Source organism: Spermophilus citellus, assembly GCF_964194105.1.
Source record: "Spermophilus citellus genome assembly, chromosome: 5".
Lineage (NCBI taxonomy): Eukaryota > Metazoa > Chordata > Mammalia > Rodentia > Sciuridae > Spermophilus > Spermophilus citellus.
The window spans coordinates 11,588,846-11,839,619 of record NC_138186.1 but is presented as its reverse complement, the minus strand read 5'-3'; the positions used below and the strand labels follow the sequence as shown (position 1 = coordinate 11,839,619).

Sequence of the window (250,774 nt, the reverse complement as noted above, 5' to 3'; positions counted from 1 at the left end):
CCCGCGGAGCCCGGGCTCAGGCAGCGCTCCCGCTGTGGCGCCGGCCGGCTCCGTGCGCCCCGCCGAGGCCGTTCCATGGCCGGCTCATCCCCGCGTGCGCACCGCCGCAGCCCGGGCCGGTTCTCTCCCGCGTCGCTTCAGCAGCCGGCGGGTCGCACACACGATTCGACACCCAAAGCACGGACTCGCTCGGCGGCGGGGGCTTCTTTCTCCCCCGCCCTGGTTCCCAATGAAACAATCCAGCGGCCACCGGGAGGCCGCCTACGGATGCGATCCGGAGCTCGCCGGACGCGGATCTCGAGCTGCAGCGCGGCCACGGCGGCCACCCACCGGCGCCAGCCTTCTCATTCTGCTGCCATGTTCGCTGGGAGCGCGGCTCGGACGGCCTCGGCCCCAGGCGGGATCGGGCTCCGGGATCCCGCGGGGCCGAAGGCGGAGTTGGCGAGTTTGGCTGTCAGCGGCCGAGGTTCCTGCACCGCCCTCGCCGCAGCGCCGCGCGCCATTGGCCGCGGCGCCCGCTCCCGCCCCCGCCCGGCTCCGGGTGCGCACTGCGCCGGGCCTGGGAGCGCAGCCTGGCTCCGCCCCGGCCCCGCCTCGCTCGCCTCCAGCCCCTCCGCTTCTCGCCTTTCTTCGCCCTCACCTCCTCCTCCTCGGGGTAGCTGCGCTCCAAGCCCCGCCCCAAGCAAGCAAATAAATCCTTCAAAGCAGGGCGCGCCCTAATAGCCTTGGAGGAGAGCGGCGGGCGCCCGGGCCGGGGAGGCCGAGATCCGGCGAGGTGTGAGCAGCGGGTGATTACAACCTCTGCCCCGGGAGTGTTTCCTACGTGCCGGGCACCACGCTAGGAGAGCTTCCCAGCATTCGCCCTTTTAATCCTCGCACTAACCCTAAGGTTTTGGAAACCCATTTTACCGATGATGAAAATGAGCCCCAGGGAAGCTAAGGGTTTTGATCGAGATGACACAAGTAAGCAACAGGCCTGGCATTGGAACCCAGACTCCAAGTCCAGGCGCTGCGCCCTGAATTCCGTCTCCTTCTAAAGGATCCCACTCCACGCGCGAGTCAAAACCCCCACCGCCCACCCGCGCCGCGACACGCGGTCCAGCTGCCTTCCTAGCAGTCTGGCCTGAGTAGCTCAGCTTTTCCCGGCATCCCAGGCCAGGGGCCCACTTAGACCCTGTGGCGAGGAGAGCCACAGCTGGGCCGGGTCTCCAAAGCCGGGGTAGCGCGTGAGTCTAACGTCTGATTTGCCAAACTGATACGTAGCCCTGGCCAGATGCCACGCCCGCCTCTCCACATCTGCTTCGGCTCCTATCTCCTCTGCCTCTTGAGGCCTTTATGTGCCCACTTTGTCCCCCACCTACCAGGGACAAGGAGGATGCTGAGGGCAGGTGGAGACTTGCCCCAGCCCCTGGAGCCATAGGCCCCTGCGCCTTTGATTTCCTACCATATCTTCAGCAGTCACACTGCTTGCCTGGTAGGTAGTAGGCGCTCAATAAAAGGCTGGATGCTAGCTTTGCGCCCCTTGGTGCTGGGAGCGGGGCCTAAGGCTGAAAGGCACAGGGACCTGCCCTCGGACTCAATGTCTCTGGAAAGGTCAGGGGTCATGTCATATTTATCTCTTGCCTTCAGCATTCAGCTCCGTGTGGCACCCCTGCTTCAACACAGGAGCGAAAGGGTGATATTTGCAAGAATTTAAAGCAATTGTAACAACTGGCAGCGAGGCAGGGCACAGGGAGAAAGGAGGACACCAAAAAAAAGCTTGTATGTGGCAATGCTGGGAGGAGTCTGACCTCAGGACATTAGAAGAAAGGACACGGAGTGCTTTGGGTGACTGGCAGTGGCCTGAGGACAGCTGGGGGCAGGGGCTGCCATCTGCTGGCTTCTCTTAAGCAGAGGTTTGGTAAAACCAAGACAGGACGGTGCATGGGGCAGGGCTGCTGGGGCCCTGGGAGCCGGGCTTGTGTGGTCCTGTCCCCTGTGCCTCTTGCTCACAGCCTGGGTTGTGCTGCTTGGCACAGAGGGCATGAGCAGAGCCAGAGTGGCAAGGGTTGACTCTCAGCTCGGCCCTTTATGAGCGGTGACACCTGGAACCACTTCACTTCTCCATGCCACGGTTTCATCTGCAAATGGGAGGACGGTACCTACTACAGAGGCAGCTGTGGGTCATCGTGGAGTCCTGAGGACAGCACCTGCGCACGTGCTCCACATGAATGCCTGTGACCTGTATTTTAATTATTTATTACACATAACCTATTTAAATGCCCTATATATGAATGTTATCCTGTATATAAAACCTAACCTACAGAGAAGCTCTGTTATAAATGTAAAATAAATATGGAGAGTGAGCCTATGAACAACATCATCCTTTTTTGTTGTTGTTGTTCTAGGGGTTGAACCTTACCACTGAGGACATCCCCAAACCTTTTTTTTTTATTATTTTATTTTATTTTTAAAAGGAACTCACTAAGTTACTAAAGACCTCACTAAATTGCTCAGGCTGGTCTTGAACTTGCGATCGATCCTCCTGGCTCAGCCTCCTGAGTGACTGGGATTACAGCCCAACATCATTTCTTCACTGTACGAGTGCAGGAGCATCTCGCTAATAAGAGGGGGTTTTTCTCCTGTTCTCTTAAAGGGAACTCTATCCTAGGGGAACTCTATCCTAGCTTCAGCATGACAGAAAAAATCAACCTTCTGTCTTCATAGCATCAAAACAAAATGACCCCACCTGGTCAGTGGCACGCACTTGTAATCCCAGAGACTAGGGAGGCTGAGGCAGGAGGATGGCAAGTTTTAAACCAGCCTCAGCAACTTAGCGAGACCCTGTTTCAAAATTTTAAAATCAAGAAGGCTGCAGAGGGCTGGGGTTGTGGCTCATTGGTAGAGCGCTTGCCTAGCACGTGCAGGGCCCTGGGTTCAATTCTCAGCACCACATAAAAATAAAAAAATAAAAGGTATTGTGTCCAACCACAACTAAAAAATAAAATATTTAAAAAAAGAAGGCTGCAGAGGTAGCTCAGTGATAAAGTTCCCCTAGGTTCAAACCCTAGTAACACACACACACACACACACACACACACACACGTGTGCGCACGTTCACATCTACACAAAATGATCCCGTTGGTTTCTTATTAAATAAATACTGTCCCTATTTCATAGAAAACAAAACTAAATCCTGGCAGCAACTCAAACTGACAGATCTAAAATAGAATGCTTTACTCCCAGCCCTACCCCCAACCCATCCTCCCTTATCAACAATGGCATCGCCAGCTCACCAGTTGGCCCAAAGCCTCGACCGTCTAGGTCCCCCGTGTTTCTCACGCATTCTGCAGCCAACCAGCAGCGGATCCTGCCTGCTGTGCTTGCGAAGCACATGCAGGGCCTGACCACTTCTCCCTGCCCTGGGAGGTAGACATCCAAGCCACCATCTTTCATGTCGGAACCACTGAGCTGTCTGGTCTACCTCCTTCCGATATTGCTCCTCACAGTCCCTACCCTCTGCTCAGCAGCCAGGGCGAAGCTTTGAAAGGTAAAAGCAGACCCACCAGGATCCAGGCCTACCTACCAGTGAATGCCCATCACACTTAAGCTCATAGTCCTCAGGATACCTGACGCCCCACCTGATCTAACCCCTGGCCTGCATATGTCAGTACCACTTAGTGCCACAGGCCCTGCATTCCAGCATGCTGGCCTCTACCCTGTGCATGGTGTGGCCCCAGGGCCTTTGCACAGCCTTTGTGCCCTTTCCTGACACCTCCGGCTCCACACACCCATCCACGGGCCTCCCTGCTTACTGTACTCAGGCCTCTGCTCAGATACCCCTCCTCAGGTTGCCTGTCATTTTGTCCCTTTATCCAGTACTTTATTTTTCCAGAGCTGGGGGTCAAACCCAGGGTCTCACACATGCTAGGTGAGTGCGCCACACTGAGCTCCAGCCCCAGCCCTGTTTTTCATTAGAGCTCCGAGCATGGCTCCATATGATATTATAGACTTGTTTATCATCTGTTTGATCCCATGGGTCATAAACTCACTGCCATCAGAAGCACTTCTAAGCCACTTCTGAATGCCCGGCACCTAACGCTTTATGTGGCACCTGCTAGACACTCGATATGTATCTGCGGAATGAATGTCTGCACATTCTTCTACCAGTCTGTGTTGTCATGGGGATGGGAAGAGCTGACGGTTTGAGTGTGTCCCCCAGAGTTTCACGTGTTAAAATTCAGCCCCCAGGGCTGGGGACACAGCTCAGTTGGTAGAGGGCTTGCCTCGCAGCCCCCAGTGTGAGATACTAACAAGTGGAAATTTGCCAGGTACGGTGGTGCGTGCCTGTAATCCCAGCAACGTGGGAGGCTGAGGCAGGAGGATCTCTATTTGAGGCTAGCCTCAGCAATGTACTGAGGCCCTGCGCAACTTAGCAAGACTCTGTCTCAAATTTTTAAAAAATAAAATAAAAAGGTCTGGGGATGTGACTGGGTGGTAAAAACCCCTCTGTTCAAACCCCGGTCCAAAAAAATAAAATAAAAAAGTGGACATTGAATCTCTGATGATGAGAGGTGGGTCTTCAGGAGGTGATAAGGGTGAGATAAGGTGGCCCCATGATTGAATCCTGGTAGCTTTATAAAAAGAAGAGAGACCATTTAGTTTGAGGCACCCAAATGACTGTCACCATGTGATGCCCTGCATGGCCTTGGGACTCTGCTAGCAAGAAGGCCTCCCTAGATGTGTACCCTCGGCAACCTTGAAGGAGCTGGGAGCCAAAATAAGCCTCTTTCTTTCTATTTACCCCCTGGGTGGTATGGTGCTATTAGCAACAAAAGCGGAGTAATACTGCGAATATTTAAAGTCTTCACAACGTGCCAAGTGCCACGGGAACGATTTTGGCACTGGAAAGGGAAGGGTCTCCGGTCGCATGTGCCTGGATGCCCCTTGGTGGGGACAGGATGCACCCAAGGGGTGGGGCCACACAGCAGATTCCGGAGCAGAGGAGGCCTTTGGACTGGGAATGGAGGCCTGTGAGGGTGTGCAGAGAGATGACGGTTTCAAAAGCTTCGCTGGTGCTAGAGAACTTTCTAGACAGGATAAGCCAGGTGGAAGGGCAGCCAGGACAATCCCAGATGGGGGCCGGGACCTCTGTTGCTCTGTCTGCCTCCAGGAGGGAGGGGCTCAGGAGGGCTCCAGACGCCGCCCTGGGGAGACAGCAGCCAGTCACCCTAGAGAAGGAAGGGGGCCGGACAGAGGTGGCCACTGAGGGGATGGCAGGGTGCTCAGGAGAGAGCGGCAGGGGACTCTCCCAGGCCACGGGGGCTTCTCTGGGGGCAGTGGACAAGCCAGGGGTGTCTGTGTCTTGCAGAGCTGGCTTCCTCCTGCCAGGTACCTCGGAGCATGCGTCTGTCTGGAGCCTCGGTGGAGCAGAGCTTTGAGGTGAGGGGCTCGGGCCAGGTGGGACCTCAGATACCTGGGGGTATCCGGTGAAGCCCTGGGACCCCTGGCTCCTGTACCCCACCCCGTGTGAACTGACAGTCGACATCTTAAAACAGTTCCAAAAGTAAGCCTGAGATTTTCTTCCCCTGCTTTAGTTTGAGGGTGGAATGACCCCCCAAGGTCCACGTGCCAAAGGCTTGGTCCCCAGGGTGACGTTACTGGGAGGTGGTGGCAACTTCAGGAGGTCGGGCCTAGTGGGAGGGGCTTGGGCCATGGGAGGCATGTGCTTGGAGTGAACTGTGGGACCCCACCCTCTCTCTTTTTGCTTCCTGGTCACAGGCATGCAGCTGCTCCACCAGAGGCCCAAAGCAATGGTTCTGCCCCATCTTGGACTGGAAGCTCCAAAACTGTCAGCCATAATAAACCTTTTGTCTTTATAAGTTAACTGCCTTAGGTATTTCATTATGGTGATGGGAAAAGATCACACCCCTCAGTTCATGATTCAGCTGCTGACCTCTGCTTTCATTGGGGTGAAGATTTTAGGCACATTTGAATGTCATTTAAAATAATTGGCCAGGTGCAGTGGTGCATGCCTGTAATCCCAGCAGCTCAGGAGGCTGAGGCAGGAGGATGGCAAGTTGAAAGCCAGCTCAGCAAAAGCGAGGTGCTAAGCAACTCAGTGAGACCCTGTCTCTAAATAAAAATTCAAACTCGGGCTGGGGATGTGGCTCAGTGGCCAAGTGCCCCTGAGTTCAATCCCTGGGTGTCCACCAAAATAAATAAATAAATAATTACCATGTGGTTCCAATGTTTATGACCTTCTAAGCCTTTCAGAAATAAAAATAGGATTAGTTGTTTTTTTTTTTTAAATTTCTGTATCTAGGCTGATGCTAGAATGGAATTTCTAATAATGTAGTTTAGCGATAAATGAAAATGTTTTCACTGTATAAGTCATTTGTGTGTATTATAGACGTTTCAGATGAAATCAGCCTTAATCTCTCCATGCTGACAGCTACCGTAAATAATCTGGTTTGCTTCCACAGTTTCAGGGAATATGTTGATATTTTAATAAAATATAAAAGAAAAAGTTTTACTCTACATTTGTTTTTTGTTCCTTTTGGCACAAAGTAGAAATGGCCGTTGGTTATTTTTAGCCTAGTTTCCATAAATACCCAATATTCCTTATAAACCTGAGCATCTGCAGAAGGATACGCTTTCGCCATTTGCAAACCATGTCTTTGCCAGGTTGGAAGGTGGACAAGAGTTGGGCGGCCAAAGGTCCCAGAGCAGCCCCTGCACACAGTCCCAGCGCCCAGCCCTGAGGCGACGTCCTGAACTGGTTTGCGTTAGTAGAGCTGTCAGGACACCTCTCCTTCCTCTTCCAACTCCTGGGCTTGGGTAGGAGCTGCCTGGGGAGGCTGAGCCAGCCTCTGTGTCCGCGACCCCTCCTCCCTCTCTCGGGGAGGGACAACCAGCCCATTAGGAATGTTTAAAGACCAGCTGACCAAGGTCAGTGCGCCAGCTGCCCGGGAACTTCCTGGGCCAGTGAAGTCCTGCTCCTCATCTGCCCGCCACCCACCTGTCACGCACACACACAGGCTCCTGTCCCCTAGGGAAGGGAAGCACTTATTTCCCCTGAGGACAGGGCCACCAGAGCTGTCACCCAGGGCAAGAAAAGCAGTGCTGGGCTTGTGCTGCTGCCCCTTGGGGACAGAGCATGGGACAGTAGTGGCCACCGTCATCCTTGCCCCAGGCTCCTCAGCCTGTGCCTCCTCCAATCTGTAAGTTCTCAGGAGCTTCTAAAAGCGAGGTTATGTCTCCGCCTTGCCTAAAGCCCCCAGTGCTTTCCCGGTTGCAGCTGCCATTCCAGCGGAAACCCTTCAAGCTCCCCAGGAGCTCTGCCCAATGCTCTGGCTTTGGTCTGATTCCACTCACCCTTGACCTGAAGCCCCTTTGGCTACAGTCACACTTGCTTTCTTCAGATTCCCGGGACTAGCCTGGTTCTTCACGGCCTCAGGACATTTGCACCTCAGGTTTCCTCCTCTGGGAATGTCCTTTGACCTCCAGGCTGGCTCACTTGTGGCCATTTGGGCTCCACTCAGATGCTGCATCCTTCCTGCCCTGTAGAAGGTGGCAATCCTCCCCTAATCCCCACGGGTGCTCTCCAGCGACACCCTGTTTAATTCCACTCACAGCACTTACCACGATCTCTGACTCTGCTTCCGTGGTCATTGCTCTCTGATGGCGAGGGGCCAGGGGTCTTCTTAGTTCATTTAGGGCTTTAGCCCAGATCCTAAAATAGCACTTGTCGGTTCCCTGATAGACAACACACAGGCATTGAAACATTTGCCACCGTGTGCAGCAACATGGGGAAATGCATCATGTGGGGTTTAAAAGACCAGAACCGTACCGTAGGCAGGATGTCACTACAACTGCACAGTCACCAACTTAGGAGGGTCCGGCTCGATGATTTTTTGACATTACAATGTACAGAAGCCACATGTGCTCAGTAGAACCCACACTTGGAGTTTGGAATCCTGACCTTTTTCCAGGCCCGAGATCTACTGCTGCTGATCCTCTCTGGAGACGCTGGGCGGGGGCAGCGATGACAGATGGCAGCGGCCATGATCACGAGGGAGCAGCCCCCTCTACAGAGCACTGCGCTCCAGCGTTTTGGATACACGTATTCAATCAGTGACACGGGACATTCGACTCTTTAGTGCACAACAGGCTTGTGTTGGGTGGTTCTCCCCAACTACAGGCTGATGTGGGGGTCCTGAGCTCCGTGAAGGTCAACGATGTGCTGCTGGGTGGTGGGGGGGACTTCACCGCATTCTCCACTCACAACAGGTGTGTCAGGATGTGACCCTGCTGTCCGTTGGGGACCATCGCCCTTATTCTATGCCTTATTATCATAGTAAAATACAAAGGACACCCGGCCCCTGGCGCACACCTGTCATCCCAGTGGCTTGGGAGGCTGAGGCAGGAGGATCGAGAGTTCAAAGCCAGCCTCAGTGATTTAGCGAGGCCCTAAGCAACTCAGTGAGCCCCTGTGTCTAAATAAAATATTTTTAAAAGGGCTGGGGATGTGGCTCAGTAGTTAAGTGCCCCTGGGTTCAATCCCTGGTGTCAAAAAAAAAAAAAATTATACACACACACACACACACACACAGCAAAGTTACCATTTTAGCCACACAATCCAACATCATTAAGTACATCCACGTTGTGCGTATACATATCTACCTATATTTTTAAGAAGCAATAGCCTAAAAATGCAGAGCGACGCACCTCTGTTAATAATTCCTGTCCCTTTTTTTTTTTACATTCACAATGAAGAAAAACACATTTCAAGGCCTGAGTGGACTAACTGTTCTGGTCCCGTGGCTGGACGTCTGCAGTCCCTCATCTGGGTTCTGAATGTAAACTCATCAAAGGAAAGAGCCTAAAGGTCCACGCGGCCACGCGGCTCTGAAATACCCCGTGGACTCCAGGGTCACTGGCGCAGGGTGCTGGCCCTTGCCCGCCCTGGGCCAAGAAGAACACACCCTCTGAAGCCCCTTCCCAGGTCAGGGGCTCCTGGAGGGTGGGGATGGGATTAAACCACAGTAGCTCCCCTGATCCTTGGGGACACTTCCCAAGACATTAGCGGAGGCCTCAAGCCTCGGACTGTACTGAATCCCATCTGTACTCTATTTTTTCTACACTGTATATCCTTTTTGTATGTGTGTGTGTGTATGTGTATGTGTGTGTGTGTGTGTGCGCGCTAAGGATGAAGTTCAGGGCCAAGCAAGCATCTACCACTGAGCTATATCCCCAGTCCCCATGAACATATAGACTTACGATAAAGATTAATGTAAAAATTAAACACAGTAAGAAGACAACAATAATAGCTAACAATTATAACAATATGCTATGATGAATGTTATTTAAAACTTGTGAATTGTTTTGTTTTATGGTACTGGGGGATTGAACCCAGGGGCACTTTACCACTGAGCTGCCTCCCCAGTCCTTTCTAGATTTTACTTTGAGACAGAGTCTCACTAAGTTGCTAGCCTCAAACTTGCAATCCTCCTGCTTCAGCCTCCAGAGTCACGCTACTGTGCCCAGCTAAATTGTTTATTTCTGGAATTTTTATCTCCCACTTTCAGACTAGGATTGAACACAGGTGTGTGGTACCACAAAAAGTGAACCTGTAGGCGGGGGGGTCCTGGTGAAAGCACAGAGGCCTGAGCACCCCAGAAGCTTGTAGGCAAACCAGAGCTTCTCTCTTGGATGTGTGAGTCCTCCGTGAGCTTGGCTGCTTCCTGTCCACAATTTCTCTGCACAAATGCTGGTCAGCGTGACTTTCCGCTGCCTCGACAAGACTGATAAGGGGTGTTGAGGCAGATGATATAACTGCTCTGCAAATAAACAGGAAGGGAGTACAGTCCTCTTTCTGGGCAGATCAATAAGTACCTAGGAAAACGAATATCCTAAATCATTAACATGTGGACTGCCTGTACACACAGATTTAGCCCAGCAGAAAAAAAAAACCTTTGTCAGAGTCTGGCAGAAAGCAAATACTATTTAAAATTTCAATTTGCCACTGAGAAAGGGTGACATGGCCTTTGCAATTCAAATGAAGAGCACTTTATTACACTGTACCCCTTAAATATGTACAATTATTATGTGGTAATTAAAAATCAAAAAAAAAATTAATAAAATATCGAAAAATAAATTAAGAGCCCTACTCCAGTCCCTTGGTTTCTGGTTGAAAGCTGAGTCATATAAAACAATACATGTTTCATTTTAAACAGGTCCGACCTGTTTATTCATTGAAGCAACACATGGAATCCAAGACCAGTCACTTGCCCTGTGCATTTCTGAGCGATAACGCTGTCCATAGGCTGCAATCATACAGCCCAAGGAGGCTGCTCAGGGGATTGCGAGACTCAGGGGCTGCTCTAAGCTAGAGGTGAATGGGTCAAAGTGTGGCCCAGGAGAATAATGGCAGCGAGAACCTGTCATGGGACTCAGCACAATGGGGGACCCTTCATTCACTCCTTCAACCAGGGGTGATAGAGAAAACACTTACCATCCTGGTTTGGTTTTGGTTTTGGTCTTGGTACCAGGGATTGAACCCACAGCCACATCACCAGCCCTTTTTATCTTAAGACAGGGTCTCCCCAAGTTGCTTAGGACCTTCCTAAGTTGCTGAGGCTGGCCTTGAACTGGCGATCCTCCTGCCTCAGCCTCCTGAGCTGCTGAGATCATAGGTGTGTGCCACCAGGCCCAGCTTAATATCGTATTGTGCACGGGCACCAATCAAACAGAACAAATGTCCGTTTCCCTGGAGCAGAGCTATCCTTGGAGGTCCTCTGCTCCCTCAGGCATCAGCACTTACACTGCTGGGTCTTGGTTGGGTCTGGCAGGCTTGGGTCTGGCAGGCCTGGGGAGTGGGCGGGGCAGTGAGATGACAAAGTGGCCCTCAAAGCTCAGATGAACAGCAGGAACTTGTCCACAAACAGCACAGTCTCACGGGGCCTGAGCTGCCAGTTGACCAGCAGCGCTGTGATCAATTTCTGCTCATTTGTCACCTGCTCTGTCCAGGTCCCTGAACTGCTCACAGAGATCCAGAGCGAAGAGCCTCCATCATGTCCCTTGAGCCGCTCATGGCCTTGGGCATGCGACACCCAAACAGATCTGAATGAGGCGGCATCAAAGACAACATCCAGCCTCAAGATCTCAGGTGGCTTTCTTTGCAATTCTAGAATCCAACAACTTCTCATTCTAGAACATGCACTGAGCTCCAGCAGGCTCAGCAGAGGAGCCTGGCTCCACAGACAGACGGGGTGGAGGACGGCAGCATGACAATGAGAAGTGGATCCATGTTTCAGCCATCTTCCTTGGGAAGGTTAACAAGGAGGGGACCTCCTCCTCATGCTGGCCGACAGGGGGCCTATTTGGGGACTAGGCTCCTCCCTATTCATTTCTTGGAAGGTCAGATGACAACTTAGTTTGGTGGGAACTTGAGCCCAAGAGACTTCATTCTAGTTTGCTCCGTTGGGCTGGTGCAAGAGCTCGGTCCAAACCAGTGGCCTCCTATCAATTTTGTTTAACAGTGGTGTGTGGGAAGCACCATCAAGGATGAGCTACCGACCTGTGGGAGCCCCTTCCCTGCCTCCCTTCCGCCATCTTTTTCAGGTTCTCCCCAAGTATCACAGACCACAGATTCCCCCAGTTTCCCAAGTTCTTCTTCCAAACCCATCTCCCTTTCTGATGTAGCTAGTTTCCTAAAAGTTTCACTCTTTTCCAAAAAATAAAAGGATTTGTTTATTATTAAATGAATGATTATTTAGAGAGAGTCTTCACCAAATAAACAAACATACCTCCTTGGTGTGTGTGTGTGGTTCTGGGGTTTGAACCCAGGGCCTAGCTCATGCTAAGCATGTGCTCCACCATTGACCCACAGCCCCAGCCCCTGACAACACGTTAGTTTCTCCAGAAACTCACACACACTGGACCATTTAACAGGCTCCAGGGAAATCACCAGAAATTCCAAAGGAATGATGTCACCACCTCATGCTTTTCCACCACAAGTCACTGAAAATAGAAACCCAGAGTAGAAACATATTCTCTCCCACCTCTCGAATCCGACAATTCAAAATATCATCCCAAGCCATCTCTGGATTTAAAAAGAAACTGTGACGAAAATGAAAAGTATTTAGAAATGAAACACAATGAAATCATGCGTAGTAAAATGTGTGAGGTATAGCTAAAATTGCACACGGGAAATTTAGAACTTAAATATGTTCTTTAGATAACAAAAGAGATTTGAAACTTAATGAACTAAGCATTCAACTTAATCTAGATAGAGAAAATGGTAAAGGGTTTAGAAAAGAAGAAAATCTAGAGAAAAAAAAAGAGAAACAAACATAAAAGCAAAAATATTAGATTTGAAAACCAAAAAATTATCAATAAAATCAAAGTGTTGTTAATTAGAAGACTAATAAAATAGTAGAATCTCTGGGAAGACTGGTTAAAAATAAAAGAAAAAATATCAAGGATCAAAAGAACTATAATTCTTTCCTATAATTTTGAAAATCTCATAAAATGAATGATATAGAAATACAGACATTATAAAAGTGATCCAAGAAGAAATTGAAAATCTGATATGTCAATAATCAGTAAAATAATTGAGTGACTAGTCAAATAGCTCTCTTCAAAAAGAGAACAGGGTCAGACAACTTTACACACAAATTGAACCAAAGCTTCAAGGAATAGTAACTGTCATCTTAGCCAAATGGTTCCAGGTAGTAGGAAAAAAGGGGAAAGCAATCTAAGTAGAAAAATACGGCATTTTCTTAAAGCAACAAAAGAAAACCATAGGCCAGTGTCGCTTTATGAAAATAAATGCAAGAATTCTGAGTTTGAAACTAGCAATTCTGATTTAGCAATATATTAAACTGGACATAACTCATTACGTTTTATCCAGTCAAAATGTGTTTGGTTCAACTTTAGAAAGGAATCAAGTTACTTGCAAGTATGGAGATGTTGAAGAGAGAACAATATGATCATCTCAACAAATAAGGAAAAAAAGATAGGGAATAAAATTTAACTAATTTGTTTAAAAACAAATATGCTCAATAAACTTTGAATAGACAGAAACTGTAACTTGACAACAGTATTTCACAGTAACCTATAACAACGCTATAACTATTGAAACTTTGAACACATTCCTGATTATGGCTACTACCACTTTCATTTTTCTAGAGGTCCTTGCCAAAGACAAGGGAAGAAGAAGAAGAAGAAGAAGGAGAAGGAGAAGGAGAAGGAGAAGGAGAAGGAGAAGGAGAGAAAGAGTTAGAGGGAAAGAGAATGGTTATCGTCCACTTGAAATCTGAGCCAATGTTCAGGCAAGTATGGGAGATCTCATCAAGGATGTTCCATACAAAGTGGAACCCAGTAACATTCCTTATACCAGCAATAACCAGTTAGGTAGTGGTGCACCCTGTAATCCCAGCGGCTTGGGAGGCTGAAGCAGGAGGATCATAAATTCAAGGCCAGCCTCGGCAAGTGAGTGAGGCCCTAAGCCATGAGACCTTGCCTCAAAATAAAATCTTTTAAAAAAGGACTAGGGATGTGGCTCTGTGGTTAAGTGCCCCTGGGTTCCATCCCTGGTACCAAAAAAAAAAAAAAGAATAGAAAGTGTAACAAAGAAAATATTCTCATTCGTAATAGCATCAGAAATGTTATTGATTCTGTCTGAAGTGATAGCTATGCCCATCACCCTTTACCTGGTCATGACGATACATGTACTGAAATGCCATACTGTGCTATCGCTAGGTGCCAATTAAAAATTAAAGCATCTTTTAAAAAGTAATTTTTTAAAGAAAGAAATTATATGGACCCTGAGGTGAGCAAATGATATTCAGAGCATTAGAGGGAGAATATACAAAGTTGTTGTAGAAAAAGGAAAAAGAAAAGCCCGATACCTGGACATGAAAAGCGAACCTCGATGTCCTCTCCTTGGATGGAAGTGTAAGTTCAGCCTAAGCTAATCTTGAAAAACAAGAACAGGGATGGGGAAAGGCTCCCTGGCTCTGCCCTGTGGACTCGCTGTTAAGATGGCTGAGCGCCTGTCTCCCTCTAGAAGTCTCAGGGTCCTCCTTCCCCCACCTGGTGCTTCTCTGTGGGCTCCCCAGGGGGGAAGCCAGCCCACTCACAGGGGGGTTCAGCACCCCCAGAGAACCCAAGCAGAAGCTCCCAGGCCTGAGATTCATGCCTCTCTGTCCTCCTAACGGTGAAGCGAGTCACAAGACCGGCCTGGATGGAAGGAATGGCTTTTGTACCTCGGTGGATTTGAAGAGCAGATCTCTTTGGTCCACCTCCCTGTGGGAGGTGGGATGGAATTCCCCTCCCACTGAGCAAGGCTAGACCACGACACAGTGACTCAACTTTCAATGAATAGAATAAAGCGGAAGTGACAGTATGAGACTCTAGAAACTATGTCATAAAGGGCACTGCAGCTTCCTGCTTCCTTTCATTTGCTCCCTATTTTGTGGATGCCTCACTCTGGGGCCCCAAGTCATGAGGACTCTCAGGCAGCCTGCCCTGAGGCCCTGTGGGAGGAGCAGAGACTCCCCGCCAAGAGCCATGTGAGTCGCCAGTTTGGAAGCACAGCCCCTCTCTGTGGACTTCGGATGGGTCTCAGTTCTCTCGAGCTGCTAAAACAAAATACCACGGACGGGGTGGCTTGACGACAGACATTTATTTCTCAGTTCTGGAGGCTGAAAGTCCAAGATCAAGGTGCTGGTAGATCTGGTGTCTGGTGAAGGCCCCTTTCCTGACTTTTGGTGTCTGTCTGTGGCTGGGGTGGCCATGGGTCTGTTCTCTTCCCCTTCTTATAAGGGCTCTAAACTCATCATTAGGGCTTTGCTGTCATGACTCCATCTAAACCTAATTACCTCTCAAAAGACCCTACTTTGAATACCATCACTCTGGGGGTTGGAGCTACAACATGAATTCGATCAGGGTCACTAAACCATCTTCCAGATCACCAGAGCAATGCCAACCAAACCAAGATGAGATTCTATTTCCCAGCCACCAGACTGACAAAAATTAACAAATCTAAGAACACCAAGAGCTGATCAGGCTGCGGCCAAATGGGAATCCCGCTATTACTAATGGGTGTACACATGGTTATGGCCACCATGGAAGCAATTGGGTGTGTGTGGTAAAACGGAATATACACACACTCTGTGATCTGATAACTCCACGGGTCTAAAATCCAATTGAATACACATCTTAACATAACCATTATCAACTCAATGGCTTGCTGGCGTCACCTTTCAACCAAAAATGCCATGCGTCATTCCTACTCAGCTATGGCTCTCAGCATCTCCCCGCTTCTGTTTAATTAAGCACCAAGCATGTGGCTTAGGGATCGTGCCTGTTAGGCATAGTTACACAAGGAGGCCCATACAAAGACAGCTACTGCTGAATCAGTGCATAGAGTACAGTAGCAGGTGGGCCTTGTCCAATCAGGTAAAAGCCTAACTAGGACCAAGAGACTGACCACCCCACAGTATGGGGGGTTCGTTCTGCCTCGAAGAATTTCACTAGAACACCAGCTTTTTTCTGCCTTCACACTGAACTGAAAACAGGTTTTCCTGGGTTTCCAGCCAGATGCCTTGTGACTAGAACCCTTGGTACCAGGCTCTCAGATGCACGGGCCTGTGTTCACCCCTCAGGCCTCCTGGGTCCAGCTCACCTGGTCACTCTGGACATACTGGGACTTTCCTACCTCCATACACGTGGGCCACTTCTTTATAAAAAATCTTCATCAGGTTGTCATATGGAGTTGTCCCTCAGTATCTGTGGAGAGTTGGTTCCAGGACCTCCCAAGGATGCTAAAATCCGGATGCTCACGTCCCTTCTATAAAATGGCATGGTATATGCATGGAAGCCTAGCACACCCTCCTCTACACCCTCTGTCATCTCTCGATGACTTGTCATACCTAATGCAATGTAAATGTATTTTAAAAGTTGTTATACTGCTTTAGAGATTAGGAAGAAAAATGTCTATACCGGGTCAGTACAGATGCAAAGTCTTCCCCTAAGTATTTTCAATTTGCAGTTGGTTGGATCCATGGATGGGGATCCACCAGTCACAGGGGCCAACTGCACATTGATTCTGCTTCTCTTGAGCATCCAGACTGATCAGGGACAAATATTACCTACATGATAGTGGCTGGGTCTTTGATAGAGCAGGGGAAATGGGAACAGTAAGTTTGATTTCAGTGTTCTATTCCTATTATTAAGAAAGACCGGAAACAACTGTAACAAAATGCTAGCAATGGCTGGGTGCAGAGGCGCACCTCTGTCATCCCAACAGCTAGGGAGGCTGAGGTAGGAGGATCGCAAGTTCAAGGCCAGCCTCAGCAACTAAGCCAGGCTCTAAGCAACTCAGAGAGACCCCGTCACAAAACAAAATATAAAAAGGACTGGGGATGTGGCTCAGTGGCTAAGCACCCCTAAATAAATCTGTGGTACCAAAAATAAAAAATTTAGCAATAAAAATGCTAGCAATCATCATTTCTGGTTTGTGGATATAATACAACATTACACTTTTCATATTCACATTTTTTATATTGAAATTTTAAAAAAAAAAAAAAGAAAAATGCCTATTATACAAAGTTTAAAAAAAAAACAAAGTCTAAAGGAAATACTGAGTGTTGGTGTTTTGGTCTATGCCTTTCTAGCTTTTCTTCACCTTTCCTGGGAGCACTCTGCCTGTTCACATATCCCCTCCGCTTTATAAAGCAAATCTGTCCTGTTTTACGGTCTGCTTTTCTCCCATTATTTTGAAGGGGCATCTTTCTGCATCAGCGTTTTTAAGGACTGGGTCATGGTTCAGAGAATGGCTGAGGTCTCATCTATTTAACCCGCCTCTTCTTCACAGGTCTTTACATCGTCTCCTCTTTCCTGGGCTGAGTTTTTACAAAAGGGATTGTTGAGAAGAAAGTCCTCGTACATAACACATGCTTGTCTTTTCATTCCCTGAAGCATAAGTCCTGAAGTGAAATTGCCTCATCAAGGACAGCTACATTCTAATGACTTAAAACACACGCCAGGCCACCCTCCTCCTGGAGAGGTTGTGCCAATTCACACTTTCCCTCGACCAACCCCGAGAGCTAGCCCTTGAAGACTACCTGGATAGACATCCTCTGGGTTTCCTTGTTAACTCCAGGAAGGTTCTAGATTCCTGGATTCCTCAGTAACACCCCTCCTCTCATACATGTAACCAGTAACAAAGACTTTTTGTTTGTACATACACCCAACTGCAAGACCACATACATGATGTATGTGTGTGTGTTTCAAGAATGGATGGATGTGCACTGAGCTAATGTCGTCACACACATTCACAGATGGTCCCAACTAAGCTCCGATTTCCCTGGAGACTAACGGAACTTCCTCATTTGAGGCCATGTATTTCCATTTCAAATACTCTTTGAAAGCACCAGAATTGCTAACCAAACTCCAGCACCTTTCCCAAAGGAGACCTGTGTCCAAGAGGCCCGTGCCAGCTTCTGCGTGAGCCCCCTGGATGCCTGCCGGTTCTGTGGAGCAGTGACCGCAGAGTCCCTAGGCCAGAGGCAGAGGCTCTCGGGGCGGGTGCTGCCAGGCTGGCCAAGAGGCTCAGGAAGCAGAAGCTCCAGTTTCAGGTTAAGTAGTTGGTCCTTCCCTGGTTCAGGATTCCCTCCTCCTTGGGACAAGTTTTGTTTTTAGTCATTTCCAACTTGCGATGGGCTGCGCCTTGGCGGGGCATCAAGCCGGTGACCTGTCTCTGATTACCAAGGTTGCAAACGTGAACAAAGCTTTGTTTTTATTGTACGTGGCAAGAAAAGTCAGTTGACTAGTTCAGCGTGGCAAGTCAAGCTCTCGGGGTCTGTCCAACACTGAGGGGTGCCGGCTGGCGTGGAGAGGGGTCAGGGGTGATCACTGCATCTACTGGAAACGGTGTAGGAGTTGCAGGGACAACATCTGAGGCTGTGAATTCAAGGCCAAGATTCCACAATCGAGGCTCTGGTTAGGTCCCCTGAGGGTGGGTAAGATGAAACACAGAGGCTTCCAAAGGCAGCCCCTCACATCCAGGTGGCAGGGGGTGACACAGCCCCGGGACACCTGAGCTGTGGACTCAGCCAGTCAGAAGACACTTTTTAACTCACCCACAGTCGTTACCCAGATTGTGCTGGGCTCCGAGCTCAGAGCCCAGGGAGGTGTCTGATTCCTGGATGGGCTTCCCTACCCCTAGTCCTGCTCAGTGGGGCAGCAGAGGGCCAGGCAGAGCCAGGCAAGATGGAGGGGCACCAGCAGCCTCTCTCCGTCTCTTGGGTTGGCCACTGCCAGCTGTTCTGGCCTGTGGGTCCCTTATCTGGAAAATGCCCGGTTGTCATCAACTTGTGTCCGTTTATTCCATGAAGAGGAAAAGCCCGCCTGGCACTGTGAGGACCGTTCTGGAACTCCAAGCCCTGTCTTAGGGGGAAAGAGAAACTGGAAAACTCACTGAGTCTGCACACTCACACACACTCACACACACACACACACACACTCACAGTAGTCCACGGTGGAAGTCCAGGGCAGGCAGATCTCCATCAGGGGGTGGAAGGTGGCCACTGCTCCCTTCCCGGTGACTCCCTCTGTCACATCTTTGTAACATGAGTGTATACACAGGTCTACTGCTTAACCACTGGCTCCAAGTTTCAGTAACCATATATATATATATATATATATATATATATATATATTTTTTTTTTCTCTGAGAACCCTGGGAGCACTCATTGCTGTGTCCACTTCATGGAGCCCTAACTACCTGAATACACCCATCCTGGACAGGGTTAATTAATATTCATAAGCTCATTAATATTCATGGTGACGAACGACTTCAGGATTTGGAATGAAAACTTGGGCGGCTGGTTCTATTCCTCTAAGAACTCAAAACATAGTTACTCTTAGAAGAAGCCTGGAGGTCATCAGTAAGCACATAAAATGCAGAAAACAGACATCATGGCTTGGCCTCCCTGGGGGACTGGTATCAGGAGTTCCCCTAGACAACAAAATGCACAGTTGCTCAGGTTGCTTATTCAACACGGCACAGTATTTGCATAGCACCTAGGCACATCTTCCTAGGTGACTCTCAGTCATCCCTACGTTGCTTATAATACCTGACAATGTAAATGCTATGGTAATGTGGTAATGCTCTATTATTCAGGAAATAATGATAAGACAAAAAAATTCATGCTTGTGCTGCACAGGTGCTACCAGCAGCCATCGTGGACCTAACTACTACATTGCAGAAGACTGAGATCGGAGGTGACCAGACCAGAGAGAGATGGAGGGCCTGTGAGATGATGGCACCCACAACAGGGAGCGGGGCGGGAGGCCTCACTTCACACACAGGGATTCAGCATGGGGCTCAGTGAGCAGCAAGTTCAAGTGTTGCTTTTTAGAAATTTCTGGGAAAAAAAGTCTCCAATATTTTTGACCCCCGTTAAGTTGAGTCTATGGATGTGGAACATGTAAATATGGACAACTGACCACATCTTAACATTTGCAGACTGGGAATTTCTATACCTGGATCTGAGTTCCAATCCCGTGTCCAAATTGTGTTAAGATTCAAAAAAACATATTGCACTAGAAAAGAGATGAGCTGCAAAGATTAGTTCTTTTAACTAAGAGAGAGAGATGAGTATTTTGTTGAATTATATCAAAATGGTTGTTTATCTGCAAAAAGAGCCCTAAGAACACTCATCTACTATAACTGGGTGACCGGTTGGTTCACTATTTTTGCCCTAACCTAAACTGCCACCCTCATGTTGATGGTGAGCATTCCAGATGTTTAAGGCACACCGTTATGTACTTCACACGGAGGCCACCTTCTAATTAGAGGACATAGAGGGGACGAGATTTGGGAGAATGCCATGTATTTTCTGGCCCAGATTACTCTAGTAAAATATTAAAACTCAAGAGGTTTAATGCATTTATTCTTTTTTCACTTTACAATTCTGTTTGCCAAAAGGCAACTAATCCAGAGCAGGTAGCTCAATGGTGGAGCATGCACGAAGCCCTGGGTTTGAGCCCTAGCACCAACAAAAGAAAAGTGGGTGGTGAATTATCACAAGGGGTTCACATCCCAGGCCAAGAAATGGAACATTCCTCTCCCCGAAAGACTCTCTTAAGCTCCTTCTATCGCTATCACCTTCTCTCTCCTCAAAGGTAAATCACTATTCTCACCTCTAACAACAAAGACTTTTTTAAAAAAAAGTTAATATAATATAGATTGCTCAGTGATAGAGCAATTGCCTAGCAGGCACAAGACTCTGGATTCCAACCCCAGTACTGCAAAAACAAAACAAAACAAAATCTGTAAAAATGGTATGAAATACTTTGTTTTGGGTTTTTTTTTTTTTTTTTTGGTTTTGTTTGTTTGTTTTCCAAGATTTCCTTCATTCACCACTGTTTGGACATTCGCCTGTGACCTTATGCTGAGTGGTAGTTCAGCCTTTTGATGGCTATATAATATTCCATTCTGGAACTGCTATCATTTGTCCTTTCATCCTGCTGTCCATGGATATCTGAGTGTGTTTCAAATTTGGGGTTGTTATAAACTGTGCTGGCATGAACTTCCTGGTGGTAAATTCTACATGACTTCTGTTGGGGGTAGGAATAAAATTGCTGGGTCATCATTCTGTGAAATGACTCAGTCAATGTGGCTAAAATGTACAGAATGAGAGCAAAGATGACAGGAAAGGGAGCTGAGGCCGGGGCTCATTGGCAGAGCACTTACTTGCCTTGTACATGTGAGGCACTGGGTTCAATCCTCAGCACCACATAAAAATAAATCAACAAAATAAAGATATTATGTCCATGTAAAAAAAAATTGCTGGGTCATAGGTTGTGCAAATGTTGGATTTTGAGAAACAGTGCCAAGTGGTTTCTCAAAGTGGTTGTGGAGCTTCATTTTTTCTTAGAAGCCACTTTTTCTATTTCTCAAGAGTGAGTAAAAGAGTGAGTAGGATTTCTAATGTCTTGCAAGTTTCTTGGAACAAAGTATCTTTTTACAAACACTATTGAAATGAGTGAAGTTCAAAGTAATTAAGGGTCTAGGGATTAAATTTCTAAACTACAGACCTAAAAAAAAAATAACAAAACAACAACAACAAGAACAACAACAACAAAAAAAAAAAACAAAAAAAAAAAACAAGTGTAAAGTGCTTGAGGCAAATTACTTTGTGATCTCCTTGTTGCCAAAATATCTGGAAAGCAATTCCAGATGCTCAATCCAATCCACAGCTGCGCAGGCCAGCCTCTGACCTGATATTATCCTGGGGTTTTCAGTAAAATAAACAAGCAAAATACAGAGAGAAGCTAGAATGGCCAGTATTAAAGCAATGTCACTCACACGGACTTAAGTAAATAAGCAAAGTTTCAATATAACCATGATTTTGTCAAGAAGTGGGATAGGTTTGGGGGCTGGGGTTGTGGCCCAGAAGTAGAACACTTGCCTAGCATGCATGAAGCACTGGGTTTGATCCTCAGCACCACATAAAAATAAAATAAAGATATTATGTCCACCTATAACTAAAAAATAAATACTAAAAAAAAAAGTGGGGTAGATTTGAACTTTATTTGTTTTGTACCAGAGCTTGAACCCAGGGGTACTTAACCACTGAGCCACATCTCCAGCCCTTTTTAGTTTTGAGACAGGGCCTTGCTAAATTGCTGAGGCTGGCTTTGAACTTGTGATCCCCCTGCCTCAGCCTCCCCAGCCGCTAGGATCCCAGGGAAGCAGCATCACCCCTGGCTGACCCTTTTTATAAAAAGGATTGGGCTGGGATGTAGCCTGGGGACAGAGCAACTGCCCATCTTGCCTTGGGTTCGATCCCCAGCCCTGCAAAAGAAAACACACACACACACACACACACACACACACACACACACACACACCTAAGCCTGGAAGCTCCCTTCTTCATTGTAGGGGATACAGTCAGAAACGATTGCTGGAAATAAAGAAGGAAGAAAGGACACTAATGTGCCCATTGGGACTCTCCCTGAGAACCTTGATCTGATTTTTCCCTGTGGAACTCTCTTGCTTTTGCTTAGTGCATTTTTATTAAAGAGAATAATGGGTTTCACCTGGTATATTCCTACCTGCATATGACCTACTCTGATCCTATCTACCCCACCCCCACCCAGTGAACGTCCACACCCGCTTCCCTGTGGTCTCCTGGTCTGAACTAGTCCCCTGCTACTCTCATGCCTGTTTCCCCACACAGACTCCGTAAATGAGGGGGAAGAGCCTTGGAGCTGTCTTCCTCTTTTTTTCTTGTTTTTGTTTTTTTTATTGGTTGTTCAAAACCTTACAAAGCTCTTGTCATATCCTATTTCATACATTAGATTGAAGTGGGTTATGAACTCCCATTTTTACCCCAAATACAGATTGCAGAATCACGTCGGTTACACATCCACAATTTTACATAATGCCCTATTAGTAATTGTTGTATTCTGCTACCTTTCCTATCCCCTACTATCCCCCCTCCCCTCCCCTCCCATCTTCTCTCTCTACCCCATCTACTGTAATTCATTTCTCTCCTTGTTTATTTTCCCATTCCCCTCACAACCTCTTATGTGAAATTTTGTATAACAATGAGGGTCTCCCTCCATTTCCATGCAATTCCCCTTTTCTCTCCCTTTCCCTCCCACCTCATGTCTCTGTTTAATGTTAATCTTTTCTTCCTGCTCTTCCTCCCTGCTCTATTCTTAGTTGCTCTCATTATATCAAAGAGGACATTTGGTATTTGTTTTTAGGGATTGGCTAGCTTCACTAAGCATAATCTGCTCTAGTGCCATCCATTTCCCTGCGAATTCCATGATTTTGTCATTTTTTAGTGCTGTGTAATACTCCATGGTGTATAGATGCCACATTTTTTAATCCATTCATCCATTGAAGGGCATCTGGGTTGGTTCTACAGTCTAGCTATTGTGAATTGTGCTGCTGTGAACATCGATGTGGCAGTATCCCTGTAGTATGCTCTTTTAAGGTCTTCAGGGAATAGTCCGAGAAGGGCAATAGCTGGGTCAAATGGTGGTTCCATTCCCAGCTTTCCCAGGAATCTCCATACTGCTTTCCAAATTGGCCGAACCAATTTGCAGTCCCACCAGCAATGTACAAGAGTACCCTTTTCCCCACATCCTCTCCAGCACTTTTTGTTGTTTGACTTCATAATGGCTGCACAAAAGTTAACTCAAAATGGATCAAGGAGCTTGATATCAAATCAGAGACTCTGCATCTGATAGAAGAAAAAGTTGGCTCCGATCTACATATTGTGGGGTCAGGCTCCAAATTCCTTAATAGGACACCCATAGCACAAGAGTTAATAGCAAGAATCAACAAATGGGACTTACTTAAACTGAAAAGTTTTTTCTCAGCAAGAGAAACAATAAGAGAGGTAAATAGGGAGCCTACATCCTGGGAACAAATTTTTACTCCTCACACTTCAGATAGAGCCCTAATATCCAGAGTATACAAAGAACTAAAAAAATTAGACAATAAGATAACAAATAACCCAATCAACAAATGGGCCAAGGACCTGAACAGACACTTCTCAGAGGAGGACATACAATCAATCAACAAGTACATGAAAAAATGCTCACCATCTCTAGCAGTCAGAGAAATGCAAATCAAAACCACCCTAAGATACCATCTCACTCCAGTAAGATTAGAGCTGTCTTTCTCATTGCGAGGAAGCAGCGAATGGATCCTCAGGTCTATGTGAGAGTGTGCTCACCAGCGCCCCCTAGGTTCCGGAACAGATTTCTTGCCAACATGAATAAGGTTCCAACATAAGGAATTCACTTTCCAGGGTGCATAAATATAAAAAGGCTAGGTAACCAGTTAAGAAAGTTGTCCAGCTCTCCCACATTAAAACTCAGTGTTCAGAGTGTGCAATGAAAAGCATTTATGTCACCAACAGTGAATACCTGCAAATAAATGTCCGTATGTGCCCACAGTGGAATCCAGCATAGCTTTGAGACTGAATGAGCTACATGGCACAAGGAGTAAAGTGGACAGGCCTCAGAATATAGAGGAATGAAGGGGCCAGACACGAAGAGAACACACTGCGGGTTTCAATAGGTAGGAAGTTCAGCAACGGGCAAAACTGATTTTGGGTGATAGAATCAGAATAGTGTGCTGGGGTGTGGGGCTCGTGGGGGTGGGAGCGAGGCAGAGACCTGGATTCTGGTTAAGTTCTGCTCCTTGATTTGAGTACTGACCACACAGGTGTGTTCATTCTGTAAAAATCTGAAAAGATGAGTTCTTACGGTTTGGGCACTTTCCTGTCATACATATCATACTTCAATTTAAAACAGAAGATTTCTGTTGAGTTCAAGGGCAGACTGACTTTAATTGTGATTTTTTTTTAACAGTCCAGCAGCTTAGGGTAATATTAAGTAGCCAATCCTTGCTGAGCAGCATAAATCCTCCTTAAATCTTTGGCAATAATATTTCATGGAATAACAAATATGTATGAGGCTTTTCATTAGGTCCTGTGTATCTGTTATCTCTAGTCTTTTAAAACAGACATTCAAAATCGGTCACATTGTCCCAGTTCCCAGATAGGAAAGTCAAGTTCAAAGATGGCTAACCACTTGCCCCAATTTTATGCAGCTAGTCAGCACCTGTGTGCACAGACGGGATTCCCTCCTGGACTGCAAACCAAGCAACCCCACTGTGGGCGGCCAGCCTGCCCATTTCCCATGGGGCTGTGGGACCTGGACAGGCTAAGATCCGGAAGGCATGCTCAGGAGAGCCAGGTGCAGTCTGAAGAAGGGGCGAGATGGAGCCAGGATCTCGGGGTTCCCAGCCCCTCTAGTGCTGGCTCACCGCAGGAAACTTGGTGTGTGTGTGTGTGTGTGTGTGTGTGTGTGTGTGTGTGTGTATCTTTCCTACAGCCAACAGTTGGATACTTTCTTCCTCGCCATGATCCAGTGACATAGGAAGTCCTGGAGTATGAGCTTGCAGCAAAATCCAGATGTCCGTGTGCTGAGGCTTGCTCTGGCGGGAGCTGACAGCAGCAGACCGCGTCTGTTCAGAAGAAGCCAGTGCAGCTCAGGATCCTCTTTAGTTACTCAGTCTCAAGGAACCTCGACCCTAGCGCCATCTGTACAGCTCGAGCCATCCCAGCCACACAGGGCACAGGGCTGCTGCTCTGTCATTGGGGGGGATCCCGTCTGCATTCGCCTGTTGTTCCGTCTTCACAAGTTGCCAGTGGGGGCTGCCTACCCACTGTTCCTTTTCTTCTTCTTTTTTTTTTTGGGGGGGTGGGTGCTGGGACTTGAACCCAGGGCCTCCATACGTGCTCAGCACCTGCTCTGCCACCGAGCCACACCCCCAGCAACTGTCCCCTTTTCTTCAGATGAGGAAACCAAGTTGGGAGAGGGTGGATGGTCTGCTCAAGGCCAGGACACCAGTAAGTGGCAGAGTTGGGACTCAAAGGGGGCTTGGTCTCCTTACCCCTCCCTCCCTCTGGGACCTAAATCTCCTGCTGCTGTTACCCGAGGGCTCCCTGTGTGTGTCTGTACCTTTGAGTCTGTCACGTGATCTTATAGTCTCTGACTATAAGATGTGTCGCACGTGTCTCTGACAAGATGGTGAGGGGGAACTTGATGGCTGATCCCCAGTCCTTAGCAAAGTGCCTGATAAATAGTAAAATCCAAAAGTTTCCTGGGTGATTTAGAAGATGAGTCAGTGCATATAATCCTGCACCCCTCTTCCCTAGACTTGAGGGAACATGCCATCTCTCCCACCCTCCATTTTCACATTTTTAAAAGGATATATAATTTTCCCAGTTTCCTAGGACTGTAGTGTTGTTTGGTCTGGGCTGCTATAACAAAATCCCACAGACTGGGTGCCTTAAAAAACTGGTATTTCTCATAGATCCAGAGGCTGGAAGTCTGAACTCCAGCCGCTGCAGATTTGGTGCCTGATGAAAGCCTGTGTCCAGATTTGCAGATGGCCACCTTCTTGCATAGCAGAGAGAGAAAGTTCTAGTGTCTTTTTCTCCTCCTAGGGACAGTAATCTGGGCATCAGGCCTCCACCCTCATAACCTCATAAGCCTAATTACGTCCCAGAGGCCCACCTCCAATACCCTCACATCAGGAGACTGAGCTTCAACATATGAATTGGGGTGGGGGCAGGGCACACTTGGGCCATAGCAGCTATCATGAGAATTCCATGGATTGTGGTATGTTGAGAACTTGGAGTGGTACCCGGCACCTGGCAAAACTAGACTGACCCTGTACAGGGCAAAAGGAGCCACATACCTCTACAGCTTACCAGCAAAGCTTCTTGTGTGCACAGAAAGAATCGCTTCCCTCTCCTGAGTGTACACCAGGCGCCAGATGCGGTCATCGGCATCCACGGTGGCCATGGATCAATCAGCTTTCTGTTGCTGTGGCCACAAGACCTGCAAGAACAACTTACAGGAGGAAAGGTTTATTTGGGGATCACGGTTTCAGAGGTCCAGCCCGTGGTCAGCTGACTCCATTGCTCTGGGCCCCAGGAGAAGCAGAGCATCATGGCGGAAGGGCGTGGAGGAGGAGCATCGCCCAGCTCACAGCAGCCTTGAAGCAAAGACGGCTCGAGTACTACAAGCCAGGGACAAAATATATAATTCCTGAGGGCACGCCTCCTCCAGCCACCCCCACCTGCCTCCAGTGACCACCCCGAGGTCCATTCAAATTAATGACCCATCAAATGGATTAATCCACTGATGAAGCTGCAGCTCTCGTACAGCAATCACTTCATGTCTACACCACAAGAGCCCCTCAAAGCTCCAGGATGGGGGGTTGTTACTCTTATGCATGAGAAAGCTGAGGCTCAGAGAGGCCCTGGGAGGAACCCAGAGTCCCCCAGCCAATGGCTATGCCTCTAGGAGTCCCTGCTGTTGAGGCCACTCTGTCCAGCAGTGTGCTCTGTTGAGGCCGACGAGGGGCTGAGCTGATATTTGAGATGAATCTGAAGGAATGGAAACGTCTGTCACCTTCATTTTGCCCCGATCGCCCCTGTTGGGTGTCATGTTGTTGGCTGATGGCTTTGGCTGCCACAGGGCTCTCAGCCTCCACCGGGGCCTTTGCCATGGAGACCATCCTATGTGTTGTGGGGTGAACAGCAGCATCGCTGGGCTGTGCCCAGGAACGCCAAGCGCACCCTGTTCCCCACATCGACAGCCCAAATGTCCCATTTCCCCCTTGGGGAGCAGAATCCCCCTTGGCTGAGCCACAGGCCTGTCTGTATGAACACCAGTGGCCTCAATCAGCCGTCCACGGCACGAAGCTGGGTGGGCCTTTCATTTTCTCCAAACAGCCCAATTCTAGAAACAGAAACCACTCCGTGAAAGGCCTGTCGAATACACGATCATCATGAGCACTCTTAAAGTGCCTCCTATTGGTCCTCCAGATGTCACCTCCAATGTCACCCCTTTAGGGGTGCTCTCCCCAAGAGCTAGACGGGTCAGGTTCCCTTCCTTAGCTTGCAGCGAGGACAGTGCTGTGGCCTGAGCTACCTGGTCATTCCCCGGAACAGCCTGGCCATAGAAGAGTCGATAACAATCTGCATTTTAATTAAGGAAACTGAGGCTCAGAGAGCTGGGAGGGGGGGCATGTCCAAGATCATACAGCCAACAAGTGACAGACGGAAACCCGTGTCCCACAACAGTGGATCAAGTCCCCAGAGGAACAGAACGGTGCATGCTGAGCAGAGAACCGTGTGGGCTGGTGTTGGGGACCAGGTGTCCATCACAGAGAAAGCGGGGGCCGAACTTGCTCAGAAACCAGGGACTGGTATGGCAGAGAAGGAGAACCCATGCGAGGGTGGGTGTCCCCAAATCACACTTGTGCCAGCCTAGAGCACTGGGCGATCCCAGGGTGAAGGTCACACCCCACAGGCAAGCCAGCTGTGAATCAGAGCACTCGGAGGAACTCTGGCCTGGACCAGGTGGAGGGAGGGAAGGCGGGGCCTGGGTGCACTGCCCCCCCCACCTCCCCTGGGGAGATGTCAGTCATCCATCTAGTCTGTCCCTACTCAGCAGGTGCTGCTGTGCCTGGGCCCTGGACAGACGCAGCTGGTGCAGAGGTGGTCCCATCTCAACCCAGTTATCACACGAGAAAGGGCCGAATTACAAAGTGGACAGGTGCTGGGAAGGACAGGGCCAGGCACCCTGAAGGAGGTCCCCTAGGCTGAGCGCTGCGGAAGGGGTCCCTGAGGAGGCCATAACTGAGCGGAGCTCTGAAGAACGCCTGTCACACCAGGGTGAGACCCCAGCAGAGCCATCGAGGAGGGGCTCCGACGCAGGGCCCTGGGATGTGCGGCGGAGATCAGAGTGGTTAAACAAGAGGACAGCGAAGCCAGTTCGCCACCCAGGGTTCCAGATGGGACCGGCGTCCACTTCCAACAGGACAAAAAATAACACACTACCTCTAAGAGGGCAGGGCTGACTGGGGCAGGCCCTCCATCAGGGTGGGATCTTGGTGGGGTGGTCAGTCCAGAGTTTGATCTGAGAATATTCAGAAATTAACTTTTCCAGTTCAGTCAATCGTATTCGGGAGGCTGACTCGCACTGACCAGAGGCACAGAAAACAGAAGCATGGATCAAAACGTCTCTATACGATTTTGTTGTGAAATGAGAGAGATCACAATATCTGTGTCTGCAGCTCAGTGGATCCTCCCCTTCTAACATTCCACAGGGAAATGCAAATGACGTAAGGTTGAAGGGTAAATAGAAAATTGGGAACCTAGGCCGCTGGCTACATAGTTCAGCTGTTTTGATCTTCTCCACTAGCGGTAAGTGTATTTCTGAGCCCCAAATCAGAACACAGAGCTGAGCAAAGAACTCTAGCCAGGTTCATGAATGCCTTTTGGGCCTTTATCATCCAGTATCACTATTCAAATAATATTTTGCTGTATGTTGAATAAGCCACCCTTCTTAGAAAGAATGAAACAATATGAAAAGAAATACAGCACCCGACAAAATATATATATTTAATTCAACATTTTGTCAACATTTTTACATATGTGTTCAAGTTGATCGTTTGATTTTTCTAGCAATTCTCAGTTTTCTCAATTGTTCTCTCAGTTATTAAAAAAAAAGTACTTCTTAACAAGCCTGTGAGCAACTGAGTTCCTAAGAGCTATGTACAGTTTCATTCACTGTTGAAAGTAATGTCTGAGACCCCAACACTTTCCATCAGACCTGGAAGCAAAGGGAATTCAGGGGCAATGAACACCCACAGCATCAGACGTGGTTTCTAGAAATCATTTCTCACCAAAAGAAACCAGGGACCATTGGAGAGGCAACAAATTTCAGACCTAGAACAGGGCCACAGAATGTGCAGTGGAGATCAAAGTGACTAACCAAAGATCATGAATCATTTCAAATCAGACTAGAATGTGTTGTTACACCCCAAAGCAAAGGTACCACCAAAGACCCATGGAGTCATGGAAAGAGCAGGCAGAAGTTAACTTGAACCATGATCAAGTAGGTTTCATCCCTGGGATGCAAGGCTGGTTCAATATACGGAAATCAATAAATGCTATTCACCACATCAACAGACTTAAAGACAAAAACCATATGATCATCTCAATAGATGCAGAAAAAGCATTTGACAAAGTACAGCATCCCTTTATGTTCAAAACACTAGAAAAACTAGGGATAACAGGAACTTACCTCAACATTGTAAAAGCTATATATGCTAAACCTCAGGCTAGCATCATCCTAAACGGAGAAAAACTGAAGGCATTCCCTCTAAAATCTGGAACAAGACAGGGATGCCCTCTATCACCACTTCTATTCAATTTAGTTCTCGAAGTACTAGCCAGAGCAATTAGACAGACAAAAGAAATTAAAGGCATAAAAATAGGAAAAGAAAAAATTAAATTATCGCTATTTGCAGATGACATGATAATATACCTAACAGACCCAAAAGGGTCTACAAAGAAGCTGCTAATAAGTGAATAAGAGTTAATAAGTGAATTCAGCAAAGTGGCAGGTTATAAAATCAACACGCATAAATCAAAGGCATTCCTGTATATCAGCAACAAAACCTCTGAAATGGAAATAAGGAAAACTACTCCATTCACAATATCCTCAAAGAAAATAAGATACTTGGGAATCAACCTAACAAAAGAGGTGAAAGATCTATACAATGAAAACTACAGAACCCTAAAGAGAGAGATAGAAGAAGATCTCAGAAGATGGAAAAATGTACCCTGTTCATGGATAGGCAGAACTAACATCATCAAAATGGCGATATTACCAAAAGTTCTCTATAGGTTTAATGCAATGCCAATCAAAATCCCAACGGCATTTCTTGTAGAAATAGATAAAGCAATCATGAAATTCATATGGAAAGACAAAAGACCCAGAATAGCAAAAGCAATTCTTAGCAGAAAGAGTGAATCTGGAGGTATAGCGATACCAGATTTCAAACTGTACTACAAAGCAATAGTAACAAAAACAGCATGGTACTGGTACCAAAACAGGCAGGTGGACCAATGGTACAGAATAGAGGACACAGAGACTAATCCACAAAGTTACAACTATCTTATATTTGATAAAGGAGCTAAAAACATGCAATGGAGGAAGGATAGCATCTTCAACAAATGGTGCTGGGAAAATTGGAAATCCATATGCAACAAAATGAAATTGAATCCCTTTCTCTCACCATCCACAAAAGTTAACTCAAAATGGATCAAGGAGCTAGATATCAAATCAGAGACGGTGCGTCTGATAGAAGAAAAAGTTGGCTCCGATCTACATATAGTGGGGTCAGGCTCCAAATTCCTTAATAGGACGCCCATAGCCCAAGAGTTAATAACAAGAATCAACAAATGGGACTTACTTAAACTAAAAAGTTTTTTCTCAGCAAGAGAAACAATAAAAGAGGTAAATAGAGAGCCTACATCATGGGAACAAATTTTTACCCCTCACACCTCAGATAGAGCCCTGATATCCAGAGTATACAAAGAACTCAAAAAATTAGACAATAAGATAACAAATAACCCAATCAACAAATGGGCCAAGGACCTGAACAGACACTTCTCAGAGGAGGACATACAATCAATCAACAAGTACATGAAAAAATGCTCACCATCTCTAGCAATCAGAGAAATGCAAATCAAAACCACCCTAAGATACCATCTCACTCCAGTAAGATTGGCAGCCATTATGAAGTCAAACAACAATAAGTGTTGGCGGGGATGTGGGGAAAAGGGTACACTTGTACACTGCTGGTGGGACTGCAAAATGGTGAGGCCAATTTGGAAAGCAGTATGGAGATTCCTGGGAAAGCTGGGAATGGAACCACCATTTGACCCAGCTATCGCCCTTCTCGGACTATTCCCTGAGGACCTTAAAAGAGCGCACTATAGGGATACGGCCACATCAATGATTATAGCGACACAATTCACAATAGCTAGACTGTGGAACCAACCTAGATGCCCTTCAATAGATGAATGGATAAAAAAAATGTGGCATCTATACACAATGGAGTATTATGCAGCACTAAGAAATGACAAAATCATAGAATTTTCAGGGAAATGGATGGCATTAGAGCAGATTATGCTAAGTGAAGCTAGCCAAGCCCTAAAAAACAAATGCCAAATGTCTTCTTTGATATAAAGAGAGCAACTAAGAACAGAACAGGAAGGAAGAGCATGAGGAAAAGACTAATAGTAAACAAAGACGAATGGGAGGAGAGAAAGGGAGAGAGAAGGGAAAGCATATGGAAATGGTAGGAGACCTTCAATGATACACAAAATTATAAGAGGTTATGAGGGGCAAGGGGGAGGGGGGGGAAAGGGGAGAGAATTGAACAACAGCAGAGGAGGTAGAGAGGGAAGATGGGAGGGGAGGGGAGGGGAGGGGAGGGGGGATAGTAGGGGATAGGAAAGGTAGCAGAATACAACAGTCACTAATATGCCATTATGTAATATTGTGAGTATGTAACAGTTGTGATTCTGCAATCTGTATCTGGGGGTAAAAATGGGAGTTCAAAACCCAGTTGAGTCTAATGTATGAAAGACGATATATCATGAGCTCTGTAATGTTTTGAACAATCAAAAAAAAAAAAAAAAGAAGTTAACTTGAAGAGGTTCTCCCTGGTCATCATTGGGTTAGTTTAAACACAAAAAGACAATGATCATAATAGATTGAAACACATCAAATGCAAAAGAATCCAATTGCTCCCATCATGATAAAACACACCAAGTGATCATCTCTGTGGAGGTAGCCAGGGCACCCACTCTCAACCGGTGGTTAAATCAGTAAAAGGATTTGATTCTTTTTCTATACAAACTGTATTTCAAGGTATATTAGTTTGTTTTCTGTTGCTATGACAAGATACCCAAGGTTGGGTACTTCATAAAGAAAAGAGGTTTGTTTAGCTCACAGTGTTGGAGGTTGAAAGTCCGAGATTGGATAGCCCAAGGACGCAGGGGCCAGGCTTGGTTGACAGGAAATACAGGAATACAGAAACACGTTGAGTGTCACCAGGAGAATACAATCAGCCAAATCTGGAATGTAGGAATTTCTTCAGGACAAATAACCCAGGTTCTTTGACAAAAAAGTGGCATACAAAGGTCTTGACGGTGGGAGAAGATAAGGAACTTGAGAATATTGTATGAGCTGGGCTGCCATGACAGAAGTCTGAGATCAAGGTCCCTGCGAGCTTGGGTCCTGGTTAGGGCTCTCTTTCTGGTTTGCAGACGGTCACCTTCCTACTGAGGGATCACATGGCTTTTCCTGAGTTCATCTCCATGAAGAGTATGACCTCTCTCTCTCTCTCTCTCTCTGTCTCTTTTTTTATTTTTTTAAAGAATTTTAATATTTATTTTTTAGTTCTCGGCGGACACAACATCTTTATTGGTATGTGGTGCTGAGGATCGAACCCGGGCCGCACGCATGCCAGGCGAGCGCGCTACCGCTTGAGCCACATCCCCAGCCCCCCCCCTCTCTCTTTTTGGTGCTGGGGATCAAACTCAGGAACTCACATTTCTAAGCACGTGCTCTACCACTGAGCTGCACCCCAATCCTACTTCCTCGGTTAAGGCCACCAACCCTTTATGGATAGGACCCCACTTTTAGGACCCCATTGAACCTTAATAAAAGCCCCATCTCCAAATACTGTCTCATTGGGTATTGAAGCTTCAACATACACATTTCACGGGTCACAATTTAGTCCATAGCATTTGTCAACTAGATGCCACCCGTGGACCTTGTTTGAATCCTGACTGCAAGACAGCAAGTGGAGAAAGAGACTTTGGGGACAATCAGGGAAATTTCAACATCACCTGTTAGATACTAAATGATAGTAGGAAATCATTCATTTTTGTAGAAATGACAAAGACGTTGTGGTTTTTATTTGTTCTGGTACTAGGCATTGAACCCTGGGGCAGTCTACCACAAAGCTATATCCCCCGTCCTTTCTATTTTTTATTTTGAGACAGGGTCTTTCTAAGTGGCTGAGGCTGGCCTTGAACTTGTGATCCTCCTGCCCCAGCCTCCTGAGTTGCTGGGATTACAGGTGTGCGCCACCGTGCCTGGCAGTGTGGTTGTTATGGTTTAAATATAAGGGTGCCCTCAAAGCTCGTGTGTGAGACAACACAAGAGAATTCACAGGGGACTTGATTGGGTTATGAGGGCCTTCACCGCATCTGTGCTTCAATCCACTTGAACGGATCATCTGGGTGGTAGCTGTAGGCAGGTGGGGTGTGGCTGGGGGAGGTGGGTCCCTGGGGGCTACCTTTGGGGTTTATATTTCGGCCCTGTGGAGTACAGCTGAACCCTCTGCCTCACTGCTTCCACGTCCTGAGTTGCCTTCTTCCGCCACGGCCTCTGGCTTGATGTCCGGCCTCTTCCTGGGCCCAGAGCAATGGAGTTGGTCAAATGTGAACGGAGGCCTCTGAAACCCTTAGCCTGAAAGAAACTTCTCCTTCCCCTGCCTTGTTTGGTCAGAGCCTGAAAACACTAAGGAAACACTTTTTGTTTGTTTTTTTTTTTTTTAATACTCCTTAGAGATACGAACAGAAGTATTCACCTTTGAAATTATGTAAGGTCTGAGATTTGTTTTAAAATCGTGTACTGGGGATAGGAGTGGAACATGGGGCAGGTACAGAGGAAAGAGTTCATCCCCTTCACAGGTAACACTGGGAGTCAGGTGATGGGCGCTGGGCTCTCACCATTTGTGTACGTTTGAATTTTTTTTCAAATAATTAAACGATTTTAATCATAGAGAAAAGGAAGGGGGAAGACTCAAAAAACAGACCAACTCTACGCAACCTGTAGATCTAGTTAGATCCTAATTAGAAGCCACCAATGGACTGAAAAAAAAAGAAGACATTCTTGAAACACTTGGAGCAAGCTGACCATGAACTGGGTTAGAGGTAGGGCAAGCCGCTGCTGATTTGCTCCCGGGTTTTCTTTTGCTTTGTTGCTTTTCTGATCCTTATCTATTAGAGAGACATACTGAAACATTTAAAGGCTTTTATATTACTTGAGATTTGCTTTAAAATACAAATAATAATAATAATAATCACCAGGAGGGTGGATGAAATATGATTGGCAGAATGCAGATAATTGTTAAAACTGGTCAGTGAGTAAGGGGCGTGTCATTACTTTATTACCTGAGAGTTCCTACCAGAAAGCATTAAAAGAGCTCTCCCTGAGACCGCAGCGTCCTGGTGGACAATCACAGGAAGAATTCCCATGCCTGCCTTTGACCCAAACTCCACGGATACTAGGAAGACCAACACTTTAATGAGGACAAAGTGTAAGGACTTTTGTCGAGCTCTGATTGTAGCTTCCAATTTCCTCTTTAGCCAGGGAGTCCTCCTTCAGATGAGACTCAAGGACACAGGGGTCACCGTGTGACCATTACTGGCGGAAAACCTCCCCGTCCTCAGCAGAGAACGTCTCTCAGGGATGTCTGCAATTTAAACCAGTGACTGTGGGAGGATTTGAGATTCCCTCCCAGAGACCTAGAAAACAAACCACTTACTGTATACATCCCTGAATCAAAAAAAAAAAAAAAAAAAAATTAAGTGTTATTAGTGAAAAACAACCAGAACCAAAGTTGTTATTTTAGATCTTTGAATTTTTTTCCTTCTTGAGAATAATGGGAGTCTCTTCATCTAATAATAAATACTCTCTGGAAGGCTGAGGCATTTTTATTATTTTAAGAATAGGCATTTTTTCAAACTGGAAGCCATGGCACACACCTGTAATCCCAGAGGCTCAGGAGGCTGAGGCAGGAGGATTGCAAGTTCAAGGCCAGCCTCAGCAACTTAGCAAGACACTGTGTCAAAAATAAAAAAATAAAGAGGGCTGGGGATGTGGCTCATTGGTTAAGGACCGACCCCTGGGTTCAATCCATGGTACCAAAAAAAAAAAAAAAAGCATTTTGAGAAACCTCATCCTTTGTATTGAAGTTTGCAAATTGAAAATAATCATTCATAAAATTTTCAACGCAGACAGAGCTGGCTCAGAGAACTTGCTGAAGTGGACAGAAAAGGAACATATCATATCTGCTCTGTCCCCAGAGCAACCCAAGTGGGCTTGAAAGATGGGACAAGCTGGGAGCAGTGGTGGAAGCCTGTCATCCTAGTGGCTCAGGAGGCTGAGGCAGGAGGATGGCAAGTTCCAGGCCAGCCTCAAGCAACTTAGCAAGACCCTGTCTCAAAATAAAAGGGCGAAGGATATAACACCCAGTGATGAAATACCCCCGGGGTTCAGTGCCCAGTAGGAAAGGAGCCGTGTCAGAGGCTCGTGCAAGACGCTTCTAGGTGAGATGATGGGGGCGGGCCCTGTAGGACGGGGTGGGGATTCGGTCTGGTGGAGAATTGCTTTGACAAAACGCTGAAGTCCAGTCTGTCCCATCTCCCGCTGTCCTGTGTCCCACGTCACTTGGTCTGTGCTGCCTGTACCTGGGACCCTCTGGTGCCCTCCAGCCCTGACAGCAGCCAGTCTCAAGTGACTAACTGGGGCTGGGTGACAGGCCAGACAGCAGATACCACAGGTGTCTGCCAATTGAAAAAAAAAAAAATCCAGGAAGGTGGGGGGGGCAGGTCGGGGAGCCAACTTCTAAAAATACTCAAATAGGGGTCCAGAGATGCCTTGTCGCCCAGGGCAGGCAAGAGGCGGCAGAAGAATGCATTTGCCAGAAAGGGGAGAGGATAGGGGAATCTGGAGACAAAGAAAAGGCTGGCCCCATGGCCCCTAGGAGACAGACGCTGGGGAGTGCTGAATAGCCTCCGGTCCTTTGCCAGTGGGAACGTTTATTGTCTGGCCACCGAGGCCCAGGTGCCGGCCAGCCAGGCTCAGGGAGCTCAGAGAGGCACTGAGAGGTCCCGGGCCACGGGACGGGTGTCAGCGAGATCTCAGACGAGCTGAGGCAGGAGAGTTTTCCAGAAATCAACTGCGCAGGGAGGACGGGCACATGCCACCTAGGAGCAGGGCCTAGCAGGGCTGTCGCCTTCCTGTTTCTCCGCTGCCTGTGGATTTACTCACATCCCCCCCCCATCACTGTGTGGAGAGAGGCCACTTAAAAGGAAATGCTGACAACTGGCCACGTGACATGGCCTCAGGCTTCTACAGGGTCCGCCCCCATCAGCTGAGCCGCCCCATCTCCTGGGCTGACCCTTTAGATAAACAGAGCACCTTCTGCCGCCCCCCCTCCGACGCCCGTCCAGCTGGCTAGGATGCACACTCTCTCCTCCCGGCCAAACATTCCAGGTCTCCTCTGGACCTCAGCATTCCCTGGCACACCCACAGTCGAAGCCGGGGAGTGTCCGTCTCAGGCTCCCAAAGCCTCCAGAGAACCAGAAAAGGAACCTCACCTCCACCTGCCCATCCCCTCCGCCCCACCCCCACCTCCCTGGTGACCCCCACCTCCCTGGTGACCCCCACCTCCCTGGTGACCCCCACCCTGCCTTTATCTTCTCTTCCCTGGAGAAACCAGGCTAGAACCAGAGCAAAGACCCAGGCAGACAAGGAAACTTCCACCACCATGTGGGTGAGACCAACTTGTGTTTATATTGCGCTTTGAAGTGTACCAAGACCCTTCCAATACACGATCACATTTTGGTCTGACAAGCTCTAAATGAGGCAAGGATTATCAATCTCACTATGACCACAGAAACTTAAACTTGAAAGAGCTTAAAGCAACAGTTCCAAGGTCACTTGGCTACTGAAGGTCAAAGCTGCAATTCAAACCTTAATCCCAAGTTAGATCCTTTCTCCTATAAAAATAGCTACAATTTACTGAGCGCTTACTATGTGCCATGCCTGTGCTAGGTGCCTTACACATTTCAATGTAGAAAACCCTATCAGATAAGGTAATCTATTATTATGTCCATTTTAGGGAGAAGGAAACTAAGGCACAAGGAGCTCAAACAGTTGCCTTGAGATCACACAGCTACATTACACTAGAGCTTGCCTAAATTTTTGCTATTTCTATATTTTTAAAATATTTTTATTGGTTATTGATGGACCTTTTATTTATTTATATGAGGTGCTGAGATTCAAACCCAGGGCCTCATGCATGAGGGGCAAGCACTCTACCACTGAGCTACAACTCCAGCCCCTGCTATTTCTATATTACCACCAATCTTGGACTCGGGCTAAGAAACAAATTAATAAACAAATGACCACCCCCGTAAAAAGTTTGGGGAAAAAAAAAGAGTACACAATTAAAACTCTGGAAAGAGGTCCTCATTTAAAAGCTCAGTCCACAGCAGGAAACTGTAGGTGTTGGCTATCAAACCTGGGTAGAGAGGCACCCCAATTTATTTCATTTAAGCCTAAATGAAAAGAAGGGTTAGTGAAGGTAAACCCAGAGCCCGGCAGGAAACAGATGGCACACGCCAGAGTGTTCAACTGAAGAACATGTCGTGAGCAGACTATTTGCAAAAGTGCAGGCCAGACTGGAGGAGTGGAGGAGTGGTGAGTGGCGCAGAGCACAAGAGCCCGCAGACATTACCCCTCTAGCCTCCAGGGCTGTGCTGGTCAGTTCTCCAACACTGTGACAAAACACCTGAGATAACCAACTTATGAGGAGATTGGGTTTGTCTGGCTCATGGTTTCAGAGGCTTCAGTCCCTGGTGGCTTGGTCCCACGGCTTTGGGGCCTGTCATGAGGCGGCACATCCTTCTGGGGAGCACGTGGCAGAGCAACCTGCTCAACTCACGGTGGCCAGAGAGCAAAGAGAGAAAGAGGCCATGTGCCCGGTGACCTGAAACTTCCCGCCAAGCCCCACGTCTCACAGGTTCCCCCACCTCCCAATAGCGCCAAGATGAGGACCACGCCTTCCACACCTGGGCCTTTGAGTGACATACCAGAGCCCAACTATCGTAATAGGGCAAAGGAAGGGGATGTGCCACTGGAGCCCAGTGACCACTGGAGCTGGGAGGGGGACAGCAGCCCAGGGGGCTGTGGGCACACACTCCCCGCGTTGCTTTTCTCCCTTGTCACCTGCAGGTCCCATCAGCAGGAAGCACCTGGAAGCCGGCAGCCAGCAGTCTTCAAAGCCCTGCAAAGAGGTGCCCACCCTGGGCCACGGCCAGGGCCAGCAAGGCAGAAGACAGGTGGGGGAGGGGCAGTGGAAACAACCGGAACGGGACTGATCCCCTCATGCTGACTCTGCCCTCAAAATGACTGTTCGAGTCAGCTTTGTGTCGGTGTGAACAAAAGACCAGCAAGAACAGCGACGAGGAGGAGCAGCGTGTTTGGCTCACTCACGGCTTCAGAGGTCTCAGTTCATAAATGGCCGACTCCATAGCTCTGGGCCCAGGTGAGGCAGCACGCTGGGGCAGAAGGGCCCAGAGCAGGAAGCTCTCAGGACAGGGCAACTGGGAGCAGAGAGAGAGCGGTCAGTCTCCAGGGACCAAATATAGTCCCCACAGGCACGCCCCAGGGACCCACCTCTTCCAGCCACCCCACCTGCCACAGCTGCCGCCCAGTTAATGCATCTGTAGGTTGATGGGGATTAGGCTCAGGCTCTCCTGACCCATCATTTCACCTCCTAGGAGGTTGGGGACACCTCCTATCTAAACCACCCTGATGGCTTAGCCACTTGCCTCTTCAGCCAGCCAGGGAGCTGCACCGGGGTCTTTTTTTAAAAGACGCAACTGTTTTCAGTGTGTGATTGGTTTGTTTTTGGTTCTGTTTTGTTGCAGGGCTGGGTCTGGAACCCATGGCCCCAGGGACACCAGGCAAGTGCCCTACCCCTGGCCACACCCCAGCTCTAAGAACACAAACCATTACAGGGAGCCTCATACCTCCTGTGTTTATCTCCCAGGGGCCACACAGTCGGCCCTCCCTGGGAACTCAGCAGAGCGCCAGACCCTCCAGCCCAGCCTAATGACAAAGGGGACTTCTTCCCCCTCCCCCAACTTCCATCCCGGGATCCAGCAGTCCCACTTTGGGGCACACAGATGCTCCTCCACCAGGGAGGGGTTCAGGTCAAGACCACGGTAAGTTGGCGATGCCCTGAGCCCACCTCCTGCCCCCGTCCTCGCTCACAGCCCAGCACGCTGCACAGGGCGGCTGCCCCCCTCCCTGCCTGCGGCTGGCCAGGAGCTGTGGTGACTGCCGCTGCCCAGCCTCTCCAGGGAGTATCAGACCCAAGATCTCCAGCCTGGAAAAGAGCCAAGCACGGTTTCTGCTGGAGGCCTGCGATTTCCACACCACTGTAAAGTTGAGGACCTTAAATCTAACCACCATGACTTCAAGGAGGTCTTGTAGATCCAAAGGGAACAAAATCAATGTCTCAAGGAAATATCTAGAACCACCCAGGTTCATCGCAGCATTATTTACAGTAGCCCAGATATGGACTCAACTGGAGTGTCCACTGAGAGGGGACTGGATGATGACAGGTGGGGACACACACACACACACACACACACACACACACACACACGATGGAGTATTTTTTGAAGTCCTGCCATTTGTGCCAACCTGGATAAACCTGGAGGACAATATGCAAAATGAAATAATCCAGACCCAGAAAGATAAAGACCCCAGGATGTCACATACAGTGAGACCTTAAAAATCCGACCCTTAGGAGCAGAAGGAGAATGAGGTTGCCAGGGGACTGGGGGGTGAGGGAATGGAGAGACATTGGTCAACGGGGTCAAACTTCAGTTCCAGGGACCGAATGCACCGCCTGCGACTGCGGCTCTCCACGCTGTTCTGTATATTTTGAAATTTGCTAAGAGAGCAGATCGTCAGTGTTCTCAGGGGACGGAAAACCAAAACGGTCCCTGTACAGTGCGGGGCGTGTTCATTCACTCCGCCGTGGTGACGGCTGCCCAATGCATACATGTGTCCAATAAGCACACCGTATGTCTCGAACACATACAGTTGGAGCTCAATAAATCCAGAAAAAGTAGCTCTCCCTGGGGAAAGGGCGACTGAAGCCGCACCCAGAACCCCCACCCCACCTGCCTTTAACCCTTAGCCTCCCTCGCTTTTCTAAAAGAATGTGTTTAAGAGGATCTGTCCCCACAGGAGCACACCAGTTCCACCCTGGCTGGGTTCACCTGGTCCTGGGCAGACAGCATCTTGTCATCATGCAGAGGTGACAACATCTGCACCAGCCCCTCTGGCGGTCACAGGTCTGCCCACCAAGCGCTGAGACTGAGAGAGGAGGAGAGGGAGCTGCTGGCACCGACAGATCCCAGGATGGAAGTTGGGGGAGGGGGAAGAAGTCCCCTTTGTCATTAGGTTGGGCTGGAGGGTCTGGCGCTCTGCTGGGTTCCCAGGGAGGGCCGACTGTGTGGCCCCTGGGAGATAAACACAGGAGGTATGAGGCTCCCTGTAATGGTTTGTGTTCTTAGAGCTGGGGTGTGGCCAGCGGTAGGGCACTTGCCTGGTGTCCCTGGGGCCATGGGACTGCAAACAAAACAATACCCAAAACCCCCAAACAAACCAATCACACACTGAAAACAGTTGCGTCTTTTTAAAAAAGACCCCCGTGGTGCACCCTGGCTGGCTGAAGCTTCCACTGGCCTGGCCGTTCAGGAGACCCAGAATCTCAAAGCTCAAGTGACAACTGTTCTGCAGTGACAGTGGGTGGAGAGGGGAGGGGGCAGATAGGAAGCTGAGTCTGGAGCCATGGAATTGGATTTTATATAAATTGTGGAGGGGGCTTCTCCCCATCCAGTAACACCTGTATTGTGAAAGAAATCGGCTTAATTCTAGTCACAGAAAAGGCTTCAGGGGTTTGTGATCTGTGATTCAGAAAAGCCATCAAGGACTGAGGTTCCTTGTCTCTGCTTCTCCACTCTGCCTTGTTTTATTCAAGGTCGGCAGCAAGAGGGCTGCAGCAGCTCCAGGCATCACATCACCTCAGATGGAACTGAGGCCAGAGAGAGACTCCTGTGGCTCTCCGAGCAGAGAGGGACCTTATGATAAAAGTCCTCAGGAACTCCCCTGTTGGCTAGAGGTGGGTCACCTGCCCATCGCAGAGCCAAAACCAGCAGAGGGGACAGAGTTGGTTACATCACACAGGTGGCCCTATGTTAAGAGGGCATGTGGGGGAGTGACAGCTGACCTTAGCAAACCAGGGCTCTGCTAAGGAGCAACAAGAGAGGGACAAACTCTGGGTTGGCAGCCTAGAATGTTGAAACGTGTTTAAAAGGGCACTTAAAAATTAAATGGAGTCATGAGACAGACGGCTCACAGGAAGGCTCAGCTCTCATCCCCACTGTCACTGCCTGGGGACATGGAAGAAGCCTCCTAACTGGACTTCCCCACACCATGGGTCTGCTCTCCACTTTGGCCCACCAGATCTGCCTCAATTACAGCTCTGATACTGTAATTTTCCTAAAGTACCCCTGTAGCATTACTTCTGTGGAATAAGAAGACAAACGCTTTGACTTGATGTGCCTATTCAGTACTTCTCACCTGCAGTGTGCAGAGCAGTGATTGAATCATGGTCTTTCCAGCTCTCTGTGGCTGCGATTGCGCTGGGAACTTCCTGTGGGAAGGTACAAGTCAAGATGGCCCAGTTGCTATGGTGACACTGGCCTGAGAAAACTGTGCCAGGGCTAAGAGTTGTTATCAGTCGGGACCTTGAGCAGAGGCGCCAGCCCCTTGGGACAGAAGATTCGGAGCCTAACAAGATAATCCTAATGTCTCCCCAGTCCTACGTGCTGCAGATTGCCTGCCTTGCTGAAACTTTCGCACAATAACCTTTTGAAGAAACCTATATAATAAAGGTGCTGAGCTAGTTCTGCATCAACCAAACTCCATCAGAGGTGGGCTGCCCACCTGGCCCCGGCTTTTTCTCTGTGTGTGTGTCTGTTTGTCTTTTCTTCATTCCCCCATGACCCCTCATCCAGTGCTCTCCAAAATTAATGGCCGTGGCTGAAAGATGAGAGGCCGAGGCACGCAGGGACCTATTCCAGGCACTTTGTGATGTGTTGCCTAACATACCTCCCAGGACAGCTCAAGGGTGGCGATGTCACTGAAACCAAGCAACGGACGGAACAACAAAGAACTTGCAAGTCTCCCACCCCTGCGGCACCCCAGCATCTCAAACATGAAGGTCTAGAACAGCACCACCACACCTCAAAAGTCTAAGGTCAGTTTTGTCCGGGGGCTGCTCCCCAGGTGTCTGTGTCTGGTCCCCGACAGGTGGCCACATCACGCTGTATTTCACCTCTCTATCCCACTTCCTGTCTACTTTTACAAGGAACCTCGTGATGACATTCAGCTCACTCAGATAATCTGGGATAATCCCTCCATCTCAAGATCCTTAGCTTAATCACATCCACCAAATCCCTTTTGCCACGTAAGTGACACAGCCATGGACTAGAGAGGTTTGGCTGGCAGATCTCTGGGGAGCCACTGTCCTGTCTGCTGCTCCCATATGCTTGTGGCAAGAAAGTAAAGTGGGGGGCGGTGTCAAGATTTGCGCTCGGCCTCCCCAGCTCACAGATAAGCCAGGCCCCCCCCAACCTGACTGCTCTGTCTTGCACCCCGAAGCCCTTCCTCAGGTACCCAGCTCCCCACTTATCCTGAGGATTCACCTCAAATGGCCCCTTTGGGAAGGTCTCCACCACAGCGTTGGTCTCCCACCCTCTACCCCCCTCCTGGACTGGCCGCCCCTCCTCTAGGTTCCCACAGCTCACTGATGACATATCACTATAAGTTTAACCACAGTGGGCCCTACAGGTACCTGCAGCTCAGGAAAGCTGGTTGGTTGGTCGGCTGGCAGGTGGGTGGGTGGGTAGGATGAATGCATCAACTGAGGGTCAGGTGTTTGAAAGCAGATGATTATAGGAGGCAACAGATACTAGGGAAGGAGGCTGGGGCCAGTAATTTTTTTCAAAACTGTTCTAGTGAGGGGGCTTCCGGACAGAAGCCTGTTCACTCCCCTGTCCTATGGAGAAATTCGTTAAAGACAGATCACAGGGGAGGGAGGAAATACAGCGTTGGTATCTGCAGGAGATTGGTCTCAAGCCCCCATGCAGATGCCAAAATCCCTTATATAAAGTGGCCTAGCTGGACACCTGGCACCACCCATAACCCCAACAGCTTGGGAGGCTGAGGCAGGAGGATTGAGAGTTCAAAGCCAGCCTCAGCAACTTAGTGAGGCCCTAAGAAATGTAGTGAGAACTAGACTCCAAATAAATTTTAGAAAAGGGAGGATGTGGCTCAGTGGTTATGGGCCCCTGAGTTCAAACACGAAAAAAAATGTATGACCTAGTATTTGCATAGAACCCGTGCACATTCTCCTGCAGACTTTAAGTCGTTCCTAGAATGACTGCACAGTGTAGATGTCACCTTAACAGTTGTTGTACGGTATGATTTAGGGACCAGTGATAAGAAAAATGTCTACACATACTCAGTACAGACGTGAGATTTTTTTGGAATAGTTTCCATCTTCGGTTGGTTGAATCTGAGGATATGGAGCCTCAGGCAGGGAGGGCTGAGTGTACTGGACAGAGAGGGACCAAACAAGAGACCCCATCAGGAGTCGACAGGAGGAGTCTCCTGCTTGTTTGAAACCCAGCTGGGACATACCTCCAGAGGTAAGAAATGTGTTTCCATGACACTGGGAGAGTTCACTGCAGTCTTGGCATGTGACAATGTTCAGAGAGGACCAGCTCCACGTGAGGAGTGACACTTTAGCTCATGATTTGAAAGACCCTAGGGACGACCCTGGTCTCTCAACAACTGTCCCTAGCCAGTGAGCCCCCGAGTTGGCAATCTGCATTTCTCTGTGAAGATGACTTGGTACAGAAGTCTACCAGAGTCCCTGCAGATCCCGACAAAGGACCACAGGGGAGTCTACTGTCCCAAATTTGGCATTTTGATACATGAATCTATTGGGGGCAATAATTTATTCTCTCTATAAACTGACCGGAAAATATGAAAACAACCATTTTTAAAATTATTCTTTTTTAAAAATATCTTTATTTTATTTTTTATGTGGTACAGAGGATCAAACCCAGTGCTTCATGCATGCTAGGCGAGCGCTCTGACTCTGAGCCACAACCCCAGCCCCTTAAAATTATTCTTGACTGGAGAATCTGGAAACGACCATTTTTTTAAAAAATTCCGACTATTGTTTTAAATGACGGTAACTCACCCTGGCCTGGCCTGTGACCCCCGAACTGAGTGGTCCTCGTTGGTGCAGAGAGGAATAAGATGGGGTGTATTTGGGGGAGGTCAGAGGAGTCACTGAGGCGTTCAGTGCCACCTTTGTCATCTCAGGGGAATGGACAGGAGACACTGTCCAACCTGGCATGTGGACACTGGCTGCTAAGCAAGTGACTTGCCACTTTGTCCCTTGGGTTCCTCATCCAGTGGCAGTAAATATACTAACCAGACACTGACCCGGGCCAGGAGCCGCCCTGATGTCTTACGCGTTTCATTTTCCCCAGAACCTGTGAGAAGGACGTTACTGTGTCTGTTTTGTTGACCAGGACATCAAACCTCAAAGAAACGGAGGAACTTCCTACCCTGGCAAGAGCCAGAGCCAGGATTCCGAGTCTGACCTGCCGGCCTGGAAATCCACGCTGGAGGTGCCCCCGGCCTGGGCAAGTCGGGGCCTTCCCGTCCACCCTGAGGATTACAGGAGACAGGGCCAAGCGCTGCGGAAAATTCAACAACAAAAAGCAGAGCCTCTTAGTTGGTCTCCTTTGCACACCCAGGCCCAGTGCAGGCCACGCCTGGGGAACCACGAGGTCGGGGACCCTGGGTAAGAGGTGGCTTTCAGGTTACTGACCAAGTGTGCCGCCCTGGGCCGTGCTCTCAGGAAGGTTCCAGAGCAAATGGAACCCCTTGTCTCCTCCCTGGGTCAGCGCACCCTCCTCCCCTAGGCAGGACGGGAGAAATAAGGATAGGGAGAGACTGAGTGGGGAGTGGAGGGGAACTGAACCTAGGAAGCTCGCTGACCCCCACCTCACCCCCACCCCCACACCTGAATCCCCCAAAGGCCAAGGACCTGGAGCACTGCGAGCCCACACATGTAGCTTGCTTATGCAACGTGTTTCTTTCGACTAAATAAGGCCAAGGGGGAAATATTGCTACAGACCTGTGACATGGGGACATTTCAAACATCGTCTATGAACTAGATAGCATCTACCTAGAGGTCCTGAGAAGAGCCAGGCCACCATGACCCGCTCCACGCTCCAAGATTAAAATAATTGAGCTCATCAGGCACCATCACACCCTCTCCCCCGTGCATCTCTTGTTCATTATTTAAAGTTTATTTTATTTTATTTATTCATTGATTTTTGGTACCAAGGATTGAATCCAGGGGTGCTTAACCACTGAGCCACACCCCTGACTTTTTTTTTTTTTTTAATGTTGAGACAGGGACTCACTAAGTTGCTTAAGGCCTTACAGAGTTGCTGAGGCTGGCCTTGAACCTTTGATCCTCCTACCTCAGCCTCCCAAGTGCTGGGATTACAGGCAAGTGCTATGGCGCCCAGCTATTTATAGTTTCCTTTAAAAGAAGAGCCCAAAGAGCCAGCCACAGTGGCACATACCTGTAACCCCAAAGACTCAGGAGGCTGAGGCAGGAGGATCACAGTGTCAAGACCAGCCTCAGCAACTTGGGGGTGCACTCAGCAACTTATGGAGACCCTGTCTCAAAAATAAAAAGGCTGGAGATTGGCTCAGTGGTAAAGCATCCCTGGATTCCATCCCTGGTACTCCCCCCAATAAATAAATAAATAAATGAAGAGCCAAGATTCTGAGAGTGCATCTCGCTCTCAAGATGGCGCATGTTCTCTGTCCCTTCCAGTGTATACACCTTGGTTTCCTGAATCAATCCGTGCTAGTGCCTCTTTGAACGCTTCCTGAAATTCCTTCCTCAGCGTGAGCTCAAGAACCTGCCAGTGCCGAGCTGAGGTCCCTTCTGTTATGGCTCCGATCTGGAATGTCCCCCCTAAAGCTCATGAAACTCCAACGCGGCCAAGTTCCGCTGTGGGTTTTGTAGCCCTGGTTGGGTCACGGAGGCTCTGACCTCCTCCGTTCATAGCTGAAGGGAAAAGTGGGAAGAGGGGCCAGTGGGAGGCAGTGGGCCACGGGGTGTGCCCTGGAGGAGCTCATCTGCCCTCCACCACCCTGCCACAAGGATGCTCTCCCTCACCTGGGCTCCAAAGAAATGGAGCTGGCTGCCCGTGGACAGAATCCTCGGAAGCCATAAACCCCAAACCCTCTCCTCCTCTAGGTTGTCCTTCTAAGGCATTTGTGGTCACAGTGACGAAAAGTCAACCACCACACACCTTCTCTCTTCTGGGAGAGCTCCTGGACCCTGTGCAATGGTCTCCTCAGATCACCTAGGGGACACCCAGCCAGCTAGGCCTGGACCCCCTGGGCAGGCCACGGAGCTGTGTGTTCTACTAGAGGCCCCTTCATCCGGGGCTAAGGAATCTGGTTGGGAGCAGAAGGACGTGCTGGTGTCCCCCACCCACCCACTCTGCAAGGTGAGTATCAAGCCCAGACGCTCTTGGCACACATTTTTATCAACTGTTACCTCTTTTTTTTTTTTAAGTTGTTGATGGACCTTTATTTTATTTATTTATACGTGGTGCTGAGAATCGAACTCAGGGCCTCACACATGCTAGGCAAATGCGCTACCCCTGAGCCCCAGCCCCAGCCCTCAACTGTTACCTCTTTAGTGGTGACTGCTCTTCACAAAGCAAGGTCTCTCCCCTTACCCTGTTTTAGTTTCTTCATCCCTATTAAAAATCATCTTTTTAAAAATTCGTTGGATTTTTAAAAATTTTTCCATTTTTCATCTCTCTCAGTCCCAAAGTGAAAATAGGCCTGTTGTATCTCTCGTATCTAAAATAGGGGCCTGTGCATCATAGATAGTCAATACACATTTGCTAAATGATGGACAGATGGAAAGAAAAATGGAGGATGGATGGATGGTTGGATGGATGAGATTGTCAAAGTTCTCCCTCTATTTGGGCTGCGTCCCCAGACTCAGAGAAGAGCCAGTCTCACTGGTGATATGGCTGGACCAGGGTCTAGAAGCTCAACTACTCTGAGAACATGACAATAGAGAGGGCTCTGCTGCCTACGGCTTCACAAAGCAGACAGCATTTGGTTGTGAAAAGTGACGTCTCCAGAAAAAGGTCAGCAAAGGTGCAGGGACCAGGAGAGGCCTGGGGAGCAGAGGGAAGCCCATGTGGTCAGGGCTGGGCAGCAGAAGAGGTCTGCAAGGCAGGTAAGGGCAGCGATGCTCAGAGGAGGTGTGGGCAGAGTGTCATAGGAAACAAGGATCCTTCAGCGAGCAGGGCAGTGCCAGGACCCTTGGCCCTTCTGGCCACCAACCACAGATGCAAAAAGAAGTTCTGCAAAAAGAAGCACAATGTATGTGAGATACAGCAGCTTTGTGATTTCACACAAATGATGTGAATCACTTTTGGAAGTCACTAGTAGTTTCCACACTCCCCCCTTCTCTCCATTTCTTTGCCATGTCGGGGTGATTATTCATTGATAACAGTGAGTCTTAGCAACAGGAAAAACACCCGAGCAGGTGGTCAACTCCGCAGCTGTGAGCCGCACTTTCAATTTGCGCTAAAATAAGGCCCAAACTATTTTAGGCTGTTTGAAAATGGAATCTTTTTCCTGAAAATGTGAATGTTTCAGTTAAGAGTCAAATCAGCATTCAAACCGTATTCTCTGAATGCTATTCACTGCGGTATCTGGAATTCTTAATAGAAATTTCAGGAAACCTAGTTACAAGGAGAAAAAAATACTGCACATTAGGAGGAAACCTGCATCCTGTAGATAGTGGTTCTCGCTTGAGACTCCCTTGGGATGTTTTTAAAATCCTGATGTCCCATCGAAGCCTAGGCCAGTTATAGTCCAGGCCAGCTGGGTCAGAAACTCTGGGGATAAAACACGGGCATCATTATTTTTTAAAGGTGTCTCCGGGGAGCAGGGAGCACCGCTGGCCTAGAGCCCTGCTGAATACAGAATAAAGTGATTTTAAGAACATTGACGCCTGGGCACCTTCCCCAGAGACTCTGAGCCACCTAATCTCAAGAGAACCTGGGTATTGCTAAGGTGTCCGTGTGCTATGATTTAGACCTGAAATGTCCCCTAAAAAGCTCATGTCTCCAGTGAATGCATGGTCCCCAGTGAAGCAAAGTTTAAATGTAGGGCTTTTAGGTGATGCTTGCAACACAAGGGTTCCAACCTCATCAGTGGCTTAATCCATTTGATGGATTCACCCACTGAAAACCAAATGGAATAGTGGGAGGTGGTATTTGTCAGAAGTAGGTCCCTAGGGCCTGCCATGGAAGAGTCTGTCTTTTCCCTATCTTTTGCTCCTCCCCCCACCCTTTTCCAATTACCACTAGCTGAGCAACTTTTCTCTCCACACCTGTCCACCATGTTTCTGCCTTGGAGCTGGCTGACCATGGACGGAACCTCTGAAACCATAAGCCAGCTGAACTCTTCCTCCTCTTCGTGGTTCTTGTCATGTATTTTGGTCACAACTATAAAAGCTGATAATGCCTCCAGGGCCTATTGTGCAATCAGGGTTGGAATTCTCTGGCCTAAAGCTACCTTCTCAATTAAATCAAATCAAGTCCATGAGCCAACCTCAGCAGTTACCTCTCCCACCTCCTGCAGTCTTTTTCAGCCACCTCTGATAGAGTGGTGCTACGAGCCACAAGCAAATAATATGATGCATGGCACTTTCGGTTGTAAGGTGACGCCAGCTAGCCATTGAGATGATATGATTATGTTAAGATTTACATTCATATGGAAATTGGACTCCTGCTGTTCACCTTGGCCTGCTACGGAACTCATGTTACGGGACTCCTGGAGAGTTCCCATTGGTTGGGGAAGGATAGTAGGAGGGAATTCCGGGGGAGGTCGCCCCCCCACCCCCCCCTTGCGAGTGGGTGGACTGGTTTTTGGCTTGCCGGCTCGTAGGGAGTATTGGCGGCTTTTTCAAAAATAAAGTTTTGTTCCTGCTTGAGTGGCTCATGATTCTGTGCCCAGCCAGACTGAGGCTGAGTGGCTCTCCTTTTTTTGCATTTCTCATTTGCATATGAATTTAAACCAGCACCGTCCCAAACTGTTAGGATTTAGACATTTGTGCAAATTACCTCTGGCCAGTAGTCCTTCCGGAAGTTGCCGGAGTGGACGGCAGTACAGAGAAAAATAAGTAGACAAACACCAGCCCTTCAACCGATCCCTTCATTGGAATCACGTCTTCCATTCTTGGAATTCCATGGAACTTTCTCACTGGGCTCCCACGCCAGCCACCTGTGATACAATTACTGAAGCATGCAGCAGGCGGGGGTGCCTTAAGCAAACCACCCATGTGCAATCTCCAGAAGGGTTCACTGTTGGTGAGGTGAAAGGTCCTTGGCCCAATTAAAGTTTATTTGAATAAAACAAAAACAATTCATGAAATTGGGCTCCTCCCACAACAGGCCAGACCCTGAGAATTCCAGCCAACAGCTTGATCAGACAGGGTTTATAGAAAATGAAAATGAGACAGAGAAAACAACTTAATTGGCTATAGCCTGGTCAACCAAGCAGTCAACTGGTTACAGCTTAACTAGTTAGTTTTTTACGGTTTAATCGGTATATTAGCAGCAGGGTCTTTGCAACCAGCTGAAGCTCAGTTACTGTAGACACTACAGTGGTTTGGTCTCTTGGGCCTTGTACAGGTGCCCATTCTGATTCTATGACTTCCTACAAGATTTTATTTAACAGGGAGAATGAAAGAAAAGAAAGATATGTTGTTTTTTTTTTTGGGGGGGGGGGGCAGGTGCAGGAATTTGAGGAAGTTCGCATCCTATGCAGAATTTTCTAGCAACCACCAAAAACTGCAGTTAAGTAACTCACCTGGGCCACAAGATAGTAGCCTGGGCTGGATTCCAAGCCAGGTGTCTGTGAATCCAAAGCTGGTTGGTTTTCCCTGAATTGAGTTTGCCTCATGTTGAAATAGGCCCACATCCTCTGATTTGAAACCTCTGAGGCCAGAGTGTCTTGGAATGTAGAAAATTTTGGATTTTAGAAGGGTAAATACATTAATATTTCTGCAGCAAACATATAAATAGAAGGCCTTTGGAGCTTTGGGGGGATTTGGGAATTGCAGACAATAGAAGACCGTGGGCATGAGTATCAGGGAAGATTCACAGGCAGCAGGGAGCACTTACGGACGGGGAGGATTTGCCAGACATCTGCAAAGCGCTGTACATGTGTGACCCTTGTAATAGTCTTGTATGACGTGGGCTAATGCCATCCCCAGCCTAAAAGTCAAACCAGGTGTGGCTGGGTAACTTGCCCAAAGTTAAATGACTGAAAAAAATCCAGTATTTGCTCAGTCTCAGTTTAAATTAATAGTTTATAGTTGCCAGATGTGTTCACGCACGCCTTAATCCCAGTGGCTCAGGAGGCTGAGGCAGGAGGATCGCAAGTTCAAAGCCAGCCTCAGCAATGGCGAGGCACTAAGCAACTCAGTGAGACCCTGTCTCTAAATAAAATACAAAATAAGGCTGGAGATGTGGTTCAGTGGTCAAGTGCCCCTGGGTTCAATCCCTGGTACCCCAAAATAAATAAATTAAAACAAAAATAAAAAGGGCTGGGGATGTGGTTGAGTGGTTAGGCACACCTGGATTCAATCCCCACTACCAAAAATAAATTAATTAAATTAAAATAAAACTTGAACATTTCTGGAGAAATTTTTTTTTCTCTCTCTCTCTCCTTAAATGGTAGACTATTTCCAGAACTATGGTCTGGGCATTGGACTTTGCACTAAACTGACAACTTAGTTTTCTAGTTTTAAATTTGCATATTCTGGGGCTGGGGTTGTGGTTCTTGAGTAGAGCGCAGGCCTAGCACGTGCGCGGCATTGGGTTCGAACCTCAGCACCGCATATAAATAAATGAATTAAATTAAATAAAGGTATTGTGTCCAACTACAACTGAAAATATATATATATTAGAAAAATAAATAAATTTTCATATTCTGCATGAAACCCTGGGTTCTATCCACAGCACCACAATAAAAAATAAAATCTGTCTTCTCCTTATTATCAGTCTTGTTTCAGCTTCAACCAGTCCACAAAAGAATACTGTAGGTTCCCCCTTTTAAACTCTATTAGAAGTCTGGGAAGGTTTAAAACAAAACAAAACAAAACTTGCAGTGGATTGGGTTGAATTCATTCCTTTGTTCTTTGTTGAATTTCCACAGGACCAGCACTTGACCAGGACACGATGAGTGAACTCCCATCAACACAACATGGCAAAATGAAGATTGGGTGACCAGGAAGGGTTTTCCCTAGTGAGGCTGCAGGGAGACGAGGCCCGGGCCATCAACATTGTGTTCTGCCATCTGTCCACACAGCTGCGCTTCCTCTGGGCCGATAACCTTCGCCTTCCAAAGCCATCTGATAAAATTCACGGGAAGCAGTTTCCTGCTATTGTGCCTAACCGATTTCAGTACGCACTTCAAGTACTCTCCAAGATTTATCAGAGAAGCATCTATGTTCCAATAATTATTAAAGTAGAAAGTGTTGAAATCACAGGGCCATTCGGAATTCCAGGAGAACAATGTGCTTTGTCTAGGTGATCTTTCAATTTTTCCCGGTAGGACTTAAAATAATTGTACAAAACACACACACACACACACACACACACACACACATTCATATGTACACATATTTATATATACACATATATATATTTTTTAAACCTCATAATTTTTAAAACTCAAGCATGTTTTATATAGCATATATATATATATATATATATATATACATTTTTTAAAAATCTCAGCTATTCATTTTGTAATTAACCTAATTTTATTATTTCAGAAAATCAAGATTCACTTTTTTACTAAAAGGAACAAATAAAAAATTCAAAAATCACTGTTTTCCCATAACTGTGTTCGTTAAACGTGTTGTTGCTGTCTAAAGAGTGATTCTATTCTGCTTAGGCCATGAGACTATCTAGATAAGAAAACCCAACAGGCAGAAGAGTTTCCCTATAGAAATTCAGTCTTTAATTTATGGGTGTTGATTTTATATCCTGCTACTTTGCTGAATTCATTTACTAGTTCCAAAGGTTTTCTGGTGTAACTTTTAGGGTCTTCCATGTATAGAATCATATCATCAGCAAGTAGTACTAATTTGAGTTCTTCTTTTCCTATCTGTATCCCTTTAATTTCTTTCATCTCTCTAATTGCTCTGGCAAGTGTTTCAAGAACTATGTTAAATAGAAGTGGTGAAAGAGGGCATCCCTGTCTCGTTCCAGTTTTTAGAAGGAATGCCTTCAGTTTTTCTCTATTTAGACTGATGTTGGCCTGGGGCTTAGCATAGACAGCCTTTATGGTGTTGAGATATGTTCCTGTTATCCCTAGTTTTTCTGGTGTTTTGAACATAAAGGGGTGCTGTATTTTGCCAAATGCTTTTTCTGTGTCTATTGAGATGATCATATGGTTCTTATCTTTAAGTCTATCGATGTGATGAATTATATTTATTGATTTCCATATGTTGAACCAACCTTGCATTCCTGAGATGAAACCCACTTGATCGTGGTGCATGACCTTTTTGATATGTTTTTGTATTTGATTTGCCAGAATTTTATTAAGAATTTTTGCATCTATGCTCATTAGAGATATTGGTCCTTAAGTTTTCTTTTTTTGATGTGTCTTTGCCTGGTTTTGGAATCAGAATGATATTGGCCTTGTAGAAGGAGTTTGGAAGTGCTGCCTCTTTTCCTATTTCCTGAAATAAATCAGAGACCTCAGTCTATACCCAAAGGACTTAAAAACAGCACACTATAGGGACACAGCCACATCAATGTTTATAGCAGCACAATTCACAATAGCTAAATCGTGGAACCAACCTAGATGTCCTTCAATACATGATGGATAAAGAAAATGTGGCATATATACACAATGGGATATTACTCAGCAATAAAAGAGAATAAAATCATGGCATTTGCAGGTAAATGGATGGAGTTAGAGAAGATGATGCTAAGTGAAGTTAGCCAATCCCAAAAAAATAAATACTGAATGTTTTCTTTGATATAAAGATGCTTATTTATAGTGGGTTAGGGAGAGGGAGCATGGGAGGAATAGACGAACTCTAGATAGGGCAGAGGGGTGGGAGGGGAAGGGAGGGGGCATGGGGTTAGAAATGATGGTGGAATGTGATGATCATTATTATCCAAAGTACAGGTATGAAGACAGAAATTGGTGTGAATATACTGTGTATATACAACCAGAGATATGAAAAATTGAGCTCTATATGTGTAATAAGAATTGTAATGCATTCTGCTGTCATGTATAAATAATAAATAAATAAAATTCAGTCTTTGGGGCAACTTGGAACAAATATATATTTTTTAATTTTTCTTTTTTGTGGCCCTAGGGATCAAACTGAGGACTCATGCATGCTAGACAACTGCTTACCATGGAGCTATATCCACAGCCCTTAATTTATTCTTGAATTTAACAATGAATAATAATAATAATTACCCTCTGCAGGATCGGCCTGCCCTGGAGCATGACCTCTGCTACTTCTCCAGAAGGCTCCCCCTGGTGTTTAATCAAGTCCAACTTTCCTTGATTCTTTCTGAACCCTAAGTACTTCTAATTGTCCTAAAAAAGATACTTATCGATGCGACACATATTATTAACAAAGCTAAATCATTTGGCCAGATTTTGGAAAACGTTGAGTGCATACAGTTGGCTGACCATATCTGTAGTTTCTGGATCCATGGATTTAGTCACCCACAATCGGATATATTTGAGAAAATATTGCATGTGTGCTGAACATGTCATACTTCTTTCTTAAACAATACAGTGCACATAGCATTTACATAAACGAGAACTGTTTACCCCAGAGTAGGTACTCCGAGTAACTGAGAGATGATTTATACTCCACAGGAGAATCTGCTCAGGATCTCGGTAAACACTATGCTGTTTCATATAAGGGGTCCAAGCCTCTGCGGACTTTGACGTCCTTGAGAAGCCCTGGAACCCTTTCCCGGTGAATACTGGGGACAACTATAAAGTAAACCTTTTTTTTTTTTTTGAATGCTCAGGACATACATTCCTGCCAACCTCGCACCACACCGTAAACCAGGCAATCATTCAGAAAGAGATAACTTAGCTCTGACCCTGACCCTGGCTGTGTGACCTTGGGCAAGTCATCTCACCTCCTTGACCTCTGATTCAACAAACATGGATTGATCACCACTCCACTCCAGGCCCACGCCCAGCACTAAGGACATAAGGGTGGGGAAATCGTATGCTTCCTGTTCTCACAGTCTTCTTAAGTTAAGGGGATCTCAAACTTTGAGGTGCATCAGAATCACACAGAGAAAAGGATAAAGCACAGATAGGCCTGGGCCCCCCTCCAGACTTTCTGGGTCAGCAGGTGTCTGAGAACTTGTTCCCCTGGTGACATTGCTGGTCAGTGAACCCTACTTGGAGAGCCAGCCCTCTAAGGGGACAGTCACGGTAGCCCTCGGTGAACTGGGACCCAGACAGAACTTCTTCTATGGGGATAGAGACTGTTTCCCTGGTCACGACAGAGTTAATCAGTCCTGAGACCTTGGCTTCTCTGGAACTGACGATAATTCCATATTTTTTAGCATCATCAAAATCGAATCGTCACCCCAGCTAGTTTGTTGTTATTGGTTTCATCATGATTATCCTAAGTGGGTGTAAAGTGGTTTCTTCCTGTGGTTTTGATCTGCATCCTTAATTGTGCTGAGCATATTGTCATGTGCTTGCTGCCACTGTATAACTTCTGTGGACGAATGTCACTCCAGATGCCTTGCACATTATTACGGAGTTGACAGTGTTTTCTGTACACACTAGAAAAAGTCCTTTATCAGACATATGATTTGCAAATATTTTCATTCATTCCATGCCCTGTCTTTTCACTTCATCGATGGTGATCTTTGAAGCATAAAGATTTTACATTTTGATGAAATCTGATCTATTTTTTCTTTTGTTGCTTGTGCTTTTGTTATCCTAGCTTAGAATTCTTTGCCAAATCCAACGTCATGAAGATTCACCCCTATAACTTAAGAATATAGCTTTTTGCTCTTATATTTATGTATTTGGCCCATTTTGAGTTAACTTTTTGTGTATGGTGTGAGGTAGGGAATCCAACTTCATTCTTCTGCTTTGGGTTAGCCAGTTGTCCGAGGTGGGCACCATTTGTTGAAAAAAACTACTGTCCCCCATCATCCAGGATCATATAGATGATTTGGTGTTCTTACAACTCGAGAGGCTGAGGCAGGAGGATTGCAAGTTCAAGGCCAGTCTCAGCAACTTATCGAGGCTCTAAACAACATAGCGAGGCCCTGTCTCAAAATAAAAGCTAAAAAGGGCTGGGAATGTGGCCCAGTGATAAAGCACCCCTGGATTCAGTTCCTAGTACCAAAAAAAAAAAAATCCGCTAACCTGACCCTAGAGATTTATATTTATTTTTGTACCCCCAGTTCTATTCCACAAACCTCTATGTCCACCCTTGAGCCTGTACCACACTGCTTTAACTACCACTTCTGCTTAAATGTTGTGACGGGGCTGGGGAGGCAGCTCAGTGGTACAGTGATCGCCTAGCATGTGGAAGGTCCTGGGTTGGAGTCTCAGCACCGCAAAAAGAAAGAAAAAACCTTGTTATACTATTTTATTAAATGCACATTGATTTTGATGATGATGATGCTAAAATATGAAAAAAGAATGGTCAGTGTTCTTTCTCCCATCCCTGATAGGAGGCATCCCTCCTGGGGGCTGGTTAGAAATGCAAACTCCCAGACCTACTGAGTCCTGGGTGAGGGTCCCACGATGTGGATATTAACGAGCCTCCAGTTGAATGGCACTAATGTTTGAGGATTGCTTCTCCTTACACACCCCTACAGAGCTGGTGGTTAGGGGCTCTAGTGCAATGCTCTCTATCTGGCCACAGTGCACATCTAGTGGCACCTAACGTTGGTGCAAAGAAACAAGGGAATAAGAATCTGTATTTGCTCTCATTTGTGTAGAAGAAATAGTAGAAACATAAATATGGAACTAATAAAAAATTCTTCTTGGGAGGAATTACTAATCAATACTCAATTTTCTAAGTGTATTGAATAGATTTGGGTGAGTCCTGGATGTTTTGTTTGTTTTTCTGTGTCCTAAGTTATTTACTTTGGTCTCCTGTTACGGTTTGGATATGAGGCGTCCTCCAAAGCTCCTGTGTGACACAATGCAAGAATGTTCAAAGGTGAAATGATTTTGAGAGCCGTAACCTAAGAACTGGGTGGTAGCTAGGGGCAGGTAGGGTGCGGTGGGAGGAAGTAGGTCACTGGGGGTGTGCCTGTGTGGTTTACGTTTTGACTGTGGCCAGAGGAGCACTCTACTTCCGGGCTGTGGTGTCCTGAGCTTCTCTCCTCAGTGGTACCTTTCTGGCATGACGTTCTGCCTCTCCTCAGGCCCAGAGCGATGGAGTTGGCTGGTGATGGACTGAACCTCTGAAACTGTGAGCCAAAATAAACGTTTCCTCCTTTAGGTTGTTTTTATCAGGTCTTTTGTTCAGAGTGATGAAAAGCTGACTAAAACATCTCTATCAGGAATGTTTTCAGCTACAAGTAACCAAAGAAACTTACCTGGAAAAATCATTATTTTTTTCTAATATCACAAGGAATACAATAGATAGGTACAGGCAGTGACTCAAATCTGTAGTTCTTTGGCCTTTCCCTCATGACCCTAAGATTGTTGCCATAGTTCCAAGTATCATATCTGCATTCATAACAAGCAAGAAAAACAATTGGGAATGGTAGTGCCAAGTCTTTCTGATCCTTTTATTGACAAAAGAAAAAAAAAAAAGAGCATTTTCAGAAGCCTCTTAAATAGATTTTCCAAAAGAGAGTAAGTAGTTGGCATCCCCCAAAAAACAAGCTCAGGCCAGTGATGATTGACCATCTAGAACTGAGCACATTACCCTGAACACATTTAGGGTTTGCTTAAAAGAAAGGAGTGGGGAGGTGGACTAGGCCACCGTCTATCCCTCTTTGTCCTGTGGGGTTTGCTCCTGAGTTACTGGTTGTCCATGCTTCTCTGAGTGAAGGGTTAGTTGGTGGAAGGGCCGATGGGACACATGCCCCACGGGACAGGGCCGATAAAGGGCAGGCCCCATGGAAAGATGGTCAGCCAGAGAGTCTGCCCTTCTTTAGCAGAGCCCCAGGTATCCATGTGACAGGTGGCTTCTGTGGCCCTATTTAGTTTTTCCAGAAAGAAACCCCTCTATGCAGGTGCCTCAGAGCATGGATGTGAAAGGCAGGAGGAAGGGCCCGGGTGTGACCATTCCACCCCGGGGCTTTCATTCTGAACAGACGCTCACACAACCAGCCCCCCGCCCCCCCTACCCCTCATTCCCGCTGACAAGTCTAAGACCATCCTCCCGTCCTAGTGTCTCTGAGAGAACCCGGTGTGTTTCTGTGTCCAGGAAGGGTGGCCAGGTTTAACCCATCAAGACAAAGTGCCTGGTGACATTTCAATTTTGGATTAAAAAAAAAAAACTTGGTAATTTTTTAGCATCATCGTGCTCCAGATATTTCACTGCGATATTTCTTGGAAGCTCACATTTCACTGGGCTCCTTGTATTTTATCTGTCCCCTGGGGACCTTGGGCAGTGTCTGGAGACGTTTGTGGGTGTCAGGAATGCGCTGCTGCTGAACGTCCTGCTGTGCACAGGACAGCCTGACACCAAGACTCTCCCAGGCCGAAGTGTCAGCGGTGCCAGGTAGGGAAGCCAGCTTCAAGGCACATCTCAGCTTCTCCGGAGAATAAAGGTGCGGTTCCCTGAGTGACATCTCGGCCCCCGAGGTGGGGCACTTGTCTACTTTGTTAAATTAGATCGTCTACTTTGTTAAATCTCCGAGTGATCTACTTTCCACGGTCACAGCAAAGATAGACACAGTCTAGTTCTTAGCTTTCATCTCTGTCTAATGAACATTCCGAGGAGGGGTGGCCAGGAGAAGAGAGCTCTGCTGTCAAGTTCAGGGCCAGGAGGGCGCTCTGGGGCCTCTGCTTGGTAAATTCAGAGGCAGCCTCACAAAGTGGCCGTGTAGAGCTGGTGGCCAGGCTGAGCCCCCTTGCCCCTCTCCTGCGGGAAGGCCACCCTCCCCGAGGGAGAGGCCGGCCATCTCCTCAGCAGAACTTTATTTCAGGGCAGGGGTGGGCAGCCCAAGGTGGGGATGGAGCTGCTCTTAACCAAACAAGCTTTAGAAAGAACAGGCCAGGAAGGAAACCCAGGGTGGGGAAGCTTCCCCTGGTTCTTGTGAGCCATATGAGGCCCTGGGAGGGTATTTGAGGTGACTTATCCCAAGCCCTATTCACGGTGGGTCGTCCTTGAAATGCAAACCACAGCATTAGAATTCAGGGGTCCTCACTCCTGTTCACGGACCTGGGCTGTTTCTTCCCTCCCCGGCGTCACACCTGTGGGGACAGGGACAGAACCCAGTCTGTAGATGTTGGTGTCCCTGGGAAAAGAATGAATGGTAGGATCTTGCCTTGATTTATTCTTTTAATAAGGAATAGGAAAACTTACTGCTGACTCAGAGAAGCTGGGAGATCTGGGGAATGTCAGAATTAAAATCCCTTCAGGCGATCACTAAGAAAAGCAAGACCGGCATAGCCTTCCGGGCAGAGAGGCACTTGGGTTTCTATAGGAACTCTGTCTTTGCAGTCGTCTGCTTGCTGGAGAAAAGAATTCAAGAAGCCCAGGAAGAGGGGAGCCTGGGAAGGCCCCCAGGGCTCCGCTGTGGCCCAGCCTGGCCTGCAGAGTGGGGTGGGGGGTGTGTGAGCGCAACCCCCTTCTCCTGCCCATCAGTGTTTGTCACATCTATGTGAACTTCAGTGGCCACCTAGTTCTCTCCCTCATCTTAGGGAAGCATTGTTGTAAACTAAACTAAAATTTAAAAGGAGAGGAACTGGTTTTCGTTTTTGTCTGCGACCTTTAGAACAGTAGTGGAGCTATGGGGTGGGAAGGCTTGGAAAATACAAAAACAAACGAAGAAGTCGGGGAAATCATAGCCGAGCCATGTTTGAGTTGTTAGGTGAATGCTCACCGAGACCACCTCTGCTTTGACCTATTTCTTTCTAGGATTTTTCTCTAAGCTTCATTTTTTAAGCTCTTTAAATGCAAGGTTGTACCTTGCTTTAAAAAAAAAAAAGAAAGGAAGGAAGGAAGGAAGGAAGGAAGGAAGGAAGGAAGGAAGGAAGGAAGGAAGGAGGGAAGGAAGGAAGACAGACTATCATGAGGCTGGGGAGCCACTCGGTGTTAGAGCTCATGCCCAGCAAGCCCAAGGCCTCGGGTTCCATCCCCAGCACCCAAAGCGACAAACAAACAAAACTGCTGTTTACTGAGCACTTGCTGTGTTCCAGGCTCAATGCTGAGGCCGTGTGTGCAAGATTCCCCTAATGACCAAAACAACCCGATGCCAACGATACCGCTGTGACTTCCCATTTTGCAGGTGACAACTTGGGACTCTGACCAGCCGCAGAGCTGGCAAGTGGCACAGGAAGGCAGTTCCCGTTCCATATTATAACACTGTTTAAACATCATTTGAATGGTTGTCCACTGGTTCCAATTGCTGGATCACACTTGATAAAATCATTCACCTATCATCGAACATTGGGGGGTCCTTCCAATTTCTTGTGGTTATAGATAATGTTCGACTTTTTATTTGTGATTAGAGAGAATGCAGTGAACATCGTTGAGAAAAACTGATTTAGATTTTTTTTTAAGGATAGATTTCAAAAGGTGACACTGGCGTGACTGTAATTCTTTTTAAGTATTTTTATAGGGAGAGTCACACTGGTACCCAAATGGGTCCCTTTCCCTGTATTCTCAGCAGCAATGGCGATTATTATTTTGAAACTTTTAGTTGGTTTTTAAAGTCAAGAATGAGTACACTGTTTGAATTTGTTTAGAGTTAACCGGGTGGAATATCGTTTTCTTTCATTTCTTGGCATGATGTAATTTTTTCCTTGGACAGTCCTGGGGTCCAAACCCTGGCCTTGCCCCCCGTAGGCAGGTGCCCTATTAATGAGCTACCTCCTCTGCCCATAATCTCTTTCCTAATTGTTTTAGCTCTTTATTCCAGTTAGCTGTTGGGGCTCCCAGGTTCTAACCAACTTGAATGAATAATTTGGTAGCAAGTATTTTGTCGCGTTCCCAGTATTGTCCTGAGGTTGCTCTTGGCCTCCAACATTTAACTTTCTGTTTTCTGCCTAATATCTGAAAGTGTTTCCCATTGCGATACCTCTCATCTATTCACGCCTCTTTCCTCCAAGTAACATGTTTTTAACATTTCAGAGAGATTTCTCTTATTAGAAATTAAGATTCAAAATAACACACAAAGAGAAACCACGCAAGCGCCTCTCCATCCCCACTCTCCTGGAGCCACTGATGGCCGTAACTCCGGGCCTCCAGCTGCCCAGCGCTGATTGGCACGCGCTGTCCCTGGGCACGCTCAGGGCGGCTCCATGCCCTGGCAATTCTCCTGGCGGTTAACAGCTCTCATTAGGTGACGGAGCAAACCCTCCACGGACGCTCTTATTCTGCCCAGCAAATCTCTCAGCTTTTGTTCCAAGCTCGGCAGAGACAGAGAGGGAAGGCAATGTCCCCAGGTTAGGATTTTTCACGCATAACATTTGCCCAGGACGTGATAATAAATATGAATAAATAAATAATATCCCAATAAGTATTTCCTGGTTAAAGTTGATTTTTAAAATCTCTAATTAGGACTATTTCAGGCTATCTTTCTCCAAGTTAAATGAGCTAACAGTTTTTTTTTAAACTCTTTTTTTGAGGGTTTTTTGTTTTGTTTTGTTTTGATTTGGGTGCTGGGAATTGGACCCAGGGTGCTTAACCACTGAGCCACATCCCCAGGTCGTTTTATTGTTTATTTAGGGACAGGGTCTCGCTAAGTTGCTTAGGACCTCACTAAATTGCTGAGGCTGGCTTTGAACTCCCGATCCTCCTGCCTCAGCCTCCTGAGCCACTGGGATGACAGGCATGTGCCACCGCGCCTTGATCATCTTGATCTTTCTCCCTTTACTCCTGGTCCTCCTGGAGTTCAGTCTCCAAGCTGAGGTGGAGAAGAGCTCACCTCCTGTCACCACTGCCTGCCTGGCGCTCTTCCAGAAGGGGACCCAGAGTCTCCATCCCTTCGCCCCCGTTTCTCCCGGCCAAGCCCTGGAGAGTGTTCAGCCTGGCCTTGTCCCGGAGGAGCTGCAGGCTGACATGCACACAGGGGCCAGAGGAGACGGGGCTGGGACCCAGCTGAGCTCTCGGGTACAGAGTGACAGGCACAGGAAGTATCTAACTGTGGCTCACAAGCTGACATCGGATTGAAGGCAAGCCACCATCAACAATAACATATTGTCATTCGTAGTGAAGTATTGTCACAGACGATATGTTAAAGGCAACGGTCCTGTACGTACACAATCAGGGAATTTCCCTTTTTCCTGGGAAAAACATCCATTTCCCAGTCCTTAAAATGCCCCCGAGAGGCCAGGCTCTGCCGTCACCACTGTGGACACTCTAGTCATGCCTCCCGTGTCACTGTCCAGGTGAGCTGGAGGCACTGTTAGCCGAGCTGCCGGAGGCCAGGGCCAGAGCTGGAAGAAGAGGTGGTCACGGTAGAGGTCTGGCCTCAGAGGCCCCCTGTTAGGACAGGCATCCCCAAGTTCCAGGACAGAGCCTCAGCTTGTACCCGTCTAGCCATCGGGTGTCACCTGCTCCCTCAGCCCCCGGGATGCTGAGGAAGGGACTGCCTGAGGCAGCTCCGATGGATGTGGTGGAGGGTGGTGTGGAGGGATCTCCCCTGCAAGGCCGTCACCCTCGTCCATACCAACCCCGAGGCCGGCAAGGATGGCAATGCGAAGGTGCCGCTTGGGCACCTGAAGCCTTCGGAAACCCTGCCGTCCCAGAACCAGGAGGCCAGGCCTTCCTCAGGGACAGCCACATCTCCTGCACTCAGGCCACCTGCTGGGCCATCAGCCCCTGCCCCCGGGTGTCGGGGTGCTTTTCCCTTCTCTGGGCCCACGGTCTCGCCTCAGCACCTGGCCCGGACCTCCTTGGCCTCTCTGACCCCGGGGACTGGCTCGTCAATGGCAGTCGGAAACAATGAGGGTCTGTGAGGCCCAGGAGGAGGCAGAGGCTGCTGGCCTCCCTTCCCCAGGACCAGTAAAAATGAGAAAGAAGGAGAGAGGAACAAACAAGAAAAATCAAGCTGATAAACACAGCAGTGCTCTAAATCTCGCCTCTGAGTCAGTTTACCGCAGAGGGACCTGGTGGCAGAGGCAGCGCGATTGCTTTAGAATAAAGGAGCTACAGCCTGGGGAAGGGAAGGGCCCCGCTGATGATCCTTTGACCTCAAACCTGGACTTGTGTGGTTTGCATTTTAAATCATCAAGGTACCTCTGTCCAGTGTTCGACAATCTTAGTCTTACTGAATTGAGAACGACTGAGGTGGGGACTCAGACAATGTGCCAAAAAGCAGACTCACAGGTGACAGTCCCCAACATAGTCAGAAGAGACAGCAGAGCTCCAGGCAGAGGTGGGGAGGTGAGGGCTACTTAGGACAGGAAGGTCCCAGCTTTCAAAATGTCTAAGGTTGAATGGGGCAAAAGATATGTCGTATTTCTACCAGAAAGGTGACCACAAGAGTACACAGCATGCCGGGTGTGATGGCTCACGCCCGTAATCCCAGTGGCTCGGGAGGCTGAGGCAGGAGGATCGAGAGTTCAAAGCCAGCCTCAGCAACAGCGAGGTGCTAAGCAACTCAGTGAGACCCTGTCTCTAAATAAAATACAAAAATAGGGCTGGGGATGTGGCTCAGTGGTGGGGTGCCCCTGAATCCCTAGAACCAAAAATAAATAAATAAATAAGACTACAAAGCATGTGATCAGAACTAACCAAACGTCTAAGCTTTCTTTTTATTTTATTGTTTTATTTAAGGTCTTATTATTACCATAAAATATCAGTTATATATTTCTAAATTTACTGTATTTATGTATAGATTTACTGTATATTCCTGCTTTGCAGAAACTTTCCCACAAATAACTTCTGAGGATAAGACCTATAAGGTGAAAGTGCTGAGCTAGCTCTGTCCCTCCATCAGAGGACAGTGCCCCACCTGGTCCCAGCTTCCTCTCCCATTCAATGTTCCACGTCAGCTCCGCCGAGGCTCAACGTGGGCCCTGAAGCCGTCTTCATCGTGCACGCTCATGTTCTGCAGTTTCTGTTTTGTGATCATGTCTGCTCACCTACATCTTTAAGTTCAGAACATTCTGCAGATCAGACTTGAGTGGAAGTGAGACAGGTAGGGGCCCCCATGGAGGACCAGAGGCTGGGACAATGAAATCATCACCCCGTGCAGCATGGCCTATGGCTTCCCTACCCTGATAGCCACAGCAGCAGAACGTTTGCCAAGAAAAAAGTGTTACCGGGGGAAACCTGAATGAATCCTCTGGCTTCACTTGCTTTGTGTCAACTTAAAAGTTGCTGATGTGGGAGGTCCCTGGGTGACCTGATGACAAACGGCCTCCCACAAGCTCTGCTGTGGCTAACACCTCTGATGCGCGGGTCCTGATGACAACGGTTGCCTAGGTTACCTGCAGGGAGTGCGTGTGCTGAAGAACACCGGCTCTTCCTTGGCTCTGCAGATGTCTGGTGGGTGGTGGGAGCAGGACCTGTCTTCTTATTGAGTCTGTCCCCTTTGTGGCCTTAACTTCTGGACCAGATTCTACTCCGCTCTGCAAGTAGACTTGCTCTTGCCCCCTGGCGCTGGTAGGAGTTTCTTTCTCCCCACTTTGGGCTTTTTCAGTGGTTACAGCAGCCCAAACAGCACAAGGCCTTGAGCCTAATCTGAGGCCCAGATGGAGCCCCAAGGCTGGGATGTCTGCACAGGGCGAGAGTGCCAGGCGCCAGAGGACAAGCTGACCAGGGTCTTCTGCAAGAAGAAACATCATTTGGAACCACTCCCGGGGCCATTGGTACCAAGGTTTGATCCCATCTCTGGCATCAAAAGTTTCGTTTGAGGGAAAATCCTGCCTCTTGGAAGTATGAAGGCCACCCTCCTATCTCCCAACTGAACCAACAGGAGGTATGCCAGAGAGCCTGGCCTGCTGTGCTCAGCCTGGACTTCCAGCCAGGTGTGCTCGCCAATCCCCACCTCTGATGACCGTTTGTGACCTGACCTTGAAATGTGGCAGGCCCCCAAAGCCACTCATTTTCTATTGGAGCTAGCAGCAGAATGACTTGGTGGTGGATTTGGAAAATGACATCTCAGTGGTTGAGCTGATGGATTGCGTCATTCCACACTTAATAGTCTACGTTCTTGCCTCTCTGGGTCAAATAGTCAAATACACTGGTCCCTCAGTATCCACAGAGGATCGGTTCCAGGACCTACAACAGATATCCAAATGCAGATGATGCTCAAATCCCTTGTATAGAATGGCATAGTATTTGCAGAGAGACTGAACTTCATTCTGTATATTTTTGGTCTTCTCTATATTATTTGTAATAACTAACAAAATATAAATACCATGTAAATATTTGTTTTATCTTTTTTGCTCAGTTGATTCAGGCAGAAGCTTTTTCTCTTGAGGCAGAAGAACCATTCACTTTCTGGAATTCTCTGGCCTAAGATTCAAGACACTGTCAAAACAAAGACTGTACAATTTTGATAGAGAAATTCCATCACTTTCACTAAATTATAGAGTTTTCTGGAAAGCAAGGGAAAACTTGAGTTTGAATTCCCTTCCAGAATTTTCTCAGTCCCTCTGAAGAACATAAAAAACATTAGAAGACAAACACTATCCCCTTGCTGATAGATTTTGTTATTCCATACTTAAGTCTCTGTTAAGAGGGAACAACTATTGATTCTGCATGATGACACCATAGGACTCTTTTCAGTGTTTTTAACCTTTCCTTACTTGAAAGTCTTATAAAGAAGTAACAATATTTTTGCTAAATTTAAACTGACCCTATTATTAAGAAAAGAATGTGTGTGTGTTGGCGCACACCTAATAACCACTTAACCTCTATGTCCAGACAGCTGCATTTAAAATGGAAAATGTTAATATTGACCTGAAGATTTAAGGAAGAATAACTTATTAATGACCTGCAATTTAGGAGACTGTGGTAAGGAGAGTGTAAATTTGAGGCCAACCTGGGCAATTTAGCAAGACCTCCAGCAACATAGTGAGACCCTATCTCAAAATAAAATAAAAAAAGCTGGGGTGCTGGGAACATAGATCAGTTGGTAGAGTGCTTGCCTCACATGCACAAGGCTCTGGGTTCAATCCCCAGCACCACACACACACACATACACAAAAAGATGGGGATGTAGCTCAGTGGTAGGGCACCCCTGGGTTCAAGCCCCAGTACCACACACACACACACACACACACACACACACAAAGAAGAAGAAGCAAGAGAAATGATGCATTTTTATAATAAATTATTTTAATCTATGAAATTAATTCTCAATTTATTATTAACTTCACACTAAATATTTTTTAATATCAAACTGAGTGACCCTGGGCCTAAACCACCTCTCTCATCAATCCTAAGAAGGTCACTTTCAGACCGTAAGCCTGAATTGTACATAAAAACGCAGGGAGAAATATGTCCACTGACAGTTCTAGTGTCCCTGGGTAGGCGCCCAGCGGGATTGATTTAGTGGCAAGGTCATTGACTCCTCCCGGGCCAGCCCTCCCCTCAGCCAAGTTTTAAAAGGAATCAGCTCAGCATGCAATGAATCCTTCTCTTGCCTTTGACTTTTAAATTGGTCTGAATTAAGTCCAGCCTCCTTTCAATGAAGAATACAGTGTGCAATCTTCTTTTTTTATGGAGTCATACAGCCCCAGGTTTGAACGTCTCACTCCCTAATCTTGGGCCAGTCACTTAACCTCTATGTCCAGACAGCTCCATTTAAAATGGAAGATGTTAATATTGACCTGATGATTTAGGGAAGAATAACTTATTAATGACCTGGAAGCACTATAAAGCGATACAGAAGCCTCTCCTACAAAGATGCATAGGAAGCCTCCGTGCAGCAGGACAGCCAAGCGCCGTGGTGCAAAGAAACCCCTGTGCAGTCATTTTGGCATTCTGTGAAATTTAAGACTTTGAGAGCATCCTTCCTCCAGGACAAGGTTTTTGCCAAAGGACAAGGACATCAGAGTAAGTGGACTCCTGTGAACTTGCTTTCTGCTCAATCCCCCCAGGGTACATAGCAACAATCTGACATGATTCCCGAAGTCTGGGTCTCATCGCCTTGACCTATTTTGGCCACGATGGTAGAAAGTAGACTGAGGCAGGAGAATCAAGGAAGCAAGTTCAAGGGCAGACTCAGCAACTTAGTGAGACCCTGCCTCAAAATAAATAAAAATAAAAATAAAAAGAGCTGGGGGGTGTAGCTCAGTGGCAACCCTGGGTTCAATCCTCAGCACCAAAAAAAAAAAAAAAAAAAAAAAAAATGAAGAAGGCAAAGTTTGTTCAGTGAAACACATTGGAGCTGAAAATGCTAAGAGATTAGGAAATGTGCATTTATTTAGAAACTGTATGGAGCATGTAGAAGAAGAGATGCAGAGGCCAGTGGACACCTGTCACACATGCTAGCGCTTTGGAGAATGTGCAGGTGTATTGCTACAATAGGAAGCATGTCCAGACCAAAAGAGGCCAATTTAAGTCAACAATTAAAAGGAAGTGGTGCTCGCTGGTGCCGTGGACATGGGCCTGCGTTTTGCATGCTCAGTGTCTGTACTCCCTTCCTATGTCTGGGGAGTTTTCTCTCCTTGTACGTTTTAGTGCCATGCGGAGTCTTCCATGCCAGAGGTGGAAGTGTAAGTTACTCCCTTTCCCAGGAAACACACCCAGTTTCCTCCAGACACAGGCATCAACTGTGGACTCTCACAAGAGAACTAATGAAGGAAAGGGACCAGAAAGAACTCTGACAGTGGCAGAGCATGCAGAAGTTCAGCTGCAACCAGGGGACACCCTCCTATGCAGAGACAGCAGGGTCCACGGTCAGATGTGGGTCCCGGCGATGGCAGCTACAAGGTCTTCTCTCTGGTATTTGAGCTCTGCTATTGGCTGGAGGTCTCAGACCTGATTTTAGGAATATTCTGTGAGTTACCCAGTCTCCTTTCACTGCTTATTATTTAATATGAACATTTGAAGGCACATACAAAGGTAGAAATAATAATATATAATGAACCTTCTTTACCCCCTACCTCCCCAACCCCTGCTCTTCTTGGTACAAATTACCATAAAACTCACACTTTGTAGTTGAACAATTCAAGGATGTTTTAGTGACTTTCTGAAAGCATCCCCCAGACATCACTGCAACCAAGTCACATTTTTGCTTTTGTCTTGTTTCACCGTCCTCAGTGAGTCTGCTACATGCACAAGTTGGCACAACTATCACACAACCATAGGAACAGTTTTCATCCCTCCAGGGAATCCCCTCCCCAGCTCCTAAACCCAAACAACCACGGATCGGCTCTCCATCTTTTGTCTTCAAGAATGTCTTATAAATGGAATTACACATAGGTGGCCCTTCGTGTCTGGTCCCTTCCTCAGCTTGTCTTGAAGATTCTGCCAAGTTCTTTCATTTATCAATAGTCCATTCCCTTTTATTGGCTAGTACTATGTTGTAGGGACACACCCCCGTTTACTTGTCCATTCACCTGTGGATGGACATTTGAGTGGTTGCCACTTGAGGGGGTATGAATAGAATTGCTATCAAATATCTTTTTAACAAATTCATTTTTCTAATTAAACCTGCCAGAGTTGGTTTATGTTGCCTGCAAGGAAGAATCAAGACTTCTATTCCTCTGTAACCAGAATGTCCCCAGATCTCATCATCTGAGGGGACAAATAAGGTCTCCTTTTATCACTTAGCTACTTAACAGTCAAAAGGTCCACACCTGCATAACTACAGAATCCCAGGTTGGGTTTGGTTTTGACTTTTTTCAGGGGGCAAGGGCATCCCTCCATCCCTCATCCCTCCCTCCCTCCTCTCTCCCTCCTTCATCCCTCCCCCTTCCCTCCCTCCCTCCACCCCCTCCCTCCTTCATCCCTCCCTTCCCTCTCTCCCTCCTTCCTCCCTCCTTCCTCCCTCCCCTTCCCTCTCTCCCTCCTTCCTCCCTCCCCTTCCCTCTCTCCCTCCTTCATCCCTCCCCTTCCCTCTCTCCCTCCTTCCTCCCTCCTTCCTCCCTCCCCTTCCCTCTCTCCCTCCTTCATCCCTCCCCCTTCCCTCCCTCCCTCCTTCATCCCTCCCCTTCCCTCTCTCCCTCCTTCCTCCCTCCCCCTTCCCTCTCTCCCTCCTTCATCCCTCCCCTTCCCTCTCTCCCTCCTTCATCCCTCCCCTTCCCTCTCTCCCTCCTTCCTCCCTCCCCCTTCCCTCTCTCCCTCCTTCCTCCCTCCCCTTCCCTCTCTCCCTCCTTCATCCCTCCCCCTTCCCTCTCTCCCTCCTTCCTCCCTCCTTCCTCCCTCCCCTTCCCTCTCTCCCTCCTTCATCCCTCCCCCTTCCCTCCCTCCCTCCTTCATCCCTCCCCTTCCCTCTCTCCCTCCTTCCTCCCTCCCCCTTCCCTCTCTCCCTCCTTCATCCCTCCCCTTCCCTCTCTCCCTCCTTCCTCCCTCCCCTTCCCTCTCTCCCTCCTTCCTCCCTCCTTCCTCCCTCCCCTTCCCTCTCTCCCTCCTTCATCCCTCCCCCTTCCCTCCCTCCCTCCTTCATCCCTCCCCTTCCCTCTCTCCCTCCTTCCTCCCTCCCCCTTCCCTCTCTCCCTCCTTCATCCCTCCCCTTCCCTCTCTCCCTCCTTCATCCCTCCCCTTCCCTCTCTCCCTCCTTCCTCCCTCCTTCCTCCCTCCCCTTCCCTCTCTCCCTCCTTCATCCCTCCCCCTTCCCTCCCTCCCTCCTTCATCCCTCCCCTTCCCTCTCTCCCTCCTTCCTCCCTCCCCCTTCCCTCTCTCCCTCCTTCATCCCTCCCCTTCCCTCTCTCCCTCCTTCCTCCCTCCTTCTTCCCTCCCCTTCCCTCTCTCCCTCCTTCATCCCTCCCCCTTCCCTCCCTCCCTCCTCCCTCCCTCCCCCGCCCCTCCCTCCCTCCTTCCTCCATCCCTCCCCTTCCCTCCATCCCTCCCCCTTCCCTCCCCCTCCTTCTTCCATCCCTCCTCCTTCCCTCCCTCCTAGGGCTACACCACTGCCCATCTCAGCAAGATGACTCAACCCCGCGCGGGCCTCCCCATTCTCCTTGGGCAACTGGTCTGATTTTATGCCTACTGTTTTGCCTTTTCCAGAGCGGGACATAAGTAGAATCCCACCTTATGTATCCTTTCCATCTGGATTTTTTCACTTAACACTTTTGGGATTCACTCCTATCATGGTTTTTATATTATTCATTCATTCATTGGTTTTTATTGCTGAGTAGTATCCAACTGTAAATCTGTACCACAATTCATTTATGCATTCACATTTGATGGGCATTTGGGTTAAACCAGGTTTTAGCAATTAATACAACTGCTATAAACATTAGACTTCGTGGGGCCGGGGATGTGGCTCAAGCGGTAGCGCGCTCGCCTGGCATGAGTGCGGCCCGGCTTCGATCCTCAGCACCACATACCAACGGGGATGTTGTGTCCGCCGAGAACTGAAAAATAAATATTAGAAAATTCTCTCTCTCTCTCTCTCTCTCTCCTCTCACTCTCTCTGTAAAAAAAAAAAAATTAGACTTCGGGTATTTCCGTAGATGTATGTTTCCATTTCTTCTGAAATACTCCAGAGTGAGCTTGATGTGTCAAAGTGGATCCAGACCAAAATGTAATACTGAAAACAAATTTCTTTAGCAACATTTTCCGATAGCACTTTCTGCAATGTTGGAAATCTTTTATAATTCTGTGCTCTCCATACAGCAACCACTAGGCAAATGCGGCTATTAAGCTCTTGAAATGTGACCAATAACTCAATTTTAAATTTTATTTATTTAAATTTTAATTTAAACTTAAGTAGCCACATTTGGCTATTAGCTGCCATGTTAGTGTACGTCCAGAAGATAACACAGAAGAAAATCTTTGTGATTTTTATTTAGACAAAGATTATTTAAGATACAACTCACAAGCCTTAAAATAAAGTGATACATTAGGCTTCATCAACATTTGTAAACAGCCTTTTGAAAGAGATAAGGAAAAGACAAGTCACAGATGGAGGAAATATATGCAAAACATATCTCATCATGGACCCTCACAAATTGAAAAGAAGAAAATGAAACAATCCAATGAAAGGTACACAAAATAATGGTACAGATACTTCACCAACAAATATGCGTAGCAAATAAGTTCATGAAAAGGTGTTCAACATAGTCATTCATTAGAGAAATGCAAATTAACACTGCCTTCAGGGAGCTTAACACCTGCTTGGGGAAGAGAAATTTTAATCAAATAAACAGAAATGCATTTGAAATCTCTACAAGGGTAACTGCTGGTGCTGTATCAGAGACAGGAATCTCACCTGGTGGAGGCAGGGAGGCGTTTCCTCCCAGGAGAGGTTTCTCTCCCAGGAAGCAGAACTGAGCCTGGAAGGGTGAGGGAAGAGTAGGGGAAATGCCTTTGTTTTGCAAGGGCAAGACCATTCCCAAATTAAGCTGGAGTTAAGGGAACCATACAAAGGATGGTGGCTGATGCTTTAAGAGGAAGTGACCTGACCCAGGGTTGTGTGTGTGTGTGTGTGTTGAAGAAGGGTAGAGGTTGGTCTTTTCAAGCCTGGAAGAAGGGCCGGGGCTGGACTTAATGAAATACAATGCCCCCAGAAGAGTGGAGGGCTACACAGTGGGCCTGTGGACTCGGCAGATTGTAATAAGGGATTCGTGCAATAAGCAATGAAACACAACTTTGAGAGGAAGTCTATGCTGTGGCTTGGACTCTTGTGGCTGAAGCCAAAGCACTTAGGTCCACATCTCAGCTCTACTGACTACCAGCTTTGTGCCTGGGAAGTTACTGAACTTTTCCTGGGCCTCAGTATGTAAGGGTCAGGCGAAACGTCGGAGAAAGAGACCACGAGACTAGCTTCATGCAATTGCAAGGGGGATTTATTGGATCCATTCCAGCGCGCTGGGACTCCATGCTCACTCAAGAAGGGAGAGCAGCCCGGAGCCCAGAGCAGAGCTCAAGCAGAGCTTAAGTACACTTTTTGGAGAGGGTGGGGGGCTTTGCATACATCAGAACAAATCATCATGAGGCGCGGGAAAATTGAACAACAACTCTGATACATGATTAGTCCATTCATTGGCGGGAACAGGCTGGGCAGGGGTGATTGGTCACTTCTAAACTGGGTACACATTCAAACTGATTGGTTCGGGCCCTGTGACGAACTGCACAGGGCCCTAGGCTGAATGGCCAGTAGGGCGTTGTCTTAACTATCTCAGGAATCTGGGTGTAACAGAGGAACTTAATAGTACCTAATCTTTTACATTTCAATTCAAGGTTTCCAGCTTAGAAACTTTACCCTTTCAAGTACCTACTTCATCATGTGACGGGAAGGATTTAAATTAGTCCATAGACACACGGCAAGTTCATAGAAATGCCTGGCCCAAAAGAAGAACCACATCCACATTAGAGAAAAATAAAGGCCAGGAGCCCCTGAGATGCTACACAACCTACAAAAGTGAGAGGGGCCTTCAAGTGGGTGGAATTTCCAGCCAAACTGGAACATGGTTGAAATTTGGGGGGAAACACACACACACACACACACACACACCACACACACTCTTCATTGTTAAACGATTTGCCCCCAAGTTCTCAGATCACTTCCCTCTCTGGCCCATTGGCAAATCCATAACTAATTCCATTCTAGGAAAAGTTGTGCAGATGAGCCTCCATCAAAGAAAAAGTCCCGGAGCCCTTGGAAGGATCCAGGCACCAGGACTCCTGCAAGTCAAGTGCCCAGTAGGGCAGGGCGCATTCGTGTTCGAGAGCCTGGGTGGGCTAGCCTGGGAACCGACTTCCAGCATCTAAAACAGAGTTCGGGGGAACCGAACCCGCCTTTTGGATGCTCTGCCCAGACCTTTGTGCTCCGGTTGCGGGCGCGAGGAGGAAGCCACCCAAGCGGTGACTCCCGCAACCTTGGAAGCTCCCGAGGACCAAGCAGGTCGCGCGCCCTCCCCAGCCCGCCGAGGCCCAAAGAAAGGAAAACAAAGAACAGTCCTCCTGACAGCCAGCGGGACGGACTGGCGTCCCTCGCTCGGGAGCGGAGGGCCTGGCTCTCCGGCAGGGGCCGCTGCAGCCGGTTAGGACGCCGAGGCTGGGCCCCGCGGCCGCCGCGTCCAGCTTCCGCCCTGCGGCCTGGAGCAGGCGCGTCCCCCTCGCGCTGGGCCCGACTCCGCGGTGGCCCGACTCGGCGGGGGTGCGCGCCCGGTCTCCGGCTCCCTGCGGCGCGCATGCGCGGCCCGTGGTGCTGGGGGAGGCGCCTGGGACGGCGGAAGAGGGCGGCGTGGGAGGGGGCGGTCCGGGCTCTGGTGGCCCGGGGAGGGAGGACTCGCAGACTCTGGCCAGAGGTCCCTCTACGGAGCGCTGGGCGCGCGGCGCGGGCGGGGCGCCGAGGCCTTGGGGCGCAGCGCCGGTGGCTGGGGCCGGAGAGACCGGGGAGGGGCCGGACTGCAAGACAGAGTGTCCCTGCCGGCGCAGGTGGGCCTGGGAGGCCGCCCGGCCCACCCCGTAGGACGCTGGGCCCAGCCACCCTTTTGAGAAAGGGACCTTCTGCAGCAGCCAGGGTGGTGGCCGTGCACCCGGGAGGGCGCGTCAGAGTCGGGGCGCAGGTGCAGGTGGAGCTGTCGGATTTGCAGAGCAGACAGGCCATGGTGCGGAGGAGGGGGCGTTGGCTAAGTCTTGCAGTGAGGCTTTGGGAGAAGGCGGCTCAGGGACACTTGGGCGCTCAGGCCTGCGGGTGTAGGGTGGGAGCTGGCCATTTCACCTGGGGCCGAGGCCAGGGGCAGGAGCTTGGGAGGATGGGAGATCCAGAGTGGCAGGTCCAAAGAGGTAGAAAGTCAGGACAGGTGGGGGCTGTCAACTAAGGGAAGCACGCTTCCCAGAGAGGTAATCATCAGGTTTAGTGGCAGTGGACATTGGCAGGGGTTGCTGCTAACCCTGGCAGGGTCCTGGAGTCTGTCGGTATAAACACCTAAGGACTCGTGTATTGCATTTATGTAGCTCCACGGTGCCCTTTCTTCATCTCTTTCAAAACACTGTTTACTGTTTGCCCTCAACTCTGTATCCTGAAGATCTCTATCAGAGAAGAGACAACTTTCCGGGTTTTTGTTGTTTAATACCAGAGATTGAATCCAGGGGCCCTTAACCACTGAGCCACATCCCCAGCCCTTTTTATTGTTTATCTTGACACAGGGTCTCCCTAAGTTGCTTAGGGCCTTGCCAAGTTGCTGAGGCTGGCTTTGAACTTGTGATCCTCCTGCCTTAGCTTCCTGAGTCACTGGACTTAAAATTTATACCACCACTCCTGGCTTTTCTTTTTTTTAAAATCGTGGCAAAATACAAGTAGCAAAGTTAAGCATCCTAACCATTTTAAAGGTGTTGTTAAGTGGTATGAAGTACATTTGTATTGTTCTACCAATCTCCAGAACTTTTTATCCTGCAAAACCGAACCTTCTTACCTATTATTTTTAAGTATTTAGTTACAGTAAAATTAACCCTTTCTTAGTGTAAGTTCTGAGTTTTGATAGACACCTGACCACCATAGTTATGATGTTCCATTACCCCATCCCCTCCTGTCCCTTTGATGGCCACAAATATATTTCCTGTCCCCACAGTTTCATTTATTCCAGAATCTACAAGTAGAGGCAGACATTCTTTTTTTAAAGACGCTATAGTGCCTACTGTGAGTATGACCTTGTTTTTTTGAACAAGTCCCCTACAGAGGGACATTTGTCTCTAGACTTTGTTGCCAACCACAATAGTCTGATATCCATAGATAAGTCATTCTGAATTGATCCACATGTCTTTCTTTGTGTTTGTTTCCCTACTCTCAGGCCTTTGTCATCCTAACCCTACCTGCTGTCCTGGTTCACAACTTCCCTGCCTAGTTCAGATCTCAGAAATCGCATTCTCATAGAAACTGTACTTTCATCAAACGTTCAGAGAGATTTTAAAAAGGTTTTTGTACTTTGAATAAAGCAGCATGAATTTTCACACTTAGCCTCTTCCCAAGCCTCCAAGGCAGTGATTCTCAAACTGGAGTGGTCTCAGGATCACCTGCAGGAGGTCCAAGGGCTCCAGCCGCAGTGTCCTCTGACTCAGTGATCCGGGTGGAGCCTGAGGCGTTGCATCCCTCACTAGGTCTTGGTGACCCCACTGCTGATCTGACATCATGCTGGAGAGCCACTGCTCAGGGGCACCCCTGAGTGTCTTCAGGTGTGCTCCAGAGCACAAATTGAAAACAGTCAACACAGGATGAATATCACAAAGACCTGGATATCATGAAACTAAGGATTTTTGTTAAGGATGTTCTTGTCTAACAATGATTCCTCTGAAGACTTTTTGGCTTTACCACGGTGCTGTCTATTTGCATTCAGAAGGGTGTTCAGTAAATCATGTGTAGTAGTCAACACTTGATTATAAAGTAGGTTCCCTGTTGGGTGATTTTGCCCGCTGTAGGCTGATGTAAGTGTTCTAAGCACATTTAAGGTAGTTGAGGCTAAGCTGTGATGTTTTGCAGGTTAGGAATAGTAAATGCATTTTTAATTAACAGTATTTTACATTGTCACATAACCCTATTGTTAGGGAGCATCTGGGTCTACGTAAATACATATAATAGTGCCCTTAACAAGACACACACACACACACACACACACACTTGAATGTTTTCTGATTGTTTCTATTTTGCTTTCTGATTTTTTAAAAGCCTGCCTGGAGAATTAGTACTTCAAATAAAACCAGATGCGACCCCTCCAGATTGTCCCCAGCCGATTAATTTCCCAGCTGTGTTATGGACTGAGGTCTCCAGCATCCCTTCAAAGCAAGATTTGCCTAACAATGGCTCGTCCAAGTTCAAGTAAGTCCTTCCATCTCCTCTCCAGTGGACTGTGAATTTCCTGAGTTTCCTACCTACAGTTCTAGGGGACCGCTTATAATAAATAGGTGCCAGGTGAGACTTTGGACAAAGCCACCCTGTCCTCTTTTGGGCAGGGCCTTCCTAGGCAGGGTCATAGATTCTCTCTTAATGCTCAAGGGACGTCCGTTTGTTTGGCATGTTGCTGCTTCTCCCAAACTTCAAACCCATGAGTTCTTGCTTGTTTGTTGGCAATGCTGGGGGTGGAAGCCAGGCCCTCGAACATGCCTGGCAACTGCTCAGCACTGAGCCATTTCCCAGTCCATGATTTCTATTTTAAACTCCTCACCTCTCTGCTGGAGAGGAAAACTGGTCCCCGAGGGCAATGTGGGGTTTGATTTTCTACTGGAAATTCTTTGTACTTGACATAACTGCAGGTTAATGGATCTTAGCCTATAGGGAGGAGGGAGACCATGCAGTTTATAGATAAATGATCCTTAGGTGAGCTGCTACACAGAGCTTTAATATACCATTGAAAGGCCACTCTGAGCTCTTTTTTGCCTTATTTCTCAGTTTTGAATAACGCTCCCTGATACCATGAGTCTGCTCAGATGTAATGATGCCTGCTTCCATTTTGCCCACTATCAGGAATGGAAAAGAATCAAAACACCCAGTTCTACTCATCCACCTGGCCCCTTGGTGCACAGCAGGCTGCTAGAGTCTGTGGGAGCTTCAGGGGCATGTACCTGACTTTGGCGCAAAGTGGGTTTTCTGTGTCTGGAACCACAGAACAAGTGGGCACATTTGCTTTAGCAAGTGAAAATGTAGTTTTCGTTTTTGTTTTGTTTGCAGTGCTCGGACCTCGTGCAGGCCAGGCAAGCACCCCGCCACTGAACTACACCTCTAGCCCTAGAAAACTTTCTGTTTTAAAAGATTTCACACCACAGTAACGTTACTGCACTTTATATCCTCTTTCCCCAGAACCAAACCTACACTGACTTCTTATTTGTTTGTAGAAGTTGCTTTATGTGGTTCCTTAATAGAAGTCACCCGGACCTAGGGATATATTTTTCAGGAAATGACAGAGTTTCTCTGCATGGTAGAGAAACTTTCAGGCTGGGGATAGTTTCAGGGGTGAACTTTGAAGTCCTTAGGGACATTTGTAGGGGCTGAACCCAGCAGCTGCACAGGCTGTCCCCAGAGAAACACTTGTACGTTTTCTCATTGTTAATGTCCTTGAGTTTTGTTCTTCCAGGTGGTTAGGGTAGAGTAGAAACGAATTTACCCAGACTGGGCTGCTGTTCCCAGGGTCCTCTGGGCTTGGTAGCTTTCGTATCCACCGGGTCTTATTTTTCTCCCCAGCCTGTCTCAGAAACAGGTGTGAGGTCAGCCAGGGCTTCAGTGCGACTGGCTGTCGGGGTTGTGGGTTGGTTTTACTGGGAGACAATAGGGTACCTAAGCCCCCTTGGTTTCTTCCAGCCTGACATTGCCAGGAGCATAGCCCAGAGAGCTACAGGAGCTGGACTGCTCTGGTTCTCTGGTCTGAGGGTCCACGTGCCCCTTGGCTCACTTTTCCCAGTAGTCTGCTGTGGAGCAGGGAGGAGGGGGAGGAGAGGGAGGACGAGGCCTTTCCTGGGGTTATCCGGGGCCCAGCACAGAGTGTGGCTCTAGCTTATGAGGGTAAGGAGACCAGGTATGAGAAACAGTGGGTCCTGCCTTACCAGCTGGGGAAGCAAATTAGGCCCCATTTCTCTTTAACACTCAAGTCAGCTGTTTCCGAGCCTCCATCCCACTGTGTTCCTTCCCCGGTTCTGTCTCTCAGGGATACTCATTTGGTCAAAGTTGGATGTTGGTTGGCACTACCTCAGGAGGGGAAGCCCAGGACACCTACCTACCTGCTTGATCAGCTGAGGAATTCCATTCCATTTTGGCTGAAATCTTTCATGCTTTCACACAGGGTGTCTGTTCCTGGAAGACATCCATGTTGGGAGTGTACCTTGCTTTTGTGACAGTACCTGCTGTGGTCTCAGCTGGGCCAGCACCCGCTTGTCCTTTGGGGAGGGTGGAAGAGAGAATCCCCCTTCTCCTCTTGGAAACTGTCCCCAGCTCTGTACCCACTAGGTCTGGCCTACCAGGGCCATAGCAGTTGTCCCCTACAAGGGCCTTCAGGGCTTCGGGGCCTGGGAGAAGAGCATTGGTCGGCCACGGGCAGCGCCTGGACCACAGCCCTTCTCCAGTCTCTGCTGCCCAAGAGCAGCAGCGGCAGCTCCCCACTGTCCACTCCAAGTGTGGCTCCCGCTCCTTACCTGGGATGAGGACATTTTCTGTGATCTACACAAAGTGCTTGGTGTTTAGCCTGTGCACAGAGCCCTTGCTAACCACATGCTGCCCTGGGATGAGGCAGGAGGAGGCTGCTGGAGCCGAAGGGCAGGAAGGCAAGGTGAGTCTGTGCCCAAGCGCACCTGCTGGTGGGCCGTTCTCTGGGTTCACCTGCCTTCTTGTGCCCCAGGCAGAGCCTGGCTCTTGTGAGCTGTAGAGGAGGTGGTCAGGTGTCCATGCTGGGCAGGGCACTTGTTCCCAGGGCAGGGGGACTTTATCCTCACCTGTGGTCGCTGCGCTGAGGGAAGATGGAATGAGCAAGACTCCCACAGGAAAGACGGATTTAGGGAGGAATTGGGGCTTTGGCCCCAATGGCCCTCAGCTCAGCCTTCACACAAATGCACATGCTTGTGACTTTTATGAAGGGAGGCAGGTTCCTATCCATGGGTCTTTTAAAAATCTGCACAGCAACTCTGCTCTAAGAAGGCGCCATTGTACACATCAGGCAGCTGAGGAAGCCGAGGCTCAGGAAGGGTTGGGTGGGATGCGGAGCTCACTGTGCCCAAAGCCCCTGCTTCTTTAAAGTGCCACACACTCACCCTTCAGGCCTTGGGACACTGTGACTTCATGATTGAAGTTTCTATGGAAGTATTTCTACGTAAGTATCTTAATGTGTAACTTCATTCAAGGTCAAGTTTCAAAATAGAGACAGTTGATATGGGATATAAATGTGTAAACAGTACATGGGGTCAATACCGGTTTTCCTCTCCGTTTAGATATGGCCCATTTTCGGACATGTTTTGCCAAAGCCAAGCACATCGTCATCATCTCGGGGGCAGGCATCAGTGCTGAGAGTGGGGTGCCAACGTTCAGAGGAGCGGGAGGCTACTGGAGAAGGTGGCAAGCTCAGGTTGGTAATGTTTCCAGAACATTAAAAAGTTCTAAATGAAGGTGAAACAGAGTGTGGCTCCGAACCTGTACCCATGCCCGAAATGCAGAGGGAAAAGTTTGTCCTGTTGATTTTGGCATCAACATAATGTCCCTGCGATAAAGATCTCAAATTTCAACAGTCACTGTCTTTACCTTCTAGATATAAATAGATTATACTTACAGAAAAATTAAATTTTTCCCAGTAATTACATTAAAGTAGAATCTGAAAACTTTTGTTAGCATAATTTTTTACTTTTCTAAAGAATTTAAATTAAGTTTTTCCCATTTTTAAAGTTTCTGTGAAGTATTCATATTAAAAGTTAAATCGTTGAAGGCTGAGGGCTTGATGCTTAAATGTTTTTGTTTTGTTTTGTTGTTTTTTTGGTACCAGGAATTGAACCCAGGAGTGCTTAACTGCTGAGCCACATCCCCAGCCCTTTTTAATATTTTATGTAGAGATAGTGTCCTGCTGATTTGCTTAGGACCTCGCTGAGTTGCTGAGGCTGGCTTTGAACTTGCGATCTTCCTGCCTCAGTCTCCTGAGCCCCTGGGATTACAGACGTGCACCACTGCCCCCAACTTGATGCTTAAATATTTAACTGAAGACCATTAGAATAGAAGTTCTAAGAGGGTGTAAATGGATCTGGGTTTTGTTTTGTTTTGTTTAATTTTTATTGAGATATACATACAACAAAATTCACCAATTTTAAGCATATATTCAATGAATCTTAACAAATGGATATAGTTGTGTGACCAACTCTATGATTACAACATAGAATGGTTCTGTGTTACCCACTTTTCTGTTATCATAGTGAATACCTGAGAGAATCACCTTAGGAAAGGTCTATTTTGGATGACAGTTTTGGAGGTTTCAGGCCACGACTATTCAGGGCTTTGGGCTGTGTGGGATGAGTACAGAGGAGTAAAGCCACTTGGCTCTTGGCTAGGAAGCAACGGAGAAAAGAGGAAGAGCCCAGGGTCCCACAGTGCCCTTCATGGATATGTCCCCAGTGACAAAACCTCCCTCGAGGCCTCAGCTCTTGAAGGTCCCACCATCCACACCTGGGCCTTGGGGTGACTCCTGACCCACACTGTAGCACTTTCCTCCAGCATATCCCAGCACAACCCTTTGCCTTCTGTGCCCTCCCAGGCCCCTGGCGTGGCAGTCTTAATTCTAGAGAACAGGGAATTTTGTGTTTTATTGTACTGGTCCCAGTTCCCAGAACGCTGGCATATTATTCGTGCTTAATAGATTTTTTTGTGGTTGGATGAAGACAGTGGTGAATTATTACTTCAGGACGTGGCTTCCACACCTAGTAGGTTGGCAGTCTGTTGTTGCATGAAAGTTTGTGAACTCGCCCCTTCTTTCCTCTACTAAGTGTCTGAGGCTGGCAGATGTCCCCTCCGGGGCCTGGGGATTATCCCCTTGAAGGTCAAGGAGGGGAGAAAGGAGCAGAGGGCCCCCAGGGTAGAGGAAGCAAGATCTCCTGGGGGGCAGCCGCAGGGGTGGAGGCCCCAGGAGGAACAGGGGAAGGGCGCTCCTGGTGTCCGAGGAGGCTGAGCACTTGTGGCAGGACAGAGGCCAACCCCATGCCAAGGACCCCACATACACAGTCCTAGGTCACCTGTGAGCTCCTCCAGGCCACTGAGTCCTGGGTGGCGAGCAGGAGGGAGGGGTGCAGGGTTGATGAGGGTCCTCCAGGGGACAGCATGCTCACAGAGGGCAGTGTTGCTAGGACAGGGAGAAGAGGGCTGACGGTGAGCCGGGTGCCTGCCTGTGAACGGGGACACGCGTCCCAGACAGAGTAGCCACGCTTCTGAAGGCTAGTGCTAATGGAGGCAGGATTCAGCAGAACGGAGTGCACACGTGCACGGTGTGTACAGTTTGCTGAGTTGTGAAAGGTGTGCGTGCAGCTGCAATCACACTACCACCTCCACGGGCAAGATGTGGAATGCGTCTGTCCCTGAAAGGGCTTCCTTGTGTCCTTTCATCCATTCCAGCCCCAGTCAGCCCTGCTCTGCTCACTCACCAGTGATGAGGCTGGCCTCTTCTAGAAGAGACCCATACTTTAAAACAAAGATGTTTTAGATATTGTTAACATGTGAGGTTATATATGTGTGCAGACGTGTGTGGATATGTCTAGTTTGTGTGTAAGTGTGCAGGTGAGGTGTTCTAGTGTGTGTGTGTATGAGTATAGTTGTGTGTGTGTTGTGTATGTAGTTGTGTGCATGTAGCTCTCGTTTAGCTGTAAGAACCCACTTCCTCAATTACAACCATCGTACTACAGTCGAGTGTTTTGCCATTCATGTTTTTCTTGGGTGCACCTCAAATTGAGATTGACTTCATATATTTTGGAGTTCTGTGAACAAGTAGGTTCAGCTGGGTACAGTGATGCTCGCTTGTAATCCCAGCCACTTGGGAGGCTGAGACAGGGGACTTCCAACTTCGAAGCCAGCCTCAGCAACTTAGTGAGGCTCTAAGCAACTTAAGGAGACCTTGTCTCAAACTAAAAAAGGCTGGGGTAAGGCACCCTGGATTCAGTCCCTAGTACCAAAAAAGAACAAAAATAAAAGTAGGTTCATCTTCGCACGCAGTCCTTTCCTCGTGTTTCATAACTGCTTGAGGAGCGGCGGGCCAGGTTGCATGTCCCCTGCCCTAGCAACAGCATATTTCAGACTGACTTCTCCAGGGTCCTGGGCTGGTGCCACAAACCTGCACCTAAAGCAGATGGGCCCCAGCCTCACCCAGGGGCTGCCTGACGGTCTTAGAGAACAGTCCAGAGCCCGCTGCCTCTCTCTGCCCTGATCCCGCCTCCTCTGTCACCCCCAGGACCTGGCCACTCCTCAGGCCTTTGCCCGCAACCCGTCGCAGGTGTGGGAGTTCTACCACTACCGCAGGGAGGTCATGCTGACCAAGGAGCCCAACCCCGCCCACCGGGCCATCGCCGAGTGTGAGGCCCGGCTGAGCGGTCAGGGCCGTCGGGTCATGGTCATCACCCAGAACATCGATGAGCTGCACCGCAGGGCTGGCACCAAGAACCTTCTAGAAATCCATGGTGAGGGAATCGGACTTTAAAACCCTGCCCCCCTGCCCCCCTCCTTCCTGCCCACTAGCATTGCTGTTGTCATCTGCATCCCTGCGAGCCCCTCCCGGGCTCTGGGGAAAGGTATCCTACAGTGACAGCTTCCCAGCACAGCTGCAGGGCAAGCAGGCTGGCCACGGGGCAGCTGTTTCAGCAGGGTCAGGGTGGGATGGGGCCAGCACCCCGGGGTGTCTGTTTACTTCCCTTCATCCCCAGGGGGCCACTCTCCACCTCTGCTCCCTTTGCAGCTGATCTGCCTCCGTGGTCCAGGGGAGGTAGCTTCTGGCAGCTTCCTGCTTACTCCAGTGTGGTAACTAGATCCTCAGAAAATAAACCTCTGGGTGACCTCACCGGGCCATTACCACCCATTTGAGCAAACACTACTGCCATGGGGTTGGGCACTGCAGTAGCACCAGTCTGGAACCTGTGGCCAAGCTGGTATTTGGAATGTGATGGACAGACCCATCAGCTCCACATGGGATAGAGGTCTCCTGCAGAGAGCGGATGGAAAGAGACAGCTTATGTACAGTGTGGTGTGTGAAAAGCTCAGGACAACACCAGCACATGGCAATAGTCAGTAAACCGTGCCCACCATTATTGCTTTAGCTTAGTAAGTGGTTGCTAGTATTAATTTTTCATTTACTAATTATTCACTGAGCTGCTTTTGTATAAAAGATTCAATCTTTATTAAATCAAGGTTAAGATTTTATAAACGCTGCTAGCCTGAACCTTTCTATACTTAGTAAGTCACACCCTTAGCTTAGGTCAAGCTTCATCTTCCTTACTGACCACTTCACTTCCCACTAAACTTCAGTCCAAGGTAATCTGAGAGCACATTATTCATGTAATTAGTTATTTTCGCTCTGGGGATTGCAAAGTCCTTCAGGGAATTTGCTCTTGCCTGGTTCAATGGAACTTCATGTCTGTTTCCCATGATACTAGGGTAAGCCCATTCCAAATAAATGTATAAGAACAAAATTATTTTTATCTTGTGTTAGATTTCTGTAACAAAGTATCTGAGATAACTAACTTAAAAGGAAAAAAGGTTTATTTTGGCTCACAGTTTGGGAGGTTTCAGTCTATGGTCAGTCTATGGCATGGAGCACGTATGGAGTAAGCTGCTCACCTCAGGGCAGCTGGGAAACACAGGAAGTGGAGGGACCAGGGTCCTGATTATCTCCTCCAAAGACCCGCCCCCAATGACGTAACTTCCTCCCACTAGGCCCCACCTCTTAAGAGTTCCACCACCTCCCGAGAGTTCCAAGCTGTTAACACATGGGCCCTTGGGGGACATTCCAAACCACAGCACACCCTTTCAAACGTAGAGATGACTGCATTAATTATACTCAGTTCTGAACTTGCTTAACGTGTGTTTTCAGGTACTTTATTTAAAACTCGATGCACCTCTTGTGGAGCTGTGGCTGAGAATTACAAGAGTCCAATTTGTCCAGCTTTATCAGGAAAAGGGTAATTATATTACACTACAGAATAATTATGTTTTCTTCTTTAAGTTGAACATAAATGTGAAGAAATTGAACATTCATTGAAGATTCCATAGATATTCATGGGAAATAAGACTAGACAAGGTACAGACATAAGATAAAAAATAATTTGCTCACAATCTGAAAGGTTAAGTAAAAACTACAGGATTCCAAACCATCTGCCATGTGATTCTAAGTTCTTATTTAAACATATGTACATAATCCATGTTTATGTGTCTGTGTATTAGCACAATGACCAGAAGAAAATACCACAAAATGTTAATAGTATCAGGAACGGAGATATTATAATTTTTATTTTTTCTTCATATCATTCAAAAATTTCCAACATTTCTATGATGAATATGCATTATCATTATAATTGGAGAAAAAAACTTAAGATTCAAAATATTGAATACCAGTTCTACTGGCCAACCTTAGAACAGTATAAATTATATAAATAACATGTTAATGTAAGGTTATTGCAGAAGGTGCCCGTGATGATGAAGTACACGCCTGGTCACTCCAGCCTCGCCCCATGCAAATTCCCTCTCCAGTTCTTTGGGGTCTGTCCTCGGACCCTTCTAAGCTAGCATGGGCTACTCTGCCAAACGAATACTTAAGAATGAAGTTGTTCCTCTGTTGTTTGGTTGCACTGATGACATTCTTTCTTTTCTGTTATTATTTGCTTCAGTGCTCCAGAACCTGAAACGGAAGATGCCAGAATCCCAGTTGAGAAACTTCCCCGGTGGGTAAAAACCTTTGATTTGCATTTTGTGTTTCAGATTGGGGGAAAAAATTAGAAATCAAGACCTAAACATTTTAATTTCAGTGAAATGTCCCTTAACATAATTGTACAAATGCAGAAACTAGCCCTGACCCTTGAGGCCAAGCGTGAAAAGACAAAATATTCAGTTTTTCTAGTGAATCCTGGAGAGTGTGGTTCAAGGCAGGACTCGAGAGAGACATGAATCAGAGAAGAAACGGAAGGTCACTGATGAACTTAGGGGATGGTTTGTGTATTGGAGGCAAATCTGAGGCCAGTGTTTCACCTAGGTCTAGGTAACTGAGTGCGGCTGTGCCAGTGAGTAAAATGAAGTAGCAGAAAGAAGACTTTTTAGTCACAGAAGGTTAAGTTCAGCTGAAAAAATGTCCACACAACTTAGTGCACAGAGACGAGAGAAAAACATAACAGGACAGCTCACCTTAGCCCTTCATTCATGTCCAGGACGAGCTCATACCGGGATAAGAAGGATCAGAGGTGACCCATCTGGCTGGCCTGGGTTTGGGGTGGCCCCAGCCTTCCTCCATCCACCTGTGAGCCTACCAGGCAGGTTGGCTGGGGTGACTTAAGGATCACGTTCTTCCAGGTGTGAAGAGGCAGGGTGTGGGGGCCTGCTGCGACCCCACGTGGTGTGGTTTGGAGAGAACCTGGATCCTGACATTCTGGAGGAGGTTGACAGAGAGCTGGCACTCTGTGACTTATGCCTGGTGGTAGGTCACACCCTTCCCTAGTCTCCAGGGTCTTCTAAAACACTAAAGAAGGGAAGGAGGTTGTTCTTGCCTTCCCCCTCCCTCCTTTCCTCAAAGAAGTATGTGGAAAAGTCTTGTGGTGTCCTACAGAAAAACTAAGAAACGATGAATAAGAGTTGACCTTAAGATGCAAAACTAATGTTGTCTTGTCTGCAACATTAAAAAAAAGAACATGTCATTGATTCAGACTTTAGGTATAATCCATGCTCATTATTAAAGTTCATTGATAAAAGGAGAAAATTTTTAAAAATTAAGAGAATCAAATTATAAAATGGAAATTAGAAATTACCATTCCGAAATTGGTATGTTTTCCTGTAGGCCAGGGGTGAGCAAACTGCAGCCTGCAGGCCAAATCTGATCTACGCCCTGTTTTGTGAATAAAGTTTTATTGGAACACAGCTGTGGCTGTTCTTCCGCACACTCTCTCTGGGTGCTCTCACACTACAATGGCAGAGACAGGAGGCCTACAAGGCCTGAGACACTTACTTATGGCCCTTTCTAGAAAGTCTGCGCACCTCTCTTCTAGACCTTTCCTTATGCAGATACAAGCACATTGATTACTATTAAAAATGAGTTCATGATATATTTTCTGTCTGATTTATATTTTCTTGTCTGATTTATTCACCTAGCAATTCACTCGGCATATTCCATGTCAGTGCATCTGAATCTGTGTCATCTTTTAATTGCCTGCATGGTCAATCACATGGATATAAATGATGCACTGAGTTAATCCTGTACAGTTGGACATTTGGGCTGTTTGAAAATTTGGTATTATAACACTGCTGTATTGAATATCCTTAGATATAAATCTTAGCAAGCTCTTTAATTTCCTTAGGGCACATTTCCTAGGAGAGAAATTAACTAGCCAAAGCATTTGAATATTTCAAAATTTCTGGTGGGTACACATCCATTTAGCCAGTGTCTGATCAGGTGCGCCCAATGTTGAGCATTCATGACAGACTGTTCAGGAAAAGGGCTGGTTCTTGCCCAGTCTTTCCATTTCTATAAATGATGTTTATAAGTATATATTTATAAGGAAAGTCTTGAAAGGATATATATTAAAATGTTGACAATGGTTATCTTGGGGTACTAGGATTATGGGTGAAATACATATTTTTTTCATATTTCCAACTTTAAAAAAGAACATGGATTATTTGTATAACTTCAAAGAGCAAAAACAAAACCAAAGCTCTACCTCAAATCATGTCAATTGGGTCATTTCTTTGCCACTATGTCCACTTGCCTAACTCTCCCTTCTATGTCACACATTCTTCCCAATAAAGTGATTGGCTACAAGGACACCTCTTAACTTCCAGCGTGTCCCTTGGACACCCCGCACTGTGTCTCCTCCAGCTTAGCTTTTCCCACACCTGCAACCACAGACCTGCCTGAATTTACGTACGTTTCTCTGAAAAACTGTTTCTCCTTCCCATAGTATGGTCATTGTCCATTTCCGTGTGCTTGCCTTGTAGGTGGGGACTTCCTCTGTGGTCTACCCAGCAGCCATGTTCGCCCCCCAGGTGGCCTCGAGGGGCGTGCCAGTGGCCGAGTTCAACACAGAGAGCACCCCAGCCACAGACAGATTCAGGTACAGGGAGGACCGAGGGGCGACGGGAGGTGGAGGGCAGGCTTAGGTGTGGCATCTCGTCACCTACAAGACTGTGTGGGGAGGGGTGGAGCCTGGTTTGTGTTTCCTTTTTTGGTCTGTAGTTGCTTTTATGGAAGAACAATATCACTGACTGCAGATTAGGGAGACTCTACACGGGATTCACCACATGGCTCTGTGTCCTCACATTCCGAAAGGTCTATGATTCTCTAGACTTTACTGTCATTTGTATATTCATGTGATCTGTGCTTACCAGGTCGGCCTGGGCCAGACCTCGAGGAACCTCATCATCTGCTGTTCTCATTCTGAGGCAACCTAGGTTTTCTTTGGTCTAATCACCAAGAATATTTGTATTTGTGGCCATGATATGGTACTTTTTCCTGTTTCCTAAATTTGTGTGCAACATGCAGATCTCTGTAGTGCACATTTTAAGTCTCATTCTAACTTCTGTGTTACATCTTTGACGTTTTCCTTACCACTACTTTTTTTTTTGCCTTCACTTTTAACATTTTTGGGGGTGGAGGGTACTGGAGATTGAACTCAAGGGTACTCCACCGCTGAGCCACATCCCCAGCCCTATTTTGTATTTTATTTAGAGACAGGGTCTCACTGAGTTGCTTAGGGCCTCCCTCTTACTGAGGCTGCATTTGAACTTGCGATCCTCCCGTCTCAGCCTCCCGAGCTGCTGGGATTACCGGAGTGCACCACAGTGCCCGGCTTACTTTTAACTCTTGTTAGTATGTGTAATTCTTCTCTAGAATAAGGTAGAATATAAATAAGTAATAAATAGATATAAATAAAACACAAACTTCACTGAAACTTCTTGTTATTTATCAGTGGCCTTTCACAGTGGCTATATATTTTAAAAATACTGATACCTGGGTGCCACCCCGTGAGATTCTGATGTCACTGATTTGAGGGGTGCCCTGAGCATCACAAGTAATGCTAATGTGCAGGTAGGATGAGAATCACTGCTCTGGGTCTTCACTGGGATAAAACAGGGTCCCCTTCAGGTGAGCTGACAGTCCGTGGGCCTGGTCTTTCCATGTATCCCTATCATCAGGACAGACTCAGTCCTTGGTCCACAGTTCTTCATTTGTATGTAAGTGGTGAGTACTAGGTGACAGTTTTTTAAAAGAATTGTCTTCTGTGCAAAACTGATGCTCTAATAATTACAGAATGTTATTGAAAGAAATAAAGACCTAAATAAACAAAAATATACCCCATGTTCATGGACTGGACAACTTAATGTCATTAAGATGACAGTACTCCCCAAATGATCTATTAGTTCAACCTAGTTCCTATCAAACTCACAGCAGAAATTAACAAGATGGTCCAAAATTCCTACGAAAATTCAAAGAAACCCAAGTAGCCAAAGAAAAAAGAACAAAGTCAGAGAACTTATATCTCCTAATTTCAAAACTTACAACAGGGGCTGGGGCTGGGGCCCAGTGGCAGAGTGCTTGCCTAGCACATGTGAGGCACTGGGTTCAATCTTCAGCACCACATAAAAAAAAAAAAAATAAACAATCAAGTTATTGTGTTCATCTACAACTAAGTTTTTAAATATCTTAAAAAACTTACTGAAGAGTCGCTTTAATCAAGATGATGTGGACAGATACATAAAGTCAGTGGAACAGAGCTGAAAGTTCAATCAAACCTCTCATGTTTGTGGGCAACTGATCTTTGCAAAGACTGCTGGGGTAATTCAGTGGGGGGAAGAAGAGTCTCCTCGGCACCGTGCTGGAGAGCCACATGCAAGAGTGACGTCGGACCCCTTCATGACAGCATCCACAAAGCCGGATGCTGGACCTCACACCTCAAAGTAGGAGCTAAACCATAAGCTCCTTAGAAGAAAATCTAGGAGTAAATCTTTGTGACCTTGTGTTAGTTAAAACACAAGTAAAAGTCACATGAGAAAAATGGGTAAATCAGAATTTGGAAGTCTAATATTTGATATTTAGAATATGTAAAGAACTGTTACAATTCAAAAGACAATTGTGGATTCACTTAAAAATGGTCCGAAAATTTTAAAAGATATTTCTCCAAATATATGCACATGGCCAGTAAGCATTTACAATGATGGTCAACATCTTTAGTCACTGAGGAAATGCAAATTAAAATGACAATATGATACCACTTTACAACTACAAGGATAGTCATAATTTATAAAATGAAGAAAAATAGCACGTGTTGCTGAAGACATTAGGGTCCTCTTACATTGATGGTGGGAATGGACAGTGGTATAGCTGCTTTGGAAACAGTCTGGCAGTTTCATGGTGAGTTACCATGGGACCCACTGGTTCTTCTCCTTGGTATACAGCCCTGGAAATGAAAGCATGTCTACACAAAAATTTGTATGGGGCCAGGCACAGTAGCGCATGCCTGTAATCCCAGCAGCTTGGGAGGCTGAGACAGGAGGATCACAAGTTCAAAATCAGCCTCAGCAAAAGTGAGGCGCTAAGCAACTCAGTGAGACCCTGTCTCCATATAATATACAAAAAAGGGCTGGGGATATGACTCAGTGGTCAAGTGCCGCTGAGTTCAATCCCCAGTACAAAAAAAAAAAAAAAAAAAAAAAGAAAAAAGAAAAAGAAAGCTTGTATATTACAAAAATTAAATTGCCTTCTAACTTATCCACTGACAAATGGACATTAGGGCTCCCTCTGATTTGCACTGTGTCACATGTGTGTAGCAACTGTCTGCTTATCATCACTGCAAGTGACATCAGAGCCAGGAAACTCAAGCCTCTCATCTGAACACTGATTAGTGAACAGATGAACTTACTGAAGCACTGTTCCCCATTCAATTCTGCTAATGTGGCTTGTTTTTAGCCATTTGATCTCCACCTCATTTCTAATGATTATAAAGAATTAAAACAAATCATCATTGCAGAAGTTTTATAAGAAAATGCAGATAAGAAAAAGAAGAAAAGAAAACTTGGGTCTTTTCTTAACCCAAGATTAGAAGGGGGCCCACCTCTCCTACTGTGGATGGACAGGCAGCAGCAAGATGCCCATTGTGTGTGGTGGCCATGTCTCCTTGGGAAGGACACTGGATGAGAGAATGCTTCCTGCAAGTTAAGAAGGGACTTTTGGCACATAGCACATCTCGTCACACAGGTCCAGCCTCCTGAACCAGCTGCTGCCACTTCAGTCATTCCCCAGCTCCCGACTGTTTTGAGAACCTGCAATGTCTGCTCAGACACACAGGCTTCTTGCTAGTTGGAAGCCCTTACCAGTGAGACAGGCTGCGAGAATCATTGTCGTGTGTGGGTGTCTCTGGGGAGCAGTGAGGGCTGCCTGTGCCTCTCGTCAGACTGTCCCCTGATGAGTAGTCTGGTGGGGGAAGCCAGCCCGGCTTGCAGCTCAGGGTTATCAGGCTGACGTGTAGAGGAAGGCCTGCAACCACCCCCTGGTCCTGCTCAAACGTTCCCCTGGGGAAACCAGTCCTCGAGCAACAAGTTTAAACACACAGCTTCACGATGGTGGGCTTTTCTGTCGCGACCCCCTTGCCCGCAAGGAAGACGCAACACCGGGAATCTTCTTACAGCTGTTTATTCAGGCTCTGCAGAGTTCTTCCTTTCCCGGAAGCCCCTCCCAGCCTTAATAAAGTATCCGAACACCCAATGTGAAGCTGCCACGTGGAGCTTTCTCATAGGGTGTCAAAGAACCAAGTGCCAACTCTCCCAAAGAAGGAGTTGTTTGTCACAGACCACAACGAGGCCGGCGCCATCTTGTAATGGCGACCGGTCTGAAGAAACGGCTCACCACAGTTCCCCCTTTTGTTTTCTAAAAACAACACAGGCGAGAGTAGAGGTCCTATCCCACTGTGCAGAAGTGGCTGCATAGTATGGCTCAGCACATACTTATATATTTCTTGCAGATAGAATGGAAAGTTACCAGTAGGCGGGAGCAAGGGCGGGGGGAGACAGAAAGTTCTTGTTAACTCATACCAAGCCTTCAACCAGGAACCTTATCGGACCCAAGCAGGTCAAGACGTTCCCACATGACCGTTATAGGCTGAATAATATGAAAACAGACACCACAAGTCCTTCAAGGCCTGGTGAGCTGCCTCAAGGCCTTGTGAGCTGGCCTCTTTGACGTGCACAACAAGAAACCAGGGCTGGATCCAAGCCCTGGGGGCCGGGGGGAGTCCGTGCCAGCAGTTCCCCCTCTTTTGTTTGTGGCACGTCAAAGGGAATCAAGTAGCCCCTGTCTTAGGTCGTTCACTGCCCTTACAGTGCTTACCCGTCTCTGGGGAGGCCCCATTCCCCTGTCTTAGGTTGCAGTGCAAGCGTGAAAGTTGCCCGTCTCTGGGTACTACAAGATCAGCTCGTTGTTGCCAAGGCGTTTAGTGGTATCTATTCAGCCAGTCATTATTAGGTCTTTAATTGGTTCCGGTTCAACAGGGCATAGAGTCAGAGGAGAGGAATAATAAAAATAAGGAAGAAAAGGGGGCAAAAGGAGAAAGGCATGAAGCAGGAATCATTGTAGAAAAATCATCTTCGAATTGGTCGGAGACAAACTTCAGTAAGATCATCTTTGGTTTGTAGGCGTTGATAATGGACCTGTATTGGCTTAGAAGTCAGAATGTTAATTTGGTCTTTAATAAATTGTGTCATTCTCTTGACAAGGCAGGGGCCTACAGCAGCTACAAGAAGGAGACCGAAAAGCGGTCCCATTACAGTGGACATCAAAGGAGTCAGCCATGGGGTATTTTTAAACCATTGTTCAAACCATCCTTGTTGTGCTTCAAACTCCTTTTGTCTTTTAGCCAATCTTTCCGTGACCTTTTCCATAGTTTCACGGATTACCCCAGTGTGATCTGCATAAAAACAACACTGGTCCTTTAAGGCTACACATAGTCCTCCTTCCCTTGGGAATAATAAATCTAGTCCCCTCCTATATTGTAACACAACTTTTGAGAGGGAGGTGAGGGACTTTTCCAAGGCGGTAATTGATTTGGCCATGGCTGTTAAATCCTCATTCATAGCCATTTGTAGATTTAGTAATTGACCTCCCTGGACATAGGTGGCTGTCCCTGTTCCTATTCCGGTTGCTATTCTGCCTATGCCCAATAGGAGGGCAATAGTCATAGTTATGGGTTCTCTGGGGAGCCGAGTATGTCCCTCAAGGCGTCCCAGGACGTAGTCTGACCCATGATAAGATATCCTCGGCCATAGTTGTACCAACACACAGAAATCAGTAGTTGTATTTAAGACTGCCATGGAAACACAGGGAGTTAACCCAGTATTGCAAGCAAAATAGGACCCTTTGGGACCCCACAAATAATCAGATTGAGATTGATTTATTGGTCGGGTGATGTTGTAGAGATGTTGGTGTGAAAGCGGTACCTTTCCCAAGCAAACCCCTTGTCCCATGACCTCCGTGATAGTTAACTTACAGCTGGGCAGAGAATAACATTTAGGATCTGTAGTGGTATTAGAGGATAAATTAGACAGTATTGCTACCCCCTCATAATAGGGCGGCCTGGAGGTCAAGTATAGCCAGCAATCTTGGGTCCTGTTAGGATTAGTGGCCTTGAGAGCGAAAAAAGCTCCTCGGACCAAATTAAGAAGACGATCTCCAGTTCCAGGGTGTATGGGCTCAGGGGTATAATCAAAGGTTTGATAGCCCATAGTTATTGTTTGACCACTGGGGGAAGGTTTTAATGTTGGGGCTATGGGCTGTTTGGGTCTAGATGAGGCCTTTTGGTCTCCGAGCACCTGATTGGGTCCTATTAGACTCCCAGTAGGCTGTTCTGTGGTCAATTTGAGTCGAAAAAGCAGGCCAGGATTGTACTGTCCGGGGGTGTAAATACGCAGCCCCCAGAGATATCCTTGAGTCCAATCTGTTTGTTGTTTTCCATTGGAAGTATAAACTGAATAGTAATATTTGATTCTCCCTCTATTGTTTGCCAGAAGTGGGCATAGTTATTCCTGGGTGAATTCTTAAGCCAATACCCATTACTAGGGGTTTCACATCCCCAGGAGGCACAATAATAGGCCTCAGGTCCTCCACACTTCCAAGTACGTTGTCGTCCCGGGCATAAATACCATGATCAGAACCGACAAGGGGGATAGGAATCCTTCTAAATTCAAAGTGAACAAGGTTATGGATAATAACGTTTGTGGTCCCTGGCAGCATCTATATATTTCCCCCTCCGTAATTTTTTGTAGATAAAGTTTTAAATGTTGATGGGCTCGTTCCACAATTGCTTGTCCCTGGGGGTTATAAGGAATGCCTGTTTTGTGTTCAATTTCCCATTGGGTGCAGAACCGTTGAACTGTTTGGCTTATATATGCAGGTCCATTGTCTGTTTTGAGACAACGTGGACTGCCCATGCAAGAGAAAGCTTTTAAGAGATGTCCAATAACATCTTTGGCCTTTTCCCCAGTGTGTAATGTAACAAAGATATAGCCAAAGTATGTATCAATAGAAACATGTACAAAAGACAGCTTACCAAAACTAGGGAAGTGGGTAACATCAGTTTGTCAGATATCATTTGGTTGTAAGCCTCTAGGATTAACACCCAAACTGGGAAAATGAAGAAATGGAGCACATACTGGGCACAGGGAGACAATTTGTAAAGCTTGATCACGCGAGCATCCTGTGCGGAAGCGTAAAGATTGTGAATTTAGATGGAATTTAGCATGGAGTTGTGAGGCCTCATCATACTTGGTTATAGTGTATACTAGGCCCATATTATGAGTGGCAGCATCTGCTTTAGCATTATCCTCCGCCAGAGGCCCAGGGAGCTCTGAGTGTCCTTGGATATGTCCAATGAATAAAGGATCTCGTCTAGCCCAAACAAGGAGCTGAACTGTTTGTAATTGTTCCATAATAGTAGATTGCCTGCCAATATAAGGGGCTGTTTCAATAACTAAGGCTAAATTGGCAACATAGAGATTATCAGTATACACATTAAGTGGGATGGAATTGTATGGTTTAAGGGCCATAATTAGAGCCTGAACTTCTGATCTTTGGGCAGACAGTTTAGGAACAGGGTGTCGAATTACGTGAGATCCATCAAAAGCAACAGCAAACCCCCCTTTTGCTCCGTCTGTATAAACAGTCTGAGCTCCCGAAATAGGCTCTCTTTTAATAATTTTAGGAAAAATGATAGGACATCTCTTAAGGCCTTCTAGAAGTTTATGTCGGGGAAAGTAAGTATCAATTTGACCTTTGAAATTACAAAGAAAAAGACACCAAAAATCATGTTCTTGTTGTAATTTTAAAATCATATCCTGGGTATAAGGTTGAATGAGAATGTCAAAAGTTTTTCCAAACAATGCATCACCCAAATATTTGGCTTTCCAGATCAGATTTATCACTAGTTTATAAAAGGGAGTTATCACCCGAGAGTTAGAAGCGGGTAAATGGACCCAATAGATGGGACTAGTCTGTCAAAACACTCCAGTAGGAGTTAATTTTGATGGCAGGATTATAAATGATAGGGGTATAGAATAATCTATCTGGGTAACCTGCATCTCTTGTAAGGCTGTTTCTATTAACCTGAGTGCCTTCAAGGCTTTTGGAGTAGGTTTTCGCAGGGAGGTGGGTGAGGGGCCTCCTCTCAAAAGGTCATACAGGGGTTTAAGTTAGTAGTTTAATATACTTAATGTTTAATCAACAATGTGAATTTATTTACCAAAATTAATCCCTATCTTAAACAGTAAGAATTGTTAGGCAACAAGGATCTTTCTGTAAAGAAATAAACTCACATTCCAATAGGTGTTTGTCATGTCAAAATATGGACAAAATTTTAGCTCACATTAGTATGGTTAAATTAGGAAAATAAACTGAAATATCTTTAAGTTAATTATAGTCAGTTTAGTATATGAAATTTTTTCTCTCTTTTTTGTTTAGATAACAATATAAAAATCTTTTTACTTAGGGAAATGAATAGAAAGACCTTATTTTACCCAAAGATGATTTCTTTCTTCTTCTTAGGATCCATGTGTGCTTTGTCTTTGTTGGAACATCTTGTTCTTTAAAAAAAATACACTTTGGAACAATTTCTGAAAACCTTAGGATCCATAAACAAATTATTATACTTTGATAAGAAATATCAATGAAAATATAGTTAAAACCCTTAGATATTTTGTAGAAATAATTATAATAATTTATCATCTTATGAGTTTAAACAGTAACTTTGAGAAGGAGAAACTACGTGATTGCATTTTCACTTAAAAGCAAATTTACAGTAAACACATTTATCTCAAATATCTGTAACTGAAAAGGCAGAGTATCTGATAAATGTAAATATAAAACATAAATTATGGGTTTTCTGTTGAAGAAAAACAATTAGGCAAATATATATTAATTAATCAATTAGGCATGTGCTAATTAATTTATAGATTAACAAATATAGGTTATTTAAATATCTAAAAAATATATATTAAGAATAAGAACTTAACTTATAATTGTATTAACTTTATGTAACCACGTGGTCTTAAAATATTTGGATCCATGTTAATTTATTTTTAACTAGGAGTGCACTCTTCTATGTGACGTCACTTGATGTACTGAAATAAGATCCTTGAGTATACATTTTTATTTTTATAGTTAGCAATTAGAATAAGGATTTTTTGGTCATCACAGGAACCTTGCCGGCTTGTTCCTGTGGCAAGCAAATGCATCCTCATAACTTCCAAAATTAAAAGTAAAATATAAAGAAGCATATTTGATATCTCTCATCAATAGAACATTATTTAGTAACACAACTACAGAGAAAAGTCAGGTTATTTAACTTGGAACTAGCTTAAATTTAGGACTGTAACATAGAAAGCTGTGGAATTAAATTTTGTCTGAAAAAGATATCTTTTGTTAGCATTGATAGGCAGGCATGTTTCAAAAATATAGGCTCTGAGTAGCTCCGGTAGAAATCTGAAACACAGCAAAACAGGTCAGTGGCTGGAAGGCGGGACTAGAAGTCCTGTCTGAGTGACTGTGGAAGAACCAATCGGCAGCCCCCAAAAGTGTGGGAGGTGGGACCAGGAAGCCGCTCTTCTGGCTAGGCACCCCATGGTTACCATGGTGATGCAAGCAACATGGAGTCCGCTGCTCATTTTGGAGGCAAAAGTTCCCCAAGGTTTCCTAGCCGATTGCATTTTGTTTGATTTTGTCTGCATTTTTCCCCGCCTGGCCAAGATCTTACTGCGGTAGCAGCTTGTTCTGTCTCTGGACCGCCCCGTACACTCTGGCTTCCGGGGCCCGGGGTGGGCCCCTGTTCCCGTTTCCCGGCTGCAGTGGGCGTCCCTGAGCATCAAACTTGGAATTACGCTCGCTGCTGTAGCTATCTGAGCATAGACCCCAGGACCATAATTAATTTGCTGATTTATGATAGCATATTGTCCTGAGCCTGTTAAAATTTCAAGGTTACACTGTGGGAAGCCGGCGTCCTGATTGACTCAGGCTAGCTCACGACACCTCTCTTGATTTTCACTTTTCCACAACAACAACAACAACAACAAAAAAAAAAATCCCTCCGGACAATACAGCCCTGCAAAGTTGTTGCCAGTCACTAGGTGTCAGCTGATTGGCAGAGAAAAACTCGAAGAGAGTCAATGTAAAGGGGGCATGGGGTCTGTAATTAGTAATTGCCTCCTTTAGTTGTTTAATGTCCTTAAAGGCTAAAGAAACATACACTCTGGCCGGCTGTCCATCGGCATCCAGGTTTTCAATTACTGGAAAAGTTTGGGATATCTTAGGCTGCCACTGAACACCCCCCCTGCCTTCTGGGGTTGTCCTCGTTCCAATCGGGGTTATAAGGAGGGAGCGCAACAGGGATCGGGGCCGTAGATGCTTTAAATCTTGACTTCTTCATTCGACCCTCCAGTTCCTCTATCTCCCTTTCCAGTTCCTCCTCCTGCCAGCTGTTACCATGGAGCCCAGTTAGTAACTCCCTTATCTTAGAAATGTACTCAGCACTGTGAAGCCCAGCTCAAGGCCAGAGGCCTTGTTACATATTTGTGTGAAAAACTAGTAAGGGAGTGTCTAGCGCCTGGAGTGCTGATCTTTTCAGACAGTAGCCAAATAAAACAGGACACAGCAACAAAAGAAACACAGAAAACAAAAGTGAAAGTACACAGTGCAGCTGCAATAAAATATGAGGCTCTCTCTTTCTTAGTAGAGGAGCTGATTCCGCTTTGGTCGCGGGTCCCACTAACCGGGACTATCAGGTCCCGCCCACCGGGACTATCGGGTCCCACCCACGGGACTGTCGGGTCCCACTCACCGGGACTATGGGGTCCCACTTACCGGGACTGTTCAGTGCACCACCTCTGACGACTTGCAAGTTTTGATTTTCCCGGGTCTCGGCACCACTTGTCGCGACCCCCTTGCCCGCAAGGAAGACGCAACACCGGGAATCTTCTTACAGCTGTTTATTCAGGCTCTGCAGAGTTCTTCCTCCCCCGGAAGCCCCTCCCAGCCTTAATAAAGTATCCGAACACCCAATGTGAAGCTGCCACGTGGAGCTTTCTCATAGGGTGTCAAAGAACCAAGTGCCAACTCTCCCAAAGAAGGAGTTGTTTGTCACAGACCACAACGAGGCCGGCGCCATCTTGTAATGGCGACCGGTCTGAAGAAACGGCTCACCACACTTTTCTTTTCCACCTCAAGCTTAACAGATTTTCATTGAGCTTGTTCCTTTTCCTTTTCTTTCTTTCTTTTGGTCAGCTTTAAAGCCCTTCTGTTCAAGCAGGGATCAGTTTGGAGCTCACCTTTCTTGCATGCTCTACTGCTGTATGGGTTGAGTATCCCTAGTCCAAAAATCCAACCAAAATGCTCTAACATCCCAAACTTTTTGGACACTGACATGATGCCACAACTGGAATATTTTCTACCATGAAACTTTGTTTCAAGCAGAGAATACTTAAGATATGGTATAAAATGACCTGCAAAACTATATATTACCAAATTTGAAATGCATAATACTTCTAGTCCTGAAGCCTTTTAGATATTCAACCTGTCATTTCTGATAGTTTATGCTTTTACAAAACAACATTCCTTGGTGAGTAAAAAAAGCAGTAGTCCACTCAAAGAAATTAAGACACTTTGTGGCTCACCCTGGGGAGGCCGGCTGTCTGTGTCTTCTATTCCGTTCTGAGGAATCACGGGGAAGATTTTTACTGGCCAACCTAAATATATACTTTTTTGTTGTCAATTCTAAGTCTTGCTTTTTGCATTGCATAAACGTAGGTACTGAGGAGCCTGGGCCACATAAGCTCAGCACTGAAGGGCTTTTGTCACAGCATTGCCACTCTACTGCCTTCCAAGTAATGTGTGTTGTTGTGCTTTTGTGTCTTATTTAATGTCTGTTGGTTCTATGAGACCCCAATCAGCTTTACCCAAGACAAGAAGGAAACCACCCTACCTGCCTAGGGATGAGCCCCCAAGCCTCTCTCTTCTCAGGTCTATGCCAGTTTCTAAATGACCCTTTATTCGCACCCCCTGCCATTTGACACTCAGGATGGGACACCACTTAAGATCTGAGGCAGGTGGGGGCTCAGCATGCTTTTGTGAACTAGGAAAGGGGCCCTCAAAGCCACTTTCTTTGGAAAGAGAATATATGGAAGTTGAGGATCTGAGAATTCCCTAAAAGCTCTCCATGACTGGCTGTGGTTTGGAGATGCTTTGGGTAGGATTTGTCCATGAAGTAGCCGCCATCAGAGAACAGTGGACTTGGAGGCTGAGGCATTCGCCACGTGTGCTATGTCAAGAATAAATAATATGAATGGCGAGTTACGTTGAGGAAAGGCCCTTTCTGTTGTAATTTTGCTCAACTGGTTTTATCATTAATAATGTATTTGAAAGTCCTGCTTTTGTTTTTTATTCATAGTTTATAGGATATTCTTCCTGTCCTACATGTTTTTCCTTAAAGGAAACACAAACCATTGATTTTTCTTCTTTTTTCTCCCTCCTCTTCCTCATTCTCATTTTCTACTTTCTTTTCTTTTTCCTTAACTTTATTTTTTATTTTTTGGTATTACTAGGAACAGCAGCCAGGGCCTTGCACGCCAGGCAAGCGCTCTGCCACAGAGCTACCCCTCAGCCTTTTCTACTTTCTAAGTCAGAGGCTGTTCAGAAAGTCCAGGGGATGGTTTGAGAGGTTTGTTGACTCAGCTAAAATCCTGGTCTGGGCGGTACCTGAGGTTTCATCCCTCTTAAGTACAAGTGAATGCTCTCTGAATATCTATGTGTGTATTAAAATGATAAATTGACAAATTATAGTTGCAAATATATTATGCATATATTTATAGGGTACAAGGTGATGCTGTGATTTACAAATACAGTATGAATAATTCACTCAAGCTGTTCCATCTCAAATCCTTATTTTTTTTTTATGGAGAGAACATTTGAAATATATGCTGAGTAATTCTGAAAGGTACAATACAGAATCGTTTACCGTACACAAAGAAAAAGCCTCCCCGCTCCCTCCTGTCTGAGGCTTTGTGCCCATTTGCTGGCATCTCCCCACTCCCCACCCCAGATAGTAACCTCCGATCTCGGCCTCTCTGGGTCACATGGTTTTAGATCCTGCCTGTAGGGCAGGATGTGTGGGATCTGTCTTTCTGTGCTGGCTTAGTTCATGTGGTCTTATTTTCTCCGTTTCCATCCACATTGCCACAAGTCCCTGAACTTCTTCCTGAAGGCTGAAGTACTCCACGGTGCTTCTAGACCACGTTTTCTTTACCCATTCATCTCTGGACGAATGCTTAGTTTTGATTCCATAACTTGGCCACTGTGACTAGTGCTACAGTGTACATGGGGTGTGCGTGTCTCGTCACCATGTAGATGCCCAGAGTGGAATGACTGGATCATGTGGAAACTGTTTGGTTTCTTGAGGAACTTCCACAGTTTCCATAATGGCTGGACTAACTTATGTACCCACCACCGATGTACAAGTGTTCCCTTTCCTCCATATCCTCTCTGACACTTGTTATTGTTTGTCTTTTTGATAAGTCATTTTGACAGATGTGAGGTATCTTATTGTGCTTAAATAATACAATATCTAATTAGGCATTATCTAATCAGATAATAGTAAGGTATTATCTGATTAGATAATACCTAATGATTTAGCAATACTGAGCATTCTTCAACTCCGAGTTGGCCATTGGTATGTCCTCTTTTGAGGAATGTCTATTCAGGCCCTTTGCCCATTTTTTAATCAAATTATTTGCTTTCTTTCTATAGAATTGTTTGAGTTCCTTGTATATTTTATATATTAACCCCTTATGAGACGTATGGCTTGTAAATATTTTCTCCCATTCAAAATAATTTGCCATGAGTTGTTACTTCATTCTGTTAATTGCTTTCTTTATTGTACAGAAACTTTTTATTTTGGTGTAATCTCACTTGTCTAGTTTTGCTTTTGTTGTCTGTTTGCCTAGACCAAGGTCAAGTATTCCTCCAACCCCCATGTTTTCTTCTAGTAGTTTTACAGTCTCAGGTCTGTTTAATCCATTTGCAACTGATTTTTGTATACAGTGCAAGAGAAGAGTCCAGTTTCATTTTCTACATGTGGATATCCAGTTTCCCACACCATTTTTAAAAGAGATTGTTCTTTTCCTATCATATGGTTGGCACCTTTGTCAAAAATCAATTAATCACCTAGGCACGGTGGAGCAAATCTGAAATACCAGCAGCTGGGGAGGCTGAGACAGGAGAATCACAAGTTCAAAGCCAGGCTCAGCAAAGGCAAGGTGTTACACACTCAGTGAGACCCTGTCTCTAAATAAAATTCAAAAATAGGGCTGGGGGTGTGGCTCAGTGATCCAGTGCCCCTGAGTTCAATTCCAGTACCAAAAAAGAAAGAAAAAGAAAAAAATCAATTGACCAGTTGGGCATAGTGGCACAAGCCTGTGATCCCAGCAAATTGGGAGGCTGAGGCAGGATGAGCACAAGTTGAAAGCCAGCCTCAGCAACTTAGCGAGGCCCTAAATGATTTAGTGAGACCCTGTCTCGAAAATGAATAAATAAAAATGGCGGGAGATGTGGCTCAGTGGTAAAGCACCCCTGGGTTCAATTCCCAGTACCAGGGAAAAAACTTGACCCCAGATGCATGGACTGTTTCCAGGTTTCTTCCATTCCATTGGTCTTGTGGCTCTTTTAATGCCTATTCTTGCTGCTTTAATTACTATTGCTATATAGTATATTTTGAAGTAATTTAGTGCAATGCTTCCAGCTTGTTCTCTTTGTCATGATTGCCTTGGCTATAAAGAGTCTGTGTGTGTGTTAAGCAGGGTGGGGTGGGGGTGTACTATATGAATTTTAAGATTTTTCCTCTATTTCTATGAAAAATGACATTGGAATTGAGGGTATTGCATGATAATAATTCTTCCAGTCCATGAACATAGGATATCTTTCTATGTAATTGTCTTCATATAGACATATGTATGTATATTCATATGCAGACACATATTTCAGCTATGAATCTGGCACTACAATCACAAATTACACTTTACAACCCTTTACACTTCCCTACCCATTAAATAAACTTCTGATTTGTAGCACCAATCTCTTGCTTCTCTAAAATCCCTCAGTCACCCATCATCAAGTGGCATCTTGAGTTGGAGTTGGGCTGAAGAAGTGAATCTGAAATACCATATCTGAGAATCCAGATCTTACTCAGGGTGTGACTGAGAAGTGTGTGATGTTCTGCAATTTTACATTCCCTTTGCTAACTCAGAGCTCATACTGTGCTATATTTGGCCCTTCCATTCAGGTTTCATTTCCAAGGACCCTGTGGAACAACTCTTCCTGAAGCCCTTGCTCCGCATGAAACTGAAACTATTTCCTAAGTGCCCTGGGGAAGGAAGGAATGATAGTATATCAAGAACTAGGCCACAAAGAGGAGAAATGATCTTGTGGATGGTGAGCTGAATTTGGAAGATCTAAAAATATCCTTGCGCCTCTGGCTGGAATCCACCCTGTTAAGTGACTGGGCTTAGAAGTAGTAAGAGCAAATGTATAAGCAAGAAGTCCCAGAACTGTAATGTTAATGCACATTACTTGGTTTTAATGAACTCTAAGTGTCTTATGCTTGATGTGTTTGTTTGCTACTGGGAGGAGAAAATTTTGTAGTTAGACTGTCTACAAAAAGATAATTATCTTGATTGTATTTTTGCTCTATGGGCAAAAATAGAAATAGAGAAGTAAAATCCTGGTACTTAATTCTGATTTTTACACAAGGTTTGGTGGAAAATGAAATCACTCTCTACAGTAGTTAATTTATCATATAAAAATGTTACCCTAAAAGATGTTGTTGGGGGCTTTTTCTTTTCAGTATTTGTTGGTTGCCTTACCTCAAAGAACACAGGATATTAGGATAACTTACAACACAAATGAATGCAAGGAAGGAAAAATGACACAGGAAGAAAGCAGATGAGGAAAAAAATGCAAACATAAGGATCACCCAAGGATAAACACAGCTGCCTAAAATTTAGCTCAGGTTATCTTGGCAGGAAGAGCAGGGAAGGAAGGAGAGGATGACCCTTGTTCAGTCTTGAGGCAGGAGATTGATCATCTATAGGTAGACAGAAATGGGGACCTTGGAGAATGGGATCCCACCACCCCAGACTAAAACCTGAGGCTCAAGCTTGTCTTCGGCAGCCTGACTGGAGACCCCGTTCAGCTTGGTGCCCACACATTCTGTTGTCGCCCCAGGCTTCCTTAATGACCCTAACATCAGCCAACCCCAGAGGGTTGTTTTGAACCCAAGCAATTTTTTTCAGCATACAGGACAAACTCAGGTTAACAAACACATTAAACCATCTCATTATGGGAATAAGAAATTAGAATTGCATGCCTTCAATTGAGTCAGAAAAAGAGGACAATCAAGAGAGACTTTCCAATGAAACTTGAGTTCTTCATCAAAACAGCATAAAAAGCCCTAGACAGAGAGCCACCAAGGTACCCTCTCTGGGACCCTTTCCTTGCTTGCTTCTACTAAATCTGCTACTGAATTCTCACCCCCCCCCCATCATCCGGGTACTTCTTTCTTGGGGTGTGTGAGACAATATCCCTTCAACACTCACCACCTTATGTTACAGCATCTTCCAGGAAGATGCATACAGCCCATGGGGGGTTCGCAAGCCCTCCCTGGTACTGAATTCTGATGGGAGTTTTCCCCCTGGGTCTTTCATAATGATACCCTTATTACCTTGGACTAGAGAAGTAAGACTACTACTCCTTACTCAAACACCACAAGCTAGTGGGCTCTCAGGGCCCTGGGCTTACCTGAAGCTGGGCTGTGAGGAGGCCCGAGTTCAAGTGTATGCAGGTCATACATAATACCATCCCTTGGATTAGGTGGGCTTCCCCTGAGGGATTACAGACCTCTGCCATGTCACCTCAGCCCCTTGAAGAATTAATGTTATGCCCTTAGGTTTATAGTAACAGGTGACAAGCCACTGCATATGAATGTCTTTGTATTTAATAAATCCCAAAGGTCCTTTGTGTGCAAAGAGGCCTACAGGAGTCTGGAGAACCAACCAAGCATCCTGAGGAGTCAGTTCCCACTTTAGCTGGATGGGTTAGGAGTATACACTGAGGGGACAGGTGACAACAGTAATAAAGTGATGCTGGGATGCAGTTTTTTAAGTGCAGTACTATCAGGCACTTAATAGGTTTGTTGTTGGACTCCTCCAGGTTAATTTTATGCATTTTCTGAGTGTTAGCAACGGTGGAAGTCAACACACTCTCAAGAAGTCTAAATGTTTTTGTTTTGTAATTTCCATCTGACCAAAGACCAGAGATTTCAGATCTTTTTTTTTTTTTTTTTTTTTAGTTTAATTTTTGGTAGCAACAGCTTTGTTTATTCTTGTGTCTTGTCGTTTTTTTTTTTTCATACGGTTTTGTTATTTTAAAACTGGGAATTGCTTTGAAATCCAAGAGACGAAAGGAGATTAAAAATATCAAATATAAGTGAGAATTATTCAGTTCGAAGGGGCATTTACTGAACATCCTACCATATGATGGTCATTATAAGTGAAATGATCAGCAAGGCCTGCGTCTTACCCTCCAGTTCACGGCGTGGTTGGAACCACCACCGTAAACTTACACAGTGTGGAACGTGCAGCAGTAGACGTCAGTGCAAGGCTCAGAGAAGACAATTAGAGCTCCACCCAGCAGCGACGAGTGGACGGTGCTGGAACTCGCCTGGGGCGAGCTTCTGAGTGCAAGAAGGAGTTCTGGTGGGGAGTGTGCGTCAGCAGAGGGCACAGCGCAGGGGCACGGCACGCGGGAAGCAGCTGATTCGTTGGGAGAATCAGTAATCAATCGTACTGTACAACGGGTGGGAAAGACAGACGGATCGCGAGGCCTCTGTGCATAGAGAATACACGGGGTGGGGGCAGAACGAGCGCGCGCCACGTTCAACGTGACGGTGTCCTGCGCTCCACCGGGTCGCACTCCCATCTGCGGCGGCTGAAGGTCAGTCGCGGGCGGGAACCGACGAGGGTTCTACACTCACCAAGCGTCCGTTCTCCTGGGGCGCCACACAGACCGAGCGGCTGCGCGGCCGAGGTCGCCAGGCGCGCGTCTGATGCTGAGGATTTAGCTAAGCCAGGCTGCGTCCCCGGTGGGTGACAGCAGGAGGGAGGGCATCGACGTCCTTCATCTAGAGTGCATTTCTTCCCGGTGGAAGCTGCGAGGCGCTTGGAGCCATACCGATGAACTTAGGACCTAACCGAACCCAGTGCTAAAAAAGGCGGCGAGAAGCGACCAATGCCTGGCACCGGACAGCGAACGTTCCCGCAGCGGAGGAGGGTAGCCCGACCTGGGCAGCTGTGGCGCCACGGGAGCTCGCGCGTTCAACTAGCTTGTCGCGAGAGAACGCGCCCCCGTAGGCCTGGGCCACGCCCCATGGGAATAGGCCCCGCCCCTCATCTTGCGCACGCGCTTCCGTGCCCTGGGGCCTCCAAACCTGCAGGAGGCGATAAAAGTTCACGTCGCTTACTCTTCCCAGCCGCGCTCAGCTGGCGGCTGTTTCCGGGTCAGAAGTCAGACTGATCGGCGCAGCGTGAGCCATGGTGCAGCTCCGTCCGCGCGCGTCCCGCACCCCCGCGTCGGCGGAGGCGATGGTGGATGAAGGCCAACCGGCCTCGGAGGAGGCGGAGCACGGCCTGCTGCTCGGGCAGCCCAGCAGCGGCGCGGCCGCTGAGCCGTTGGAGGATGAGGACGGGGAGGACGAGCTTGACGACGAGGCCCCAGAGGAGCTGACCTTCGCCAGCGCCCAGGCCGAAGCGAGAGAAGAGGAGCGGCGGGTGCGCGAGACCGTGCGCAGGTTCGGAGCCCACGGGCCGGCGGGGAGCACGGGCGCTGGCGATGCCTCGGCCCTGCCCGCTGACCCGCGTCCTTTCTCCCAGGGATAAAACGCTGCTGAAGGAGAAGAGGAAGAGGCGCGAGGAGCTGTTCATCGAGCAGAAGGTGGGAGGGCGGCGGGGCGCCGCGTTCTGCAGCCACCTTGCCGGGCGGGGCGCGCTGTCGCGCGGGGCTGCCGACCTGGTGCGCGGGAGACGGCGCACGGCAGGACCGAGGCGCCGGGGCCCTCCGCTGCCCACCTCGGAAACGCGGGTGGACGAGCTGTGAACGCGAAACGCCCCGGTCGTTGGGCATCGCGGCGGTGGTTTCTCCCGTCGGAGTCTCGGTCGCCGAGATGAAACGGGGCCGTTTGTGAAGGAAGCTGGTTCAGACGCAGGGTCTGGTCGCTCCGCTGTCTCGTGTGGGTAGCTCGGAGAAGTGCCTCCAGGTGGTCCTGCTTGAAGTCCTTTCAACACCTAAGTGACCCGAGGGGGGGAGCTGAGGACACCCTCCAGGTTCTCACAGGTCTGGAGAGCGTGGGAAGTCATTCATTGAGCCCAGTGTCCCCGCCCCCGGGCTCGAGAGCCGGAGTGTCCAGCCCCAAAGTCCAGCTGCCCTTAAGATGGGGACTTGTAACCAGGCGTCGTCTTACACACAGTACTGATTTTTTAATGTCTTTTTTTTCTGAAAGAAAAGAAAACTACTTCCAGATTCTCTTCTAGAACAGTTAACTGCAGCGCCGCACACTGAGTGAGTACTGGACCTTGTTACGTTCTTGCTCACACGTAGCCAGCCATCTCGGGACTCCAGGCTGGAATCCACCCATATAATTGAAGGAATTACGGAACCTAAGTTAATAAGCTTCACAATGGGGATATTTGAATTTGGTGGAAAGAGGGAAATATGGCACTTTTTAGGCTTAGTTTTGTTTATTTCCCTAGATAACTCTAGCTTCTGAGTTCCTAATTGCAGTGTATTCATTGAATAAAGTTTGTTGAGCACTTTTTGCAGTTGGGGCAAAAAAGGATAGACCGTGTTGAATACAAGTGTTTTAATATTTAGTGGAGTGCAAGACAGTTACCCAGCAAGCTCCTAAAACTCAGCTTTTCTCAATCTTGCCTTACCTGCCACTGTTCTTCTTCTTTTCCCCATTTAGTGACTTTGCCATCCACGACATTTAAAAGTCAGCAGTTGTCATCTCCCTCTAGCTCATGGACTCAAGACCGACTGATTTTAGACTGTTAAATATTTGGTTTTTTTGGTCATCCCTCTTGGCTCCCCTTAACTGCTTTAAGTTCAAAAGTTTAGCCCCCTTCTATGTAGGCCAATAGTTTTTAACTTTTTTTTATTAAAAGAAAGTTTTCTAGAATTTCTTTTTTCCTTTTTTTGTACAGGGGATTGAACTCAGGGACACTCAACCACTGAGCCACATCCCAGCTCTCTGTGTTTTATTTAGAGACAGCGTCTCTCTGAGTTGCTTAGGGCCTTGCTTTTGCTGAAGCTGGCTTTTAACTCTGGATCCTCCTGCCCTCAACCTCCCCAGCTGCTGGGATTACAGGTGTGTGCCACCACACCTGGCCAATTCATGTCTTAAATACATATGTAGCTCCGGCTGTTGAATCCTCTTTCATTATTTTAAAATCAACTTAAAAGTGACACCCTCTTTTGACTTCCTCCTTTGTGACCTTTTGTTGCAAATGGTTCTGCATTGTACTCTGTATACTCATACTTTGTCAGTTGTCAGTCTGATCCTTTTCTCCAGTGACTATAAACTGTTGAATTATCCTCTGTGATTTCTCCAAGTGTGCGATTAGGCCTACCTTTGGTTCTATTAATTCTGTTCAAGACTCCATTCTACTGCTTTGAAGCCTAGTAATATGCTTTCAGTTTTAAATCCTGAGAAGGTACTGTGATCCTCAAAGTACTAGATCATTGATTGAGAATTGGTATGGTGCATTGCGGAAAGCCTTTTGCTTGCCCAAAACAGAGATCCTGAGTAAAAATTGAGGATGCCGATAATTGGGCGGGGGGGGGCAAGCCCGAAAGCCAGGAATTGTGTAGCATGTTTTAAGTACTCTGCCATTGTAATCTTTTTTCTTCTTCTTCTTCCCTTAGCATAAAGAAATCACCAGGAAAGTTGAAAGAAGGTATGAATTGTTCTCATTTATGAACTTCTCCTGTGTCAAGTACATTTAAAAATATTTTAGTTCAATGTTACTTGGCCCTTCCTTAGCACAGGCCTAGGTCTAGCCAAGGTTAGCATAAGCCTGTGACTTCTGCTTCTTATAAATAAAACCTATACCCAGGCAAGTCTGTAATAGACTTAAAAGTAAGCTTGAATGCTAATCAGAAAATGGAACTCAATTTTTCAGTTAATTTGCAAAAGAAAAACGAAGAATGTGAAAAAGGAAGTGACTCCAAGAAAGTTAAAGTACAAAAAGTACAGTCTGCCAGGTAATCACCCTGCCCCCCTATAAAAGAAACTGATAAAAGCGGTAGCTTGGCTTGTGTGGAAAATATTTTAATTACTAGCACTTTCAGATTGGATCCTTTGCAAAATATATATATATATATTATGTAAAACACACATTTACTTGCTATGCGAAGTTGTGACTATTTCTTATAAAACCACCCTATACTTCAGTTGTATCTGTGTATATACAAAATTAGAATTAGTTTTTTATATTACTATTTGAAATGAAAAAATAATTCCTTTGAAAATAAGCCAAGGAGGGGTGTCTGTGTTGCTCAGTGGGAGACCCTCTGCCTGGCACATGGGGAGGTGCCCTGGTTGGTCCCTAGCACCACAAAAAAATAAAGCTGTTTATGAAAGTGCATGTCATTTATTTTGATCTTTTGTGTTGATCACCAGCCAGAAAAGCTATTTAGCCCTAAGGCTAAAAGACCAAGATCTGAGAGATTCAAGGCAACAAGCCGCCAAAGCCTTTATACATAATTCTCTGTATGGCCCAGGAACCAACAGAACTACTGGTAATTTGCTTGTGGACTATTTTTGCTCATTTTTTTACTGCAAAATAAACAAGGAAATGATAAATGATTCTCTTTTTTAGTAAATAAGTTTCTGTCTCTTGACAACAAGAGGTTACCGGTGAAAAAGGCTGCAGCCCAGTTTTTGAATCATGCTTGGGGTAAGATTCAGCTCTATTTTCAGCTCTGATACTTTTGTAAGTTGAATGTTCTTTTGAGGACAATAGTTTTGTAATGATAATTGAACAGATCTAGTTTTATATCCCATTCACATGAACCAGAGAATCTTCAAAAGAATGTCTTGAGTTTTACATTTCTCAGGAATTTTAACTAATATTTAATATTCTTATATAAAACTTTCTATTCTAGGAATCCAGAAAAAACAAAACGCCAAGAGGTTTAAACGACGGTGGATGTTCAGAAAGATGAAAACTAATAAATCAAACTAAAAGCCAAATGAAGAATCTGTACTTTGTATGTAGAGAATTTAGAGCATTCATTTCTCTTATAAAAATCTTTTCAAAGTGTCATTATAAAAACCATAATAAGTCTGTGTTTGGAGACATATTTAGCTGTATTTCATCTTTCTGGAATATGATCATGCCTTCTCATCTTTGAGAGCCCTGAAAGAAAAAGTAGTCTTAAAATTATCCCCCCCCCCCTTTTTTTTCAATCCAGTAAACAGTCTTAGGTGTCTGGGTGTCAAACTCAGAAGCAGTTAAAACCATCAACATTAATTGCTCTAATTCTACATTAACTATAAACGTATACATATGCCTAATATATATATATAAACTCGACTGACACGCTAGTATCTGTAGAAGTAAATTTTTAATGGCTGGTTAATTATATCACTACATTTTTATTGCAATATAGTACTCATTTAAGCACTTAAAAATGGAAGGTGTACAAAGATTAAATTAAGACACAGTAAATTGACTAAATATTTGGTTTTTATATAAATAAAGGTCATAACCACACTGTTGACATGTAATACTGTTATAATACAACAGTTAAACTTGTGAGTCTACAACAGAAGTCATCTGTAATTAAACAGGAAACAAAGTTGAAAAGACCATGTTAAAACAAAACTACTGGGACTAACAGGTTGGGATTGTAAGTAGCAACGAACATATTCACTCAGCTCCTGAGTATTTCAAGTTTTACAGTACACATTAAAAATGATTTCTTCCATCAACACTATAAATTCAAACTGTCGGATGTTTATGCATTTTGCAAGTTACACTGATTGAATGCTTATATGGGAGCGGGGGTCGGAACATCTCCCAATTTGAAGTTTACATCACCCACATGCTAACACAAACACAACTTGTTCCATTTCCTCTCCCTTTCTCCCCACAAAGAAGGCAGGACTTTTTGGTTTGTTTTAGGTAATTTTTTAAAGGATTTCTGATGATCGATTTGAATGTCTGAAATTCAGTAATATTTAACTCTTAGACAACTAAGAAGTTAAAGATGGAAAATAATTTCTCCTAACACTAAGTTAGAAAATCATTTGCATCATGCTGTAAACTAGGAAGCAATGTAAAGCGACAAAAACCTGTCCCCAGTACATAATTAAAAAAATCTAAATTTCAAATCAGCCGAGCTGGTCTAACTTCCATGTTGACTATGCCACAATATAAGTGTGAGCTCTTGAAATGCATAGCTAATGTAGGTAGTCTTCCACTGTGGCAAATGCACAGGAGCCGATTCCTGATCGAGCCATCAGTCCTAGACATTGTGTAGCCTGTCCCATTGCTAGGGCAAGTGGAGGTTGCTTTGGCAGATTGTGGGTTTCTGAGGAAAAAGGATTTAAAAACAGAAATAGCAGTAAGACATTTTTAAAAATAATCAAGAAAACATTGTGTTTCCTACTCAAGTATCTGCCTATATGGCTTCCTATGACCTCACTAGCAAAGGCAGAGTGATGCCTTGAACATACTGTTCCCAGGTGACCAACAGAGAAAAACTTACAAAATCATGCTCTGAAAGTATCAGACACGTACCTATGATGGGAAAGACAACTTATCTGACATTCGGTCTGGGAAGTAATATTTAATATTTCTCTTCTACTTGACCAGAGTGGGTTGACATTAACCAGGGGGAGAACCAGGTTTTCATTAAGTTTCCAGTGACACCCACCACCTTGAGAGGACAGAATTCAATTGAAGCTGCCTGCCTACCCCCAAAGCATAGTGGTCAGTGATATCTGGGGTAGATAATAGTGATGTCAGAGAACATACAGAAGGATCACCCTAAAATTTTGGAGGAATCAACTTAAAATTGATAGTTCAGACACTTTAAAAAGTGGAAGTTTTTAGAGTGCTACATACCATAAATTTGTCAGCTGGAGCAGAAGTACAATAATTAACACATTTATTACTTGCAGAGACAAAAAAGTAAAGGTAAAAGTAGTCTAACTCAGAAGCTGGTAATTTCTCTGTATGTTGACCGGTGTCTGAATTTATGGGGATTCTCTATTAGTAAAATTTACTAGTCTCTCATTGGCATAGTTGACAAGAAAGGGCAAATACAGAGATACACAGCTGGTAAGGAGCCCCATATAATTCAATTCCCCTTGATTCAGAACTTGGAATAGCAACAGGCTGGGTGTGATGGTGCAAGTGGCTCGGGAGGCTAAGGCAGGAGGATTGTGAATTCAACCAGCCTCAGCAACTTTAGATCCGGTCTCTAAATAAAATTTACAAAAGACTAGTGATTTGGGGCTGGGTTGTGGCTCAGTGGTAGAGTGCTCCCCTTGCACGTGTGCAGCCCTGGGTTCGATCCTCAGCACCATATAAAAGTAAATAAATAAAATGAAGGTATTGTGTCCAACTACAATTTTTTTTTTTTTTTTTAAAGGACTAGTGATGTGGCTCAGGGGTTAAGCACCTCTGGATTCAATCCCTGTAACCCCTGCCCTTCCCAAATTGCACTATGGTGATGAGAGAAAAAAAATACTTCCTAAAGAATCAAAGCAGGGGAAAAAGAAAAAAAAAAAATCAAAAGCAAGCTTAGAATGTAAAGGTACAAGGGAAAAGGAAATGAGAATTCCTTGAAAAGTATTCAAGGTACACAGACCAGTGAGAACAATACTCTTCAAAACATCTGTGGGTTAAGATTATTAAAGAACTCATTTACTAATGCTGAAAAAGTTTTTTTTTTTTAAATGACTCTTGAAGACTAACAGGGAAATAATTAACCTTGCTCAAATACATTCATTAGGTACACGATTACAGTCTCATTTTAGCCAACAGAGGCATCCAGTAATAAAAATACTTAAATTTTTAGACATAAGAAAATCATAAGAATTACATATAAATGCATCATGCACTATGTAGGAAAATCTATATAATACCACACAATATAAATATGCATAGTAATTTATAATTTGTCATTAATTTTACAGGAATGACAGTTAATGAACTGAAGCACTAATTATAGCTGAACCTATTATAGCACAGTAAGAATACACATCTTAGATAGGTTCCAGAACAATTTAATTCCTTTGAGGAACCCAACAAATAAGAAAATTGGTCACTTTTCTCCAAAAATTCTGCCCAAGTTTGAGTTGTACCTGGCAATTAGGACTGCATGACCAGCTATAGTATAATAATTTCAAACAACAGTCTTCCCTACAGAGCCACTATTGTTACTAATTTCTCTTATTTTTGTCAGTAGAGCTAAGTGGATTCTGTATAACCAAAAACACATTAACCAAAAGAAATTCATATCATTTACTATTACACAAATTAACTCAAAAACTACCACACGAAGGACACTACTCCCATTCCTAAACAAAGACTTAATGAACTTTATAAAGGTCTGCCCCTTACAAAAGTTAATTAAATGTGAGTACTGATATCACCCCGGTCCTTCACTGCAAGTCTTCCAGTGTGTAACACTGCCCACGTCTTACTAACATAGTTTGAAATGTGTGACTAAAAGACCTGAACCCTAACAGGGCTGACACCTGAGCAGCCGTCTAAACAGGACTGAAGTCCCATGTTGTCTGGAGAATCAGAATCTAAAAGTCAGATGAAAAATCACTGTTCTCTAAATTACCTTTGAAGAGAACTGCCCCCAAATTAAAGGTTTTATTGTATACAATTAACCTATATTTACTAAGAAATATATAAATGTTAGCACAAATACCCTCAAATATTCTGAGAGGCTAGGTGAAGTTGTGCTTTTTGGTTTTACTTACCTAATATTGCACTATTAAGAGCTGAGCACACAGGTTCCCTCTGAATTGGGTCAAGCTGATTTCCAACTGGGCTATTCCAAGGATCTGAATATGCTAGTAAACTGAAAGCATCCTGTTGAAAACAAACAATTTGATTTTCAATTCAAATAGTTCAACTGTTATGTTCACAAGCTGAGAGCTGGTTCCAAGCTGAGAGAGAGAGAGAGAGAGAGAGAGAGAGATACATGAAATAATCCTTCAAGTCATTAGTCTACTGTAATCTTTAAACTCCTTTTTCCCAGTCTGGGATGCTATTTTTTTTTCTTTCTTTTCCCTGCAGTGCTGAGGATCCAACCCAGGACCTCAAGTGCTCAGCCACTACCCTCCACCCCATCCCCTGATTTAGATAAATGTTACCTTCAACTTCCATCTTGCCTGTTTGTACAGTTACGTGCTGCATAAAGACATCCAGGCCAGTGACAGACCACGTACGTAACAGTGGTCTCTAAGACTGTAATGGAGCTGAAAATTCCTGTGGACTAGTGACAGCATAGCTGGTGTCATGTTTTAGCACAATGCACACTCACCTGTTTGCGGGGGGTGCTGGTGTAAACAAACCTACTGCACTGCCACTTGTGTATATTAGGTAGACGACACTTGGTAATGTGTGACTGCCAAGCCCAGGCCACGCCACATGCCCACTGTACAGCCGAGGTGTGTAGGTCTGTTTAAGTACACTCTGATGTGTGCACAAAAAGACAAACTACCTAACAACACATTTCTTGGAACATAGCCATGTTGTCAAGTGACCCGAAAGCATGGGATTCAGAAGTTTATGCCAATTCAAAAATATTTAAGAATTGAAAAATAACTACCATCACATGTAGTCTGAGGAGGGGAGGATGATTTCTAAGACTCAACTACAGCAAAAAATGTTTTCAGATGCTCTTCTCTAGTCTTTTTTCTTTGACTCCTTATAAAGTGGGTCAGTTATTCATCCTTGTGTGGATCAAGGTTAAGTCTGAGGAATGAGAAGGAAGCAGCTGAGAATATTAAGAGAGCCCCCTAAAGAGTTTGGGAGTTGCTCAGCAGTCAGAGGTACAAAATCAAAGCCATCCATAGTCTTTGAATAAAGATGAGTAACATCTTCACATAATTCAGTGTGAATAAATCAATTAATCAAGAAATATCTTTAAGAAATAGAGCCATAATAACATTTTCTGAGCTTTGTGCAATTTAAAATAAAAAACATGGTAAGCTAATGGCATATAATCAAGTTTTTAAAGGTACCACATAAATCACACCTTCCTTCACGCTGCTCAATTAGTATAAATTCTAACAAGGCAATCAAGTCAGAAGTATAAAAATGTCTTAAGAATTCTTCAACACATTTCATAATCTCAAATATCACTTTAACACACGAGTTCTCAAAATGCAGTCGTGGGACACACAAGTCCAAGAAGACCCTTTGAGGAGATCTGTGAAGTCGAAACTATTTTCATAATGACACTAAGATATTCTTTGTCTTTTTTACTTACATTCTTTCATAACTATAAAGTAGAGTTTTCCAGAGGCTATATGATGTGTGTATCACAACAGATTCAGAAATAGGTATAAGAATCCAGCTCATCTATTAAAGCAAGCATTGAAGAGATTTGCAAAAAATATAAAGCAACACTACTACTCATCTTGGAGAGAGGCTGGCTTGGGGAAGAGAGCTATTTTTCTTTAAAATGTTACTTAATGAGTTTACTGTAGGATCAATGACTAATTTCAGCTTCAGAATTCAAAATCTAAACTTTCACAACTTCCCCCCCCTTGTATGGAAGGAAAACCCCAGGGCCTCAGGCATGCTAGGCCACTGCTCTACTATGCAGCTGCATCCCCAACCCTTTTAAAAATACTTTTGTTGTAAGATGGGGGAACCCTATCTAAATTTAATAATACAGTTTGCAGTATTAAGGACTGACTCCAAGTCCTTGCAAAGGCTGGACAAATGCTCTACCTTTGTGGTGTATCCCCCAGTCTTTTTTATTTTGAGACAGGGTCTCACTAAATTGCCCAGGCTGGCCTCCAACTTGTGATACTCCTGTCTCAACCTCCCAAGCACCTGGGAACACAGGCTTGCACCAACATGAACAACTAGTTCTAACTTCCAATATGGTAAGTATCAATAGATGCAAACAACATAAACAAAAATACTCTTTGGGAATCCTTAATTTTTAAAGGATTCAGATACCAACAAGACTAAGAGACACTGTCCTAAAATATTCTCAGAACTTAGCAAAGAAATACTCAGTTTTCCAAATAATTTTAGAAATCTAAAATAATAGAGACAAAGTATTAAGCTTCCTCTAAGCACTCTTGATTTCAGGAAAAGTTCTAAAATGTTGTGCAATGATGTATATTGGTACTATACATTAGAGGTGAGACAGAGAAATATTTAAAGGTGGGTGGGGAAAGTTAAGGCATATTCTAACTTTAAGAAAATTTTAAACTTCTAAAGCAAATATGGACAGCTAGTTTTCTGATACATGAATGTTTGATTTGAATTCTAATATATACCAATTTTATTTAACTTTTTAAAAAATTGTAATTTCACCTTGGGGTTGGGGGGTGAGGGGCTGGGAGTAGCTCAGGGTCCCCGTCAGAAATAGCACTTATTGTGCTACACAGTAGATGAAGTACCAACTCTGGTGAATAGACTTCTTTTTACACCTCATCTACAAGACTTTGAACCTTTCCAAGAGGCCCTTCACCCATCCTAGGCAGGGGGGCACTGATATGTGTACATAGCGGGTACACTGAGGCCACTGCGAAAGTCACTGTGCTTTTACTGATTTTTTTGCAGAGTGTATTATATCAAGGGCAACTAGGCACTGCCCACTGTTACTCTTAGTTGAGGTCTGGAGAGGTGGGCAGGGGGCTTGCCCTTTCCTACCACACCTAAGCATCATTTCAAGAACATTTTATATGCCTCTCTCCCTTTTGCAATGGTTGCAAGTGGTATGGCAGGAGGGGAGGGGAGGTGTCTTTCTAAAATCTTCTGGACGAATTGTTCAGAACAAATCAACTTTCAAAGTCCCATAACATGTTCCCAACTAACTACAATTTGACTTCAGTAGAGAACTCCTCCATCTTGAACTGATACACAAAATTGAGGTTAACTTTGAACTAGTTAGGTTACTCCATTTAGCAGATGCATATTTAGGTGAAATTCTAGGAAGTGATTATTAAATGAATATACCAAATTCATGAACACTCACTATCAATGCTCACCATCGACTGTGGATATTAACCCACAAAAGATTTTAAAATGAAATTCAACTACTCTGGCCATGAAACATGACCCAATCCTTCACTAATCCCCATAAAAATGAAAAACACACATTATATATTCAATTTGCTGCAATCCTGGAACAATGTTTACTAAAATACTACAACTATAGTCTTATCGGTGCACTCACACTTCTCTTAGTAACTCTACCAAATGTTACTAAGAATTAATAAAGCAAGCTGACACAGGCACACAAACACAGAAATGTAACAGAACTGGGACTTGGACCATATTTTTTCAGCCTGAAGCCCAATGCTCTTCTTGGTAGATCAGCTGCTTAATCCCATCAAATATTTCACTAGCGAATGGACAAAAAGCAGGTCCAAGTTCCCCAACAAGAATTCCTAGCACACTCCTCAAGGTTTTACAAAACTACATTTCAGCTCCTTGAACCCATTTACAACCCCTCCAAGGGAAAGCACACTCACCTTCAGCATTTTCTTATTTGCTGTGTTCTTGCCACACTCTCTCCTCAGCTGCTCGCTCATTGCCTGCAGCTCTCGTCCAAAGTGGATCATTCTCTCTATGGCAGCCTGACTTCCACCACACAACTGGCGTCTCAACTGACTTGAATCAACTTCTGTAAGCAAAACAACCAAGTATTTTACGACCTATGGTGAACAATGGAGAAACTAATATAAAATTTTAATAACATTTGGTATATTCATTTAATAGTCACTCCTAATATTTCATCTAAAATTTTTTATCCATCTTTTAAATTTAGTACGGAAGTTTGCAGCTAAAAGGTGTACTTTATTTGGGTCTCAAGGGTCTAAGATCCAATAGCCAGCCTGCAGCTGAGAATCAGGTGACAATCCTTTAATGTCAGAAGGGGTCTCACACCTCAGGGGAACTTTATGAACATAAAGTTAATGCAGTGCAGCTCCAGGGTGGAGCACAAGCTCAGCCAACACAAGGCCTGGGTTCTATCACCAGCTCTGCAAAAAACAAATGAGCTTTTTAAAATTAAGTGCAACTCTACAGCTGTATTGAGCAACATAAAAAAAGAAAAGGAAAAAATATATAGCAATTGCCTCTCAGGCTTCTGTAACTGATAGGCAGAGATGGAATAAAATATTTGTGGAAGCTAAGACTAAATGACTTCAATAAAAGCACAGAAGAGCCGGGTGCAGTGGCACACACCTGTAATCCCAGCTGCTCCGGAGATTGAAGCAGAAGGATCACAAGTTCAAAGCCAGCCTCAGCAAAAAAGAGGCGATAAGCAACCCAGTGAAACTCTGTCTCTAAATCAGATATAATTAGGACTGGGAATGAAGCTCAGCGGTCAAATGCCCCCTGCCCCCCACCCCCCGCCCCCGAGTTCAATTCTCTGTTCCCCCACACCTTCCCCCTCCCCCCAAAAAAACACAGAAGATCCCATATTTTACTAATCAGTAAAAGGATGAATTACACTATTAGAAAAATACTATTTTTAGAAAATATTTTTACATATCTTAACAATTATCAATATCATAACCATATTATTATATTATTATAATATAACCGTAAGTCATTAATAACTATGTCATTAATATGATGAAGATGATGATAATGGCTAACTTTTAGTAAGTACTTTGTATTCTTAGCTTTCAGTAAATGAATAACTCATTTACTCTTCCCAGGGCCTATAAGACAGTTATTATTTTACCCATTTTACAGATGAAGAAACTTGAGGCACAGACCAGTTAGGCACTTTGTGCAAGGTCAAACAGCTAGTATGTGGCGACTGCAGAAATCAAATCCAGGTAATCTTGATCTTCATCACTATGTTTAAAATACTCTTTGGAGGTTGAGGTTCCTGATATGTAAGAGCAAAACTAGGCTGCCTTTTTTTTTTTAATATTTATTTTTTAGTTGTAATTGGACATAATACCTTTATTTTATTTATTTTTATGTGGTGCTGAGGATCAAACCCAGGGTCTGGCACATGCTAGGTGAGCACTCTACTGCTAAGCCACAACCCCAGCCCTAGACTGCCTTTTTAACAATTGGAATGTACACCTTTTAATCTTGAATGCTAAGAAATCTAATGTTGCTATGAAATTCCAACAAATAATTTATAAGATCTAATAATTTTCACTGTGTATTTGATGAGAAAGTTTGCTGGTGACTTGACTTTAGGATACAACCTACTACATAAATTATCAACAAAATAAATTATGCATACAAATATATCTTTGAGCCACATTTTTTTTTTTAAATAGTGGGAGAGGTCCTACGTAAGCACCTTCTATGTGTCTAGCACAGTACTGTATATAGTCATGTTTATATTAAATGAATTTAAGAAACTATTTAATTAAAATTTATACATCATTCTTGATTCATTTGGCCTTATTGACTTCATTGAAATAAGTGCTACAAGTTTTTAGATCTTCAACCTTAAACATCCTAACGGCTCAAAGTTCTGTAAGCTAGTTCTCCTGCATTAATGACAGTACTCAAGTCAAACTGGGCAAAGAGAACTGTCTGGCACTTAATTTCAGAAGGAACTAAAAGTATCTCTACTGTCTTAACAACCCACTCTGAAAAAGCTTAAGTTATTCATTCTTTAAATTTGGTTTATGCTCATCAGCTGTGAATCAGTACAAGTAAAAACATAACCTTGTAGCCATAATTTTTATTAAAAATTTAAGAAATATCACTGCAGACCCATTTCGGTGTCACAATCTTCCATTTCGTGGTCATGTTTTGAGCTACCATTTAGGAAGCCATTGGATGAGGTTTCTCCAACTCCATTGGAGTAGTGATCTGTTTCCATGTCTACATCATTACTGAAAATGAAAAAACAAACCTAATTTTAGAAATATCATATTTGCAGCTTTGTTTAAAATCAGTTACCACTTAAGTGCATGGCCTATGTATAGACTAACTTTAAAAGGCAACAGCAATCTGGAAAGAAGGTTTTTGGTTAAATCCTGAATGGATTCAGAGCCAAACACATAGCTGACTTTTAACAAACTCAAACCCGTGAGGACAAGAGAGGGAAAAAAGGTAGATGTGCAAAAGTGAAGTGATTTTGTGACTTTACAACAATATGGAGAAGTTGTACTGCAGGGCGATGATTCTATTTTTCAAACTCAGGTCTGCACTTCCCTGTTCAACTCCTGCCCCAGAACCCCCCCAGCCATCCCTCCCCGCTGCTCCCTGCACTCATTTCCAGCATGTCAAGCACAAACCTCACTCTCCAACAACTGCACCTGACTCCCGGGGCCACAGCCTTCTTCTGCCCTCACTTCACTGCTTCTAGAATGCTGTAGGTTCTAGAGCCTTTGTCGGTATTACTCAACAATTCTCAAAGGTAAATAATATTCCCAAAATGAAGGTTTCAGAAAACTGTTATATACATTTATTAATGTCAAAATGAACCCCACTATCATGTACAACTATAATGCACTAAAAATAAAAATAAACAAATTTTCAAAACTCAAAGTTTCATCTGCTCCCACCTTTTCAGCTTCACCCCCACCTCCCAGAGGCTAGATTAGCGGCCAGGAGTTCTAACCTACTGCTGAGTCTCCATTTCGACTTTTTATTTTTGAGACAGGGTCTCACTGTGTTGCCTAGACTGATCTTAAACTCGCAAACCTGATTCCACCTTGCAAACAGCTGGGAGCTCAACAAATCTCCAACTGCTGTTGGATGGTTTCTGGGCAGTTTCTGATTTTCGTTCATTCCACGCTGAATGAAATAACTACAACTCCCACGCTCTCACAAGCAAAACTCTATGTCCAATCTTTTAAGATTCCTCCTATGAAGATCTAGGTAAATAGTTTCATAACCCAAAGGTAAATATTTGATGAAAATTTAGGGAAATACTTAAATAAAAAATAATGACTTTTACCATCATAAAAGCAATTATAAATTCATTTAAATAATAAAACAAATATAATCGCTAGTTAATACAGGTAGCACATTCACCTGTGTGTGTGTGTGTGAGAGAGAGAGAGAGAGAGAGCGCGAGCTAGCGAGCGCACCCCCCCCCACAATCGAACACATGCAATGTGTGGGTGCAGGTGCTCCTGTTTGTGAAATCTGTAAGGTAAGAGAGATTTTGGGAGAAGGGGACAATGGTCCTAGGACTCCACACTAGACTTATTCAGTCAGAAATGTTTATTATCTTGACAAACTTAGAGAAATAAAACTTCAAAAATAATAACATACTAATTTTTTTATTTACTTGGGTTTTCAATTTAATATTTGAGAGGCACTCATTCATTTACACACATTTAAGAGCCTCTGAGGCAAGTTGCTCATCAGGTACGAGGAACATTATGTAACAGCCTCTGTCCCCCCATAGCAAATGGCCTATGCAAAGCTAATGAAGTCAGTCTAGTCGAGTGACCATGATCAGAACTGTGACCAAAGTCCATCACAACATGGGGGCTGGGGGGATGATCCTAGAACAGTGACATATGAAGTTGAGTTTTGCAGACTGAACAGAAGCTATAACTAAGGGGAGGAGGGCAAGGGGAAGACCATTTCAGATGGTGGGAACCATGGGGAGAAAGCACAGTTTGCAAGTCCTAAATCCTGGGAAGCATGATCAGCTCAGCAACTTACTGCCTCCTAATTATTGACCTTAACATCTGTAAAATGGTTTAAACAGTTACTACCACCTTTGTCTACTTAACAATATTAATAAAGGAAAACCGTTACCGAATGACTTTTTGTTTAACGCAATTCAAACATTTACTGGCTTTCCCTTCTCTCTCACACACAGAAAGAAGGGATGCTATGTCATCACCCTTCCTTTAAGCTGAACTCAGGTAATAACAGGTCTATTTAGCAACTTCCAGCTATGAGGAGAGTATTTAAGAGAAAAACCACAAACTGACCACAATTTTACCATCAAAGGCAGAACCTCTATTAACAATAAAGTGCCAATTATAAAGCATTAAAGGCTTAACATTAAAAAATTTCCATTCATGATTTCTTTACATATATTTGAGGGGGCAGGGTACTGGGGATTGAACTCGGGGGCACTCGACCACTGAGCCACATCCCCAGCCCTATTTTGTATTTTATTTAGAGAAGGGTCTTACTGAGTTGCTTAGTGCCTCACTTTTGCTGAGGCTGCCTTTGAACTTGTGATCCTCCTGCCTCTGCCTCCTGAGCCGCTGGGATTACAGGCGTGTGCCAACACACGTGGCTACTATAATATCTTAGTTATTATTTTCCAATATGTTATTAGCTACTGTGAAAGATCATCCCAACCTCCTCAGCAAAAGGCAGGCATTTTTTTCCTGCCACTTTTGTGGTCCTCTATCATAACCTTAGTGCACAACACCATTACTTTCATAAATTTTTGTCACTGTGTCAGATAACCCAAAAATTTTGATTAAATCTTCAAATTTTCAAAAACTTATTTTTTTAAACACAGATTTCTTTCTGGTGAACCATATTTCCTATATGATTCCACACTAAAAATTAGGTTCTATCCTTCAATAAAAAAATGTTGTACTGATAAACATTCCCAATAAATGCACTGTCACCAACTAAGTTAAAGTTATAAGGCCATATCAATATCAAACTGCTTCAGATGTTAATGATTAGATAGGATAAATGCACAAGAATTTGCTCCTGAACATTCATATTCAATTTAAGTGATTACATTTCATGGACTTTTAGGATCCATGAATATCAAACCTGAGTCAAGGTTCACAGTACATTGATAAGAGATGTTATCTTCTCTCAAAGCTCCTCAAAGTCAGTTTCATACCTAAAAGACTGTTTGATTGATACCTAGGCCTTCAGTACTTTTGTCAAGCTACTGGCTACCGTATGATTGAGCTACTGGTCATGTGCAAGCTCCTTAAATACTTTCAAACTAAACATTTTACCAAAAAAACTCACACAGAAAAATCAAGGTGTAAATTTATCTAATGTTAAATTAGAGGTTAAATATACTATTCATGCCTTAATTTGAAAACAACAAATGGAATTTTCACGGTGATCTGAAGAAATTGGCAGGAAAAAAGATCCACAGAGTCTTTCGTCTGTCCTTCCATCTGTCATCATCATCTCACCAGAGGAAAAGAAGGTAGGAGAACAAGGAACTAAAGTAAAAAACCCACATGCATTTAGGAAACTGAAATACTTTGAAGAGATGACTCCCTACTTTCTACTTTGTGGGGACCTGAGAACTCTCAGATCCTAAATGAGTCATATAGATTCTTTCAAAATTATTAGATATAAAATTATAGATGATGACATCTATAACTTGGTCTTTTATACTGATGCAAAAGCTACCTACCTGGTGAAGTTGTTAACTTGTTGTGACCTTGACATATTTATACTGTTCAATTCTGGTACATTCAGATTGGATGACTGATGTTTACTATGGCAATATGATTGATGTGCTTTATTTGATATTACACCATTACTACAACTTTCAAAACCTGGGGGGGGGGGGGGAGGGGGGAAAAAGGTACCATATGGAAATAGAAACAAACAAAAAACAACATTAATTAGGCTGCAAGTAATGTCCCCATATTTGATTTTATATTAAGATTTTTCAGATATAGGAAATCAATGGACTATTTAAATAGTAAATAGCTTCTCTGAGGTACTGAAAGCATTTCATTGTATGCTATAATTATTATCTCCTCTAACATTTCTTGTTTATGGATCTTACTTAATCCCCACAATCCCCATGAGGGCACTACAATCATGTACTGCTTAACAATAGGAATACACTGAGAGTAATGTGCTGTTAGGCAATGTTGTCCTCATGCTGACATCGAATTGTACTTCCATAAACCTACTATACACATAAGCCCCAATGATACAGTACATTGCTCCTACTCCAAGAACCTGGATAGCATTTTGCTGTACTGAATACTGTAGGACATTGTTACACAATGATAAAATGGTGTATCTAGACCTAGAAAAGACACATTAAAAATACCATGCAATGGGAATTTTTCTGCTCCATTGAAGTCTCATGGGACCACTATCATATATATGGCTGCTCGTCAGTGACAAAGATATTGTTATGTGGCATATTCCCATCATACCCGCTTGACATGAGTACACAATGGCTCAGAGTTTGTCCAAGTCTAAAGTGACTGTGTAATGTTTAAAAGGTGTAGTGGATGAGGATACAGACACAGGAATCATTCTCACTGTGCAAGATGAGGTCAACAAACGGAGAGGTATTAATGCAGAAAGAGTACATACTGACTGCGAAACCAAAGGTTCTACAGTATGAAAAAAGCAAAGGTGCTACAGTATGAAAATCCAAAGGTTCTACAGTATGAAAAAAAAGCACCATTACCTGATTTGTTTTACAAAGTTAAATGTACAGTGGGAAGGTAACGTGCTGGGAAATACAGAATTAAAGAGATAAAGAGAAGAATGATAAGGGTCACTCATAAACCTGTAGATGTCACAAAAGCCAAGGAACAAGAGAAGTTCAATGAAGAGAACACCAAAAACGACAGAGTGAAGACTGGCAAGCTGAAAAGGGAAGAGGAGAATATAGCCTGGGCAGACACAGATCTGACGACAGTGGCTGGGGAAAACTGAGGGAAAGATGCCAACCTAGCTTTGACAAGCTCTGGCATGAGATATTACAGCCAGATCACCTTTAAAGCCATACTTTATTAAAAACCACAGTTACCGTCTCATTACTTAATGGTTGGATTTTAGTGACAACTCGTGGAATGCTGGCATTTGTTTATGAAGACCTACTAATAAGTACTCTCAGAAACACCTATTCTTTCTGTTACTTTTTGGTACTAGATAACACACAAATCTGAATCTACAATTTTCAGAATGCCTGGAGATCAAGTATATATAACTACATATTATCTACCTCCAGATTTTTACAGAATTTTTAGGGGGCTCAATATTATAAAAAATGGGTGAAAGTTTCAATGTTGAATCTCACCAGAAAAATGTGCAGTACTTCCTTTGCCTGATGCTAAATTGTGGATATTCATTCCATGGCTGGGGCTCATGCTTGGACTACTAAAAGGTCGAGGACTAACAGGGTAACTGTCTTGAGATTTTGGACTTCGGCCTCCCAAACATCGCACTTCACTATCTGTACCATTCACCATTTCTATAAATTGACGCACTCTAAAAGAAAGAAGAAAAATTTAGACAAGAATCTTCAAATAGCATTCTGTTTATGTAACAGTAATTTCTGAAAATAATTTAAAAGCTTCTAGTTATCAGTAAGTTTGGTCTTTCCATAAAAATCACAGTACAGCACAAAAGACATTACAATAACACTACCCCCTTTAATAACGATTAACTAAGAAAATGAAAGTCTATCTGCAGCTATAATAAATAAAATAGATACCACTGCTAAACCTAAGAATGATTTTAACAACATTTGTACTTGAAATCAATCGGTGCCTGCGAGCATGGCTTTATGTGCATCAGATTCATAAATAACCTTTTCATAAATAGCCTTTTCCCCACCTTTCCTCACCCTCAGTCTCATTCCTAATCTCTTACCCAAATGAGCCTCACTTAAACTTTAAAACCAAATAACTCTCAGCTGACTTACAAAGGATTGCTGTGGCTTAAAGACTTGAAATCTTAAGTTCAGTAACTTCTGACTTTTTAAAATAACAAATATTCATAAAACCAACAAAACCTCAAAATTATGGTGGCTAGTATTCAAAAAACACACACAAAAAATTGTTGGTGGGGATGTAAAGAAATTTAAAACCTTGTGAATTTCTGGTGGGAATATAAAGATGCACCTAGGGAGGAAAACAATATAGAAGTTTTTCAAAGTGTCAAACATAGAAATACCAGATTCCACTTCCAGGTATATACCAAAAAGAAGTAAAAGCAAGACATTTATACACCTATGTTCACAACAAAGTTATTCATAATAATCGAGAGATGGAAGCAATTCAAGTGTAAATCAACAGACAAATGGATAATAAGGGGTATATCCATATAATGGAATATTATTCAGCTTTTAAAAGGAAGGAAATTTGGATGAATTCCTTGAGGACAAGGGTGGGGTTGTAGCTCAATGGTAGAGCACTTGCCTAGCATGTGTGAGGCACTGGGTTTGGTTCTCAGCACCACATATAAATAAATAAAATAAAGATCCACTGAAAACTGAACAACATAAAAAAAAAAAAAAAAAAAAAAAAAAAAACCGAGGACATTACACTAAGTGACTAAGCCAGTCAAAAAGACAAATGCTATATGAAGGACCTAAGTGGGGAGGGAAGGATGGGAGAAGTTAATGTTTAATGAGCGAAGATTCAATCTAGAAAGATGAAAAAGCTTTAGAGATTGGGGTAGGGGGCAACGGCACAAAAATGTAAGTGTACTTAAAAGTACAGAACTGTATTCTTTAAAATCAGTAAAAGTAGTAAATCTTATGTATATTTTTAAAAATGCCCAGAAGAGTTACTATAAGATACTTTTCAGGAGGAAGAAATAAGACACCCATCTTCTAAACAGAATTTTCACATTTGTAATACAAGACAGATAACAGAGCAAACACAAGGAAAAATGCCCATCTGCTTAGAGTCCTTAACACAAAAGTGTGGGCAGAGGCGGTGACGCTAGGGATCGAATCCAGGGACTCGCACAACAAGTTCAGCAAGGGTTCCACTACTGAGCTGCACCCCAAGCCCCCGAAAGTGTTCATAACTTGTTAACTACTATACCACAAATATTTTAAAGAAGGCAAAATAAAAATTAAACTCTGCTAGCATGACAATGGTTTTCACTGCAATGACATATATATCAAATATGTGTAATACATATATAACATGAATAACAAGCTTATTTTAAAAACTCACTTTAATGTGAAAAGGAGATTGGGATTTCTTTCAAGTAAACTTGGGTATAACTGTTGTGTTGTTTCAATGGCTTCTCCCATTCTTCCTGCTAACACCAATTTCTGAATTCCTATTCAGAAAAAGAAAGCAAAACAGTAAGCTCTGTAAGAGTAAAAACATAAGCTTAGTGGATCCTCAGGAAAAGAGAAAACAAACAAACAAGCTTTAATTTCAATTTTGTTTTCTAAAATCAGTTTCCATAAAAGCAATACAAAGAAGATTTTCAAACACATTTTTTTTAAAAAATCAAAAAACAGGGCCGGGTTTGTGGCTTAGTGGTAGAGCGCTCGCCTAGCATGTGTGAGGGCCTGGGTTTGATCTCCAGCACCACATAAAAATAAAACAAATAAAATAAAGGTTAAAAAAAAGAAAATTTTAAAAAAATTTTTAAAAAAACAAGTACCTTTAGAACTATTTTTAAAATTGATAAACTAACATAGAAGAAAAACACCTATTAAATAATACTGAAGTTTCAAACAGAAAAATTTTGAAGACTATATTTTTTTAAAAATTGTATTTAAAATGTCTTATGGGACCTTATGGGATTTAAACGAATATGAGGCTTTGAAAAGATGTGAATTTAACAGACAGTCACTGAACATTCACTTTTAAATTAGGCTTGAGGATACAAAATGAGTAAGTGATCATCTCTGACAGCTTTATTTAAGTAGTGAGGAAGACAAGTATAACAATTTGCTACAACACAATGTCATCAGTACTATTATAACTCTGTGACCCATACAAAACAATCCATAAAAAGATTGCTTTCATCCACCATGATCTTGCCCATCAAGTCATGCCCACCATGATGAAAGACAGCACTGGCTTTAGAATGGTTAAGTGTGGGCCAGTTATCAGGCTGACCTCCCCTCCTGCTTAAAACAGGCCCTGTAGACCTGGCCAGTATTAGGACCTAAGCAATAAATACTTGTGATCAACTGTATCTTAAAATTAGATAGCAATTTAAATTTAAGAATATTTTAATTTCTTTCACCTGTTTTATCAGGCCTACTTTAAGTATTTTTTAAAAAGGCTTTTTATTAAATGTATTTCCTGAAAACTTAAGAATATTTTTTTCAAAATTATAGACATTTATTAAGAAAAATTTCTCCAAAATTATCTCCTTATATGTTGAGAACTCTAAAATAGCCCTATGTGAATTCTTAAAGCCAATTTTCAAAATTGTCCACGAAAACTAATTATAGAGGCATCCATGTCAAATTATATTTGAAAAATTCTTAACTACAAAAACATAAATTTCTAAAAAACCAAGCTTATAATCTGAAAACAAGTGTTAGCCATGCACCACAGTGTCCTTACTTTGTCTATTCTTAATGGAAGCTAATTCTTCTAGAACCGTCTGGTCTGTAGATCTGGCAAAGGCCTCTGCTGTGGCACAGTACCCATGGTGGACTAAATAAGATGAAACCATTCTTAAAAAAGAAGAAACATACATCTTTTAGTAAAATACATCCTTCATACTACAATTTATATCAACAACATCTACTCTGGTGTTACAAAATGAATCTCTTTCCTTGAAAGAGTTAAGGCTCTGAGAACCTCAACTTGAAGGTCAGTTGAAAAAAACATCATTGTACTCTAGTCATGCATATTTCCAAAAAAGATCACAGCAAACAATATATTGAGACTACTCTCAATAGCAAATAACAGATTAACTATTGTTCTGAAGTTCAACTATGTCTTTATTCACCAGTGAAATGAGACTGGATCACAGGTGCAAACAGAAGACATGCTAAGACAAATCAAGAAAAAGAGAGCCCAGAAGAAAGTCTATGAAGGTACTACTAATCAATGAGAAATCAGTCTTCTCATCTACATAAATTACTATGGTTTTACACAGGAAATCAATTACTCAAGTATGACTTAAGAAATGACATACTAATAAGATAATAAGTTCATTTTTTAAAAGTTTATTTTAAAAGCCACCAAGTGGTCGAAATATGTACTTACATCTCCCCACAAAATGTAGTTAGAAACACTGGTAATCCAACAACAGTAATCCAAACTGTGGTATCTCCACATATTTAACTGGTAAACCTGGTTATGTCCTGAAAACTACTAAGGGCCAGTTAGAGAACTGGTGGTGGGGGGGGGGGGGTGACACTGGAATACGGAAAAGCAGGGATAGGGGACAGATTTCTAAGAATAAATTTTCATCTTACTTTAATTCAGTTATTCAGATTAATGTAATGAAAATGGAATCTTTTAGAATGGATTTCTTGAGAGTTCATGGTATCAATTTCGTGAATATAATAATAATTTGGGGAAGGGCAACTGACTTAGGCACATAATGTTAAAGGATTAAGGCACATGTTTCCTTTACTACTATCCTACATGATACTCAGTGGCAACCACTTTTAGAGGAATAATGTTGCAATCCATCCTGGCTCCAGATCATGGTGACTATGGGATTCTGCCTCAGGGCTGGCTGTCCTTTCAACTGTGCTGGACAAAGACACTAGTGTTCAGGTTCCGTAACACACATGATAATAGCTCTAGGACAGAAGCTTGCTTTCAGACTCATCATCATGTGTCCCAATCACTGCCTCCCCGCCCCCACCCAAAAAAAAAAACCCAAAGAATTTTATTAGAGTTTTAAATTTAAGAATGCTAAAAGCAACCCAAAAGGACACAATTAGAATGAATTTTGTCAGACTGATGGTATTTGAAGGTTTGCTATTTTCTTGGCCTAGATTATTTGATGAAGATGGCTTTTAAATTTAATGGTTATGCCAGGTGTGGTAGTGCACGCCTCTAATCCCAGCAGGCTGGGAGGCCAAGGCAGGAGATTCACAAGTTCAAAGCCAGCCTCAGCAACTTATCGAGGCCCCAAGCAACTTAGTGAGACCCTGTCTCTAAATATAATATTCTAAAGGTCTGAGGATGTGGCTCAGTGGTTAAGTACCCTTGGTTTCAATCCTCTGTATGCATTAATGAATCAATGAATGAATGAATGAGTAAATAAGTAATAAACAAACAGGTTATGTAACTTTTCATTTTATACTATTTCAATCTAATGTCATTTAAAACTAATGACACTCAGCTGGGCATGGGGCACACACCAGCTACTTGGGAAAATGAGGCAGGAGAATCCCATGCTCAAGGCCAGCCTCAGCAACTTAGCAAGAGCCTGTCTCAAAAAGTCAAAAGGGCTGGGGGATATAGCTCAGTGGTAAAGCGCCTCTGGATTAAATTCCCAGTACAAAAACAAACAGCCGGGCACAGTGGCGCACACCTGTAATCACAGTGTCTGGGGAGGCTGAGACAGGAGGATCATGAGTTCAAAGCCAGCCTCAGCAAAAGCAGGGCGCTAAGCAACTCAGTGAGACTCTGTCTCTAAATAAAATATAAAACAACTGGATCAATTTAATCTATCAGTTAAATTCAACAACTATGAATTTAGCACTTCATACATGTAAATCCCTATGCTGGGTGCTTGCTCCTAAAAGCTGTTTTCTCCTTTGTAATAACTTATTTAGGTGGTTTGAAGCATTACTTATTCAACCAGTGTCATACATTAGAGTGTTGATTTCTTTCTATTTTCCAGAAGAATAAAAATGTAAAGCCAAGTTTTTAAAAAAATTATATATATATAGGGCTGGGGCTATGGCTCAGTGGTCAAGTGCACCTGAGTCATCTCTAGCTCTTTGGCAAAGGTAAAGTCTAATAAAAGTTAACTGTTGTAGGAATTTTATTTTCATGCTAACTTCTATAATAAATAGGCTGGGAATCTGTGGCAAATATTTGTATAATTCCATTTCTACATAGTTGTAATTTGACAATTATTTGTGCTCTGCTGTTGGTTATCCTCCACCATTATTACTAATGAGTTCTGATTATGTATTCACTTTTTGAGAATCCTAACTCCATAGTCACTACTCCTTGGCCTTCATTCACTATACCTATATTTAATAATAGTTTATACAAGTAAGCTTTAAAATTACTTAGTACTATTTTCTAAAAATTCCTTAGATAGAGGCTTTTGGTTAGATTTTTCTATTTGGTATAGGAACAATTACAATTTCCATGAATCTAAATGCTAAATAAAAATATTTAGCAAAAGGGATTCTAGTAACCAAAAACACTGGGTATTACTTTTACAGAGTACACCAAACACTGGAAAACTTAAGCCAAATTCTGAAGCAAAATGTACATATCATCTATGTATTCCAATACAGTGAGTGAGTGCGTGTATGAGTGTGTGTGCATGCGCACACACACACACATATGCACGAGCACTTTAATGGGGATTGAACCAGTGGTATTCTACCACTGAGCTACATCCCTAGCCCTCTTTTACTTTTATTTTGTGACAGGGTCTTGCCAAGTTGCTGAGGCTGGCCTTAACCTTACTATGCTCCTGCCTGAGCCTCCAGCCACACCTGCTTTCCAATACATTTTGATGGTTAGAAAAAGCAAAGAATTCTTTTCTCCATGTGTAAATGTGAAGTCATGTCTAAAAACCAAAGATGTTGAATTATGAAATCTTAATTATTCCTCTGAATTTAGCTTTTACATCAACATTATTCAAAGTTGAATTATATAGCCCATAGAAGTCACTAAGGATTTGTTATTATGGTTAACAAAGAAATTAACCTAGCCTGTGGGACCTACTGTCACTTTACTTCCTCCATCAAATTAACCCAAAGTGAAACATCATTCTGATTATGTAGTTAAATCAACATTATTTTTAACTTTGTTAAAATAGGTGAAATAAAAATCACTTTTTGAGCCATCAAAATGTAATCAATAATATATTAGTACAATCAGAGTTTAAATTAATAGATTTAAAAGCTTTCATGAATACCTAAAGAACAAATATCTTATGAATCATAATTCCCAGCTCTTCCCTCTTACTTCTGTATCATGGTCTGCCATTCTCCTTCTCGATCTCCAATAGGGAACCGGTCTATCTGTGCCTGTATTTTGGTTCTCCATTCTCGCATGTAATCTTCTATATCAAACACAAAAGGATGTTGCCCAAAATTGGCATCAACCACTTCTCCTGGTGTCTGAAGCCCCACAGTAGGATACAAATTTGGCTGTAAAACAATATATTTTATTAAAATTCTATCCAGTTTATATTAAAAACTTTCTTTTAATTCTTTCAAAGAACAGAACCACAAATTTACTTCATGAATATTTAAAAGTTCCAATCAAAATATTGGCAGAGAAAAACAAAACAAATGTAAAATACATTATGTATTATATGAGAATATATCACTTCCTGCAATCTAATCATCAAGGAAAATGCAACAAAAAATGAATATTTATTGAGGAACCATGCTATATTATACCATGTGACAATGTGTCTGTATGAAGATGCCATTCTTGTTCTTTAGACTATGTTATGTAATTACAGAGATTAAAATAAACATTACTTAGAGGTTTATCTCAGCTTTTATATAAGAAACATTCCAATGAACTGCATATTAAAACTAGTTCCCTTAAAAGTACTACCACAGCTAGTCATATACGACTTTAAATTTACTACTTCATCAGCCTACTCATTTGGGAGGTCTGCCTTCACAAAGGGAAGGTGATAAGAACTTAACTATAAGCAAAAAAGTGGGGAATTTTTTATAGGAAAATTCAAATGTACACTTTTCAAGGGAGGAAAGAATATATCTGAATATTCAAACTCAAAAACAAATTCAGATATATGCCAAGATTCCAAGGCTAAACAACCAAGTGTAAAGGAGGTAGCTTCAACTATGCACAAATTACACGAATCTTTTTTGGCTTTATCATCAAATAGCTGCTACATCTGAAAGGAGAATGTATGACTGCAGTGTTTATGAAATCACATAGTCTAACCACTGTAATAATCCACTACTAAGAAAGGAAAATTGAGACTTGGAGTTAAATAATGGTTATTCTGCTAACAAGTGGCAGAGATGGAATTACAACACAGCTTTATCTGATATCAAATGCAAGCTCAATTTATATTTTAGTAACTTCAAACCCTACATCATCTCTATTCTCTGTATTTTATTTCTTTGCTTTACTTTTTCAATATAAAATGAGATAATCGGAGTGTGAATGGAACATTTTTAAAAATTTCAAAGCAGAGAACCAAGAGGGTGTGTTTAAAAACAACTGCTCAACAACCAGTCACAGACAAAACAAATATTGTGTCAAAAAACATAAAGTACCACTGTTTTATGAAAAAGAATGGTACAGGAAAACATGCGAATGCATTTATTCTTCAAAATCATTAGAAATACATTCAAAGATTTCTGAGCCAAAAGTAGGTGAGATACTTAGTACTATCTTATTTCAGCAATGAGAAAACTAAGACCTAGAGAGCTTACAGGTACAATTCAAAAGCAAAGAGTTTATTAATTTTACTACATAAAGGGAAAAAATTCATGTCTCCATACTTTTAACACAGTATACTTTCCATTAACCCCATTACAGAATTATAAGATACTTTTAAAACAAAAATATAGAAAGCCAAAGACAATGAAGACATCAGTAAAGTGAAAGGCAATTCTAGTCAATAGTGAAGACAAAGATGACTAGTTGGAGCTCTGAAGAATCACAACAAAAACTGTACACAACTTGCAGGAGAAAGACAAAGTGACAATAAACATACAAAGAGACACAACCTCAGCTTTTCACAATGCAAATTTAAATATGCAGATTGTTTTTGTATATCAGGTTCAAAAGACTGAGAATATCCAATAAAGTTGATGTGTGCTGAGAAAATGAGCCCCCCTCCACCATACACAGAAATGTTAATGCACACTCCACTGCATTGCCTCCTGGAGCTGTGGGTGGCCACTTGGTGGAGCAGCCTGGGCCCAGCGGCAGCCCTGCCTCTCCCCTCCTGGCCCCAGCACTCTCCTCCAGCCTCCTGTGAGGCACCATGGAAGCAGTGCCCACCCCTGGGTGCCTGTGCACCCTGCAGCTCTGTCTGAATACGGCGACAGGGCCGCCCACTGCCCACCCAGCATGGAGGTGCTGGCCCCCAGTGGCCAGCAAGCCAAGGGAGAGCACAGTCAAGTGGTAGGCAGTTCTGCTACAACATGACGGCCATATGTGGTGGATGGTGAGTGGGGCGCGGGCAGGACTGCGGCTCAAACCTGGCCTGAGTCTTCCTCTGGGCGCCTGGGGACTCTGGAGAGCCGGGGTGAGAGCAGAGCGGTCAGGAGTGGGGGACAGCAGGCAGAGAGAGGCGGTTTCAGCACCTCACACCTGGAAGGACGTCCGCTGATGCTCTGGCACGACGGGTGCCCCGGCAGCCTCCTGGACGGACCTGGCCCACTTGTGTGGACTTGGCTGAGACTCCGGCTGTCCTGGGGCCTAAGCCAGGAAGTTCTGTGGCAGCGAGGTCACAGGCTGAGAAGCAGGAAGCTCATGCTGGGGTACTGTGTGACCCTAGCCAAGCTGCTTCCCATCTCTGTGTCCTGTGACTCCACAGAGCGGGTGGTCGCCTCTCACCCCAGCCTAGTTGGTGGGCAAGGACCAGGGGAAGGTGGCATGGGGCTGGCACCTGGGTCAGCTCAGGGAAGGGTGAAGCATTGCCCCCACAGTCGGCACCCTTCTGGAATATTAGCCATAGAAAAACAATGCCTTATGACTTTAGCCAGTGAATGGAGGGATCAGAAGACTATCATGCTAAATAGGCCAATCCCAAAATGCCAAAGGCTTGACTACTCTCTGATATGCGGATGCTAACACAATGAGAGGGAGACAGAGGTTCAGTGGATTAGACAAAGGGGGAATGAAGGGAAGGGAGAAGGAATGGGAATAAGAAAACCAGTAGAAGGAATGGGAATAGGAAAACCAGTAGAATGAATGCGATACAACTTTCCTATGTTCATATATGAATACATGACCAGGGTAACTCCACATAATGTTCAACCACAAGAATGGGATCCTAATTAGAATAAGTTATAATGCATGTATGTATAATGTGTCAAATACACTAGTGTTGTGTATATCTAAAAAGAAAAAAACTAAAGAAAATAATAATAATTGTTTCAAAAAAAAAAAGTACACTGACATAAAAATTCAAAAAAGGGCTGGGGATGTGGCTCAAGCGGTAGCGCGCTTGCCTGGCGTGCGTGCGGCCTGGGTTTGATCCTCAGCAACACATACAAAGATGTGTCTGCCGAAAACTGAGAAATAAATATTGAAATTCTCTCTCTTTAAAAAAAAAAATTCAAAAAAGATGCATAGATATATAGATGATACTCATATATACCACATTCATCCAATCTCAGATTCCAATAAGATATACTATTATTTTATGTCTAGAAAATAACACTACAAATTAAACTGATGGGATATAGGTTCTGAAATGCATTCCCATTTTAGAAATGTTAAAACCTGGAAAAAAAAAATCCAAATTGCAGAATTGATGAACTGTGGTAGTATATCCAAAACAGAAAATACTGTGAAACAGACAAAAAGACCAGAATAAAAAAATACCCAATACATATTACTAAAGAAAGAAAGCAAGCTATATAATGGTGTGTGTACTGTGACCCCATCTTTCTTGTAAACATGTAAGTAATAGGCATATAGTCTTATACTTACTTGAAAAGGTCTAGAAGGATATATACTCAAGTTAAAACATCGGCCACAGATAAAGAGGCTGGGACTATGGAGGACTTTCCTTGCCAACAGGGATTCCTAGGCTCAAGTGATCCTCTTGCTTCATTCAGCATCCCAAGTAGCTGGGATAGAAAGTATGCACCATAGGCCTAAGCCAGTAAGGATAATTTTTAGGCCACTTACTAAACCTTAAAAGTGAAGAATTTAGGTAAAAGGATCAAGGCCATAGAACTTGTCATACAAATCAGTGGTTTTTAGTAAATTCACAGAATTGTGCAATCATCACGATCTGGTTTTATATTTCTCTCACTTCAAAAGAAAAAGCTGTGCCCATTAGCAACCGGCCCCCATCACCCCACCTCCTAACCCCCTGGTAGCCGCCAATCTAACTTTATGCATTTGCTTATTCTGAACTTTCTGTATGAACAGAGTTACACAGTATGTGGTCTTCTGTTCTGATGTCTTTTCAGTAGCATGTTTTCCAGGTTCATCTATGTGGTAGTAAGAATCTAGATTATAATGCACATAAAACAATGGGCCTTTTTCCTAATATAAAAAAATTATAGAATAATAGTTTAACTCTTTATGAAAACAGATTTTTAAAATATAACTTTTAAGTTATATTTAGTAAAATATTTGCTGATAAATAATGCTCTAGTAAGCAGAAGTGTTATTGTATATAGAAAGGAAACGTACTATTACATACATATTCTTGAGGAGACAAGTGTGTATGTGGAGGGGATTGGTTTTTGAGTAGAAAATTTACAGTTGATAGGCAGGTGGTGGAGTGTGCAGTTGCAGATTCTAGTAGTGGCTTGATGGGGTCCTTAACTTTTTGTTGCAGAGATTTTAGTAACAAGACACTAAGATTCACTTGGTTGAAAAGTTATTTCATGTAAAATACAGACAGTAACAATATTTTCAAATTTAGAAATTATTTGAAAAATAAGTGTACATTAATAAAATTCCTATTTAACAGGAGTTTTATTCTATTACATTTAAAATATTTCTTAATGAAAATAGTAGATTTCAAGCCAGCCTCCAGAACTAGAAAGCAGCACCATTTTAAATGAGAATAGCTACCATAATAAAAGGAATATACAATTAATCTCAAATTGAACTTATCAATTTGTAGTCAAGAAAATTTCTCAAGCTGGAGAGGTAGCTAAGGAAGAAAACCTTAGATCTTTTTGAAAATAGCTTTTCAGAGCTGTATAAACACACTATGGATCCACGATCAGTGCAACGTAGCCTAGGTAAATTCGTTTTTCTGCAAATATAATCTTACACAATTCAGTGCTGCAACTAGTTAGCGAGAAACCACAGGTAGAGACTTATGCCAACATTTCCTTGGTGATTCTTTTTAGGGGAAGACTAACTTTTCCTTTTTTCTTCAAGTAGAAAGGTGAAATGCAGCATGCAGAAGTCCCAGATTTCACAGTCCTAAAAATGAAAAAAATTCTAGAAACAGAAGAAATCTATAACAACCACAATAACCACACTACCCACTTTTACAAAAACAAAGCTGCATATCACCAATGGTTTTCCCTAGACAAGACAAAACATAACTGGTGCTTCAAAAGCAGGCCACAAAATAATTAGAAGCCTGCACAAAAAGTCAAGATATTTACAACCAACTAAGCCTTTTCCAAACGATCACTACTCTATCCACCAACAAAGAACAAGATAACCACAACACAGTCTATCTATCAAGTTAGTTTTACATACTTAGTGCCACAAAGGATAGAAAAAAAAGCATCTAAGCCCTTCCGCCAACTTCGACCAAGTGAATCTTAGTGTCTTCTTACTAAGGTCTCTGTAACAAACAGGTAAGGACCCCATCAACCCACTACTAGAATCTGCAACTGCACACTCCACCACCTGCCTATCAACTGTAAATTCTCTACTCAAAAGCCAATCCCCTCCATATACCCACTTGCCTCCTCGAGAATATGATCATAATAGTACTTTTCCTTTCTATATACAACAATACTTCTGCTTGCTAGAGCATTATTTAAAAGAAAATATCCCACAAAATATAACAGTTTGTTTCTACTGACCCCATTTCCATCACCCTACTTTCTTTACTTCCTAGCATAGCCAACATCCTCCAAAGGTATCCAGTCTAACTTCTCTCTTCCTACTTTAAATCCCTTCCAATCATGATTCCTCCACCCTCTGCTAAACACAAACGTGAATCCTCGGTCCTTATAACGATGTATCACTCACACTTGTGCCACTGATCACTGCTTCTCACTTCTATTTCTTCACTTGGCTTTCAGCACCAATTCTTGTTTTCTTGCTTGCCTCACAGATTGCTTCTTCTCAATTTCTCTTGCTGGTCTCCTCCATTGACCCCAAAGGGAGCATACCCCAGAATTCAGCCATCTGTCCCCTTCTCTTCTGTGCCTACACACACTCACTTGTTGATCTCAACCAGATGTATGACTTTAAATAACATTTAAATGCCAAGGACTACCACATTTTCATCGTCAGCACAGATAAGCAGAATTCCTGTTCATTCCCCTCAAAATTTGCTCCACCTTAGCCAGGCACACTTGTATATACAACTGTAGTCCCAATGACTTGGGAGTCTAAGGCAAGATGATCTCTTAAGCCTAGGAGTTTGGGGGGCAGCCTGACAACATGGGGAGACCCTGTTTCTTAAACAAAAACAGGAACTGGGATGTAGCTCAGTGGTGGAGACCTCATCTAGCATGCACAAGCAAGCCCTTAGGTTGGATCCCCAGCACTCTACCACAAAGCCACATCCCTAACACTCAGTGATAAGAAAGCGTGTGCCATAGTTTATTGTTTTTCCCCTAACATCTACTTGTATATTACAATTGACATGTCTAATATATGGCAAATAAGACAGACAGAATGACAGACACCATCATCCCTCACTGAATATCTCTCACGGGCTCATCAAGGTTCTGCCATTACCATCTCCTGTAGTTAATTTTTCAACCCCCTCATCAGAATGATCCTTTAACACATGAAGTCACATCATCACAACTAAAATTCTGCAGTGCTTCTGCATCTCACTCAGAGAAAATACCTGTCTTTCAGGGCCACAAGGTCAGATGCCCTGTCTCATTTTCTCTTACTCATGCCTGTGCCTTCCCCACTCCTCTCCGCCACACTTCCTGCCCCTCTGCAAGCACTCCAGGCATGTTCCTGGCCTGGGCACCTTTTCCTCACTTTCCTCTCTGCAGATGCATTTGCCCCCCTCCCTCACTCCCTCAACCCCTGCTCACACTGGGGATGGAGCATGTGTAAGTCTGGGTGCCAACCCCAGCACTGAGGCCACGTTGAGCAAAGGTGAGCAGCTTGGACAATTCCGTGTCCTGCCTTTGGCATTCCGTGTTCTATTTTTTCCTTTCACATACTTTAAAAATGTGTCATCATTCCCTTTTTCATGTACTATTTATTCTCTAACTTCCCCCAGCTCGAATACTATAAACTCCAAAGAAAATTTGCTACCAATTTTTCCAAATGATGGTATTCTAAGCACAGGATGTGACTTGTGGCAGGCTTCCATAAACCATGGACAAATAAATAACTGCAAGTGTTGTCCAGCTTCCTTTACTGAAGAGTCCAAAGAAACACCATGACAATAAAAAGCATATTTTAGGGCTGGAGGCATAGCTTGGGGTAAAGCACATGCTTACCAATTATGAGGTCCTGGGTTCCATCCCTGAGACCAAATATGAAAAATATATTCATTTTTTTTAAATTTATGATTTATTTTCCTTTGTGCAACAAAATCCATTGCAATTTGGGGCTTAATGTCTGAAGGTCCACACCCAGAGTGACTACAGAAAGGCTCTCTATTCCATATAAACTAAATAGCATAAGTCTGTGTTTTAAACACACATCATTCTAGTTTCCTTATAGTAGTTTCTTTAACTGAAAACACAAAACTGTTTTTAAAAAAATCACAACTTACCGGCAGGTCAGTGAAAGCAATACCTAAAAAAAAAAAAAAAAGAAAAGGTAGCATTAGAAGTTGTTTTTCACAGACAAATTATACTGATAAGCTAAATTTCTAAATAAAAAGAAGGAAGAAAATGGCCAAGGGAGAAAGGCAAAAGTTTTAAAGCCTAAATATAAAACAGCAGTACTACTTTTTCTCAGTTTCACTGATGTGAGGACAGGTAGAGGCTGTCCCACTTAAGACCACTGGCCTTACGGGATGCATACAAATTTTAATCTGGGATGTTGCCATTACCTTCAGATTTTTCTTTTTTCTTTTTTTTTTTTTTAAACTCAGGGACACTCGACCACTGAGCCACATCCCCACCCCCTTTTTAAAATTTATTTAGAGACAGGGTTTCACTGAGCTGCTTAGTGCCTCACTTTTGCTGAGGCTGGCTTTGAACTCAACGATCCTCGCTGGGGTTACAGGCATGTGCCACCATGCTTGGCTATATTCAACTTTTTTTTTAATGGTCTTGGATATATCTTCCAAATTACATTAGGAATAATATATGAAAAGTGGTGGCAAAGTGGTCACACTTGATTTTTTTTTTTTATCCCCATGCTGTGTTATCTAGTCCTATCACTGAATCTCCTCCTAGATTTATCTTTAAATAACTGTAGGTGGAAAGAAAAAGAGAGATTTTCTGTTAGAAAAGGCAAACAAGGGGAAAGTATGATGCTTGTGTCTTTTAAAAAATGTTATGGCCAGGAACACACCTGTGATCCCAGTGATGTGGGAGGCTGAGGCGGAAGGATCACAAGTTCAAGGCTGGCCTGAGCAACTTAAAGAAGCCTGGTTTCATAATAAAGGACTATGTGTGTAACTCAGTAGTAAAGCACCCCTAAGTTCTATCCCCAGTACCCAAAAAACCAAACAAATGAACAACCAACCACCACAAAAGTAAAAAGGACTTATATAAAAGCATATTCTTGAATACTTTTAAAAAAAATAAATACTTCCACATGGTTTACAAGCTTTAAGAGTTGCTCTTGAATGCATCCCTGACAGTCATTTCAACACAAGCAGGTTCCAAACACAACTGAACAACGGCAGTGGCACCCAAAGAGACAATAATCTATTTTCAAGTGTTCAAATATATTAGCTGAAAATAAGGTAATAAACCAAGTACCTCTGTAATACCTCACTGATGTATTTAAAAGATTTAAGTTCTAGACTAACAAGAGTGGGAGGTGTCACTCAGTTCATTTCAAGTCTTTCAGTCTAAACATATATTAAAACAAACAAAACTGCACGAGCACATCTATAGTCTTGCTTGATTACCATCTAAAAGATACGGGCATTTGTGTTAAATTACTGAGATTCAATGATGTGGTGTGGTTCTATCAGAAAATACAAATGACCTGTTTGTACTTAAGTTAAAAGACACGCTGAATATAAAACAAGTTGAGCATTCCTAATTTGAATATTCAAAATGCCCCAAATCCAAAACATTTTGAGTATCAGCACAATGCTACAAGGGTAAAATTCCACACCTGAAATAATGTCATGGGTTATAGTCCACATATGTGGGCTAAAAATATTATATTAACTCCTTTCAGGCTATGTGTATAAAGCTATATATAAAACAGATAAATTTCATATTTGGACTTGGATCCCATCCCCAGAATATCTCATTATATATAGGTAAATACTCTAAAATAAAAAGAAAAAAATCTGAAATCTAAATATTTTTGTTCCCAAGAATTGGAGATAAAGGATATTCAACCTGCACATATCATAAAAAAATAATCCCAGTGGCTTGGGAGGCAGAGGTGCTAAGCAACTCAGTGAGACCCTGTCTCTAAATAAAATACAAAATAGGGCTGGGGATGTGACTTAGTGGTACCCCCCACCCACCCACCCACCCTGCAAAAAAAATGTTTAAAAAAATGCTTTGTAGTTAGTGAAGTCCTATTTTTATTACTTTTAAAAACTAGTAAATTCATGTTGGTTTGTCAGGAAGCAAAGCTGGAGTTTTGTTTGTTTTTAATCCCATGCAAAACATTTTGATTACATTTAGTTCCATTTAAAGAGTGAACCAATTGTAAAAATTTATTCTAAAAATTTCAGAAGACTTTTTAAAAATACAAAATAAACAAAATATTTAACAAAATATGGCTATACACTAATTTTACTTTTTATAATGTAGACTAATTATTTTCCTCAGGTATCTATTTATTAGAATAAACAGGGGCTACAGGTACAGCTCAGTGGTAGAGCACAAGCCTCGCATGAGAACCCGAGCTCCACCGCAACACTGTGAAACATTGTCCAGTTTATACTTTTTAGCAAGAATCCGTTTTGCCAGTAATTACTGATATTTTTACTTTTTGCCAAGAACTCCAGTAAAAAAATCTGAAATTCATTCCAGATTAACATTTTTGGACATTGCCAAACATTACCATAACCTACATGGTTCAGACCACAAAAACAGGTACTTTAGCAAGTTGTTAACATTTAAATTTTAAACAATCTTCTATTATTATAATTTCCTGATTTGTCAAGCTTTTTGAAATGTGATCAACTGATGATACTTAAGTTAAGGGGGGGGTGCTTTTAAATTAACATATATACAAATATATACAAATAATAACTTTATTCTGGGGGGGCTGGGGTTGTGGCTCAGTGGTAGAGCACTCGCCTAACACACTCAAGGTCCTGAGATCGATCCTCAGCACCACATAAAAATGAAAAAATGAAACAAAGATATTGTGTCAAACTAAAACTAAAAACATTTAAAAAAAAAAAAAAAAAACTTTATCCTGAAAACCTTGCAAGAGACAGCTTTTGGGGAGAAATTATCCCCCTTGGGAAGTACGAGGGAATAGGAACGAAATAGCATTTTATCTTCTAAATGCTGAGATCTAGACCAGAAGTAGGCAAAACTTCCCTGTAAAGGGCCAGTCAGTATTTTCCGCTTTCCAAGCCACTGGTCCCTATCACCACTACTCAACTCTGCCTCTGTACCAGGAAAGCAGGCCTAAATAACATGGAAACCAATGGGCGTGGCCACGTTCCAATGCATCTTCATTTTTAAAGCACGCCGAGGGTACTCTAGCCATAGCTTGTAGAGAATCCATGTTCTAGAGGGATGATTTCTGCTCACCAATATCATCACTGCATCCCTGGCACCTAGCCCAGAGCCTGGCAAACAAAGATAGTAACAGTAGTGAGTACTTACCATGTCCCATGCAAGGGAAAGGATCTAAGAACTTTTCATGTGTCATTTCAGTTTATCTATCCTTAATGTAGTAGATATTACAGACACCCAATTTTACAAACTTAGATATCTGAGGCACAGAAATGTTAAGTAACTTGCAAAAGGTACACAGCATTAGCCAGGAGTCAAACTCAGTCAAATGTGATTAAAGAACCCTTATTATCATTGTTATACTGATGATGCACTTAATACATAAGTTTATGAATGAATAACACCAAACATTTCAAATTTACTTACAATTAGAATGTAATTCCAGCATTAGGTGCCCCTTTTCTTAAGAAGCATCTTAAGTTTTAAAAATGGCTTTCTTATTCAATGGAAAGAGTCAATTTAAATGTTTGTGAAAATCTAATAGGAAAAGAAATAAAATCACATCACCTGTGATCTTCCCATCTCCCAAAATAAAATTTTTTCTCTGGAAAGTTTAGAAAGTTAGTGTTAAAAAGATTAACTGTGGTTTTCTAAAAAGTCTTGTTTTCCATTTTTGAGGCATATGTCACACCCAAAAGCAGGCTTCTCTCAGTTTAGTGTAAGATCTTAAATATCTTATGCAGCCAAAACCACCAAGACTTATCAATTAAAAATTCTGACATATAATCTGCATGGGGTCCTTAACATTACTGTAATGATGAAAACATAAGCATTTTTTGTGGACCTTAAATAATCTAAATTAGAAAACGCAAGAACCTCAAAATTAAAATAATCAAAAGTAAAAACATTAAACTGAATGTGAATATGAAAGACCTAACTTTTTTAAGAATTTAGGTGACACTGATATCTATACAGCCAGATATTTAGATTGTTCTACCAAGAATGACACAAACAGCTTTTGCATTATTAAAGAACATTTATTATAAGGTAATCAGACTAGTTGAAGTCTAACTTTTAAAATACTATTCATATGCAAAAGTAGTTCCTGTCTCGGAGGTTAGTTTTTGCTTCCTTTAACTTTACTCCATTAGAAGTAATTTGCTATTAGTCAATGATTTTCCCAACAGTAAAAGTAATGTGAAGTCCCTTGTTTTAAAGGGGGCGAGGGATCAGTCTTGTTTTCTTTTATATTTTCTATAACCAGAAAGGGGTGGTGGGAACTTCTAAGAAAAGGGAATGAAATAACCACAGTTTTAAACGTGAAGTGCAAGTAAGCCTATGCATATTCAGCGAAAACCTTATTTTTCATCAATGTATAGATTTCTTCAAGTTTCCCTCAGCCTACTATTTCTTACTACCTATCTTTTATTCTTAGAAGTTTACTATTTACTTCTTTCCCTCCCTCAGAAACATTTTGTGGGCTCCCTGCTTTAGCAAGTCTCACCAGGTCTGACCTCTGAGTATGTCAATGTCCTTCACTTACTAGAAGCACTGGGCTTTCCGTTCCTTTTATAACTGTTTTCCATACTAACCTAAGAACTGGCAACCCTTTCTGCACAGTGGCACCTATTACCTAGAGAACTGGATAATACTATAAAGAGTCAAGAAAAACTTTATTAAAGCAAAATTCCTGGGCAAGTGCATTACTAGAATTTCTACAAAATAAACATCTTAATCTGACGACTCTTTCTGTGGTTACTCCTATGATATAAAATAACTTTCAAAGAATACAAATCTTCACTACTTCCTCACCTTCCACTTGGAAAAACAAAGAAACCATTTCCAGAAGCATCTATCTATAAAGGAGAATTACACAACATGACTACCATGCTGAAAGTAGAATAATCACAATAACTGGTTATTTTCCATGCAACACATTATTATCTCAGTACCTAAACTATGTCCATTCTTGGTGTAAAAGCAGGTATTGTTGATAAGGTTAACACAACAGCCAATGACATCGCCAGTTGTAAAAGTTGGTCCATAAGGTTGTCCGGTTCCAGAAGAACAAAATGAATGTCCATCATCCCCATGGTAACCATATGAATGTTTATCCCAACCTAAAGAGAAAAAGGTTCAGTATATTTATAATGAAAAGAAAGGCTCCCAGTACTGGATTTATTCACTAAGGTTATAAGTACATTTGTGAATGTACATTAGAATTCTCAATAATTATTTCTGTATTAAAATACTGTTTATACTATTAAGGAAAATAAATTTCACGACATGGAATACTAAAGCAAGTATTAAACAGAAAGGACTCCTACCAGAAAAAAAAATATATAAATGCAACATCCACAGTAGGACATGATTTTTAATGAATATTTCTTTTGCTAATATACCAGAGGAACTTTGCTTTGAAGAAACAACACACATGCGCATAGATGCCAATAGTATAATATAAACAGAAGGTTATATCTTATTCAAGCACTGCAAGCTTTATAAGGCTGTGGTCCAAATGCAAAAAACTGGTGGTCTTTCCATAATATTGAACTATAGACCGATCTATGTAATTATTAAGAAACTTATCATTATCAGCACATGTACTTGATCAATTACTTTGGTGGGGATGGGGGGGGGGACAGGGATTAAACTCTGGAACACTCAACCTCTAAGCCATTATTGCCAGCCCTATATTGTATTTTATTTAGAGACAGGGTCTCACTGAGTTGCTTAGCACCTCAACATTGCTGAGGCTGGCTTTGAACTCAAGATCCTCCTGCCTCAGTCTCCCGAGCCACTGGGATCACAGGCGTGCGCCACCGTGCCCGGCTACTTTATCAATTACTTCTAAGGGAATTTTTAAAAATTCTCTTTCAAGTATAATTGTAAGCAAAAAGGTACAATGAAAGTTAACATATCTGATTACAATTAGAGGGCAATTGCACTGGCTTGTTTCTCCAGTGTAGTTTTATATTGGCCATTGAGCTTTCTAGTCCCCCACCTTAAAAAAAAATCCCTAAAATTATTTTTTTAACAGAATAGCAGACAAAATAATCCCAGAATCACTTTCTTCATTTTCTTCTGCTAAGAGGTGTCAATAAACAGTTCCGCCATTTCAACTCCTACATTCCTTAGCTCACTTTTTTAAATTTTAAATTTATTATGTTTTTAAATTTAAAAAATTGTATGTTTATGGTACATAACATGATGTTTTTAAAATCACTTTTAATAGTAGCCTATATTCCTACAATACTGAACAACTGAAGATGAGTTTGTGACAAGTAGCATACAGAACAATTACACTAAAATATTTAAAATAATTGATATAAGCAACTACTTAAGAGATTAAAATACCAAAATACAAAAAAACAAATAAGGGGGAAAACAATATGGTTTTCTAAATAACATGAATAACAAAAATAATAAGTTTTGCTAAATAACATGAACTTTAAAATTTACTAAAAACTGCTCAGTTCCAATTAGAATGCATAAGAGGTGATTTTGAAATACAGGGAAATAATCAATTAACTGTTTTGATTACTTAAAATTTTTAACCAAAAAGAATTTGCCACAAGACTATTAAAACCACAATTCAATCACAAGTGTACCTGGTAGTCTATTCATGTTCACACCTTGAGCAGAAAGACCAATTCCCATGTAACTGTCAAGGGGAGGAAAGAAATGCAGATTATTACAGTCGTATTTGCATAAATTACCCCAACACTCTCAAACATTATCAGAACCAAGCCCAAGTTGAAATTCCTAGAGTAGTTACAAAAAGGTTATTAGAATTTATTAATTCCAACAAAGGGCAATAAAGGGCAATAAAAACCAGATTCACAGTGAATCTCCTCAAGTAACCAGTCATAAATATGCCTGAAATACTGTACCTATAGGAGTTTTACCATTAAAAAAATCCTTTGACTTTTTTTTTAACCTATGAAAATCTTTCCATTTTCTTTACAAGTAATTATTTGGGATTACAACTTCTCAAAGGAAAAAAAAAAAGTAGATAGGATGAAGAAGAAGAAAAAAAAACCACTAAATGAAACACAAATATACTTCCTAAAGGACACAGTGAAAATCCAGGCTACCAGGAGAGAGAAGAGACAAAGATTCACATTTGGAAAATGTCAGAAACATCCCAAAGTTAATAAAGCACACTAAAAAAATGTGGCCTTAGGGTATCTGTGTATAATTATTTTTTAAAACTGAGCAAATTGTGACAAAACCTACCAAAATAAGAAACTCTTAATTACAAATGTATAATCTTAAAACAAAATAATCTCCACAAATATGAAGGTGGAAAGATAATTATTAAGGCATACAGTTAATCTTCAAAAGTAAATAAAATGCAAAAAACCAAAAATTTATGAAGTTTAAAACAAGTATAATTAGAAGTATGAAGGCAGAAAACTCAATAACATAAACTGAATCTAGAGTTGGGGTTGTGGCTAAGTGGTACAGCACTTGCCTCGAGAATCTGAGGCACTGGATTCGATCCTCAGCACCACATGAAAAGAAATAAAATACAGAATACTTACCTGGAAAAGTCAAAAATTTTTAGAAGAAAAATAACTTAGGGTTTTCCCTACTACATAGTGAGTCATAATAAATCAAATTCACAAGAGCAGTACTAACAATAAGAGCACATAGGCGAGGCACAGCGGCACACACTATAATCCCAGTGACTCAAGAGGCTGAGGCAGGAGGATTGCCAAGTTGGAGCAGTGGCACACACATATAATCTCAGCAGCTGGGGAGGCTAAAGCAGGAGGAATGCAAGTTCAAAGCCAGCCTCATCAACCTAGCTACCCCCTAAGCAATTCAGTGAGATCTATCTCAAGATAGAGGCTGAGGATGTGACTCAGTGATTAAGTGCCCTTGGATTCAATCCCCTGTGACAAAAAATAAAAAGGGATTAGGTAGTAGCTCAGTGGTAGAGCACCTCTGGGTTCACTTCCCAGTACCACAAAAAAAAAAAAACAGCATATAGACAGACAAGAGTGGCAAAGTACTAAGAAACAACACCTATATATCTAGTCTAGAAGGCTCACCAAGTTTGTATTTTGCTACAAATAACATAAAATGTAAGAATTACCAAAAAACAATAATAATAATAATACAAAAAAATCATCATCCATGAAGACAACCAATACAAAGCTGTGAGTGGGGATACAGGGGCGGGTCCGCAAAGCTCCCGGACTGTGAGCTCTCATTAGTGGCTAGAAGTTCTCCCTTCTTTAAGGACACAAGGACTAAAAATGCTGTTCAAGAGAAGTGTTAGCCATACTTACAGAATAGGCTTCTCCTGAAAGGAGACTAAGAAAATAATGATACCACCTGTTACGTGGGCTTATTTAACACTGAGGCCTAGTTAAAGGTAGGGACAGGGAGGAAATTTCTTGACTAGGATCTAAGCCAGGTACTGAATGGATCAGGGACTCAGTCTATCCTGAAGCATGGAGCTAGAAACTCTCATACAAAACTAGGTCTGAACTGATGGACAAGGAGTTAGAAAGCAGGTACAAAGTATAAGAAAGAGAAAACTGGCATAGAAAGAGACCAATTAACAAATGTTTTTTAAATGTTAAAAAACTTCCCAATAAAAATGATTCTGCAAACACAAAAGCCTAAAGTATAAAGCCAACAAAATTAACAACTGAAACATCACCCAGGATGACACCACTCAATGAACATTATGGGTTTTCTTTTTTAACCCATGAAAATAAGCATATTTAGGATACATAAAATTTAAAAGAAGGGATCCAATCACCAAAAACCTAAGGACAGTGGAGAATTGAAATTTTCTAATTTAGGTAACAATCTTTCAGAACTGAAAAATATGTTGTTGAATTAAATACATATACCACATACTGAGGAATATGAAGATTAATGAGAATATCAATGATAGACATAATCTTAAAAGCTTCCAGCTAGAAAAGGTACAATACTTTCCAAGAAATGACAATTAGGCTGACTGGGATGAAGTGTTTAGAAGTCCTGAAAGGGGGAAAAAAATCAAGAGCCTTCCACCACAAAATCAGGGAAAATATCCTTTAATAATGAAATAAAAACATTTTCAGATACAAGGAAATAAAATATGGTGTCAAGCAGACCTGCACTAAGAAAAAAGCTTGTAATTTTCTTACAATACATGTTTTATTAAAGCAAAATCTTACATACACTGTAGAGTTTTTAACATATGTAGATGTAATACAAACAACTGGGAAAAAGGATGGGGAGGGGGGACGAGTGTGGAAACACAAGTCCCCACATTGTACATGAAACCATACACTATCCACAGGGGACTTCGAAAGTGGGGATTCTATTAAAATCTCTATAGATTGATCACTAAAAAAATACAAAGACATAGTTTCCAAATGAATAAATTAAAAAGGAATGTGTCAAAATACATTCTGTCATATATAACTAAAAGAATTTTTTTAAATTAAACAGAATTCTAGTAATATACCAAAATGATAACTGAAGAATGCAAGGTTTAACCCAAGAATGCAAGGTTGATTTAAACCAGTTAAAACTAAGGCACTTCACCACATCAAGAAAAAAACCCAGATGATTATTTAAATGGTAGCAGAAAAAAAGGTTACAAAATTCAACACCCATTCACAATAATACTCCCAGCAAACTAGGGATAAAAGGGAACTTCTTCAACCTTCAAAACCCTACAGATACCCTCAGTGAAATAATGAACATTAGTCTCAAACACCAAGACCAAGGGCAAGAAAGTGAGTGTTCTCCACTTCACTCCATGCAGCACTGCAATCCTAAGCATTCCAAACACAACGATAAAAATAAATAAAAAGTATAAAGATTTATAAAGAAGAAATAAAATTGGCTCTATTTGCAGGTGGCATGATCATTTAAAAAAAAAACCCTAAGAAATCTACAAAATAATCAGAATTAAATTTTGCAAATTTAACAAGGCTGTAGAATACAAGGTTAGTATATAAAAATCTAATTTATTTGTACATATTGGCACAAACACTTGGAAAATAAAAATTTTTAAATTCCACTTACAAAAGCACCAGAAAACATAAAACACTTAAGAACTGAACAAAACACATGTAGACTTCTCTACTAAAAATTACCTAACATTGCTGATGGAAATTAAAGAAGACATAAATAAATGGAAAGAAACATCAAGTAAATGTATTGGAAGACTCATTAAAACCACAATTCTCTTCAAATTAATCTTAAAGTCGTTACAAATGAAATCATAAATCACATAAGACTTTTTTTTTTTTTTAATCTGAGGTGAGTCTAAACTTTATGTGGACATTTAAAAAAAGATCAAAATGCCCCAAGAACCTATGTGTGCTAGCACATGCCTCTAATGCCAGCAACTCCAGAAGTTCAGGCAGGAGGATCCCAAATTTGAGAGCCTGTCTCAAAATTAAGAAAACAAAAGGGCTAGGGATATAGTTCAATGGTCAAGTGGCCCTGGGTTCTATCCACAGTACTGGAGAAAATAAGATTAAATGCCCAGGGAAAGCTGAAATATAAAAGAACAAAACTGAAATTGTAGGATTTATGCAATCTGCCTTCAAGACTTAGCATAAACCTAAGCAACCAAAACAGTATAGTACTGCCACAGGATCCATAAATATACAAATTAACAAATTAGGGAGGCCAGAAAGAGAGCCACATTTATATAGTCATGTAATATTTTACAAAGATGTGGAAACAATACAGAAGGGAGAAGAAAAGGGCATTTAGCAAATACTAATAAACATCTGGAAAACAATGAACTTTAACCACTACCTCACAAAATATATAAAAGTCAAATGAAGATGGATTATAGTCCTAAATATAGACGTTGAAACTATACAACTTCTAAAATAACATATGTAAATATATCCTAATGATTTGAGAATAAAGCCAAGATTTATTAGGACACAAAAAGCAGGAGTCATAATAAACTCATAAATTAGACCTCATCAAAATTAAAAACTTCTAGTGGTGCTGACAGCATCACAATACCTGTTCTCAAATTATCCTACAGAGATATAGTAACAAAACCAAAATGGTATTAGCATCAAAATAGGAAGACCAAGGGAACAGAAGACACAGAGACAGACTCACACAGTTAGTCATTTGATACTTAACAAAGGTGCCAAAATAAACACTGGAGAAAAGATAGCCTTTTGAACAAAAGGTGCTAGGAAATCTGGATATCCACTGGTAGAAAAATGAAACTAGATTCCCCTCTCTCACTCTGAACAAAAATCAAATCAAAGCAGATCAAAGGCTTTAGACTAGAAGCTTTGCAACTGCTAGAAAGAAAACATAAGGTTAACACTCCAGCATATTATTGGAGGCTCTGACTTCCTTAACAAGACCCTAAACATTCAAGAAATAAAATCAAGAATCAGTAAGTGGGACAATATTGAATTTAAAAGGATCTTCACAGCAAAGGAAATGATAAAGAGCACGAAGAGAAAGCACACAAAATGGCATAAAATCTCTGACAGGTGATTTATATCCAGAATACATAAAGAACTCAAAAAGCTTAACACCAAAGAAACAAAACAACCAATGGGCAAGAGAAGTAAACAGGCACTCTCAAAAGAAACACAAATGGCCAACAAACACATGAAAAACTGTTCAACATCCCTAGCAATCAGGGAAATGCAAATGAAAACAACACTTGAGATTTCAACTCACACCAGGCTGAATAGCAATCATCATGAATACAAATAATAGGTTGTGGCTCAGGGGTAGAGTGCTCACCCAGCACAGGTGAGGCTCGGGGGTTCCATCCTCAGCACCACTCCTCAACAACACATAAAAATAAATAAATAAAAATAAAGGCATTGTGTCCACCTACAACTAAAAAAAAAAAAAAAAAAAAAAAATGCTTGAAAAAAAAAAAAGAGGGGCTGGGGTTGTGGCTGAGAAGTAGAGCACTTGCCTAGCATGCATGGGGCACTGGATTTGACTCTCAGCACCACAAAAAATAAAAGTATCCGTGTACACCTATAACTAAAAAGGTGTAAAATATTTTTTAAAAAAGAAGAATACAGATAGTAACAAATAACGGAGAGATCTTGGAGGAAAAGGCACACTCATACATTATTGGTGAGACTTCAAATTAGTACAACCACTTTGGAAAGCAGTATGGAGATTCCTCAAAAAACTAGGAACAGAACTACCATATGACCCAGCTGTTCCACGCTTCAGAATTTACCCAAAAGAACTAAAATTAGCATATCATAGTGATACAGCAATGTTTATAGCACTACAACACACAAATGGCAAGATATGGAACCAGTCCAGGTGCCTGTCAATAGAAGAATGGATTAAAGAGAATGTGGTGTGCATACACAATGGAGTTTTACTCAGACATAATGAAGAATGAAATAATGGCATTTGGTGGTAAATGAACGAAACTAGAGACTATCATGTTAAGTACAATAAGTAAGATTCACACAATGAAGGGTCAAACGTTCTCATATGTGGAAGCTAGAGCAAAGTAGGAGGGGAAACGGAGGAGTTGGATATCAAAGACAGAGAAGAGCACCATGGGAATGGGAAGAAAGTATAGGATGAATCTTGACAGTTGTCTATGCCATGTGCATGTCTGAATATACCAACACGAACTCCACCTCTGTGTATATCTACAAAGTACCAATTAAATATAAAGAAGTGGAAGGTAGACTAGTAGAGTAGAAGGGGAGGACAGAAACAGTACCCCCCCCCCACACACACACGGGGCACTAAAAATGGAATAAATTGTATACATATGTGATTACGTCAAAATGAATTCAAATATTATATACAACTAAAATGCATTAACAAATGCCAAAAAAAAAAGCCAAAAAGAATTATCCTTGGCTACCACAAACTTAAGAATAAAGAGAAATATAAATAAATAAAGGTCCACTGACAAAAACTATTTAAAAAAAAAAAAAAGAATACAGAGAAATACGTCTTTTAAAAAATTTAGACCTTGGGTTGTGATTGTGGTTCAGCAGTAGAGCACTCCTCGCCTCACACATGTGAGACCTTGGGTTCGATCCTCAGCACCACATAAAAATATATGAATAAAATAAAGGAATTGTATCCAACTATAACAAAAAAATAAATATTTTTTTAAAAAATTTAGACCTTCTGCTCAAAAGACATGAGAAGACTCAGTTTTAAAGAATGAACAAAAGATCTGAATAGACCACAAAATAAGATACTGCAAATAACCAAGAAGCACATGAAAAGTGTTCCACACATCAGGAAAATGCAAATTAAATCACACTGAGATACCACCATACACCCACCAGAGTTGGTACTGTTTAGAAGACCAACAAAACCAGTATCACCAAGACATATGGCCCAATAGGAATATTCATACTTTGTTAGGGAAGGTAAAATGGTAGCAGTTCTCGTACGACTAAACATGTATCTACCTTATGAGCCAGCAACTCAGAAATGAAGACAATGTCCACCAAAAGACTTGTACAAATATGTTCATATAGCAGCTTTTCTAACAATCACAAAAAACCTTCAAACATCCTGGGTTATCCATCAACAAGTGAATAGATAAATTGTGTGTTCCACCTGGCAACAAAAGTGGAATTACTGCTATACCATACACAGTTGAGATGAATCCAAAATGTTACGCTGACTCAAGGAAGCCTTACAGGAGTGTAAGCCATACAATTGCTTTTATTTAAAGTTCTAGATCAGGCAAACTAATATATGGTACCAAAAGGGTCAAATAGTGATTACTTCTTAGAAGACAGGAGCAGGTCCTGAGTAGTTAAGAACATGAGGCGATGTTTCTAAGGATGGTAGTATTATTCTATATTTTGGGTAGGGTTTGCATTACACAGAGGTATGCATCTGAAAATTCATCAAGCAATCCATTTAAGAGGTGATATATAATTTCATGTACATAAACTGTACCATAATAAAAAGAACAATGAACAGACATCAAACTCTAAAGATATTCATGGTATACTGATTAGGGGTAACCAGTACTTTCCTTGAAATGTATCAGAAAGTAAAATGGATCAATGGCTGGACCAAAAAAATGGAGACACATAAAATAGAACAATTATAGTCACTTCTATATTGTTACACATAAGTTCCTTAAAAACATATTACACAGCCAGGTGTGGTGGCACACGCCTATAATCCCAGTAGCTCAGGATGCTGAGGCAGGAGGAACACCAGTTCAAAGCCAGCCTCAGCAAAAGCCAAGGCACTAAACAACTCCGTGAGACCCTGTCTCTAAAATACAAACTAGGGCTGGGGATGTGGCTCAGTGACTGAGTACATGAGTTTAATACCTAGGACCCCCACCCCCGCCCAACCCTGCCAAAAAAAAAAGGACACATTAAAAAGGCCAGAAACACAAAACAGTAATGCAGTTTTACTTGCTAAATTATTATATGATATAAAAATAATACATTTGGCACTTCACCTTGAAAAAGTTTATTTGGGAAAGTGGATATCATAAGGGTTGCAGCTTAAGATTTATTGATGTAATAGAAGGAGGGTCATCTAGCAGGAGAAACTCCCAACAACAGGTCTGGATGAGTATGTCTCATCATACACAGTTAACTGAATAGCTGGTGTCTGGTGCATTACATAAAATGCTCAAACTCAGCAAAAAGCAAGGTAAAATTAGCTTATTTATTTGCTTACATACTTAGACATGAAGACTTTTCAGATCCCAGATTACAAGCTCACTGCCCCTGTTAATATCTGTGCTAACATAATAGGCCACATTAGCAGGCCTGTGGGTCAGACTGCCACCTTGCTGTCCGTACTCTCTGTGTTTACATCTTTTCCTGGTTTTATTTTTCTGCTTTATGACCACTACAAGTTGTTTACTAGGCCTCTTGGTAATATTTTGTCAATCTTTAACAGGTTACAATCTTAACTAATATTAAAATATATATTTATCACATTTTAGCAAGATACAACTTTTAAAACCTATTTATCTCCTCACAATTTTTTTTTTTTTTTTGCTACTGTCCTTCTGCTTCGCTCCCTTAAATCACAAACTCCACACAGCACTGTCAATTATTATTTTAAACAGGACTAGATTAACCCACTAATCTTAATGGTACACTTTTCATCAGACTTAATTTAGCCAAACTATAATAAAAAAGGAAAAATTTAAGACATTCCTACATAAACAAAAAACAGAAAATGTTGTTAGCAGAACTACACTACAAGTAATAGAGGATCCTTCAGGCTGAGGAATACTAGATAGTAACCCAGATCCACACAAAGAAATAAACACCACCTGTAATCCCAGCAGCTCAGGAGGCTGAGGCAGGAGGATTGCCAGCTTCAGCAAAAACAAGGTGCTAAGCAACTCAGTGAGACTGTGTCTCTAAATAAAATACAAAATAAGGCCGGGGGTGGGGCTCAGCGGTTGAGTGCCCCTGAGTTCAATGCCTGGTAACCAAACCAAAAAAAAAAGAAAAAGAAAAGAAATAAACACAAGTAAAGATTAGGTAAGCATAGAAGAAAATACAAATACATTTTTACTTTTAATTTTTTTCTTCTTCCTGATTTAAAACATAATAGTAATTATAAAACTGTGGGAACTTAAAATGTGTAAAGACATAATTTGTGTAAAAGTAGTAGCACAAAGGAAGGAGAAGAAATGGAGATATTTTAACATACAATTCAATTTGGACTTAAAATCAGCATACTATAGTGAGGCAGCCACATCAATGCTTACAGCAACTCTATTCACAATAGCTAGACTACAGAAACGACCTAGATAAAGAAAATGTGGTATGTATTCTCAATGGAATATTAATCAGCTTTAAAGAAGAGTAAAAGTATGGAATTTGCCAGTAAATGGAGTTGGAGAATATCATACTAAGTGAAATAAGCCAATCTCACAAAACCAAAGGCTAAATGTTTTCTATAATATGCAGATGCTAATTCACGATGGGGGAGGAGGGGCCTAGGGAAGAATAGCATTATCTTAGATTAGGAACAGGGAAGTGATGGGAGGGGAGGGGATGTGGGGATAGGAAAGATAGTAGAATGAAACAGACATTACTTTATGTATATGTGAGTGCATGACCAATATGATTCTGCAACATGTACACTCAGAAAAATGAGAAATTATATTCCATCTATGTATGATATACCAAAGTGCATAAAATGCATTCTGCTGTCATGTATAACTTAAATTAAAAAAAAAAAAAATTCTGGCATTGACCCATACATTTTTGTTGTTGTTTTGGTTTTTTGGTACTGTGGATTGAACTAAGGAGCACTGGACCACTGAGCCACATCCCCAGCCTTATTCTGTATTTTTTTTTTAGAGACAGAGTGTGAGTTGCTTAGCGCCTCACTTTTGCTGTTTTAAATCATCTGAGTAATCTCCAGGGCAGCCATTTGGGGGGCAGAGGATGACAAAATTAAAAAGAGACACGGATCTAACCACACAAGAGAGAAATAATGAATAATAAAGACATGAAATACAAATATCAAAATGGCAGGCATAAATCCTAAGTATTACCACCTACCACCTATCAGTTATCTCAATCCTACTGATAACAAATCTAATCAGCAAAAAAAAAAAAAAAAAAGTTAGGAACACTAACTCATTCCATAAGGCAGGTCAGTATTATCCTGTTGCCAGATAAAAACATCATAAGAAAACTACAGAAAAATACCCTTTATGAATATAGATGCAAAAATCCTCCACAAAATACTACTCAAATCAAATCCAGCAACATACAAAAACAATTATGTCATGACCAAATGGAGATTAACCCCAGGAATGTAAGACTGATTATGCAACTGAAAATTAAAATAAATCATATTGAGAGAAGGAAAAAACCCACATGCACAACTCAAAATAGAGAATTTGATGGATTCGAGCATATAGCTCAGTGATAAAGCACCTACTCAGCTACAGACCTTAAGGCCCTGGGTTCTATCCCCTGCACCACCATCTCCCCCAAATTGAATTTGATAAAATCCACCTCCTTTCATGATAAAAACATTCAATGAACTAGAAACTGAGGGAACTTCCGAAATCTAACAAGTAACATCTACAAAAAAATCCACAGCTAACATCACACTTAACAAAGACTGAACACTTTCCCCCTCAAAATCAGGAACAAGCACTAGACGTTTTTCTACCCTGACCAAAAAGGCAAGAAAAGGAAACAAAAGCCATCCAGACCAGAGAGGAAGATATAAACTTCCTCTATTGCAGATGACACAATCTTACACACAGGAAACCCTCGAGAATCCCACCAAGAAAGTATTAAATTAGTATTCAAGTTCAACAAGATGGCAAAATACAAGAGCAGTAAGCAAAATTGGTTGTAGTTCTATACACTGGCAATAAAAAATTTTAAAAAACAATCTTTATTTCCAACAAAATAAAAGAATACCTTAGGAATAAATTTAACAAAAAATATGAGATTTGAAACACTAAAAGCTATAAAAACTAATGAGAGATTAAAGAATACCTAAATTAAAGAGTCACAAGTTCGTGGATTAGAAGACAATATGAGCAAAGGAATACTCACCAAATTAATCTAGTGATTCAACACAATCCCCATCAAAAGCATAACCTGCTTTTCTGTAGAAATTGACAAACCAATGCTAAAATTCATATGAAAATACAAGAGACCTAAAAGAGCCCAAAAAAATCTTGAAAAAGAACAGAGTTAGAGGCCCACATTTGCAATTTTAGAACTCACCATACAGCTACTGTAATGAAGGGAGAATTCCTGGATTAGAAATAGACATACAGGGGCCCACGCAAGGCCCTGGGTTCGATCCTCAGCACCACATATAAATAAATAAAGGTATTATGTCCAACTACAACTAAAAAATAAATATTTTTTTAAAAAAAATAGACATACAGATCAATGCAATAAAACTAAGAGTCTAGAATTAGCCCTTATATCATCAATGGTCAATTGATGTGGCGGGGGAGGGGGGTTGTTGTTGTTATTATTATTTTGTTTTGGTCAAATGATTTTTGACAAGAAGGAGAAGAAAATAAGAAAAGGACATTCTTTCAATAAATGGTGCTGGGAGAACTGGATATGCACATGCAAAATGATCAGGTCATATCCTTATCTCACACCATATACAAAAATAAACCCAAAATGGGGCACAGAGCTAACTGAGGAACTAAGACTGCAAAACTCTTCAACAAAGACATGGAAGTAGTAAGTCTCTATGACCCTGGCTTAGTCAATGAGCTCTTAGTTCTAACAACAAGAAGGAAGCAACAAGAGAAGAAATAGACTTCATAAAAATTTGAAACTACTTTGCTTTGAGGGATACTATTAAACAAATCTAAAACCAAGACACAGAGTGGAAGAAAATATATACAAATTATATAACTGATAAGGGACCTCCTTTCAGAATTCATAAAGCTTACAACAAACACAAATACAAATACACATTAAAAATGGGAAAAGGGAGGCTAGTGGTGTAGCTCAGTTGTAGAGTTCTTTCCTAGCATGCTTGAAGCCCTGGTTCAATCCTAGAAGCAAACAAAAGGTGGGAAGCGAGGATCTGAGTAGAGTTTTCTCCAAAGAAGATGTACAAATATCCAATAAGCATACTGAAAGATACCCGGCATCATGCACAAACAGGAAAATGAACATAAAAACACAGCGCGATCTCACTTCACACACACTGAGATGACTAAAAACCAAAGAGACGAGTTGGTGAGAATGTGGAAAAATTAGTACTATCACAGCTGGTGGGAAAACAAAATGGGGCAGCCACTTTGGAAAACAGCCTGACAGTTCCTCGAAATTTTAGTCATGACTTTCTATATGATCCAACAATTACATGCCTAAGCCTCTATCCAAAGAAATGAAAATATAAATTGACACTAAAATGTTATACAAATGTTCATAACAGCACTATTCATAATAACCAAAAAAGTATTTCTACCAAAGAATGAATGAACGAACATATCCATATCATAGAGTATTATTTAACAAAAAGGAACAGGGCCAGATGTGGGAGTTCACACCTGTAATCCCAGCAACTTGGGAAGCTGATGCAGGAGGATCAGAAGTTCAAGGCCAGCTTCAGCAACTTAGTGAGGCCCTGTCTCAATATTCTAAAAAAACAAAATAAACAGAGCTGGGGATGTGGCTTAGTGGTAAAATGCCCCTGTGTTTAATCCCCAGTACCATAAGAAAAAGAACAGAGAACTAATACCATGCTAATAGCTGGAAAATGTTATGCTATGATAAGGAGGTCAGAAACAAAAGGACACATAATGTATGGTTTCATTTATAAGAAATGTCAAGAATAAGAAAATCCATGGAAACAAAATAGATTAAAGTACCTGGGACTGAGAGAAGTAAACACTTTGAGTTTAGGGTTTCTTTTTCAGGTAATAAAAATGTTCTAAAATTTAAAAGTGATAAGGGTTACACAACGGTGAATACAGTAGAAACTGTGTCCTTTTAAAGGGTGAATTTGGCTGGTATGTGAATCATATCTTGATTAAATTTTCATTAAAAATAAACGAAAGGACTTTTGGCTTCACCTCCAATATGTAGAGGTGTTGGGAGTCATCACTCCCACCCCAGCAACAACAAAAGATGAAGAACTGAAAAATCAGCTGAGTCCACAGGCAAAACACTTCCAAGAAAACTCAAGACAGAAATACAGAGAATCAGAACTTAACCAGGAGAAGCCTACAAAACTAAGGTAGGTATTGCTAGAGACTGAACTAGCTTTAGGTCCAAGGGCTCTTGAGGGCCCAGTCATAGGAAAACCTTGGCACTTTCATGACTGGTACTTTCAGGAGCTCCACCAAGTTTTTAATCAGAGAAAACTCTCCAGTTTTGAGATTGGGGAAGGTGGAAAGTAACCACTTTGAAATAAACTCTCTAACCAATTCCTGCCTTCAAGGGTTAAAGGGCAACTTTACCAGAACCTTATATGAACTGAAGGAAAGGCAATTAGACAACCTCAGCCTCCTGCAGGCAGGGCTAAGAAACTCTTCTGAGTATCATAGAACAGGGACTTGCATCCATTAAAAAACAGTAAAAAGGAGGGAGCAGAGGTGAACGCCTCTGATCCCAAGGGCTAGGAGGTTGAGAAAGGAGGATCACGAGTTCAAAGCCAGCCTCAGCAACTTAGTGAGGCCCAGTCTCTAAATAAAATACAAAATAGGGATAGGGTATGGCTCAGTTGAGTGCTCCAGAGTTCAATACCCAGTACCAAAACAAACAAAGAAACAAAGAAACAAACAAAATAACCGGTCAAAACAACAGGAGCAAAACCAGAGATTTCACCATAAAATTATACAGTATTTCCCTCTCCCAATAGCTTACCCCCATACCAGCTAGACTACAATACAAGAGCAGGTGCAAGTGAGAGGGCTCTGGCAGAGCCCTCCTTCAAGGAGCTTCTTAGGAAACTCAAAATGACAAAAAAAAAAAAAAAAAAAAAAAAAAACCAAGAGAAAAAGGAAGGAAAGCTCTGATACCTACAAACAGTACAACACCTCCCAAACATTAATACAACCTACCTCTCCTAGCCAGAAAAACACAAATCTCACACTGAAAATCTTTTTGCTTGAGTTTTTATTTCCCAGTAAGTCATGTCTAGTTTTCAACAAAAAATTACAAAGGCATATAAAAAGCCAGGGGAAACAGTTTAAAAAGACAAAGCAAGCATCAAAACCAGACTCAGATATGGCATATATTTTGAATGATCAAACTGGAAATTTAAAATAACTGAATATGCTAAGGACTGTAAGAGTCAAAACTAAATGCTAGAAATCAAAAACCACTAATACAACTAAAGAATACACCTCTGATGGGTTTTCAGAAAAATTGATAAAACCAAAGAATCAGTGAGCTGACACATGTCAATAAGAACTTATCCAAACTGAAAGGCCAATGAAAAACAAATGAAAATCCTGGAACACATTATCCAAAAGAATCTGTGACAACTATAACAGGAAATACCAGAAGGAGAAAAAAGAGCAAAATCCTAATAATGATTGGGAGTTTTCCAAAATTAATGACAGAAACCAAACCATAAATCCAGAAATCTCAAAGAACCTAAAGGGGATAAATAACAAAACATCAATACCTGGGCTTCTTATAGTCAAACAAGACCCAAAGACAAAAATCATGAAAAGAAACAAGGAAAACAAAGCAAAACAACAACAACGCAACTTGGAGCTGGAATTGTAGCTCAGTGGTAGAGTGCTCACCTAGCGTGCATGAGGCACTGGGTTCAATCATCGGTACCACATAAATGTAACAACAACACTGTGTCCACCTAAAACTCAAAAATAAATATTTAAAAGAAAACACCTTATCTACTGGAAGATACAAGAATTATTTCAAACTTCTCTTCAGAAAGCATGCAAGCTCAAGAGAACAGAGATATTTACATGCTGAAAGAAAAAAATCCACCAAACTCAAATTCAGTATCCAATGAAATCATCCTTCAAAAGTGAAGAAGAAAAAAAATCCTGTAGAAATAAATCTGTGGCCAATAGATGTGCCTTGTAATAAACACAACAAGGTCTTAAGAGAAGAAAAATGACAGGTAAGAAAAATCACTTTCTTCTACATAAAGAAAAGTATATCATTTTCCTTGTCCTAAATTGATCTAACATAACTTTATTCATAACACTGTATTGTGTAATTATAGTTTATGGATAAGTTAACTGAATGACAGCAATATTCTTTGGGATGGAAGAGAGGAATAAATTATATCCTATTATAAGGCACCTGCACTATCTGTGAAGCAATGAAATGTTATTTGAAAATGGACTTAGATTAGTTCTAATGTCTACTGTAAATTCTAGAGAAACACACGAAAAAGATTTAAGTATAACTGATATCTTAAGATATGAGGAAAAAATGGAATTAATCTAAAATGCTCAGTTATAACCAAAGAAGGAAGAAAGCAAAAAGGAGCAAGTGTAATGAATTTTAAAAACCCAAAAATATGGTAGGCATTAATCCAACTACTAAAATAATCATTTTCAATGTGAATGGTCTAACTATACCAATTAAAAGACCTGATAAGTCAGGTATAAAGGCAGATGTCTAAAATCCCAGCACTAGGGAAGCTGAGGTGGGAGATCACTTGAGCAGGAGTTCCAGATCAACCTGAGCAACATAGTTAAGACTCACATTTCAAAAGGAGTGGATTTAAAAATAAGACCTAGGTTGTGTGTGAACTTGCCTAGCATGTGGAAAGCTCTGACTTCAATTCCTAGCACTGGGGGGGGTCGGAGGGGGGTGTGGATTGAAAATAAAAAACAAGATCCAAATATATGGGGTGGGGTTGTAGCTCAGCAGTAGAGAGCTCACCTAGAACGTGCAAGGCCCTGGGTCTGATCCTCAGAACCACATAAAAATAAATAAAGGTATGTGTCCAACTACAACTAAAATTTTAAAAAGATCCAAATATATGTTGTCTGCAAGAAAATCACTTTAAGGACACAAATTAAAGTAAAAGGTTAAATAAAGATAAACATGTCAACACTAATCAAAAGAAAGTTGACTACCTATGTTAATTTCAAACAAAGCAGAATTTGGAACAAGGAAACTCAACAGGGATCAAGAGGAACATTACATAACAAAGGATCAATTCCTTTAACAGGACATTGTCCATATCCTTAATGTGTATGCACCTAATAACAAAATGTCAAAAGGAGTGAGAACAAAAATGGTAGAACTGCAAGGAGAAATTGTTAAATCCACTATTAAAATTAAAGACATTGTTACACCTATATCAGCATCAGCAGGCAGAAAAATCAACAAAAATATAATCCAACTGAAGAGGGCCATCATCAACCAACATTTATAGAAAACTTCATCCAATACTAGCAGAATATATATTCTTATATTATTCCCTTTTTGAAAAATTTTTTTTTGTAGTTGCAGATAGACAGAATGCCTTTGTTCTTTTTATGTGATGCTGAGGATTGAACCCAGTGACTCACACATGCTACGCAAGTGCTCAACCACTGAGCTACAGCCCCGGCCCTCTTATTCTTAAGCTTACAAAAATATTCACCAAAATAGACTACATCCTGAGCATTAAAACACATCTTAATAAATATAAAAGAAACAGAACACATATAAAGCATGCCCTCAAATATTAGAGCAGAAATTAATGAAACTAAAGAGGAAAATAGAAAAAAAACTCAACATTAAAAATTGGCACTTTGAAAAGATCAATGTAACTGATGAACCTCCAAGCAAGTTAAATAAAAGAGAAAAACACAAATTATTAAGTCTAGGAAGAAAGAAATCAGAAATTACTATCAGTAATATTAGTAATGTTATTAATAATTTTATTATATATCATTGTGTGATTATATATTATTATATTATACCAATATAATATTAATCCCACAGATATTAGAATATTGAAGGAATATCACAAACAACTCTATATACAACAATTACTATAATCCATTACATCATCAGACTAAAGAAAAATCACATGCTCATATCATTAGCTGCAGAAAAAGTATCTGGGCCAACATCCACTCATGATAAAACAAAATTCTCAGTTAACTAGGAAGGGGAACTTATCAAGCTGATAAAGAACATCTACCAAAAAACTACAGCTAGAATCATTAAAAATTTTCTTTTTTTTTTTTTTAGTTAGAGATGGACACAATAACTTTTATTTTTTTGTGTGGTGCTGAGGATCAAACCAAGTACATCACAAGTACTAGGCAAGCACTTTACCACTGAATTACAACCCCAGCCCTAGAATCATATATTAATGAAGAGAAATAGATGCTTTTCCAATAAGATCAGGAACAACATAAAGATGTCTCCTCTCACTACTTTCTGCCAATCCAACCCAGTTGTACAAAGGAGTGAACCCAAGGACATCCTACCACTGAGCTATGTGATCTTGCTAAATTGCTGGGGTTGGGTTCAAACTTGCAACCCTCCTGCCTCAGCCTCCAGAGTTACTGGGATTATATGAGTGTGCCTCAAGCCCATCCTCTCATTACTTTTATTTTGGGGGGGAGGGGTAACCAGTAATTGAGCACTTGACCACTGACTCACATCCCTGGCCCTATTTTATATTTTATTTAGAGACAGGGTCTCACTGAGTTTCTTAGTGCCTCACCATTGCTAAGGCTGGCTTTAAAATTGGAAACCTCCTGTCTCAGCCTCCAGAGCCGCTGAAATTACAGGCACGGGCCACAGTGCATGGCTCTCTCATATATCTGAACTAAGAATAAATAAACCTGTCTTTGTTTATAGCTGAAAAGATCTGTCTATGTAGACATTCCCCAAAAAAATTGACAAAAACTTTTGTCAAAAAATGGACAAAACCAGGCTGGGGATGTGGCTCAAGCAGTGGCGCGCTCACCGGGCATGCGTGCGGCCTGGGTTCCATCCTCAGCACCATATACAAACAAAGATGTTGTGTCCGCCGAAAACTAAAAAATAAATATTAAAAATTAAAAAAAAAAATGAACAAAACCTTTTGGAATTAATGAGCAATTATAACAAGGTCACAGGATACAAATTAATATACAAAAGTCAAATGCTTTCCTATATACCAGCAACGAGTAACTGAAATTTGAAATTAAAAACACAATACCAATTACGTTAGTATCAAGGAGGAGGAAGTAGTCAGGCATAAATCCAACATAATATACACAAAATTCATACAATAACTATAAAACTTTGATGAAAAAAGAGAAGATGGGGGAAATAACCCACACTCATGGATACATTCAATATATTAGTTTTTCCAAACTGACCCACAGATTCAACATAATTCCATTCAAAAGTTTAGCAAATGGGGGCTGGGGATGTGGCTCAAGCGGTATAGCACGCTCGCCTGGCATGCGTGCGGCCCGGGTTCAATCCTCAGCACCACATACCAACAAAGATGTTGTGTCCGCCGAGAACTAAAAAAAATATTTTAAAAATTCTCTCTCTCTCTCTCTCTCTCTCTCTCTCTCTCTCTCTCTCTCTCTCTCTCTCTCTCTCTCCTCTCTCACTCTCTCTTTAAAAAAAAAAAAAAAGTTTAGCAAATTATTTTATGGATATCAACAAACTGATCACAGAAATAGTCACCTAACCTAAGACAAATAAGCAAAAGCAACTCAGCAGAGAAAGTCTTTTCGATATTGGTGCTGAAACTCTATTGCAAAACGCATATCCAGATACAGACTTCAAAAAAAAATTTAACTCAAAATGGGTCAAAGACCTAAATGTAAAATGCAAATTATAAAATATCTAGAAACACAGAAGAGAATATAGATGACCCTGGATTTAGTAATGACATTTTAGACACAAAAACAAAAACTGTGAACAAAAAAAAAAAATGGACAAGTAGGCCTCATCAAAATTAAAAACTTCTGATCTTTGAAAGACACTGTTAAGAGAACAAAAAGACAAACCACACAGTGGGGAGTAAAATATGGGCAAAACAAGTATCTGATAAAGGACCTATATCCAAAATACACAGAGTTCTTAAAAATTCAACAATAAGAAAACAGATAAGGACTGAGGCTCTAGCTCAGTGGTAGAGCACTTGCCTAGCACCTGTGAGGCACTGGGTTCAATCCTCAGCGCTGCACACAAATAGAAGACCATCTACAACTAAAAAAAAAAAAAATTAAGAAAGAAAGAAACAGAAAACAGGGGCTGGGGTTGTAGCTCAGTGGTAGAGCACTTGCCTAGCACGTGTGAGGCACTGGGTTCAATTCTCAGCACCGCATATAAATAAATAAAATAAAGGTCCATTGACAACTAAATAATATTTAAAAAGAAAGAAAAAAAAAACAGATAAGTCAACTAAAAAGTGGGCCAAACAGATACAACAACAAGCAGCAATTAAGCTATGAAAAAATGTTTAACAATACATTATAGGAGAAGTGCAAATGAAAATCATAAGATACCAACTATAAGCCTATTATAATGGCTAAAATGCAAAAACCTTTCATACCAATTACTGGTAAAGATGTGAAAGAACAGGGATTCTCATTCACTGCTGATGGGAATGCAAAAATGGTACAGCCATTTTGGAATAAAACTGATTCTTAACAAAATTAACCATAGTCTTAACATACAATGCAGCAATCATGCTCCTCAGTATTTACTTAAATGAATTGAAAACCTCACAAAACCTGCACACAAATATTTATGGCAGCTTTATTCACAACTGACAAAAACTGAAACTAAGCTGTCCCTCAAATTGTGAGTTGATAAATGATGCTAGGTGCCTGGGCGAACGCCTGTAATCCCAGCAGCTAAGCCATCTCAAAAACGGTGAGGTGCTAAGACACTCAGTGAGATCCTGTCCCTAAAAAAAAAAAAAAAAAAAAAAAACATAAAATAGGGCTGGGGATGTGGCTTAGCAGTCGAATGCTCCTGAGTTCAATGCCGGTATCCCGCCCCCCAAAAAAGGTGAGTAGATAAATAAAGTGGGGTATGCTCATAAAATGGAATATCAATGATAAAAAGAAATGAGCTATCAAGCCATAAAAAGATACGCTTGGGTCTTAGATGAATATTGCTATGTGAAAAAAAGTCAGCCTGAAAAGATGACATACCATGGTTCCAATTATATGACACTCTAGAAAAGGCAAAATGATGGGGACAGTAAAACAAGTCAGTGAGTACCCGGGTTTGCAGGTGGAGGGGAAAAGGACGAACAGGAAAAGCACACGGGGTTCTTAAGATGGTGAAACTATTCTACTGATCATGTAAAGTGGCTGACATTATATATTTGCTAAAACCCAGAGAATAGTATAAATACAAAGAGTCAGCCCTAAAATACCTATGGACTTTAGTTCATAATATATAGCCATCCTGGTTCACCAATTATAAGAATCACACCACCGAAATGCAAGAAGTCAAGAGGGGAAACTGTGTGGTCAAGGGAGACACATGGGAACCCTGTACTATCTGCTTAATTTTTCTGTAAACCTAAAACTGTTCTAAAGAACAAGCATATGAATTAGAGAAGTAAAAGCACCAGAAACAAACACATAGAACAAATTAGGAGAGAACTATTTAGCATACATAATAAGGAATTATATCCTTAAAATATAACATACTTAAAAACATTAAGAAAAAAAGTTTCACAGAGGAACCAGCTTGCAAATGCTTACAGCAACTGTGCTCACGATGGACATAAACTGGAAACAACCCACAATCTTCCCACCATGAAGAGATGAATACACTGTGGCACATCCTTAGAGTGGAAGGGTCCTCAGTAATAAAAAGTAATCAACTACTGGTATAAGCATCAACACAAATTAACCTCAAATATACTAAGTGAAAGAAGCTAATTTCAAAAAAATACACATTACATAAAGTAGGATTTTATTTATGTCCTTATGGAAAAAGCAAATCTCTTAAAGAAGGAGAATGATTCAGTGGCTTCCAGGAGTAAGAAGTGGAAGGAAGATTAATGAAGAGCCACAAAACAAAATCTGGGAAGTGCTGGAATGTTCTGAATCTTGATGATGGTGGTTACAGAACTCTGCATCTGTCAAAACTCAGAACCACATGAACAAAATAAGGTAAATTCTACTATGTGTTATCAAAAACAGAGGAGGCTGAGATAGGAATCGCAGGTTCAAAGCCAACCTCAGCACAGCGAGGCACTGAGCAACTCAGCGAGATTCTGTCTCTAAATAAAATACAAAATAGAGCTGGAGATGTGGCTTAGTGGTCGAGTGCCCCTGAGTTCAATCACTGGTATCAAAAAAAAAAAAAAAAAAAAAAAAGTAAATATCCAATACCCCAATTTAAAAATGAGTAATGTTGGGCCTGGGGTTGTGGCCCAGTGGTAGAGCTGTGTGAGGCCCTGGGTTCAATCCTCAGCACCATATAAAACTAATTAAATAAAAACAAAGGTATTGTGTCCAACTACAACTAAAAAATAAATATTAAAAAATGAATAATGTTGGAATAGGCACTTCTTAGCAATGCCATAAGCAATTCAGTGAGGCCCTGTCTCTAAATAAAATATACTTTTAAAAAAAGTATGTGTCTCATGGTTAAGGGCCACTGGATTCAATCTCTGGTTCTCAAAAAACAAACGAAAAATGCATACACACAATAAGAAATATGAAAAATATTAGACCTCACTTGTAATCAATCCTGCCAGATGAGGTGGTGCATACTCAGTAATTACAGCCACTCAGGAGGCTGAGGCAAGAGGACCCCAAGTTTGAGGCTAACCTCAGCAACTAAGATCTATCCAAAACAAAACCATGAAAGTCTGGGGATATAGCTCTGTGGTAGAGTATCCCTGGGTTCAATCCCCAGTAGACTATAACCCCGCCAAAAAAGGGAAAGAAAGAAAAATTCTCCTTAAAACGGGCAGATCAAGGGCTGGGGATGTGGCTCAAGCAGTAGCGCGCTCGCCTGGCATGCACGGGGTGCTGGGTTCATTCCTCAGTACCACATAACAATAAACATCTTTATGTTGTGTCCACCGAAAACTTAAAAAAAAAATAAATATTAAAAATTTCTCTCTAAAAAAAAAAAAAATGACCTTAAAAACGGCAGATCAATTTTCACTTAATATATCCTAAACCTTGAACATTTCCCTTTCTCATCTGTGATTAAAAGAAAAACTTTGCTCCAATTCTACGTTGACAATAAAGCAGCTACTCACTCACAGCTTCTTTCCTACCCATTCCTCCTCCTTGTCCCTGAAGGCCATCATCACCTACGGGACACTAGCCTTGCCGTGGTACCATTTGGCCCTCACCTCGCACACAACACTTAAATCAAGTGCTGGCTACATTTACTGAGACGGCCTTTGCTCTGCTGCGGAAGTGGTGTGTCCCCCAAGCGTTCATAGGTTGGAAGTTGCTCCCCAGTGTGATGATGGCAGGTGACAGAAACTCTAAGAGATGGGGCCTAGTGAGCCGGTTAGGTCACTGAGGATGTAACTCTTGGAAGATATATTAAAATATTTCTTGTGAGTTAGTTCTCACCAGTTGCTTGTCATAAATCATGAAGCCGAGCCCCACCCTGGTTTCCTCTGGCTTCTGGTCTATCTGCCCTCTCTCCCTCCAGCCCCCCTCCCAGCACAATGTCATAGGCCATGTGATGCAGCCTGGAGAACCCTCATCAGAGGCCCAGTTGATAGGGCCCCAATTCTGAGAGCCAAATGAACCTGTGTTCTTTATAAATCACCCAGACTTTCTCTTATAGCAAAAAAACACAGACTAATACAGCCCTTATTTAAGTATCTATAAATTTATCCTCCCTTTTAATTATCAGTAAGACAATAAAATTCTAAGGAAAAAGGCAGAATATTAGTTTGAGAATACCTCTAACAATTCTTTGCCAAAAAACATTTTTCATTTGGTAGAAGAAGCTCAGTGAATTAGATGAAGGGTAATGAAAGGAAGGGAGGGGAGATGGGAGTAGGAAAAATAGTAGAATGAATCCACGTAACTTTCCTACGTGCATATGTGAATACACGACCAGTGTAACTCTACATCATGTACAATCACAAGAATGGGATCTTAATTAGAATAAGTTATACTCTGGGTATAGAGTACAAAATACATTCTGTCACATGTAACTAAAAGGAAAAAATTTTTAAAAAATGAAAAAAAAAATCTTATTTGGCCAGACATGGTGGCAAACACGTGTATTCCCAGTGAATCAGAAGGCTGAGGAGGATCACAAGTTTGAGGCCAGCCCCAGCAATTAAACAAGATTTTTAAAAGGGCTGGAGATGTAGTTCAGTAGTAAAGCACCCCTGGTTCAATTCCAAGTATAGAAAAAAATAAATCTCATTTGTAGTTGATTACAAAAAAAAAACAAAACTTGATTTTCTGCCTTATTAAAATAGTCTGTAATAATGTTTAATTCTAAGGTAAGGAAAATAACTTACATGTATAGAACACCACAATTTACTTTTTAACCTTATAGATACTAAATTACTTAATTACTTAATAATTTAAGTAATAATATCTATGATTATTAGAAACTTGTAATTCTAATAAAATGACATTTTGGATAATAAAAATTACTGACATATTCCATACTTAAAATCTTTCGTTATTTTCCTACAAAATTCATAATTAAATGAATGTAGCAATTCCAAATCATGTAAATAAGTTCATGAAGAGAGCTTCACGTTTCAATTTTACAAATGTTATAGGTACTACTTATCAGACCAAGGGAAGAAGGATAGATTGAATGTTTTTTGTTTTAACTGTTTAATTTTTCAATGGACTTTTTCATAGAAAGTCTCTAATTTTTTTAATGTAAATTAGTGAGGAAATAGTATTTTTATTTATTATCTTACAGGAATTAGGAAAAAAAAATCTGAAATGAAACAGGTCAAAGGGAACAAAAAGGTGAACAGATCCCACAGGAAAAGTGGGGAAAGAACGGAGAAAATTTTTTTTAAATAAGCAAATACTACAGGAAGAAAAGGCTTTTCTGAATAAATGACATAGTAGTTAATGAAGACCCAACACATTCATGACTGATGTCCCCCCAAAACAAATCAATGCAATCAAACAGTGCAAATGTCAAAAACTATCACATATTGCGGGTATTTAAGGCCCTACCTGAAAGTCAATACCAAGGCGTATTCGAATACTGCTTCTTTAAAGAAAGATTAAAAATCACTGTGGCACTGACTGGAACAATACAACTTTCATGTAAGGTGGGAAAGCAGCATAAGACTTTGGCAGTAATAGTTTAGCCAAATCTGTGGATCACATAAGAAAATATTGGGTCAAGGAATTTGCATCCAATCAAATCTTCAAATATACTGAGTCACAGAAAAATAGTTTGAACCAGAAAAAACTTAAGGAAAGTTGTTCCTATGAGTTCCTCCTGAGCTCTCTAGTAAAGTATGAACTTCAGACAAAAAGACCCCAAAAGAGGTCTGATGATGACTAAGGAACATAGAACAAACATGAAATGATGAGGATTAAAAGATAAAGAAGGGCTGGGGTTGTGGCTCAGCGGTAGAACGCTCGTCTAGCACGTGTGAGGCCCTGGGTTTGATCCTCAGCACCACATAAAAATAAACAAAAGTATTGTGTCCAACTACTTCTAAAAAATAAATATTAAAAAAAAGATAAAGAATAGTATATACAAATATTATGGGCTCTTATTAAAGAAATAAAAAACAACAAAATGGTGCAGAAGAGAGAAATAACCTACCAATACCTCCACTACCGGATGAATGTAGAATGCATCATGCCAAGGGGGGGGGGGGGGGGCAAAAGCTGGAATTCAGAAGGTTACAGCTATACAACATTCCGGTTTCAAACAACAAAACAATAGGGAGAGAAAAGGGATCAGTGATTGCCAGAGCTGGGGAGGAAGGAGAGCTTGATTAAAGGCATGTCAAGCTGGAACAGGAAGAGGTGAGGACACTCTTCTCTGTCCTGATTCTGCTGGTGGTTATCTTATATATTTGGAAAAACTCACAGAACTATATAAGAAAATCAATCTTACAGCATGTAAATCAATATTTTTAAATATAAAAAAAATAGCAACGGGGAAGAGAATACAAAAGAGGTTACTAATTAATTTTATTACTGTTCACAAAGAGTATCTTAAAAAGGGGACAATAGGTATTACTAAAAAGGCAACTCTCTAAAAATATGCTAACCCTCAAAAAAAATCCATTTCATCATAAAAGAAAAAAGCAACAAAATTTGTTTATTTATTCATACGTGCATGCATACATACCCAGGATTGAATCAAAGGGCGTTCCACCACTGAACCACATCCCCAGCACTTTTCATTTTTTATTTTAAGACATGATCTCACTCAGTTGCTTAGGGTCTTCCTAAATTGCTAAGGCTGGCCTTGAACTTTTGATCCTCCTGCCTCAATCTCCCAAACCACTAGGATTACAGGAATAAACCTATATAAATAAAGCCTAGCTCACAAAATGTTTTACAGTTTCCTTTTAAACTCATACCCCTATCTTTGTCCCCCTACTTAGAAGCAACTATTGTCAACAGTTACTTGTGATCTGTTCAGGGGTTTCTAAGGTACAATTGCTTACATTTTCAAAACATAATGGAAGACCAAACCAAGAATAAAAATGGATACTTGAGTCAGGCACAGTAGTGCGCATACAAATCCCAGTGGCTTGGGAAGTTCAAAACCAGCCTCAGCAAAAGCGAGGTGCTAAGCAACTCAGTGAGACCCTGTCTCTAAATAAATAGGGGATGTGTCAGTGGTCAAGTGTCCCTGAGTTCAATCACTGGTACCCTGCCGCCACCCAAAACAAGGGTACCTGAAGAAGACAAAAAGAAAACTGAATGTTCTGTGAAGTGCCTTCTTACAGTTTGAATTTTGAAACAATCTAAATTCTTTATGTAATTAAATAAAACCCCAAAGAAGAGCAATCCCTAAAAATGAATGATAAATTTGAACATATGTAACTAACAAACACATAAAAAGTTAGTGGTAGATGGCTGGGGCTGTAGCTCAGTGGCAAAGCACTTGCCTAGCATGTGAGCACTGGGTTTGATCCTTAGCACCACATAAAAATAAAATAAAGATATTGTGTCCACCGAAAACTAAAAAATAAATATTAAAAAAAATTCTCTCTAAAAAAGAATAAAAAAAATAAAAAATAAACAAAATAAAAGCTATGAAAAAAATTTTTTTAAAGTTAGTGGCAGAAACAGAGGGAAAAAAATAGTATTTATCAAAGGGCTTTAAAAACACACTATTTTCACCAGGCACAGTGGCATATGCCTGTTATTCCAGCAGCTGGAAAGGCTGAGGCAGGAGAATGGCCAGCCTCACCAACTTAGCAAGGCCCTAAGTAACTTAGTGAGCCCCTGTTTCTAAATAAAATAAAAAATAAAAATAAAAAAGGCTGAGGGGGCTGGAGCTGTAGCTCAGTGGCAGAGCACTTGCCTATTGTGGGTTCGATCCTTAGCACCATACACAAATAAAATAAAGGCATTCTGTCCATCTACAACTACAAAAAATTGTTTAAAAAGGGGTGGGGGGTGCTAGGGATGTGGATCAGTGATTAAGCGGCCTGGATTCAATCCTTAGTACACAAAAAACAGTATTTTCACTATTTATCCCTTATAAGATATAGTCTAAGAATCAAAACAAGACAAAAACAAAGCCAATCAATATTAATACTAATACTTTTAGAAATGTGCAGATATATTGTAGATAAAATAGTATTTGTTAATATCATTATAAATGAAGTTTTCAGAATAATAAAAAGAAGATGTAAATGTAAATATCAGAGAACTTAAGTAAAACTGACTTGGAAAACTGCACTTTACTTCGAAATGCATTTAAAAACAAGGAGCTGATAAATAAACAGATTTATGATAAGACAAAGCAAAATCCTGCCAGGCATGGTGGCCTACACTGGTAATCCCAGCAATCTGGGAGCCTAAAGCAGGAGGATTGCAAGTTCAAAGCCAGCCTCAGCAACTTAGCAAGGCCCTCAGCAACATAGTGAGACCCTGTTCTCAAAAGCACCCAGTGCAAAGCACCCAGTACCCATTTAAAAACAAAAAAAAAGGCAAAAATCTAAAATCTAGGAGGCAGGTAGCATAGGTACTCACTGTATTAACTCTGAGTGTCTGAAAATGTCCAGGAGAAAAATTGCTTAGATTCTGTACTACCCAAATCCCAGAGAGAGAGGGAGGGAGGGAAGGAAGGGAGGGAAGGGAGGGAAGGAAGGGAGGGAAGGGAGGGACCAACCAACCACTGGGATGAAGCTCAACTGGTAACAGTTCTTCCACCAGCCACAATTACTATTTTGCAATCACTTAAAACATTTCAACCACCCCTCTAGAAAAACCTACTCAGACTTCCAAATCATCCATGAAAAGTCAAAATATCTAGTACCAATAGACCATTCCCCCTTATTATGGAACATTTACTTTCACCTAAGTGAGTTCAGCAACAAGCAAATAGTGTATCTGAGATCAATATAAACAGACTAGTTACAAACTGTTTTTGTGCTTCTTAAAACTAAATGCAATTTAATAACATGTTCACATGACAACACTCAAGTAACATATTCATTATGACAAAGTTACACAACCTTAAAGTTACACTGAAAGATTATGGATGTCTTCAAGACATTATTGAAAGGGGATTCTCTCTGAGCATGTAATTAAAATCATACTAACATGAAGGTATAAGAGATGGTAACATGAAGTAACAGTCTTAAAATCTCTCTTACATGATTCAAATATATATTAAACCAATGTTTCTTGGACTAATGTTAAAATTAGTCTGAACAGAGAAAAACAAGCTGAAAGAACATATCCCAAAATGTAAACTACAGTTAGTCTGATGCATAGGATTGTAGATGCTTTAAGAAACATTTTATGGGGCTGGGGTTGTGGCTCAGCGCTCGCCTAGCACATGCGAGGCCCTGGGTTCGATCCGCAGCACCACATAAATAAATATATTGTGTCCAACCAAAAAATAAATATTAAAAAAAGAAACATTTTATGGTTTTCTCTCTCAAAGAATTTGATTTCCCCCTTTGCGTTAAGAATGCATTACCTTTTAAGTGCCCCCCCCAAAAAACACCTCAAAATAATTCAGGCCTTATTCCTCCCCACCTCTACTCGGTTAACTTATTTATCATCCAGCACCTACTTTGTGTCCAGCATCATTCTACACACGCTAGTGAGCGAAATGGATAAAAGATGCTCCCTCATTAAGCTCTGCTTCTCTTAAATCACTTCTGCTCTGCTTCTCTTAAATCACTTCTAACTGCTGTGTCCTACGCCTGGCATTTCAGCAACTCCCCTGACAAATCCCTCTGCATCTCAATAAGCCTTACTGAAAACAGCAACGTGTGAGTCTCTCCGTTTTATCTATCAGCTCTTGGCTCAGTCAGTTTCCCTCCTTACCCAGCCTGCACTGGGACAGTCCATTTAAATGCTCTTTACAGTAACCTCAACTACTCTTACTGCTTCTCCATTTACCTAACCCATAATTTCCCATTATGCATCAATCATTCCATTCAACTTTTCTCTCTAGCCAGCTGAGGAGGCTAGACAAAAACAACATTACGTATTTAAAACTACTGCCATAACAAATTCTTGGCCTTAAGTCTCGTGATTCCTCAATATTTTTACTTCTTTGATCCATGAACATTTACTAAGTAACTATGTGTGGGACAACATAAATAAAAATGTAAAAAAGACAAGTCTGTGCTCTCCTAGAGCTGACAGGGAAAACAGATCTTAAAACAAATAATTATGAATATGATTAAACGGTACAAAGAGAAACACAACACATTTATGAAAATAGCAATAACTTAAGAACCTAACTAGGTTTGAAGGTAAAAGGTGTCAAGACAAGCTTCCAAAAGTGATGATACTTAGGCTCCAAACAACTTCATAATGAATTCCAAATTCCCAATTTACCCTTTAATCCTCATACCCCACCCCCTCAGCAAAGGAACTAGGCTCACTTGGTTCCTGTCTTCCCTTGAACTCACTACTAATTTCATCTCCTCAGCTTGTACTTATGACAAGGCCTATCCCTCCTAAATGTAAACTGAAATAATTTTCCTCAAGAGTAATTTGGCCACGTTTATCATAAACCTTAAAAACATGCATACTCTTTCTCTTGAACCAAAAAATTCAATTTTGAGGATTCTTTACTATGGAAAAAGAAACTGATTTCATGAATAAGAATTATTATTTTTTTTAAGAGAGAGAGAGAGAGAGAGAGAGAGAGAGAGAGAGAATTTTTTAATATTTATTTTTTAGTTCTCGGCGGACACACATCTTTGTTGGTATGTGGTGCTGAGGATCGAACCCGGGCCGCACGCATGCCAGGCGAGCGCGCTACCGCTTGAGCCACATCCCCAGCCCTATTTTTAAAAATTTTTTGAGTTGTAGATGGACAGCATGCCTTTATTTTGTTTATTTATTTGTTTGTTTGTTTTTACTGTGGTGCTAAGGATTGAACCCAGTTCCTCACATATGCTATGGATATGTTCTGGCACTGAGCAATAATCCCAGGCCCTGAATAAGAATTATTGAGAATAGTGAAAGAGTTAGAAACAACCTAAATAATCAACAACAGAACAATAGCAATGGATGTGCCATAGCCAAAACACAAGAGATATTCAGAGCTTTTAATCTCATAGGAAAACGCTTTAACTATGCAAGAAATATACAGTAATAAGTACATATAAATAAAACAATACTAAACACAAGGTGCAAAAACCTATAAGAATATAACCACTTAAAATATAAGTGCATATATAAAAACTGGAAGAAAACAAGTAGATGTGTTAGTGATTAATTATACCAAATTATAGACAGTTTTCTTCTTCACATTTTTTCCTGTAATTTTCAAATCTTCAAATTGGCAAATGAATTGTAATTATTTCCCACAATAGCAACACAGCTACTCAGTCCACTGGCAGATTATCTCCATCCCTTACCTCTAACTTGAACCTAACTTGTACCTGCTTGCGTCCTAGGTTTAAGGAAACTGCCCTCACAAGAACTAACAACTTCCTGAACTACACAGAAGCAGACACTTGGCAGTCATTCTGAACTGACCTCCTTAGCTTTGGGTACACAGTACTCACTAGGACCTGCCTTCCAACTCTCTACCCACTCCTCTTCAGATCCTTAGCTAGATTCCCTCCTGGATAACCTTTAAAGGTGGTGCTTCAGATGTCCATCTAGGCCTATTCTTTTTTTAATGGTACATTCTCAGGTGTTCCTATCAATGTAAATTCTCATTGCTCCAGTCTACCTTCAGCTCTGGTCTCGCCTAATCCCACTCCTGGAGCTTTCTCTCTCTCTCTCTCTCTCTCTCTCTCTCTCTCTCTCTCTCTCTCTCTAAGTCATAGCCTCGTTATCAACCATCTGGATATTCCACAGCACTTCAGACATTGTTCTCATCATCAACTTTAAAAGATCCACTTCCCTCCAGCATTTTCTATTTTGTTTAGTCATATCACATCACCATAAGTCATCTAAGCCAGAAACCTGGATGTCATCCTCTATTATCAGCCACCTCTGCCACTCCCACTTCCTAATCAAGCTTTGCAGGGTTTAAAATCCTAAGTACAGTAAAGTACCTTATAACAGTGTGTTGATCAACAACAAACACCACAAATACATGTCACTGAATGAGGCCATAGCCAACTTGGTTTGTCCAAGTACTCTGTGATGTTCACACAATGACCAAGTTACCTAACAACACACTTCTAAGAAAATATCCCAGTCATTAAATGATGTGTGTGACTGAAGTTAACAGCCTCACTAACCCACTACACAGATTAAACCATCAATTTATGATTACACTAAACTATCTGGTCTTCTTGGCCTAATTCTCCATCTATTTCCATATTATCCTCAGAAAATGCAAATCCAACTATATTATTCCCTGGCTTAGAACCAGCACCTGAAGGATAAAAAGTAATGCTCATTAGCATGAGAAATCCCTCATGGACCTCTCTAGACTATCATCTGGCTCTCCACAGGCTCTGTGCTGTGCTTGCAGCAATGATAGCCTGAGTCTGATCTGCACCAGGCACTCTAATAAAATATTTAATTATTAATGATTTATTTAATTTAGTTCCACGAGGTTGATACCAGTATTTCCTTTTTTTTTTTTTTTTAACATATGAGACTGAAAGTTTGCTGAAAAGCACAAAATCGCGGAACTAGTGAGTGGCAGGGCCAAGTCTGAAATCTGCATTATATTTCTCAACAATAATAGCTATGTAGGTTCCAAAACAGGTATTTTCCTTAAAAGCGCATAATATCTCAGGCAGGATACCCAAGAAACAAATAAGCCTAAGGAGGAAAAAACGGTGACAAAGAACAGGGAAACCAGAGGCCTGGGTTTAACTAGTCCTCTGGTGTAACTTCACATAAGCTCTCAGTGAAAGCCTTCCCTCAACACCATTCCATCTTCCGAGAGTTAGTTGGTGCCTCGCCCTTAATTCTTCCCTGGTTTGTTCACATGTCTATTACTACATATCTGAAACTGGATTTCATTATTTACTTACATTTTCACTTCCCTTCTTACCTGCAAACTTCTGAAGATAGGGACTTTATGTTTCTATCATCCTAAATTCTTACCACAGTATCTGGCACATCAACAAATGAAACTTCCCCTTTTTTCCCTCCTTTCTCTCTCTTTCTGCATTGTACTGGGGATCAAACCCAGGGCTTCAGGAATGCTGGTAGGCCAAGTGTTCTACCACTGAGTTAGGTCCCCAGCCCTATTTTGTTTTAAATCTCTATCATAATCCATCCCTAAACAACAGCTTCCTACCTAACTCCAACTTTTAGCCACCCTACAGGCTGCCAGGGCATACCATATCCTTTCCCTAATTCCCACTCAGTACTATCTAACTCACACATCCTATCACTTCTTTCCTCAAAATGGAAGCCTCCCTCCTACTCTGAGTGTTGCCCCCTAGAACTACAATCAATGCTCTCTAATATCTAATTGCAATTCAATTTTTACTTCTGTAACCCATTATAATCTCCCTCAGTAACACTGAACTACATACCTCTCCCAAGGCCATACAGTGCCACCCACTCTTCACCTGAGACTATTCCAGCCACTATTTCATCTCTATTTTTCCACAATGGAATCTCTTAAATTCTTATTCTATAAGGTCTATCCAATACTACTTCCTTCACAAATTGTTACCTTGAGCCAGAACTCTCCTCGGTTCTCTCGTTCATGAGCTCAATCTTATAGCATTCAGCATGTGATGTCTTTTTTTTTTTTTTTTTTTGTTGGTTGTTCAAAACATTACATAGTTCTTAATATACCATATTTCACAGATTGATTCAAGTGGGTTATGAACTCCCATTTTTACCCCGTATACAGATTGCTGTGTCACATCAGTTACATTTCCATTGATTTACAAATTGCCTTTCTAGTGACTGATGTATTCTGCTGTCTATCCCATTCTCCACTGTCCCCTCACCCCTCCCCTCCCCTCCCCTTCTCTCTCTCCATCCCCTCTACTATAAATCGTTTCTTCCACTTATATAATTTTCCTCCTACTCCTCCTTTCCTCTTATATGTAATTGTGTATAACCCTGAGGCTCTTAATCTAAAGTTATAAGGCTATCTGCTCCCTGCCCAGCACCACTGTACCTTACAAGTAAGTGCTGTTTGATATTAGTCAACGCATTTGCTGAGTTTCTACTAAATGTCAGATCCTCTGACATTTCACTCTGTCCTAAAACAGACATGAATGAAATCTTTCTTATACTTACTCAGCTGCTGACAATGCAATATGTTTAACAAATATTTGTTAAATTAACAAATATACTGCTTACTTAGAATAAAGATCATCTGTGAGCTTCCATTTGCTGCTTACTACCAACAATAAAAGTTTTTTAGAGCTTTTTAAAGCTAGCTAGGAAGAAATGTCTTCACTTCTTTTCTACTCCTCCCAAAAAATAATCTAGAAAGCAGACATAGAAAGAACATTATGAAAAGGAGCATATCATTATCAGCAGAAGAATTTAAGAACAGAACAGAGAGAATTACACACCAGCTCTTCCTGAATCACTGTCAAAGAATGACATCAGTATTGTTTAAAGAACTAAAGATATCACTCAGAATAAATAGTTGTAAAAATTTTCAAATAAAAACTTTTAATAAATTACATGTAGAATTGAAAGCATCTCCACTGCCTCTATTAGTGTGTATAATTTAAAAGTTTAATGAAAGTAGACACAAACTTTTTTGGAAATTCATTTTACCAGCAATCACTAGTAAGAACACTGATCACCAGTAAGAACACAAAGTAAATGTATACCCTTTAAACATACAAAGTAAATGTATACCCTTTAAACATATCTCCTAAAAAAGTCATGAAGATAAGTCAATTTAATTTTTTGTTGTGAAATGCATTAGAACTTACTTTTAAATTAGTTACAAAATTTTGACAGGCTATTCTACCCTATTAAATTAAGCTTATTTTGTTGAATAAACACAAATTATATTCAGTGTATTCTTTCACCCAATAAAACAAACTTCCTGTAAGCTTTATTTTCTAGGAAACAAATAAATACAAGTAACAATCATCACAGTCATGTTCCTAATTTTCCACAGCAGACCTAGAAATAATGCATATGGCAGAATAAATCAAGTCTTTTCAAGCACATAATATAGTAATATCAGCCCCTTCTGTTTTCTTTCACTGTGCTGAAAGAGGCAGTTCATACTCAAGGCCTGCTATTTCATGGGGAAACCTGTTGTCAATAACAGACAATTTTCTAAAAAACTGAGATATTGGATTCAAATATTTATATACCTGTGCTAATCTTGGATAAATACAATGTTTTTTAAAAAATTCAATTTTAAATTAAGTAAAAAAAAAAAAGAAAACTTTCAGATGAGCATACATCATTGTAAACAAAAAGTGATTAATGGCTGTTCTTTCTGGTACATTCTTTATAAAGATATTGGGATTTTAGAAAGCAATATTTAAATCGTTTGATATAGTTCGATATGTCTCCAGAAAGACTCTTCTTGGAGCTAGGGATGAAGTTCAGTGGTAAAATGCCTCTGGATTCAATCCCCAATACCAAAGGGGCAGGGTAAGTACTTTGACAGAAAGACACTAACTGGCCAAAATTAGTAATGAGAGTTGCTTTAAAAATCATAATAATAATTGTTCTTCCCTTTCAAACCCAATTGGTCTGGCCTAGAACTGTATTCAACAAATTTACAAGACACATAGTGGAATCTGACCAAAGAAATAAGTTTTCTGAGGAATACAAGAAATAGATACTCCTCCTGATAAATTTTTTAATGCAACTGAATGCTAGCTATAATAAGTGAAGTTACAGACATGTAAAATAGTCCCTACCCTTGATGTATCATCAGACAATTAAAACAGTATAAATATTATGATCAGTCTGCCCAAAATGTACAGGAGGCATAGAAAAGAAACTATTATTTTGGGAAAGGCAAAGTGCCACAAAAAAGTACTGCTACACTAGAACTTGAAAACTAGCGTAAAACTTGTGACTAACCTGGCCAATGGAACAAGGGCAAGACAAGGTGAACACAAGGAGGAAAGAAAGTGCACTCACACAGAACTAGAAATATGAGCCATTGTATGCAATCAAAGAATGTAAGCAGTACCTTATAGGTGAAGGGCAAGTGAGAATTAGGGATTCTTCAACCTTATTAATCATTAGGGAACTAAATTAAAACCATATTTATATGATAGCTTAAAAATAAAAACAGAACAAACAAAACCTGACTAAGTGCTGTTAAGAAGGCAAAGCAACAAAGGAACTGTCAAACATTCCTCATGGAAATGCATTCTAGTAAAGCCACATTACAAAACTATTTCAGTTTCTTATAAAGTTAAAAATACAATTAACTATGATGTAGCAATTTCATTCCTAGCTTCATTTCACCCAAGTGAAGTGAAAATGTATGTTTCTACAAAAACCCCTACATACACATTGACAGTGGCTATATTTATAATTGCTAAAAACTCTTCTTCAATTAGGGATTATATAAGCAAACTGACTCACTCATCCACACAATCAGTAATAAAGACTGTTCTAAGGGACAACTGCCTGAATTAAAAGGCTAAATACTGTATGACACCATTTATATGCCATTCTAGAAATGGCTAAAGTATAGAAACAGAACACCAATCACTCTGTACAAAGGGTAATGGAACTGCTCTACATATTAACTGTGGTGGTGGTTACAGGACAGTACATATTTGTTTAAAAAAATGCACACCAAAACTAAAATACATCTAATTTTTAAAATAAAGAAAAAGGGAGGTTGAGGGATGCTGGTTAGTTACAAAAAAGATAAGACTGAAAAATAATGCAGTAGCTATTCACATCTTTAAAAAAAAAAAACACTAAGAAATTCCAGATTTTAGCATTAAAATCACAGATATTACAAATAATCTCAAAAAAGAGACAGAGAGGGCTGAGATGTTGCTCAGCATCAAAGTACTTGCCTCAAATTCAAAAAGCCCTGGGTTCAACCCCAGTCAATTTGTTTTTCTGTTTTTTGTTGGTAGTGGGGATTGAACCCAAGAGTGCTTTATAACTCATTAACATCCCCAGCCATTTTGTTTTTGAGACAGGATCTCAGTTGGATAGGACCTTGCTAAATTGATGAAGATGGCCTTGAACTTGTGATCCTCCTGCCTCCTGAGCCTCTAGGATTACAGGTATGCAACACCATGCCTTGCTTAATTCTGTATTAGAACACTGACAACAGTTATACACAGGAAGCAACTGGGGCAGCCAATAACCAATCACCTCAGTTATTCAGAAGATAAATTACCAAGACCTGACTACAGGACAGGCAGTGAAAATGATTAGAAATTCTCAAGTTTTTAGCAACAGTGAAACCACTAACTTGATTTAAGAAAAATATTTTAACAAGCTAAATTTAAGTACCTATGGGACATTCAAATGGAAACATCTGGGTAGATGTACTTGTCTGGAGCTCAAGAAAATAATCTGAGATGTAGCATTAGATTTGAGATTCATGAGGGTATTTGCAGCCGACAATACAAGGTCAAGATCATGCAAAGACAGTGTTAAGTACAGTGAAAGGTAAAGAGAAACCTAGGAATCATCCTGAGCAACTCCTGCATTACAGAGCTGATACAATTTGAAGTACAGAAAGAACTGGCTTACTCAGGATACAGCTGTAAAGCTAGAAATGGTTACAAACATGGACCTATTTTTTTTTTTTAAGAGAGAGTGAGAGAGGGGAGGGAGGGAGGGAGGGAGGGAGGGAGAGAGAGAGAGAGAGAGAGAGAGAGAGAGAATTTTTAATATTTATTTTTTAGTTCTCAGCGGACACAACATCTTTGTTGGTATGTGGTGCTGAGGATCGAACCCGGGTCGCACGCACGCCAGGCGAGCGTGCTACCGCTTGAGCCACATCCCCAGCCCACAAACATGGACCTATTTTAATCTGGGACCTCTCTCAACCATTTTCCTTAGAATCTCTGATTTCATCTTTGATTTGAACATTCTGGAAAAATTTAGGCAGATAAATAAAAAGCTAGCATTGCATTCCAAGGTTTCACTTTTACCTTTCATACTGTTGACACTGAGTATATTGAGCAAATAAAGTAAGAATCATATATTGGATACACCTATTTTGTCAGACACAGCAGTATTACTAAGAGAGATTAGTTAATGACTGGCTTCAAATACATGTCAACTTACCCACAAAACCCAAAAGCTTTATCTTGGTTGCTGAAAAATGACCCTATACCATAACAAAGTTAGTACAGGATGGAGGATGGATCCAATAGCTCTAAATGATCAGATGACTTTTTTTTTTTTTGGGGGGCGGTACTACAGATTGAACTCACTGAGCTATATACCCCAGTCTTTTTGTGTGTGTGTTTTATTTTGAGATGGTCTTGCTTAAGTTGCTGAGGCCTTGAACTTGGGGCCCTCCTGCCTTGGCCTCCAGAATAACAGGAATGCACCTCCAAAATAATAGGTATGCGCCACCATGCCCAATGTAGATAATTAGTTCTCAGTCAAGGATATGCCCTAAAATTCCTCATAGAGTGTTCTCAAAATGCTCATCTTGCCTAAAACTCTACTTCCAAAAAATCCAATTTAGGAATTTTTAAGGTAAGGCCCCAAATATTTTTAATAGTCCTCCTAAGTGAATTTCTCATTGGCACATACACATCAAACACCTATCTCAAGTCAAAAAGCAATGAATGATAAAAGTTGATTCAAGGATCTACCAGGAAGTTCTCATTGGGAAACTTTCCTTTTCAGTGCTAAGGATCAAACCCAGAGCCTCTGCTCTACCAGTGAGCTTACACTCCCAGTCCTTACTTTATAAGCTTCTAAATCACATACTAACCCTGGGGATAATCTCTTTCAATCGAGAGCATGCAAAACACATTTCCCAAGCAAAACATAAAATTCTAAGCCCCCTGCCCTGTAAAATACCTACAAATCACCTACTGGCTTTGATACCTCACTTTTAGAAGATGTAACTTCTCAGCAGAATTCAGAAAACAGGCAGTGTAAGAAAAGTGATAAGGATGAATCATGGCTCAGTGGTAGAGCGCCTGCCTAGCATGTGTGAGGCACTGGGTTCGATCCTCAGCACCACATATAAATAAATAAATAAAATAAAGGTATCGAGTCCATCTATAACTAAAAGAATATTAAAAAAAAAAAAGAATAGAGTTATTGTCCCTCTATTGTTTAAACCCATCTTCTCCATTTTAATAACAAACCTACCAGAAAAACTCGTTTAAAACCACAAACTCAAGCTTTGGTTTCAACTAGTATTTAAGCAGAAATAGATCAAATCTGCTATACTGAAATATTCAGATTCCACTTGTCCAAGTACCAAAATTTCCCAAGATTACAACTTTCCTTCCAATTACATCATAAACACTATAGATCAAAACAAAGATAATTACCCAAGAATAGCAAATTAGGGGCTGGGGCTCAGGGGAAGCGCACTTGCCTGGCATGTGTGAGGCACTGGGTTCAACTCTCAGCACCATATATATAGATAAATAAAAGTCTATCAACAACTAAAAAAAAAAAAAAAATACCACTTCATCCTTATCTGATTTGGATTATTTATTTAAAAGAAAGAAAGAATAGCAAATTATTTTTCCCACTAAAATTTACTTACCCATCTCTTCCCTTACTGACAATTTTTACTTCAAAATAATAAATTCCACAGGCTGCTGGTATTGGATGCGTGGCTCTAACTGATGCTGCATCTTTTGGGGTTTTACCATGACCTGCATGTGAAACAGAAAGAAAAAAAAAAATCAAAAAAGATATTCAAATGATAATCTTAACAATTCAGGAACAAATAAGATTTTGGAAATGATACTTAATTTCTGCTCCCATCAGTTCAAATAATCAAAGACTTAATATTTACCAGCACAATTAATCCAACATGCAAAACAGCCCAAGTTTTCTGAAGAACTATTACAAGTTTTTTAAGATTTCAGACTCTGAACACATTGGACCTAATAGCATTTCATGAAGATTAAATTAAGTATTTTAGCATAGACTACATATGTACTTCTTTCCGCCAGTCCTGGGGACTGAATCCAAGGGTGCCTTACCACTGAGCTACATCCTCTGCCCTTTTTAATTTTTATTCTGAGACAGGGTCTTACTAAATTGCTAAGGTTAGTCTGGAACTATCAATCTTCCCACCTCAACTTCCCAAAGGATAGACTACATTGAAAAAAAAATAAATAAAATTCTTCTACACTCTTTGACAAAATGATCTACCTTTTTAAACCAGAAGCATCTATATCACAATACAGTTTCAAGTGAAATTTTATACAATTAGAGTAATGAAAACAGAATTCTTACTGCTAAGAATTTATGATTTTGTTTTTTTATATATTCTTGTCATTAATTCTGTCCAAAAGCTGAGTCATAAAAATTGATCAGGAAAAAATATTGAAAAATGTATTGTTACATCTTTATATGTGTGGGTATATATGTGTATATGTATATATATAATATGTATGTGTGTGTGTGTGTGTGTGTGTGTGTGTGTGTGTATATATATATATATATATATATATATATATAGTTAGTTGTAGATGGACACAATATTTTTATTTTATTTATTTTTATGTGGTGCTGAGGATTGAACTCAGTGCCTTAGGCATGCAAGGCAAGTGCTCTACCACTGAGCTGCAACCCCAGCCCTATTGTTACATCTTGTTAACTTTTTTCTTTAAGAAAGGAAATGTTGACATTTTAGATAATGGCTTTTAAGCTTTTTAAAGTAGTTCAATTCTAATCCCAGAAGGTTTCCCTTTTCACAACCACATGCCCTACCTCATACTCAAGATACGAATTATTTTGGAAGGTAGCATGTGAACAAAATCAAGTTAGCAAGAGAAAATATGTGGATCAAACAGCATAAGAATAAAGACAGAAGTTGAAGTAGCATGCCACAAAGCATTGAAAGAGTGTGACACAAGTCTCCACATCCTCAAAGGGACTCTATGAGAAACAATATTCTCATTATTCAACTGTTCTGGTTAGATTATGCTTCCCTCAATATGAACTTGCTATTATAATTTTTCACTCATACTATAAAATGACTTTCGAGGACAGGAGAATTTTTCTCAATTTCACCATGATTGTTTTAAAACTTAATTCCTTATTTAGGTCAAAATGCATATACTAAAATACACAATAACCATCACACACAAATGAGATCATATCTTCCCTTACCACACACTTTGCCAAATTACTACCGATACCCTATCATTAAACAGTTAAGTTTATGCTTGCAATGCAAATTAGTACATGTGAGCCCAGAGGAAACTGAATGAACTCAGCCACTCCTTTAATTACCATGAAAAATTTGTTATGGGCAGAAATAAGCTCTCATGCTGAATAAACAGAACCTAACCAAAGTCCTAAATCAACTAGATTTTACTATTTGTTTTGGCTGATTTTTGTTATTTCCACTTTGAAGGCAGCAAACAAAACTTCCAAGGTACAATAATGTCAAGATATACTTAATAAAAAAAATAATAGTTAACATAGTTAATACTGTGTGAAAGGCACCGTTCTAAGAACCTTATATTTACTAACTCATTTAATATTAAAACAACCCCACAGGGAAAAGTACCACATATCATCGTTCCAAACTAAGGAAACCAAGGGAAGATGAGGAAAACTGCCACGGTCAGACTGCCGAGTGAGAATTCCAACCAAGGTTTGTCCAGGGATTTTAATTCAAGAAGCCTGAGCTACCGTGAGCTCTGAGCCCACAGGAAGGATTTAGTTTCACTGAGCATTCTGGGATCACTTCATATTCATCACCATCTCCTATTCTTGATACTTCTACGGTAAGAGAAAGAAAATTAATATTTGAGGGCAAACAATCTCTCAGTGATAGGTGATTCTGTATGAATTTTTCTCCTTCAATATTTGTGAAATAATATTATTTAGCCTAAATTTTTTAAAATGAGAATGTTATAGAGATTATACAACATGCCCAATTGATAAAATCACACATTAAAAATGCATGCATGGATTAAAATCCCATATACTTTTCCATTATGCAAAAATGATGAAATACCACATAACCTTAAATCTTCAAGGATCCTTTTTTTATTATTATTATGGTTTACTAAGACATTATAGAAAAGTTCTATAAATGTGAAAATTGAAAAGAATGCTTAGGGCTGGAGTTGTGGTTCAGCAGTATAGTGCTCGCCTAGCCTCATAAAAATAAATAAATAAAATGTTGTGCCCAAGTAAAAAAATAAGTATATATAAAAAAAAAATGCTTCATTTGTAAAGTAAAATTTAAATGTAAAAAGACAGAGGGAAGCTGAGAGTGGTGACACATGCCTGTAATCCCAGTGACTCAGGAGGCTGAGGCAGGAGGATTACAAATTCAAGGTAGGCCTCAGCAATTTAGCAAGGCCTTGTCTCAAAATAAAAAAATGGGCTGGGGATGTACCTCAGTTGGTAAAGCACCCCTGGGCTCAATGCTCAGTACCAAAAACAAAACAAAACAAAAAGCAGAGATGAAAAAGTAAGTTTAGATGTAAAATTAAAATTAGGATTCATGCTATTTCTCAGATGAGACTAGTAATATCAGAAGTGTATGACTTATTTTAATAATGTTCATCAGCTGGAAGTATATTAGTTTAAATTCTGTGGTTAAAAAACAACTTCACACTACCAAAGTTTAAACTTTTAAACCACAACTTCTTCAATGTTAAGTGTTTTCTACATGGCTCTAGAAGAAAATTAATGTACTGCTTCAAACAAAACCCCGAGGCTAGCAAGGTTAGTAACTCTCATTCAGTCTGTTTCTCCACTCTCCAACATGCAGCCACACAGTGGCTTTCTGGAAACCAACCAGTCTTCCACGAATCCCCAACCCTTACAACAACTAAAATTTCCTCCAAAGCCACCTCTTTGGCCTAGGTAAAAGACTTACTTCCTAAAATCGCTTCTGAGCTCACCCTCTCTCTACACTTTCCTCCACCTCCTCATCTGCCCTATTTTCAGTTCTAGCCATGAGCAGAGAGTGCCTGGAAAGCTCCACCCTTCCTTCTGAGCCTGGCAGGATCCTCCTCATCTTTACATCTCAGCTTAAGCTTTCCTTCCTCAATAGTCTTTCTCTAACCTCACTGACTTGGTCTAACCTACTTCCTACATGCCCTCATGGCAACATACATCTCTCCTATACAACTGTGACACACTGATACTTATTTTTGTGACTACTGTTTCTGCTTTTTAATTACTGGGCCTCTTTATTACCACCGATTTCTACTCTAACTTCATTTATACCTTCCTGCAGCCACACTCTGGATTCTGACATCACCTGAAACTATTTCACTACAGAAATATTAAATTCTAATATGATTTATTCTGCTACAAGACATTTCTTGAATAGAAATTAGCTCACCTGCACTTGATAAATATGGGAATAGTGCTAATATAATAGTCATCTGCTTCATAACAGCTTTTCCTAATATATTAATGAATTAAAAATAAAAACTTAGCAATATATATATAAAGGCCCTAAGCAAAAAGAACTGGGATTCCTATTGAAGTTTATGTCTATAGTGCTTCAGGAAATGCTAAATTTAACCACAATGTTAAGCCATCTGGACAAAATTCAAGCAGTACCTATAAAAGGTGCTAAGAAATTTTATTAATCAGTAGGGATTCATGTATTTCATGTATATTAATTTTACACTTTAGGCTATAAATTAATATTACTTTATTTTGTTGCTCAAACATTTCCAGCTTTGACTATTTGGAGCTTTTCGTTCAGCTCCGCCATCGTTTAGAACATTACCCCCATTATGTTTTTTGTTTTTATGACTTTCTGGCACTAAGTGATGCTGGAGGCTCATCCTCTGTTTTTCTTGCCCCTATCCTAGAATAGGCCATTTCTCCAAGAAGTTCTGCCTTCTTTTACTGAAAAACAGTATTAGAACCTAAGATACAGTTACTTAGTTGTGCTCACCTTTCCTGGAGTGTCACCGATTCCAGGCCCTCTTCTTGACAAAAGCCAAGGAAACATATGGGAAACACGTGAACCAGTGCACATACATATAATCTATGTTTCTACATGTAAACATCCTTAAGCCAAGTATGAGTTCATACTAATATTTCCAATTCTAATTCATTATGACCTCATGGTTAATTCCAACTTCCTCCTCTTGCTTATCTGTAAATCCCACCCCAATGGTGAGAAAACTGGCTCCCATCATTTGCGCATCCATTTGTTCAATTAAATCATTCCAGTATACATGTATTGCAAGCAGTATCAGAACTGTCAGCCCATATTGCCATAGCGTACAACTTTATCAACTAAAGTTCAAAGTTTAGGTATCCATTCTCCCTTTACTTTTAGACTCCATTCATTTCCAAATTACTTACTTAAAGTCCATACCTCCCTTCCCTTTCCTTCATATATTTGTAATGAGTTATATTATTTTGTTACATTTTGTATTTCTATCCTGAGATTTTCCCCTCTTAAAAGACTTTTTTTTTTTTAAACTGGGATTGAATTTAGGATTCAATCGCTTTACCATTTTTATATTGAGACAAGGTCTCACTAAATTGCCTGGGCTGACCTCAAACTGCAATCCTCCTGCCTCAGCCTCACAAGTCACTGGGACTGCAGGCATATGTCACCACACCGGGTCCTAAGTGATTTTACTTGCACATATTATGGTTCACTCTTTGTCCTAAGTTCTATGGGCTCAACACAGAAATACTGTCAGGGATCCATGATTACAGGATCATACAGAATACTTTCACTGCTCTAAGAATATCCTGTGTTTTGTCTATTCCACCAACCCCTCCCCCAACAACCATTCATCTTTTTATTCTCTATAGTTTTGCCTTTTCCAGGATAATTCAAATTAGAGTACCTAGCCTTTTTTTTTTTAAGTTGTCGTTGGACACAATACCTTTATTTATTTATTTTTATGTGGTGCCAAGGATCGAACCCAGGGCCCTGCACATGCTAGGCCAGAGCTCTACCACTAAGCCACAACCCCAGCCCAGTACCTAGCCTTTTTAGATTGGCTTCTTTCATTTGGCAATATGCATTTTAGATCAGACACATCTTTGCATGACTTGATAGCTCTTTTTTTTTTTTAATCACTGGTAATATTCCATTGTATGAATGTATTCCAATTTGTGTGCCCATTCATCAATAACTGAAAGATACCTTGGTTGTTTAGTTTTTAGTGATTATAAAATGTTGCTATAAACATTCGCATACAGGGCTGGGAATGTAGCCCAGTGCTAAAGTACCTGCCCAGCATATTCAAAGCCCTGAGTTCAATCCCCAGCACCACAAAACAACATCCTCAAAAACATTCACATGCAAGTTTCTATGTGGGCATAAGTTCTCAGATGGCTTGGGTAAATACCTAGGAGTGCAAATGTTGGATCATATGGTTACCAGTATGTTTAGCTATTATTGGCCAAATTATATGGTTATATTGTGTGCATGCACAAATAATTTAACAACAAATACATTATCATGTACAAGTCTGATGCACCAATAAGAAAAAAAAATGTGGAAAAAAAAAAACAGGGAAAAAAATATGTTTAGTTTAGTTGGGAACTGCCAAACCATCTTCCAATGTAACTGCTGTGCTGCTATGCATTTCCACAAGCAAGGAATGGGAATTCCTGTTGCTCTGCATCCTCACCAGCAATTGGCACTATCAGGTTGCTTTTCCAGTTTTAGCCATTCTAATACATATGGATGTTCTATTTAGCAAAAAAGGAAATGGAGGAAATAAAAAGCTACCCGAGTCATATTTTCATTTCAATTAAACTACCACCACACACATCGTGAAGAAGGAAGCCCAAGATCCAGAGTCTAAGGCTGAAAAAAATCACCTGTGATACTGGGCATAAATGCCAGTGGAAATTTTAACTGGGCTTGTAATTTATTAGGACTGTAATTTTTGTAGTGCTCTGGTTAACGGTCACAAAGTTCCATAGGCTTTAAGTGGCTGCCCAGCCCCAATTTTCCCATAAGCCTGTTATTTTTAGCACACAGTTGTGTGGAAAAATGTGCTTTGCCCAGCAATGCATTTATGGCATTAAAGTAGAAATGCCTCTATCTTCCTGTTCCCTACTCTTTTTGAAGACCCCACTCTATACTTCCTCATCAAAATCACAGGCATTCGGGGCATGGTGGTACACACTTGTAATCCCATAGGCTCCATAGGCTGAGACAGGAAGATTAGGAGTTCAAAGCCAGGCTCAGCAAAAGCGAGGCGCTAAGCAACTCAGTGAGACCCTTTCTCCAAATAAAATACAAAACAGGGCTGGGGATGCGGTTCAGTGTTGGAATGCCCCGAGTCCAATTCAAAAAAAAATCACATTAACTCCAATTCCCTGAATCTTCTTTTGTGCTTTTCCCTCCCTTTTTCCTGGAACAGGCTATCTGGGAATCACATAAAAGCTCTCAAATACCTTGATTTCCCCCATATGCCTCTCTTTCCATCCCACTCAACCAGCAAAACTATAGTGTTTCATGAACATTATAAGCTACCTCCCATACTCCTGCACTAGACAGCTGACCTGCACTGAATAAAGTCCAACAATCTTGCAAACAACCATTATGATCAAATGATGTCACCCAGACTCTCCCAGGGATACCTACAGTATTTTCAGAAAACCTCAGTCAGCTTGTTCCCCATCTCTAGCAATGGCTAATCTGCATTTTCACCATTCACTTGAAGCTGTAAGTCCTCTACTCAAATTCAGCGAGTCTGTTTTATCAAGAAAATGGTAGGGGGCAGGGGTTGGGGCTCAATGGTAGAGAGTTTGCCTAACATGCATGAGGCACTGGGTTTGATCCTCAGCACCATATAAAAATAAACAAAATAAAGGCATTCTTTCCACTACAATCACACAAAAAAATTTAAAAAGAAAAAGATATGCCATTAGATAGGATGATATTCAACTCTCCACTATCCTACTACAAATGGTCTCTGTCGTCCCCCCCCCCCCAAGTCTTCACCTCTTCGACTATTATCAGAGAAACAGAACATCCTCTCCTCTCCAAGACTAACTATCCTGTGCTCTGGAAACACTCATCTGTCTCCCAGCCCTCACTAGCTCAGCCCCCAAGCTTCATCCTCTTCAATTTCTTCCCCCTTTCCCCTCAACCTGGAAGAGCTGAATGTCCCAAAAACGCATACACCTTTCACAAAGTCCTATCCCTCTGTGTTATAAATCATTGCCAGTAATGTACTGAGGTTGGTGACAAATACAATGAATTCTTTTTTTTAACTTGAAGGTTGTAAAAACCAGGTACTGCTAATATCTACTTTTTTAATATTAAATTTTGTATACATTTACTGGAACATCACAACTTGGACTAATATGTTCTCATTTTAACATCAGTTTTACCCACACAGTCAAAAAAAAGAGTGACTTAAGAGTGATTGTGGGGGAGCATGGGAGAAATGGAGCAAAGGGGAGGGAGGGGAAGGGGGGTGCAGGAAAGATGGTGGAATGAGATAGCCATCATTACCCTAGGTACATGTATGACTGCACATATGGTCGACACTACAGCTACATCAGGTATAACCAGACAAATGAAAAGTTGTGCTGCAATTGTATATAATACATCAAAATGCATTCCGCTGTCATACATTACCTAAGAAACAAACAAACCAGGGACTGGGATTGCAGCTCAGTGGTAGAGCACTTGCCTAGCGCAGCTAGGCATCCATCCTCAGCTCCACATAAAAATAAATAAAATACAGTTGTTAAAAAAAATAAAAAAGAATGGTATGACTTTCTGACTGTACTTTCCAAAGGGATTTTAAGGATAACTGATTGTGTGGGATTTCCACCTTATATACTGTCATCAGAAGCTAACTCTCAGCTAAAATGTAAATCCACTATCAGTTGTTAAAAATTGAAGGGGGGAAAAAACATGTCTCAACCTCCACCTCCTCTAGGTTCTGCCTAATCTCTTCTTCCATCTGTATTTCTCAAGAGTAATCTATGGTGACATCCTATTTAGTCCTTCTGTTTTGTTTCAGTCCACTAAAAGCTGGTTTTGTCCCCATCAAATCAGTTCAAACTGCCCTCCCTAAGTCACAAAGATCTGATTTCCAATTCCAGAATAAAGCTGTGCGTATACCACTATACCTATCGCTGCACTGGACACTATAGGCCACCTCCCTTGCTGAGCTTCTGGGACACTACCCTCCTTGCCACCCAGGCACCTCTCTCATCTATTTCTTCTTGGGCTCCATCCAGTCTTCCAGTGGTGTGGCTGCTCAGGGCTCCAGTTTCAGCTCACAGCTTTTCTCACTCAACACACTCCAGTGCATCTACCACCCAGAGGTGACCCCTAAATCAGTCATGACCTCGACCTCTCTACCAAGATTGGGGGAAATTCAAGCACCTGCCAACCCTCCCTAGTAGAAAATGTCTCACACACTGTCCCTACTGAAATAAACAGAGCCCAGATAATTCAAGTGCCAGGAGGATAATGTGCGTTAACTACCCTCACACCCCAGATGACTCACACAGGTCAGCACCTGATCTGAAGGCCACCAATACACACCACACATGAAATGAAAAGTTCTGCCCAACTGAGAATGATGATAATTGGCTAGGCCAATCTGATAAAACTCTCAGGAATGTAAAATGGGAAGGAAAAGATAAATCAGTAGAGAAAAGAGAAGAAAACCAGAAATTTGCAACTGTTGTTGAGTCACCTCAACTTAAAATAAAAAGTCATGAATTCCAGTTGCTGAGAGCACTTAAAAATCCCCTTAATTCTAGAAGACCTGTTCACAAGGCTTGTTTTTGTAGCTTCTTCTAGTTTCCATGAAGACTGATCAAGAGTTAAGATTCCCATTTTTATTTATCTCCAAATTTAACTAACTTCTTCAAAGTAATTACTTGATTCATGGTTCACTGCCAGAACTGACAGAGCTACAAACCCAAACATCACTCTTGATTTCTCTCCATTATTCCTCATACCCTCTCACTTCTACCTTTATCTCACAAATACCTGCTCTTCTCTACCCTACCACAGACCAAGTAGAGGACCTTATTTCTAACATGGTCTAACACAAAAGTCTTTTAAGTGAGTTTGTTACTTCCTGTCTTGTACGCCTTGAATCTACCTTCCAATCAGTTGTGCAATGTGACAAAAATGAAAATGTGAACCAGTCACTTCCTACTTAAAATTCTTTGATGATGGGCTGGGGATTTAGCTCTGTTGGTAGAATGCTTGCCTTGCATGCACAAAGCCCTGGGTTTAATTCCCAGAACCACGGGTGTGTGTGTATAATGACTTCCCCATCTCCTACAGAATTCCATTTAAGCTCAATAAAATACTCAATCTTTTCTCAGACCTTGTTACACACTAAATTCCAACAACTCAAAATTGCCTGTAAAGCAAACAAAACATAACCCTCTCCTCTGTGCTTTTGTTTTCCCTTCACCCAGCCCCTCTTCTTCCCTATACCTACTGAACCTCCAAGAAGCTGTCCCTAACTATCTTCATTCCAATCTGGGTTTGATGCTCCTCCTATCTTCCATAGCACTCTTTTAACACTTCCCTCACTGCTACATTTTATGCCCTTTGAGTCAGTGAATTCAAAGGCAGTATCTCTTATCTCGGTGCCCAGAACCTGGCACTATGTGAACATTCACTAAAAGTTTATTAGGTAAACGAGAGAAAGAATAAGCAGTGAGCAAGACATACATACAAGATGCCCAGAACTCTTTGCCTTACAGCAATTGCTCAATCAATTATTATTACAGTCACTTGCTTCAGTTGTAGTTACCAAGTGGCATTTTTAAAGCTAATTTCCTAAAATTTTGGCAAAGGATTCCCTGGGAAGAGCATGGTTTGATATTTAAATTCCTTTATTTTAAGAAACAATTCTGCATCACCACTGTAAGTTCGTAACAGACATTTGTACTTGTAGACAAGCAAGCATTTGTTGAAATATTTGTTCAACCTTAAGGTAAAAAATTACACAATTATATTTAGTAAGTGTTAAAAACTAATGACTAGAGATGTGGAAGGAGGATTTGGGCACATTAAAATTCAATGTATTTTGCTAGATACTGTTAATAATGCTTCAATTAAAAAATGTAATTCACTGTTTCATTGCTTCCCTACCAAATTTCAGTTCTCTGGCATTTCTCCTAAGCTATCCTAACTCGGTAAAATTAAGGTGTCTGAACCTTTGTGAGGCATCAGTCTTCCAGTTATTTTTATTTTCATGTATTTATTTATTTATTTACTACTAGGGATTGAACCCAGATGCACTTAACCAATGGGTCACGTTCCTGACACCCCCACCCTTCTTTTTTTTTTTTGGAGACAGGGTCTCCCCCTAAGTTGCTCAAGGCCTTGCTAAATTGCTGAGGCTCCCTTTGAACTTGCAATCCTCCAGAGCAAAGTGGCAAGAGCCACCACTCCGGGGTACTCTATTATCTTTTCTGCCCTAGAGTACTTTTAATCTCAATTATTCTTCTCAAAGGTCTCTATGTGATCACCTATTTGATTAATTAGGTCCCGCACAAACTGAAAAAGGCAACAGTATGGTATAGAAGAAAGTACTGAATTTATAATCAGTAAAATTAGTTTCAATCCTGGCTTATGGCTGGGGAAAAAATCTAACCTACAGGTGCTCCCACTTTGACAAATTTAAAATTACAATTCCATAATCTTGCCCAGTATGTATCAAAATTCTCTGTAAAGTATCTGAATAATTTGAAAACTATAAAAATGTAATTCTAGCTGGGCATGGTGGTACACACCTATAATCCCAGTGGCTCAAGAGGCTGAGGCAGGAGGAGCACAAGTACAAAGGCTGCCTCAGCAACTTAGCAGGTCCTTGTCTCAAAAAAATAAAAAGGACTGGGGATGTGGCTCAGTGGATCAGCCTCCCACTTCCAACCCCAGTTTGGGGGGGGGGGGGGAGCAATTAAGAGAGAGAGAGACACAATCTGTAATTAAAACATTTAGGCTAATTGAATCCATTGTCATATTCATGCTTGCCTAGTATGTGCAAGGCCCTGGGTTCAATCCTCACACACACACTACACACAGAGACAAGAAAACCCTAAGTCTAAAAAAAAACTGTCACTTGGGTATTCAACACTGAGAAGAATTTTTAAAATAAGAGGGGCTATTCCTGGGCATTTCCATAGTCAGCGTGTGCTAAGCAAAAGGTCTTTTACAAAACTCTTACCATGCACCCCTCTACACACACCCTGCTACTCTTCTGCAATCCAACCATGCATGTGGCATTGTTTTGCATTAATCCCTTCAAATCATTTATGGAACAATACTGCTTTCAAAAGCAGCAATTCCAATTTAAAAGAAAAAAATCTTAAACCCAGAACACGTTAAGAGCAAAAGAAACCAAGATACTTCAATTTCAAAGGTAGTAAGGGAAATCTATAATTCTGGAAAATAATTATGATTTTTTTCAAATTCTGGAATATGCAAAAATATCCAATGTAATTTTTTTAAAGTTTTGTAATGCTTAGATAAAATCAATGAGTACAATGATCAAATTAAATAAAAATCCACTCTCATTTTGTGATTTCAAAGTTTTACCATCCACTACCTATGATACTTTCCCTTTGCTACTAGGTTACTTGCCCACTATATTTGGTGAAGTGCTCTCAGAAGACAGAGAAAAATAACAGTAACAACAGAAAGCACACAGCAAGAGACTCTAAAATACCAACAAGAGGAAAGGGGGGAAAAGAAAGACTGTCTGTGACAAGGGAGAGACAAAGAGAAACCAGAAGAGGAGAAAAAACAAGGATGACAAACAACAAAATCTGTTTCCAGAAGTAATGGTTTATGTTTATAAGCGAGTGATGCTTCCAGAAAGTGAATCTAGTATTACACAACAGAAAGCAATAAAAAAGGTCAACGGGAAAAATAATTGAGACAGCAGTGTTATAAATATTCCAAACTCTAACCAATTTCACATAAACATGCACTTTCCTCTGACCCAAATCATTAATTTTATGTAAAAGAAGTTCATACAACTAATCAAAGCCTGTTACAGAGATAAATAAACTGTAATCACGAATCTCAGCACAGAAATTCAGAACTGGAAATTTCCTTACCAACCATCCAGTTCAACTCCCACATTACTAAAGAGATGCTGTCTTGAAACAAACCTACAATCACAAATACTGCAAGACCCTGGAAAGCTAAAATTCTTTCTTCAGTAATCTTTCCTATATACTGCCTCTGGTTTTAAAGGCTTATTTTGCACCATCAATTATTAATTTAAAATGACAAAGTTTTGTCAAGTCTAACAAAAGCAAGTTGATGAGCCAGATTAGAAGTAAACACTTCATAACACAACACTGTCCAAATTTAAAAACAAGTTTAAGTAATGCTTCATAAGGAAATTAACAAAATCTTCTAACATGAGAGAAAACAAAGATCAACTATTTTGAAATTAGTAGTTGTTTAAATGAAGAAATATAACATTCAATTATGAACACTTTCAAAATTGAAAGCGCTTCTTTGGATCTATGGCAAGGATTAAAAAGGAGGACTGTTCAGCAAGGCCCATTTTTGTGAGCGATTCTTTCCAGCCAAATAATTGAGTACACATCTGTTGCCATTCTCCTTTCCGATTAAATTGTAACTTATCAAGGTTCTTCTCAAATTTCAGTCCTGTATACTTTTATACAAGGTTGTTTATACCCTTTACATGCATGCCACTAGGATCAGAGGAAGAAGCTGCTTTGTAGCCAATCAAAACGAGGCTGCTTAGAATGTAAACGCTCCTGCTCCTGCTTCACGCTTGGGGCCTGAAACACTGGATTTGTTTCCAGACAAACTGATACACTGAATTTTTTTTTCTCCTCCTTTTCTCTTTTTCCACAAGTAAACTTGACGCATACCACTAATCTGCAATACATTTCAAAAATCCCCATTGCAATGTATTCTCTTATAAAGCTTTGTTTTAACCTAGGAGAGGTGGGGGGGGGGGCACAAGCCGAAGGTGGTTGGTTTGCTTTTTTTTTTTTTTAATGGCAAATGTAAAACACAGGCCAATTTTCTCTAAAATACTAAACCGCACATTTAAAAAAAAAAATCCTATTTTCAACAAGGCTTCACCTAATACCAACCCGGAAATATTGGGAATTTCCAGTCTGGAGAGAGGTTTCTGCTCCCCTAAGAAAATGCTGCCACTGAGGTTTCTCTCTGAGCCTTCCAGTTGCTTTTAGCAGGACAGATTGTGGCAAACTTGTGTCCCTTGTCCTTTTGTCCCCCTAGACAATCTCTGGCCTAATTTTGGACAAAATCCTCCACTGATCACTCCTCCCCCCATACATCCCTGCTCTCCCTTAATTACAAAACGTACCTCGGAATCGTGCCTCGCGTCCCCCTACGTAGGCGAGAGCGCCTGACCCACCACCTGGAGAACAATGTAACCCAACTCCAGTCCCTAGCTTCTCCCTGCAAGCCCCAAGACGTATCTCACCGAGGATCGGAAAGCCAGGTGCGTCCCGACCAGCCGAGCTCCCCAAGGCGTCCTGCTTGGGCCTAGGGCCCCGGCTCCTCCCCACCCGGGGCACTCTGTCCTCGCCCCGCACCCTGGGACCTTCCGCGGGACCCGGCGCCCACCCGCGAGGCGGCAGGTCGGGCGGCCAGTCGGCTCCCAGGGCGCCCGCGCGCGGGCGGGGGTCGGGGGCGGGCCGATCGCGGCGCAGGCGGCGGCCGGACACGTCGGGTCGGCGCCCCGCTCCCACCGCGGCCGCACGCCGTACCTTTGTAGTGCACCCGCAGGTTGTTCTGCGACAGGCCGATGTAGCTGAACTTGTCCTTCGGGCTCCAGGACCGCGGCAGCGGCGTCTCCTGCTCGTCCACGGCCGGGTAGAGGCGCTTCAGCCGGCGCTGCAGCTCCTTCTCCTGCTCGTTGAGGGCAGAGTCGCCGTGCGGGAAGGGGGCCGCGGCGCTGCTGCCTGCCGCCAGGGCTGGAGCCGGGGCGCCCGCGGCGGGGCTGGGGCCGGCCGCCAGGCCCGGAGGCGCAGGGGGCGCGCTGGCGGGGGCGGCCGCCGCGGCGGGCGGGGGCGGCGGGGCCGCGGTGGCCGGGGGCGGCGGCGGCGGCGGCGGCGGGTGGAGAAGCAGGGCGGCCGCCGCGGCCCCCAAGCCGCCGCCGCCGCCGCCGGGCGAGCCGGCCGGAGAGGAGCCGGCGCTGACGGCCGGGGGCGCGGGTAGGACGACTCCAGAGACCGGGGCCACGGCCGGCGGCGGCGGCGGCAGCTGCTGCTGCTGTTGTTGTTGCTGCGGCGGCGGCGGCGGCGGCGGCTGCCCGGACATCCCGGCCGCGACTCAGCCTGCGGCCACCTCCACCTCTTCTCTCCTTCCTCCTCTGCTTCCCGGGGGCGCTGTCGCTGCGGCCGCCGGCACCAGGCGCCCAGTCCGCCCGCCCCGGAAGCAGGCGGCGGGCCGCGCGCCCGGGAGAGCGCGGCGGTTGGGGGCACAGAGGCGCGGGAGCGGGCGGCGGGCCGGGCGGCCCCGAGAGAACGTTGGCCGGAGCGCGGGCGCGCGGCCCGGGGACAAGGCGGCGGGGGCGGAGGCGGCGCGGGGACGCGGGCGGGAAGGCGCGCTGGCGGCCGCTGCTCTCGCGGCGGCTTCCCGGCGGGCGGGCGGGCTGGCGGCCGGCGCGAGACGCTGCGCGCGGGCGGCGCTGGGCGAGGGGGCGGGACGGAGGCGCGAGGGGCGGGCGGGCGAGCGCGCGGGCGGCGGGGGCGGGCCCGGGTCCCGGCTGCGTGCGGCGAGGCGCCTCTCCCCGGCCCGCCGCCGCTCGCCGGCAGGGGCGCGGGGCTGCGGGCGCCGCGGGTCCGTCCCGAGGCGCCCGCCTCTTCCCGCGAGCCGGCCGCGCCGCCCCCGTCGCCGGCGAGTCTCCGCCCACTGACTTCTTTTTGTTGTCGTCGCCCCACCTCCCTACCGCGGGGTGCCGCGGAGCCGCTGCTCGCCCAGGCGAGAGCAATCGAGCCCGGCTGGGGCCGCCGCGAGCCCGCCAGGCGGAGCGCCCGAGGCCGGCGCGTGGAGAGCCCCGGGGCTGGGGCCGCGCCGCCGGCTGCTGGCCTGCGAGCCGCCTCTCTGCTCGGCCACGACCCAGCTCGTTATGCTCGGGCGTTTCTACCGTAGGGGCAGTGGAAGTCGTTCCCGAAAGCAAAGTCCCCACATAATTTTATGAGGACTTTACGGTGAACTTAGGGTGGTAGAGCGAGTGACCCTAGGAATGCCAGCGTAGACTGGCACGTCTTCAAAGGGCAGCGGCACCCACTGTAGGAATGCACGGTTCTAGTGTGTAGGAAGGGAACACTTTATGGGCTCATTAATCCTCATAACAGGCCTCTTTGTTAGGCAGCAGAGAATTGTGCCCATTTTTTAAACAAGGAGATATATTTACCGAGGTCAGCAGAGTCAAAAATAGTACTTCCTACTTTGCAGTTCCCAGTAGTGCGCTTGGTCAACTCGTTTGGCACAACTTGCCAAGTGTTGCTCTCTGACCTGTCACAGCCTTGCTGTTTGTTGTCTGTACTTCCCCTTGTGTAGCTTATCCTTTCCCTCGCTGGCAAGATCAGGCTCCACATGTGTCATCTACACAATATAAACTTGATATTTTGTTTCAAACCATACTATGATAGCAATTTATCAAAAAAGCAACGAATGCATTGAATAGCGAATTATTTATGTTTTGAAGAATGCAGGTGAAAGGTGATTTAATTGAAGGTCCTCAGTGCCAGGCCAGAACTGAGTCATTCTGCCTAATTTCTCTCTCAATTACCCACACAAGTAGATGCCCAATTGTTCTTTAATAAAAATATCTGATAATTCTAACCTATTATTTGATGACTTTTTTTCAAGGCACTGCACTTTAAATCACATGATGTCATTGAGTTGTTCTAAGTTACTTAAGGCCTCTCTAAATTGCTGAGCCTGGCCTTGAACTCGTGATGCCTTGGTGCCTCAGCATCCAGAGCCACTGGGATTACAGGCCTCTACCACTGTGTCCAGCAACAGCAATGAGTTTAATATAAGCCAAGGTCTATTTAAATGTAAGACCGCCATGCTAGAAAAAAATGGGCTCCAGGCCTTCTCAGACTTTCTTGAAATAATCATGAAGGTCTTTTAGCTTGAGGTAGGGTCACATGCCTGTATTCCCAACAACTCTGGAATCTGAGGAGGTAGGAAGATCATGAGTTCAAAGCCAGCCTCAGAAACTTAGCTAGGCCCTCAGCAATTTAGTGGGGCCTATAAACAACTCCATGCTTCAAAATATAAAGAGGGCTGGGGTTGTGGCTCAGTGGTTAAGACCCTCAGGATTCAATCCTCAGTATCTACCCCTTGCCCCAGCCAAAAAAGATTTAATTCATGAAAGTGTACTCTTTTTCAGTCAGCACACTTAGAAAACACCTAGAACTTATCATGTGGATAGTGGAATCCATTTCTGTTAAGGAAATCAAACTTAAGGGAACAGAGTTATCTGACATCTTATTGGAGCATGGAGTATTCATATGAATTTTTTGTAAAGACATCCCTTCAGAGCAATGGAATTACAGAAGAAAGCCAACCAATTAGAAAAAAATCACCCCCTCCTCTTGACTTAGTGGATCTCAGGCCCAAGTTCAGACCCACTTCTTCCAGGCTTCTTGCATAGGCGTAGGCTGAGACGAATATTTTATGGCCTCATAAAAATATTGTTTTGAAGACAGAAAAATTACTAAATAAGAAAGACTGTGATAATTATAGCACTGCCCAAATCATTGCCAAAAAGACATGATGTAAAATCATAAAAATGTTTCTATAATAGACAATTATAGAGCATAATTAAAAATAAATTTTCATTACAAAATATTATAATCATACACAGAGATATAAATGATGAAAATCCATTAGCCATGAACTTATCCACATTCTTCCTGCATCTTTATCTTTAGTCTCACGTGTATTGCTGTAACATTGCTACTTATTTGTTATCTGTTTCTCAGGAGCAAATAATAAGAACCAAATCTGGCTTTCTTAAGCACAGAAAGAACTTACTGAAAAGGTTGTGCATGGGCCTCAGAACTGACCAGAGGCTGGACAGTGGATGTCTGAAAACAAAGGCCAAAGGAGAGCAGGAGGCATAAATAGACCAGCTCAGGCCTCACCATTAGCAACAGAAATCACCACCAAATAGCACCTTCACCACGTGGACTCACTCTTCTGACCCCTCATCTTCACACTACTCAAGTTTCAGAGTTGACCACACCTCATTGTGTGTGCATGCCAGGAACTGCCAAAAAGCAGAGATTTCCAGTTTATCCAGCAGTAGGACTATAGAGATATGTTACTGAAACCAGCTCAGGGTGGCCTGAGAGTCCCCAGAGCTGATCCCAGTGAACAATCTCATAAATTCACAGAGTACCTTACACATCTTATTTTCTGTGCAAGGCCCAGCATGAAAAAAGTTTAGAACTTACTGTCCTAGTGGGGAAAGGAACACTGATGCCCAGAGTAGAGCATTTTCTGTACCAGGAAAGAAGTTCAGATGGTGGACAGCCTGTTTTAGTCAATGTCCATGATAATATCCTTCTGGAGACTGAAAAGTGTCATGGCAATGTGAGTCAAGATCTGTAGTATGGATTTAGGGCCTGTATTAGCCATCTACTGCTGCATAACAATCACCCCCAAACTCAGTGACTTAAAATAACATTTATCATCACACAGTTTCTGTGCAGCAGGAATCTGTCACAACTGCACGAGGTGGCACTGGAGCTGCTGGCATCCCAAGACTTGACTGAGCTCCCAAGCTCACTGCTGTGTTATAACCACATTCAGTTCCTTCCGAGCCATTGGACTAGGGGCCTGAGCTCCTTGCTAACTGTTGGTCAGCACTGATCCTCAATACTTTGTTACATGGGCTCTTCGGTATGGCAGCTGTCTTCATCAAAGTGAGTAAAGCAAGAAGACAATACTAGTGGGACAAAACTCATGGCTAGGTTGGTAATGTGACTAAAGAAGTGACATCCCCTCATTTTTGCGGTGATCTGTTACAGGAAAATCATTAGGTTCAGCTACATGTAAGGGGAATAAATGACACAAGCCTTTTTTTTTTTTTTTTTTTTTGTAATTGCAGTGCTGGCGATTGAACGCAGGGCCTTGTGCATTGTGCATGTGAAGTAAGCAAGCACTCTTCCAACTGAGCTATACCCCCAGCCCATACAAGCCATTTTATTCAGATGTGAGTATTTGTGTCATCCCATATGACTGCAGAAGGAGGCTCTGCATCTGAATTTGCATGCTGCATTGGGCAGGACACAAAGTCAGTGCTGGCTGTTGCCACAAACCAGGAGACAGTATTGCTGAGGTCCAGGAATCAGGGTAAAAATGGACTGCAGAATCTCATGGGATAACACAATGAACTATTTCATGCTTGTGTCTGAATAAAAATGGTGACAATTCAGTGCTCATGGAATAAAATCCATGTGGAAAAAAACAAAAATTAAATTTAGAGGGACCTGTTTTATTCATCTGTTCCAGAAGAATTTGGACAAAAACTTATAGTTTAGGTTGAAATAACCTACACTAATGACAATTTGACAAGAAGATACATTCTTAATGTCCTTCTGACTTCCCTTTCTAATTTTCCTCTTTCTAGTTCTCCATAGGCTTTCTTTCATTTGCCAGAACACCCATCCTTCCTTCCACATGGATCTCCATGTCCCCTCTTTCTTGTTTCCTGCTGGCTGGCATAGGAAGGACATTCAAAATGAAATAACAACAGGAGCGGACAGCAGGCGCTCACTTCCTCCCTTGGTGCGATGGGGTCAATGATCAAGTTTTTGCGGAATCATAGAAGGCTGACCCAGAAATTCTCTGAGCCCCAGGAGATGCCACCCACAGGCCTAGGAAATGCCCGTGGGTCAGGGGATACCATATTGTACAGGCACCGAAGGCAGAGTTAGGAGTGAAGAGACAGGAAAGGGAAAGATAAAAGACAAAAATAAAAGAGCACAGAAAAAAAAAAAAAAAAAAAAACAGGAGAAAATGATTGTCCTTTAGGCCAATGATAAATAGCCCCACAGAATATCCGATAATATGGGGCTGTAAACTGCCTGCCCACTATGTGTTAGCCCAAAAAAGTGGCCTTGATTCCATCATTAATCATCAATCAAGTGCCTATTAGATGCAATACATAGCACTGGTAGCATATAGATATTTTCTTTCTTTCTTTCATTTTCTTTTTTTGGCTGACTATTAAACCCAGGGCCTAATGCATGCTAAACACATGCCCTGCCACTCAGCTATGAGCATGGCCTCAGCCTCTAGAAAGTGTGATATTTTTTTTTAAGTAATGTAACATCCTTGCCCTCAAGAAGTCTGTAGTTTTGTAGGAAAGAAAATCCTTTACCCAACCAGTGTTTCAGGATAGAATATGAAAATTGCTTTCATAGGGACAAAAAGGGCCATGAGAATCTTTTCTAATATCCCAAGAAAATAAATTCTCCTACCTAACCCATTGTCATGTGAAACAAATTAATTCTCAGTTCAAGTTTCTTTGAACCTAGATTACAGCATGGAGATAATTGATACAAAATCCTCCTTCTTATAATGGTCCCCAACGAAGGGACAAGGCCAAATTTGTGATCTCAGGATGTAAATTTAAAGTAATTTAGTGGAGCAATTTTATTTCAGTATGTAAATCACTGTTTCTTTCATCATGACTATATATCATTTTCTGCCTGGTAATTAATTTTTTAAAACACTGTTGTTTGTTTTCCTTAAGTGCCTTCAAAGATACACAAGGAAAAATATGCTCAGCAATATGTGAGACTTGCCAGAATTACAGTATTTCAAAGATGTCAGAACATCTGTATCTTAAAAAGCAGCATGAATAGTAAAAGCGTTTCAAAGGCTTCTTTAGTATTTTTCTGCTTCCATTGCAAATGGTTAATTCTACAAATATTTAACTTAGAAACAGACATCAGTTATTTAAAAGGGAGTGGCCCTGGCTATAGAATTCCTGTTCTGACCACAAATATCACCAGCAGTCCCTCCTAGGTAGCTTAGGTCACTATCCCTATGAAAACTTGCCATCAATAAATAAATCTCTGACATTCTTAAGACACCCAGGCACTGAGAATGGTGGCACATGTACTCCCAGCGCTCAGGAGGCTGAGGCAGGAGGATTGCAAGTTCAAAGCCAGCCAGCGGCTTATCTAAGCTCTAATCAACTTAGTGAGACTCTCCCTCAAAATAAAAAATAAAAAAGGGCTGGGGATGTGGCTCAGTGGTTAAGCACTTCTGGGTCCCAGGCCCTTCTGAATCCTTATGCCAGCCCATAAAACTTAATAATATAATGAGAGTCATCAACGTGACTGGACAGGGAATGTTTGGCTGGTCTACTCAGCAACCGGTGGTGTGCTTACACGCAGTGCGCTAGCTTCAGTATACCCGTGATGCAAATAGTGCTTTGCAAAATGATGTTCAGGACCTTCTGGATACTTCTAAAGAATCAAGACCATGGGTGTTTAATGTACATATAAGTACATTATATGATCAGATTCTTCAAATATGTACATGTGATTGTATCTTCATGTGATTCTGCACACGTGAAAGACCCAAAAATGACTCCCGAAAAGGTGTCCGCGTCCAATCCCTAGAATCTGTGAACGTGACCTTATTGGGGAAAAGAGTCTTTGCAACTGTGATTACGTTAAAGATCTTGAAATGAGACAATCACAGGTTATCGGGTGGGTTCTAAATCTAGTGAGAAGGGTCCTTATGAGAGAGAGGCAGAGGGAAATTTAAGACAGAGAAGAACCCAGAGGGGAAAGTCATGTGAAGATGGAACAAAGGTGCAGCCAGGAGCTGAGAAAGGCAACAGCCCCGAACCTGGAATGGGCAAGATGGGCTTCTCCCCTGCGCTGCCTTGGTTTCAGACTTGCAGCCTCCAGAACTGGAAAAGAATACGCTTCCATTGGTTTTGGGGGGTTTTGTTTGTTTGGGTTTTTGGTACCAGGAATGGAACCCAGGTGTGCTTCGCCACTGAACCACATCCCCAGCCCTTTTTATTCTTGATTTTGAGACAGGGTCTCAATAGGTTGCTTATAGCCTTGCTAAATTTCAGAGGCTCGCTTTGAACTCCCGATCCTCCTGCCTCAGCCTCCTGAGCCACTGGGATTACAGGTGTGTGACACCACACCCAGCAGCTCCCATTGTTTTAAGCCACCAAGACGGTAGTAATTTTTTTTAGGGCAGACCTAGGAAAACTGTTACATTCACAGACACACCTCCAACACTTTTGGTTCCAGGGTAAAAGATTGCACAAAATTTTTATGAAGGTTAAATGTGCTCTATGCTGTAGGATCCAGAGTGATATAATAATCACATTTCCCTCATCAAAATTACCCCGCTTTTTATTCTGTAAGATACAGAGCTTGGTGTGTCCTGTAAATCATACACCCCAATGAGGCAAATCTAGGCTTGTTACTGTCTTCAAAATTTAAAATTTTTAAAGTGTTCTCTCTTTCTGACCACCTTTCAGTCAAGGAGGGGGTTATGTAAGCACTCTGGTCTAATGGAAACGGAGTTTTATGATTGGGGTATGAACTGAAATGTGCAGAGGCATAAAGCCATAAAATTACCTTTAAGGACACTATTAGAGGGTCAATGTGGCTGTTGCATCTCAGGGCTGTTCATTTCTAACCATTCGGTGCTTCATGTCATGTCTACTATGCTTTAATAACCATTAGAAAATCTGACCCCATAAGGATAACCTTTAGACTAAGCTAGGTACCCCACATCAGGTTTCCTAGGAAAGGAGCCTGACATAGGGTCTCTGGTATAACTGATCATTTGAAAGAGTCCTGTCACATGCAACCTGGGGAGAGGATGAGGGACGCAGGATAGTACTGGGAAGGAAGCCAGGCAAAGGTACAGACTCTGGGCAGGTGTCACGCCTGTAATCCCAGCAATTAAAGAGGCAGGAATAGGAGGATCACAAGGTTGAGGTCAGCCTCAGCAACTTAGAGAGACCTCATCTCAAAATTTAAAAATAAAATAAAAGGGGCTGGGGATGCAGCTCAATGGTAAAGTGCCCCTGATCAATATGTAGTACCAAAAACAAAAAAAATACTGTGATTCAGAAAGTCTGGCTTCAGCCTGATCCCATCAGGATCCACACCATTACACAGTTGTTGCATCTTAGGGCAAAGACTCCAAGGCTTTGATAACTTGTATTAATTACTCATTAGCTGCAGACCATATCGCTCCCTGGGGGTAGCGCTCAGACATCTCTGGGCAAAGAGCCCAGGCCACCAACATTCCCAGCAGCCTCCACATTGGAGTCCCAAGACCATCCCGGGATGCATGGGTCCTACTTCTTACTGTTTTCCTAATCCCACAGCTGATGATTAAAACGAGCGCATTTGCTTTAAAGACAAAGCTGAGAGGCTGAAACAGAGAAACATCGGCATTACCAAAGAGTGTCGGGAATTTCATGTCCTGCAACTCATGTTAGGGAAATATATTCAGCAAATACCTTCACAACTCATTAGGGGATGATCCCAAGTCTGTACATTGGGCAGTACCCACTCGGCCATTTATTTTCACAATCTCTGTTTTTCTACTCTGTGGGTAACAAGTGAGTCTGTCAGTATAAGCGCAGTTTATCTTACTTAGTCTGCAAGGTCCCAGTAGGTAGGTTATGGCGAGATTGCAATAAATCACTGAATCCATCTTAAAGCAGGAGATGGAAATTTTACAGGTGTTCTGATGCTAGGGATCTGAACCCAGGGCCTTGTGCATGTGAGGCAAGCACTCTACCAACTGAGCTATGTCCCCAGTCCCATGGGAGACGGAAACTTTATTTACCAGTTGGCGGTCTGGAACCACCAGCTGGTAGACCAAGGGGTAGGCTGCAAGTCTACACCCTTTGACCTCCTCCTGAGTTTGAGTACACCTTTTTTTTTTTTTTAAGAGATAGAGAGAGAGAGAGAGAATTTTAATTTTTTTTTTTTTTTTTTTTTTTTTTTTTTTTAGTTTTTGGCAGATACAACATCTTTTTTGTTTGTATGTGGTGCTGAGGATCGAACCCAGGCCGCACGCATGCCAGGCGAGCGCGCTACCGCTTGAGCCACATCCCCAGCCCCCACCTTTTTTTTTAATATTTATTTTTTAGTTGTAGGTGGACACAATACCTTTATTTATTTATTTATTTTTCCTGTGGTGCTGAGGATCAAACTCAGGACGTTGCACTTGCTAAGCAAGTGCTCTACCACTGAGCCACAACCCCAGCCCTCGAGTATCCTTTTTATAGTTCAAAATCATGTTAATCATAAGTGGCTGATGCTATAATTCAAAATCATAAACAAACATCATGAGATCTAATATCAAAAACAGAAGGGGGAATGGATCAAAATGGCCCTAGTTCAGTACAAGTTAAAGAATGGTCACTAACATCTAGACAATCAATCTCTGACAGGGTACACTGTCCAAGAAAAATGGGAACCAAAAAGAGAACAGTTTCACATTGTCTAAGAATTGCCATTTTGTGTGGGCATGTAATCCCAGCGGCTCTGGAGGCTGAGGCAGGAGGATGGTGAGTTCAAAGCCAGCCTCAGCAAAAGCGAGGCACTAAGCAACTCAGTGAGACTCTGTCTCTAAATAAAATACAAAATAGAGCTCGGAGTGTGGTTTAGTGGCCGAGTGCTCCTGAGTTCAATCCCCGGTCCCCCTCCACCTTCCTAAAAATCAGAATTGCCAGTTTGTGTTGCCAAACATGCTCTGCTAAGCACCTGTTGATGGGTACAGAGGCGGGCTTTCCCATGGGAGAAGCATTTCATACATGACATGGAGTCTCGGGGTAAAATGGAGTCTGTTTGGTCATTGCCCATATAGTCTGGCCCATAACAAGTACAGGCCACATTTGTTTTCTAAGTAAATGTTGAAAGATGATGGGCTTAATAACCATTCCTCCTTTTTTGTGTGTGTGTGGGAGGGAGGGTACCGGGGATTGAATTCAAGGGCACTTGACCACTGAGCCACATCCCCAGCCCTATTTTGTATTTTCTTTAGAGACAGGGTCTCACTGAGTCACTTAGCACCTCACCGTTGCTGAGGCTGACTTAGAACGTGAGATCTTCCTGCCTCAGCCTCTGGAGCGGCTGGAATTACAGGTGTGCACCACCATGCCCAGCCATGAGTATTTGCTTTTGATGGTAAAAATTATACTCTATTTAATAATTGCTCAGACTTTTCCCATGTGACTAAGGGATCCTCCCAAGTGGGAATTGCAAATCTAAATACCTCTAGAAGGCAGACAAGTAATGTAAAAAATTGAACCATATCAGGTATTCCACAACAGCAGACGAGAGAGCATAAAAGGACTTTAATCAAAATGTCCCAATACTATATGGGCCAAACAGAACACTTCTTGGGGCAGGATTGGCCAATGGGTCACCAGTGGGTGGCCTAAAGGAGAAGTCTGAACTCAGAGCTGGAAATTCAGGCCAATTGATTGTGTCCTAGAGCCGAGCACAGTGGTGCATGCCTATAATCCCAGCAGCTCAGGAGGCTGAGGCAGGAGGATGGCAAGTTTAAGCCAGCCTCAGCAACTTGGTGAAGGCCCTAAGCAACTTAGAGAGAACCTGTTTCAAAACAAAAAATAAAAAGGGCTGGAGATGTAACTCAGTGGTTAAATATCCCTGGGTTCAATCCTTGGTATGCCCCACCCCAGAAGTCCTAAATCTGTCTTATGTTTGCCTGGGTCACTGAAGAGTCAAAAGCTGTCATTACTGGTTTCTGCCTACCGTGGGAGAACAGAAGTACCAGATTTTTCAGTCACATGCCCACAGAACAAGACGTAGAGATCTTGAGATAGTTCCTGGCTTGCCTGGGAAATCTGAGTAGGAGTGGCCCATTGACTTTACACAAAAACACATTAAAAGAGCCATTTCCTATTATAGCACCCCATATCTAGTAGCTCCTTAAATATTTCCTGATGATACAAATTAGCTGGTTTCAAAATGCTTGATTCCTGGCTTTCTAAAACTCACTCAATGGTTTTCATTCGAAAAATGAATTTTTCAGTTTAATTAAGATGTGAAATTACATATAGTTCTATAACAAATATTGGAGAAGATGTGAAGAAATCAGAACCCCAGTAGCGAAACAGTAATGAAACAGTCTGGCAGTTCTTTCCAAGTTAAAACATAAGGTTGCCACGTGACCCAGCAATTCTACTCCTAGGAATCTGTCCAAGAGAAATGAAAAATATGTCCACACTGTTAAAACACGACGCAAAGAAAAGACCACCGACTCCACTTTTAAATTAAATTAAAGCAAGCTTGTAATTCCCACTGGCCGGGGCTGTTTCTCCTGAAATCTGCGGGTTAGAGGACAGCACCCCAGCTCTCTAGGAGCACAGTTTTATAGCACAAAAAGTTGCAAAGGAGGGTGTCCTCAGAGCTTAGAGATAACAGGACTTTTACAAGTGTAACACAAAGGCAGGTAGTAGGTTAATAGTCTAAATGGTTCAACACTTAGGGAGTAAATTTAGATCCCAACATCAGAATTTATGAGGTGCCATTAAGGTTTCAGAGAGGGTTGTTATCTGGTCAGGGAAAGCCAGGCATGGGTGAGTTCAAGGCATGGGCAGGCATTCCAAGCAAGTTTAAAATGTCAAAATATTGCCAGGCCAAATATAAATCCTAATATTTTACAGAAAACAGAAATGAATCTTTTATAACTTTTGACAAGATGGCTCCTGATCTTAAGAGGGAATTAGGCTGGGTTTATCAACACAGCCTTGCACACGCATGTCCATAACAGCATTCTTCACAATAGCCCCAAAGTGAAAACAATCCAAATGCCCATTAATGAATAAATGGATGGATAATTTAAATGTTGTACCTCCATGCAATGGAATATTATACAGAGATATAAAGGAACGAAGTCTGATACACATTACCACAAGGATGAACCTTGAAAATATTATGCCAAGTGAAGGGTGTTAGTCACCAAAGAGAACACCTTTTACGACTCCATTTATATGAAATGTCCATAGTAGGCAAATCCATAGAGCCAGGAAGTAAGTTAGCCACTGCCAGAAGCAGGAGGGAGGAGGGAAGGAGAAGGGATTGCTAGTGGATAAGATTTGTTGTTTTTATTATTTTATTTTAAAAATTTTTGTACTGAGGATTGAACCCAGGGACACTTTATCACTGAGCCGCATCTCCAGTTCTTTGCATTTTTTATTATGAGACAGGGCTTTGCTAAATTGTTGAGTCTGGCCTGGAACCTGCAATCCTCCTGCCTCAGCCTCCCAAGTAGTGAGGATTACAGGTGTGCATCACTGTGGCTGGCTCAAGATTTCTCTTTTGAGCAGTGAAATGTTCAGTGAAATGTTCTAAGATACATCATGGTGATGGTTGTACAACTTTGTGACTATGCTAAAAACAATTGAATTGCGCATATTAAGTGAACAAATTATATATATATGAATCATATCTTAATAAAGCTCTTAATTTTAAAAAAAAGATGACAGGGCTTAGCACTTGCCTGGCATGAATGGAGCCCTGGATGGGATCCAGCACTGCAAAAAAAAAAAAAAATGAAAACTAAAAAGATTTTGCGGGGTGCAGTGGCACATGCCTGTAATCCCAGCAGCTCAGGAGGCTGAGATAGGAGGATGGAGAGTTCAAAGCTAGCCTCAGCAATGGCTAAGTGCTTAGCAACTCAGTGAGACCCTGTCTCTAAATAAAATACAAAATAGGGCTGGGGATGTGGCTCAGTGGTTGAGTGCCCCTGAGTTCAATCCCTGGTACCAGAAAAATGAATAAATAAAATTAAAAGATTACATTGGCCATGAAGGTTTCATAGTAACTGCCAAATAACAGTATGCAGATCTACTACAGTGTAAGTTTCAGTGCTTTTCTCATTGGTGGAACATAATAGGCAATCAATAGCCGTTTGTTTAATGGGTTATGAATTACTTTTTCTTTCTTTCCTTTGTTATTGCACTGGGGATTGAACCCAGGGGTGCTTTACCACTGAGTTGCTTATTTTTTATTATCTTCAGACACTACCTCACTAAGTTGCTTGGATTCTTGCTAAATTCCCCCGACTAGCCTAGAGCTTGCTATCCTCCTGCCTCAGCATCCGAAGCAGTGATGCACCACTATACCCAGGCCATATATCTTTTTTCAAAACAATTTTAAAGATTTATGGGGCTGGGATTGTGGTTCAGCGGTAGAGCGCGGGCGGGTGGGACCCCGGGTTCAATTCTCAGCACCACATAAAAATAAAGGCATTGTGTTGTATCCATCTACACCTAAAAATAAATAAATAAATAAGTTTTTTAAAAAAGATTTATTATTCTACTTTTTTAAGCATATTAACTTTGTCAGCTTTATAATGTATTAGGGATAAGAATTTTAAAAGACCCATCTTTATGTTCAATAGTGGAGTTACACTGGGCTAAGAAATGGCTTTTCAAATGTTAAAATGTTCAACAAATGGACCAGTACAGTGGTACTCAAACTTTAGAATGCATCAGAATCATCTGAAGGATGGATGTGGGGTCAAGAATTTGCATCTCCATCCAGGGTCCTGGCTGCAGGCTTGCTGCTGGTGGTCTAGGGAGCACATTTTGAGAATCACTAGAATCACTAGATTGGCATTTCTTCTTTTAAATCCACCATCAGTTTCTTTTTTAATTTAAAACAAACACAAAGGTACAGAAAATTTGGAAACATAGTTCAAAGACAATTTTAACTGAGCCTCCTGAGAGGGAGTTGCTGACAGAACATAGAAGGTGTTACCTTTGTGGAATTCCTGCACACACTGTTGTGTGTCTACCAATCTAATCTTCACACACTGTTCATATTTTGCCAATTTACCCTACAATATTATTGACAGCCACGGGATCCAGTCCCACATCCCTGCACTGAGCTGATTGTCATGCCTCTGTGGCCTTGGAATAATTCCTCAGCCTCTCTTTGACATTCATAACCCTGATACTTTAAAAATGTAAGCCAGTTATTTTTTAGAGTGCCCCTTAATCTGGATTTGTCTGCTATATATTTATTTAGTCCTGGGGATTGAACCAGAGTGCTTGACCATGGAGCTCCATCTCCAAACCTTTTCATGTTAAAATTTTGGGACAGGGTCTCCCTTCATTGCTGAGGATCTCACTAAAATGCTGAGGCTGGCCTCAAACTTGCCATCCTCCTGCTTCAGCCTCCCTAGTTGCTGGGAATACAGGCATGCCCCACCACACCCAGCTTGCTATTTATTCTTCAGTAGGTTCAGGTTATGCATCTCGGGTAGGAAAAATCACAGGAATGCCTCTGTGCTCTAGTGCGTCCTATCAGGTGTCACATGATTTCAGAGTGTCCCATTACTAATCATGTTAACTTTGATCTCTTAATAAAGGTGCTATCTGCCAGTCTACAGTAACTACAAAGTAACTCTTTTCCTCTTTGCAATTAAAGCCCATTTTTTGGCAAGGCACTTTGAAATGATCTCCATAGCCCATTCTTCATCAAACTTCCGATTTCTTTATTTATTTATAGCTCAACTGCCTTGTGGTTTGCTTTCTTATTCAATAGACTTATATCCTTTTACTATTATCATTTACTTCGATGCTCAAATCCTCCCTGACGAGGTCAGTGGGAGCCCCTTCTGTCTGGCTTCCCTGTCCTTCAGACATGTCCCCGTCATTCTTTAAGCTGTCCTCACTCCCTAGGGTAGCAAAGTGTTCCCTATTCATCTGGAACTTTCTGGGTTACAGTCCTGGACTCGGTCATCTCTCCAAAGAAGTGTGATTCCCTTCAGGTAAGAATGGCATCTGAAGCCCAAATCTGGATGTTATTGCTGCTCTCAGGCCTGCCCGGGGGAGCCCAGGAGAACACGTACACCACGCGCCAGCGCTCAGGGGCTGTGTCGCAGACTGTTCCAAATTTAACAACCTGAAACAAAAAATGCACATTTATTGTCTTATTTTTTCATAAGGGGGTTTGAGGGTCTGGACCCTGGCATGGCTTGGTGGGGTCCCTTGTGTCAATGTTTCACCAAGCGCCGGCTGGGGCTGTGGTCTTGCCTTGGGGTTCAGCTGGAAAGATCTCTTCCAAGCTCCTACAGTGGCAGAATTCAGATCTCTGTGGGTTTGCTGAACTGAGGTAGGTTCTTGCTGTGGGCTGGAGGCTGCCCTCAGTTCCTTGCCACAAGGGCCTGTCCCCAGGTCAGCGCACTATGCAGCAGCCTGCTTTATCAAAGCAGCAAGAGGATGTCATCATCTTATGCTTCGGAACCACAGAAATGGCATCCTGTTGCCTTTGCTGTCTATTCGCTTGGTGAAAGCTACTCACAGGCTCTATCCACAGTCAAAAGCACAAGTCCCAGGAGGTGTGTAAGAAAAAGTTTCTTATATGATCAACTTACCAAGTGGGTGGATGCTCAGGTGGTCCTAGGTCTTCCACAATGAGCAATCACAGGCCATCTGAGAGGGAGTCTGCCAGCCACTATACACATATGCATTTATGTTTATGTTTCTATTTACCCATCCATCATCTTTCTTCTTAAAAACCTTGATTCATGCCAGCTGACATGGTGCACACCTGTAATCCCAGCAGCTCAGGAGGTGAGACAGGAGGATTGAGAGTTCAAAGCCAGCCTCAGCAACTTAGTGAGGACCTCAGCAACTCAGTGAGACTCTGTCTCAAAATGAAATACAAAACAGGGCTGAGGATGTGGCTCAGGGGTTAAGCAGCCCTGGGTTCAATCCCCAGTACCCAAACCCTGATTTCATAGTGACCCATCTGATTTCACTCTAACATCACGAAGTCCATTTTGGTTTCTTCCCTCTCCACATCTGCAACCTCATCTTCTGACAATGAGGAGTTCACTGATTTATTTGGCTGCTCCCCTCCCTCCATGGCCGTCCACTCCCCTGGATGCCGTTCCCTCTGCCCAGCTCTGATGACTGCATTCACCTGCCCCACGCTTTGGTTTGGATATGGGTCTAAATATGTCCCCAAAGGTTCTGTGTTGGAAGCTTGGCTCAACGTGGTGACATTAAGAGGTGGTGGAACAGTTTCTGAGTGGGGTCTGATGGAAGTTGAGTACGTCATTGGGGTGTGTGTTCTCTCAAGGAATAAATGTATTTATTGTGGCACCCAGTTAGTTCCCTTGAGAGTGAGTGGTTATATAAAGAATAAGACAGTCCCTCCCCACTCTCGGCTGCCTGTCTTTGTCACGTGACCTCTCCTGGCCCACACTTCCCCCGTGATGCCATCTGCCATGCTGTGATGCAGCCAGAAGGGCCTCATCAGAGCTAAGCAGAAACCAGTGCCATGCGCTTAGACCTCCAGAACCCTGAGCTAAGTAAACCTCTGTTCTTGACAAATTTCCCAGCCTCAGGCATTTCATTGCAGCAATGGAAAACAGACCAATATCCCATGGAGGGATGCCTTTGTCATCACACTCTGGCTCTGACATACACGTTGAGCACCCTGTGTGTGGATGCCCCTCACCCTGTGGGCTCTGGCCCCACCATGTCAGGCTGGCCCCTGGCATGGAGGCCCCCACTATCATGCATGGCTCTGACCCCCCCCCCACAGCTCACCCTCTCTCCCCACACCAGGCCCACTGTGCCCCAACTCATTCTTCAGGACTGAGTCATTCAGGAAGAGAAGGAACACATTTCTCTTTAATGTTGTCGTTTTCCCTCATTAAGTACGATTCCCTTCCTCTCCCCCAACGATGACAGAAGACACAAAACATACCCTGCACAGATGGCATGAAGTGGGGTGGCTATTCGGTAAATCTGCAGCTTATTAGCTGGAGTTGCAGGATGAACTCTAATGTGTGAAGCAACAGAAAAAAGCAGCACCGGGGAGGAAGGAGAGGAGGAGCCGAGCACCGGGCGTCTGCATCCTGCCTCCACGTCTTCTGGAGCCATCTGCTCTCCAGTCTGAAATGCCCATTCCCCCCCTTGGCAGTTCAGTGCTGCGCTTCCTTCAAAGGCCAGCTCACGAGGTCCCTTCTTCCCCAGCGGTCCCTCACCCACCCCGGCCAGCCATGGTGTTCTCCCTTTGAAGATCCCACACCCCCACTCTGCCCGTGGCGCCCACGCCCCAGCTCTCCTTCTGTCTGACCTTGAGCTGATCTCTAGCTCTTGCACACAGGCACGTATTTTTTTCTTCCTGAACTAGAAAGTTCCTTAAAGATAGACTTCATTGCGGCTTTCCTGCATCTGTCTATGACAGAAACCAGCCAGGCTGTGGAGGGACACCACGTCGGGTGGAGCAGGAAGTGGGGAACCCTTTTCAGACAGGGCGGCCACTAGCGACTCTGTGTCTTGTTTTCTTGCTCACTCTTTTGGTTTGAGGGCAAGCGTGGCACGGAAGTGTTCCCTAAGTATGTACTGAGCTGTCATCCAGCACTCACGGGAACCTCAGTGTGTCCGGAACAGTGGATCCCAGAATGCGTGCGCCATGTACTCCACTTGTCCCAGAGGGTTGTCAATGGCCTGCATGTGAACCAGGAGGGGGCTTGACTTATATCCCTGTGTGTCTGGACCCTGTGCATCATACGAACCCCATTACTTAGGGGGTTTTTACTGAATATGGATGTAATTACATTTACAAACCATTGAAAGAAAAGGATCAAAAGTCAAGGTGGCTGGGTGCAGTGGTGCATGCCTGTAATCCCAGCAGTTTGGGAGGCTGAGGCAGGATGATTGGGAGTTCAAAGCCAGCCTCAGCAAAAGTGAGGCTCTAAGCAACTCAGTGAGACCCTGTCTCTAGATAAAATACAAAACAGGGCTGGGGATGTGGCTCAGGGATCGAGTGCCCCTGAGTTCAATCCCTAGTATCACCATCCCATACCCTCCCCCCCCAAAAAAAAAGTCAAGGTGGTCTTCTGAATCAGAATTGTAGTTCTAAAGATCAGCAGCCTTTGCTGCTTTAAGAGTAATGTTGGGGCTGGGCTGTAGGTCAGTAGTAGAGCCCTTGCCTACCATGTGTGAGGTACTAGGTTCAATCCTCAGCACGGCATAAAAATAAAATATATTGTGTCCACCTAAATCTAAAAAAAAAAATATTAAAAATAGATATAATAAAGGTACTGTGTCCATCTACAACTGAAAAAAAAAAAAAAAAAGGACAATGTCTATTTGCTAGAATGTCCTGGGCCGTCAGCCTTCACTGTATGGCACCCAGTGTTTAAAGGGTTGCTTCTCATGGATCTTTCAAAGCTACTAAGTGTGTGGAGGAGGTGCATGTGACTTGAATTTCCGACTTTTTATAAAAATACATCAGAAGCTTATCTAATAGTAAGATCCTTAGGAACTATGTAGAGGTTGGATATTAATCATGGTGGCAAAAATATGAAGTAGTTCGACCCCCAGTCACTAAAAAGCACCAAATGGCCCGGTGCACGCCTGGGAGCCCAGTGGCTCAGGAGGCTGAGGCAGGAGGATTGTGGGTCCAAAGCCAGCCTCAGCAACTCAGCGAGACGCCGGTTCTAAATAAAAAAACAAGAAGGGCCGGGGATGTGGCTCAGTGATTATGCACCCCTGGGTTCAATCAGGGGCGTCAGAAAAAGGAGCATCCAGTGTGGGACATCTTGACCTTCTGGGAGTGTAACTTCCCGGAGTCCCTGTGGATACTGTCATTATTTGTTTTCTCTCGTTGATGTTCGTGACACTAATAAGAGTGTGACTCTGGGCTGCGGCGTCTTCGAGTCACATTAGCAGGCTTTGCCTAATCACCCCGAGCTGACGTCCCCCACCGGACCCAGAGCGTCGCCTGCCCGCGCACAGTCGCCGCGCAGCGCAGCGCAGCGCCCCGCCCCCGGCTGCTGGCGGCGTGACAGCGCGGTTCCACTTGGCGGAGCGGTTCCTGGAAGGGGTGGGAGCAGGAGGAATGCGTGTGGGCTTCCAGCGACACGTGAGCCGCCCAGGAGGACGAGCCCAGCACGTGCGCGGGCGACGGAGCCCACACTGCGCCCTTGCCCCTGGGCAAAAACAAAAGGCGAAAGACAGCTCGCCCGGGAGGGGGCAATGTTTAGATGGGTCGGCTGTGGCCGTCTCTAGAGGGTTTTCCCGTCAAATTCAAAGATTTTTTTTTTAAGTGGAACATCTGAATCAGCTCCGTAAATAGCTGGACACGCCTGTGTGCGCGCTCGAACGCCCTTTGGTTGCCCAGCGAGACCTTAAGGAATCAAACCAGCGCTGTGACCCTGGCTCCGCGGCTCAGGGACGGCTCAGGTCTCCAGTGCTGTGGTCCCTCCCTTGTGTCCAAGGTACGGGCTTCGTGCTCAGGACGGGGTTAGCCCCAGGAAGGGCTGTGGCTGTGCCCCTGGTCTTTTGATTGCTGGATTTCCATTCTACATCAACACACTCTCCCCAGGAGGAAGGAACCTGTTATAAAGGAGGCTGGGCCCGGAGCAGACAGTGTGAATCTATTCTCCAGCACACAAAGGGCTGAAATGTTCTTTATCTGAGAAACTGAGTTTAAGAAAAAAAAAAATGAGAAGATTGCCTTCAAACGGAGTTTCTGTGATGAGTTCTTTTGTTTAACAAATACCCCAGTTGTTTTGGGATGGCTATCTCAACCTTCCATGAGCTGGTTTGCTTAAAAAGTTCCACCTATACGGATCAAAATGTTATTGGAAAGTGCTGGAAATGATTGCTTTTTCCTCTGCCAGATTACTAGTTAAAGGAAGGGGCCTGGGCTTTGAAACCAGTCCTATCTGAAATCTGCTCCTTTCCCTAAGTAACAGCAGACACATGATTGGGCCACTCTGATCTGATTGGGACACTCTTTTTTTTTGGGGGGGGACTATGAATTAAAACCAGGGGTGCTTAATCACTTAAGCCACATCCTCAGCCCTTTTTGTATATTTATTTAGAGACAGGGTCTCATTAAGTGGCTTAGGGACTCCCTAAATTGCTGAGGCTGGCTTTGAATTTGCAGTCATCCTGCCTCAGCCTCCTGAGTTTGGGATTACAGGAGATTACCATCCCACCCTGCTGATCTTCAATTTCTGTGTCCATAAAATGGGTTTTATTTTTCCAGCCTCACAGAACTCTCAGTATAGTCCTGGCCTAAAGTGGGTTCTCAGGGAATCAAAGTGACCATTGTTTTTCAGTAATTTCAGAGTCTGAAGTCTGCAGAGGTTGCATGTCTCAAATGGCCATAAAAGGCCAGCAGCTCAGACCTGATTCCTTACCTAGGCCAAATGCAGGACAACAGCCAGCCCCTCTAAAATTCCAGGATCCAGAGTTCAGTTTCTACAGGAAGAACTGCTTGACCTTCAAAACCCACCGAATGAACAAAAGGATAATCTGTATGATCTCAGGAGGGACCTGGATAGGCCAATTCAGAGAGAAAGTAGAATGGAGGTGACCAGGGACTTGGGGTGATGGGGAATCCTTTGCATGACATACAAAGTTCTGGCGATGGATGGGGCTGATGGCTGGATAGCAGTGTGAACTTCCTTAATACCATCGAGCTAGAGCTAAAAATGGTTAAAGGGTGAATCTTTATACTATGCTTATTTTACCACTATTTTAAAAATGAAAAAAAATCCATCTGAATGAAGCAAATCAAGATACATCTCATTGTCGAATACTATGTAACTGTTAGAGGAAATGGGGTAGATTTTATTCTACTGACATGGAAAGATGCCCAGGATATATTGCTAAATTTAAAAAAAAAAGCAATTTGCAGCCATATGTGTGGTATGATACCCATTTTTTTCCCTGCTTGAATTGCTTTACATGTATTAACTAATCTAATCCTATGGCATATACCCTGTTATCATTACTTCATTTTCGCAGATGAGGAAATTAAAGCCACAGAGGGGCTAAAGACCTTGTCTCAGGACCCAGATCTGGTAAATAATAGATTTTCCATCCAGCTTGGACCATAAAGTCAATTTGACACCACCAGCCAGGACTTTCCTGGGAGGTTTTTAGATATGCAGATTCTCTAGCCCCACCCCAGACCTACAGAATAAGACTCTGAGGGGTAACAAGAACCCCAGGTGATTCTAGTGCACAGTAAAGGCCAAGAAGAGGCTTAAAACATTATGCAGCACAATGTAATAATAAATATTAATTTATCCTTGCTAAATTAATGTACTCAGAGAAAAATTTACTTGGAATTCTCTGTGTGGGAGGGAGTATGTGTGTGTGCGCGGGTGTTTTAAGGAAGCAGTAAATTCTAGAAACTAGACAAAAATAATCTGTTAACTTAGTTGCAAACCTGTTTATTTATTTATTGCCATTCTGGGGATGGAACCCAAGGCCTTGCACATGACAGGTATGAGCCAGGTTTATAGAGCACTTGCTGTATGAAAGGCCAGTCCCCAGCTCTGCATAAATAAAGAGAGATGGGCGGGGTGGCGGGGGGGGGGGGGGGGGGGGGATTAGAGATGTTTTTCTCTTGAAGTTCCTGCCTGGAGTCTCCTGAATGCAGCCCTTTTTGATATTATCACACCTTAGGAGGTTGACCTCAATTCTGAAGTGTAATACATTCCTTTGGAATGTGGTGAAGTCTATCTAATTTGGGGGTGGGGTACTAGGGATTGAATCCAGGCATGCTTAACTCCTGAGCCACACCCCAGCTCTTTTTTTTTTAATATTTATTTCTTTTTAGGTGTAGATGGACACAACACATGCCTTTATTTTTTTATGTGGTGCTGAGGAGCAAACCTGGGCCCCGCCCATGCTAGTCCAGCGCTCTATCACTGAGCCACAATCCCAGTGCCCCCCTCCCCAGCTCTTTTAATTTTTTGTTTTGAGACAAGGTTTCACTAAATTGCTTAGGGCCTTGCTAAATTGCTGAGGCTGGACTTGAACTTGCGACTCTCCTGCCTCAACCTCCCGAGCCTTGGATTATAGGCATGTGCCACGATGCTGGGCAAATCTGATTAATTTAAGAAGGAATTGTTTAGAAAGCAAATTATGAAGACTTCTAAGGAAGCATATTTAGCTGCCTAAATTAGGGCAGTTCCTTTTTAATTTCAAGGATTTGGGTGCATGGATCGTTCTGATTATAAGTGAGACGTCAACATTTATTAAAAGACCATGGCAATCCTTCACTACTGTAGTACTTAACTAATTGGATAAATGTAGTTTAATGTCCTGGTGTCACCAGAGGGGGTCTGAGGAGGCCCCAGAGAGAGGGATCACAACTCAGGACCAGGGAGTCCTTGACAAACGTCATAGGGAATCATTTCTAGACATGTGGGATATGGAGGCACAGAGATTTATCTGGGAAAGCAAGGAGCGCACATTCAAGGGAGAATGTGGGCCACCTGAGAAGGAGAGATGCTTTTAGGGTCCCCTTGCTCTTTTTTAAAGAAAATGTGGTAAGGGTGGCATGGGAAGGTATGTATGGATGGCATCAATCTGGTGATCGCAAGATGGTTCTCTGTGGTCTGGTCACTCTCCAGACCACAGGTTAACTCCCTCTCCATTATCTGATCAATAGATAACATTGGCAAAAGTAACCTAGATCATCAGTTTCTGGGGAAGTGTTATTATAGACTTTGTATCTTTGTTCAATAGATTCTAAAAATACATATATCAGTGGGCTAATTAACAGTGCACAAGGGCAATTTTCCTAAGTGGGCAAATTGCAGGTAACTTTCAGATCATGAGTGAAGTTGGGCACAGTGGCCCATGCCTATAATCCCAGCAGCTCTGGACGCTGAGGCAGGAGGATCCTGAGTTCAAACCCAGCCTCAGCAAATTAGTAAGGCCCTAAGCAACTTAGAGAGACCCTGTCTCTAAATTAAAAAAAAAAGAAGAAAGAAAGAAAAAGAAAAGAAAAGAAAATTGGTTATCGGTGAAGACTTGTAGATTTCCCAGAAATTTGGAAGCAACAGGCCTAGAAGAGAAAAAAACGGGCTCGGGCAGTAAAGAGATGAACTTCAGCACAAACCTTCCAGATTAAATTTACATTTTCCTTTTCCTTCCTTTTGTCTCCTTTCTGCCTATTTTTAAAAATTTCTTCTACCTCACTAGAACAAATTTCCTTAGAAATAATTCCATAATTCATGCACTTCAATAATCCTATAATGCATACACTTTTCAGATAGTGTAAATCACCCACCATTCCACACCCACCTTTTCAACCAAACTAATTAAATATCATTTTATTAAGCTTTGGATAATATTATGTAGTTATCATTAAACCCTGAACTAAGACAGTTTCTCATTTTCCATCTGTAACATGGGAATGTTAAGGGATATAGGCAGGGCCCCCGCAGATGGTTGTGCAGGCCAAGACCTGCACATGGGGGAAACATCTCCCACCCGCATGGCTCAGGCCTGCAGTCCTGCCTCAAGCGCATACACAGTCAATGCATACACAGCAAGTGACAGTGTGCCTAGCACAGAATAAGCACCATTTAAAGGTTTAATATATTTAACAGAGAATTTCTTTTTTTTTTTAAAGAGAGAGGAGAGAGAGTGAGAGAGAATTTTTTTAATATTTATTTTCTAGTTCTCGGCGGACACAATATCTTTGTATGTGGTGCTGAGGATCGAACCCGGGCCGCACGTATACCAGGCGAGCACGCTACCGCTTGAGCCACATCCCCAGCCCAACAGAGAATTTCTTGATTCAAGCAGTTCAGGCCCTCACATAAATATTGCAATGAAATTATAAGAGAAATGAATGTGAAGACGATGATGTGCTTCCCTCAATCAAAATTGGTTGATCTGATAAATAATCACTACCTTCATAATCTTCCATGGGAAAGGCTAGAAGCTGGGCACAGGGGCATACTACGGTAATCCCAGCAACTTGGGAGGCTGAGGCAGGAGGGTTTGCAAGTTCAAAACCAGCCTCAGCAACTTAGTGAGACCCTGTCTCAAATTTTAAAAATAAAAATAAAAAGGGCTGGAGATGTGGCTCAGTGGTTAAGCACCCCTGGGTTCCATTCCTGGTAACAAAAACAAAGAAAAAATAAAACCAGAAAAACAACTTATGATACAGAGACAGGATAACATACTCTAATGCTAGATGCACAAATACAACTGGCCAGAATGGCGGTGGCAACTAGCAGAGTGAGCTCTGACCACACAAATGCCCCATCCTCGGTTGGCAATCCTCCGTGGTGAGACCTTCACCTTAGCCTCAACTTCACCTCATTTTAATTTTTATTTATTTATTTTTTGGCACTGGGGATTGAACCCAGCGGTCTTTTACCACTAAGCTACATCCCCAGCCCTTTTTAGTTTTTAAATTTTGAGACAGGACCTCACTAAACTGCTGAGGCTGGCCTTGAACTTGTTGACCTCCTTCTTCAGCCTCCAGAGTCGCTGGGGTCATAGGCCTGGGCCATCATGCCTGGCAGCTTCACCTCTGTATTCCCCATTTCCTAAGTAGCATGGGGAGAATGATGATGGGAACATGGGGTCCTCACCAGTGTGAGGAAGAAGCACACAAAGCCTACACTGTCATTAGTGGCAACTCGCCTGCTGGTTGCTGGCGTTGCGTGCACGGGCCACCATGTCCTGAGCCACCTCACCCTGTACGCTCTAGTGTTGATTCTGAACCCTCAACTTGGCCCAATCCAAGACTCACTGCCTTGGGCCACAGCCTGGGAGAAAGGCCAAGTGAGATGGAAGCCCAGGTAGACCAGTTACCTCTTACCTACCAACAATCAACACCCACTGCTCTCCTGTAGGAAGAGCAAAATGGCAATGCTTTGGTCCCCATCATGTAAAATGTGGCTTTACTTTTCTAATGTCGTACATACTATAAATATCATCAGACGTAAACGTGCATCCGTCCTGGGTTTTTCTTTGTCTCGTTTTCAGTTCTTCATTGCATCTTTAAAGTATGACATTAATTGTTGCCACACTTAGTTACTTTTAAAGGTTGACTTTGTGCATGATTGCTCATTTGTTCATGAAATGAGTCTGCTGGACGCCAGCTGCGAGGCAGACACTGGGCTGGGTGGGAGACAAAGAGAGGGAAGGTGGAGACTGATCCTCAAGGATGCCCAAGTTTGTAAGAAAAACAGAAAGAAATAACAGTCGCACAGAAAGTGCAACCCAGATAAGGACTGGGGGGGGGGTGGAGCTCAGGGGTAGAGCCCCCCACCCCTTCCATCCCCAGCACTGCTATACCCAGCCCCACCAAAAAACAAAAACAGATCAGCTCAGGGTGCTGGGGGAGATTCCTTAGTTACCACAAGAAGGAGTTTGGTGCCCACAAGCTTTTCCCCACAACTATAAACACATTTGAGTCCTAAAAAAATATATCACGCCCAAAATATGAAAAGAAGATGACAATATCAAGTAGATATTTACAAAGTGTCTGTAAAACGGAACATAATGTCAACCACGTGCAAGGTCCCTTAGTAGCTATAAAAGTCATCACATCACATCTGAAAACAATTTGTAAACTAGACTTTTTTTTTCACTTTCCTACCATCTCAGGTCTACATAATTATTGCTGATCTAAACAATTATAAATGGAGATAATTACTCCTAGTCAATTTTCAAAACACTGTAAAACAAACTCTTTCGAAAGTACACCACAAAATGATATTTAATTGGGGATGTGGATACATTTTAATACCTTTAATAGGATACAGGGTGGGGCAACAGCTACGTCCACCAGTATCCTTGGGAGGGCCAGGGTTACGCCATGTTAGCTCCTGGGAATGATGAGCAGTCCAGACTCTTGGGCCAAGAACTGCTTCCAAGTAATGTCTGAGTGCAGTTCAGAAGGGACAGGGACATGGGGACGTCAATTTGCTAGGGCTGCCTTAACAAGGTGCCAGAAACTGGTGGATCAACATAGAAAATCTGTCCTCTCATGGGTCTGGAAGCTGCAAGGTGAAGATACAGGAGTGGGCAGGGTTGGCTTGTGCCTTGGGTGTGGGTGTGAGTCTGTTCCTTGTCTCCCCCTTGCTTCTGGTGGCTTGCCAGCAACCCACTGTGTTCTTGGCCTGTGGCAGCAGAACTCTGGTCTTTACCTGGCTTTCTCTCCCTGTATCCAAATTTCCCCTTTTTATAGGGACGCCCATCATCTTAAAGAGGCCCCCACCCTTCTCCAGTATGACCTCATCCAAATTTAACTAATTACCTCCGCAGTGACTCTATTTCCAAATATGGTCACATTCTGCAGTCCTGGGGTTTAGGACTTCCACTTGGATTTTTTAAAGACACAAAGCACCCCAAGGCACTGGGTACAGATGAGCGTGGCATGAGGGGTGGTGGTGGGGGGGCACAGGTCAGGACACATCTTGTAAACCTTTTGGCTTTGGGTTTAACACAAAAGCCAGAATTTTTGGATGCGATATTTAAACATCAAACTGAAGCAACAAGACAATCCTCATGGCTCTCTTTCCTCTTCCCACCAGAGCTCCTCTGACCTTGAGTCCTAGAAGCTAGGGAGGAACCAAGAAGAACTGGGGAGGAACCAAGCCCAGCAGTTTATGGAGTCATCGGGTCACAGGCTCGCTCTCCTGGCACAACCCGAGTTAGACGTGTGTCCAAGTCTCCACCTTCTACTCACCGAGCTATTTTTATTTGTCTCTCTTAGAAAGTAATTTTTTCAGTTGTTATGGAATATTTGATCATAATTCTTTGGATCCATTTTTTTCTCTTTCTGTGCGGGGAGTGGAACCCAGGGCTGCACAACTACTACTACGTATGTGCTCTGCCACTGAGCCACACCCCCAGTCCAAAATTGGACAGATTTGATTATAGAGTAAAATATAAACTTCTATACGGCAAAAGGCATTTTAAAAAGCTAAAAGACACATGATAGGCTAAAATAAAATATTGACATCATATATTTTGACTAAGGCTTAATAGTCTAAAGGTCCACAAAGAGCTGGAAAGAAAAGAAAAACTCAAAAGGAAAAGAGGTCAGGGCTGGGGATGTGGCTCAATGGTAGGGCACTCGCCCAGCAGGTGAGAGGCACTGGGTTTGATTCTCAGCACCGCATATGAATAAATGAATAAAGGTTCATCAACAACTAAAGACACATTTTAAAAAATGGAAAAGAGGCAAACCAGAGGAACAAATTGGGTGTAATAGTAATATAAATGGCAAACAATAAAATGTCTTGCCACCCCTGGGCAAGGTGGCACACACCTGTAATCCCAGAGACTCAGAGGCCAAGGCAGGAAGATCACAAGTTGTAGGCCAGCGTAGGCAACTTAGTGAGACCCTTTATCAAAATAAAAGAATTAAAAGAACTGGGGATATAGCCAGGCACGGTGGCGCTTACCTATAATCCCAGGGGCTCTGGAGGCTGAGTTCAAAGCTAGCCTCAGCAACAGCGAGGCACTAAGCAACTCAGTGAAACCCTGTCTCTAAATAAAATACAATATAGGACTGGGGATGTGGCTCAGTGGTAAAGCACCACAAGGTCCACTTTTTTTAAGGGCAGGAGTCAAAGGTTGTTCCTGGGGCACATGCACCTTGCTTTGTTTTTAGAGGAAATTGGCAGCAGCTATGAAAATTGAAAAGCCAAATATGCTTGTGATCAGAAAGTCCAATTCTAGGCAATGACAGCAAGAACTGGTAACATATTTCCAGTATGTCAGATTGCAGGCCCAGGGCAATGCAATGGGTGGAATGCCCATTTCCATCACTCTCTGGGGAGTGTAGGCTAATGGTTACCTCCTTTTCCAGAAGGAGAAACTGAAATTTAGGGAAGTTAAGCTGCCCGCCCAAGTTTTCAAAGCTAATAATCCATGATACCCAAATTGAAATCCAAGCAGTTTGACTCCAGACCATATATATATATATATATATATATATATATATATATATATATATATAATTTATTTATTTAGGTAGTGGAGATTAAACCCAGGGGCACATAACCACTGAGCCACATCTCCAGCCCCCTCCCCTTTATACATATTTTTATTTGTAGTTGGACATAATAACTTTATTTATTATGTGGCACTAAGGATTGAACCCGTGCCCCACACATGCCAGGCGAGCGCTCTACCCCTGAGCCCCAGCCCCAGCCCTTTCTATATTTTATTTAGAGACAGTGTTTCTCTCAGTCTCTCAACACCTGGTAGATTTTTTTTTTTAAATCTTGCAGAATAACAGAAATGAAAGAGTCTGATGCCCTAAGGCGCTGATGAAGAATTGGAGAACTGTGTTGTCGTCTTTGATGGACAGTTTATCCCTATCTATTAAAATGCAAAACGCACATTGCATATCACCTAGCAGAACTATTTCTAGATGGTTCCATGGAAGAAGGCAGGAGGGGCAACATACATACATACAACGGAATGGTTGGAATTGCCGTGGTGGGCAGAAGCTGGAGCCCTGTGCTTCATGGGTGAGAGGTGTATTCTTTCATATCATTAGAATAATTTTCTTATGCATAGACAATTTTTACTCCCCTTAAAATTGTTAACATCATGGGGCTGGGGTTGTGGCTTAGTGGCAGAGTGCTTGCCTAGCATGTGTGAGGCACTGGGTTGGATTCTCAGCACCAAATATAAATAAGTGAATAAAACAAAGGTTCATCAACATCTAAATAAAATAAAATAAAATAAAGGTCAATCACCAATAGCATTGATGGGTAGATAGGTGCATAGATACGTAGACGGATAGACAGACAGAAATAGGTGGAACAGTGGAGGTCCAAGGGACCTTAAATGCTGTGTAATCCTACACCATCCTTGGCTGATGAGCAAACAGCCCCAAGGTTCCTTGTGGTCCCAAGATCTATGGCCACTGCCAGAACTGGAACTTGAATCCGGGCCTCCTACCCGGTCTGGCACTGATCCCTCAGGTCATGCTCCCTGTCTCAGAAGATGCATCTCAATTATTTTAGAGCTTTCAACTTAGGCTCCAGATGGTGATAAGGAGGTCTGCGTGCGTAGGCGTAGGGGCGCACACATGGGTGACACTCGTTTTAGGAAGCGATTAAATGTACGGGATCTAGCCGGACATGGTGACCCAGGCCTATAATCCCAGCAGTTCGGGAGGCTGAGGCAGGAGGATCACATGTTCAAAACCAGCCTAGCAACTTAGTGAGGCCCTTAGCAAGACCCTGTCTCAAAATTAAAAAAAAAAAAAAAAAAAGTACTGGGAATGTGGTTCAGTGGTTAAGCACCCCTGGGTTCAATCCATGATACCAAAAAAAGAAGAAAATTTAAAAATCACATCTTGTGGTTCTGCCTGACTTGTCTTCCCTTGGGAGTGAAATTGAGAATCCCTTAATATGCTTAAAAATGGTCAACATTTGTTATTTTACGAATATTTATTTTGTACAACTAAGATTTTTTATAATATTTTTTGTCAATGGACCTTTATTTTATTTATTTATATGTGGTGCTGAGAATTGAACCCAGTGCCTCACACATGCTAGGCAAGTGCTCTACCACTGAGCCACCACCCAGCCCCTGTACAACTAAGATTTTAGTTAGAATTAAAAATAAAAAAAGGAACAATCCATTCATGAGAAGGACATTGCTTTTTAGGCAGTTGGGTTCCAGGTGGGTGGGAGAGAGAGAAGGAAGGGCCACCACAGGCCTGAAGCCTCACCTTCAGGGTCAACTAGAGTGGCTGCTACATTGCAAAGGGATTAAAGCATCCTCGACAAACGCACAAAGAAGGATACCTGTGGAGGGGAGCCGGGACCCAGAAAGCCTAAAACATTTACTGTCTGACCCTTTACAGAAAGTGCTTGCTGACCACCGAAGCCGGTAACAGAAAAAAGGAGGCTGAGATGGGGCATCTGGGAAATGCAGATAGAGTGGCATCTCAGAGGAGAAGAGTCACCGTCCCAGGAGATCAGAGGGGTGAACAGTGTTGGGTGCCACCAGGAACCAGGAAAGATGTGGGTGGGAGTGCTTTGGAACCGCAGTTAGGAAGGAGGTGACTGTGACCATATGTAAGGGTCCGGCGGAGCGTCAGAGAAAGAGACCACACAAGAGACTGGCTTCATGCAATTGGCAAGAGGAGTTTATTGAGCCAGCATGCTGGGGCTCAAGGCTCACTCAGGAAGGGAGAGCAACCCAGAGCCCAGAGCAGAGGTCAAGCAGAGCTTAAGTACACTTTTTGGAGAGGGTGGGGGGCTTTGCATACATCAGAACAAATCATCATGAGGCGCGGGGAAAATTGAACAACAACTCTGAGACATGATTAGTACATTCGTTGGCGGGAACAGGCTGGGCAGGGGTGATTGGTCACTCCTAAGCGGGGTACATATTCAAACTGATTGGTTTTGGGGCCTGGATGCCTACGTGCCAAGCTACTCAGAGCCCTTAGCTATTAAACAACCAGGGAATCAGTGGAAATATTTACTGGGCAGTTCGCGTATTGTCCTAACAGCTACAGGGATTACAGGTTCCGGGGGTAGCAGAGGAATTTTAACAATACCTGGTCTTTTACTTTTTAGCCCAGGCCTTGCAATTTAGAAACTTTACAATGCCCAGTCTTTTACACTTTAACTCAGGCTTTTGCAGCTTAGAATCAGCTTAGAAATTTTACCTTTACACATATACGGGGGTTTCCTGAACTCTCTATTCTAGTTCATTAGCCTATCTGTCCTTATACCAATGTCACACTGTCTTAATCACTTTGGCTTTATAATCGGGATTGAAATCAGCTGATGCAATTGTTTTCAACTTTGCCTTTCTTTTTCAAGAATCTTGGCTCTTCTATGTACTTAGCAATTCCGTATTGGTCTTAGAACCAACTTGTCAATTTCTTCAAAAAGGTATGCTGAGGTTTTGGTAAGGATCACATTGAATCTATAGATCAATATGTTTTCATTAAAAGAATATTATTCAGGCCGGGCAAGGTGGAACATGCCTGTAATCCCAGAGGCTCTGGAGGCTGAGGCCAGGAGTTCAAAGCCGGCCTCAGCAAAAGCAAGGCACTAAGCAACTCAGCGAGACTCTGTCTCTAAATAGGGCTGGGGCTGCAGCTCAGTGGGGCTGTGGCTCAGGGGCCCAGTGCCCCTGAGTTCAATCTCCAGTAACCGACACCCACCCCCACCCCCGACCCCACCCCTGCCAAAAAAAGAATAGTATTCAGGGTTTCTAGCTTTATGCTTATAGGTTGTTTTCTGAGATATGTTTGCTGGGAGCTCATATTCCTTGGAAATCATATTCTGGTAATTAGTTGAGGCCTGTATTTTCCAGAGAAGATTTGTGTTTCTCAGGTGTGATTTGCCACCCTGGTTTACTTTTGTTTATTTAAAGTGGTTTATTTTTGTTTAAAATCTAAACAAAAATAGTTTGTTTTGGCTGTTGTAGAATGGCACCCAATTCTAGTAATTTGGCTTTTTCTGTTTTCTCGTGGATGAAGGGGTGAGGAAGACTAACCAGTTCAAGATGTCCCCAGAGAGGCGAAGTCTCTGGAGAAGGGCCAAGCAGTTCCCGGAGGAGGTGGGGAACTGGACTCAGAACCAGGGGGGTTCTTGGCACCCAGGATGGAAAAGAATTTTGGCACAAGCCAGACAGAGGTTTATTTAGGAAAGTAGATACACATTCAAGGGAGGACACAGGCTGTCCGGAGAGTGAGAAGCCGTCCTGCCTTGGGCTGGGGGTCCAATGTCTGTAGAAGGGCTGTATCAGGGGCCCGGCTGGAGGTGAAGCCAGGTGGAACTGGACAATTTCTCACCAGTTTTCCTGCACTTGTGTAATTTCCCTCATTTTCCAAGGACACAGGTCAAGGGTGTTCTGCTCAGGGCGGGCCACTGTACTTTCTGCATTGCTGTGGCTTGTAGGTATTTCCTTTAAGATTCAGTATTTTTCTCTCTTTATCCTAAATCCCTATCTCAATACCACTCTGTTTGTGAATAAAATGTATTTTATACAGGAAGATATTTTTTATTTTATTAATTTTTCATATAGGACAATAAAAAATAGGACAATTTTATTAATTTTTTATATAGGACAATTGTAGAATACATTACAATTCTTATTACACATATAGTGCACAATTTTTCATATCTCTGGTTGTGTACAAAGTATCTTCACACCAATTCGTGTCTTCATACATGGACTTTGGATAATAATAATAGGGCCTCACTAAGATCCTCCTGCCTCAGCCTCCATTCCACCATCATTGCCCTGCCCCCTCCCCTCCCCTCCCCACCCCCTCATCTATTCCTCCCATGCTCCCTCTCCTTACCCCACTGTGAATCAGCCTCCTTATATCAGATAAAACATTCTTGGCATTTGTTTTAGCTTTATCTTCTCCGACTTACAAAAAGGTATTGCTTCCCAGTAAGATTAACCAGTTCAGGGGCTGGGGATGTGGGTCAGTGGTAGAGTTTATCTACAAGGACCTGAGTTTGATCTCCAGGGCCAGAAAACAAAACAAAAAAAGATCAACCCGTCTGTGCAGGGTTGGATGGATCAGCCAACTCCAGAGGGGGTCCTTTTGACGTAAGAAGGGAGTTATTAGAAGGGCAGCCACTGAGTTTGCTTCCTTTATTATGAAAATGGAGCCCACCAGCAGCAGATTGATCTTAAGCTATTTTTATTAGAAATGAATCATACAAATGTAAAAATAGATCAATGGGCTCCTCATAGTCACCACTGGTGGCCCTCATCGGAGGTGTGTTTCTGTGGGGCAAATTAGCAAGGAGCTTGTGGAGTGGAGGAAGACTTGGCAAGGTAAGCCGGTGTTGCACCTGTAGGAAATTTGCCTGTAGCCATACACATAGAGCCTCCCTGATTTCCTAATTTCTTTCTTTCTTTTTTTTTTTTTTTTTTTTTTTGGTATAGGGATTGAACCAAGGGGTGATCAACCAGTGAGCCACATCCCCAGTCCTTTTTTATATGTTATTTTGAGACAGGGTCTTGCTGAGTTGCTTAGGCTAAGTTGCTGAGGCTGGCTTTGAACATGCGATCCTCTTGCCTTGGCCTCCAGAGCTGCTGGGATGACAGGCGGGCACCACCTTGCTTGGCAGCCTCTCCCTACTTTTTAGAGCGTGTTTTCCTTGCAGATGAAATGGATAGTGTTAACACGTCTGGGTTCTCTGGGCCATCCTGGCTGTGCTGGAGCACACAACCCACCCCAGGAACAAAAGTCTCTCAGAAAGATAACAAGATAACAAGGGAAGTACAAGTCTAGCCAGAGAGCGCGTGGAAGGTAGCCTTTGAATCACCTCCTTAAAACCCCTTGTTCCCCCGATGGACAGAAGAGCCACAGCCTCTGGGACAGGAGTGCCCTGGCCTTCTCCTTTGCTAGCAAAGCAATAAGACTTCTTTTTCCTTTTTCTCAAAATCATGTCCTCATTATTGGATTGGCATCAGGGACAAGAACTGAGCTTTCAGTAATATGAGGGTTTTGTTGAAACACAACGTCTGAATAGTAGGTCCGGGCAGGGCCTGAGATTCTGCATTTCTAACCACCACCCCATCTCACTGCTACCTGTCCAGGGGTCATTTATAAACCGCAAAGCCTCAGGAAATATCTACCCTACAGTTTACACTTGTCTACCTAAAGTTCCACCATTAGCGCTACTCCCCCTCCTGAAAGCCAGGGATTGAACCCAGGGCCTGGTGCATACGAAACGCACACATTTCCATTGAGCTACACCACCATCCCTAACACTACTACTTTTTTTTTGGTGGTGGTGGTAGGGGGACACTAGGGATTGAACTCAGGGCCACTCGACCACTGAGCCATATCCCCAGCCCTATTGTTATGCTCGAGTTCGGGGACCCCCAAAAGACCACCAGAGACCGAGATCGATGTAAGCAGCAAAGAGGTGTTTATTGCGAGCTAGCTCATTCCTCCTCACGCACAGCAACTGGTGACGCCGAGAGGCCCCGAGGCTAGGGTTTGCAGCAGTTTTATACACTCTTTGGGGAAGGCAGGGACCCCCACATACATCATAGCATCTCTTAGCAAGTCATTGAAGCCAGATTTAAAGTTAGGTAGTCAGTGTAGTTAGGTAAATCGGGCCTAATACCGAGTGAAATCTAAAATGGAGGCCATGCTGAGAATGATTCCGGGGAAACCCAGGACAACTCATGGAATGTTAATGAAGTCCCGGAAAGGCCCTAGGCCAAAGTCCACCCTATAACAGCCCCAACAGATTTGGAGATAGCCCATCCCAAAGAAGTGATAATGAAGTCCTTCCTGCCCAGGTTACTTGTTTGGCCCACCTGTGTCCCAACCCTTCCCCCTTCATCAGCAAAACTATAAAAAGGAGAGACAACTGCACTTCCACGGATTCCACCTCTTGGGTCCCCTTCTTCCTCCGGGAGAAGTCTTTTCTGCTGTCCTTTAATAAACTTCTAATTTCTACTCTGACCTTGCCTCGGCGTGCTTCTTTGGTGTTATTCTTCAACATCGGGGAAGCAAGGACTCGTCACCGGTCAACAGCGGTATCATCATCACACACCATGGGAAAATCATAAAATAGCTCTAAAACATGATTAGCACATTCACTGGCGGGAGCAAGTTGGGTAGGGGTGATTGGCTAATACAAGAGGGGATTCGTTTGAACTGATTGATTTAAGCCATGAGGTGAGTACGTGCTGAACTACGTGGTTTCCCAACATGTTATCAACCACCATAAACTACTGGGAGGTCATCTGGCATCCCAGGTATTTCCCTGTCTCATGCTGATTGGTGGTTGCTAGGGGGTTGCTATGTGTCCCCACTTAGCCTGACTGAGTCAGGGACTGTTAGAGTCTGTGAAAGACCCTCAAATCCCCCGTCCAAAAGAGAACTACGCGTCACACTGGCTGCAAAAGCAAGAGGCAAGTTTATTAATACACAGGCGCCTGCGGGTGCACAGCAAAACCTCAGCCGAAGCTTTGGTGAACTGGCACACCGGGCTTTGGGGTACAGTTCTTTTATAGGGAGAGGGGAGCTGTTTCCCGCCTAGCACACTAACAGGTATCTCATTAGTTCTTTTGAATCCAGCATTAGGGTAAACTCGTTTTTCGCTATACGTTCTCGGAAAACCTACAGGGTTACATTCCATTCTTTCTGTTCCTGCTTATCTGTTCCTGTTAGCTCAAGTATGTCCTGAGATATGGGTGCAGTGCTCTTTCTCAACCGGTTATAGGATAAGCTCATCCGGTACTTGTGCCTGTTTATTGCATACTTTTACTTTCGCAACAAGGCCTCAGGTTATGGGGCTGGAGTCTTTCATCTGTAAACAAGTCAGGATGGCGCCTGGCATTTTTCCAGGGGGAGTGGTTTGTGAAGTAAAGCCAGCGAGCCATTAAGTGTGGAGATTCCTTATTGGTTGACTGCTGTATCTAGTTTATGTTAATTAAGATAAGCTGTGTGGAATGTATATATATACCTCCTGTCCTACAATAAATGGCTCCTACTCCTGCTGTATCAATGTACACAAGTTGTTCGTCACCCCCAGGCTATTTTGCTGCAGCCGGACTGCGGCAAGGGACACCTGGTGCTGCAGATCTCTCCTGTTATTTGTAGATAAACAACTCAGCAGGGTGGGTATGTGCCTAGGAGTGCTCTGTGGGTCTTTCTAAGGACAAGGGCCACGCCCCCTTCCTTGGACAGGCTTTGCTCTGAGGTAGAGGCTGGTTTCTCAAAAATGGAGTCACATCAGTTTCTCACTGTTTTGTATTTTATGGTGAGACAGGGTCTCACTGAGTTGCTTAGAACCTCGCTAAGTTGCTGAGGCTGGCTTTGAACTCCAATCCTCCTGCCTCAGCTTCCTGCACTGCGGGGATTATAGGCAGTGCCAAATAGGCCCAGCCCCAGCACACAAAAATACAAGTATCATCTGAAGGATTTGGAGAATTAAGTCCCAAGAACACCTCCCTTACCTGTGGCTGTTACCCCACCTGTCCTGGGCTAAAATTGAAGCTTTTGTCATTTAAAACCCCAGGCCTCAGCCAGAAGGAAGGAGCACCAAGGAATTTGGTTGGCCCTGACTGGCACCGGCCCCACTCCCCATGGGCCAGCTGACCCCAAAACAATAAGCCTCAGGAAAGTCACGATCCATTCTCCTGTCCCGTGCGTTCCCTCCTGTCCCATCCTAAATGAAGCCTGTGAAACCCAGACCCTTATTTTAGCCCGCCCACATAAAGAGCATCCATTAGCATTTTGATGTGAATTTGTTTATCAGATCCTTCTTGGTTGGATAGCAGTAGTTTACAGTCAAGAAATTAGCAAATTTTCAACAAGAAAGTGTCAGGTCGTCAGGTCGTTGGTGGCGGTGACTTAGGAACAAAGCACCAAGCAGCCCCACGCACACCGAGGGAACCACCTGTCAATCAGCAGGGTCTCCTGGCCAATCCTGGATCTAGCCAGTTCCCCCATCAACTCCACTGGGACAAGGGACTCTAAAAATCCCTTTTCCTGTCCCAAGCCCTTAGCTTTCTGCGATAAGCCCCAGAGCCCCCATGCAGTTGAGCCCCCATGTGGTTTCTCCTCAGACCCTCTTCCTATCCACTCTGTCAGTCTGATAGAGTTATGCCCGGGAGTGACATCTGGTAGAGTGCATGCTTAGCGAGCACAGGGCTTTGGGTTCAATCCACAAACCACACACAAATTGAAATTATAGCTGAGCAAGATGGTACACACCTATAATCCCAGCAACTCCAGAGGCTGAGGTAGGAGGATCATAAGTTTTAAGAGGCCAGCCTCAACCATTTACCAAACTTTAGCAGGACCCTGTCTCAAAGTTCAAAAATGAAAAGAGCTGGGGATGCAGCCCAGGAGGCACTTTACCTCGGACTCCTTCCCCAGTACCCAAACAAACAAAATCATAAAAAAGGTAGCACTTTATTACTGATAAACCACTTTAGAAAGTGTAATGTAAGGAAAGAAGCAAATGAAGGAAATAAAGAAAAAGGAGAAGCAGCTCAACAGTAACTCAGGGTTATTCAGGACAGACCTGTGGAGGGGGGTCCAGTGCACATGGAGACAGTGGTGAGTGGGGGAGGGGGATGAGGCCATGGCCATGGGGCTGTCAGGGAAGAGTCTTTGTGCTGGCTGTTAAGGTGGCTGGCGCAAATATCCGCGAGAGACACATCTCTGAGTTCAAGCAAAGGTTTATTGACAGAGAATGCTGGCCAGACTGCCCTTCCGCAGGGTTCATTGCCTGCTGGGAAAAACTTCTCAACTATACAGTCAAGTACAATGGAGTGGTTAAAAAGAACCCGTCTGGTCCTGTGAGTTTTTGCTATGGTTTCTGGAGTTAGGGACGCTTTTGGGGTCCTAACAGGAAGGCCATGCCTGGGTGGCCGGGCGCTGATTTTCAAAATGGAGTTGCTTTGGCCTAAGGACCTAACAGTGTCACCTTCATAAGGAACTAGGTGTTTTTATGACCTCAGTCCCAGATAACAATTTCCTTTCTACAATTTGGATGGAGAGTTTGGGGTTTCTTTGCAGAGTGAGGCAGTATGCCTGGGGTTGAGATCAGGCTGACTCAGTGACTGTGAGGTGACTCTTTCCCAAGATGAAGGACATGTTTCAAAATGGTGTTGCCTACGTCAAGTTCTACCTAACAGCTTAATCCCACTTTTCATCACGAAGCATATGCCCACAGAAACTAAAAGCAAATAATTATGTAATACCAGACTGTAGTGTGCTAGACACATAAAAGATAGAAGTTCCTTCTATTTGGATCCTGAATTTGTGATCAAGGAAGATAGATGAGAGTCTGAAATAAGACCGCTGCTACATTGAGCTTGTACCACGAGCCGGATGCCAAGTGTTCGAGTGTCAAGTGTGTCCGAGTGTCTGGTTGGTCTCTCTCATCTCATGTCTGAAAACAACCTTGAGGGGGAGTATTGTCCTGATCCTCGTTTTACACCCCGGGCTGGACTCCTGAGGCTTGGAGAGGTCCTGTGCATCTCTTGAAGTTGCAGACCTATCTGTTGCCAAAGATCATTCTTAAAATTTCATTCATTCATTTATTCATTCATTCATCCAGCCAATATTTATCAGATCTCTGTGTGCCAAGCACCACGCTGTAAGCTGGAGATACAGGAAGGAAGAGGGGGGCTGGGGATGTAGCCCAGTGGTAGACTGTGCCTAGCTGCAAGAGGTTCCAGCAGAGAGAGAGAGAGAGAGAGAGAGGAGGATTCTTCCTCCCCAGACAAATGGAGACACCTATAGCCATAATTCCCAGCTTCACATCAACACCAGTGGACCCTGTCAAGAGTTAGTCCCATGAATCCTTTCTCTTGACATATTTCCCAATTAGCTCTTTTTGCTTCTGTTTCTTTTCTACAAATTGACTATCACACTTTGCTTTCTTGTTTACTTTGGAAGTAGTTTAAAGAAGACTCTAAAGTAATTTAAAGGACACCTGTGGCCTTGCCTGCAGGTGGCTGCTCATTGCTAGCTACTATCTAACACTGGGACCCCCTAATTCCTCAGTGACTTGCAAGGACACCTCCACGGGTCTTCGTATTTGTTGTATCTGTTGTTGTCAAGGAGGAAACAAAGGATGTTATAACAAAGGATGACCCCAGGGCCTCAAGTCATAAGATGTGTGTCGATCCTGGATGCCTCTGAGAGGGGGGAAACCTGTTGGGACTCCAGCAGGCCCAGGAGAGCTGGGTGCCTGGCTTGGTGCTGGAGCCAGGCATTCTTAGGAAGGCACAAGCCATGTCTTGTCTTGATTATGGTGAAGAAAACAGACCTTATTGTCAGAACAGCCTCAGAGGGTGACGCCCTTTGCTCTAATTTTCTCCATTCCTTTTGCAGCTGAATACCTGAGCTGCTCAATGATGTGGAACCTTCTGAAGTCTTCCCACGACTACATCCTCTGCAGGTGTTTTGGTCAGAACCTCATTGAAATATGGCAGCTAAAATCCTACACAGAAAGTTCTCCGTAAAGCAATGGGAAGTTTTGGGAGCCATGTCTAACACATCAAAAGTGCTTCTCAAAGAGAAATGATTATTTGAACATTTTATCTGCAGGAAACCTTTGGTGGTCACTCCAGCTGGCCTCTGTATCCATGGATTCTGCATCTGTAGATTCAAACAACCATGAATTGAAACGATCAAAAAACATTTTGCACCTGTACTGAGCATGTACAGACTTGCTTTGTCCTAATTCCCTGAACAATGTAATATAACGACTATTTACATAACATTTGCATTGTGTGAGGTATTATGAATAATCTAGAGATGATTTAAAGTATGATGGAAGCATGCACATATATGCAAATCCGACACCATTTCACCGAAGCAACATAAGCATCCTTGGATTTGGGTATCCCTAGGGGTGTTCCTGGAATCAATCCCCCACAGATACCCAGGGACTCCTACATTTAATGTGAGGAGTGAGTTTTCTGACGACATTTCCCCCAGGACGAATAACAAGCAGGAGAGCATCTGTCCAGGAATTGCATATGGCGCTGCTGAAATGCTCTGACCTATAAAGTGGGGGACTGAGGCTCCTGTGGGCAGCCCAGAGCCAAAGGAGAGCAGCAGCTGGAGAGGGTAGTGTGTGGACAGGATGCCTGCTATGGGATTGCTTTCATCCAAGATGGACCAGAAAGTCAGAGCCTGGCCAAGGTGAGAGGAGAGCGGGGACCGCAGGTGCACCAAAACCAGAAAGCTGAGGAGCAGTCAGGAGACCATATCTGAGCTCCAGAAAGAGAAGGGAAAGGAGGTCAGGTGAAGTCAGGAGGCTTTTTCTTATCTGGAGGCTTGGGAGCGCTGGGCGGGGCTGCGAGGGGCCAAGTGGACAGCCTGGCAACTTGCCCTCCCTGTCCCTGTACGCTGACATTGAATGACGGGCTCATTCACTCTTGCAGTTGGCAGATAGGATCAAGCCTCTAGGACTCATCAGGCATTCGTCCAGGTTCTGGAGATACAGCAGTGCATAAAACAGGTTCTCTGTCCTCATGGGAAAGAGGAGGTCGGTCAATAGAGAGGCAAGTGTGGACAAATGTCAGAGGAATCACGCAGAAAAACAAGCCAGGTGAGAGAGATGGAGACCACGTGGCCCGGGGCGATTTGTGAATTCACATAGGGCTTTCACTCATGGTGTCTCTGAGAATGGTCATCAGAGACCCAGAGAAGGGACAATCTGACACATCAGAGACCTTCAGCACAGTGGGCCTGGAAGGGTACAGAATCTTATATTACTGTTAAGCTTTGCCACACTATTGGCCCTGCTCGGGAAGCATTTGTAATGGCTTCAATAGCACCTTCTTTAATGAGATGCTTATATTCTTTTTTTGGGGGGGACCAGGGATTGAACCCAGGGATGCTTAACCACTGAGCCACATCCCCAGAACTTTTTATACTTTTATTTTGAGACAAGGTCTCACTAAGTTGCTTAGGACCCTACTAAGTTGCTGAGGCTGGCTTTGAACTCACAATCCTCCCGCCTCAGCCTCCTGAGCCACTGGGATTACAGGTGTGTGCCAGATCTTTAATTTCTCAAAGCCCTTCCCCAATCCTTGAAACTGTTGCTTTTGTTTCCTGATGTGTATTTCCCTGGGGTCCTGAGAGCACCTGGTCTTGTGGCCCTGAATTCCTATCCCTTTGCTTCGTAGCCAGGCTCAGCCGGACACTCGTTCAGCGACATCTGCAAAATAACTCTCCGGCTCCATGTTTCAGCTTTTGAAAACGACATGCCATTCTGTTATCCCACAGTCATGTTCTGATGGCCTCAGTTAAAAAAAGAGTTGGTGATGCTTTGAAGAAAATGTTATATAATTACACTTAGCTTTGTATTAGGTGGAATGGAGAACTAAAAGCATAATTATGCCTGTTTTTGGAAAAACTGATACACGGAAATTCTCACAAAACAGTTATATTTGGAGGAGATTTTTTTTTTTTTTTGCATTAAAAATCTTCACTAGTGCCAGGTGCAGTGGTGTGTGCCTGCAGTTCCAGATGCTCTGGAGGCTAGGTGGGAGGATCGCTTGAGCCCAGGGGTTCAAACTCAGCGTGGGCAACATTAAAAAGATGTCATCTCAAAATAAAATAAAATCCGTAGGGAGATATTCATTGGATAAACAGAAGCACATCTCCTTTTCTCCCTTCCCCTACCTCTACTCACCACACCAGGACTTGCTAAGCCTTCTGATAAGCCTCTAATCTCTCACCTTCAATTGGGCCCTTTGTACCCACCTGTTAGTGAGCTTTCTGTTACTGTGACAAATACCTGAGATAAGCAGCTTATAAAGAAAAAAAGATTACTTAGGCTCACAGTTTTGGAGGTTTCCGGCTATGATTGGTTGGCTTTGTTGCTTTTGGGCCTGAGCAAAGCAGCTCATTCTGGCAGCAGCATGTAGCAAAAGAGCTTACCTTATGGCCAGGACATTCAAAAAAATAGGAAGAAGAGGAGCCTGGGGTCCCAACATCCCTCCAATAGCATGCTCCTAATGACCAGATCTTCTACCAGTTTCCTTTCTTAGAAGTTCCACTGCTTTCCAGTAGTGCCCGGCACTAGGAAGCAGCCTTTGACAAATGGGCCGTAGGGGATCCTTATCCAAACTATAGTAGCACCCACGGATTTGGCTCAGCCAGGGCTGCCCTAGAAGACCTTGACTTGATGGCCTCCAACTACTGCGCCATCTCTTTGCTCCTCTTTCCAACAACTCTTCAGAAAGTTGTCCACGCCCATTGTCTCCTACCCTACCCCATCTCTCGACTCCATTTTAATCAGACTGTCATCTCCCAAGCTGCTTCTGTCAAGCTCACAGTCAAACCCAATGGGCTCTGCTCAGCTCCATCCTGACCTTCCTGTGGCCTCTGGACCACCATCCCCCATGCCTCTGCTCCCTCCTCTCTTGTCACCCTTGTGGCTCCCCCTCATCTCTCCAGTTGCCAATCACTGGAATATTCTAGGGCTCCGTCCTTCCACTCCTCATCCTGTGCTACAGCGAGGTGCTACCATTGTCACTAGGTTTTAAAGAAATCATGAAAACTGCCAAACTCATTTTTTTAGTAGTGACCTCTCTTCGGTCAAACTTGAAGGCTCCACTTGGACCTCTAACAAGGAATGTCTACAGCTGAGCTCTCGACCTACCTTGAGAACCAGCTCTCTGCACAGTGCGAATCACGACGCCTGAAGAGGTCTACATCCCAATCCCCAGGACCCATGAACATGTTGCCTTACATGGCAAAAGGGACTTTACAGATGTGATTTATTTGAGGATCTTGGGAATGAGCAGATCCTCCTGGAAGGTCCTTATGAAATCAGGAGGATCAGAGTCAAATTAGGTGTGATAACAGAATGAGAGGTTGGAAAGGTGGGCTTTGAAGATGGAGAAAAGAGCAAGAGCCAAGGTATGGTTGGCATCTAGAAACTAGAAAAGATAAAGAAAAGGATTCTCCCCCGAAATCTCCAGAAGGAATAGACCCCGGTCAACACCCTGACTTTCAATTTCTGACCTCCAGAAGCACGAAGAATGAATTCATGTTTTTTAAGCCATTAGGTTTCTGGTGATTTGTTACAGCAGCAACAGAGAACAAATACACACTGTCTTCCCCATGTCCGTGATGGTGGCTCCATCCTTCAGCTCCAGAGGGACACTGGAGTTGGCCCTGTTTTTCCTCTTCCTCACACCCCACATCTAAGGAATTGGCAAATTCTATTTGCTCTACCTTCAAAGAGTATCGGAATCCAATGGCTGTTCCTGAGCGCCCCAGGGACGCTCTGACCTGGGCCACCGTCAGCTCTTCTTCCCAGATTACCTCCTAGAGAGCCTTCTTCCTTCTCCCCTTGTCCATCACAGCTGCCCGAGTGACCAGGTGAAAACGCAAGCTGGAGTTTAGCCTTCCTGTGTTTGATGCCCCCCCGCCATGTGGACAGAGCCCATGTCCTTACTGTGGATGATGAGGGCTTCTGAGTCCCCTTCTGAGCTCACCTTCTGTCCCCCCACCCACCCACTCTGCCCCAATCACGCCAGCATGAACTTCCCAGATCACCTTTAGGGACTGAGGGGTGCTTCTGGCTGACAGCCCTCAGGGGCCAAGGATGGGCTTGGTGGGGAGAGCTGCTTCCCTCGACACCCCATCCTACCCCCTCCGGTGACAGCCACGTCCAGCGGGTAATGCCGTCTCCCCAGCAAGCGACAGCTCTGCAGGGCCACCCTGTCGTCAGAGTCCCCGTGTGGCTGTCAGGCACTCACTAGAACTCTCACAGCTTCTTCCTCTGCCGAGGTTCCCTCTCCTCCTTTCTCTTCCACAACATGATCCCGAGAGCACTCCCTGAAAGTAGGCCAACTGCCATCTTGGAAGTGCTTTCTGGGATCCCCCCTGTGACCTGAGGTCTTTGCTAGGACACCCCCGACACTCCAAGTACTTAGGAGATGGCTGTTCCTCCTCATGGAGAGCTCTTCTCCCACGTGTTCCCAAAGCCTGCACCTTCTCTTCTTTCAAGTCTCTGCTCAAACATCCCACAATCTGTGGTCTGTCCCGACGACCTTTTGTAAAAGAGCAAACACTGCCATCGTCACCAGACTACTCTCTGCATTAGGCACCCGAAGTTTTTCTACAGTATTATCCTCATTAGGCACCGATTCCCTTTTTTCTTTTCTCTCTCACTGCACTCCAGCTTCATAAGGAGAGAGACCTGTGTTTTGTTCACTACTCTTTGCATAACAACTAAAAGAGCTGTCTGCTTAGTAGCAAAACAGGCTGCTTCTGGAACCCAAGTCTAGTCTCTGGACCGCTGCTACGTCCCTGTGATGAAGCTCCTGCCGTTAGGACAGTCATTTTTCACCCATTGCTTCTTCCCCGATTCCTCTGATTCTGAGTCACCACATTCATGGCTTTCATGGTGTCCTTCCTGACTGTCAGCTCAGGGGTCTCCTCCTTGGTCTTTCTGGATTTTGCAATCCAGCCCCCTAGAGCCCGGTTCCTGCATCCCTGCTGTCGGGCTAGCAGGAACCCCACCTCCCAACCTTCAAATGCACTTGTATTGTGGGTTCCTAAAACACTCCCCAATCCAAGGTTCCTCCCTCAGGGATGTCCCACCCAAGTCTGGCCAGTCCCCTATAAAGCCAGATTCAAGCTATGAGCCACACCTTGATCTTTCCCATCAGAGAGGGCATGTGAGCCAGAACAGCCCGGCTGTGAATCCCAGCTCTGCCACTTACCAGCTGGGCAGCCTGGCTGGCCACTCCCTTCCCTGTGCAGTGACTTCTTCCCAGCGGAGCCAAGTTGATATCAGCCGGACAGAGCTGTGTGCAACAAGACATGAAGACGCAAGAAAAGTGTGTGACAGCTAGCGGACCGTCAGTAAAAGTCTCCCACACTGAAGTTCTCTGGACACCTGTGCCTTGTGTTCAATGGGGAAGCGAGTTTTCTCAGGAGGAAACTTGAGACCAGGTGGCTCCATCTGCAAAAAAATCAAACCAAACCAAAACAACAACAGCAAAACTATTTGCTTTGGGAAACCGTTCTGCATGGCGTGAAGGTCCATGGTAGTTCCATATGCATTTGAGCAATTTGATAATCTGTTCACTAAAATTATATTGTCAGCCAAATATACTAAGTCAGGCAGGATCTCGTATCAAACATGGTCTCACCCCCGAGAAGGTAGCTTTTCATGAACAGGTAACAAAAGCGAAATGAATTGGTGGATTTCCCTCTCGCATCCTCACCTTTACAGGATTTAGTGGAAACAGTTACATTCAACTTTGTCAAAGACACAAAAGCTTTTCTAGTTCTCATTACTTTGCTATTCAAAAGGAAGGGAGCAAGGGCTTTGGAGGTAGGGTGTAGTAAATTTAGCCGAGTACTGAAAGCAAGTTCAACACAAATATCCAATATGCTGGCAGACTGCACAATTCTCAAGTTATTTTTGTGATGGGGCGCTGTTTTTCTTTTCTCTTCCGTTTTCTTCCCTCTTGAATTGCCTAATGATTTCCAATGAATAGAATGCTGTCCAGTTCAATCCAGTTAGCCCGCACTGAATGCGAAGCAAAGTCAATGAGAGGTGCTGTGTTGACACTCTTTATTTCAACAGATTTCCAGCAGAGTGAAAAACAGAAAAGGAACCGCTGTTGGGGATGTTCACTTGCAATTTGCACCTTTGCTTTGCAAGTGGGTCATCGGCTCAGCAAAGAGAACACAAAGTCACAAAATAAGGTCACCACGGTTTCTGAAGTCTGAGCTGTCATCTCTTGGAGAAGCAAAACATGTGTGGACACATTGTGAAAACGTTTAATATTCTTCTACGTGACTGGGTAGGAAGCTTCCCTGTCCAACCCGGTGAGCCGTGTCCTGTTGGATTGGCAGCAACCCCAGGTGGAAATGAGGGGTGTGGGCTTAGCTCTCTGCAACCAGCACAAGGCTTCTGGCACCACCAGCTGCATCTTGTCTGCAAGGCTGCCTGAAAGAATGCGTTTGCAGTCGTCATTGATCACTCTTTAATCCACCCTGCGTTAGAAACGGAATAGTATCTCTTCTCGACATACTTTGTCCTTTCTCGTGGATGGGGGTGAACATCATGCCCTTGAGAATATGGAGCACACATCCAAGGAGCCAGGTGGATCCCTCTTCAAAGGCAGCCCGTGATTGTTTGGAGAGTCCCAATTTCCTCCTGGGAAGTTGAGAGTGGGTTCAAGGGGGATATTTGTGTCTAGGAATATTTCCCAGGGGAAGCCTTGGCATTTAAACTTCTCTTTGCATTTTGTGAAAATGAAATACTTTTGTAAAAAAAAAAAAAAAAGTATTGTATGCTTATGGCCAAAAAAAAAAAAAAAATGAACAGGACACAGTGAAGAGTTGTCTCCCTTGTGTCACTGTCCCCTCTCCCCAGTTCCCTTCTCCAGAGGCAACTACTGATACCAATTTTCTTGTGATTCCTTCCAGTGTCTGTGCATATAGAAGAAGAGCTTTGATTTTTGAGATGCATTTTTATATGTTTAGTTCAAGTGGCTCATAAGACGCCTCTTCCAAATAATTCTCCATGGCAACACAACTCTGGAACACACACAGACTTAGACTTGTACACACAGGCGTCCTCTCAAGCATAAAATGGAGGGAAAATGATGCAAGAGTGGAGAGAAGGCATGTTTCAGGGAGCCACAGTGGTTGGTGGCTTCTCAGATGGTTCCAGACAGCTTTCTCTACAGAAATAGCTCAGCGAGAACATCCCAGCCCACTCACGCTGCAGCACAGATCTCAGGAGCTCGTCTCGGTGCAACCTCCCCTCCAAGTTCAAGTCTAAACACATCAGAGCTTGGCAGGCCTGCCTCAGCACACAGATCCTGGGCTCCCCAGGCTCGGCTGGTTCCGTCCCCAGGAGCCAGCTGAGCTTTCTCACGGTTCACACCTGCTCCTCCCCCACACGAGTGGAAAGCCCCTCAAGCCTTTGTGTCACAAGGGGGAATCAAAACCCAACTCACCCTGACACTCTGCAGAAAAATCAAAGGAAGCCCACCAGTGCATACGAAGCCGCGTGTGTGTGTGTGTGTGTGTGTGTGTGTGTGAGACAGAGAGAGAGAGAGAGAGAGAGAGAGAGAGAGAGATCTCATTCCACTGGGGAGGCCATTCTGAAATTAAGTGATGCATAGTACTCTTGAAATCTGGAAGGTATATTTGTCCTTAGAACAGAGGTGGCGGAATGAGCGTGATCCTGAACAAGTTGGTAAGTTGTTGTAGAGATTTTCCATCACTGAAGTGTGAACAAGGGCACTTGAGTACTTTTACTGAAGTATTGCTATACCATAAGAAGCACTGTCAAAAGTATTAGTAAAATCAGCCTCTCTTCAAAAGGTGACTTTTAATATAAGAGCCACATGGAAACCAATAGAAAAGGTGCGTCTTTCAACCGACAGCAGGTGTACTTTAAAGTATAGGTCTTGGCCGGGAGTAGTGGCACATGCCTGTAATAACACTAGCAGCTTGGGAGGCTGAGGCAGGAGGGAGGATCACAAGTTCAAAGCCAGTCTCAGCAACTCAGCAAGGTCCCAGGTGATTCAGCCCTACCCTGTCTCAAAATAAAAATTAGAAAGGGCAGGGAATGTGGGGCTGTGGATATGGCTCGGCTCTGTTGGAAGAGTGCTCGCCTTGCGTATAAGGCCCTGAGTTCGATCCCCAGAACCACACACACACACACACACAAAGGTGAGGGATGTGGCTCAGTGGTTAAGCAACCCTAAGTTTAATCCCTAGTACCAAAAAATACAGGTCTTGCTCCTGATTGAAGAAATAGTTACTTGTATGTATGTATAGTTTTGGAAACATTAGAAAGATCTCTTTCCAAGAAAATACCTCCTTGCCAGCTGAATAGTGCCTGAAAATCCTTCACTGGCTGAGAAAGTCTTAAATTCCACAATAACAGATTAAAGGGTAATAAGCAAGTTCCCCTGAAAAGAATAGCAAAGATCATAACGCTCATTTCCTGAGCACTTACTCATGGTGAGGACTTTACTTTCCCTCCTACACAGAGCTTACATGAATGATCTCCTTTATTCCCTGTGGCAGCTCCTCCCCGTGACCCTAGCCTCTGACTAGTCCTGCCTTCTGTGCCATCTTCCTCTTGAAACTGAGCTGCCCCATGACTCACCTATCACCAAAAGAATGGGGCAGAGGTGAGGCCCTGGGGCTTTTGTAAAGCTAGATCAGGAGATGCCTTACTACTTCTGCCTCGGTCTCTCAGGATGTTCCTTCTGGAGAAAGCCAGCTGCCCTATAAAAAACCCCAACTCTCCTGAGGCTGCCATATTGCCAGGAAGCCCATGTAGCCACTTGGAGTAGCCGAGTCGGGGAAGATACCCTGGGTCCACCCTTAGCTATTCTGTCCATCCCATACCGCATACCAGGCATGTGAATACAGATGCCATTTTGGATGTCCTGTTCGACATAATCTTTGGGTGTTTCTTGTCCAGCTGACATTTGACTCTAACTGCCTGGGAAACTCCAAGTGAAAATTTCCCATCTGGGCCCAACCAATCCACAGAATCATCATAAACAGTATCAAACTTGAATTTAAAGACTTCCAGTTTTAGGGTGTCTTGTTACAGAGCAAGAGCTTACTGAAACAATCCCCATGTTTACTCTGAAAGGTTTTGAATCTTATCATCAACTCTCTGACATCCATTCCACCCCTTTCTCGCTGTGCATTCTGGGGAATTGATCCCCGTCTGCCAGTCACCCTAATTAGTCTATGCTAGCCGCTCACAAAGCATTGTCCAATAGCACCAGTGTCACAGCAGGGCTTTTTAGACAGGCAAATTCTCTAGGCTGAATCAGAGGCTCCAGGACTGAGGCCCAGTCATCTGTGATGAGTAACTCCTTCAGGTGATTCAGCCTGGGAGCCACTGGTCTCTAGACCAATCAGAGTAATCCTGTCCCTCCTTGTTAGAGATTGGCTTAGGACCCCAAGCCCAAGCCAGTCAGCCTGTAACCTTCTCTGTGCTCATGGTTAGTTTGTGGTTAAGAGTGGCCTTCTGTCTGGGGAAGCCATTCTGACTGTGAAGAGAGCCAGCCTGCAGCTGTCACCCTCGCTGAGGCTGAAGAGCAGAGCTGTAGTAAGAACCTGAGGCCCTGACCCAGGTCAGTCAGCCTGCCCCATCTTTGGATTGTTAACCCTGTGGGTCAAAAAGTGTCCCTTTCTGGTTAAACCCATGCGAGTCAACTCTTCAATCACTTGCAACTGAAAGGACACCTCCAGCCATCTCCATCGTCACCATCTCTGTTTCGTATGAGAAGAGAGGTCATGGCACGAGCTCGGGCCATTGGGAAGGAGAGGGGCGAGGATTTGTGCTCCCTTCCTGGGAGGAGAAGGATCTATCTTTTTAGTGGACCAGGTACTGAGACCACACGAAGGGAGTGGCATCTGACCAAAAAGGGACCCCGTGGAACAAAGAGCAAGTCCAGAGAGGGAAGCAGGGAGCCTACAGGACACATTGCTGCTGACTTCACTTCAGGGCTGACTCTGTACGCTGACATTCCTTCATGTCCTTAGGTTGAATGATGTCCTTTCTCCTCTCTTCTCCCCTGAACAGACTGACATAATGTGTTGTTCTGCAAGACCCACAGGGAGAGGGGAGAGCCCGTGTTCCTTCGAGGAGTGGGCCGATGGGTCCATGTGCTTCTATAAATGGCATCCACCCACATTGTATTACTCCAAAGACGGGTTATAAGCACACAAGGAACAATCTGGAAGATTCCAATTGTCAACGCAGCCAAGAGGTAGCAGTAGCAGATCCTACCCAACACAGACCATGGCATAGATTCAGTGTTTTTGTAATGGTGGGAAGCTCTTGCCCAGCGCCCCCCCCCCCCCCCCCCCCCGCAGAGGATGCTGACATTTGAGGGGGAGAATCTACGAATGCTCTTTGTTAAATATTCTGATGGAGAACGTGCCTTGAATTCGGAACAATTGGTATGGGAATCAGTGAGCATTTACTGAAGACTCTGCTGGGGGTGGAGCATTATTTTGGCACTGGGAAGGGGCCCTAGATGAAGGACCGTCATTGCAAGATGTTTAGAAACAGCTATTAAACAACAGGTCAAGTTCAAAATAGCACGCTAAAGACAGTAAGATGCACTAACACAAAATTGTTTCTAGGTCCTGAGATATTTTGAAATTGAATCTGCATGGAATAGATATAGACTTTACTCACTGTTATTTCTAAAGCAATTCGGTATGACAACTATTTACCTAGCATTTACATTATATTAGTGTTAGAAGTAATCTAGAGATCATTGAAGTAACAGGAAGGGGCTGGGGATGAGTATACAGAAAGACGTGCATAGGTTACATGCAAATGCTATTCCATTTCATATAAGAAGCTTTGAGCATCTCAAAGCATTTTCATATGGGGGGTGGGGTGGGTGGTCCTGGAACTTCCCATACAGATGCCAAGGGACAATTGGATTGTTATTACATCTAAAATACTGATGAGGAAACTGAATCGCTGAGAAGGCAGTTGTCTGTGGTCACACAGGATTCATCCCAAGGCGAAATGGCTCTGGAGGCTGATAATGGAGGTAAGATGATACCTGAGGTCACATCTTATTGGAGACTGTGTTGTGTTCTGGGCTCTTGTGTCTTCAAATGAGAGGATTTCAAGCAAGACAGGAGACTTGGTAAAAATATAGCAAAGTTTACTAGAAGGGAAAGAAGGGGGGAGCACCCTCAAGGGAGAGAGTGGGTCCTGTTAGAAAGGAGCAGCAACTTCTTTGTGTCCCAGTTTTTACTGAAGAAGCAGGGAGATTGTTAGAAGGTCCTGGCCAAGTATCACCTCTAGGTTCTGGATGGTCAGATACTTTAGCTAACAACGTGAGGGTGACTCTTTTGTCTTGGCTGATGGGTCCCAATTGGAACTGGTTTTGTAGAATTCATGGTAGAAGGCTCCAGTCTTAATTCTCCTGCTTCCCTAGGTCTGCACATGCATCTCTGGTCTGAATTGTTTGTCTTAGCAATTAGGCCCTGAGCAAACACATTCTTGCCTTTTGGTTCTTACCCCCTAAATTTATCTATCTTCCTCCTGTTATAGGAGGAAGAGTTTCTGAGGCTGAGATCAGGTGAGGGTCTTCAAATAGCTAAATCACTATTTGAGGCAGGACTATTGATTAACTCATTGGCTCTAAGACTCCTGACCTGCTGCTGCTCATGTCTAGCTGCTAGCTGAGGCTACACTTCCCACCCCAACACAAGATGCTAACAGGGAGGTACACAGAGAAGAATGGGGTGGATCTAGAAACTTCTTGGAGGAAGTAATCTTGACAAAGAACTGTCGTGATTCAGGGCAATGTTAGGGGCCAACAGTTCACTTGTTGGCCAACCTGTGCTATTTTTAATGGTTGTGATGAGCTTTGCATGTGCTGGATCACTCCACCAATATGGGGAACTGGGGGGAAAGGATGGCCAGATCACTTTCTTCTACAGATGAGACAACTAAGGTCTGAAGCCAGTCTGGGATGGCCTGGTCAGCGCCTCCGGACTCTGGGAGATGTGCAGCAGAGACTGTCTGGGTTGGGGAGTGGCGCATGTCAGGCTCGCCTGCCCAGGCCTGGGTCAGGCAGCTGGGGGAATGGGAGGGCTAGCCCAGGGCTGTTCGAATGCACCCTGGACTCCTCCCGGAGCCCTCCTGCGGTGCACCTGTGCTCTGTGGCGCCACCTTCTGGCCTAGGCTGACTAGCTCCAGAGGTGAGGATGTGCAGCCTGGCTGTGGCTGCCACAGCAGCGCTGTGAGTCCCCCTATCCACAGTGGGGAAGCCCTGGTGTCCTGCAGGTCCTGGCAGCCAATCCAGACGCAGGATCTCCGTGTCTCTCCTTGTGCTGATCAGGAGTCGGCTCTGTCCCTTATCAACGTTTTAAATATAATGACTTTAAAATCATATGATGATGATATTGATATCATGATGGTGGTGGCTAGCTTTCATTTAGTTTCCCTTGAACCCTGATGAATGGTAATTCAGATTTTTTTTTTTTTTTTTTTTGGTACTGGGAATTGAACCCAGGGAGCGCTCAACCATTGAGCCACACCCCCATCCTTTTAAATATTGTATTTGGAGACAGGGTTTCGCTGAATTGCTTAGGGCCTCACTAAGTTGCTGAGGCTGGCATTGAACTTGTGATCCTCCTGCTTCAGCTTCCAGAACTGCTGGGATTTCAGACATCCACCACCCTTGACCAGGTCTCTTGTGTTATTATTTTTTCTTTTTCTCTCCTAGTAAGCACCTGGCCTTGACTTTGTTACATACATGTGCCACAGTCCTGTTCTCTGCAGGAATACCTGGATGAGGGCACAGGTATATAATTCGCAGCATCCCATAAAGAGCGTGTTGCTTGGTGGAGAATACTGGGTTCTAGTTCCCATCCTGCCCTCTGAATAAGCAGGAGGGCTACTTATCCACAAGCATCTCTGAACAACTGTGAATGCTGTCTATAGGTTTTCTTTTGCTTTTCCTATAATTGCGCACATTTCAGATCAAGTCTACGCGATCTAAGCTACTCCTGAGGGAAATGGAAAAGATGGAAGCAGGAAGCTGCGGGAAAGCAATGCGTGCAGGAGCACGGGCTTTGCAATGCCACAACAACTGAGGCAAGAGACTTCGGTGTGGCAGCTCCCCTCCTGTTCCTTTTGAGCAAAAGGGAGCTGCAGGTGGCCTAGGCTACACTTTGGTTAAAACCATATGACCTGCTAGGTGTGGTGGCTCAGGCCTGTGATCCCAGCAGTTCTGGAGGCTGAGGCAGGAGGATCACAAGTTCAATGCCAGCCTCAGCAACTTAATGAGGCCCTAAGCAACTCTGCAAGACCCTGTCTCTAAATAAAATATGAACAAGGGCTGGGGATGTGGCTCAGTTTATGCACCTCTGGGTTCAATCCCTGGTACCAAACAACAAAACAAAACTATATAGAGGAGTTTTGAGAACTACCCAAAGGTGTATGTGGATTGTCTAAATAATAACCCCCTCCCCCAGCCATCCGAGTTAGTCCAGAATTATAGTTGGATCATAGAAACTAGTCATAACATCAAAAAAAAAAGTAATTGTAGATTTGGTTGGAAAACCAGTAAAAATATATTGTGAAACAGAATAAAATAAAATTACCCACAATACTGCTGGAAATAAGTGTATCCGGCCACTGAGGGGTGGCAGCTGAACACTGATTGCATGGCCTGTGCTTTATTTTCGTGAACATGTAACCAGCACTGTTGAATGCCAACCTGATGACCATGCCCAGCCCTCTTCTGGCTTGCCCTCCTCCTACCAGAGCAGCTAAAACTACTAACCATTCCCCTTGTAATCTGTGTGACTCAGTCCCAGTCTATGCGATATAAAGGGGTTTCTATGGTGGGCAATCATTCTTGATTTAAAGGAAAGAGACATGAGAAGAGTCTCTCTGCACTCACCTCTCTCTCCCTCTCTTTCTGAAGAGTCCCTCTGCATTCACCTCTTTCTCTCTTTTTTGCTTTGGATGCTGGTCATGTGAGGATAGGATGCCTGGAGCTGTGGCAGCCTTCTTGTGATCAGATCACCCTCAGTCTGAAGCAGAAGGCTAACACTTAGGGAAGGCAAGGAAGGTGGAAAGATGAAAGGAGCTCTTTTGCTTGAAGGCAGCCTTGAGCTATCAATCCAATCCTGAGGACTTCCTATTTCTACACTGAAGTAATAAAAAAGACATTAGGTGGAAGCTACTGCTTGTTTGATGTTACCTGCTGCTGAAAGCCTCCATGCAACTGACACATATGTAAAAAACAATGATAGTAACAACAACAACAAAAAAAACGTATGCATGTTTCCATGGGTTCACTGAATATCTTGCTCCTCTGGGCTTCAACTTTTCTTCAGTCTTAGCCATTGAGGTTTGCACAGACACCAATTCTTGTTTGTTTTTGTTTTTGGTACCACGGGTTGAACCCAGGGGCACTCAATCACAGAGCCACATCCCTAGCCCTTTTTTATATTTTATTTTGAGATAGGGTCTCACTAAATTGTTTAGGGCCTTGCTAAGTTGCTGAGGTGGGCCTTGAATTTGGGATCCTCCTACCTGAGCCTCCTGAGCCACTGGGATTACAGGTGTGTGCCACTGTGCCCGGCACAGATAGCAATTCTTGAGGATGAAGAGACACTGCCTATTACAATAGCCCCTGGAATGCTGGTCATGCAAACTATAATACTATGCAAACATGAAAGAAATAGTAAAAAATACTTCTGTTTAGGAAAAGATATTGACTTTTATGCTGTCTGTGGAGAAAAAGAAACCACTAAGCAGCTATGTCTGTCCTCCTCAGAGAATGAGTGTTCAGGACACTGAGGTGGCCTAGGGGCAGGGGTTTGAAGAATCATTGCTGAAAAACAGCAGCAGCAGAAATGATATGCTAAGCTGCATCTACCCTCCGAGTACAGCTCCGAGGCTTTAATACTGAGCCGACTGAGGCTTCAGAATCATGAACTGAATAGGGTTTACTGAAATATTAATGCATGTGCATAAAAGGAAAGAGAAAAAAGGATTAAACTGAAAGGAAAAGTTAAGGCCTTCTTTATACTTACGTTATTTCAAATACTCATTCCTTAAACTGTGGGTCTCAAAATAGTTACCTGCATATGTGC

The 250,774-nt window shown here is 43.2% G+C and overlaps 3 protein-coding genes and 1 long non-coding RNA gene across 12 annotated transcripts; 2 read left to right on the top strand and 2 right to left on the bottom strand.

Annotated features, from left to right (window-relative positions):
- Positions 1-73,062: 73,062 nt before the first annotated feature.
- SIRT5 (sirtuin 5) lies at positions 73,063-101,799 on the top strand. 7 transcript variants are annotated; one of them, XM_081293955.1, is made up of 10 exons: positions 73,063-73,383; positions 74,362-74,414; positions 75,438-75,587; positions 78,680-78,813; positions 81,664-81,889; positions 83,296-83,383; positions 84,089-84,142; positions 84,765-84,888; positions 86,400-86,515; positions 101,267-101,799. In XM_081293955.1, exons 3-10 carry the CDS (start codon positions 75,473-75,475, stop codon positions 101,340-101,342), a joined length of 933 nt encoding a protein of 310 aa, XP_081150081.1. In that variant the 5' UTR covers positions 73,063-73,383; positions 74,362-74,414; positions 75,438-75,472; the 3' UTR covers positions 101,343-101,799. The 7 variants fall into 7 exon arrangements, with proteins under 7 accessions (XP_081150081.1, XP_081150080.1, XP_081150083.1 ...); XM_081293959.1 differs by having other exon boundaries at positions 73,071-73,210; XM_081293954.1 differs by lacking the exon at positions 74,362-74,414.
- Positions 83,677-102,912, bottom strand: LOC308648870. The gene is made up of 2 exons (XR_014021928.1): positions 102,781-102,912; positions 83,677-84,099 (listed from the first exon to the last, which is right to left on the bottom strand). It is a non-coding gene; the product is annotated as an uncharacterized lncRNA (long non-coding RNA).
- Positions 102,913-104,434: 1,522 nt separating this feature from the next.
- NOL7 (nucleolar protein 7) lies at positions 104,435-108,300 on the top strand. The gene is made up of 8 exons (XM_081293961.1): positions 104,435-104,827; positions 104,910-104,970; positions 105,536-105,594; positions 106,960-106,991; positions 107,217-107,298; positions 107,717-107,835; positions 107,916-107,993; positions 108,202-108,300. Exons 1-8 carry the CDS (start codon positions 104,571-104,573, stop codon positions 108,279-108,281), a joined length of 768 nt encoding a protein of 255 aa, XP_081150087.1. The 5' UTR covers positions 104,435-104,570; the 3' UTR covers positions 108,282-108,300.
- Positions 108,301-108,644: 344 nt separating this feature from the next.
- On the bottom strand, positions 108,645-197,273 carry RANBP9 (RAN binding protein 9). Of its 3 annotated transcripts, none has more exons than XM_081293951.1 (14): positions 196,580-197,273; positions 182,430-182,541; positions 144,393-144,445; positions 142,734-142,901; positions 137,718-137,740; positions 130,058-130,242; positions 126,500-126,612; positions 125,141-125,249; positions 123,250-123,440; positions 121,612-121,756; positions 118,008-118,129; positions 115,787-115,938; positions 112,043-112,154; positions 108,645-109,632 (listed from the first exon to the last, which is right to left on the bottom strand). In XM_081293951.1, exons 1-14 carry the CDS (start codon positions 197,130-197,132, stop codon positions 109,502-109,504), a joined length of 2,169 nt encoding a protein of 722 aa, XP_081150077.1. In that variant the 5' UTR covers positions 197,133-197,273; the 3' UTR covers positions 108,645-109,501. The 3 variants fall into 3 exon arrangements, with proteins under 3 accessions (XP_081150077.1, XP_081150079.1, XP_081150078.1); XM_081293953.1 differs by lacking the exon at positions 196,580-197,273 and adding an exon at positions 196,294-196,445; XM_081293952.1 differs by lacking the exon at positions 108,645-109,632 and having other exon boundaries at positions 112,043-112,231.
- Positions 197,274-250,774: the final 53,501 nt, after the last annotated feature.

Coding starts and splice junctions, on each gene's coding strand:
- SIRT5 (XM_081293954.1), top strand. CDS start 75,473: ATGCGACCCCTCCAGATTGTCCCCAGCCGATTAATTTCCCAGCTGTGT. Junction 78,814..81,663: donor GGAGAAGGTGGCAAGCTCAG/GTTGGTAATGTT, acceptor TGTCACCCCCAG/GACCTGGCCACTCCTCAGGC. Junction 86,516..101,266: donor CCAGCCACAGACAGATTCAG/GTACAGGGAGGA, acceptor CCTTCCATTCAG/GTTTCATTTCCAAGGACCCT.
- NOL7 (XM_081293961.1), top strand. CDS start 104,571: ATGGTGCAGCTCCGTCCGCGCGCGTCCCGCACCCCCGCGTCGGCGGAG. Junction 107,299..107,716: donor CAAAAAGTACAGTCTGCCAG/GTAATCACCCTG, acceptor GTTGATCACCAG/CCAGAAAAGCTATTTAGCCC. Junction 107,836..107,915: donor AGGAACCAACAGAACTACTG/GTAATTTGCTTG, acceptor TCTCTTTTTTAG/TAAATAAGTTTCTGTCTCTT.
- RANBP9 (XM_081293951.1), bottom strand. CDS start 197,132: ATGTCCGGGCAGCCGCCGCCGCCGCCGCCGCCGCAGCAACAACAACAG. Junction 182,542..196,579: donor CCTGCGGGTGCACTACAAAG/GTACGGCGTGCG, acceptor TTTCACATGCAG/GTCATGGTAAAACCCCAAAA. Junction 121,757..123,249: donor AAGTACTGCACATTTTTCTG/GTGAGATTCAAC, acceptor CCCCCCCCCCAG/GTTTTGAAAGTTGTAGTAAT.